The 265,824-nt window shown below is 46.1% G+C and overlaps 5 protein-coding genes, 2 long non-coding RNA genes and 1 pseudogene across 23 annotated transcripts; 6 read left to right on the top strand and 2 right to left on the bottom strand.

Annotated features, from left to right (window-relative positions):
* Positions 1–7,903: 7,903 nt before the first annotated feature.
* HNF4A (hepatocyte nuclear factor 4 alpha) lies at positions 7,904–32,492 on the top strand. Of its 3 annotated transcripts, none has more exons than XM_059037813.1 (10): positions 7,904–8,018; positions 11,892–12,066; positions 13,180–13,274; positions 18,755–18,861; positions 19,552–19,707; positions 23,729–23,816; positions 24,724–24,879; positions 27,752–27,988; positions 31,148–31,270; positions 32,350–32,492. In XM_059037813.1, exons 1-10 carry the CDS (start codon positions 7,904–7,906, stop codon positions 32,490–32,492), a joined length of 1,395 nt encoding a protein of 464 aa, XP_058893796.1. The 3 variants fall into 3 exon arrangements, with proteins under 3 accessions (XP_058893796.1, XP_058893795.1, XP_066870344.1); XM_059037812.2 differs by having other exon boundaries at positions 31,148–31,300; XM_067014243.1 differs by having other exon boundaries at positions 27,752–28,018; positions 31,148–31,300.
* Positions 32,493–63,670: 31,178 nt separating this feature from the next.
* LOC136792478 (uncharacterized) lies at positions 63,671–66,956 on the top strand. Its single transcript, XR_010836309.1, has 3 exons — positions 63,671–63,733; positions 64,955–65,368; positions 66,574–66,956. It is a non-coding gene; the product is annotated as an uncharacterized lncRNA (long non-coding RNA).
* Positions 66,957–67,338: 382 nt separating this feature from the next.
* On the top strand, positions 67,339–69,484 carry LOC131741151 (mitogen-activated protein kinase 6 pseudogene; annotated as a pseudogene).
* An 8,931-nt stretch (positions 69,485–78,415) lies between these two features.
* TTPAL (alpha tocopherol transfer protein like) lies at positions 78,416–93,600 on the top strand. 4 transcript variants are annotated; one of them, XM_059037834.2, is made up of 5 exons: positions 78,416–78,531; positions 84,032–84,491; positions 87,567–87,760; positions 88,906–89,016; positions 91,201–93,600. In XM_059037834.2, the coding sequence occupies exons 2-5, from the start codon at positions 84,047–84,049 to the stop codon at positions 91,477–91,479; spliced, it is 1,029 nt and encodes a 342-aa protein (XP_058893817.1). In that variant the 5' UTR covers positions 78,416–78,531; positions 84,032–84,046; the 3' UTR covers positions 91,480–93,600. The 4 variants fall into 4 exon arrangements, with proteins under 4 accessions (XP_058893817.1, XP_066868447.1, XP_066868448.1 ...); XM_067012346.1 differs by having other exon boundaries at positions 87,567–87,742; positions 91,201–92,749; XM_067012347.1 differs by having other exon boundaries at positions 78,424–78,531; positions 87,567–87,658; positions 91,201–92,778.
* A 1,343-nt stretch (positions 93,601–94,943) lies between these two features.
* LOC136792501 (uncharacterized) lies at positions 94,944–96,091 on the top strand. Its single transcript, XR_010836381.1, has 2 exons — positions 94,944–95,025; positions 95,352–96,091. It is a non-coding gene; the product is annotated as an uncharacterized lncRNA (long non-coding RNA).
* A 2,574-nt stretch (positions 96,092–98,665) lies between these two features.
* On the bottom strand, positions 98,666–116,399 carry SERINC3 (serine incorporator 3). The gene is made up of 10 exons (XM_059037814.2): positions 116,111–116,399; positions 110,698–110,859; positions 109,725–109,918; positions 107,868–107,947; positions 107,070–107,207; positions 106,773–106,942; positions 105,536–105,626; positions 104,040–104,220; positions 102,047–102,274; positions 98,666–101,405 (listed from the first exon to the last, which is right to left on the bottom strand). Exons 1-10 carry the CDS (start codon positions 116,147–116,149, stop codon positions 101,267–101,269), a joined length of 1,422 nt encoding a protein of 473 aa, XP_058893797.1. The 5' UTR covers positions 116,150–116,399; the 3' UTR covers positions 98,666–101,266.
* Positions 115,866–225,758, top strand: PKIG (cAMP-dependent protein kinase inhibitor gamma). 6 transcript variants are annotated; one of them, XM_067012345.1, is made up of 7 exons: positions 116,326–116,504; positions 116,866–116,902; positions 127,119–127,179; positions 184,610–184,699; positions 197,999–198,068; positions 221,882–222,055; positions 225,030–225,758. In XM_067012345.1, the coding sequence occupies exons 6-7, from the start codon at positions 221,905–221,907 to the stop codon at positions 225,107–225,109; spliced, it is 231 nt and encodes a 76-aa protein (XP_066868446.1). In that variant the 5' UTR covers positions 116,326–116,504; positions 116,866–116,902; positions 127,119–127,179; positions 184,610–184,699; positions 197,999–198,068; positions 221,882–221,904; the 3' UTR covers positions 225,110–225,758. The 6 variants fall into 6 exon arrangements, with proteins under 6 accessions (XP_066868443.1, XP_066868446.1, XP_066868441.1 ...); XM_067012341.1 differs by lacking the exons at positions 116,326–116,504; positions 116,866–116,902 and adding exons at positions 123,935–124,049; positions 188,382–188,546; XM_067012342.1 differs by lacking the exon at positions 184,610–184,699 and having other exon boundaries at positions 115,866–116,504.
* Positions 225,337–254,533, bottom strand: ADA (adenosine deaminase). Of its 7 annotated transcripts, XR_010836379.1 has the most exons (13): positions 254,358–254,533; positions 242,455–242,516; positions 235,600–235,722; positions 232,848–232,991; positions 232,079–232,194; positions 230,803–230,930; positions 230,019–230,090; positions 229,836–229,937; positions 229,512–229,576; positions 227,747–227,876; positions 227,493–227,600; positions 227,034–227,319; positions 226,240–226,567 (listed from the first exon to the last, which is right to left on the bottom strand). XR_010836379.1 is itself a non-coding variant. In XM_059037825.2 (12 exons), exons 1-12 carry the CDS (start codon positions 254,388–254,390, stop codon positions 226,554–226,556), a joined length of 1,092 nt encoding a protein of 363 aa, XP_058893808.1. In that variant the 5' UTR covers positions 254,391–254,533; the 3' UTR covers positions 225,337–226,553. The 7 variants fall into 7 exon arrangements, 3 of the variants coding, with proteins under 3 accessions (XP_058893808.1, XP_066868438.1, XP_066868440.1); XR_010836377.1 differs by lacking the exon at positions 227,493–227,600 and having other exon boundaries at positions 225,337–226,567; XM_059037825.2 differs by lacking the exon at positions 227,493–227,600 and having other exon boundaries at positions 225,337–226,567; positions 227,034–227,136.
* Positions 254,534–265,824: the final 11,291 nt, after the last annotated feature.

Here is a 265,824-nt window from a genome sequence, read left to right as displayed (position 1 = left end):
ATAGCCAGCACCCACTCACCCCCACCCCAAAGATTTGATCATTGGACTGTGGTGGGGCCTGGGCATCAGTAGTTTTTAAAGGCCCCAGGTGATTCTAATTCACCATCAGGGTTGAATTTCTGCTTTAAGCTAGACAACTTTTCAAATGGGAAACCAAGGCCCAGGAGGGAAATGACCTTGCCCGAGGTCACACAGTGGCTGGAAGCAGAGCTGGAACAGAGCTCACATGGAACCTTTGTGAAAATAAGTGAATGGTGCCCCCCTCTGAGCAGGCAAATCTCCATGGGCAGTTGGCTTGGTAAGTGGAACAAGGGCTGCATTTCCACCTCCACTTGCCCCCTTAGGCAGAGAACCTTTGTGCAGTGAGTAACCTGTACAACTGTACGAGGTGGCCGTGGCCTGAGTCTCGGGATCCCAAACACTTCATCTCAGTGACCTCCAGGCAGATCCCTAGAACCCTTCAGAACAGGGATGTGGGGAACCCAAGGGTGGTTCCTGGGATGTGGGTTCATCCCTCACCTGAAGACCAGGGCCTGCACCCTTCAGACCCGAGAGGGTCTGGGCAAGGCCCCATCTAACTCCCACAGTCACGTCAGCAGATGAAGTCAGGAACATAATCAGGAGGAAGGAACATACACACAGGAGGACAGCAACAGCCTTAGCCCAGAAGTCACAAGCCACCTGGCAGAAGGCAGCCTATGGGGAGGCCCCGCCCACAGAGACCCAAGTCCTCCTGGCTTTCTCCGTGATCATTCTCTCGACCACACTCTCTACACTACCTATTGAGCCTTGCAGTCAGCATCTCCCATAATACCCTGCTCTCCAGCCAGAGTAGCTTCCAGGCCCTTTCACCCTTACCCACCATGTTCTCCACTTCTGGATGTTCCCTCTGCCCAGGATGCCACCTCCTCCAGGAAACCCTCCCTGGCCACTCCAGCCCAGAGATATATCTTCTTTCTGCCACCTTCCAGCCCTCACCGTCCATACACACAGCCCAATTGTACCTTGGGATGGAGCTTATTTTATCATCATACTGGCCACTTTTCATTGACTACTTACTATGTGCCAGCCCTGGAAGGTCAGGGTGGCCTGGAGGTTAGGAGCACAGACTCTGGAGCACAGATTCTGCTCAGGTTGGAATCCCAGCTTCTTATAAGCTGTGTGAGCTGCGGCATATGATTCAACCTCTCTGTGCTCCAGGTCTATAACATAGTGATAAAAACATTGCCTTACTTCACAGAGTGGTTGTGAGGATTAATGAGTTAATACATGGAAAACCCTCAAAACAGCTTTATAAACATTGGCCATGGTTATCATTGCATATATCCCACTCCATTTCATCCTCACAACAACCCTGTGAGTTAGGTATTCTTATTCCCAATTTACAGGTGAGAAAACTGAGACTCAGAGAGGTCTTGAGAGTCAGGGCAGGGCTCTGCATCCTTTTCTGTGCCCTGATGCCTCCAGAGAGAGGATGTGGCTGAGATGGGTTATAACTTTGAGCCTCTGGTTTGCAGCTCATGGCTGCTTCTCAGAGGGCCCACAGGACACAGGGCCCTGTGAGACCCCCCTGTCTTGGGTCTTCCGGTGGCTCTCAGGCACCGCTCTGCTTCCAGCCAGCCCCAGGAGGGGGGGTAAAAAGCAAAGAAGGGCCTTTCAGTGTCATCTTGTTCACTAACATCCAGAATACATCACTGAGTACCAGTGAGAGCTCCTGTCTGCCCCAGCCTAGCTGGAGACTCAGGACACCCGGGTGAACTTCTGTCCCTGGACGAGTCACTTCCCACCTCTGGCCTCCGTCTCCCCATCTGTACAACGAGTGAGGGGATGAGGCTGGACCAGTAGTTTTCTGATTCTCATTAACAACAGCTGGCTCTACTCTCAAATGAAATATGGAGGGACAGTGTCCCTAAGAGGCAGCAGGCAGAGGCCCCACTTCACCTGGTGAAGTGGGGCCTCTGCCTACACTCCCTTGGCTCCTGGGACCTCAGAACCCAGTTTGAAAGGCCTTAGGCCGCATCCTCCTAAGGGCTCTCTTGGCTCTGACACTGCAGGATTCTAGAATCCCCAGCTCAAAGCAGCCGCTTTGCATCCCTGTTTGGAAAGCTCTCCCCGCCCCCACCCCCACCCCCCAGCTGCTTTTATCTCTCTTTGGTAACACAGCAAATTTGCTCAGGACCCAGAGCAGGGGAAACAAGCAGACTGTTGACTCTTGAGCAAAACCTACCCTTTGGAGAGCAGCAGAGGAGGCGCTGGCTGTGCGTGGGGTGGCCGAAGGCCTCTTGCATAACCTGGCGGCCTCCTGCCCACCCAGGCCTTTGCTTTGCAGGGTTAGGGGTGAGGCAAACCGCAAACTCATGCCCAGTTAATTTTTTAAGGCAAAATCAACAGGCTCAGCAATGATTAGCAGGCAGGTAAGTTCGTCTTAATCATGCTGAGGAGAGGGAGGAAGGAGGCTTCCAGGGGCCCAAGGATGGGGCTTAGTTATCAGTTAACCACATAAATGTTTCCTACCAAACCCACTGGCCTTCAGCCCTGAGCTTCCTCCTCTTCCTCTCGGAAGTACTTCCATGGCATCCCAGCGAATGGCCATCAGTCATTGAGTGAACAGACACTCCACCCTCTGGGGTCTGTAGGAGGCACTGCCAGGGCCCTTGAGGGCTGGGATGAAGCAAAGGGGACCTCACCAAGCTCCTGGTCTGCTTGTTAAGGCCGAGCTCCCCCTGCTGCCTCTGTATGGCCTTGGGCATGTGTCCTCCCTCCTCAGGGCTCAATGAGGGGCCCTGGGTCTATGTCCCAGGTTCAACCTACAGCCGGCTGCCACTCGCCTGGGGGCCTCGGTGTCTCCATCTGCCAAATGGGTGGATTGGCTGAGACGCCCTGTCCAGTCTTGAAGTTCTATGATTGGATTAAGCCAATAAGGCCTGTACCCAGGACGAGGAGGGCAGGATGAGCCGTGTTTTAGGAGTGCCAGGGGGGAGAAAAGATGCCCGGGAGAGGGAGGGGGCCTACCTGGTATGTGCTGTCGGCACCAGCCAGTGTCAGATCCCAGCTCCAGGAAGAGGGCTGTCCTCTCTGGTGGAAGGCAGGGGTCCCTGTGGGGTGGGCTGTGTCTGTAGGGATGACCTGACAGACCCCAGTCGGTCCAGGACCCCTCCCCCTAGACCTCGAGAGCTGCCAAAGGAAGCAGCAAGGCCACACCAGCCCTGGGCCTGCTGGCTGCCTGGACTGGAGTTTGGTCAGTTGTTGGGGACCTATATTGTGAGAAAGTTAGGACTTTGTCCACAAACTGGAATTTGAAATTTCAAAGGGGCGAAACTGAAGGGCCCTACCCAGGAGTGGAGATGGCTCTTGGCTTCTTTCCCCCACGACTTTTGTTCTCTGTCTTGATAAGTCCCGGGTTCCCTGCACCTCTCCCTGGGTTGTGGGCGGGGGAGGGGAGACAGGAGATAGGGGGAACTTGAGCACCCAGGGGACGTGAAGACACCAGGCGGCCCGTGGTGGCTGGTGTCTGGAGGATGCCCCTGCCCTTGCACGTGACCCGGGACAAGCTCCTTCACTTCTCAGACCCCTGAGCTCCCCGGCAGTAACGTGACAATGGAACCACTAGCCACCAGCACTCCAGAATTCCAAGGTTCTTTCCAGGGATCCAGGAGGGAGGCGGTGTGGAGGGGGTAAAGCCCTCAAGCTCTGGAGTCAGACTTGGGTTCCAATTGCAGCCCCTCCTGTTACATCATTATGGCCTTAGGCAAGTGGCTTCCCCTCTTTGAGCCTCAGTTTTGTCACCTACAAAGTGGGACAGATAAACAGAAGAGCGGAAGGTTCTTAGCACTGGGCCTAGCACAGATTCTCTCCAGAAACATTAGCCATTATTGTCATTTAAAAGAAAAATATTGTGGTCCAGAGCGGCGGCTCCCTTAACCACTATCCGCGCCAGAGGCCTCAGCACCCTGCCCACTGCCGCCCCTCCCCGACCCCTGGCTGTCCAGGACAGTGGTCTCAAAACACCCCTCCTTCCCTTGCTGAGGCCCCTATTTCTTCATCTACAACGAAAAGGAGTGGGACCTCCAGCTGAGCTCTGAGATCTCTCTGTTTTCCCCTGGGAACTGGGGCATGTTGAGCTGGGGTCTGACTGCCCCAGGGGCCCGGCCAGAGATAAAGAAGGACTGCCGAGTTGATGGCATAGAGGCCAGGGTTTGTTCAGGGCTGGGCAAGCGGTCCCTGGAGTTCTCCTGTGCAGGGGGTCCCAATTCCAACTGATTATGTGGCCAAGGTCGAGGAGTCAGCCACTGATGTCAGTAATCACTGCTGTTGCACTCTGTGCTTACGCTCGGTCATTTAATGCTCCTACTGTCCCCGCGGAAAAGGTATCAAGCTGTCTGATGCCAAAATGAGGGCTGAGAAAGCTGGAACCTGAGGTCGCAGAGTTTGGGAAGTTGGCAGTGCCTGACTTTTGACCCAGGTCTTTCGGATTTCAAGGGCCATGGTTTATTTTTTAAGGGTGGGGTGTGGGTGAGTGTGGGGGCGGATGTGTGTCATCTTCACAACAAACTTCAAGTTAGGCCCATTTTACAGAAGGGGAAACGGAGGCTTTGAAATAATAACTTGCCCGAGACCACAGAGCCAGTAGATCTTAGAGGTGGCCAGTCATTTATATGAGGGATGTGTATCTGGAAGGTATTGTTTGGGGTCAGCTAATGGTGGGGTGATTTGTGTATGTAATAGATTATGCAAGTTCTAATTCATGGATGGGTAGATTTACTTATAGGGTGGGTTGTGATTGGTGGGACATGGGGTACGAAATAGGTTTCTGGAATGTGCCTCATAGGTAGTGGGTCACCCGTGTTGTGCGTTTGGTAAAGCATGTATGCCACTGTTTGTGTGCAGAGTAGCTTGTCGTGTGCAGGCTGCCCACCTGATAGTTCTTGCATGTAACAGTCATGTGTGTGGCATGGTTGACCTTAGTTGATCATAGATCTTATTTAATTCAATCTAAGATGCCATCTGTAGAGGTTGAAAATTGTTATTTTTGTTACTGTTAAACTTTGACATGCCAGCGATCCCAGCCCACTTTTAGAAATAGGGAACTGCGCCTCTTAGACTCGATGGGATGCCATACGTGTAGGCCTGTGAGAGGACTAGCTGTGTGTGGCCTGTCACAGGTGCCAGACAGGTGGCAGGACCCGGAGTCAGCCCTTGAAGGCCCCTCCCAGGGCTGTCCCTCCTTCTCCTCTGTGTTTATGCCTTAGTTGGGTCTCCTGCCCGGCTCAGCCTTGGCCCCAAGGCTGTTGGAGCCAGGCTCAGATGTTCCTGGCAGAGCACAGGAGGAACCCACCAGGAGTTGAAGTCTTCTCCATCAGCCCTTATGGAATTTCTCTCCCTCCCTTGGGGTCTTGTCCTGATCAATAAACAACTGGGCCAGTATCTTCACCCCATTTTACAGATGGGAAAGTTGAGGTCCTTAGAGAGATGTGATTTAAAGAAAGTTATCCAAATAGTGACAGAGCTAATTCCTAAACCCAGGTCTCCTGACACCAAATCCAGCTTCTCTTCTCCTCCAGAACAATTGCCCCCCACTCCAACTCCTACCCCAGTTATCTCAGCTCCAGGGGGAAGATGGAGGGAGGAGAACACAGCTACACGGGGCAGAGAAAGGGCTTCTAATAGTTGGAAGAATATGAGCAGGATGCCTCCACACACCCCGCAAGCACATGCTGCTTCTCCCACTGATTCACCCACTCATTAATTCACCCATTCACTCACTTATTCATTCACTCTTTCGGTAATTCACCCACTCACATTTTTTTAAACATCTTTATTAGAGTATAACTGTTTTACAATGGTGTGTTAGTTTCTGCTTTACAACAAAGTGAATCAGTTATACATCTGCTTTACAACAAAGTGAATCAGTTATACATATACATATGTTCCCATATCTCTTCCCTCTTGTGTCTCCCTCCCTCCCACCCACCCTCCCTATCCCACCCCTCTAGGTGGTCACAAAGCACAGAGGTGAACTCCCTGTGCTATGCGGCAGCTTCCTACTAGCTATCCACCCACTCACATATTAATTCACCCTGTCTCTAATTCACCCTGTCTCTAATTCACCCACTCTCCTATTCACTCATTCATTAATTCACCCACCCACTCACTCATTCATGCACTCTCACTAGTTCACCCACTCTTTTTTTTTTTTTTTTTTTGCGGTACGCGGGCCTCTCACTGCCGTGGTCTCTCCCATTGCGGAGCACAGAGCATGCGCAGGCTCAGCGGCCCTGGCTCACGGGCCCAGCCGCTCCGCGGCACGTGGGATCCTCCCGGACCGGGGCACGAACCCGTGTCCCCTGCATCGGCAGGCGGACTCCCAACCACTGCGCCACCAGGGAAGCCCAGTTCACCCACTCTTGCTCTTGTTACCAAATCCCTGTGCCCGGCCCTTCCCACCAGCAAAGGAGGACAGGTTCCCAGTCCTCCAGAGTCCCAGATCCTTCTACGTCGGCCTGCACTTCCCAGCTCCACCACCCCAGGTAGTCTGGGAGCTCGTGAAAGTGTCTGCGTGGTGGGCAGTGAGGATTGGAGGGTGTAGAAGAAAAGAGTGAGCCATGAGTTGAAGGCAGGCGGGACTGGCCACGTGATTATCAGGGTCCGGTCCCAAACGAAAATGCGGGGCCCCTTGTCCAGGACAGCCGAGCATTAAACCAAACACGGGAGCCTGAGGGTGGAGCTCTGTGCACTGCTCGGGTGGCTCACCCGTGAAGCCCACTCTAGAGGGAGGAGGTGTGTGGAGAGAAACAGAGGAGATACGAAAGGGAGGCGAAGGGGGCCAGGAGGAGAGGGGATGGACGCTTGCTGGGCACCGCTTGGTGTTTTCCTAATGCCATCTCATTTAATACTCAGACCACCCTTTGAAGTTGATTGCGTATTTTCTAGAAGAGGAAACTGAGGCTCAGAGAGGAGAATCATTTACCCAAAGTCACGATTAGTAGGTGGTAGGCGCCTGAATGTTAATCCAGGTCTGTGGGGCTGTAAGCCTTGTCTCCGCCTGTTCCCCGAGGGGAGGGGGAGGCACGGGGCAGGGCAACAGGAGGAGGTGACGGGGACCTGGGAGATGGAGTCTGTCTGGGCCTGAGCAGCTGTGACAGACTCAGCAGCCCCCTGTGAGGGCTGGCGGTGGCCGGAGCGGGGTCCTGGGGAGAAGGGCGGGGGACCCAGACAGCAGTGTGGGCCTCTCAGTCCTTCCTGCTCCCAGGGGAGGCAGGAAACTGGAAGGGAGCCTCCAGAACGAGGATCCAGAAGATTGGTATCTGGGGCCTGGGATTTACGTTTCTGATTCCTGAGCCATGAGGCAGCTTTATCTCTGCAAGAGCATTGAGGGTCGAAGTCAATGACTGGGGAAGTTACTGAATTAGGGCATCTTGGAGGTGGGCTGTCAGTGTCCCAGGGTATACGTGAGCGTATCAGCCTGACTCGGGGTGACAGTGACTTGGAGGGTGGCTGAGTCAGGGTCAAATGGAGGCTGGTGAATCGGTGTACCCATCTTACAGAATTGATAACCCAATGCAGGGGAGTTGGGGCCCCGTCCGTTGTAATAGCACTCCGGGGGGTTCAGCCAGAAACCAACAAACAGCCAAATCCCTGTGGCCCCGCCCAGCTGGTCCACCAGTGGGGGAGCTGATTAACCATTAACCCCCAACCCTCCCCGGCAGAGCCTCCACCCCTTCGCAGGGGCTAGGCCAAGACTCCCGGCAGATCCTCCCAGAGGACGGTTTGAAACGCAGGAAGGCAGAGAGGGCACCTGGGAAGAGGCGGTGGGAGGGCGGAGGGCGGGGGCTGGGGCTCGGCCCAGAGCCTTCGGGGTGGACATCCTGGGCAGGGCAGGTGGCCGAGGTGTGAAGAGGGGAGGATGCGACTCTCCAAAACCCTTGTCGACATGGACATGGCCGACTACAGTGCTGCGCTGGACCCAGCCTACACCACCCTGGAGTTTGAGAATGTGCAGGTGTTGACAATGGGCAATGGTAGGTGGGGGCAGGTGTGCCCAGGTGTGCCAGGTGGGGGCAGGTGTGCCCAGGTACGGAGCGAGTCTTCAGCACTCAATCTGGGACTGGGAGGAGAATGATAGATTAGCACGTTGGTCCCACAGGTGGGAGCACAGGTGTTGCCAGGTGGAGCAGATGTGCCCAGGTACAGTGACCAGAGAGGTATTCTGGGTTGGGGGGTGCTGCAAGGGCCAATCTTCAGCAAAAGTAGGTCCCAGGTATTCCTGCCAGGCCCCTGTGGTCCCTGTCACCAAAGCTGTCCCCGCTCAGCATGTCACTGGGAGCGGGGACTTGATGGGGAGCTTCCTCTTGGCGTCCAGCCCCAGTAACTGGTCCAACGTGGCCCCTTCTTGAACCCCTTGGGCCTAGGTCCAGAGAGATGGAAAGGTATGTCCTGTCCTTGGGGACGGTGGATGGAGGCACAGCTGCGTTGCAGGGCATCTTTGGGACTTTCCTGGGGTGAACGCCCCACTTAGAGAAAATGGAGTTCTCAGGGAGCTTTTGCTAAATGAGACGCGGATGAGCAGTGCGTTGCCGTGTGCGTGCTCTTGGCGTGCGTGCGTGAGTTTCCGTGTACGCGTGTGGGCAGGTGGCAGTGTGTTGCAAACGTGTGTTTCCGGGAATCCACTCGCATGTTTGTGTCCGCCTGTCTGTGTGCGCGTGTTCTGCGTCTTATTTCTAGTTGCGTTTGTTCACCGAGTGGGTCCGTGTTTGTTGGTGTCTCTAGGGATGCCTGTGTTTGTCTCGCTTATGTCCGTGAGCGGTGATGAGTGTGTGTACGTGTGTCTGTGGATGTTTGCACACGTGGTCTGTGGATGTGGATTGGTTTGTGTGCCCCAAGCTTCCTGGGTGTATATGTCCCGTTTGGGCATCCTGGCTCGGGCCCCTGTTTATACCTGCTTGTGTATGTGTGTGCATCCCTGCCCTTGGGGGTCCAGAGCACATGTGATTGTGTACACGTGATGTTCAGGGTTGCCATTCGACAAGTGCGATTCACACCAGCAACAAGTCCATTGGTCTCAGAGCAGATTGTGTTGCCTGCGTGTCTCTCCCCAGGTTTATACATACGCTCCCATATCACCTAGAGCACATTTGAAGGTGGGGGGGGTGGTCTCCTGCATAAAGAGATGGGGGGAAGGGAGGAGGCCTGGAAGCCAGGATGCCAGGACCTGACTGGTCGTCGAAGGCCAGCCTCAGAGGAGAGGGGGCAGCTGGCCAAGGTTGGCCTTCCACCTGCCTTCCTTCCATGGCTCCGCGACTTCAGCTGAGGTCTGTAGAACTTGGGTCAACTCCGCTCAGCCAGAGAGAGGTGTCTGCCCTGCCCGTGGTCAGTCTTACCAGCTGCTCGCCTGCTCCTACCATTCACTCACTGTGTGACCTTGGGCATGTCACCTCCCCTCTCCTGGCCTCTGTATATTCTACAAAATGGGCTTAGTCACCTGAGGCCTGCTGGCCGGCCGGCTTTTAGGAGTGTCTGGGGATCACGTGAGGGAACTGAGGGGAGAACACACAGAAAATGGTCAACAAGAAGCTGCTGCACTAGGCAGGGTCTGTGTGACCCCAGAGGGATAGTGTGTGCTGCCACACCTGGTCACCACCCAGCCCTGGGCTGCCCCCATCACCCCTTCAAAGCATACATCTCCAGCTCCCGAGAACGGTGTGTTCCTGAGACAGAGGCCAGACTCCTTACCGGCTGTTCTGAAGACAGGACAGCCTCCAGCCCTGGAGCCAGAAAGATCGGGGCTCAAATTCTGGCATAAATCCTTCCTACCTGTGTGAACTTGCCAAGCCATTTTCCTCTCTCTGAGCCTCAGTTTTCTCATCTGTAAAATGGGAGTAAATCATAGCACCTGCCTCCCAGGGCTAACCAGAGGATCCAATAAGATAAGGCACCTGAGTGCTTAGCGCTGGTAACTGGTCCTGGCCCCGCATGAGTCGTCTCAGGAACTCTGAGCATCTCTAAGAAGAGTCTACGTTCTCCCTTGGAGTCTGAAGTGGGCTGAGAGTTGGGGTTACCTTTTGCATACGTCCTGGGCTGGAGGCTTGAAGGCTCCAAAGATAGCTCCCTACCTGCCTCCCACTCTTGATTCAGAAGTGGCAGAAGTCCTTGTTTATCAGAGGCCCCAGCAGACACCCCAATAAGGACAGCACTGGCCAGAGGCCAGCACTGGCCCTCACACCTGGACCATAAATCTGGTTCCTCTACTTAACAGCAATGTGATGATTCTGGGCAAGTCCTGTCCTCTCCGAGCCTTGATGTTCTCACCTGGAGAATGGGAGCCATCAGCTGACCCTGGGAGTGGGGTGATATACTTGGCATCACCCAGCCTATCCTGCCCAGGATATGGGAGCCCCTTCCCCCAGCCTCCGCCTGAGTTGTGGGGTCAGCTCTCCCGGGGGTTGGAGGAGGCAAGGCTGAGGGAGAAAGGGCACCAACGCAGCTTAACAATTATCCCCATCTCCAGGAATAATTCACCAAGTGGAGGGGGCCGCACTCCTGTGCACCCTCGGGAGTCTAGGTGATGTTCAGCTAGGCCACGGCAGCAATGAGATGTCCACTTGTGCTTGGAGGCTGGAAGTCATCTGCTCCCGGAATTTTCTTCTGTAGAAAAGTTTTCATTTCACAGACACTGATATGGTGCTTGTTATGTGCCAAGCACTTCACATATACTGATTCACTGAATCTTCGTAACAGACCTAGGGATTATCGTGTTCCCCGTTTTACACGTGAGGAAATGAAGGCACAGAGAGGTAAATTAATGCAGCCAAGGTCACACGGCTAAGAGGTGGGCAAGCTAGGATTTAAACTTGGCAGAAGGGCTATAGAGGTTGTGCTCTTAACTACAGCACTATATCCCTCTCCAGTTCTCAGCTAGACGTTCCCTAGTAATTCAAGATTGGATTCAGGGTTTCTATGAAAACACGTGTGTGTATGACTTTGTGTGATGTGTGTATGTAGGGCATTTTTCTGGGGAGATGGTCGATAGTGTTTGTCATCTTCTCTAAGAGGTCTATCCTTGGTGGACGATTTGCTTACAAAAAAGAGGGTTCAGCTGCTGAAAGTTAAAAAAAAATTGAAAACAACTGGACCAGTCAAACTGCCCCTCTTTGCAGTTAGGGAAACTGAGGCCCAGGGGAAACTGAAGCAAGGAAAAGGAGCTTGTCCCAAGGCCACAAGCATGTTGGTAGCAGTACTAGTACCCAGGACCCCAGCCACCTGCCTCTTATTCCCCTCTTCACATTTACATAGATGCAGTAGCTTTTGCTATGAGGTGCTCAGATCCTTGCCATGATCCTCCCAGGAGGGCAAACGAGCCACTGTCCTTGATGTATGTCTTCCTGTTCCCTGGGAGAGTTTCAGGGCCCCTGGGTACCAAGCTGAGAGCCACCCAGACCTGTTCACTCAGTGAGGAATGAGGAGCAGGACCTGGTTCTGGGCAGATGCGGGGGGAATATTTGCCCCTCCCACGGTCCCCTCCACCCAGCCAATCAGGGTCTACAAGGGTTGGCTGCATCCTAGAAGACAGCCAGGTTTTCGTTCCTTCCCAGAGAAAAGCTGGGGCTAGCGGTCTCCACGATGGGGAGGAGCAGACCTTTGCAAACAACTCTGTGAAGTCAGTGTCACAACCATCCCTAAGTTATAGATGCAAGATGGGGGTTGCAAAATGGCGAGGAACTTGCTCAAGTTCTTGGAGGGAGTATAACAGCACCTGGGTGTAGCTGAGGCTGAAGCCCTGGGGAGATCCCCACAATGCTCATATCAGTTTCTGAATCTAAACCACCAGGAGAGCAGGGCCTCCGGGAGGTGACTTTCTGCCCCTCCTGTGTCCTCACTTTTCCTTTGTGGTGCAGACACATCCCCATCAGAAGGTGCCAACCTCAACGCACCCAACAGCCTGGGTGTCAGCGCCCTGTGTGCCATCTGTGGGGACCGGGCCACAGGCAAGCACTATGGTGCCTCAAGCTGTGACGGCTGCAAGGGCTTCTTCCGGAGGAGTGTAAGAAAGAACCACATGTACTCCTGCAGGTGAGGAACCTTGATTTCTCCAGCTGGGAAATGGGTGCGCTTGGGCTAATGTCCCCCCAGGTCTGTCCTCTCTCTGAATAGGTCCCAGAGGCATCTGCCCTTCAAGCCCTTCAAGCCTCCTCTGATCTCTTAGTCCTTGCAGATCCAGATGGGAACATCTATTCTAGAAACTTCATTTATTGACCATAAAGCCATCGACTGACATTTATTGAGTACTTACTATGTGCCAGGCACCATACTAAGTCTTTGCCTGTATTAACTGTTCCCAGAAGCTCATTGTTATTTTTCCCGTTTAGCAAATGGGGACCCATGTGGTTTAGGATCAAACCTCTGAAGCCTCAGAGGATGAGGACCATCCCCCACTCTGGTGCTTTTTCTGGGGCAAATAGAGGATTGGCCCCAGCCTTTCCACCTCTCTCAAGGCCTGGGAGATCCCTCCTTCAAAGCTCTCACATTCTGGGGAACAACAATAATAAAATAATGGTAGCTGTCAGTTAGAGCCCTTACTATGAACAGATTGTGTGCTGAGCCTCATTAAGGTAATTATCTCATTTTCACCTGTCAACACCCCTCTGTGGTCGTTACTATTATTATTCTCATTTTATAGATGAGGAAGCTGTGGCTTGGAGAGGACTAGGAATTTGCCCAAGGTCACCCAGCTTGAAGCAATGTCAGAGCCCAGATTGACACTCAGGGTCCCACCCATAACCACTGTGGGTACTGCCTCTATTCCATATCCACCCCCCACCCCCCCCGAGAATGTGGCTTATGTGGACCAAGTACTGACACTGATCCACAATCAGGAGCCCACTCTGGGCTCTGGGATTTTATAGGATATGCTGGAAATAGCAGTGCCTTGTACTTGCAGCTGAGTGATCTGAGGCCATCTGTCACCTCTCTGAGCCTCAGTTTCCCCATGTTTAGCGGGACAGGGTTGGGCTCTCAGAGAGTCCAGAGCGCCTTTCCAGCTGCTGGTTGGTTAGCAGAAGAACTCCTGGGTTGAAAGGTTTGAACAAAGAGGCTGGAGGTCAACCAGATGGCCAGGATCCTGGTTCAGACCTGGGAGGGGGAAGGCTGTCTCTTCTCTACCCAACCATCCAAAGCCCTCCCCAGATTTAGCCGGCAGTGCGTGGTGGACAAAGACAAGAGGAACCAGTGCCGCTACTGCAGGCTCAAGAAGTGCTTCCGGGCTGGCATGAAGAAGGAAGGTGAGCCTCGACCCTCCCCCTGCCACCCCACTGTCCCACCTGCACCCACAAGCTCCCGGCAGCCATTTACAACTGCGGCTACAACTTTATGACTCGGTGACAGGCCCCAGGGTGACTGGCTAATGGCTGAGAGGAGGGAGGGCCTGAAAATCTGACCATAGGGAGGGGCTGGGCTTGGTCTTGAGAAAGATTCCAAGAGATAAGCTCCCACTTTCAGCTACTCAGGTTCCCAGCGCCACCACCCCGGCCTGCCTTTACCAACACAAGGCGGCCGAGTTGGGTGTTTTTTCTTAATATACTATTTCAAACATTAGGAAAAGTGTAGAGAATAGCACTACGAACATCCACGGACCCACCACCCAGACTAAGCAAATGGGAATGGGGGCGGGGGTGGGAGAGTTCTGGACCTGAGCTTCCTCCCCAAGCAGTTTCTTAATCTTCCTTCTCGGGCATCAGGTGAGCCAACGTCCTCCCATTCCAGGAAGAGGGAACAAGACCCCAGACTCATCCTGGGTGGAGGAGGACGGGGACGCTGGGCCACAATGTTTATTCCGGTCTCCCTGGCCTCCTGCCACCAGCAGATACCAATCCCCTGGCTGGGCGTTCCCACGGTTGATAGTTCCTTTCATTCTCGTGACAGCCCCGTGTGGCACTATTATCCTTCCTGCTTTTCATGGCCGAGGGAACTGAGGCCCAGGATGGTTCAGCAGCTTGCCCAAGGCCCCGCAGCTGGTCAGACAAGCTCCGAGGTTTGAACCCAGAGCTTTGGACGCGAGTTCATTGCTGTTTGGACGATACCTCAATGCTGCCTACTGTGCCCTCCGGACCCCAGGAACGTTTAAAAGTTTTTCAGCCTCAGCTCAGGAGGCAAACATCTTTTAACCGCTTCTCTGGGTAACTTGAGCTCATTTTCAAATCTCTTTGTCTCCTTCTCTGCTCAGCTCACTTTTCCCAGCCCTGGGACTGGCTCCCAGACCTTCACTTCCAGCCCGCAGCTATCTGTGGCACAGCAGCCAAAACCCTTGGTCTAGTTCTGTACAAACACACACACCCCACCCCACCCTACCCCGCAGCAGGATCCTGGGACCCAGCCTTCCCCGGGCAGGCTGAGAAGGACGGGAACTTCGCTTTGCTTGTCTCCCCTCCCCGACTCTACCTCTGAGCCCCTGTTTTCTCTTCTCCCTCCCTGGGAAACAGCTTCTGGGTCTCATCCCTACAGAGCCCTTAGAGTTCACTAGCCCTGCTGGGAAACCGGGGCCTGCGATCCTGATGAAGGAGTGCGTGGCCTCCAAGGCCCCTTGCGGCTCGCAGCAACACAGTTCTCATCCAGACCTCAGTTATCCTCAAAGTCCAGGAGGGCCTTTTTCAAAAGGCAGATGCCCCCCTGCTCTCCCCTACCCAGTTATCAATGGGATTGAGCTACTCTCACCTTGAACTTGAGAACGACTTTGTGGAATGAGAAATGTTATGAGTGGGGGACTGCCCTGGTGGTCTAGTGGTTAAGACTCTGTGCTTCCAGTGCAGGGGTGCAGGTTCGATCCCTGGTCGGGGAACTAAGATCCCACTTGCTGCGCAGCGTGGCCAAAAAAAAAAAAAAAAGAAGAAGAAGAAGAAGAAAGAAAGAAATGTTATGAATGGGAATATGAGGCATGTTTGAACAGCTGGAGGCAAGAAAAAGGTTGAGAGCTATAGTCTAAGAGCCAAACAGTCTAGGGCTCTAAGAGCCAGTGATTCTATCACCCCGACAGCCTAAGATTTTAGGTTTGAGAGAATGAATCTCTCATGTTAAAATTCCAGGCCTTGTGACAGGCAGGTGGGAGAAAGGTTGGCACCTGAGCAGATGGCTACCTTCCTAGGCTGCAGGTAGCCTGGTCCTGCATCTGGGTGATCTTTATAGATGTCTCTTGTTAAACATTCAGAGTCATTTTGACGTGTCACTTCGAGGAAGTTTCTGCCCCACCTGGGCTCCAGTGTTCACATCTATAAAGTGACAGGGGTGGGTAATGAACCCTTCCAGCTCTGTGAGTCTAGCTTTACGCCCACGGATCTACCTGTACAAGTACATACTGCCCAGCAGGACATGTGTGTTTGTTCCCTGATCCTCCCAATGAGCTGCCACAGAGGCAGCAGGCCGGGATCCTGGCTCCTGGAAGGGGAGGGAGAGCCCCCGGCCATTCTGCCCAAGCTTAGCCTAGAGAATAGCAAATGGCTTCTTGTCTTGGAGAAAGTGGCGTTACTGCAGGAGGATAGGAGAATCGACCAATGGCAAGTGAGTGTGGGCTAGTAAAGGTTGGTGCTTGTTTACATGCTTGGGTTAACCAGGAGATCATGACACATGCAGTTGCTTGGTTGCTTTGAGAACGGGCCAGGGTAGCAACGTGTTCTATTGCCACTGTGGTCAAGTTCTGGGAAGTCAGGACATTACTAGCTCTACCTAAGTCTTATAGTCCCAACCCCCCTCCTTGGCCTGGTGGGAGGGTCTCAAAGCCAAGAGAGATTCTTGGTGGAAGCCCCGGTGATCAGGAGAGTTGGGACCAATTTTTATTTCCCTTCCTCGATGGCCTTAGGAAGATCCAGGGATTAAAACTCAAAAGTTGTCCCTGAGGACGAGAAGGTATGGGCTGCAAACGTAGCATTTATAGACCAGTCAGGTGTATACGAAGTCATCAGATCTACCCCCTCCCCATTTTACAGATGCGGAAGTTGAGGCCAGAGGGGTGATGTGATTGGGTCGGGGGTGGGGGAAGGCAGGACTAGAGCTCAGGCTCCCCAGAGTTGAGCAGACACCCAGGTCCTTGGATGAAAACTAGTAGTGATGGCCTTGGGAGGCACCTTCTCCGTCTAGATTCTTGAAACTTCCTCTCGACCACAGGGAAGGGCTCTACATCTCAAAGTCTTCTAAGTTTGGCCAGAGGCTATTCCGGGGTGGTCAGAAGTGGGTTCCCTGAAAGAACAAAGACTCTGGCAAGACATCTGGGGAATCAGTGGGGTCAACAGCCAGTCTCAAATTTCTTCCTCTAAACCTACACCTGCCTGGGCCCCTGCTAGCAGACCCAGGACAAATGTCTGACTCCTGGCATCAGAAATCCAGCCCAGGATGCAGAGCCAGGGGTGCAGGAGGTGCAAGCTGGCGGTAGGCCAGGGGCCGTCTGATAGGCCCTTCCTGGGAACCCCGGCCCAGCACCCCCCCTACACCCCGACTCAGGGGTTCTCTCGGAAGACAGGCTGGTCCTCCTCTCCGCCTCTGCCCGGGCCGGTTAATATTCAATAGAAGTTACCTTAGGTCCCCGACCCTGCTAATACTGAGCAAACATTTGGAAAACATCATTCCGTGACTGAGCTCGCGCTGGGCACTGATAACACCGGCCTAACCTTGAGAAGCCCAATCCCCAGCTGCTGACAGCAGCCCTTTTCTTAGGCCGCCACTTGGCGCCCTGGTGGGTGCGGGCCGGTAGCCATGGGAGGGGTGTCACGGGCGGGGCGGGACTCGGGCAGGGCAGCAGTGCTGGGAGCTGACGTCCATCCAGGATGGTGGGTCTGGGGAGAGGAGATTTCTTACCTTGGGACCTCTATCATATCCCACTAAATTCCCGGGCTTCCTGTACACTATCTGACTTTCATTCTCTGATTTCAACAATGTGTGAAATCAGGAGAGAGTTGAATAGCGGGAATGTCAATGTTCCATTGAGAAACGGGGCACAGGATGTGCCCAAGACTCAGAGCTTGTCTCATCCTGCGCCTTCTTTCAGCCGCTCAACAGGTATTTATTGAGCACCTACTGTGCGCCAGGCTCTGTTCTACTTGTTGGGGCTACAGCAGCGGACAATAGGGATGGTGTTCTGGCTTTCTGGAGTTTTTCTTCTCTTAGGGAGACAGAGAGTGAAGAAAGAAACAGAGAGTAAGTACCAAGAAGAAAAATAAGGCTGGAGAAAGGGCAGCGCCTGCGGGAGGGATACCACATCAGACAGGATGGTCAGAGCAGGTGTCTCTGAGACGGTGATATTTGCACAGAGACATGAGTAAATGAAGAAGCAGCAGCTTAGCTGCAGGGGGAAGAGAATTCCAGGCAGGGGGAACAGCAGCGGCGAAGGCTTTGAGGGAGAGTGGCCGAGTGAGTCCCAGAACAGCGGGGAGGCAGGTTTGACAGGCAGAGAGAATAAAAGCGAGATGGGAGAGACGGGACCATCGTGAGCCATTGTCTCTTTACTCCGGGTATGATGGGGAGGTCCCGGTTTTGAGCAGTGGAGGCATATGACCTGAGTTGGGTTTTAGGGGATCCCTTTGTCTTTCGAGAGGTGCACAGACTGCAGGGGCAAGGCCAGAAGCAAAGTGACCAGTGAGGAGGGTCCGAACTACCCCAGGGCCCAGCCCAGAGTGGGAGCCACACATGGATCTTGCAAAGCTTTCTGATGGAATTTGGAGTGTGAGCCGACGGGGTAGTGAGAACAAAGGCGTATAGTGAGACTCCCAGGCTGGGAGGAAGAATGAACCTGCCTGTCCCTGAGATGGGAAAGACTCCGAGGGGCAGGTTTGGAGGGAAAAGCTTATAGATGGGGAAACTGAGGCCCAGAGAGAGGATGTGACCCCCGCCAGCACATGGAGAGTGAGGGATGAGTCCCGACAGGAACCCAGGTCTCCTGCCGCCTCGTCCTCCCTCCTTCCAGCTTCAAAAACATTCCACCGTGAGGCCTCCCGGACTCCAAGGACCAGGCCAGGGAAGCAGAAGGGCCATCTTACATCTTAGGCCAGGATGGGGATGCTCGGGGGTGTGAGGCCCTGGTGGACGGAGGCCCTGGATCTCTGAGTTCCTGGCAGGGAGCCCCACAGTTGGTCAGGAGGGAGCCAGAGCTTTCCCGAGCTGCTCCTGAGAGGTTTATCTAGAGCACATGCACTTCCTGCTGGTGGCTGAGACCACCAGGGCAGGTGGGGCCTCCAGATCCCCTTGTCCAGGCCTTTTGCCTCCACACTCAGGAATCCCTGACCATCTCCGTCAGCCAGAGCCATTCATTTTGCTTGTTTTATACACTCTCATCTGGAAAGAAAGGGACCATTTTCCAAAACAGAGCTTGAAAGTCTGTCGTCTTGAAAGCCTGTCAAAGAATCACTTAGATTCTTTTCCCTCTTCAAAGTTCAAGACCCACCTTCAGCCCTCTGCCAAGTCATCACGACCTTGCATGCCTCCAGTGACGGCTGGATCACTCCTACAGCCACCCAGCTGTGTGCGGGGCAGTTGTGGCGCTTGGCAAGTTCTCCCACAAGCTGGGCCAGGACCCATCTCCCCCCATTCCCACATGCTGATCTGGGCTCTGACCCCTGGACACTCCCCAGCACCTCCGCAACTCCCACCTACAACCCTGTTTCCTTTGTTCCAGGCCAGCCTTGCAGTCCTTCCCTCTGGGTTCAGCCACCTCCCCTTGCTCCTCAGCCAACCCTCATGTCATGGGAGCCCCCCACCCCCACCTCTCTCTGCCTCCTCACAGCCGTCCAGAATGAACGGGACCGGATCAGCACTCGCAGGTCGAGCTACGAGGACAGCAGCCTGCCCTCCATCAACGCGCTCCTGCAGGCCGAGGTCCTGTCCCAGCAGGTACCGGGGGACCCTCCACCCACCTGGGGATCCCTCACCCCAAAGAGGAATCTCAACTCCACCCCTGACCTCCCCAGCCAGGCCCTGGAGCAGCAGATGGGAGGGTCCTCAGCTATCGCAGAAGGGAAACTGAGTCCAGGGTCACTCAGCCGGTTTAGTAGCAAAGACCCACAGCCGGCACTCAGGGGCCCTGTGGGGCCTGCATTCTGCAAGGCAAGCAGTTTTCTCTCTCGCTGAGGGCCTGAGATCAGCTTAGCCCTGAGAGAAAAGAGGAGTGGACAAGTGGACAGAGTAGCACATGGGGCTCAGCCAACCCCTTGCTGTGTGACCTTGGGCAAGTCACAGCACTTCTCTGGGCAGTGGTTTCTCCACTTATCCGATGAGGATGAGGATTTTTGCTCTGCTTCTCTAGGGCTGAGGGACTCCTTGGGGTTCAAAGGAGCTGGTGGAGGAGGGCGCATGGGGCAGGCAGCAGATAAAGGCCCAGAGAGAGCTTCTTCCCCCGTAACTGCCTCCTCAGCATCCTCCCTTTCCGGTTTTCCCTGAGCTTCCTTCAGAGCTGAGAAGGCACCCACAGTCCAGCTCCCCTTTTCCAGACAGGAGAACTCGCCGGGGCAGGGGCTCTGTGCAGGGGACAGAGAATATAAGGAGGGCCCGGCCATCCCCAGCATTTTCCTTCATCTCCCCCAGATCACCTCCCCTGTCTCTGGAATCAATGGTGACATTCGGGCAAAGAAGATCGCCAGCATCGCGGATGTGTGTGAATCCATGAAAGAGCAGCTGCTGGTGCTTGTCGAGTGGGCCAAGTACATCCCAGCTTTCTGCGAGCTCCCCCTGGACGACCAGGTGAGAGTGAACACGGTCTGCAGGCAGTGCGCGCCCTGGGCAGGTGGGTCCTGCTGGCCCACCTGGGTTATAGCCTTGGACTGGTTTGATTTTATTTAACAAACATACATAGTGCTCATGTGTGCCTGGAGCTGTTTAAATCACTTTATAAATATTAGCTCATTTAATCCTTCCAAAAACCCTAGGGGATCAGTGCTATTATAACCATCTTATAGGTGAGGAAACCGGGGCACAGAGAGGTTAAGTAACTTACTCAAGATCACACAGCTAGTATCCAACACAGCTGGTATTAGAACAGGCAGACAAGCTTCAAAGTCCAGGCTACTAGCCGCTGCACCACTGCCCCCAGGCAGCTCTCCTGGGGAGGATGTTGGTAGGGGCTCAGGGGCAGGAATCAGGAGGTTTGGGCTTGAGCCCTTGCTCTAAGATAGGTTCTCTGTGTGATCCTGGACAAATTACTTTCTCTCTCTGAGCCTCCATTTTCTTATCTGTAAAGTGGGAATTGTAATATCCACTTCAGAAAGCTGTTGGGAGGATTGAGGACATGGCCATTTAAAAAAAATTTTTATTGGAGTGTGGTTGATTTACAATGTTGTGTTAGTTCGGTGTACAGCAAAGTGAATCAGTTATACATATACATATATGCACTTTTTTTTTAGATTCTTTTCCCATATAGACCATTACAGAGTATTGAGTAGAGTTCCCTGTACCTTACAGTAGTTCCTTATTAGTTATCTATTTTATGTATAGTAGTGTGTACATGTCTGTCCCAATCTCCCACTTACCATTTGAAAAGCATAAATCATTTAATGGGGCACCTACACAGTCCCAGGCCACAGCGGACCTCCCTAACTGTCAGTTTCTTCCTTGTGTCCCACCAAGATGGTTTAACTCAGCGTTTTATTTCCCAAAGTACCTTCTTTGGAATACCAAGAAATGTCCCCGGGGGAAAGGGGGGCTGAAGGGGCAGGGGCTGAGGACAATTGAGTTTCTGAGATACTGTAAATGGTAGCGCCTGCCCAGGGCATCCCCGAGGCCTCTGCAGACACTTTCCCTGTTTGGGAAAGAGGAGCTGGACTGGGTCACCTTCTCAGCTCCAAGGGAAGTTGAGGGACACCAATGGAGAGTGTTCCTGGTACCGGCTCCTGGTGCATTTGCTTCTCTGTTTTGCACATTTGCACAAGAGATTGGCAGCACATGTCAGTCTATGAAAGTTTCTGAGAAGTCCTCAGGCAAGGCAGCTATGGAACTTTGGGAAGCCTAGGGCTCTCCTGGAGTACGTTCGTATCACCTGGTGGGACACGCTCTGAAAACCCTCGTTTGGCTGGTCCTCACCCTCGTATGGGGGCTGGATCAGACGCCCTCTCACATGGATTCCTCTCTGCTTTGGAAGGGATGACAAGACAGGGATCTTGGCCGAGCTGCCCCTGCCTTTTCCCCTGTTCCTCATGTTCTGGCCCTGGTCCCCTCTGCTGGAGAGTCTGCATTAATGTTTAATCCCTCCTGTTCCTTCCCAGGGGCTCAACAGGGCAACAAGATCCCCCCCAAGCTAAGCAATTGTTAACCTCGATTTCCCACCCAAACCTTCCTGGCTGGGGCTCAGAGCATTCTCAGAGAGCAGTGATGGGTGGCCAGTAACACAGAATAATCATTAACATCACCACCTCCCTGCCTGCCCGCCCCCAGAACAGCCACCATGTTAGGGGGCTAGACCCAGGGCTGGGAGGGTTCCCAGCTCCCCATTCATGGCGTATAAGGAGCTCATCTCGCCCATGATGGGTGAAGCACACCTGGGAGAAATGGGGGCACTGTCTGTCGACACTGCCCCAGGAACCACCTTCCAAGTTCGTTTGCTTCTTGGTTTGTCTTGGAACATCAACCCATTGAAACCTAGAAGGCTGGGTAGCATTGGATGAGGGGACTAAGGCTTGGAGAGAAAGGGCGACGTGCCCAGGGTCACAGAACAAGGCAGCCACAGGGTGTGAATCCAGGTCTTCTGCCTCTTGATTGCAAAGGCACTGGGGTAAGTGACGGAAGTCCCGCGTGGTGCCTGGCATAGAGGAAGTGCTCGATAATCAGCATCCTTTGGCTTCCTTTTGCCCTGGTCGTGGAGAGGGAGCTCTCGCCTCCAAGGCTGTTTGCCATTTCTCCTCTTTTCCTGTCACCCTCACCAGGCTTAACCGTGGGGGGACAGATGAGGTAAGGGCATGGCTGTAGGAGGGGCTCGATCTGGAGAGGATGTTAAGTCGTTGGCTCATCCATTCACCTATTCCTTCCTGCCTCATTCAAACAAATATTTATCAAATGCTTACTATGTGCCAGGTATCCTCCATGCCTTAGAACAACTTCCCCTCCTTAGAGAGGCCTTTTATGATCTCCTCATCCAATGCAGTTCCTCTTGCCCCATTGCTCTCTATCACATGACCCTCACGTTCCTTTCTTCTTCCTTCCCTCCGTCCATCAATCTATTTTTTCTCTCTCTCCCTCCCTCCCTTCCTTCCCTCCCTCCCTCCCTTCCTTCCTTCTTTCTTTCTCCTCCTCCCTCCCTTCTTTCCTTTCCTTTCACCATTGTGTCCCCAAACAAGTGTCTGGTACTTAGTAGACACTCAACATTTGACTACAGGAATGAGCAGTCCAATGAATGAATGAATAAAAGCATTTTTGCTTCCTAGTTTAGCCTGCTAAAAAACCTCCAAACTCCCTAACCCAACCTTGCAGATAAGATCCTTGAGGCTACCAGCCTGCTACTGTTTGACCAGCCCCATCCTTTGGTCCTCATGCAAGCACTGAAGCAGGTGGTTCTGAAAGGGCAAGCAATGTCCTCCTGTGCGCTGGCAGGGCTCCCACCTCAGACTTCAGTCTCCCAAGGCCTCCCTGTCCTCTCTGTAGGGAAGGGGTCGGTCAAGCGGATCCCCTGCCAAGGACCAGTGCTCACACCTTTGCCTCGGGAAGCAACATCCATGTCCAGATTCTTATAACACTGTCTCAGAATCTAGAATCTTCCAGCATCAAGTGGGTGGATGCCCTGGAGATCTTCTGCAGCAATGATTTCCCAAAAACAATGGTGCATCAGAATCAACCAAGGAGCTTGTTAATTTCAGATTCTTGCCCCCCCCCCCCAGACATACAGAATCAACGTCTCTGGCAGAAGGGCCTAAGAATCTGCGTTTTTACAAAACAGTCTTCATAATCTTTCATAGCTGATCCATGGGTAGGAATTCAGGACCCCGGAAAAAGCTCTAAAAGTTATAGAACTTTTTGGGTTTGTAGACCCTCTTGAGAGTCTGATGAAAGCCTTTAAGTCTCTGCTAAAAAAAACCCCACATACCCAGTTGTTATAGTTTTACCAGCCATGCAGATGAGGCCCAGAGGGGAGCAGCTGCTACCCTGGACACAGCAATTCAAGGACAGACTCAGCATTTGGTCTCCTGGCTCTGAGCACATGTTCTTTACCCTTCCAGGCAGTTTTAGCTGTTATGGGAGGAAGGCACCAGTTTTCTTTTCTTTTTTTTTTCTTTTCTTTTTTTTTTTTTTTTTTGCGGTACACGGGCCTCTCACTGTTGTGGCCTCTCCCGTTGCGGAGCACAGGCTCCGGACGCGCAGGCTCAGCGGCCATGGCTCATGGGCCCGGCTGCTCCGCGGCATGTGGGATCTTCCTGGACCGGGGCACGAACCCATGTCCCCTGCATCGGCAGGCGGACTCTCAACCACTGCACCACCAGGGAAGCCCTTTTGGTTTTTTTTGACCGCACTGCACAGCATGTGGGATCTTAGTTCCCTGACCAGGGATTGAACCCATACCCCCTGCAGTGGAAGTGCAGAGTCTTAACCACTGGACTGCCAGGGAAGTCCCAAGGCAGCAGTTTGCTGATACCCATTTTATAATTCAGGCAGGTAAAGGCAAGGAGAGCATTAAGCTGACTCGCCTAGGGTCATTGACTTGGCCGGGAGCAGCCTTCCCAGGGGTGCGGACACCTTCCCAGGGGTGTGGACACCGGACGCCATCCCTTCTCTCTTCTAGGTGGCCCTGCTCAGAGCCCATGCTGGCGAGCACCTGCTGCTCGGAGCCACCAAGCGCTCCATGGTGTTCAAGGACGTTCTGCTTCTAGGTGAGGATACTGCCTGCCCAGCCAGGGCTCTGCAGAGGGTGTGCCCAGCAAGGAGCACACCGGGCGCGGGAGATTTCCATGGTAGTGTGCAGGAGTGAGGGAGAAAGATCAGAAATGGTCCTGTCCTCAGTATTCTCAACTGGATACCCCACTCAGATGCAAAGAAATGTGGACTCGAAGAATTAAATTCCCCAGCATGCACGTTAGAGCACAGTCAGGGTTAGCCCTGGAATAACCTGTGCATTCTGATGTACTTTCTGGAGTAGGAGCGAAAGACATCCAAGAATGCCACAAACCACCAGCCTGTGTCACCTATGCCTTCATAGCATGTTTGTTTATTATTTTAAATGCTTATATAGGGCGCACCATGAGCCCTAGTCTGAGTACTTTACAAATACTTACTCCTTTAATATGACGACCATATGAGGTAAGCTCTGTAATTTATTCCCATTTTATAGATGGAAAAACTGAGGCACAGAAAATGATTTACCCAAATATATCTGGCTAGTCAGTGGTAGAAGCAGGACTCAACCCAGGCAGTCTAGTTCCAGAATCTGAGCCCTTATCCTTGGTGCTTTTATGCCTCCCAAGTGGCCCTTTAATGTCATCATTAAGCATTTAATGTGTTGTGGGTCTGTTGTCATGTTGAAGAATGGAGCTTGGGTGCTGTGAAAGGGGTCCAAGGCAGTCAGGCTCCAGGCCCAGTCCAGTGGCTGCAAGCAACTCATTCCTTTAATCTGGGCCTCAGCTTCCTCATCTGTAAAATGGGCATGACAATCCCCACGGCCCCCTCCTCCCATGGGCACCAGCTGCATTATAACTGCCAATGGCAGGGCTTGTCCAAAGCTAGGGGAGAGGGGTACACCCAGGTGGCTTCCCCATCCCCTCTCCTTCCCAACCCATCCAGGCAATGACTACATCGTCCCTCGGCACTGCCCAGAGCTGGCAGAGATGAGCCGTGTATCCGTGCGCATCCTGGATGAGCTGGTGCTGCCCTTTCAGGAGCTGCAGATCGATGACAACGAGTACGCCTGCCTCAAAGCCATCATCTTCTTTGACCCAGGTACAGCCCACGCCTCCACTCTCCCCTGATGCTCCAGACCCTCTGTCACACTTCTCCTACTGGGTTATGTACCCTGAGTTTACCACCTCGTCTCTTTAGTACATCAACCAGGAGAGGCCATTTCTATTAGCTCCATTTAACAAATGAGGAAAATCAAGGCTCAAAGGGCTGAAATGACTTGATAGGGTGCACTGACTCCAGAGGCTCGGTTTTTTTCTTTCCCACTTTACCCTTCTTTCCTCCCTGCTTTCTGCTCCTTACCTCCTACCATCCTTCTTTTCTTTCCCTCAAAACAATTTTTATCAAAATAATATTTACACACACTTAAAATGGAAGTCATTTTCCCCACCACACTTTTTCTGTCCAAAGCCTACTCCCCACGGGGGAGCCATTTCCAATTTTTTTTTTACTGTTTCTTCTGGCAGTTACCTCTCCAGCTCTAAATAAAATGCTAACCCTTCTATTTCTTGGTTTATCCATTTTAGAACATATTTTTCCTCTTGTGATAGTTGAGGATTGCACTCTTCTCTATCACCACTCCCATCTTTTCTCCCCCAACCTCCTAATCTATTTTTCTTGCCATTTCAGTGTCTCTACTGTTCGCCTTTATAACGTCCTGTGCTTATGCTTTTATTTCTTGTCCCATTACCTGTAGGCAGTATCTCCTAACCCTTCTTTAGCAGGATAAAGATAATGCACCCATGGGGCTTCCCTGGTGGCGCAGTGGTTGAGAGTCCGCCTGCCGATGCGGGGGACGCGGGTTCGTGCCCCGGTCCGGGAAGATCCCACATGCCGCGGAGCGGCTGGGCCCATGAGTCGTGGCTGCTGAGCCTGCGCGTCCGGAGCCTGTGCTCCGCGACGGGAGAGGCCACAACAGTGAGAGGCCCGCGTACCGCAAAAAAAAAGATAATGCACCCCACTCTCCCCATTCCATCTACTGACTTTCCACCTGCACTCTTATACAACGCTGCTGTAGTTGTTGTGTCTTTGTGCAAAGTGTGATTTCATTTCCCAATGTCAAGATGGGTGCCTGCGCTGCAAAAGCCTGCTGGCCTCCTTCCCTCCTTCCATGTTAGAGAGGACCTACTGTGTGCCAAATGCTGTTAGCGCCAGGCCCTCCTTGCATGGAGATCACCTCTAGTAAAAATAGTGATAAAGAGGAAATGAGCACTGTTTATGGGGTGCTCACTAAGGCTCCGTTCTAAGCGCTCCCTGTGGATGATCTCACTTTCTTCCTTGTGAGGTAGGAATTGTTATTATCACTATTTTGCAGATAAGAAAACGGAGGCACAGGGAGATCGATTAACTTGCCGAAGGTCACACAACCAGGAAATGGCAGAGCTTGGATTTAAACTTCAGACTATCCAGCTCTCAAGCCCATGTTCCTACCTACCACACGCTATTCCCCGTTTCTTGAGGGGGTGAGATTTCTAGTTCTAGTTTCTTCGAGAGCCTGGCCCAGGCTGCATCCCCTGTGGTGCTTGGCCCGGAGCCAGATGGATAGTAACTGCTCAGTAAAATGTGCAGGATTACTGAAGCTGAGTCAGGGTCAGCAACCTGGCTTGGACAGGCAGGTGACCTAGGACAGGGCCGGGCACGTGGGTGGTGCTCAATAAGTATTTATTGACTGAATGAAAGAATACCCAAACGTGGCCCAGAAGAGAAAGCCCTGGACTGGAAATGTGGGTGAAGTTCTCTTTCTGCTGCTTACTTTATCCATAAAAGAGGAAATAAATGTATTACCTCCATGACGGTTGAGATTAACTATTGTATGACCACTTGAATCACCTTCTTAATTAAGGATCTAGAATGTATCCATTGATTTTTTTTTTCATTCATTCATTCATCCTTCCGTCCATGTACCCATCGTCTCATCTAATTATCTATTCAACAAATATTGACAACACATGGTGCTAAGTGGTGGGTTTTAAAAGACAAAAGAGGGAGGGCTTCCCTGGTGGCGCAGTGGTTGAGAGTCCGCCTGCCGATGCAGGGGACACGGGTTCATGCCCCGGTTCAGGAAGATCCCACGTGCCGCGGAGCGGCTGGGCCCGTGAGCCATGGCCGCTGAGCCTGCGCGTCCGGAGGCTGTGCTCCGCAGCGGGAGAGGCCACAGCAGTGAGAGGCCCGCGTACCGCAAAAAAAAAAAAAAAAAAGACAAAAGAGACGTATGCCTGCCTGTACAGAGCTCTCAGTCTAGTGGAAGAGACAATTACATTCTGTGTGCTCAGTAGTGATGGAAGAGCCACAGAAATTTGAGGACACCATGGACACTGAGAGTGCAGACTTTGGAGGGCGGAATGGCGACAGCTTCCTGAAGGAAGTGTAAACTAAAATGAGACCCCAAGACGACACAGGCAAGGGAGCAGAGAAGAGGGGAGAACTATTCTAAGGCAGCAGAAGCAGTGTGTGCTGAGGTCTGGATGGTGGGACTTTACCTGGGAGTCAGGAGCCCTAATTCACATCATGGATCTGCCAACAAGCGGCTGTGTGGCTTGGGCCAAGTCCTTTCCTTGTTCCGTGCCTCGGTTTCCCCATCTTTAAGATGAGACGGTTGCAAGGTACCCTCTTGGGTGTGTTCCTGAAGTCCTGCCCCCCATCTTCCACTCCTTTCTCCCAGTTCTGCATCTTAGGAAATGTGACAGAAGCCTTTCTCTGCCTGAGTCCAGGAAGCTACAGCTTGCATTAGTGCACTCTGGTTCTTGAGGACCGTGAATCCTTGCCCCAGCGCTGCTGGGGACTCCCTATGTGCCCTTGGGCCATGCGGCCCCCCATATCAGGGCCCCAGGAGTAAGGGGACATCTGGGTCCCACCTCCCCAGATGCTCCAGGTGGCCCCCACTGCCTCCCTTGCACAAGCTATCCCGTTGCAGATGCCAAGGGGCTGAGCGACCCGGGCAAGATCAAGAGGCTGCGTTCCCAGGTGCAGGTGAGCCTGGAGGACTACATCAACGACCGCCAGTACGACTCACGCGGCCGCTTCGGCGAGCTGCTGCTGCTGCTGCCTACCCTACAGAGCATCACCTGGCAGATGATCGAGCAGATCCAGTTCATCAAGCTCTTTGGCATGGCCAAGATCGACAACCTGCTGCAGGAGATGCTGCTGGGAGGTCGGTGTCCGGCCCAGGAAGGGATGAGAGGTGGGCGGGGCTGGGGTGGGGGGGCCTCTCCAAGAGACAAGCCTCAGGCAGACCTGAGTTCACCCCTCAGCTCCATCACTTCCTCACTCTGTAGCTTTCGGCAAATCCCTTTACCTACCTGAGCCTCAGTTTCCTCATCAGGAAAATGGGGATAATGGTCTGTTAATTCAGGTGCTGGGAAGCTAGCATGTTCCAGTCACTGTTCTAAGTGCTGGAGTTTCAGCAGAGAACAAGACTCTGTCCTCTTGGAGGTTGTGTGTGAGTGTGTGTGTATGAGTGTGCGTGTGCCTGCCATTGTGTATAAAGGCTCATGGAAACATGATTATCAAATATATAATAAAGAGGGCAACTACAGATTTTGAAATAACCAGGTAATATGATCGAGTATAACTGAAAAGGGGCCTCTTTAGATAGGTTGGCCAAGGGAGACTTCGCTGAAGTGGTGACTTTTATGCCACGGACCTGATGGAAGGAAAGAGAACATTTAAAAGCCAAGAGAGAAACATTCCAAGAGATGTAGTGCAAAAGGCCCTGAAGCAGGAGAGGCTTGTGTCTTCAAGAAAGATAAAGGTTGTGAGACGGGAAGAGTTACATGAGATGATGGTGGAGATTGACCCGAAACCAAATCATAAACAATGTCTTCGAGGCTATGGTCAGAAATCTGCATTGTATTCTCATCACTACTCTTACAAGAAGACTGAAAAATCAGACCAATGTTTTAAACAAACTATCCTGATTGTTGGGTAGAAAGTGAATTTCAGGGGAGCAAAGTGGAGACAGGAGACCCCTGAGAAATGTCACTGTCTCCAGTCAGGGGAAGGACAAGGAGGCTAGGACTAAGGCATGGCTGGAAATTGATCAGCATAGGTGAACTTGAACATCTATTTGGGGGAAGAACCCACAGGATTTGCTGATTGATCCGATGGGGGCGGTGAGGGGAAGGCAAAGGGTCAAGGATGAAACCTACATGTTTGCTTGGAGGAACGGGAATGGTGGTGGAGTAATTTACTGAGATGGGGAAGACTGAGAAAAAAGAGCTGGAGGCTGGGGATGGTGGTGGTGGTGAGGGATCCATTTTAGACTTTAGTTAAGCTTGAGACGACTGTTAGATATCCGGGTTGAGTTATCCAGGAGGCAGATGTTTGACTCTGTTGCTGAAACAAGCCCAAAGGTGAGGATGAGAGGCAGCTGCGTGGTGTACCAGAAACTAGGTGCCAAAGACGGAGATAGAGGAAGACTAGCCAGGGGGATAGGAGAAAAGCCAGGGAGAGTCCCAGAATCCAAGAGAAGAGTGTGTTTTAGTGGGGACAGAACATTTCACGTTGTTAGATTCCACAGGAGGGAGAAGGAGGCTCTTGGCGATTGTGTTGAGAGCAGTGTCAGAAGACCGTGGGAAAGGAAACCAGATTTGAGGCAGGGGAGCGGGTATTACAGAGTGAGTGAGTTGGAAAGTGGAGAAGTGGAGATAGCAAGAGTATACTGCCCTTTGAAAATGTTTTGCTAAGAAGGGGACCTGGGAGATAGCTGAGGATGATGGCAAGGGAGTGATCATAATGATGGGCCATGGAATCTTGGCTGAACTAAGAGGAATTATGGATGGGTGACAATAGTGAAAAGTGGGGGTCAGTGAAAGGACAGCCTCAATAGGGCCCAAGAATTTTTGCAGTGATGGTACTAGAGGAAGTGAGCTGGAAAGGTAAGAGGCAGCAGGGTCTAAGTGAAGATGATTGAACTTAAGATTTTGGAGGCGACATAGTTACTGGTGATGGCCAAGGACGAGGTTTCTCAACCTCAGCGGATACTTGGGACTGGACAATTCTTTGCTGAGGGGGCTCTTCTGTACCTTGTTTAACCACATGCTTGGCCTCTACCCAAGATATGCCAGTATCACTCCTTCAGTGGTGACAAATATTCAGATATTTTCAAAGGTCCCCTGCGGGACCAAAATCACCCCCAGCTGAGAACCACTGTCATATGGTGACTCATTTCATTCTCACTTTGACCCTGTGAATATGGGGTCATAATGAATCGGGTGTCACTGAGATCAGGATCAGGAAGGAGCTTATGTTCTGTTGCCAGATAAACATGAGTAAGATAATTAATCTCTTCAGGTCCTATAATCTCATCTGTAGAATGGGTTAATAATGGTACCCACTGTACAGGATTGTTGTGGGGATTAAATTATGTCAAACATGAAAAGTGCTATAAAATAGTACCTGGTACATAATAGGTGCTCAATAATTGATAGCTATCATTGAAACAGGTATACTTTAGAGTCCCCTTGCAAGGCCTAAAATTCCATCATTGTCATATTAGTGAACATAGCCTATTACCAAACCTTATATATATGGTACTGTCATCCTCTGACACAGTTTTTGAAGCAGTTACTGGGTTCCAGACACTCTGCTAGGACCTCAAAGAGAGAAGAAAACTACACCTGTAATTGTAATGCTCACAGACAGAAGTGATTGTTCCCAAAATATGGGTTACAGATAAATGACATGGGAATTCCAAGGAAGGAGAGGTTTACTTACTACTGGATGGGGGAGAATCAGGAGAGGCTTCCCAAAGGAGGAAATATGTGAGCTGGAATTTGGACTTAGGGATATTGGGGGAGCGGGGGAAGGGGAGGTAGAAGGCATCTTTAGTGGAAGTGATGCAGGAGCAAAAGCACAGAGCTAGGACAGTACAGGGGACACATCGATGCTATAAGTAGGTCATCTGGGCTTCAGATGTAGGGGATGAGGCTTCAAGGTGAGTTGGGACCAAATGGTTGAAGGACTTGCACACCAAGGAGCTTTGACAGCCATTGATTGAATCCATTATATTAACATGTAATCAGTACACTGCTTGCTGCAATATTTAAATGATCTCACAGCTTCTTTAGATGCTCCTTGTTTCTTTCAAATCACTCTACTCTCTTGGTTTTTGTGTCCTCTCCATACCTTCATGAAGCCTGTGGATAGGAACGGAAGCCCCAGTTTACTAAGATGGAAATAGGAACCCAACAGGCACCGTCAGTATTGGACGGGCGGGTTGATCGGCTGCACTTGAGGAAGATGGTGCCTCAGGGCCCATGGACTTTGTCCCGGACTCTTCATCCTCACTGAGCACCCCTTCTACCTGCAGGGTCCTCCAGTGATGCACCTCATGCCCATCACCCCCTGCACCCCCACCTGATGCAGGAACACATGGGCACCAACGTCATTGTTGCCAACACGATGCCTGCTCACCTCAGCAACGGACAGATGTGTGAGTGGCCCCGACCCAGGGGGCAGGCAGGTGGGCAATTGGGCTTTACCCAGGAAGGGGTGAGGTTGGGGCCTCAGAGGGAGTCTGGAGAAGGTCGGGTCTAGAAGACGGGAAATAGGATTAAACAGTTCTCTGTGCTCCAGGGTAGGGAATGAGGGGTGAGACCGTCCATTGTGAAGGCTGTTTGTTCAGTGAGGTGATTGACAGTGTCCACCGAATGAAGCGGCCCTTGGGATAAGGCAATCCACTGGGTGAGGATGTCCATTGGGTGAGAATTCCATTGTCCGCTAGGTAAAATCGTTCACTGAAGTAAGACTGCCCGATTGGGTGAGGCTATCCATTAGACAGTTGGGTGGGACTGTTCATTGGATGAGAACCTCCACTGGGCTAGATTGTCCTCTGAGGTGAACTCTTGCAAGAGTGAGTTGGTCGTTGGGCAAAGTTCTTCAAAGAGTAAGATTATCATTGGGATGAGGTGGTCCACTAAAATGAGGTTACATTTCATTGAGATTGTTCTTTGGGAAAGCTGGCCATTGAATAAAGTTAGTCAAGCGGGTCATAGTTAAAATTATTTTCTGAGCTGGTAATGGGGCTGGGGCCATTCGTTCCTATTACGCAGCTGCCTAAAGATCAAAGAAATGGCATTGTTTGAGCCAGTTAGCCAGACCCTTGGGTCTCATCTACCGCTGTTCCTTTTCTCCAAGAAAGGATGTTCCTGTCACACGTCCCATTGTCCATAGGGAGAGCCAACTTGGGCCCTGGTTTGAGCGCAGCAGCCGAAGTCTCCATCTCCAATGGTGGAAGAGATGGAGGCTATGGGGAACTTGGGCAAAAGGTTCTGACCGCAGAACCTGACCCAGCCACAGCCTTCCAGACCTCGTGAAACTTAGACTTGGTGATCTGGGACTCAGAAGGTTTGGGCTGTAGGAGACCTTAGAGAGAATCTAGTCTAATTCTCTCATTTTGTAGTAGAGGAAACTAAGTCTCAGAGAGGGGGACGAACTTTCCCAGGACTCTTCGTTTACTCCCCAAAGGGCTGGCATTCTCAGCAGCCCCTGTCTGTCTCTCTGTCCCTCCAGCCACCCCTGAGACTCCACAGCCCTCGCCGCCAGGTGGCTCGGGGTCTGAGCCCTACAAGCTCCTGCCAGGAGCCATCGCCACGATCGTCAAGCCCCCCTCTGCAATCCCACAGCCAACCATCACCAAGCAGGAAGTCATCTAGCAAGTCACTAGGGGCAGGGGGCTCTGCCGGCCCCCCCCGGCCCCCTCAGAGAGCCCCTGATGGTCACTTGGTCACAGTGAAGAAAGCTGTGACAACAGGGCCAGTCCCAGAGCAGTAATGGAAAGGGCGAGGGCCCTAGAACTTGGGCTACGGGCCACATCGCACTGCCACCCCTTCACTACCCGCTCCGGTGACGGGGCTGTGACTCGGGGAGACCCCAGCTGAAACATCCTCCGCTGTCTTGGACAACTTTTCTCCTGCCGAAGCCACTGCCTTCCCCTTATCCTTCACCCCAACTTCTTCACCCCCGAAGGATTGCTGCCTGGAGACGACACGAGACCTTGCTTAAATGTGGCTCCCTCCGCACTCAGATTGGTACTTCGTCCCTAGTACTGCCACACTGTCAGACACAGAGCCCTTCTAGGCCGGGTCAGATGGTGGCACCTTACCCATCCCTGTTCTGCTGTCCTAACCGCCACTGTCACCTTCCTCAGCCATCCTGACGTCTCCAAAGCCACCTCGCCAGAGGCTGAGGAAGACTTGCAAACAACTCCCCCAGTCATCCCGGGAACATTTTAAAAGCACGGACTGGAGCTAGGCGCAGTGTAGGAGATTGTCGAGAAGGGAGGCGCCATTTCTCCTCTAACCCCCGGCTCTTTCCTTCTTCAGGGGTTTGAGGGGAGCCCTTGAGTCAGAGTGATGATGCCTACAGGTGGCCCGAAATGAGAGAACAGTCCAGGATGGACGCTGCTGGGGGGAGCTGGGGGGAGGGCTGGAGTGGGCAGAGAAGGCGGCAAGGGCTAGACTATGCGCCAGGCCTTTAAGGAAGGGCTGGATTCCAGCTGGTGGAGCAGATGAGACAGGACGTTGCGAAGAAGAGCAAACAGCCTGGGCAAGGCGGGGAGGTAAGAAGGAGGGTGTGGAGGGAGATGATGAAGGACGGGGCTGTCTGGAGCAGAGGGGGCACGCTGGACAGCCCTGGGGACCGTGAACGCCAGACTGAGACTTGACGACTGGGGTCCACGGGCTGTGAGTAGCCGGGGAGTGATGTGCGGTGAGCTGAGCTTTCAGGAGCTGAAGACCGCGGTCCTCCAGAGGTGGGAAGTTTGGGAGGGAGCGGAGACATCACATGGGGCCTGATGATGTCATCCAGGTGAGAGAGATGAAGCTGGGGATGGAGAAGACAGACGGGTGAACCTCAGGTCAGAGTCGCAGCAAAAGGAGGAATTGTTCCGCAGGGTCTGTCTCAAGTGCTTCCTCCCGGCACTGTCTTTTTTTTCTTTTTTTTTTTTTTTTTTTTTTTGCGGTACGCGGGCCTCCCACTGTTGTGGCCTCTCCCGCTGCAGAGCACAGGCTCCGGACACGCAGGCTCAGCGGCCAAGACTCCCTGGCCCAGCCGCTCCGCTGCACGTGGGATCTTCCCGGACCGGGGCACGAACCCGCGTCCCCTGCATGAGCAGGCGGACTCTCAACCACTGCGCCACCAGGGAAGCCCCCGGCACTGTCTTAAGGCACTTGACCGGCACCATCTCCTGTCATTCTCCCTACTCCCCAGAGATCGTTAATGAAGCTGAAATTGAGATCTAAGAGGTTAAGTCATGTTTAAGGAACTCAGACAGCTAGTATGTGACCAAGTCAAGACTTGATCCCAGGTCTGCCCGGATCAGGAGCTTTTAACCTCGGTGGCTGAAAATCTTCTCTGAAAAGGCCCTTCTGTCCACACTGGGATTGAGTGGAGGGGCTTCCTGCCCCCTTCAGCAGCCTCAGAAGCCAAAGCCTCATTCTTCCCAGGATCCCTGCCCACCCCCAGGACTAAGATTGGCCTCAGGCTGCACTAAAGTCCACTTCGGGTCCAGAATCCTGTGTGCTGATAAACAAGGAGAAATCATGGCTCCTGGTGGGGAAGGGGCATTCAGCGGTGCATTGGGAGATAGACCAATGTGACCTGGCATTCTAGAGGTGGGATGGTTTGGGTGGGAACAAGGGAGAGGTAAGAAGGATTGGATTTGAGACCTGCTCTGGGGAGCATCGCTCAGGGTACCTTCTGGAACCATTAAACCCCAGGATGGAACAGCCAGCACCTCATCCATGCAGTATTTTGGAGGCTCTGGGAAAATTCTGGAAAGTGCCGCTGGACAGTAGGAATTAAAGAGACGTGTCCTGGGACTGGAGCTGTGCTTAGGGAGGAGAGTGAACGGTCAGACTGACGACCTACCCTCCACCCAGGGCTGACCCTTCGGAGTGGATGCAGGCAGCACCCCAGTGCCCCCAGATTTCACCATTAGCGATTGTTCCTTTTTGTGAAAGAGGCATGAAGGTTATCGGGGCAGGTGTCCAAGGGCAATTGCTGCATCTCCAGTGCTATCAGGGTTGGCTTTCCCGCTCCACCAAGCCAAGTCCCCAGTCCCAGGAGAGGTTGTCTCCTGCTCCGGGTGAGCCATGCTTCCTCAGCCACCCCTTCTTCCTGGGGTGCTTCCCCAGAAACCCCAGCCAGGGCGGTCAGACTAGTCTGGGGCAAGGTAGGGAAACTGGAATCATTTCTGGTAATTGTCATTCCCCCTCTTTGCCCCTCCACACCCCTCCCCCCGCCCCAATGTTGCCCAGGCCTCTATCTGTCATGGGAGCAAAGCGGAGATAAGAATTTCCCATGGGTGGGGTTGGGTAGCAGTGGCTTTTAACAGTAAAATCTTCTGGGCCAGGGGGCTAGTCCTCGGCCCCAAATCAACCTCCCTGGAGGAGAAATACATTCTACTTTAATGTTATTGCAACGCAGGAAACACAAAAACAAAGAGAATTTAGTTTTCTGACTCTAAACTGAGGACACGACACCACGTTGGAAAATCTTTTTTTTTTTTTTTCTTCACTACCTGAGTCGTGGTCCTAAAACATAAGATCTAATGGACTAAAAGAGGGTTGGGAGGGCAAGCACGGACCCTGTAATTCCTCCACTGAGACAATCCCTTCTCTAGGAAGCTCTCAGCAGCTTCGAGAACCCACATGGCTCTCCTGAGGGTGGACAAGGCGGAGCAGACCGTCGGAAATGGACGCTCCTCGATTTCTTGTGATGACCAAGCCAATTACTTTTGCCAAGTCGCTCTGTGATTTGCCTTGATTGTGATGAATTTTGAAATTTACATCGAGCATTTCTGGAAGTGGGCTGTGTCCCGCCAGACTGATCAGTATCTTCCAGTGGGTGTGGATGCCATTGTGTCCTGTGCTGTCCCCTGAGCCCCTGTCACTGCCACCCAATGGGGCAAAGAAGCAAAAAAGATTTCTTACTCTTGTGTGTTTTAACAAAAGTTTATAAAAAGAAATAAATGGCGCATATGTTTTCTAAGTCCTTGGATGGGTGTCTTTTCTTCCTTTCAGGTGTTAGAAATAAGAATGAGAATAGTCGGGTAGTTCTTTTTTTTTTTTTTGTGGTACACAGGCCTCTCACTGTTGTGGCCTCTCCCGTTGCGGAGCACAGGCTCCGGACGCGCAGGCTCAGCGGCCATGGCTCACGGGCCCAGCCGCTCCGCGGCATGTGGGATCTTCCCGGACCAGGGCACGAGCCCGTGTCCCGTGCATCGGCAGGCGGACTCTCAACCACTGCGCCACCAGGGAAGCCCGGGTAGTTCTTTTTTAAAAAAATTAATTAATTTATTTATTTACTGGCTGCGTTGGGTCTTTGTTGCTGCACGTGGGCTTCCTCTAGCTGCGGCGAGCAGGGGCTACTCTTCGTTGCGGTGCGCGGGCTTCTCATTGTGGTGGCTTCTCTTGTTGCAGAGCACGGGCTCTAGGCGTGCAGGCTTCAGTACTTGTGGCACGCGGGCTCGGTAGTTGTGGCGCACGGACTTAGTTGCTCCGCGGCATGTGGGATCTCCCCGGACCAGGGCTCGAACCCGTGTCCCCTGTGTTGACAGGCGGATTCTTAACCACTGTGCCACCAGGGAAGCCCCCGATCCCTCCCTCCAGGTGTGTTGTCAGGATAGACTTGAATGAGATCATAGCAGCTACGAGAGCTGCCGTGTATATTAGGTGCACAGAGAGTGCCCACACCAGGGGGCTTCGTGAGTGTGGACTCCTCACCACCCCCTGACTAGTGAGAAGCTAACCATTGAGCTTTCAAGCCTCAGAGGCATCCATTCGCTGCCTGCCTGATCCCGGGGGCCACTCCCACCATCCCCTGTGCCTTCCCTCCACTCCGGAGCACCAGGAAATAATCTCTATAATATTGCAACAGAAGCCTCATCCATGCCGCTGCCAGCATGGACATGGGGTGGGGGCCAGAGGAGGCTATTGCAGTCCTAGAGTGTGCTTAATAAATCCATATCAAAACCATAAACCTTGGGCTGCCATAAATTCCTCTGGCCTTGGCTCTCCACCTCATCAGCCCTTTGCCCCAGTTAATCTCAGATCTCCGCGTGGGCGGCCAGAGCTGCAAGTCTGGTTTCCATTTTAGTTGCAGAACAACCTCAGCTCAGATGACACACAGCACATCCCATTATCCCTATTTTAGAGACCATGAAACTGAGGCCCAGAGAGGTGAAGAAACTTGTCCAAGGCACAAAACCAGTGAGCGGTTGAGCTAGGACGCAAATCCCATGCTGCTTCTACCAACCAATGCGGCCCCCCTGAGAATTGGGAATTCGCCTCCCCCCTACAAAGGTTGCTTCCCCAGCCATAACACTAGAGGCTTTTATCCCTTTATCCCAAATGGATCCCCCATTGCTCAATAAACGGGAAGGAGAAGTGGGAGGGACTCTGGGTGACAGGCTGTGTGAGGATCCAAAGGAATTTTCACGCAGAGTGAATGAGCTATCATCACAAATTGGTGGGGTCACCCTACTTCCTCTTTTGTGGAACCCAGATCACTTTTGATCTGCATTTCTCGAATCAGTGTGTCATCTGTAAATTCCAAGGCATGATCTAAGAGACATGAGTCGCAGGATCCCATGCAGCTCTTTGGTGATGGAGGAGCTACAACCACATCCTGTCTCCAAGGCCCACATTTATTGACCTCTTCCTCTCTGCCAGACATTGCTGGACATAATTTAATCCCCACGACAGCACCCTGAGTTGGATATTCTTATTGTATTTTACAAACGAGGAAGGGACTCGTCCAAGGTTCAGAGCTGACCCAAGAGCTGAGGTTCAAACGCCCATTGTTTGACCCCAGGGGCCGCCATAATGGGGCCAGGGAGGATGCTGATGACTCAGTCACTGTGTGGTGAGCACAGAAGTAGTGCGAACAGTGGAAAGTTCCATTTGACAAATATTGATGGGCGGAGCCCTGTGACAGAGCATCCTGGGGGTTATGGAGAAGTGGTACCACAAGGTGCCTCCCTTTTAGAGTTTACAGTTTTCACTTGTAGAGGGGAAAATTACAGGCAGTTGAATATTAAGAGCCAAAGGAGTAAGAGTGACAGCTGGGAGACGGTAGTTTGGGGGGGGAGGACTGCAGTCTGGGAAAGTCTCACTTGCTGGAGGATTCAGAGGCAATGGTGAGACAGAGAAAAGACAGAAGTGTGTTCAAGGTTGAGAGAGAGATGGAACAGCAAGTCAGGGCAGGCAGCAGGAAGCACAGCCCATGGATGGGAGGGAGGATAGAGACCAGCGTTCCCAGCCAGCGGTCACTGTACATGCCACCTGATCCTCTCTACACCCGAGTACCACTGTGCTTTCCCTTACTTACTATTTTTCTTTAAATCAATTCATAAGCTTTCTCCTTACATTGATCACTGACGGAAATGGAAAACCAGTATCGCTTGCCACGTAAATAGAAGGTGATTGCAAAATTAGAGTGAAAAGAAAACAATATTTTTAAAGTGGAGCCAGATAGGATTGCCCAGGGAAAGCTCTACACTTTCTTCTTCAAACGGGAAATTGACAAGTACTTAGATGTGAAAGGCATATGTTTCCAATGGAGACTTTCTCCATACAGTTTTCAGAAGGAAGGAAGACTTGTAAAGAGACAGGCTTTGGCGACAATGTCACTGAATACCATCTCTGTGTATCCCTAAAATCACTCAGCGTGCCACTGAAGTCCTCACCCCACACCTGGGAGCACACCATGGCAGCTGGTCTGGGCCCGGGCGGAGGGCCTCAAACACTGGACAACTGGAATTTCTTTGGGGGGAAATAGGAAATCACTGGAGATTGGAGATCAGGAGAAGACTGTGGCCAGATTTGTGGGTTTTTTTGTTTTGTTTTTGTTTTTTGCGGTACACAGGCCTCTCACTGTTGTGGCCTCTCCCGTTGCGGAGCACAGGCTCCGGACGCGCAGGCTCAGTGGCCATGGCTCACGGGCCCAGCTGCTCCGCAGCATCTGGGATCTTCCCGGACTGGGGCACGAACCCGTGTCCCCTGCATCGGCAGGCGGACTCTCAACCACTGCGCCACCAGGGAAGCCCCAGATTTGTGTTTTTAAAGGCTCATTCTGGCAGCTTTGTGGAGGATGGATTGGACAGGGTGCAACTGTAAACAGGGAGACCAGTGAAGATACTCACGTGCTGGACCAGGTGAGGGACAGTGAGGCCTGTGCCCGATGGAGGCAGTAGAGATGTAGAGGAGGGACCAGTCCAAGAGACATGTTCATTCATTCACTCACTCAATGTCTATTGGGCGCCCGTTATGTGTTGTGCCCTTGTCTAGGCACCAGGGTACACAGGTGAGCAAGGCAGATAGAGTCCCTGACTTCCTGAGGTTTACCTCCTAGAGGGAGCGCTCAGACAATGGTTGAGGGAATAAATTTTAAAAGGTAACGTGAAATAGTCAAGTGCTGTCAGACTGTAAATGGTCAAGTTCTTTGAAAGTAAAAAAGGGGACTTCCCTGGGGGCGCAGTGGTTAAGAATCCACCTGCCGATGCAGGGGACACGGGTTCGAGGCCTGGTCCGGGAAGATCCCACATGCAGAACAACTAAGCCCGTGTGCCACAACTACTGAGCCTGCGCTCTAAAGCCCGCGAGCCACAACTACTGAAGCCCGTGCTCTGCAACAAGAGAAGCCAACACAATGAGAAGCCCGTGCACCACAACGAAGAGTAGCCCCTGCTCGCCACAACTGGAGAAAGCCCACGTGCAGCAAAGACCCAACACAGCCAAAAATAAATAAATAAATTTTTTTTTTAAAGAAAGAAAGCCAGTAAAGCAAGGTATGGTGACTGTGCATATGAAATAAAAACAACAAATAGGTTAATTTGAAAGTGTTGAGGATGGAATAACGTCAGATCGTGGGGTCAGGGAGGGCCTCCCCGAGGATGTGAATCTGGGCTGAGCTCTGGAGGTTGAGAAGGGGCCAGCCCCGCAGAGCTCTGGGGGAAAGGCAGGAACCACAAGTGTAAAAGCCCTGTGGTGGGAGCCAGCTGAGCCTCTTGGAAGCTGAACACAGTGGTTGGTGTGGCTGGAGCAAAGCGAGAGGAGATGGAGTCTGGCAGGTGGGCAGGGCCAGGACCCGGGGGGCGGGCCTTCTAGGCGATGAGAAAGGTCATAGATTTCATTGCTGGTGCAATGGGAAACTCTTGGAGGTTTTTCAACAGGGAACTGATGTGGTCTGATTCATGTTCTAAAAAGGTCACTCTCTGCTGTGTAGAGAAGGGACTCCGTGGAACAGAGTGAAAGCAGAAAAGCCCAGAGGTGGTCTGTGCAGTAGTTCAGGGGAGAGACAATGACAGCTTAGACTAGAGTGGTGTGGTAGGCAGAATTTTAAGGTGACCTCAAGACTCTTGTCCCCTGGTCTAGACACATCTTCTCCACATTATTCAATCAGACACAAATCTAGATGCTGCTGTGAAGGGATTCTGCAGATGTAATGAAGGTCCCAAACCAGTGATTTTGTGATATAGGGATTATAATTCACGGGCCTTCCCTAATCAGTTGAGTCCTTGGGGTGGGGGGCTGGGCTCTTTCTGGCATATAAAATTAGAAGCTGGAGAGGGATTTGACGTGAGGGAGGCTCTCTGTGGCTGGCTTTGAAGATGGAGGTGGCCACATGGCAAGGAATGTGGGTGGTCTCTAGAAGTTGAGAGTGACCCTCCCCAGTGGACAGCCAGCTGGGAAATGGTGACCTCAATCCTGCAACAATAAGGAACTGAATTCAAGCAACAACCTGAATGAGCCTGGAGGTGGCTCTTTCCCCAGAGCCATCTGGTAGGAATACAGCCCTTGACTTCAGCTGTAAGACCCTGGGCAGAGAACCCCATCACGCCATGCCTGGACATCTGACCAGACAGTGTGAGATAATACATGGGCATCTTTTTAAGCCACTGAGTTTGGGGTAATTTGTTACACAGCATTGAAAACTAACACAGGTGGTGGTGGGGAGAGGTGATCAGGTTAGGATGTTTTGGAAGCCACACTGCCAAGACCTTGCTAATGGATTGGATGTGTGAAGGAAAGAGGAGAAGTAACCATGGTGTTGGTGGCGCTGATTATTGAAATGAGGAAGGCTAGAACAGCTCTAGATTTGGGTTAGGAAGCAGAGTTCTGTTGGGGATGCCAATTTGAGATGCCAATTAATCAGCCAAGGGCTTCCCTGGTGGCGCAGTGGTTGAGAATCCGCCTGCCGATGCAGGGGACACGGGTTCGTGCCCCGGTCTGGGAAGATCCCACATGCCGCGGAGCGGCTGGGCCCATGAGTCATGGCCACTGAGCCTGCGCGTCCGGAGCCTGTGCTCCGCAATGGGAGAGGCCCACGTACCACAAAAAAAAAAAAAAAAAAATCAGCCAAGGAATTATTGGATATACAAGCCTAGAGCTCAGGGAAAAGTTAGGCTGCAGAGGAAAAGTCCAAGCCACAAGTACAGATCTGATTTAAAAGCCAAATGAAAATACTGCTCAGCAAGAGAAAGCAGCGGACTATTGATCAAGCAAGCTGGGTCTCAAATGCATCATTCTGAGTGCAAGAAGTCAGACCCCCGGGACATCCCTGGCGGTCCAGTGGCTAAGACTCCGCGCTCACAATGCAGGGGGCCCAGGTTCAATCCCTGGTCAGGGAGCTAGATCCCACGTGCCGCAACTAAGAGTTTGCATGCCGCAACTAAAAGATCCCGCATGTGACAACGAAGATCCCTCGTGCCACAAGTAAGACCTGGCGCAGCCAAATAAATAAATATTTAAAAAAAGAAAAGAAAAGAAGTCAGAGCCCCAAAGCTACATGCGATATGACTTCCTCTATAGGATATTCTGGAAAAGGCAACACTTTAGGGACACATGCTGTGGTTGCCAGGGGCTAAGGATGGGGTAGAGGGTTTGAATACAAAGGGGCATAGAGGGGTCTTGGGGTGATGGCAATATTCTGTATCTTGACTGTGGTAGGGGTTACATCACCATATACGTTTGCCAAAACTTCAGAGCCATAACATTAAAAAGGGTGAGTTTTAGAATATGGAAATTATACCTTAACTTTTTTTTAAGTGAAAGAAAAAAAGCCAAATAGTTGCTTGAGCTCATTTCAAAAAGGGAGTGTAAGCAGCGGAGAGCTGTAGGGGAAGACTTCACTCGGGGTCCCTCCACCATCCTGGTCAGAAAGAGGAAAAGGGACCAAGAACAGGAGAGATGGATGTCAAAGGTGAGGGAAAGGGATTCAGGCAACGTTGGTTGAGGGCCTACTATGTGCTAAGGGCGCTGCCACACTCCTTGTCTCGTGTAGCTGGCTCAGTGAGCCGGGAGGCAGGTTAGATGAACCGTCCTTGTTTCTCAGATGAGAGGAAGTGACTTGCCCTTGGTCCGCACAGAACATCACAGTGGTGTGCCCTGCACTCTGTTTGTTGAATGAATGAGTGAACGAATGAATGAATGTCACTGTGCTCCAGGTGCTGAGGTGTCGCCAGCAGGTTCAAACTGAGGATATGAGAACATGGTCTTCTTTGAGAAGTCGGGGCCATAAAACCTGTTCTGTTTCCTGACTTGTGCAATGCCGGCCCCTCCCCCTGCGGCTCTGAAATTGCTCCCCGGCCTTGAGAAGGGCTCCCCAGGCTTATCTCAGGGGGAGAGTGAAACTGTAAAAACCTTTATGGCTTTGAGATCATGTCTGGCAGTGGCAGCGATTGTCGTCGCCATAAATCTGAGCAGCCCTGCGAGGGAGGGCGATGCCCGGGGCCAGGAGAGTCAGGGGACAGTTGAGCACTGCCCAGGGGCGGCCCCTGCAGAGCGCATCGCACACTTCCCACGCTTCACCCCTGCATAAGCCCTAAGAGGCAGCAGTGGCTGTGATATTTTTAAAAAATTCTTCAACTCACCTTTTTTTCCCATTACATCTCTGACGTTAGGATGTGTCTTTAAATCAGTCGCAGCCGACAATCTCTGTTGGTTAAATCGGGTGGTGGTCAGACCTCGTTGGTTCTGGTCATTTTTTTCTGGGGGCCTAACTGGTCAACTGCACCCCCTGTGTATTTCCTCACAAGTGATTGATTTAAGGACCATCCCGTTGACACCTGATAAGAGCAAGAAAGCACCAGGGTCAAACCTGCAGAATCAGAGTAAGCAGGTTGGAAGAAAGTCCTGGAGACTGTAGTGGAACATTCTTTCAAGAAATTGTGGGTGACCAAATATTTTAACAGTAATGGAGGACAATACTGTGTGAAAAAATACGGACAAGGAAGTTTCTGCGTGGAAAAGTTATCTAGATGATCTGGATGCTGACTGGGAAGAAGTTTTAGGAGTTCCTTAACTAATTTATTTCACTTATATTTTCCTTTATATCTATGTGCAAGGGTATTGTATGATTTTAAAGACAAGGTCTAAATACGTCTCAGAGCTCTTTAATAAAAATGAAATAAAAATTCTAAGTGACAAGAAAGCATTATGTCATAACTTAATTGTCAGTGTGTTTTCTTTCTCGATGGTACACAAAATGTTAGTGCCTCTTATAATTGAAACATCTTAGGTTGGATTCTACCCATTTGATAGATGAGAAAACTAAGGACACAAGAGGGCACGGGGGTAATAAACGGTAGGGCCGGGGTTCTCTCTGATAACAGATCCTGTTGTCTTTCTAATACCCAAAGCTGACTTGTACACAGACACTGATTTCCCATCTCCTTCAAAGATCTTGGCCCCAGGCAAACTCTGCCATCCCAAGGGTCTCTGGGAGGCAGCAAGCTTCCCCGTTGTTCAAAATTTAAGCAGGAGAGGGCTTGCAGGAAGCCTTTTGCCCAATGGAACTACGGCCCCTATTACCCCTCACCAAGTCAGCAACCCCAGCCTGGCCAATCCCACCCCAGTCTGGACCATCACATGTTCTTTGGGCTCTTCCTAAGACTGTGGTGCATGTGTCCAAGACAACCCCACCCTTAATCACCTGTCTTGCCCTGAGCATACCGGACTCTCATCTATTTTACAGATGAGTAAACTGAGGCCCAGAGAGGTTGCCTGGTTCTCTCATGGTCACAGGTGAGTCAGTGTCAGGGAAGAGTCTGGAATCCAGGGCTCAAAATCCAATGACCTTTCCAACTTCACAGATTTCCTAGATCCAGAAGAGACAGGCTGGGATGAGAGTGCAGGGACTCCAAGTGGGTCAAAAGAAAGGACTTTCTGGCCAGAGGGACTGCTGAGTCCTGAACATGTAGTCAGGCAGTAATGCCCAAGTCTTTACCTGGGTCTTCTAAGACCAACAAGTTCTGGGACAGCTGTGCTTACAGGGGCAGCAGAGGCGCTGTCTTATTCAGAGGATGGGGCCAAACTACACTTGTCATCTTTTCCATCCACGTCGGATCCTACCTCTCTCTCTTAAAACCCTGTAATGGCTTCCCATCATTTCTAGAACAAAATTCAATTCCCTCACCAGGGCCCCAAGAGCCTATATAAAGTGACTCCTGACCACTTCTCCGAGGTCCTCTCCTATCACTCTGCCCGTTGTTCACTCCATTCCAGCCCCCTTGGCCTCCCCTCTGTTCCTCAACACACCAAAGCTGTTCTCATTTCACAGCTTCACAGCCTTCACCCTGATGTTCCCTTTTTCTGGAACATTCTTCTCCTGGCTCTTCCCACGGCCACTTCCTTTTAACCATTCAGATCTCTGCTCAAATGTTGCCTCTTAGAGTGGCCTTCCCTGACCAACTTAGCTAAATAGATGAGGCTTTGCAGGCTATATAGTTTCTGTTGCAACTACTTAAATCTGCCATTATAGTGGGAAGGTAGCCACAAACAGTATGTAAGTGAATGGCACGGCTGAGTTCCAATAAAACTTTATTTATAAAAGCAGGCAGGAGGCCAGACTTGGCCAATGACCATAGTTTGCTGGCCCTTGCTCTAAATTATTGTCTTGTTTGATTTTCATCATTGTGCTTACAACTATCTGAAACTATTTTTTTAATATCAACTTATTGTCTTTCCCTACCCTTCCCTGCTAGACTGTCAACTCTAGCCTGCTGTCAGTCTTGCTCCACACTGCTGTAGTAGTCATGCTCCAAGAAGGCCCCCAGTGAGCCCCACTTCCTGGTATTCACACCATGTGTCATCCTCTCCCAAACTGGATAAGACTGTCCTGTGTGATCACTAGGATACTGTGGAAATTTTAAAGTGTGACTTTCAAGGCTAGGTTATAAAAGACTTTGTGGTTTTCATCTTGCCGTGTTGGATCATTTGCTCTGAGGAAGCCAGCAGCCATGTTGTAAGGACACTCAAGGAACCTTGTGGTGGGGTCCACATGGAGAGGAGCTGAGGCCTCCTGTCAACCGCTAGCCATGTGAATGAGCCATCTTGGAAGTGGACCTTCCAGCCACAGTCAAGTCCTGGCTGGCACTTTAACTGCAACCTCATGGGAGACCCTAAGTCAGACCATCCAGCTAAGCCACTCCTGAAGTCCTATCACACAAAAACTGTGACATAAGGGCTTCCCTGGTGGCACAGTGGTTGAGAATCCGCCTGCTGATGCAGGAGACACGGGTTCGTGCCCTGGTCCGGGAAGATCCCACATGCCGCGGAGTAACTAAGCCCGTGAGCCATGGCCGCTAGGCCTGCGCGTCCAGAGCCTGTGCTCCGCAACGGGAGAGGCCACAACAGTGAGAGGCCCGCGTACCACAAAAAAAACACAAAAAACAAAAAAACAAAACTGTGACATAAGAAATGTTTGCTGTTTTAAATTAGCATAATTTGTTATGCAGCCATAGATAAAATACAGTTGCCCAGCACAATGTCTGGCACATAGTACATGCTCAATAAATATTGGTTAATACATATGTTAGGTGCTCAATAAATATTATAGAAGGACACATTATAGAAATAAATATTTGAAAGGTATAAATGTAATACTACATAAATATACGTAAAAATATAAACTGGGGCTTCCCTGGTGGCACAGTGGTTGAGAGTCCGCCTGCCGATGCAGGGGACACAGGTTCGTGCCCCGATCCGGGAAGATCCCACATGCCGCGGAGCGGCTGGGCCCGTGAGCCATGGCCACTGAGCCTGCGCGTCTGGAGCCTGTGCTCCACAACTGGAGAGGCCACAACAGTGAGAGGTCCGCGTACCGCAAAAAAAAAAAAAAAAAAAAAAAAAATATATATATATATATATATATATATATATATATATTTATATACTGAATAATATGGAAGGGCACAGTTGAGACTTTCTTAATCCACTAACAGTCCTTGGACAAGGTACCTATGCAAGAATTCTTCCAATCTTGAGATCCTAAGCTTCCAGAATTCTCAGTTTCTGTGTTTCTAATACTATCTAAGTTGATGTTTATCTGACTCTGATATTTTAGGTTTCTGTTTCACCAAGTCCATGATTCTATGATTTTGTGATTCTGTGATTCTGACATATTGTGATTCATTTATCAATACATATCTTTGTTCAGAAACTCTTCTCTGCCAGGCACAATGTCAGGAGCTAGGGGCTCAGTAGAGAAAAGACGAGCCCTGTTTCTGCCCTCCTGTGGCTCATGAGCTCAGGGGGACACAGGCAAGTACATGGGCATGTATGACCCACAGTGAGTGTCATGCAGGTAGGCACAGGCACTGTGGGTGGGAGGTCAGGGTGGGGAAGGAGTCACCAACCCAGCCTCCTGGGGACGGTGTGAGCAGAAATGGATTCCCAGAGGAGCCAGGAAGAGAGAGAGAGAGAGTATTCCAACCAGAGGAAGGGGGCACTGGTGTACACTGTGTTCCAAGTGAGGGAAACAACAAGTGCAAAGGTCCAGGGGTTAGGGAGAGAGAGACTACGCTGCATATCCAGTAAATTAAACCGAGGTTCGTCTGAGTTGGTGTAGAGTTAGGGGCAGGGGGCGTGCCAGAGAGAGGTAAAGTGGCAATAGACTATGGCCAGATGACAGAGGACCTAGTAAACCATGTGAAGGAGTTTGAATTTTATCCTGAGGGCAAAGGGGAGCCATTGAAGCGTTTTAAGAGGAAGTGACACAGCCTGCTTAGAGAAAAATGCCTCTGGTTGCTGTTGCAGGTTTGGAAAGAGGAGAGACCAAGGAGGAGGCCGGAACAAGACCCCAGGTGAGAAAAGAAGAGGCCTGAATGCATGGGAGATGGGCCCGAGAGAGGCATTTCATCTGCGGTGCTGTGAACAGGTGGGGCGTGTGGATTATACTGGTAACCTGTGAATCCAGGACTCCTGGACTTCATGATTCTGAGATTCTCTGATTCTGTGCTCAAAACTCCATAATTCTTCAACACAAAATGCCTGTTGATATCAGTATATGTTTACAGTTCCCAACCTCACACTGCCCTGTATCTCTCCTTTCTGAGCCTCAGTTTTCCTTGTTTGCAGAGTGGGGATCATCAATACCTTCCTTGCAGAGTAGCCAGGAGGTGAGAGCTGCCGTGTGGTCAGCATCTAAAGCAAGGTGGGTGGTCCATCCATGGTAGGCATCTTTGCCCTAAGTGCTGGACATTCAGACATTGTCAGGAAAGAACCGAGCCTTAAGATGACAAGAGAGAATAGAATGGAAGAGCAGAGGTAAGGAATAGCCCTGTTCTCATCTGCTCCTGGTGACCTGGGTTGCTCTGGTTTCTGGGCTTCTAGCTGGGCATCCGGTGCCAGATTTGCTTGTTTGCTTCCAGGTACCAGCAGGTTTACCAGCTGGCCATCGGGCTCCCTTTATCTGTAGCTTGATGGCCCTCTCAGCTCTTCCTTCCGGTCTTAAGCTCCCCTAAGGGCTACAGACACCAGCTGAGGGGAGCCAGGCAGGGCCTGGTATTTCTTGGGCAGTTCTGAGCCACGCCAAGCATCACCCAGTTGGTTGGAGCCGACCAGCTCCCAAGCCAGTCCACTCTCAAGGGTAGAGTATAGGCGTTCTCTTCTTAGACAATGATTCTGTTGGCTCAGACCAGAGCACGTCTTTGGAGACAGAAACCTCACTCATCTCCCCCAAATGACAATACGTGGGCCCGAGAGGGACCCAAGGCTTATGCGTGCTCCTTTTTTTACAATTTGCTTCTTTCCAGTGGTTCAGCTTTAATTCCATTTAATTCGCAAAACATCAGTTGAACAACACCACTGTGAGCAAACCCCACAGAATGGGCAGGCCACTTAGAGACTCACCCCTTTCTTGGAGGAGGAAATGGGAAGCTGAGAGAGATGTGCCTAAAACTACCCGGTGTTTAGTGAAGGGTTGGGCTTAGAGTTCAAGGCCAGAGCTCTCCATCCCTTTCTCTGCACACAGCAGGGGCTCCACAACTTCAGTGAAATTAAGTCAAATTAGGAGTTTAAGTGACACACATCATATATTTTACCTGCTAGCATTTGCACTGGCTATTTCTAGAAGTGAGAGGAGACTGGAGAGAAAGGTGGCCTCTGGGACGTGAGTTGGACAGCTGGGGTCAGGGGTGGGAGGAAGACCTACTTTTAATTTTATGCCCTTTTGTACCTTTTGAATGTTTTAGAACAGAGTCAATCAATCAAACAAACAATCATGATTAAATAAACAATTAAGTGAGCCAGGCTCTTTTGTAACTCCATTCCTATGTACATGCTGTTCGCTCTGGATGAAATACCCTTTCCCAGTTTGCTCTACCTGGAAAACTCCTACGCAAGTTACAAGACTGAACTCAAATGTCCAGCGTCTGAGGTCTGTTGCTGTCTCCCTGTGATGGTTACTCTCCATTCGTCCACCACCTCCACACACCATCATCCACCCTGCTCTGTGTCCCAGGAGGCACCCAGGCCTCCTGACTTCTCATTGGATTCGGCCAAAGAGAGGCATCAACCGGAGATTCAAAGGAAGGATGAGGGAGAAGTGGAGGTGTTTATGCCATCTGCCTCCTGTCTGTTTTGCTTTATTCTTGGCAGGGGCTGCATTTCTCCATGGCCTCACTTCCACGGTTCCAGCTATTTCCAGGAGCAGTAACACTGTTCCCTCTCTCACCCCTTTAGGTCTGGGGATGATAAGGGCTCCCCACATTTCTAGTCCCTGGGTGCCTCACTATTCCTTGAAGATTCCCTTAGCCTGCCCACAGCTCTGTAAATACTCCATCCATTAAATTTGCTTCAGTTAAGCCGATGGTTCTCAACCTGGAGATCTTGCTTCTCAGGGGACACTTGGCAATGTCTGAAGACATTTTTAGTTGTCATGACTGGTACAGGAGTGCTACTGGCACCTAGTGGGTGGAGGCCAGGGATGCTGCTCAGCATCCTACAATGCACAAGGCACCTCCCCTCTCCAAGAGACAATTATTCAGCCCCAAATGTTAATGGTGCTGAAATGGAGAAACCTTGATTTTTTTTTTTTCTTTTTTAGGCCACGCCGCACAGCTTGCGGGATCTTAGGACCAGGGATGGAACCCGTGCCCCCAGCGGTGGAAGCACGGAGTCCTAACACTGGACAGCCAGGGAAGTCCTAGAGAAACTCTTATTTAAACATTTGAGATGCCAGCTGCTCCCTGCCTGGACACGGGCAGTTCATGGCTGGGGCTTCTGGACACCTGCTGCCTTCTCTGTACCCTTTACATGCCTGTTGTTGGCTTCCTCTTAATGGCAAAATGATGGAAAGACCCAGTCTTTGCACTCACGTCATCCACAGTACAGTAGGGAGAGACCCTGGTGAGCTGGGTGCCCCACCAGACTTGAGTCTTTGAGGGCAGGGTCTCTGTGTCATTCACCACATAGCCACAGGAGGAGGAGGTCAGCAGACATTTGCTGACTGAGCCAAGAAATCCTTCAACAATGTTTTAAAACAGGCTGCAGACAACATGGGACTAGACTCAGTGGCTAAACAGGACCCAGAGAACCTGGGTGATTTTCCCTGTGACATAAATTCCAAGGAAACCACCGTTAGGCAAATATATGCAGAATGAATGAATAATGAATGAGTGATAGTCCTGGGATAGGAGTGGGTGGGCAGGATAGAAGGCAAGAAGGAAAGAAGGCAAGAAGAGGTGTCTCATCTTTCAAATGGGTATCATAGTAGAACCCATTTTTTAAAAGAATTAATTAATTTATTTATTTATTTATTTTTGGCTGTGTTGGGCCTTCGTACGGTGCATGGGCTTCTCATTGCCGTGGCTTCTCTTATTGCAAAGCACGGGCTCTAGGGATGCGGGCTCAGTAGTTGTGGCTTGTGGGCTCTAGAGCGCAGGCTCAGGAGTTGTGGCGCACGGGCTTACTTGCTCTGTGGTATGTGGGATCTTCCCGGACCAGGGCTCGACCTGTGTCCCCTGCACTGGGAGGGGGATTCTTAACCACTATGCCACCAGGGAAGTCCCACCCACCTCCTAAGATTACTGTGAGAATAAAATTAGTGGAAAGCAGTGTGTAACTTAGTACCTGGTTAGCACAAAAGAAACAGTATCCATCTGCTACCTGGAGGAAGTGATGGAGGAGAAGCATAAAAGTGGGGGCTGGGGAACAGCTCTGCCACAAACACGGGCTGCTTTGCACCCCTGGGCCTCAGTTTCCCCATCTACAAAATGGGCAAAATGTAGGCAAGATTAGTGCTTTGCAGAAACTATATCATGAAGGATACTTTTAGGGGTTCCACAACATGTGATTCAAATACTGCTTTCAAAATCAAATCTATAATTTAATAAAAGTAAGAAGCCCAGTGTGTTAAGTTACTGACAGTGAGGGATCACTCTCAGGCAGACCAAGGGTGACCAGCTCATCCCATTTTGCCCAGGACTTTTCCAGTTTTAACAGTGAAAGTCCCATGTCCTAAAAACCCCCTCAGTTTTGGGCAAACTGAGACGATTGGTCACCCTAGCAGGTCAGATAATCAGCCTGCCCACAAAATTTAAAAAACAATAAATAGCTAACATTATGTTGAATATATAGTAATAATGATAATAACTTTTTTTTTGGGGGGGTGGGTAGGCCATGCCGCGTGGCATGCGGGATCTTAGCTCCTAGACCAGGGATCGAACCCACGTCCCCTGCAATGGAAACACAGAGTCTTAACCACTGGACTGCCAGGGAAGTCCCAATAATAAATTTTCTGAGCATTCAAATATGCATTCGAAAATTTAAACCAGTGGAGACAACTTATATTCTAACTTGAGCTGCCAGATCTATCTTGTGGTGTAGACCACAGAATAAAGCATTTTGGGGCCACCTCTGCTGAATTAAAGCTGGAATGGAAGATGCAAATGTTTATAGGGCCAAATAACTAGGTCCTACTGTATAGCACAGGGAACTATATTCAGTATCTTGTGATAAACCATAATGGAAAAGAATATGAAAAAGAATATATATACATATATATGCATATGTATATCTAAATCACTTTGCTGTATAGTAGAAATTAACACAACATTGTAAATCAACTATACTTCAACAAAATAAATTTAAAAAATAAATAAAGGTCATGTGTAACTAGTGAAAAAAAAAATGTTAACAGGGCCAAGTGGGCAATACTGGTGAGTGAGGTGGGCGTGTGCAACAGGGGGTGGTGGCAAAGATGGCAAAGTGGGAATGGAATGCATTGCTGAGAAGGGGCAGCCAGCACTCAGCTCCAGGCACTTGAGACCAGGGGCCCAGCAATGACAGATCTTCCAAGAGAAGCCAGACGTTGCTCTTTAACAGCAACCAATTCAGCGAAAACAAAACAAAACAAAATACTACGTGTGTGAAACAAAACCTATCTGTGAGTCAAACCCAGTCCCTGCCCGCTACCTCCCCAGTAAGCTGCTTTTAAAAAAATCACTATTTAGGGGCTTCCCTGGTGGCGCAGTGGTTGAGAGTCCGCCTGCCGATGCAGGGGACACGGGTTCGTGCCCCGGTCCGGGAGGATCCCACATGTCGCGGAGCGGCTGGGCCCTTGAGCCATGGCCGCTGAGCCTGTGCGTCCGGAGCCTGTGCTCTGCAACGGGAGAGGCCACAACAGTGAGAGGCCTGTGTACGGCAAAAAAAAAAAAAAAAAAAAATCAGTATTTAAAATTGTGATATATTCATACAATGGAATGCTATACAGCAATGAGAATGAATGAACTCTAGCTATAAAAAATATGGATGAATCTCACAAAAGTAAGCCAGACACAAACGAATACAGCCTATATTCCACGTCTATAAAGTTCAACCACAGACCAAAATAATCTACGGTGTTAGGAGGCAAGACCATGGTTACTCTTGAGAGGGGTGTGACTGGAAGAGGCACAAGGAGGGCTTCTGGGCACTGGCCGGGGTCCCTGTCTTCACCTGGGTGCCAGAGACATGGTGGTGTGCTCCTTGTGATGATTACTGAGCTGTCCACTTAGGCTTGGTGCATTTTTTAAAATGTATGTTGTATATTTTTAATTATATAAAAATTTTGAAACATACATACACACAGAGTTTTACTGTTTGGAAATATTTCTCTGGATGAAGCAGGACTGTGTTTGGATACAAACGAAATCAAATGGAATAATTGGCTCCGGAGGCTGGTTTCCCTGCAAGAAGCATTTGATGGCTCTTTGTTGGATAAATGAAAAGAACACATTTGTCGGGAATGCCCTGATTTAAACTTGTGTCATTTAATAAAACAGCCTCATTTTTCTCACTGATCATTTTGTATGCTAATATCTGTGTTGAGAATCCTGTCTGTTTTGTTCATTTCTTTTACCCAAGTTCTTGGGTGCTTGAAATTATAAAATAACTTTTATATCAGGCTTTCATGGGAAAAGGGTTTCACGGCTAAGAAAATACGAGAACCTTAAGGTTGAGGTTCTAAAATTCTGCCTATCAGAAGTCTCCAAAGGGCAGGATGTCTATGGGGGTGATTCACGGGCAGGGATGGTGGGAGGAGAGTGCCCATGCCAGGAGTGAGGGGTGGGGTGGGGAGGGGAGGCTGCAGCCATTTCTCAAAGGGCGTGTTTCCATTTACAAAGGGCCTTTTTATCCGTTAGTCATCTCTTCAGCAAACACGTCCCAAGCGCCCACTCCGTGCCAGGCTACAAGGGTGCAACTTAATCCAATAATCACAAAGACCGGACTACTAACGGTGGCAAAGGATCATCAGAGCCTATGGCTGGGACCCTCGCTGGTCTCCGCCCACCTCCCAAACAACCCAGATCGACGTCCCCCCTCACCGACGCCGCTTCTCCAACCTGGTACTGATCTTTACCATCCCAACTCCATAGTGGCCCGGCCACCTCACTGAACTCCCTGCCCCTCCCAGGCCTCTAAATAAATTCTCCCCAGAGTGTTTTTATAAAATACAAGCCAGAAGATGGCCACTCCTACCCTACCCCAACTCAAAAGTTATACCCGGGCCACAGAGAGTCACATCCGAATTCCACAGTGATTGCCCCTGTTCTCCTCTCTCCCAGGAACGCTGGTCCAGCTCAGGGCCTTTGCTCTTGCCCTTCCCTCTGCCTGGATTCCCCTTCTCTCATCTCTGCAATTGGCTGCTGATTCTTGCATTTCAGATGTCACCACAAACGTCACCCACTCTCAAGAAACTGCCAACACAGGGACCTCTCTGGAGTAGGACTTCAAAACCGGGGATGGGAAGATGGCAGGGAGAAGCACTTTTGGCTGGGTGACGTTGTATACTGCTTGAATTTTGTACCATGTGCATATTCTAATAGATTATTAATTTAAACAGAAGTGTATCCTTAGAGAGGCCTCTCTGGAAAGTGACCTTTCCCTACTTCCTCTTATGGTGCTCTAATCCTCCTTTATGAAGTGTTTAATATAGTTTGTAATTGCCTTGGTTTTTGTTTGGGTTTGGTTTGATTCTCTTTGTAGTTTATTGTCTATCTTCCCTTCATGAAGACAGGGACTTTGCCTGTCTTCTCTACCACTTAGCACAGTCCTGGCACATAGTAGGTGCTCAATAAATATTTATGGAATAAGTAAAGAAAAGAAGGGAGGGAGAGAAGGAAGGATGTCTGGGATGATAATGGAGAGTTACCCAAGCAAAGCTGGGGCTGGGAGGGTTGGGCTCAGTTCCAAGCAGAGGGAACGGTTGGCTGTTTGAGGACCCGAAGAAGGCCAGTCTTATAGGACTGGAGATGCACGAGCCAAGGTGTGAGGCAAGCAAGATAATGTCCATTTTACAGATGAGGAATCTGAGGCTCAGAGAGGACAAGGGACTTGCCCAAGTCAGCCAGGAAGCCAGGGTCTCAATTTAAAATCTAGGTCCCAACTCAAGATCAAATAGAATCTCACAGTGTTTGAGCACTTAAATGTACTAACTTATGAGTTGGGTATTTTTATTATTTCCTCATTTGACTGATGAAGAAACTGAGGCACAGGGAAGTTGAGTGACTTGCCCTGGTCACACAGCCAAGAAGTAGCCGAGCCTGAAGCCTTACCCTGGCTCCCGATGGCTCCCAGTTTCCACCTCCCAATTCTCCCAAACTTCTGGCCTCCCACAAAGCCCCACCTCAGCCCCTGGGTGAGTTCAAACCCTGACCCACTCTAGAGTTTTGGGCAAAGCCAGGAAATTCCCTGACACCCTCCGGTGGCTGTGTTTCCCCCAACTCCAAACCAAAAGAGAGCAAAACTAGCCCTGCTTGCAAGTCTGCTGTGAGAAAAAAGTGATAAAAAATAATTATAGGACTCGTAAGTGATAAAAATAATTGTAGGGCTCCTGGCAAACAGCCTGAGCTGTAGAGATACTGTCTAATGATAGCAGGAATTTATGGCTCTGTGGGCCAAGCCTTTTTGAGGCTGGGGTGATAGGAATTGGGGTCATGAGTGGGGTCACGGGCAGAAAACTCCCAACAACCCCTTCCTGGGGTGAGGCTGGAACCCTTCCCCTACCAGCCTGGACAGTGATTTTCGGGGTTCTTGGACGGCCATGCCCCCCACCCCATGGGCCCCCTTAGTCATCCATCTGGCTGTGCCTTGTATCTCTTGCCACTTGCGTTTTTAAAAACCTATAAACTATTAGCACTTTATAGTGACGTGGTTCGTTCACTAATTCTCGGGGCCCTGGGGGAAGGTAGGGAGCGGATTTTGGAGGTGGAACGAGATCCAGAGGGTACAGTGACCGGCTCCTCCTGTAGCAGGGGACATTTACGGAGGCCTACTCTGTGCTACAAGGCTTGTCGGAGGAACGTGGTGACTAGATATGGTGACTTGCTCAGGGTCACAGAGTGCCCTGGAGTCGGGGGACATCAGGGCTGGGCTGCAGTCTCCCCATCACAAAAAAGACTGGGAGTGGCTTGTGCCTACAAGCATTCACAGCTAATTCTTAAAGCCATCAAAAACCCACTTTAGAACCCTAGTGTATTGTCTTGTTTCATAAAAAACAAAATCTACATAGCATAAAAGCTCAAATAATGCAGAGAAGCACAAAGAAGAAAGTTCAAAACACTGAAGTTTTACTACCCAGAGAAAAAAACCACCAGTAGAGATTTAGCAGAGCTAAGGGTTCAAGAGCACAGCCTCCGAGGCCAAAGTGTCATGGTCTGGGTGGCAGCTCTAAGCTACCCAGGCAGCCTTGAGGGTGTTAGCTCTCCCCTGCCTCAGTTTCTCCACCTACACACCTGTGTAAGGCAGCACCTGCCACACAGGGCTGTTAGGAGCTCTAAAGGAAGAAACTACTCCCAGAGCACCTAGGACAGAAGCCACACAGAATAAGTGCTGCTACCTAAGTGATTGTTGGGTGAATCCTCCGTACATAGGAGTTACACCGGCGTGTGGTTTTCAAACCGGATGTTTAAATATACTCAATAAGATATTCTAGGCATCTTTCCATGTGTTTAAGCTCATTTATGTTTTTTGTTTTTGTTTTTTTACAGTAATCAGAACTTCACTTATTTATTGGCTGCACCACGTGGCATGTGGATCTTAGTTCCTCGACCAAGGGTCAAACCCGTGCCCTCTGCAGTGGAAGCACAGAGTCCTAACCACTGGACTGCCAGGGAATTCCCTGTAAGGAAGGTTTTTGATTTAAGGGTTGAGCAGCTTACACATTCAAAAGCCCCCTCCTGACGCTAGATCTCCACTAGCGTCTGTTTGTTCTCTGCCTGTATCTGCCCCAAGAGCTTTCTGTAGATCCCCAAGGCAATCCTGTGTAGAGGTGTGGAAACTAGGGCTCACAGACAGCAAATAACTTGCCTGGAGTCACAAAGCTGGGACTTGTGCCTCTAACATCTGTGCTCCAGGGCAGAGCTCAAGACAGAAAAACAAGCATTGAGAACCGAGGAGGGTTTCGGAGTCAGGTGGACATGATGTTGAACTCTTGTTCTGCCAGTACTAGCTGTGTCACCTCAAGCCAGTCCCTTAACCTCCGCAAGCATCAGTTTTCTCATCTGTAAAATGGGGCTGCTGAGCCCATTAGACACTGTTGCCATAGAGACTGCTACAATCTGGCTAATAGCTGTTGTTTCTGGAACAGTAATGCCTGTGGGGCTCCATGCTAAGTGCCTTTCAGACATTATTTCAAGTAACTAATGAGAAGCGCAGGTAAAGTGCAGAGCAGGGAAACAGTAACGTGAGCTCCCAGAGAATGTATATTTTCTAATGGCCGGGGCTTTGGCCGTTCTGCTCATTGTGTCACTTCAAGGCCTCAAACAGTGTCCGGTGCGTGGCAGGTGCTCAAAAAAAAGAAAATGTTGAGTGAATGACTTTAATTTAGTCAATATTGATGACAAAAGGACTCCATGACTTACCAGATATGTGACTTTCAGCAAGTATCTTAATGCCTCTGGACTTCAATTTTGTCCTAGGTCTAATGGGTACCATGACACTGGCAACATTCATCAGGTGCTAACTCTGTACCGAGCCCTATTCTAAGAGACATATATGTTATATCTCCTTTAAACCTTACAATAACCTTCAAGGTACTATTATTAGCCCACATTAAAGTCAAACCAGCTGAAGCACAGGGAGATTAAGTCACTTGACTAAGGTCTCACAAGTAGGGAGAGGTAGAGCTAGGATTCAAATCCCTTAGGCACCTGATGCCAGAGTGCACTGCTTAACACTATCTAGGCTGCCTTTCTAAGAGTAACCCTCCCTTCCCCTCAACAGTACAAAGAATAAATGTATTGGGATATAGTCATGGAATGGAATACTACACAGCAATGAAAAAGAGTAAGTTACCAATAACCAAAACAATGTGGGTGAATCTCACAGCTATGTTAAAAGGAACCAGGCACAAAAGACTACTAGAGTAGCCTGATAAAATATAGGATGTTTAGTTAAATTTGAATTTCAGATAAAGAATTTTTTTAGCATAAATATGTCCCACAGGAAATTCAAATTTAACTGATGTCCTGGATTTTTATGCGTTAGACCTGGCAATGCAAAACATTGTATATGTATGATTTGATTTACATGAAGTTCAAAAACAAGCAAAATGAATAAATGGTGATAGAAGTCAGGATAGCGATTGCCTTGGGTGAGAGTGAGGGTGAATGGAAAGAGTGTTAGAAAAGTTTTATATCTTGATGTGTGTGGGGGTTACCTGTGTGTGTACGCTTTCAACAATTTATCAGGCTGTACACTTAGTGTTTGTACAGTTTATTTTTAAAAAGTTGTGAATTGTGACTCCATAAAAATATTTTTTAAATTCTAAAGAGCAATACACCCTATCTTTAAATTCTTTGGTAATAGTATCTAAATGATGGGGTGCTTGGAAGGATAAAATGAGATAAAGTTTGTGAGTCTCTTAGCACATTTTAAGAGCTCGTAGTAACTCAGTAAACAGAAGCTACTGTTAAATGTAACAGCTGCATTGTCACCCCCTTCTGTAATTTTCTCTACTGTAGATTGGTTGGAGCGCCCTCAAGTGTCTATACGTTGTCGTAGCACCTCAGTTCCTGCCAAGAACAACCTTTATCCAAGCTTGGAGTCTCAATTCCAAAGGGCAATGCTTTGCTTTTCTTTTGCTCCAGGACCACATAAGGAAGTACCAGAATCCACAGGAGACCAATGTGTCCCAAGTCCAACTCCATCTCTGCCCACAATAGCCCCCTGAACTGCATAAAAAGGAGGGCAGGAGGGAACGCACAGGCTTGTCTCTCTGACTCATTGTCAAAGTGCGATGACAGGGCTTCCCTGGTGGCGCAGTGGTTGAGAGTCCGCCTGCCGATTCAGGGGACACGGGTTCGTGCCCCGGTCCGGGAGGATCCCACGTGCCGCGGAGCGGCTGGGCCCGTGAGCCATGGCCGCTGAGCCTGTGCGTCCGGAGCCTGTGCTCCGCAACGGGAGAGGCCACGACAGTGAGAGGCCCGCGTAACGCAAAAAAAAAAAAAAAAAAAAAAAAAGTGCGATGACAAACATCATCTTGTTTTACAGGAACTCACGTGATAATATTTGAAAGTAGCATTGGACAAGCTACAGAAAATGCTTTCACATTAATAATCACAGCTAGCTAGGAGCAAGACGGAGGGGATATGGGGATATGTGTATACATGTAGCTGATTCACTTTGTTATACAGCAGAAACTAACACAACTTTTTCTTTTTTTGCTTTGGGTCTTTGTTGCTACGCATGGGCTTTCTCTAGTTACGAGCGGGGGCTACTCTGTTGCGGTGCGCGGGCTTCTCATCACGGTGACTTCTCTTGTTGTGGAGCACGGGCTCTAGGCGCGCGGGGTTCAGTAGTTGTGGCTCGTGGGCTCTAGAGCACAGGCTCAGCAGTTGTGGCACGTGGGCTTAGTCGCTCTGTGGCATGTGGGATCTTCCCAGACCAGGGCTTGAACCCGTGTCCCCTGCACTGGCAGATGGACTCTTAACCACTGTGCCACCAGGAAAGCCCAGAAATTAACACAACATTGTAAAGCAATTATACTCCAATAAAGATGTTAAAAAATAATAAAATAATAATAATAATCAGAGCTAGATTTCAGTGGGCCCTTCATGTGTGCAGGCACTGTGCTAAGACATATATGTCCATTTTTTCCCTTTAATTTTTTTTTTTTTTTTTTTTTTGCGGTACGCGGGCCTCTCACTGCTGTGGCCTCTCCCGTTGCGGAGCACAGGCTCCGGACGCGCAGGCTCAGCGGCCATGGCTCACGGGCCCAGCCGCTCCGCGGCATGTGGGATCTTCCCGGACTGGGGCACGAACCCGTGTCTCCTGCATTGGCAGGCAGACTCCCAACCAGTGTGCCACCAGGGAAGTCCTCCCTTTAATTTTTACAATGATCTGTGAGGCATATATTGTTGTATAGCCTGCTTTTTTCCTCTCAAGAGTATGCTTTGGGCATCTTTCCATGTCAATAAATATAGATGGGGCGGTAAGTACTTGATTCAAAGCCTGAGAAACTTAAACAGTCAGCAGCCACTGCCCAGGTGAAGATCAATAATAGTTAACATTTATTGAGTGCTTTATTACACACCAGGTCCTACGCTAATTGTTTAACATGAACTATCTCTCATTTGATCCTTGAGGCAATCTTGAAGTAGCTCCTATTATTATTCAGATGAGGAAGCCGAAGGTCAAAGAGGTAAGGAACTATCCAAGGTCAGACAGTGGGTGTAAATGGCTGAGCTGGGATTCAAACCCCCGTCCATCTGATTCTGGCACAGGGCTCTCAACCAGGAGGCTAATATGGGGGAGGACACAAAGGAAGGTTCCCACGTGGAGAAAGGAGCCACTGACAAATCCTGAAGGCAGGTAAGAGGGCAGTGTGGGCTGAGGCCACAGGGGATGTGGTTTCCAAAAGGCCACAGTTCTCCTTAGAGGGGACAGGAAGGCTTCCTGGAGGTGGTACCATTTGGACTGGTTCTATGTCTCCAGCCCAGAAAGGAGGCCTTTTACTGGCTTATCAGCTCAAGTGATTTCACATCATACACACATGGGTTCAAATCCTCATTGTGTCACTCTCTAGATTTTTTTTTTAAACAGCATTATTGAAGTATAATTGATATACAATAAATGACACCTATTTAAATTGTATCATTTGATGAATTTTGATATCTGTACATACCCATGAACTCATCCACCACAATCAAGATGATGAACGTTTCCATCACCCCAACATTTTCTCCTAAGGCCCCTTTATAAGCCGTCCCCTCCTCATCACATCCCCATTCACAGGAAACCATGGTCACCATAGATTACTTTCTTTCACTATAGATTACTTTAAATTTTCTGGAATTTTATAGAAATGACATCATACAATTTGTACTTGTTTGTCTGGCTTTTTTCATTCTATTTTGAGATTCATCCATATTGCTCACATAGCAATAGTTTATTCTTTTTTATTGCTCAATTATATATATATACATATATATTCTGTGAGATATGTATATATGTATATATATATAGTAATACATATATCACAGCTTGTTTATCTCACTCCCCTGTGGATGGACATTTTTTCCCCAGTGTTTTGGGCTATTATAAAAGAAGCTGCTAAGAACATTCAGGTACATGTCTCTGAGTACACAAATATTTTCATTTTTCTTGGGTAAATACCTAGGAGTATGATTGCTGGGTCATATAAGTGTATGTGTAACTTTTAAAGAAACTGCTGCAAACTATTTTCCAAAGTAGTGCAAGATAGTACAACGAAGTAGTTGTACTATCTTGCATTTCCACCAGCAGTGTATGAGAGTTCTAGTTGTTACAGTGAGTCTTTTCAATTTTAGCCATTCTAGATGCACTAGTTTTTTAAAAAAACATCTGTGGACCCCATACACAGTTTCTTAGACTTCCTGAGCCTCTGTTTTCTCATGTATAAAATGGAGATCATCATGTCAGCTTTGAAAGGTAGTGAAGATACAGTGAACTAGGACATATGGAGACGAGGACACAGTAAGTGCTTCATTAAAGGTGGTTATTTTATTACAACTGAATCCCAGCCATCCCATGGTCTGGCGACTTATCCCAGGACACAGCATCCTCAACTAGATGGTAGAGGCTGCCTCCTTTGCATGGGGTCAGTGCTGCTAGCCTGGAGGAATAATAATAGCGACATTGATGGTGCCAGGCACTCTGCTTGGTGCTTGTGTATGTTTGATGCTTATAAAGCTGTGTAAGGTGGTGGTTGTTTTTTTCCATTTTACAGATGAGGAAAACTAAGGTGTAGTAACCAGACATTGGCCAAGGTCACATGGCAGTTAAGTGATTGTGCTGGGTTTTGAACCTAGGTCAGTCCAATCTGGGGTCCAGAAATCTTGCTAATGGAGGACCTGGCTCAGAATTAGTAAAATGGCCCTATCCCAAAAGCATGCCCTGGACTTCCCTGGTGGTCCAGGGGTTAAGACTCCATGCTTCCACTTCCACGGGCACGGGTTGATCCCTGGTTGGGGAACTAAGATCCTGCATGCCGCAGGGAGGCAAAAAAAAAACCCATATCCTGAGGCTCCGGCTGTCTTCAGGCAGGTTCCCTGGAAGTGGAGCCTGAGGCAGGGTTGGGTACTTGTGGTTTATTAAAGAAGGAACCTGTAGGGAGGGAGGGAAGCGGATAGGGAGGGAACAGAAGCAAGGATGTGGCCTCAGGTGAAGTCTTGCGAGGGGGCTGGTCTTTTGTTCCTGTCCCTTGGTACCCGCTGGTCATTGGCTGTGGGTTACTCTGCGGGTGAGGTGACCCCTGACACAGTTCTCAGGAGAAGGAGAAACAGTAGGCCATTAGAAGCCAACAACTGAAGCATCTGGCGGGGATGGGCGTGCTGGCCCCATAAAGGACCCAAGAGGTTCCCAGAAGCACTCACACTTCTTGCCTGCTTAATGAACCAAGCTCTAGGGCATTCTGTAACGTTCACTTCTCAGGCTTGTTTTGGATAATTCTCCATCTTACTGCGACCAGTATGTTGAACAAACCTTACCTGTGGCATGATCAAAACACACGTTTATTTTTGCCCTCCGATGGCCCTTTTAAAATGCATTCAGTGGAGAGACTTTTCGCCACCACTAGGTGAAAACCCATCCCCATCACTTTTCTGCCCACTCTCTAGAAACAGACAGTGCTATGGTCACTTTAGGTCACACACACAATATCAATTTAGCAATCAGAATGTCCAGTCAAGCTACTAATCAAAAGTCCCAGCCTGATTTGGGTTTAGACCTTCTCCCCTGGCCACGCCTGGTACTGCTTCAGGCTGGCAGCCCCACTGCTGCCCTGGAGAAGGTAGCGGGGGTAGCGCCTCTCCTTCTCCTCCCCTCTCCCACACATGGGGCCAAGGGGGCTGGGTAGAGACGGGGGAAGGAGAGGAGGGTCTCACTTGACCTGCCGCCGTCCTGGCTGGCTCTGAGCTCTCTGTGCCCAGCAGACATTTAAAGCTGCCCCTTTCTGTCATGGGACGCTGTTGCAGGCTCATGGAAATGGCCATCGTGCTAGCCCTTTTCACCCTTGACCTTGATGGATGCAAGGGGGTCTCTTCCTGGGAGTCCCTAGCAACTCCTTCCTCAGCCCGTAGGCATCTAACATTGAATTCTAGCTTCTTGCTGAAGGTCCTATGGGACAGGGCCCAAGATGGCCCCTTATATGTGCTCTCTGCCTATGCTGGTCCATGGGAAATACTCAAGCGGGCTTTGCCCTGAAGCACCTGGCTGTGTGGCCTGACCTCAGGACACCCACACTCTCTGGCTTCTTCACCAGTGCAGCTGGGCAGCCCATTTCTCCCAGCCTCTAGATGTCGCTGCTCACATCGGACCACAAGGCCCCCACAGGGGTCACACGTTAGCCTCTCCAAATAGTCACGTCCTCCAGAAGAGTACCCATTACCCCATTCTACCCTTCCCCAAAGATGGCCACCAAAGGAGTCTATGCTCCTCTTGCCATCACAGGAAAACGTGGGTGAAAGTGGAAGTAATCATACATATAGGGGTTTTGAGTGACCATGGCCAGATTTTATCAGTTGTGAACTTAGGACTGTGCTCTTGAAAAGTGATCACTAGCTGTCATGGCAGAATCTTCTAGAAACATTGTACAAGTCACATCCACCTCCCTGAGCCTCAGCTTTCTCATATCTTCGTGGACGTGACAATACCTACCTAACTGGCTTGTTGCGAAGGCTGAGTGATGTCGTGAATCTCCAAAGCGCTGCCAGATCTGACTCTGGGTCCACAATCACAGACCAGCAACTCCATCTTCGAGTGACCGTTTCTATGTGATTTTGCCTCCCTGGGTCTCAGTTTTCTCACCTGTCAAGTGTTACTTGTGAGAGCCCCTATCCAATAGAGTCTTTGCGAGGTTAGTTGGGTGAATACTTATGAAGCGCTTAGCACAGTGCCTGGTATGTGGTAAGAACTCAGTCCATCCGGGTGTAAATAATACAGTGAGGCTGAGCCGGGCAGGCTCTTCGGGTGGTACTGGTGGGGCAGGGGGTGTGATGTCTCCACCCCTCCTGGTCCCCTCACCATTCCAGGCCCTGTTTGGGAAGTGCTTCAGCCCGGTTGCCTATGTCTCCAAGCAGTCATGCTGACTCAGGTTAGAAAATCAATGTGTGACCAGAAAAACACAGCTGGGCTCTCACCTCTTCTGGGAAATCCACACAGCCAGCCCACGGCACGTCTTTATTTCAAGTCAGAGAGGTGACCAGCTCTATTCTGGGTCCTGATTCCGAGGCTCTTATGAGCAAGAAGCTTGGCACACAGAAAAACAGAAGTCTCTGGCTCACGGGGCCCACAGATCATGAGGTTCGCATGACTCCCTAATGGGGTCAGGCATATCTGGCACCTGCCAAGCCCTTGACTTCTCCCAGCCCTGGTCTGGATAATTCTCAAGCCACGTCAGGCTCTGGATGGCTGGTTGGGCAACCCATGACCTCAGACTGGGTCAGACCCATCAGGTGAGCATCCGGTTAAGAGTAGGGAACATTTCGTCCTTCAGATTCACAGGGCCAAAGAGTATGAACCCTCCCCATCCACGATTCAAACCCGTGACACGGCCATTTACTTTGGGCAAGTTCCTTCACGCCTCTGAGTTCTCATCTGTCAAATGCGGGCTAACGAGCATCTGCACCTTCTAGGACTGTTGTGAGATTCAGGTAATGAGTGTCAAGGGATGGCACAGACATTGGCAGGCACTCAATAAGGGGGGTGGAGGGTTATTATCACAAACAGGGGCACTGGGCACCAATAAAAAACAGTAAGAGCCACTGGGGAGCCAGACTGCCTGGGTTCAAAACCAGGCTACTCTCACCTTCTGTGTGGCCATGGAAAACCTTTCTGAGTCTCAGTTTTCATCTCTGTAAAATGGGAATAATAATAATAGGGTTATGAGGAGTCAGTTAGATTAGATATACTGGGAACAGTGCCTGGCACATAATAATCACTTAATAAGCATTAACTACTTTTGATTAGTCACACAAGTTAGTCATGGCACTGAAATCACACCAGTAAGGGTGTTTGACAGGATTAACAGGGACCGGAACTCATATTTAGTGAGTACCTACTATGTAGCTGGTACTCCCAGAAGCCATATATTCATAGATGTGTATATGTACACACATCCACAAACACACAGTGAGGTAAGTGCTTATGTTTCCATTTTTTAAAACCTTTATGTTGTAAAACGAACTACAGGTGCAGAAAATCATACAAATTAAAATTGTAGCGTACTGAGTTATCTCAAGGGAAACACCCTTGTACGTACCACCCGGTCACAACATAGAACTTTGCAGCCACCCCAGAGGCGCTTCTGTGTACCCCATCCCAGTCACAGCCCCTCCCCGCAAAAGTAACCACTTACCTGACTTTTAGTAATTTTATCCTTGCATTTTTAAAAATTTTTATTTATTTAATTTATTTAGTTTTGGCTGCGTTGGGTCTTCATCGCTTTCGCTAGTTGCTACGAGCGGGGGCTACTCTTCGTTGTAGTGCGCAGGCTTCTCATTGCGGTGGCTTCTCGTGTTGCGGAGCATGGGCTCTAGGCGCGTGGGCTTCAGTAGTTGTGGCTCCCAGGCTTCAGTAGTTGTGGCTCGCGGGCTGTAGAGCACAGGCTCAGTAGTTGTGGCGCATGGGCCACAACTGGTCCGGGATCTTCCCGGACCAGGGCTCGAATCCGTGTCTCCTGCAGTGGCAGGCAGATTCCTAACCACTGCGCCACCAAGGAAGTCCCTACCCTTGCATTTCTAAATGGTTTAATCATCCAATTGTGCATCCCTAGACATTAAAGTTTAGTTTTGCCCATTTTTAAAAATTTTGATATGTTTTTAGGCCTCTGTTAATCCAAAGTTTCCCTCTATATTTCTTTCTTTCCCTTGCAGTTTATCTGTTGAAGAACTGAGGCTGATTGACCTGGAGAATTTCCCAAAGTCTGGATTTTGTCAATTGCATCCTCATACTACAGCTCAGCATGACCCTTTGACCTCTTCATTTCCTGCAAATTAGCAGCTGGATCAGACCTAGGTTCCATCCCGTTGGCATGATTTTACCGAGTTCTGTGTTCTTTTCTCGAGAAGCACATAGATGGCTGGAGTTTCACTCTTTTCTTGATGTTAGCTGCTATGTGTACAATGGCTAAGATATATTAATACATTGCAGGTTGCAAAATGACAATATTGCATCATTTTTCCCCTGTATTAGTGGTAATAAATTCATAAGAAGATGCTTTTCTTAATCTATGACTTGTTTACCCAGTGGTAGAGTTCGCATAGGAAAAGCAATGCCATCCTCAGAAGGTAAGCAATTAGTGTTTTTGCCAAATATTATTATGAACTCAGGGACTGAAACATACTTGATGAGTTTCAATCGATTGCAGTTGTCTAAGTTGCAGCTGAAATTGTCCCATCTTCAGGTTGGTTTCTGAGTCCTTTGGATGTGACCCTAGGGCCTTTGATAGCTTCCTTGTTGTCTGATATGACAAGATCTTCCAGGCTTATCTTGTATATTTCCTGCTGCTGATCTGGAATCAGCAGTTTCTCTAGGATGTCCTTTTATTCTTTTAAATAGAAAATGGCATTTCAAGACTAGAATCTGAGTGGTAGGTACTACTAGAATAGTCGTTGTTTCTATGCCTTTCTAGTGGATAGAACTAGGTATTTTATATCTATAAATATTTATAGATAATACATATGTATATGTATACAAATATACATATATTATATATGTATACACATATAAAATATGTATATATGTATATATTTATACACACATATGTATATTTTATGTATGTATATATATTTATATGTATGTGTATATACATACATAGTATGCATTTCTTTTTTTTAAAAAAGGCACCTCTTGAACTCATACTGATTTTTTCAATGCAAATACAGCATTACAGGTCTTTTAATTAACCTCTTCTATATTACATCTGTATGTCCTTTCCCTCCACACTTAGAATATTTGATTTTCAGGGACACAGGAGATGATAAAATTGAAAGATTCTATAATTACTGATTTGCTTTAGCCCACTTTACACATACAACAGTCTTAGAATAACTATAGTAAAACTACCACTGTCAATTAGAATATTGAAAATGGATACAAACAATTTTGATACACCATCCCCATTCTCTACCACTCTGAGGGACTGTACTACAGCTACATTGTTAGAGCATATAGGCATTACATGCTTTATTGTCTCTCTTTTTACCATCATTTAGCTTTAGTTCTACCAGTAGATATATATTGAATGCTTAACCATTCCTGAAGCTCACTCCCTAGTAGACTCTTCAGAAAGGGCTCATGGAGAAAGTACTCCCTCAGTGCTTTCAGGTTGATAATAGTTCTTTACAGAAAGTCAGTTTTGCTGGATATAAAATCTTTGACTCATACTTTCTTTCTTTGAGTATTTTAAATATATTACACCATTTGTTTCTGGCAGAAAGCACTGCTGATGAAGAGTCTGATTATAACCTCATAATAAAATCTTTTTGTCTAGATGCCCAAGATGCCTAAAGAATTTTTGTTGGTTACATGGCAGTGACTGCAGCAAGGCGAGAGCCTTGGAGATGCCGCTGCTGCCAGCACAGCCGGAGACCTGAGCCGACGCTGGGGGCTGTCCGTGGGCTCCGCACTCCCTAGATGAGTCGGAGACGTCCCGTTGTATCAGAGTAAGATGGACTGTAGCTCTGATTGTGATTGTGGTGAGCTGGAGCCACCTGATCACTAACAAAAGACATCTGTTAACCAACAGCCACCAGGGCTTCCTGTTGAAATATACAGCAACAAAGGAAGAAAAGAAGCAAAACGGAAACAGTGCCTACCAGCACCTTAGAATTATGCTGCTCAGGACCAGTCCAACACCGAATGTATCTGCACTGTGAGGAGAATGTTCATTGAAGCCTGTTGTGTGCATATTTATTCACATTTTTGTTAAATGTTAAATCCTTCAGCACAGTAAATCTGAGTGCATAGTATGTCATTTCATTCCACTTGAGTTTCTTGAGTGTTTTCTTTAAATGCCTGCAAAGTTGCTGCCCCTTTCTTGAACTATGAGTACTGCAATCTTTTTCATTCTCAATATGAGTAGAGCTCTTTGAGCTTTAAATCTAAGGGGAACTCAACGGGCCTGGTTGGCATATGCAATGAAACCATCTTTCTGTGGAAGCAAAATTAATTTTTTTCTACCTTTTTGAAAGATCTTTCCTTTTGATGCCAGTTTTCTTCCTTATTTACACAAGTTCAACAATTCAGAAGGAAAAGGCAATAGTAAGGCTTTCAAAATGGCAGAGAAATTTGAAAGTTTCATGAACATTCATGGTTTTGATCTGGGCTCTAGGTATATGGACTTAAAACCATTGGGTTGTGGAGGCAATGGCTTGGTTTTTTCTGCTGTAGACAATGACTGTGACAAAAGAGTGGCCATCAAGATAATTGTCCTTACTGATCCCCAGAGTGTCAAACATGCTCTATGTGAAATCAAAATTATTAGAAGACTTGACCATGATGACATTGTGAAGGTGTTTGAAATTCTTGGGCGTAGCGGAAGCCAGTTAACAGATGATGTGGGGTCTTAAAGAACTGAACAGTGTTTACATTGTTCAGGAGTACATGGAGACAGCCTTGGCTAATGTGCTGGAGCAGGGCCCGTTACTGGAAGAGCATGCCAGCCTTTTCATGTATCAGCTGCTACGTGGGCTCAAATATATTCACTCAGCAAACGTACTGCACAGAGATCTCAAACCAGGTAATCTTTTCATTAATACTGAAGACTTGGTGCTGAAGATAGGCGACTTTGGTCTTGCACGGATCATGGATCCCCATTATTTCCATAAGGGTCATCTTTCTGAAGGATTGGTTACTAAATGGTACAGATCTCCACGTCTTTTACTTTCTCCTAATAATTATACTAAAGCCATTGGCATGTGGGCTGCAGGCCGCATCTTTGCTGAAATGCTGACTGGTAAAACTCTCTTTGTAGGTGCCCATGAACTTGAACAGATGCAGCTGACTTTAGAATCTCTTCCGGTCGTACATGAGGAAGATTGTCAGGAGCTGCTCAGTGCAATTCCAGCTTACATTAGAAATGACATGACTGAGCCACACAAACCTTTAACTCAGCTGCTTCCGGGAATTAGTCGAGAAGCACTGCATTTCCTGGGACAAATTTTGACATTTAGCCCCATGGATCAGTTGACAGCAGAAGAAGCGCTTTCCCATCCTTACATGAGCATTTATTCTTTTCCAATGGATGAGCCAATTTCAAGTCATCCTTTATAAACGTAGTCACGTCTATAACTGGGAAAGGTACCATGAGCGTCAACTTTCAGACCATGATTGGCCTATACATAACAACTTTGGTATTGATGAAGTTCAGTTTGACCCAAGAGCTCTGTGCCATGTCACCGATGAAGAAGAAGTACAAGTCGATCCCTGAAAATATTTGGATGGAGATTGTGAAAAGTGTTTGGAGGATCCTGCTTTTGACACCAGTTACTCTGCTGAGCCTTGTTGGCAATACCCAGATCATCATGAAAACAAATATTGTGATCTGGAATGTAGCCATACTTGTAACTACAAAACGAGGTCATCATCATATTTAGATAACTTAGTTTGGAGAGAGAGTGAAGTTAATCATTACTATGAACCCAAGCTTATTATAGATCTTTCCAATTGGAAAGAACAAAGCAAAGAAAAATCTGATAAGAAAGGCAAGTCAAAATGTGAAAGGAAGGGACTGGTTAAAGCCCAGATAGCTCTAGAGGAAGCGTCACAGCAACTGGCTGAAAAAGAAAGGGAAAAGAATCAGGGATTTGACTTTGATTCCTTTATTGCAGGAACTATTCAACTTAGTTCACAACATGAGCCTACTGATGTTGTTGACAAATTAAATGACTTGAATAGCTCAGTGTCCCAACTAGAATTGAATTGATATCAAAGTCAGTAAGCTGAGAAAAGCAGGAGAAAGTAATGGCCAATTTAGCTCAGTTAGAAGGCTTGTACCAGTCTTCTTGGGAGAGCCAGTTTGTGGGAGGTGGGGAGGACTGTTTTCTCATAGATCAGTTTTGTTGTGAGGTAAGGAAGGATGAGCAAATTGAAAAGGAAAACACTTACACCAGTTACCTGGACAAGTTCTTTAGCCGGAAAGGGGATACTGAAATGCTAGAAACTGAGCCGGTAGAGGATGGGAAGCTTGGGGAGAGAGGGGATGAGGAAGGATTTCTGAACAACAGCGGGGAGTTCCTCTTTAACAAGCAGCTTGAATCCATAGGCATCCCACAGTTCACAGTCCAGCTGGGTCACCACTTAAGTCAATACAGGCCACATTAACACCTTCTGCTATGAAATCTTCTCCTCAGATTCCTCATAAAACATACAGCAGCATTCTGAAACATCTGAACTAAAACACTCAGCAGACATTTCTTTTTGTATTCTTCATGAAATGTGTTTTGTCTTCTTTATTACTAGTGTTTAAGTCATTTTTTTACTTGAATCAGATGGTGTCATTTAGAAAGGATTTTTTCTTGGTTTTTAGAATCCAGACTTTTTTCCTACATGTGAGATGGTTTTCATTTCAACTGGCATGTCGTTTGCACACAAAAATAAAGAATAGAGCTAAATAATGCAATGCAGGAGGAGACAAAAGAAATGCACTAAGACAAGTAAAAAACATTCTCTCATAGAACAATGATCTGTTTTACAGGAGACAAAAATCTTGCCTTGAATTTACACAGTGAGACTGTACATAATTGCATGAAAATATCTATTTTTTTCCTAAAACATTTTTCATTCATGAGTATTTTCAAGTTTTTCATACTGTACACATTTCTTAAAAACAAATGATACCAGCAGCAACTGGAAATGAATGCCAAATTTGGTACACATGTGTTATCTACCTCAAGGTAACAAAAGTATGTGGCAAAACATATACCACTCATAGTGCTTCACAATATGCACTTCTATTTAGCCAACATTTATTGTAGTAAACTTTTCTTAATAAAATTCACTCACCATTTATAAATGTTCTGGTATGCATTCTTTATAGTGAAGTGTTACTACATCACATCTTATTTTTTTTAGCAAATCAGTATATTTTCTGTATTTAATTATAAAAAGTAAACTTAGTTTTTGAAATTTATTTGCAAATACACTTTTTCCATTTGGCACTATAGTTTGTTGCCTACTTAGCTGGATATATAATGTCAGCTTATCCTAAGGCTGTCCATGTACTTTATTTAAGTATTCATTTTAACTAAAGCGCTCACCGCATATAGGAATTTGTACTTTGGAGGTGCTTGATCTATCTACAAAGAAAAATTAGGAATTACTTTATTATAAAAGGCTCCTAAAAGTCTTAATTGTGTTTATTTAAAAAAAAAACTGTAATGGTAGTTAGACCTGTGTGCATGGAAGTAATTAAGGTACATCATTATTGTAGTTTAAAAGTTGTACACGAGGGGCTTCCCTGGTGGCGCAGTGGTTAAGAATCCGCCTGCCAATGCAGGGGACGTGGGTTCAAGCCCTGGTCCAGGAAGATCCCACATGCCGCAGAGCAGCTAAGCCCATGTGTTACAACTACTGAGCCTGTGCTCTACAGCCTGCGAGCCACAACTACTGAGCTCATGTGCTGCAACTACTGAAGCCTGCATGCCTAGAGCCCGTGCTCCACAACAAGAGAAGCCACCGCAGTGAGAAGCCCAAGCACCGCAAAGAAGAGTAGCCCCCGCTCGCCGCAACTAGAGAAAGCCCGTGTTCAGCAACAAAGATCCAACGCAGCCAAAAATAAATAAAAATAAACAAATTTATGAAAAAAAGTAGGCATGCATTAAATACTAATATGGAATGATCACTATGATGTATTGAAAAAAAGAAAAGTTGTACATAAGACATTCTGTTTTAATTGTATATTTTTCCTGAATGATCTATTCCCCATCCCAAGGCAAGCATGAATAAAATTAGGTTAAAAGTAAAAAAAAAATTTTTTTTTTTCTTTTCTCTTTAAAAACTAGTCATTTGGGCTTCCCTGGTGGCACAGTGGTTGAGAGTCCTGCCAATGCAGGGGGCACAGGTTCGTGCCCTGGTTGGGGAGGATCCCACGTGCCGCAGAGCGGCTGGGCCCGTGGGCCATGGCCACTGGGCCTGCACGTCCGGGGCCTGTGCTCCGTAGTGGGAGGGGCCGCAGCGGTGAGAGGCCCGCGTGCCGCAAAAAAAAAAAAAAAAAAAGAACTAGTCATTTTTTAAAATTTAATTAATTAATTAATTAATGGCTGCATTGGGTCTTTGTTGCTGTGCGCGGGCTTTCTCTAGTTGCATTGAGCAGGGGCTACTCTTCGTTGCGGTGCACAGGCTTCTCATTGCGGTGGCTTCTCTTGTTGCAGAGCACAGGCTCTAGGCGTGTGGGTTTCAGTAGTTGTGGCGCATGGGCTTAGTTGCTCCGTGGCACGTGGGGTCTTCCTGCACCAGGGCTCGAACCCATGTCCCCTGCACTGGCAGGTGGATTCTTAACCATTGCGCCACCAGGAAAGTCCCTAAACTATATCTTTTTTTTTTTTTTTTTTTTTTTTGCGGTACGCGGGCCTCTCACTGTTGTGGCCTCTCCCGTTGCGGGGCACAGGCTCCGGACGCGCGGGCGCAGCGGCCATGGCTCACGGGCCCAGACGCTCCGCGGCATGTGGGATCCTCCCGGACCGGGGCACGAACCCGTGTCCCCTGCGTCGGCAGGCGGACTCTCAACCACTGCGCCACCAGGGGAGCCCCCTAAACTATATCTTGATATTGGTCATTCTGGGTCGTTGATGTATTCCCTTGCTTTGATTTTTTTTTTTTCCTTCAGTGACTCCTGTTATTCATATGCTGGATTTTCATTGCCCATCTTTAATATATGTCACTTCCTCTCAAATTATTTTGCTTTTAATTTTCATTTTTACAAATTGCCCCCCTTTTCCTATTTATCACAAAACACTATTTGCTGATTTTATTTTTTTCCCTTATATTCCATTTAGTTCAGTTTTCATTTTTTAAAATAGTTTTCCTTTTATCTTTAGTTCTTGCACAAGATATCACCACTTTTCTGAATTTTTATAATTCTGATTTATGTTGTTCTTTTTTGTCAAATCATTTTGTGAATATCTTTTAGCCTGTTTTAATCTTTTTTAAAAAAATGTCTTTTTGGAATGCTTTCACTGTTTGTAGGGATGTTATTTTCCTCTTTATTCTCTCTCCCACTGTCTCTCTCTTTCATAGTAAATTTTGTATTCCCAGGATTTGACTTTGATACTTTTCTATTGCTTGTTTTTTTTTGTGTGTGTGTGTGTTTTGTTTTTTGTGGTACGTGGGCCTCTCGCTGTTGTGGCCTCTCCCGTTGCGGAGCACAGGCTCAGAGGCCATGGCTCACAGGCCTAGCCACTCCGTGGCATGTGGGATCTTCCCGGACTGGGACACGAACCCGTGTCCCCTGCATCGGCAGGCAGATTCTCAACCACTGTGCCACCAGGGAAGCCCCATTGCTTGTTTTAATGTGAGATTGATTTTTCTGAACACTGGGAAGGAGGCTTGGTTAAGATAGATTTTCTATCTTCACAAAGCTCTCCTTTCTGTTGTTTCTTCTGTTTCTGCATGTTGTTTCTGTTCCTTTCTGTTGCTAAAAACAAAAACAAACTATGGCCTGTTCTCTGAGGTTTTTCTGGCTCTGTACCCCATCCCCATCTTCTTTTTAAATTTTATTTTATACTGGGATATAGTTGATTAACAATGTTGTGTTAGTTCCAGGTGTACAGAACAGTGATTCAGTTATATATTCATATACATGTACCTGTTCTTTTAAAAATTCTTTTCCCATTTAGGTTGTTACATAATATTGAGCAGAGTTCCCTGTGTTGTACAGTAGGTCCTTGTTGGTTATCTATTTTAAAGATAGCAGTGTGTACATGTCAATCCCGAACTCCCTAACTATCCCTCCCCTCCACCCTTCCCCCTACCCCCACTTTCATCTAGCCCTTCTCTTTCTTTCATGTCTGCTTTCCTTATTCTGCTAAGGACTTTTTGGTTTGGTTTTTTTTTTTTTTTTTTTTTTTTTTGCAGTACGTGGGCCTCTCACGGCTGTGGCCTCTCCCAGTGCGGAGCACAGGTTCCGGACGCGCAGGCTCAGCGGCCATGGCTCACGGGCCCAGCCGCTCTGCGACATGTGGGATCTTCCCGGACCAGGGCACGAACCCGTGTCCCCTGCATCAGCAGGCGGATTCTCAACCACTGCGCCACCAGGGAAGCCCTCTGCTAAGTTTTGATTCCCTTCCCTATAGTTTTTCCTCAGCACAGGACCTGCCCTGGAAGACTTGGTGGCTATTTCAAGAATTCAAAGGAGTTAAACTCCATTAGCCCTTAGGCCTTATGGCAAGGCCCTTGCCCTCACCCACGACAGGAGCTGTCAATCCTTTCCAGTGTCAGCTGCCGTTCTCAGATTGCCCCGCCATGCTTTCCCATGAATATATGTTGCAATTTGGGGTTTCTCCAGTTCTTAGGTCTGTCAGACACCTTGTTGCTTGCTGTTCATTTCTCCTTCACAGTGGCCCCAGTGGCACATGGGCCGCATAGCTGTTGCTGATTTGTCCTCACTCACTTATGTTTTGGAGCTCATGAAGATACCTGGTCACCTCGTTTTGTTGTAAGTGTGTGTATGGAATTTTCTGTTCTATTGCTAATCTTCTGTTTCTATGTGGGGATTTGGGAGGAATCAAATCTATGCTGTTCATCTTACCAGAATTCCCAACTGCTGTCATTTTTACAGATGAGGAAACTGGGCCCCAGGGTGATTTGCCCAACAGCACACAGCTAGTGGCAGAGGATAAATGTGTGTGGGTCTGCTGTCCTGCACGGTACAGAGAAGATGCTTAACGTACACTACTCTTCCCTGTCTCCCTCCCTTCCTCCCTGTTTCCATCTGTCAGTGTCCCTTCAGAATACCGTTACTGACAATTTAATGAGATTATCCAGGTAAAGAGCTCATCACACTGCCAATGAAAATGTGTTCAACAAATCGTAGCTGTTAGTACAGAATTTATGGTTGAAGGAACCAAGGGTTAGAGAGGTAACTAACCGCTCCAAGGTTACACAGCTGGTGAGTGACACAGAGAGGATTTAGACTCAAGTCTGCCTGACCAAAAGCCAGCTTGCTTCCTCCTATACCAGTGGTTCATAACTGGGGGCCATTTTGTCCCCCAGGGCATATTTTTCAATGTCTAGAGACATTTTTGCTTTTCACCACTGTGAGTGTGGGGTGCTGTCATTTAGTGAGTAGAGGCCAGGGAGGCCATGAAACACCCTACAATGTACAGAATGGCATAATCCACTCCCAACAAGACTTGTCCAGCCCCAAATGTCAATAGTGCCAAGGTTGAGAAACTATGTCCTGTACCATGGTGCTATCCCCAAAAAGCCTCACCTTAGAATCAATACTGAAGCTAGTTCTAGATTGTCTGAGCTCAGAATCGCATGCCTTGAAAACAGACGGCTCAGCCTCCTCCAGCACATAGCCAATGTCCAGCTTTTTCCTTCAGAGACTGGATGAAGCTAGGAGGGCCAGAGCTCTCCAAACCAAGACACAGGGCAAGCTTCCCTCCCTCCAGTGATCTTCCTGCTCTTGAGTGATATGCTCATCACCAATCAACAGATACTTCATGAGTCGATGTGCCAGAATTCTGCAGATGCCATCCCACTGAATTCTCCCAAGGACTCCCTACACAAGGGACACCACCTCTCATTTTACACATGAAGAAATGGACCTTTTCAAGGAGCAGTTCAAAGTCTGTTACTTCTGAATGGCCAAGGCAGAAACTTAGAAGACAGAAGTTCAAATCCCAACTCAACCACAGATTCATCATGTGACCATAGGCAAATTCTTCCCCTTCTCTGAGCCTCTTTCCCAACATGTAAAAATAAAGAGGCAGGTCTACATTTACTCTAAGACAAAGTAAAATTGGGGGCTATCGTTTCATACAGACATGGGCTCAGATCCTGCTCTTTCACTGAATATCTTGAGCCCCCGGGGCACGTGACTTTCCCTTTCCAGGTTTCAGTTTCCTCATCTGTAAATTAGATAATCCTAGCTTGCTGTTCACAGAGTTGTAGTAAGATGTAATTGAAGTCATACAAGCAAACTATTTAGCACAGTACCTGGAGTATATAATTCCTCAAAACAGGAAAATTCTGGGCTTCCCTGGTGGCTCAGTGGTTGAGAATCTGCCTGCCAATGTAGTGGATACAGGTTCGAGCCCTGGTCTGGGAAGATCCCACATGCCGTGGAACAAACTGGGTCCGTGAGCCACAACTACTGAGCCTGCGCGTCTGGAGCCTGTGCTCCGGAACAAGAGAGGCCGTGACAGTGAGAGGCCCGCGCACCGCGATGAAGAGTGGCCCCCACTTGCCACAACTAGAGAAAGCCCTCGCACGGAAACGAAGACCCAAGACAGCCAAAAATAAATAAATTAATTTAATTTTTTATAAAAAAAGAAAATTCTTTTTGTTGCCATTGTTGTTCATCTGAGACTCTTCCAATCCTGAGATAATTGGTTTTATAAGATGTAACACCAGGAGGAACCAAACATAATGACCCTCAAGGATGGCACAGGGACTTCTGGGAAATCTCCAAATCCCTTCTCAGCCCTCAGCTGACATTGACACCAGGACCTGCACTCCTCTCCCCCTGCTGGCAGTACCTGGGATTGCAACCTGGACTCGGGCTACCACCGGGGGGTGAGGGGGCGGTTGAAGGTCTGGCTGAGGAGAGGGGTTTATCCCAAATGCCTAGGATGACATGGTTTGGGCAGCATCATCCCTTGCCTTTTGCCACAAGAGTTGCCATTTGTAAAACCACTCACTGTTTGTCTGGCATGGGGCAAGGTGTCTCCTCTTATAAACTTATTTAATCAGCATTTTGCCCATGAAGAACTAGAATCTTTGGAAGTTTGAATGATTTGGCCAAGGTCACACAGCTGGGAATAGGGATGCCACACTGCGGTAGGCTGAATATTGGCCCCCCAAAGATGTCCTTGTCCTAATCTCTGGAACTTGTGCATATCTTACCTGATATGGTAAAAGGAACTTTGCAGATGTGATTAAGTTAAGGATCTTGAGATGGGAGACATTGTATCTATAGTCAACAATAATGTACTGTACACTTAAAAATTGGTTAAGAGGGTAGATCACATGTTAAATAATTTTACCACAAGAAAAATTTTAAATATTTTTAAAGAGGGAGGCAGGAAGATCAGAGTCAGCAGTAGATATGACACCAGAAGTAAGAAGTTAAAGCAATTCGAGGAAGGGACCATGATTTATGGAATGCAAGTGGCCCCTGGAAGCTAAAAAGGCAAGGAAATGCATTCCCCCCCATTGAAGTCCCCAGAGAGAATGCATCCTTGCCAGCACCTTGACTTTAGACTTCTGACCTGCAGAACTATAAAATAAATGTGTTGTTTCAATGTTAGACCTGAAAGGTCTCCGAGGGATCCCAGCTCGCCCAAGAACTGCCAAGAGTCGAGAGTCGTTGCAACACGCAAGAAGTTTATTAGGAGCCGGTGCACCGGGGTTCCTTGGTCCTCACGCAGGAGGCCGAAGAGGAACCCCTAAAAGCGGAATTACACACATTTTATAGGTTTTATTTTTTTCATTATGCAAAGTGTGGATATATCGAGGGTTTTTTTCTGATTGGTTTGTTTGTTCCGGACGGACCAGAGTGGGAACTTGGCTCTAGTTCCTTGATTGGTTAGCTATCGGATGCCTAATTTACATTTTCGTGTTTTGTGGTTTTTCTCGGAAGGGTGTAACCAGATGTTTCTTGGAATTGTTTTCCCTAGGTGGGGGTTGAGTCACACGGGTTATGATAATCCCTTCAAAGTCCCCAGAGAGAATGCATCCTTGCCAGCACCTTGACTTTAGACTTCTGACCTGCAGAACTATAAAATAAATGTGTTGTTTCAAGCCACTAAATTTGTAATGATTTATTACAGCAGCAATATGAAACTAATACATAGATTTAGGAAAAAATCAAACAAAAACACAGGATGCCCAGGAATTCCTTGGTGGTCAAGTGGTTAGGACTCCGTGCTCTCATTGCCGAGGGTCCAAGTTCAATCCCTGGTTGGGGAACTAAAATCCCACAAGCTGTGTGGTGTGGCCAAAAAAAAGTTTTAAATTAAAAAACCCCCAAAACCGCAGAATGCCCAGTTAAATTTGAATTTCTGATAGACAAAAATTTTTTGGTATAAGTACATCCCCAAAGTTGCATACTTAAAAAGAAATGATTGTTTGTATGAAATTCAAATTTAACTGAGTCTTCTGTACTTTATCCTAGAAGTGATAGAGCCAGAGCAGGAGTGAAACCCAGAATCCTCCACCCCCACCCCCCCAGCCCATCTAACATCTGGAAGAAACTGCCGTGTTCTGGCTCACCTATGTCAGTTCCCATCTCCCTGCAACTCCTCTTGCCCCAAGGGTAGGGAAAGGAACAGATTGTTTAAGGTCATCTCCTGGATACTCCTTTGGGCTGTTGAGTCCTCCTGGACCACACAATTTCTCTCTAGAAATGGTTTAGTGTCTTTACCAAGACATTAGTATTACCCTGCTTGAAAGAGGGGCGTCAAGATTGTCTCAAAGTTGTAGCTGCACAAAATGTATGGGTGGGGCTGGGCGGGGAGGGGGTTGTGCTGGGGATTTTAGTGGACTGGAGGCGGGCGCTAGTAAAGTCTTTTTCAAACTATCACTTTCTGAAAAGGACTTCAGGAACACCAAAGCAGGAAACAATTATTGAATCAATATTCCAGAGCAAGAATCATGTTACAGATGTGGAAACTGAGGCCCAAGGAGGAATGGGGACTTGCTCAAAGTCACTTGGCTAAAGACAGACAGACAGACGTCCCCTGAATTGGAATCTTACCCTTTGGAGCAGCCAGTCCTGGTGGCAGCTCTGGTGGGGAGAATCCTGGAATGCTAATCCCAAGATGTAGGTTTGAAACTCTATACTTCATTGATTGCGTTTCCCTTTCATAAAATAGTAGGATTCCATGTGAGGATTTAATGAGATGATGGATGTAAAACACCAGGTACATGGTTAACATGTTCTCGGAAAACGGCAGTTTCTTCCCTTCCTTCTCTGGGCCTCAGCTTCCTCATCTATACCAGCTCAACCTGGTCGTGCTCCCTGTGCTTCCCAGCCACCCTCTTCCCAGGCTCAGGTCCCACCGCGCCGTCCTGGCCGCCAGGTGGGGACCGAAGGCCAGCACTTCGAGGAGATGTCGCACATGCGCACTCGCGGGCGGTGCCCCGCCTTCCCACGCTCTGCGTGCGTCACTTCCGGCGCGAGCAGCCGGGCCGGCCGGGTAGGGAGTGCGGGTCGGTTCTGTGCGCGCTGCCGGACGAGGCTCCCGCCGCCGATTGACCCGCGCTCCGCCCCGTAGCCGGGCCGGTGAGTGCCCGCGAGCCGGTGTGCCCCGGGGGCCAGGGAGAGGGACCCTTGAGAGGGAGGGACGACCGGAAGTGGGGCGTCCGAGTAGAGAGAGACCCCAGGAAATGGGGACACCTGGGGAAGGGGCGACAGCCGGAAGTGGGGGCCTCGGAAGGCTGTTGACGGGACGTGGGGTCTCTGGGGCTTCAGAAACGGTGATTCCTGACCTCTTCTTGGGGTAGGACGGGAAGGAAGGTGATGCTCGAAAAATGATAGGCTCCAGGTGGGGGAGATTCCCGGCTTGACCCTAACTAATGGTGTTTGCACCCATCTGTATGCCCACCCATCAGTTCACTTACCAGGCTGTGACTGGGTCCTGCTCTGTGCTTGATACTGCCAAGGCCCTGGAGATTAAACAGGAAGCTCTAGGTGCAGCGTAGAGCCCAGTGTGGGGCTAGATGCGTCCTTGCTCTGCCTCACTAGGTGTGTACCCTTGGGCCCTTAACCTCACATCATCCGCTAGTATTTCCAGAGTACCATCATGGGCCAGGCACTGGGGATAGCAGTGAACGTGGCAGGCAAGTTGTCTGCCCCCATGGAATTTACATTCTAGTGGGCAGTTTCCCCCTTTGTAAAATAGAAACAGTATTAGTGCTCTCACCAAATATTGTGAAGATTAAACAAGAGATGGATGTAAAGTGCTTATCACAGTACTTGATACATGGTAAAATGCTCAAATACATATTATCTCTTTTCATCATTCCACTATGAGTTAAATTTCATAAGGCCAAGAATTATATTGTTCGTTGTTGTGTGCCCGGCACCTGTAAGCACAGTGCCCGCCACAGGTGATCAGTAATTCTTTCATAAATGAATGGATGGGTAAAACTGGCTTGGAGGAGTCTCAGGTAAACACATAAGACGCTGGCCTGCATTTTCTGAAAGAGAAGTAGGAACCCAATGCTGTGGAAAACGGGAGAGAGTCCCCTGGGGGAGTCAAGGAAGGCTTCATAGAGGGGGTGACATTGAATCTGGGCCTGGAAGGTGATGAGTTGTCTGGTTGAGAACAAATGAGGCAAGGAAATTCCAGGCAGAGGAATCAGAAATGCATGAGGTGTTCCAAGAATGGTGGGTCATTAGTTTGCTTTGGCTGACATTTAATGTGCATTGAGAGGGGGAAAGGTGGGAGACAGGCTGGAGAGGGACTTTGAAGCTAGGCCTGTAGTCCGTGGATGCTACAGTCTGTCTTCTGGCTAATTAGTCGATTGGGATTACAGGCATCTGTTGTTGACTGCCAGGAAAACAGAGCCCAGGGTGGGTCCTGTGAACCGTGATTGTTGATTTATTCCTCACTCAGCATACCTCCACCAAGTAGATTAAACTCATTCAACAAATATTTATGGAGCACAGACTATGTGTCTGACACCCTGTTAAGTGCTGGGTGGGTTTAAGGTGATGAACAAGACAGATGTGGATGTTGTGCACAAATTGCCTACAGTTGAAACAGTGAGAGAAGCGCTATGCAGAAGAGCTCCTGCAGGGGTGAGGGGAGCTCCTAACCTGGCCCGGAGTCAGAGAAGGCTTCCCCCTTTTAAGCACCATCATCCCTCCCCTGGATTATTGCAGTAGCCTCTGAATGGTCTGTTTGCCTCCGTTCTCATCCTCTTACAGTCCATTCTCAAGATAGCCCAGTGATCTTTTTGAAATCTAAATCCGATCATGTCAGTCCAAAACCCTCCTTGGCTCCCACTGAAGTCAGAGTAACTACACTCTTACTGGCCTACAAAGCCCAGTACCAACCGGGTCCCCAGTTCCTCTCTAAATTCATCTGCCAATATTCTCCACCTTACGCATTTGGCTCTTGCCATACTGGCCTCCTCCCTGTTCCTTGAAAAAGCCAGGCATGGTCCTGCCTCAGGCTTTACACTTTTTCTTCCCCCAGAATGGCTTGCACCCTCATCTTCATCTCGTCACACATGTCACTTGGGTGAGGACTTCCCTGATCACCCTACTTAAAATTGCAAGTCCTATCCCCAGGTACATGCAACCCCCTTGCCTCTTTTATTTCTCTCCATAGCAGTTATTATCTTCTAGTAGTTGCCCCCAGTGCCTGGACGAGGGCCTGGTACCTACCAAGTGCTCAATTTTTGTTGAATAAATGAAGTAGCATCTAATGGGGACCGAAGGGTGAATTGGTATTGGTCAGAAGCACTGGAGGATGAGCATGCTAGTCAGAGGAAACAGGATGTGCGGAGGATAAGAAAACCACCTTTGGGAGGAAGTGAAAGAAGCTGGGTGAGGCTGGAGGTTAGAACACAAGAAACAGAGTGTGCAGACCTAAGATTTAGAGGGGCTGACCTGGTCACTGTGGCTGCCGTGGCCTGGGGGGGCGGGAGACCTGCTATGTGCAGAGACCCCAAGATGGTTTCTGCCCTCCTTGTTGAGTTCTGAGTGGGGGACCAGTGACAGCCCATGGACAAGAGCTTGGGCTTTGGAACTGGGCAGCCCTGCTGCAGCCTTATTCCTGAAATATCTAAGGCAGCTGTGTTATTTTGTTTTGTTTGTTTTGTTTTTTCCTTTAATAGGTGTTTTAGTTCAGATCTTCCAAGAAGCAGACACTAGGATGAGATTAGACATGCAAGAAATTTAATGGCAGCAACACATAAAAGGGAGGGGAACTGGAGAAATCAGGGAGAGCTTCCGGTAGCGATTTGAGGCCTGTCCCTGTGCAGGAGGTTTGGGCAGGAAGTCTTGGACTGCACTGTGGTTCCACAGAAGATTCAGCCAGGCTGATAGGGAGTCCTTGAGATAAAGTTTCCTGTTCAAGGAGTCCTACGTTTCACTCAGTCATTGGCCAGGGACAGTCTGTGGAAAGTGTGCATCCACTGGATGGTGGATCCGGAGGGACAGCAGCTGGGGACACCCATCAGTTATGCTCCATCCCGGCATGGCAAAAAATTTAACAGTACAGTAAAGAGTCTCTCTCTCTCTCTCCTTAAATGTCCAGTGTCCAGTTCTGTTCCCTAGAGGGAACCATGGTTAACAGTTTTCTTGTGCTTCCTTCCAGAAATTTTAGGTGCATTCAGAAGTATATATGCTTATATTTTAAAAATGTAAATGCAAGTCTTTTTTTAAAATTGGGGTATAGTTGCTTTACAATGTTGTGTTAGTTTCTGCTGTACAGTGAAGTGAATCAGCTATATGTATACATATATCCCCTCTTTTTTGGATTTCCTTCCCATTTAGGTCACCACAGAGCATTGAGTAGAGTTCCCTGTGCTATACAGCAGGTTCTCATTAGTTATCTGTTTTATGCGTATTAGTATATATATGTCAATCCCAATATTCCAATTCATCCCATCCCCCCTTTCCCCCTTTGGTGTCCATATGTTTGTTCTCTATGTCTGTGTCTCTATTTCTGCCTTGCAAACAGGTTCATCTGTGCCATTTTTCTAGATTCCACATATATGCATTAATAAACAATATTTGTTTTTCTCTTTCTGACTTGCTTCTCTCTGTACGACAGTCTCTAGGTCCATCCACGTCTCTACAAACGACCCAATTTCGTTCGTTTTTATGGCTGAGTAATATTCCATTGTATATATTTACCACATCTCCTTTATCCATTCATTTGTTGATAGGCATTTAGGTTGCTTCCATGACCTGGCTATTGTAAGTAATGCTGCAATGAACATTGGGGTGCAGGTGTCTTTTTGAATTATGGTTTTCTCAGGGTATGTACCCAACAGTGGGATTGCTGGGTCATATGGTAATTCTATTTTTAGGTTTTTTAAGGAACCTCCACACTGTTCTCCATAGTGGCTGTATCAATTTACATTCCCACCAACAGTGCAAGAGGGTTCCCTTTTCTCCACATCCTCTCCAGCATTTATTGTTTTTTGTAGATTTTTTGATGATAGCCATTCTTACTGGTATGAGGTGATACCTCATTGTAGTTTTGATTTGCATTTCTCTAATAATGAGTGATGTTGAGCAGCTTTTCATGTCCTTCTTGGCCATCTGTGTGTCATCTTTGGAGAAATGTCTATTTAGGTCTTCTGCCCATTTTTTGATTGGGTTGTTTGTTCTTTTGATATTGAGCTGCATGAGCTGTTTGTATATTTTGGAGATTAATCCCTTGTCCATTGCTTCATTTGCAAATACTTTCTCCCATTCTGAGGGTTGTCTTTTCATCTTGTTTATGGTTTCCTTTAAATGCAGGTCTTTTTTTCACACTTTTCTGCAACTGCTTTCTTTTTCCTTAATGTGTCAATTCATAAAGATCTGCCTAATTCCTTTTCACAACTGAATAGTATTCCATGCATATGGTAATATTATCTAACCAGTCTCCAACTGGGTGATGTAGGTAGTGTTTCCAGTCTTTTGCCATTATAATCAATACTTGTAACAATCATCCTGGTGTGCATATTTTGCACACACATACAAGTACGTGTCCTAGAAATGGAATGCTGGGCCAAAAGGTATGTGTTGTTTTTTGTTTTTTTTTTAACTGAAGTATACTTGATTTACAGTGTTTCAGGTTTACAGCAAAGTGATTCAGTTATACATATATATCTATTCTTTTTCAGATTCTTTTCCATTAACAGGGTATTATAAGATACCGAATATAGTTCCCTGTGTAGGTCCTTGTTGTTTATCTATATTATAAACAGTAGTGTGTATCTGTTAATCCCAAATTCCTAATTTATCCCTTTTCCTCTTCCCCCTTTGGTAACCATAAGTTTGTTTTGTGTCTGTGAGTCTATTTCTGTTTTGTAAATAAGTTCATCTGTATCACTTTTTTAGATTCCACATACAAGTGATATATGATATTTGTAAGGGTATGTGGTTTGAAATCTTTATAGATACTGACAAACTATCCTTTTTTTTTTTTTTTTTTTTTTTTTTTTTGCGGTACGCGGGCCTCTCACCGTTGTGGCCTCTCCCGTTGCGGAGCACAGGCTCCGGACGCACAGGCTCAGCGGCCATGGCTCACGGGCCCAGCCGCTCCGCGGCACATGGGATCTTCCCAGACCGGGGCACGAACCCGCGTCCCCTGCAGCGGCAGGTGGACTCTTAACCACTGCGCCACCAGGGAAGCCCTGACAAACTATCCTAAAGAGGCTATGTCAATTTATTCTCCCACCAATAGCAAGCATATCAGCGTACCTGTTTTGCATTTTTGCTAATCTGAATTTCAAAGGTGTTTTAGTTTGCATTTCTTTAATTACAAGTAAGGTTGATCACCTGTTCATACCTCTGTGAGCAAGGCCAGTGGTGTGATGAGGGGTGTGTACATCCTGCTCTAGCTGCCTGGGTGCCTCTGCAGAGATCCTTCCTTCATGCCGTCTGGGGTTGGGCTTGGGCACGTGGTTCAGATACTCCTTCAGTCAAGAACCACTGCTCTGAGGTTCTCGGCTTGACAAAAAACGTCTCTGCCGCCCTCCCTCGTGCTGCTCTCTGATTTGGAATGAGCAGTGCTGGGCTTTCTCCACATCACGCATGGCTTCTGTCTTTGCAGGGATCCTGGGAACTAATGTCAGAAGAAAGTGACTCTCTGAGAACCAGCCCTTCCGCGGCCTCACTTTCAGAAAGTGAGCTGCCGCCGCCCCCCGCGCCCACCGGCTATGTGTGCTCGCTGACTGAGGACCTGGTGGCCAAAGCCAGGGAGGAACTGCAGGAGAAGCCAGAATGGAGGCTCCGCGATGTCCAGGCCCTCCGGGACATGGTGCGCAAGGAATGCCCGAACCTGAGCACCTCCCTCGAGGACGCCTTCCTTCTGCGCTTCCTCCGAGCCCGCAAGTTTGACTACGACCGGGCCCTCCAGCTCCTGATCAACTACCACAGCTGCCGGAGAAGCTGGCCCGAAGTCTTCCACAACCTGCGGCCCTCGGCCTTGAAAGAGGCCCTGGCTTCCGGATTCCTCACTGTGCTGCCCCACACCGACCCCAGGGGCTGCCACATCCTCTGCCTCCGTCCAGGTACCACCTTCACCGTCTCTGGGGGTGGGGCGTGGGTACAGCTTGGGATGCGTCTGCTTAGCACCCTCTCTCTCTTTCTTATTCCCATTTGTCCCCTCCTTGCCTTAGTCAGGGCTCTTATATATATATATATATATATATATAAACACACGTATATATATTTATTTATTTGGTTGCACCAGGTCTTAGTTGCGGTGCGGGCTCCTTAGTTGTGGCATGCAAACTCTTATTTGCGTCATGCATGTGGGATCTAGTTCCCTGACCAGGGATCGAACCCAGGCCCCCTGCATTGGGAGCATGGAGTCTTATCCACTGAGCCACCAGGGAAGTCCCAGTCAAGGCTCTTTTGATCGCAAGAGAACAAAACCCTGCTCTACCGGCTTAAGACAAAAGGGGGATTTAGTCTAAGGAGATGGACGCACAGCACCAGAGATCTGAAGGAACACTGCTCTTGCCGGGCCCAGGAGCCAAGACCCAGAATCCAGTTCATTCCCCCATCAGGAACTAAGCCCCCCATTCTCCCTGTCTCTGCTTCTGACTGTCTGTCAGTCCGTGTGTCTCTCTGGACCACATCTCTGCTGCCCTTTGCACATCTTATTCACACTTCTGTACATGGACGGCTTCCGCTCCCTCGGTACACCCCGCAGCTCCCAGGTTTACCTGTCCACCCAACTAGGTTCTTTCAATGCAAATTCCAGATTTCTAGGGTCGGGAATCTGGTGGGCTGAGAAGGCAACCCTGGTCATCGCGTACAAGCGGGGCTGCCAGGACACCCCCCCTCAGCTTCCACCCTTTCACTCCTTAGTGAGCACGTGAGATACAGATATCAGTGAAAGGGTCTGGGCTGGGCAGATGCCTGGAAAGGTATCTGCCTACCACGTGCCTCCTCTGTCCTCTCCCCCCTCCCTCTGCTTTGTTAAACCCTTGAAAGTATTCACTTTAGATTCACTCTTGGATCTCAGCACTGCATGATGGTAATCGGGACACCTGACATTTCTTTGGCACAGTAGTTTTCAATGGAGGCACCTCTCCCCACCCCAAAGCATTTAGAAATGCGTGGGAACGTTTTTTTTTTGGTTGACACAACGACCGAGGGGTCCTAGAACTCAAGCCTTCTGCTTCTTCATCCTCGTCTCTTCCCTGACACCAAATGCATTATAAACTCAGGAGAGTTCTCCACTGTGCCCCCAACCTCAACATCTTCCATCAGAGCAGAACTGAAAAACAAGATGTGAAAGTAAGATTGCTGTGTTCTTCTTCCCAACCACGCTGGGAAAATGAGAACCTGCTGCCTGCCCTTTCTGCTCATGCGTACAAGCGCCTCTTGAAGCTAATGGGGAGTGGAAGCGGCAGGGCACCTCTCTCTGCCTGCAGGCCCCACGTTACCATTTCCTTTAGCCATTTACCAAACCCTCTTGGTAGACTAAAGCATATTCTCTTGAGCCTTTACTGTGTACCAGGCACAGTGTTAACTGCTTTACCTGCTGTTTTAGGTGCTTTTCCAAAATGAGGGCCATTCATTTTAAAATAAGCAATGCGGTGGAGATGTCAGGGCACCAGGGAACCTAGAAACCAGTCAGCGAGTTCCTGCCCCTCCTCTGTGCTCAGCTCATACGAATATTACAAAACAGTCAGATATTACCACACTGGTTTCACCCTTTCGCTTGTGTGGTTTGAACTCCTTGCTCATGTGATGGATTTTTTTCCCCATATGTCTGCAGCAGATCTGAATCCCTCCCCACTGACTCAACATTTTAGCAGGAGGCAGATACAGATTTTGTTCTTAACTAGGTATTGGCTTTGCCTTTTTATAAGCTCTTTTGAGACATATGTGATTGAAAAGGATGATAGCCAGTTATGTAGAAGCAGGTTCAATTGGCAGCAACATCAAACAACAAGCTGGCATAATTTTTGGACAAGGGTTTTTTTCATAGGAATTTTGCACATATCACAAATCCCACTGGTGGCAATCCTGTGGAGTTTTTTTCTTCTTTTAATATTTATTTATTTATTTATTTGGTTGCATTGGGTCTTAGTTGTGTCATGTGAACTCTTAGTTGTGGCATGCATGTGGGATCTAGTTCCCTGACAAAGGATCGAACCCGGGCCCCCTGCATTGGGAGCGCAGAGTCTTAACCACTGCGCCACCAGAGAAGTCCCCCCGTGGAGTTTCACCTTTGTAAGAAAGAGACACTGAGATGTTAGTGGGATTTTCTTGAGAATAGTGGTTAACACTCAAAAGTTATCATTTTCATCTTTTCCCCAAAGAGAGAAAGACTCCTCGATCATATGGGGAACATTAAAGGAGCATCCAGCCTGGAAAGGGGGATTTGCTCAGACTACAGCATTGGAAGGCCATCTCCACGTCTGCTGTCCTCAGTCTGGGCTTCATTCTCAGACCAGCTCTTGCCTCATGGGGTCCCTGAGTCTCAGGCTCCCAGCCTCACCACTACAAGAAAGACGAGAGATCTTCTCTTTCCAAAGGGCCAGGGTCCCAGAATTGAGTCCCCGTGGTTCTGCTTGACCTGGCTTGGATCACATGCTTGTGGCCAGGAGGTTATGATACCCGTATTGGCCAAGCCCACCTCTGGACCCAGGAGTGAAGTCCGTTTACCCAAACTGTATGGCTAGCATGGGAAGGGGTAGTTCCCCAAGGAAAATCAGGGTGGTCTCATGAAGATAAGGGGACTTGTGTGTGTGATGGCAGAAGGTACAGATGTCCATGAAGCCAGTATTGTTATCCTGTTCTCTGTACAGCATAATATGTAGGCCCATGGTGAGAAGGTAACTTGCCCAAGGTCACACAACTAGTAGGATTCAAACCCCCGCATGTGTCTGACTTCAGAACTCACTGTTTCATCTTCACCACTCAATTGCATTTCCATTTCAGAATGTGCTGCTATGTTTGGAGTTAAGAAACATCAGCTACCACTAGAGATCTAAATAGTCATGCCAGTAGAATTCTGTCTTTTCCATTTTTAAACAATAGTTTTAGGAAGGAGATAAATCATAGCCTGTCTGATTACTTGTTTGTGTTCATTTCTGTAACATACTGTCCATCTCTTATGACCTTAGACAGATGGATCCCGAGCAGCTATCCAATTACCGAAAACATCCGAGCCATATACCTGACATTAGAAAAACTCATTCAGTCTGAAGAAACCCAGGTGAATGGAATTGTAATTCTTGCAGACTACAAAGGAGTGAGCTTATCAAAGGCATCTCATTTTGGCCCTTTTATAGCCAAAAAGGTGATTGGCATCCTTCAGGTATGGCCCCTGTGTGTCGTGTGCCTGTCCTGTGGCTGTTTGGTTTCCCCAGGGCCCCGTCCACTTACCTCTAATTCCACCTGATACACACACCCCACCTCCTCTCCACAGTCAGAACAATAGAAAAGCATTATGGGAAGAAACATAAAAGTCCAATTCACCACTCATTCTCATCAGGGTCTCCAGTAGTTTCTGGGCAAGATCAGCTTTAGGGCAAGAGTCCAAAACACAGAGAAATGCTTTCTGCTTTTTTTTTTTTGGTCCAGAAGACAGAGAAATTCTCAACAAACGAAACTGAGAAGGTTTCTGCCAAAGTGATGGAACCTCTCCTCCTTTCTGTGGGACCTGGGCATTGGGAGCCCTGTTGGGCTGTTTTGGTCAGATGCTTTCACACCCCATGTTCTGTGTTTCAGAACTCAAATCTCTGGGAACCATAAAGTTCCTTACACACCAGTAGTGTGTGAAATGGTTTGCACATGCAAAGCACTTTTTAAAAAATTGAAGTATAGTTGATTTACAATATTATGTTAGTTTAAGGTGTACAGCGTAATGATTCAGTATTTTTGTAGATGATACTCCATTAAAAGTTATTACAAAATAATGGCTGTAATTCCCTGTGCTGTGCAGTATATCCTCGTTGCTGCAAAGCACACTTACAGTCTTTATAACCCATTCAGTCCTTCAAGGAATCCTCTGAGAGAGACAAGGCAAGAATTATCTTTCCCTGTTGAAAGGAAACCGAGACCTTCAGGATGTAGCCTGGCCTGTGCCTCCCAGCTCTGGCAGATTGGAGCTTTGTTCTGACCCAGCCTGTGGGGTGCTGTCTCCCATGAGCTCTGGAGGTTCAGCGACACCACGATTCTCCTCAGTGATGTGTTTGAGCCACTTCTGCATACCAGGCTGATTATTTAAGCATTTAAATGTCACCTCTGGTCATTATCAGAAATGTGAATCCTGGCTTTGAGACAATACTTTTTAGCTTCCACTCTTCTTTGCAGATTCAGGTGTAAGGATAATGCATTTGGATCAGTGGTTTTCTAGTCCTGTATGATGATCTGGGGGACAAGAAAAAGTCCCCAGGCTGTGGTAATGGACAGTATCCAGATGCTTCACAGGTTCTAACACCCCCTTCCCTTTCCCCACAGGATGGTTTCCCCATTCGGATAAAAGCAGTCCATGTAGTGAACGAGCCTCGAATATTTAAAGGCATTTTTGCCATCATAAAACCGTTTCTGAAGGAGAAAATAGCAAACAGAGTAAGTGATGATCCTATCGACTTAAGATACTTCAATTTTTTTTTTAATGCTGCCTTTTTTGTGACATCTGTAAATTTATTGTGATGACAGTAAACTTAGCGTATTATTCTTGCCCTGGGACTACTAATTTGGAAAGTGCAAGGTTACAGATAAAATAAATGAACACTCCTTTCTGTGAGGGGGAGGTGAAATTAATGAGAATATAGTATTTGCCAGTGGCCAGAGCAGAACCAGGATTGTTATCGTAGGAACGTCCCTGCTCTGTGATCATTTAGACTTTTTAATATCCTGGCCTGGGCATTGTGAACCAACATTGTGTTTTATGTGTACGAGGACATGGCAAAGGGTAGTCACTGGGCAGGTAGTTAAAAAGAGTCATGGCAATTTCTTTTTTTTTTTTTTTTTTTTTTAATAAATTCATTTATTTATTTTTGGCTGCGTTGGGTCTTCGTTGCTGTGCGCGGGCTCCTCCTTGTGGTGGCTTCTCTTGTTGCGGAGCACGGGCTTCAGTAGTTGTGGCACGTGGGCTCAGTAGTTGTGGCACGTGGGCTCAGTAGTTGTGGCACACGGGCTCAGTAGTTGTGGCACACGGGCTTAGTTACTCTGCGGCATGTGGGATCTTCCCGGACCAGGGCTCGAACCAACGTCCCCTGCATTGGCAGGCGGATTCTTAACCATTGCACCACCGCCAGGGAAGCCTGGCAATTTCTTACTACAACTCTTTGGGCTTTAAAAATGCTATTTAAGCTTTTCCACTTACCTAGTTTGTGGTCTTGTTTGTAGTTTGTGGAGTAGTTCAAGGTTTGTGAGATCTGTGAGTTTTTAGTTTAATTCTTACTTAAGAAAGGATAGATGTCACTTTCAAAGACAGTCTTCCTCTCTGACCCTGAAGAGCCACTTCTCTTTTAACTTTTCCCAGGACCACAATTGAAATGTGGTGGGTGGTATTTTTCTCCTCCTTTCCTAGGCCTGGGAACATGGTTCTGGTCACTCAAATATTCTTGAATTTTGTTCTCTTTTTCAAAGAGGAAACATCTAGAGAATCTCAAGTGTGTAAGCGTGGAAACTTAAAATCCAGATCCTGATTCCCAGGCCCTTTCCCTGAAGATTTTAACTCATCAGTTCGGGGGTGGAGCCCAGGAATCTATGCTTTTAAAATCTCCTTAGGTGATTCTGATACATGGTTAGATCTGAGAACCTCTAGTGGCCTCCCTACCTGGGTTTGAACCCATGTTGGTTCCTGGAGCTCCCGTTTGGAACCTGCTTTTACCAAAGCAGCCTTTGGAAGAGGTCTTTTACATCTGTGAAATGACCTTACCGGTGGCCCGCGACCTTGTTCACTCGGTCCTTCGTATGTTCATTCATTCACTCAAAAATATTTTTTGATCAACTACTCTGTGCAAGTATGTTCTCGATGAACAAAACAGACCAAAATCTCTGCCCCCAAAATCCCTCTCATTCTAGAAAGAGACACAGACAATGGATTACATATGCTATCTAGGATAAGGATGTGCTAAGTGCTATGGAGAAAAATAAAGCAGAGAACGGGGACAGCGGGTGCTGGAAGCGGGAAAGGGGTTGTAGTATTCAATGGGGTAGTTAGAAGTGGTGTCACTGAGAAGCTGGCGTTTGAGCAAAGACTTGAAAGCAATGAGGGAGTGAACCTTACAGTGATCTGGGGGACCCTGAGATGGGAGTGGCCTGGGGGAGCAGCAGGGCAAGTGGTAGGAGTGGGAGGCAGAGGGGTAACAGGGGCCAGGTCGTGTAGGCCATCGTAGGGAGTCCGGCTTTTAGTCTGCGTGACGTGGGAGCGCGGGAAGCTTGTACATATTAGAGGAGTGACTTGATCCGACACACGTTGAAAAGCGCTTAGATTGTGGTGGTACAAGGGTGTGAACACAGAGACGAGTGAGGAAGTTGTTGTAGGAATCCAGGTAAGAAGGGATGGTACCATTAGGGTGGCAGGGAAGGGCTAGAATTCCGGATGCATTTCCTTATACCCCTTACCAGCCAACAGGATATGGGGTATAAGGAAAAGAGGATTAAGGATCCTCAAGCTTTTCGAGGAACTGGGTAAAGTTGGCATCAGCTGTTCCTTTATTCATTCAACAGATATTTGTTTGAGCACCTTCTGAGTTACCGATTAACCTAAGGACATGCGTGCTTTCCTTTCATCCTCTGTAGTTTTTCCTCCATGGGTCTGACCTGAACTCTCTCCATTCAAACCTTCCAAGAAACATTCTCCCCAAGGAGTACGGGGGCACGGCCGGGGAGCTGGACATCACCGCCTGGAATGCGGTGCTGCTGGCCTCGGAGGAGGACTTTGTGAGGGAGTTCTGCCAACCTGGCCCTCCCTGCGACAGCATCCTGGGCCAGGCCTTGCCGCCCGAGGGGCTGAGCTCAGAGGCGCCGTGTGATGACTCCATGCGGGCTGTGAAATCACAGCTGTACTCCTGCTACTAGCCAGTCCCCTGTGAATGTCACCATCTTTAAAACCTTTTCTTCTTTCTTTGGAGAGGTCCAAGGAGAATTTGAGGTGCCATGGATTGTCTTGCTCCTTGTAACGGAACTGCAGCGTGGAGGAAAAGCCTGTAGGGCTCTGAGGTACACCGCGGGCTGAGGATTTGGTTACTTGAATGACTCCTATGGAAGACATGGAGAAAGCTCCCCCAGCGATTCCAAACGTTTGGAATCCCAGTGTGCAGCCCTTCATCTGAAGCCATATCTGGTTTTGACACAGCTCAAAGCAAGAAAAATTGGGACCAAAGTCACTTCGATTCCACATTCTAAGAGAAAACAACCTGATTGGCCAGTCAGCACACACCTATGAAACGGTTTGACCGAGGCTGCAAAGTGGCCACACGTGAGACAATGGGAGTTTGTGTTCTTCACATGAACCCTAACTGCAGACCTCTGTGCTCATCAAGAAACTTTAAGTGTTAGTCCATCACTGGGTCTGGAAAGCACCTTCACTGAATCATGCAAGCACCCAGGCAGACGCAGCACCTCCTGATCAAATTCGGGAGCCAGGGACCTCACGTACCTCTGGGATTCATGGGTTGAATCTTGCAATAGAAACTTAAAAGTTTTCCCAAACCCATAAAGCCTTAGGCCTGCTTCTCAATGGAATCATACATGATCCTAGATGTACATGATTTTACTCAACCTAAAAGACTGGATGCCAGGCCTGTGTAGCTAAAAGAATTCTGGGGGCTTCCCTGGTGGCACAGTGGTTAAGAATCCACCTGACAATGCAGGGGACACGGGTTTGAGCCCTGGTCTGGGAAGATCCCACATGCCGTGGAGCAACTAAGCCCGTGCGCCACAACTACTGAGCCTGTGCTCAAGAGCCCGTGTGCCACAACTACTGAAGCGCATGCGCCTAGAGCCCGTGCTCTGCAACAAGAGAAGCCACCACGGTGAGAAGCCCGTGCACTGCAATGAAGAGTAGCCCCCCAGGGCTTCCCTGGTGGCGCGGTGGTTGAAAGTCTGCCTGCCAATGCAGGGGACGCAGGTTCGTGCCCTGGTCCGGGAAGATCCCACATGCTGCGGAGCAGCTAGGCCTATGAGCCATGGCTGCTGAGCCTGTGCGTCTGGAACCTGTGCTCCGCAACGGGAGAGGCCACAACAGTGAGAGGCCCGCATACCGAAAAAAAAAAAAAAAAAAAAGAGTAGCCCCTGCTCACCGCAACTAGAGAAAGCCCACGCACAGTAATGAAGGCCCAACTCAGCCAAAAATAAATAAATAAATAAATTTATTTTAAAAAAGAAAAGAATTCTGCCCTAAGAATTAAGAGACCTGGGCCTCGGCTTTCTCATCTGTAAAATGAGGCTGAATGAAGTGATCCTGAGGGCCCTTTTGGCTACTACTGAGGTTCTGGGATTTGGTTTAGTGATTGATTGTTAGATGTCGGTTTTCTGCCTAGAAAGAGGACTCTCTAGATACCAGTGGTTGGATCCTGTTTTTCGTAGTATGCCTGGGCCTTTCCGAGAGGGATGTGTCATTTTTGGGCCCTGCCTTTAAAGAAACAGTGCACTGAGCAATCCCCATTTTCTTTTACATGGTGAGGGTTAAACTTGAAAAGGATGGCCTTGGTGAGGGCAGGTGAGATGCCCAGAATCTTGGATGAATTCCTTCCATTCCTGAGACTTGGGGGTATATTTTAAACCTGGCAGTGGTGAATGGTTAACTTCCTTGGGATTCTTAGATTTTGGCTTCTGGAAATGAACGCAAGGGCAAATTATTCTGGGACCTCCACCCTCACCCCTGCCACCCCAGCCCACTTGAGTTTCTCTCTCTCGAGTTCGGCCAGACCGAATGTTAGTTCTGCATTTCAGCACTTTAGACCCTTTCTGTCAAGAATTTAGCCTTAGCCCACGCATCACAATAAGTGGTTCATCTGACGGCTTTTGACCTATTTCCCTTCATATTCATTCCATGCAAATGGTGGTGTTAAAAAGTGACAAGTGGGACTTCCCCTTCCCCGGCAGTCCAGTGGTTAAGACTCCACGCTTCCAGTGCAGGGGGCACTGGTTTGATCCCTGGTCGGGGACCTAAAATCCCATATGCTGCATGGTGTGACCAAAAAAAAAAAAAAAAAAAGTGACAAGTACCACGCGTTGTGTGTGTACCTTCTCCATGCATTTGTTAGAGCAGCAGGCAAGGTGGATGGCTCAGTTAGGATTAGAACAGTCCTCTGAAATTCAAAGGCCAGTCAGGTGTTAATAAGCTGTTCATCTCTCTAGCACTTTAAAAAATGTCTGGAGAAGTTGTTGGTGGAAATGACTTACCCTCCTTAGTGCCAATGCTAGGGAGAATTCTTTTCACTATAGATGCTAACCCTGGATGTTACAGGGACCTGGCTGAGCGGGAAATCTCAAAATGCATACCCCTGGCTGCCTCTAGTCCCATGTGACAATGACAGTGTGACCAGCATTGCTGGGAAGGTCTAAATAGGACAAGTGGGATGGCTATAGTAGAGGGTTCAGAACTCAACTGCCTGGATGGGAGAGTTGGTTAGAGGCTTTCTTCGGTCCCAAAGAGGACAGAGTGATTAAAAAACAAAACAAAAAGGTTAGACACGAATCGTTCAAGTTTCCAAGGTTTAAACTGTGCATTGCATTGCTGGCCAATTGCCTTTGTCTACACGTCTTAACGTAGGGATGACCAAGCCCACCTAGAGAAATTTCTCAAAGACCAGGAAGGATGTTGCCCTTTTCCCAGGCCTTCCCAGTTGGATCAAGGAGCTGTTTCATTCAGCTTCTGAAAGGAGTCAGACCCAAGGGTTATCTACCTTCTGGAGCTGCTGTGTTTTATGTTGGCTCCAGAGAGATCAAATGGTTTTGGCACCTCAGGGGTCTGAACCAAGCTGTGAAACCAGGACCTCCCTGGGTGGAGCACATGGCGGTCTCTGTGTGGCTTCACCAGGCGTCTGTGTGAAGCTGCCCCAGGCAGGGCAGGGGAGTGACCACAGGAGCACGCTGGGGGCTTCACTCAGCAGTGAGGGTGTAGTGATGGAGCAAGTAGTTGAACACCTGGAGAACTGCGAGTATTTTCCTTCAGAGAAGAGTTCTGATCCATTTCACAAACACCTGAAAATGAACTTTTCCTGCAATTCCAGGTAGCATGGCATAGGTAAGAGAAAGGAATAGTGAAACCAGGAGACCCAAGTTCCGGCTTTATTTTGCCATGTGGCCTCAGATCAGCCACCAAACGTCCCTGAATCGTCATATGATAAAGGGGGTCTACACTCGGAGCTCTGAACCCTCTGTTCCTGGCATAAGAGGCTTTGTTCTTTTTTTCCCTGCATCTGGGTGATTCTTTAGGAAATTTAGGTCTGAATGAACTGACACCTAAAGCTTCCAAAGGAATCTGTAAGCTTGAGAAATTTGGCGGGGGGGGCGTGTTCTTCTTCTTTTCTACACAGAACTCTGGCAAATTGTGCCTCTTCCTGGAATCCTGTTCTACCTTCATGGCCAGAGACTGGGAAGAAATCTACAGAAATAGCCGTAAGTGCCACCCTGGCTTCCCCTCTTGAGTTGCTCTTGGCAAAGGTGGCTTCAGCTCCCTAGTACTTCATCCCGCTTTCACAAGGAGCCACCTGTCCTTAGAGGTCTACAAACACTTCAGTTCGCAAGATACTACATTTTTGCCAGAAATAGAGTCAGGGTAATAAGAGAGATTTTCCCGGAGTTCCTATGAGATATTGAGCCGTTCAGAATTTTTCCTGGGTGGGCGGCTGGTTTAAATGCCATCTGATTATCAGATCAGTCACGGATTGCTTTTTCATTTGGGTATTTTAAGGTGTTCCTTTGAAACCTCTTCTTTCATTTAGGAAGTGAAATGTTCGCTAAGGTAATGATGTGAGTATGGCTGTCCCGTGGCATGAGAGGTGTGGAGATAGCAAACGGAAACATATCGACTGTTCAGGAAAGATGTCAGTTCTGGTCATCCTTTTCAGTATTGGGATCTGTGAATTTTGTTAATCTCAAGTAAATTCCCTGCTGCTCTCCTGACTCAGAAATGGTTTGCTTGAAATACAAGTATTCAACAACATCAGAGTCAAATATTCTTCCTTTATAGAGCTTGCTCCATGGGAAGGCCCAGGGTGATTTGTGGATGGAGATGCTAGTGACCTTTTTCCTCTTTGCCAGTTAGCTGCTTTTCCTTTCATTTCACAGGGCGCCATGTTTAGTTGGGCAGTTAAGTAGCTGCCATTGGGATTCTTGTGGATATGCCTCGGCCTCTTAGTATATCAGGTGGGAACCTGTTACAAGTGAAATACTTGAAAATTCTCTGGGGCCAAGAGCCCCTGACACCACTCTGAAGGGGTGAGAGGTGGACCAATTTTGTGACCAGACTCGGGCACCATTTCGGCCACTGGTCGCATTCCTCGCTTCAAACTGAAATTCAGTTTGGCTTCAAGTATAGGGACACATGGTGGTGGATACATCTACTTCAGTGTTTGTTTTGATCAAAAGTTTATTTTTCTAGTGCATTTTCTAAGTCAAAATGGTGAAAACATGTAATTTTAGTATGCATGACTGGGTCTTAAATAAAAATCTCTGTAAGGTTGAGTGTGTGTGGAGTTCTTTGGTGACAATGGCAGTTTGGGGTAAAGGTTCTGAGGGTTGTTTATTCCACGGTGCACAGTGGCCTGGGCAGAGCCTCTTTCCTGGGGAGGCCGGCAGGGGCGCTGTGGCAGCACGTGCATTCTCTAGACTGTGGGCTGGCTGCCTCGTGTGCAGTGAGAAGACACCAATGTGAAGAAAGGAGGTGGAGCTAGATGCCCACAGTGATGGATACGCAAACTTTTCCTTTCACAAGGCCCAGGTATGCTTCCCAGACTGGCCTTTAACCCTGACAGCTAATGATTCCTGAGTGTGGGCTGGGCATCCATCGTGTTGAGCGCTTCACATACAAAATCTCATTTAATCTTCAAGCACCCTTAATGAAATATAGTAGTATTGCCCCTGTGGGGAAAGAGAGGCACAGAAAAGTTACGCTAGCTTGCCCAGGGACACACAGCTAGTTAAGTAGCGTTGGGATTCAAGGTCAGGCAGTCTGACTGCAGCTCACGATTTCCTCCCGAAGGCTGGAGCCAGGCTGTGCAGTTAGTTAGCCCACAGACAGACCACAGAAAGAAGGGAGGTATTTTATAGTGAGAAAGTGCCAGTGTGAAAACTGGCTTGTTTTCTGGCTTCTTAGAAAATATAAAGCAGAAGTTCTTAACCTCTGAGACCCAGGTTGTAACCGAACATTTTATTCTGGAAGCACCTGTAAGTAAACCCGAATTCCTTGAGGGGTGACTAGGGTGTGGCTTCATCATCTCTGGTCCCATGCTGCTTAGCTGTTTCTCTAAGCTAATGGCTTTTTCTCTGCCCCCTATTCATGTCCCCAGAGGAGAGAGAAGCTGGGTCCCCGTCCTTGCTGGGTCTGGTGTGTTGGTGATGGATCAGCTGAGAAACACTCAGGATATCCATACACTTACTGTTGGCTTTTGAGGATGCCGACAGGAAGTCCTTACACTGCAACATACCAGCTCTTCAGGTCAGCCTTCTCTAAGGAACTTAGTCTGTTTCTCGCATCTGGAAAAATGGGGCTAATGGCTCCAATCCTTTTTACCTCACAACAGTGTTAGGTGCTTTACAAGCCACAGGAGTGATTTTGCATGTTATGAGCCAGCACTCCCGGTTTCTCTTGTAAAATACCTCTTAGTTCCCCAGCACCCACTGCTCACAGTACTGCTTCAGCTCTTCTATATAATCAGTGGCCCCAAATGTTTCATGTTATTGCATTTAAAGCTGGTGGGTGATAAAATTCTTTAGGGCACTACTTTTCTGGAAAAAACAATTTTTTTAACCAAATGTTCACTCTCTTATCTGATAAGGTGCCAGTACCTTGGGATACAGTGACCCAGGAAGATAGCAGTTATTGCCTTCAGGGAGCTACTAACTTTCCTTCATTAGTGATGAGTTTATAGAGAGCCAGCTGGCTCCCCTACATGTCTCTAGGCAGTCTGTAATTTATCTTACATCCTCATAGGCCAAGGGAAATTGGGGTCTAATTGGAAAAAAATCAAGCCCTGGGGTTGTTTCTCTGCTTTGCCTCTTACTAAGTACCTGTGGGCAAGACACTAACTTCTCTACACCTTGGTTTGATCTATAAAAGGGGAAGAACCATCACCACCTTACAGGGCTGTAGATAATGTCTGTTCATTGCTTGGTACATGTTGCTGTTTGGGGGTAGCTCTCATTTTTCTTCACCTGAGGCTATAGGCATCACTGTGGCTTGAGTCATTCAGCAGTAATTAGGAGACCACTGAGTAGGCTGCCTGATTTGGGCTCCTAGGTAACAGGATGGATAGACAAACACACAAGTGTAAAGAGATGAACAGCAGCTCCCATTAATAAGCATAAGCCTGGCATCTGCCATCAATCCACAGAGATCAAATGCATGACTCGTATTACTGAATACTCACTTTAGCTTGACTGTGTAAAAAGAAAAATATAATCAAGCAGGGACTTGGAATGGACGAAAAAGCTCTCCTGGTTTAAATTAGGCCTCAGTCATGGTTTGGTCCAGAACATCAAAAAGCACTGAAAACCAGGTCTATGGCCATTCTTTGGGAGTATCTTTGGTTGTCAAGAGTTTAATTTCCCATCCAACTGAGTACCTAGCAAGAGCAACCTAGACAGGGAAATCCAACAAGGGCCTATAAGCTTTCTCCCAGCTCTAAGCAGGTAATCGGCAGCCCTAGATGTTGCCTTTGATGAATTCCTAGAGCACACTGCTGACCTCAAAGCCAGGGACCCCAATCTGCAATAGTGGGGGACAGAGAGGCCTGTTCATGGTGATAAGACACCAGGTGACTCTTCGGGAAGGGGATAACACCATGAGGTCTGAGGATTCAATACTCCCTTGCTTTATAGTATAATCCTGGGCTTACCGAAAACACTGACATTTTTATGCATGTGTATAATTCAGCACTCAACGTGTGTAATTCACTTGAGTCTTGAGTAAACTACTGGGTGTCCTAGCAACAGGCCAACTTTAACTTATTCTTAGGGTATAACCAAGCAAAGCAGGGACACCACCCTCTCATTTTTAAAGAGAATTTGTTATTTCAAATTAATATCAAAGTTATCATCATGAGAAAAAAATAAAACCTTTATTGGACTTTGTTACATTTACTTTACAGTTTAGTATTGCTTTTACCTTAAAGGACATAAGGTGGGGGATGGTACACGGTAATGTTCCGGAAGTTCAGGACCTTTAAAAGTCTTAATCTGGCTGGCCCTGCTTTAAGGAAAATGAAGTGGTTGCTTTTCACTGGCAAAGTAAGGGGCTACACCTTCCCGAACTGCCCCCCAAATCCCTGGCAACTTTATCTCTGAACCACGGCATAAGGTACTGGTTTAAATGGTGGCGGTTCCAACACTTCATATCAAGCCCTGTTTCCTGACCCCTCACCTATACCTCAACTGAGACTGTCCCCTCTATGTCCCATCTGTTTAATTTTGTAAAAACACCTCACATCTAACCTCTGCCGGATTATGGCTGAATATCTCTCACCTTTGACTACTGTCCAGTCTCGTATTAGCCCACACGGAGATTAGCAGCTACCACCAGATGGTGCTTAAGATGCGTTAAGCCCTTTGCAAAGTAGTTTTACCCCCTAAACAATCTTCTGTACTAAGATAAACTTTCAAACAAAGGAAACACTGAGGCTCAGACAGCTTGTCATTTGCCCAAGGTCATAAAGCATAGTATATATTCAGTAAGTATTAACTGACCAGTCTGACCAATAGAAAATGACAAAGCTAGTTTGCAAACCTAAACAGTGTGACTCTTAGCCATCTTGAGGGACCACCTCCCATCTTTCTTCTAGTGCAAATTGTTCCTCCCCTTCCAGCTTTTCTCACCATATAAACTGAACCACCCATACACTCAGGTGATTAAACCAGCATCACTCAGGAATCGACCTCTCCCCCATAGCTAATCAATTGCCGAGTGAAAATTTTTAATTACTCGGTAGCTCTCAGCTGTCAGTTTCTCTCCTTCCTCATTTTGACTTCTTTGTTTCAAATCTTATTATATGGACTGCCCCTGGTCTCACGTCCCTAAATCCATTCTCCATATATCAGCCACAGTGACTGAAGACATCATTTGTCCACGTCACTCTGAATATGTGAATATGTTCCCTGCTGCCCTCACATAAGGTCCAAACTCTTCAGTGTGGTTTACAAAGCCCTTCGTGACCTAGTCCCTGCCCACTTCTCCCCTTTACAGCTTCACTGAACATGTTTTTTTTTTTTTTTAAATCTCCCTACCCTTAACATACCGTTTAGTCTACCCTTCAGCAATGCCATTCCACTTCCCCATTTCTCTTTTATTAGCTAACTCCTAACATTTCTTGGCTTAGACAACACTTTTTCCAAGAAGCCTACCATGACACCCCAACCTAGCACCTCTACTTTGAGTTCTCTGCAATTCATAAATCACAGCACTAATCACAACACGTTGTACCACCTGTCAGCTCATTATACCCTCCTCAAAACTCTTAAGTCCAAGATGGCACAGCCGCTGTCTATCATGTTTAAAGGTGCATCCCAGAACCTCACGGGGCCTGGTACAGAACACTCAGTAAACCTTCCCTGAGTGAACGGTTCTATTCTGCCGCCCTGTGTGCTACCTCTCCCGAAGAAGTTTCCCGACAGTGCTGACCTTCTTTCTCATCTACCCAAGTGTCTTGCCCCAGTAAAGATATTTAGTACCATTTCCAAATGAGTTCAAGACTTTACTCACCAGCCAGACCTTAAGTTTTAGAAGGATCAGGAGCATTCTGCAAGATGATTTATAAACCTGACTGTCCATATGTCCAAAAAAAAAGAAAAACATAGAATGGCTGCTAACTGATAAAAGCTGTTAAAGAAAGGGCCTTAAAAGCTTGTCTTTCTATTTTAATCAAATACCTTTATAGTGCAAATATAATAAATTCACATGCATTATACTTTTACATACTCATAACAAGATAATTACATAGACTAAAGTTGCACGGTTTTCCCAAGTGAATCTTCAGTTTAACCAAACCTACAAAGCATTTAACTGAAATTAACTTTTCTGGCAAAGCCACAGGCTTAAATCAAGCAGCATCAAGCCTGTAGTATTAAAAAAAAAGTAAATGAAAAAAACTCAAGATGCAGAAACAGTAGCCATACCAGCAACCCCTCTTCTGGGGCAAGACTCACACATGTAATCCTCTCCCCAGGCACTATGAGTTTAAGGACTGAACAGAGAGCTTGTTTCACACAAGACTTTCACAGAAGAAAACTGTCATAGAAATGTATTATTATAATTACTATGCTTTTTAAAGATTTTGCAATAGAAATATATTAACGATGGCCTCAAATATCCAACATTTTTCTGTCTTACATGTTAAATCAAAGTTGTAGGAACCTACAAGTCTTAATAAAGAACTCTCTTCACAGCACAGCTGTAGTTCACTTTAAAAGGCAAAACGTTCCTTTTACTCTATATCCTTACAAATAAACATAATATAGATATAAACGAAAAGTTCTGATCCTGCATCAAGCATCATTCACTCTTGCCCTCTGATATAAACCTGGATATAGTCTTATTTGCAGAGAGTTTGCTTAATATATTAGTTGAAGCAAAAGTAAAAGGGATGTGAGCTTTCAGCAAAGGAGACCTTTATGAATTTCAGCGGTGTCCTTGGCACTCAGAGCTTCAGCTAAAGTCTCGACTGGTGAGGACGAGAGGAGCCACAAGGGTCCAGACGTAGAGGAGGAGGCAGACCCAGCTGGAAGTGATCTTGACCCACACAGCTGGCCACTTGCTGGTCATGGTCTGGAAGTTTGCATCAGGGCTAAGAAAACAGCAGAGAGTTAGGTAAAGGAGCGTAATTTCAGCATTCAGCAGCCCCGCAGCAAGAGCTAAGAAATGCTCCAGTGAAATTCGACTGACATGACCCCCTAGTAAGTTTCTAGAAGAGACTTGAGAAAGCTGCGATTTTTAGTTTTTATGAACAGGGGACTCTGCCTCTCAAACAGCTTTTACCTTCTTGCTTGCATGAAGAACCGTGACTATTCCTTGCAAACAGTTGTTCAGGAACATCTGGCTCTTCTACATATTGGGTCAAAGTCTAGATTGAAATGACCTCCCTGAAACTTTCCTTCCTTACCACATGATTACTTTGATCAGAGTACTCTATACGGACATCTCTAGACAGAGAAAAATCAGGGAACAAAGACAAGTCAGCTCACTTAGTGTCATGATTTTCTCTCTCAAGTAACTCAAGTTTGGAAGGGCTTCCCATGATTTTCACTGTAAGAATTCCCACTGGATTTCAAATGCAAGAGGAGAAAAAGTCAAAACTATTTCAGAAAAGAGCACCGAACACAACTTCATTATAAGGGGATTCTGAAGTCAGGACAATGGAGGGAGACTTTATAGGCAACCCTGAGGGGCTACGTGGTTTTCCCTCACTTCTCTCTCTCTGCCTCCTACCTGTACCAGTTGGTCAGGGTCATCATGATGTACAAGGAAGCCGAGCAGAGCATGAGGTGGAATATGGAGTAGCTGTACTGCACGCCCTCTCGCTCGCTGTCCACAGCCCGCCGAGGCCGCCCATCTTCCTCATCGCTGGCGCCGTTGGCAGGCGTATCACGGAGGATCACGCTGTCACTTCCGGACAGGGTCAGCTTACTTACTTGGCTATTGCTGGCATTGCGGATGCTGGAGAGTGACCCCAAGAAGGTAAGTCAGAAAGGGACCACGAAGACGAACTGCTGTCACTGGCCTATATACATGAAGGTTATTTCTGAACTGCTCCTGCTCTGGGGACCGAAGGGCTTCTGAAGGGTTTGCTTAAAGTTCTGAACTGCTGCCAGTCATTACAAGACAGAGACAGCACTCTCATCAGTCACAATCTGAGGGTTCAACTGCCTAGGAGTTTCCCAAACATACTATGCTCTCAATGTCCGCTTCCAGGACTTCACAAGTACCTCTCCTTTGCTTGGAATGCACTGCCCACCTTCTCCCAGCTAACTTAATCACCCTTTAAATTCTCTGATCATGCTGTGCCCTCTAGGAGGTCTTCCCTGACATCCCCCTCTCACTAGGCTGGATTGAATTCCCACAGCTCCTTACTCTTCCTTCTGCTATATCACTTACTGTTCCTGTCTTCCTTGCTATTCATAGAACTTTTTGACAACAACGACCTTAGTCATCTATGCATTTCTAGTACACAGCAGATACTCACTAAAAGTTTGTTAAATGACTGAATAAAAAAGTACATACAAATACAGGACAAAACCCACATGAACATCTCAACAGACATAGAAAAAGCATTTGACAAAAATCTGATATTTTTTTCATGATAAAAACTCAAAATAGAAACAGAGAAGAACTTCCTCAAACTGATAAAGGGCATCTATCAAAAAGTCAGGGCTAACATCATACTTAATAGTGAAAGACTAAAAGCTTTGCCCCCAAGATCAAGAATCAAAGGAAAACAAACAAAAACAGTCACAGACAGCATGAAAACAAATGAGCATAGCTGTATGCCAATAAAACTTTACTTACAAGAAAAGGAAGCCAGCCCAAAGGGCTGTTATTTGCCAACCCATATTTTAAGCAATCATTAAAAAAAGAAAAAAGGATAAATCTACACTTTATGTGCAAAGCTGTCCAAATTATGACAAATTCATAGGTATTTCAGAACAGTATATATACTGTTATATAGAATGCTCCCAATTTATTTTTTTAATTAGATATCAAGTGATATAAATAAAATTATGTATGTAACTATTTATAAAAATATGCATAATTATATAGATACAGATAGGTCAATAGACAGTAAGTATAAGCAAAGGAAAAAAGCCTGAAATAATATGTACCAAAATGTTAATCATAGAAGAGGTAAATTTAGAGGGAGGACCATTTCATTTCTACTGTTCTCACTTAAGCTATTAATTTATATAAATATATCCCTGCCCATTTTTATTATTTCATATTTTTAAATTATTAAAGTAACATACACTTATACAGACAATATCAATAAACATGGGTGGGAGACTGAGTGAACACTGCTAACATAGGTTATATCTGGTATCCTGGATTAACTACAGACTAACATTTCATGTATAAAATTCTGTAGTTGTTTAAATATTATTTACAGTGATCAGAAAATAAAGATTGTTTTTAAAAAAGATAAGCCAACCAATTTTTCAGAGCCACTATTCTAGCTGATCTAGGGTCAGGTTAGGGCTTCATCCTCCTATACAAAGTAGAACGTATCTCTTAGTAAGCCTGGGAGGAATTATTTGATGAGAGGATTTACTGAACTTAAAGAAATGTACACAGCACGGTAACTGAATGACTTTAATAAACAAGAGTTAAATTTTTGTAATTCTTCTCACTGTTTTTTGAAAGCAAAATAGCTTCTTCACTCTATTACTAACCTTCATAAGAATCTTGTCCTAAGCACTTTTTAACTTACCTAGAATACAAAAGGGAGAGAACAAAGACTACCAGCCCAATAAAATTCTCTTTATTCAGAGAAGGCCCACTCTGTGATGGTGGAGCAGGAGTAGGGACAAGAGCAGTCGCATTTGCAGGAGCCAAGGTTGGGGAGGTCATGTGCATAATGATGCTCAACAGGCCAGGGTTGCAGGAATGATCTGCAGATGAGAAATGGTTTCCATCTTTAGGTATAACTCATCTTGGTCCAAAAGGATTTGAGGGGTGTGCTACACATCACTCATTCAGGATTTAAAACACGGGAATGCTACACTTCAAAGAACCTGCAACTGGGCAGTCAGTAACGCATCTGTGTTGCAACTAGAGACTTCGTTTTAGAAAAAAAGCAATGAAACTACAACAACAAAGTATTTGTCAAATATCATAAATGTCAATCTTGATTTCACTGGTTTTGAAATTTAACTGGCAAGTCTTTTTGGCTCTATAGTTGTGCTTAAAGCACAAGGGGTTTACACAGACTTAGAGAACAAACTTATGGTTACCAGGGGGGAAGGGTGGAGGGAAGGGATAGTTAGGGAGGTTTGGATTGACATGTACACACTGCTATATTTAAAATGGATAACCAACAATGACCTATTGTATAGCACAGGACACTCTGCTCAATATTATGTAACAACCTAAATGGGAAAATGTATAACTGAATCACTTTGCTGTACACCTGAAACTATCACAACATTGTTAATCAACTATACTCCAATATAAAATAAAAAGTTAAAAAAAAAGACTAATTTGTTTGCAAAATAAGGTTAGATTCAATAAACTTGGCCTGGTTATCAAAAAAAAAAAAAAAAAAGCACAAGGAGTTTAACCCTAGTTTTGTTTCTACATAGTTACACAGGAATACAATAAAAATAAGTTGAGTCATCACTGAATGGTCTGAAATAATGGTTTTCCTTGAAAAGGAGTCCATAAAATACCCCCACTGAGAAACAATCCCATAAGATCTACAAAAGGTTTCCTGCAGCTGTTTTTTCTGGAGCCTGTACCACCAAAGTAACATTCAATTAAAGTAACTCTACAAAGGGCCAAAGCAATGTTGCCTTGTTCAGCTCTTAACTAGTTTGACTTAGTCCAGGGAAAAGCCTGGACTATATAAAGGACTGTGGTCCTTTAGGCTGTCAGCTCTGAACAGCTATGAACAGACAGGAGAATAAAACCTAAAACATTTTATTTAAGTGAAGTTTTAAGTGAAGTTTTTTGTCTGTTCATTTTTTTGTCTGACATTTGCTCCAGCTCTAGTTTCTGCACCCACCAACGGAGTAATTTCTTACTTTTTTTTTTTCTTTTTTTTTTCGGTCTGCATGGCATGGCTTGTGGGATCTTAGTTTGCCGACCAGGGATCAAACCCAGACCCACAGAAGTGAAAGCATGGAGTCCTAACCACTGGGCTTCCAGGGAAATTCTCATTTCTTACTTTCTTTTCACCAAATGAATGTGTTATTAAAACTCCCTTACCAGGTTCATTGGACATGGCTGACCATGTGAGGTACATGGTGTAGAGGGTGATGATAGAGGACTGCAGGAGGCCAGAACGAGGCTGGTGTTCCTACAGAATCAAAAAGAAAGCAATGCCATAGGAATTGCAAGGGCTGAATTTTTAAAACCCAGCATACTTCCTGGGACCCACTGAATTGTTATTAACTGAGAACCTTCTGATTCTGCTTGACAGTTGAAAGATGACAAGTAACCTTTCAGTTTGAGTTAGCTTGAAAAAGAACCAAGAAAGAGGAGGCATGTACTAATGGTTCTCAGGCATTTCATAATTCTAGAAATTCCTATATATCATATAAAGGCTTAGATTTACTACTAGCTCCTTGGTATAGTGAAATCTAAGCCAAGCCTTGCCACTGGCTAGCTTGGTGACCCATCACCTCTCTGGAACTTCAGTTTTCTCACTTTTAAAAGGAGAGGTGGGCTTCCCTGGTGGTGCAGTGGTTAAGAATCTGCCTGCCAATGCAGGGGACACGAGTTCGAGCCCTGGTCCGGGAAGATCCCACAGGCCGCGGAGCAACTAAGCCCCTGCGCCACAACTACTGAGCCTGCGCTCTGGAGCCCGCGAGCCACAACGACTGAAGCCCGCATGCCTAGAGCCGGTGCTCCGCAACAAGAGAAGCCACTGCAATGAGAAGCCCACGCACCGCAACGAAGAGTAGCCCCCGCTCGCCACAACTAGAGAAAGCCTGCACCCAGAAACAAAGACCCAACTCAGCCAAAAATAAATAAATATTTTTTTTTTAAAAAAAAGGAGACATGATGTCTAGATGTTCTTTTCATACCTAAATTCATATCTGAATTTTAAAAATATTGTATTTAAATGAGGAAACTCAGGAGCATGAGTTGTGTTTTAAATATTAAAATCAATTATTTTTTCTAGTTGAATTCCCCTAAAATATCTTTACTAAAGATTCCTAAGAATCATTCTCATGATATAAACAATTTTATAAGAACGATAAATTCTCAAGTTACATAGTTTTTTTTCTTAAATAATAGGGAAATTATTCATTTACTGGCCCTCAATGGTACATTTTAGAGTGATTAAGTTATAATTAAGAAGACTTTATCATGTTGAAGTAGATAAATGTTTAAGTAGATAAACTTAGACATACATTCATACAACAGGTTATCTAGGTTTCAAGTTTAGCACTAATTAAAAATCCTTCGCAGGAGGAAGAAGCAGAAATCACAACCATACCTGAATTTTTGGATGGATTGACATAATAGAAACCACAATGCAAAGGATCAGATTAAAACTGATGAAGAACTTGTTTTCTGTGCAGCCATCTGGTTTGGTGTAGTATGTGTAGAGCAATACGACAGAGATGATTGACAGGATGTAAAACACGCTTGTGACAGACAGTAAAGCTAGAAAAAAGAAAACGAACATGAATGCCCACAATCATAACAAACTCTTATACTAACGAGGACCAATTTTCACCCTATTTAACGTAGCATAATGCAGTATGGCTCTCATAGGGGTTTAGATACCTACCTGCATACCAGCACCTTGGGTTCCCTTCTTCCATTCGATTTACCCATGATTCATTCCAAGAGTGAGCAAAGTCCACCAATAGCACCAGCTGGATGAGGATGAAGAAGGCCGCCCCCACCATGCCAATAAAAAACCAGGCTACAAACCAAAAGCACAGTTACTCTTCACCATAGGAGCAACATTTCAGAATGTTACTGTCCAACATTCTAAAAAGATTTCAATTCAAGTAATAGAGAGGTAATAAAGACATTGTCTCCAGCAGTACAGCAAGATTATTGCAATTCCAAACTCAAAGGCATTCTCTGAGAAGTGTTCTGTTGGGTTTCAGACCTTTTAAAACTTGTTCTAGCTTGTGCCAAGGGGAGCCTAGGGTCTGACATTCCAAATGGAAAAGATATAAGAAGACTTTTCCTTTACTTACAGGGATAAAAATCACAGTGGAAATCCACAGATGTCACGATAAGGAAGCAGGTTAAGACAGGGATAGTGGAACACATGGTTACAAGTACTTACGTTGACAAGCTCTCCGATTAACTTGGTATTGCCAAGTGAGAAGGGAAACTATTAAAATATTGGCAAACGAACATATGGTTCCACAACAGCTGAGAAGTGGGCTGAATGCCTCCCGGCTTTAATCAATCAATTAATATCTTAACATTAGTACCAAGTCATGGTAATTGGACACCATCTCATTTAATTACCAGTTGTGCAAAAATCAGTGATGAAAATGTAGCTTTAACACAATCATTTGTGGAGTTTGTATATATTATAATTGACTCCCCTAATAGTGAACCATACCTGTGGTGAAGTGGCCCCCAGGGATATAGAAAGATCCAACCATGATACCAACAATGGCAGCAATTTTGAAGAACCAAAACCTATTAAAATATAAAAGTGCGTTTATGAAATGCTAATTTTTGCCCTTACACTGAGAAAAATGAACTTCTAAAATGCAAAAATAAAGCCTTACTAGCCACTTCTAACATGATTAGGCTTATTTCTTCATTTGACATGAAACTACTTCACTCAATACTTCGCACAATTTAAGGACAAACATTAGCACAGAGACCAAATCATGCACATTCACAAGAAAGAAACATGTTATTTAGTATTTCCCTACTTTTAGCACTTAAAGATAGGAATTTTTCTAGAATTCTGGAGCATTCTAAACTAATGATGTCAGCTAAATATACAGCAATCAACTAAGATCTGGGGGAAAGTGAATCACGGAATCCTTCTTTTACAACATGGTAAAACCATGCTCCATAGTGTTAAAAAACCCATCCTGAAACCGTGTCCCATAGTTAACAGACACTGGTGCCTAACAGAAATTCTTGAGCTTGCCTTACAGAACAGTGCTAAGGGAACAGCTGGTTAAAGAACCACCCCCGCTTTCAGCCTTGCCTTCACAAGGCTCATCGTAATTTTTTTTTTTTTCAAATTTCATACCCTCCAACCTTCATATAGCCTAGATAATATACCACAAGACTCTTTCTTTTTTAACTACCCCTATAGATAACGTGCCTCTGACTTATGGGTCACTATAGTAACGGGGGCTTAAGCTGTTTTTCAGAAACTGGGAGTTAGTTTTTGTCCAGTTCAAGCTGCCTAAGACTGGTTGGGACCACTGACCCTAAAACAGGGCCTGAACAGATGTGCAATGAATAGCACTTTTGATGTCAGTGCCAGAAATGAATGATCCTTTTGATGTCAGAGTGCCAAAAACTCTACCTCAGATTATGTTAAGCATCTCCATTTTTGAACACGCATCCTATTAAGAAGCACGTAATTCAGATACACCTGTGCAGAACACTGATTACCTCACTTTTCCTTACCTCCAATTCCCTTTCCCCAAACCTAAGGCTACTCTGCTTCTCTATCCCATAAATATCTAAAGCCTCTCGCCTTTGGGGAGGCGGATCTGAGGTCTGTCTTCCCGGCTCTGCTGCAAACCTCAGCATCTCAGGTTGGCTTGCTGCACATCAGGTGATTGGACCTAAATGCCTTGCCCACAATCACACAGTTCGTCACTGGCAAAGCCAGGACCAAACCTGGCTTTCAGTCAATCTTTAAAGACTGCCTTGTATGGCAGAGTGTAAAGAAAGCAGCTTTGGAGCTGGACAAACTTGAGTTTCAATCCTAGCTCCAACCCTCGCTAGTTGAGAGATCTCAGGCAATTTATTTAACCTCTCTGTAAAGGGGAACTGGGGATCAGGAATGGGAAGCAACAGAATATATGAATCAGTGGCCCAAATATATTCACTATTTATCTTTCTGTATACTGTTTAAATATATCAGGTAAATGTTTCTCGTTTAACAATAGAAAGAAAAAGTGTGTGTGTGTGTGTAGTTCTTAGTACAATGCTTGAACTGTTTCATAGGTGTTCCATAAAAATCTAGGCACTTTAAGCAAAGGTATTTTTTAAAAATACAGGAAAAAGACAAGATTCTCCTGGTCCACTCTACCTCTTCCATGCTGCAGGGCTCCAACTGAAAATGACGTTGAAACAACTTCCCATGTATAGTAGGTCAGAAATACATCTGGGCCACTGATTTACATAGTCTACTGCTTTCATCAAAATGGTAACATTAACTGCTGAAGGGGAGGATGCACATCATAACGTAACAAGTTAATAATAAAGAATTCCTACAAACCCATTGTGTATCGCTGCTCTGGGATCTTTACTTGTTTTCACTTTTAACATGAGCAGAAAGAAGGCAAAGAAAAAGACGGCCAAGGCAAAGTTGATTCGATATACGGCTTTATAACGAACCAGCACATCACAATCTTTATCCATGATTGTATCAGCCACCTTGGTTTTAAGTCCTTCATCACAGAATCCAGGAATCTGGAAAATTAATTTTAATGTTATGGGAATATCCACATTTAAAGAGAGATTATATTCCACAATAGGAAAGCCTGGATTTTTAAAGCTGACCACTTCAACAACTGCAAGACTCTCCTGTGGGACTTTTCTCTTTGCCTTCCAATTCACTTACAATCTTGTCACCAAATAGTATAAACAAGTTGCATTTTGAAAATAAAAGGCAAGGGCTCTCTCTCTCTTTTCTTCTTAATATTTTATTTATTTAGTTTTTGGCTGCGTTGGCTCTTAGTTGCAGCACACGGGATCTTTCGTTGCAGCGTGCGGGCTCTTTGTTGCAGCCCGCGGGCTTAGTTGCTCCGCGGCATGTGGGGTCTTACTTCCCAGACCAGGGATCAAACCCACGTCCCCTGCACTGGAAGGCGGATTCTTAACCACTGGACCACCAGGGAAGTCCTGAGTGCTCTCTTTTTGGCCCTTATCTGGATGAGGTTATCTGCCATTTTCCCATGAGTTTTCATGCTACAACCCACTCCTTCTGAAGGTGAAGGGCTAGTCTAGTTTAAATGTTTAAAACTAACCATACAAGAAAAGATAAAGTTTTAGGGCCACTCTTTTAATATCTTTTCCAAAGCTGTTAGACTAAAGATGTTCATTCTGACTACCTTTACTTTGGGAAAAGACTGATGAACTTGACTTTCACAACAGTGAAGAAATAAATACTAATTACAACTAAAACTCTGCAAAATATAAAAATAACAAAACCCACTACATTAAATAAGGTTACAGTTACTTCTACTTACCTTCTTCAGCTGAGTTTCCATCCCTTCATGAAACATGATACAACATACAACAGTGCCCAGGAAGAGGATGGAAGCATAGACGAGGCGAGTCACAGTGGAACTCTTACAGTTGGGACAGCAACTACACAGCAAACATGATGCCCCACCGCAGAGGCATGGAACCTGTAATAAGCACATCATCACCATTTGAGATGTCCTTCAGTGGACTCTTTGGTGACATCCAGAACAGAAGATGAGGCAAACCAGGCTTTGAGAGTTTTAACTGAGAACTATAGCTGGCAGGAAGTGGTTAAAAGCATGGGCTCTGGAGTTGATATTATTTCTGCCACTTTACCTCAACAAGTTACATAATGTAAGCTTATTTCTCCATCTGTAAATTAAACTCAATAACAGAATCTTCTTCCCTCAGACATTGCTATATTAAATGAGCACTCAACACAGTGCCTAAAACATAGTAAAAGCCCAATAAATGTTGGTTATGTTCTCACAGACAGCATATTTTATTTAAAAACAATATATCTTAATACTGAGAAAAATAGAAACTAACTCCACTTGCTGTTTTCTGGGAATCCTAGCTACCAAATCTGATATTACAGCATAAGGCAACATTACGTGGAAACCCTTATAAATAATGAAAGCAAGAGACATTCAGCTCCATTCAAGAGTAACCTGGAGTTCGAGCCTTAGTCTGACAAGATCCCACATGCTGCGGAGCAACTAAGCCCATGCACCACAACTGCTGAGCCTGTGCTCTAGAGCCCGTGAGCCACAACTACTGAGCCCACATGCCACAACTACTGAAGCCCATGTGCCTAGAGCCTGTGCTCTACACCAAGAGAAGCACTGCAATGAGAAGCCTGCTCACCACAACGAAGAGTAGCCCTGCTCACTGCAACCAGAGAGAGCCCGCGTGCAGCAATGAAGACCCAATGCAGCCCCCCCCAAAAAAAAAAAAAAAAAGAGTAACCTGGAGATTCCTCAAAGTCAAACATAGAATTATATATGGCCCAGTAACTCCACTCTTACATACACACCCAAAAGAACTGAAACAGGTATTCAAACAAAAACTTGTATATGAATGTTCAAAGCAGCACCATCTACAATTGTCAAAAGGCAGAAACAACCCAAATGTCCATCAACTGATGAATGGATAAGTAAAATGTGGTATACTCACAAAATGGAATGTTATTTGGCCATAAAAATGAAGTACCGATAGCTGGTACAACATAGGTGAACCTAGAAAACATCATGCTAAGTGAAAGAAGCCAGACACAAAAGGTCACATATTGTATGATTTCATTCATATGAAATATCCAGAATAGGTAAATCCAGAGATAGAAAGCAGATTAGCGGTTTCCAGAGGCTGGAGGGAGTGGGGAGAAGAGAGTAGACTGCTAAACAGAAATCGAGTTTGTCTTTGGGGTGATGAAAATGTTCTGGAATCAGACAGGTGTGATGATAGCCCAACACTGTGAATATACTAAATGTCACTGAATGTCACTTTAAAATAGTTAATTTTATGTAATATGAATTTTACCTCAATTTTTAAAAAAAAGTAACCTGGATCTTTGGTCAGCTAAATTCTCCTAATGAGCATTCCAGATGAGAGGACATACTTTGAGTCATTCTTCTATATGCTTGATTAGGAAACCACCTGAACTGCTTTGACAGGCGATGTTATGAAGTCACATTACAAGGCTAGTCTAGTTCAGAATCATCAGCAAAAGCAGCAAATGCAACGCTGGTTGCATTCTGGTTTTACGGTATGGTCCCAGTAATAATCTTTTATGAGATAATGTCAGGAATACATAGCACCTAGCACAATGCCTTTCATAGCAGGGGCTCCGTATATCAAGGTAACCGTTAATATCCATAATCAAAACAGCCATGGAGAATTGACCACCCAGCCTCATCTCCAATTCTTAACTACAATCTGGGTCAAAAGACTGTAAAAGAAGTCTGTATCTGGTCGCAGACAGAAATACAGACATTTTACAGCTGAAAACAATGACACTAATTGCTTCGGGTTTATTTTGTCTGCACTCTCACACTCCTGACTCCCTTTAGCTATTTTTTCCCCCCAGCCAATTAAATAAACTAATGATAGTTGCCTACTGTTTGCTATAGGTTGAATTGTGTCCTCCAAAATTCGTATGTTTAAGTCCTAATCCACAGTACCTCAGCATGTGACCTTATTTGGAAACAGGGTTGCTGCAGATGTAATTAGGTAAAATGATGTTATTCTGGAGAAGAGTGGGCCCCTAATCAAACATGGCTGATGTCATAAAAAGGAGAAATCTGGACACAAACATGCATCCCAGAGAGAACATCATGTGAAGATGAAGGAAGAGATTGATAAAGCAAGGAACACCAAAGATTGCTACCAAACCCCCAGGAACTAGGGAAGAGGCCTGGAACAGAGTCTACCTCACCAGCCCTACTGACACCTTAATCTCACACTTCTAGCCTCTAAAACCATGAGACAATAAATTTCTGTAATTTAAGTCAACCACTCTGTGGTACTTTGTTATGAGGCCCTAGCAAACCAATACACCTACTTACTTGTTTACGTCTTGTACCTTGAGGGGGGCCCACCTAGTGTTATGTCTCTTGCACCTTTACACAGTAGGTACTCAATCTGTGGAACAAACTTGTCCTACTATATGTTATGTCACTTCCCCATCTCAGTAAACAACTCTATTTGAGATAGGCTGGAACCTGGGACCGTTTACCTGAGTGCTTGCACCTGGACTAACCCTTGAGCAACAGAATACAAAGAAACTATAAGGGACTCGAAATAACTGCACACATGAACAGTAAGATACAAAAAAGCCACAAACCAACTGCCACTTCTGAGGTGCACAGAGCAATAGCAGGGTCCTGTGCCTAATCCCTGCACAGAGCCGCACCAAGGCGGAGAGCAGATTACCTAAGCCATACCTCTTGCTCAACCCACTGATTCGCCCCTACCCATATCCCATTTAAGGAACCAGTTCCCCCATCTGTTACTTGTTTTATCTCTCTCTTGATTGGCTGAAATTCTCATCTGGCCTCTTATCAATTTCTATTGATTAAAGAGTCCAAGGACCCAGGTGAGTCACATACTCTTCCTGTTGCCCAGGCCCAAAACCTTGGAGTTATCCTCCATGCTTTCTCTTTTTCCAAAACTCTCATTCCATTTGTCAGCACATCAGCTCTATCCTCAAAATGTATCCAGAATCTGGCCACTTTCATAGCATCCTCAGCTATGACGTTGGTCCAAGCCACTACTATCATCCCTCACCTGGATTAAATGCAACAGCTCCTGTCTCGCTGCTATAGCAACCCATTCAGAACCCTGAGTTAGTATAAAAATTATTTTCAGATGAAGACATGTGAGATTCAAAAGAAGCAGAAAAAAATGCCTTCTCAGAGCTTTTCTCATCTGACTGAAAGCAGCAACTGCCATAAATTCTCTCTCCAAGGACGTTTTATGGCCATGAAGAAGATAAAAAGACCACTGCACTCACAGAAACAAGTACTATTACAAACTTTCTTATCTCCTGTTTGTTCTCCTAAAAACCGTTTTGTCTTTCCTAAAGAAACCTACTTGTTCTTCCCATGGAAGCCCTTTACTGCCCCGCCCAATCCTAACCCTAACCCCAATTAAGTTAGGCATATAATAAACCCTATGTTCTAAGCACCCCTTTGAGTCACTAAGAACACCTGTGTGTATGTGGGTTGCACAAGTACATGAACTCTTTTTTTCTCTTGCTAATTTGTCTTTTCTCAGTTTAATTCGCAGGCCCCAACCACTAACCCATTGAGAATGGAAGTTTTTCCTCCCCTACACTGCTTTACCCTTTCTTTTCTAACATCTGTTCTCCACAGAGCAACCTTGTTAAAACACTGGTCAGATCACATCATTCCTCTTTTCTGTAATGGATCCCCATAATCACAAGTGTAAAAGCCAAGGTCCTTAAATTGGCCAATGGGTATCTACGTGATTTGGCTCCCTTTACCTTTCTGACTTCATTTTCTATTATTCTTGCCCTCACTCATTCCATTCTCTGGTACACTGAATTCCTTGCTGTTCCTCTTGAACAAAAGGAATTAATAAAATATAAAAGTGATTTATAGGTAGAAATGCTTTGATGGCATCAATTCAAATCTCAGCTTTACATCAAAGCCAAAATGTGTTTCCAGTTTCAAATCACCAATTCATGCCCTAATTAATTTCCTTCTTAACTATTTTTTCTAAATCTATTTTGTAAACAGTGAGTTTGACCCACTAGTAAACTGTAAAAAACAACAACAAAAAAAAAAAAAACGAAAGAAAATGAACTGACCAGGATTTTTTTTTTAATGGGATAGAAAAGAAAAATTGTACAGCAGAGGGCAAAGGTAAGAATTATTTCACGAAACGTGTGTCTAAATGGGTGTATTAAATCAAGCACGTAAAATTTATTTCTTACTTTGGGTCAAGGTTGAAAAACTGGAAAGCCACTACAATCTAGGCCCTAAAAAGACCAGCTGCTCTTTTCATTTAAGATCAACAAACTTAAAGGATGGAAAATACATTCTTGTCCCTAAGAAAAAGTAGTGGCATTAGCTGAGATAGAGCCCTTGGTCATTTAAGTCAGCTGGGGAATTAGGAAACAAGGAAATGTTAAGGAATCACGCTCCTCGGAAGCGAGTGTATGAGTGAACTCATCATATTCTCTTCCATAGATCCCCAAATTCCTTTTTTAAAATACGGCGTTTACAATCTTATTTATTCACTTCATCCTCACAACAGCTCTTGAGGCGAGGCATGCTGGGGTGATTGTCCTCATCTTAAGGGAAGCCAGAAAGAAATGACTTGTACAAGGTCCCAAAATGTTCAGGCCATGACTTCCAATTCTGAATAATAATCCATAAGGCCGTCTTTCCATTGCGCCAGAACCGCAGACAGGCCTCTGTTAAAATCTCACCTCTGCCACAGACTCTGTAGCTCTGGCAAATCCTGTGCTAGGGGATAAAAATATTATTCAAGCCCCACCCCCCCGCTCAAATAAATGACGCCACCTTAAGAAGGTGCTTGGAAACGAACCAGAGAGCCCGGGTCCTGGGAGCCGAGCTCAGTCCCCGGTCCCATTCCAGCTCCGGAGGAACCCAGAGGCCGACGGCTCGCGGGGGCGGGGCAATCGAAATTGTAAACAATGGAGGGCTGGCCTCTTACGTTCCTCCACAACAGCAGAAGGCGAACCGCCTGATCCTGATCGCAGGGCATCGCGGATTTTATCCTGGACCCCCGGATACCCTCTGCAGCCCAGGGCCGGACCCCCAAACCCCGGGCCCCGGGCGCCAAGCCCGTCGGGGTCTGCGCTTGGTGAGCCCTTATCGCCCTCCCCCAAACCACAGGACCGAAGGAGACACCAGACCCCGAACTCACCCAGCTGGCGAGGGAGAAGACGCCCAGCACAGCTCCCATGGTGATGCGGGTGATGGAGGTGGCCGATGCGGAAGCTCCTAGCGCGGTAGTAACTGCGGGTTGAGGCGTCTCCTCAGAAACGCGACGGTTGCTCAGGCCAGAAACGTGCGGGCTGCGTCATGCGTGGCCCCGCCCACCGCCCTCGGCAGGGCTGGGGAGAGGAGGCGGGGCTAAAACGGCAGGAGGCTGCAGGAACAGAGCAGCGTTTATTACTTCATCTCGTTTGCATTCCCTGGGAGTCCACTATGTCAAGATCTGGCGTACAGAAGTGCACAAGAATTTATGGCCAAGTTAAGAAGAGATTGACGATGGACAGAAACGCACCATGGCATATTGTGATGATCACTATGAAAAAGTATTACGAGGAAATATTCTTTCAGTAAAAGTGTATTTAATGCCTACTATGTAAGGAGAAGGTAGTCAGTTAGGGAGTAGTCCTGGAAGGACTTTATATTTAATCTGAGGTATTTATATTAAGTCTAAGAACTGAAGGATGAGCCCAAGTTAAGCAGGAAAGATGGGCACTGTTTCTTAAACTGTGGGATATAGAAACCATTTGGGGTGACTGAAAGGATCTAAGAATGCACGTATATATAGGACATTTAGTAACACTGAAAGGCAGAGTGAGAAAGTCTTGTATCAAACTAAAGAGAAAGTGTGTTTGCGACTCGTATGTATTTAACATTTTTCTAACATTTGCTTATCTCCCTTTTTAGCAGAGCAAAGGCTTCATTTTCCAAATCTCATCAAAAGGTAACAAATCTACAGTTAAATAACATTGTTTTAGGGTTTGTGTATATGTGTGTTTGTAGAAATTCTTCCACTTCTACCAAGCAATACTTGATTTCCCTTTAAGTAGTGGTGTAAATTTTCCTTTGTAAATTTAAGTAAACACTGAGTCCATTTAAAGAAAAAATTTTGAAAAATTATTTACTTACGTAACAGAACAGGTGGTATGTAGATATGGCAACAATGATGACAATGTTCTACAAATAACTGGTGTAGGGGAACATTTACCTGGGAGTATGAGAACCTGTAGAGTTTGGATCCTAGAATATTTAGGTTGGAAGACGCCTTAGAAATAGATTCAAATCTTTTCTTGTACAGAAATGGAAAAAGACCCAAAGTGAGATGGTTTGCCTAAAGCCACAGAAAGGGTTGATGGCTGAGGAAGAATTATTCAATCTTTGCTAATTCCCTTCTCTCTTTCTGCCCCCCCCCCCCCCGCCACTACTTGCCTAAGTCAGGTTGTTTCAGGACCACTGAACCTTCCAGGTAGCCCTTAAAATCCTTGCTTCTCCCTGTCTGGGTATTGTTGGACTGGGCAGAATAAAGCTAAGACTGTGATAAAGCCCGTGATCAAATTCTACCAGGAACATGCCCACGGTCAAAATGAATTCGAGTTATTTAGCTTGTTTGTTAAGGGAGAACGCATTAAGAGAAACCATGAGGTATCTTGGTAAGGAGTTGGGAAGAGCTTAGTGTAGGATTTGGGTCTGTGCTGGGTACCTCTAAGAGGGGTTTACGAAAGTGGGGAACAGTTTTGAATTGGACACAGTCAAGAAGCAGGGACAATTCAATAGCAGGTATCTTAATTTTTATCCAGAAGGTAGGAGAATTAAAGCAGGGCCAGAGTTGTCACTGAACAAGAACCAGGAGCCACTCATGTTAGTCAGAAGAGGAGGATGTTGAGTCATATTTTGGTTCCTGAGTGGCCTTGTCTATGCCTTGTTCCAAATACAGAGTGGCCTTGTTTGATATTTGTTTATATTCTGTGAGCACTTGTTTATGTTCAGTGAGGAACAATGGGTCTAGCCGGCAGCTGAAGGGTTTTTCACTTTCTGACCTGCAAACATTAGTCCTCCCAAATGTGGGACCCTGCCCTTCTCTCAGCGTTTCTGACCCTAGGTTAAGTGTGCCTTGTCTAGGTGGCAGAGGTGGGGGAGAGCGGATCTTTGAGATCCTCTGCTCCAATTTCCCACCTCCTCCTGTAAGAATCCTGGCAGCAACATGTGTTCTGGGAGCAAGGTGTGGGGGCGCGGCGGCGGAGCTCACTGTCACACAGAGCAGCCCCACCCATATTCATACCGTCAAAACTAGGTTGTTTTCCCCCCTGGAGGGAAGGAAAAATTTCCCCCGCACCTCTTAGGCTTAGTGATTGGGCAAGCTAAGCATGGAGGCTTCTATACCATTCTGACAAAGAGCGATACAATTTAAATTTGTGGAGAAGTGATAAGTCAAAGGAAAGGGGTTTATGGCTTTTAGGGGGCAGCCTGTAGGAAGGTAAATATATAGAAACTAATGGAAGATAAGAGTTGTTTTAGGAAAGTTTGTTTTGTAGATTCCTCTCACGGATAAGAGTCTATCTAGTGTTGTCTCCTGTGATTAACTTTTGCCCCTCCTGGTAGAGAGGAGATGGGGGACACCGTCACAAAGGGAAATTTATAGGGGGAGGGCAGAGACCTTTTCTGTGTCTACTTCTCAGATGTCTTCAGCTGGAGGTGATCCTTATGCCAAAGTGGCATATTTGGGGGTGGAATGATCTGATCACTTACACTCCTATATATTGTTTCAAAAGGTAACCCATGTACTTGATGTTTTTTAAGTTAATGTGTTAATTTTTATTTCAGTTTTATTGAGGTATAATTGACATATAAAATTTTAAGATATTTAAAGTATACATCGTGATGATTTGATGTCTGTGTATATTGCGAAAGGATTCCTCCGATCTGGTTAATTAACAGATACTTCAACTCACACATTTATCTTTTGTTGTTGTTGTTCAGAACATTTAAGCTCTGTTCTCGTAGCAACTTTCAATGACACAATACAGTGTGATAAACTATAGTCACCATGTTTTCAGGAGATACTCAGACTTTTTCTTCTTATAGCTGAAAGTGTGTATCCATTAACCAACCACTCCCTAATTCCTTCATCCTCCAGCCCACATCTGACTCTGTTTCTATGAGTTTGACCTTTTTTTTTTTTTAGATGCCACATATAAATGATACCATTCATTATTTGTCTTTCTTTGTCTGGCTTATTTCACTTAGCATAGTATCCTCCAGGTCCATCCAAGTTGTTGAAAGTGGCAAGATTTCCTTCTTTCCTATAGCTGAACAGTATTTCATCATATGTATATATGCCACATCTTCTTTATCCATTCATCCCTTCAGAGAAACTTAGGTTGTTTTCATAATTTGTTTATTGTGAATAATGCTGCAATGAACTTGGGAATGAAGATATATCTTCAATACCCTATTTTTATTTCCTTAGGGTATGTATCCATAGTGGGGTTGCTGGAACATATGATAGCTTTATTTCCTTTTCTCCGCATCCTTGCCAGCAGTTTTTTTATCACTTGTCTGCATGATAGCCACTCTGAAAGGTGAGGTGATAACTCATTTTGGTTTTGATTTGTCTTCTCCTGATGATTAGTGATGCTGAGCACTTTTTAATGTAACTGTTGATTATTTTTTTGTCTACTTTGGAAAACTGTTCAGTTTCTCTGCCCATTTTAAACTGGATTCTCTATTTCTTTTTCAACATCTTTATTGGAGTATAATTGCTTTATAATGTTATGTTAGTTTCTGCTGTATAACAAAGTGAATCAGCTGTATGCATACGTATATCCACATATCCCCTCCCTCTTGCGTCTCCCTCCCACCCTCTCTATCCCACCTCTCTAGGTGGTCGCAGAGCACTGAGCTGATCTCCCTGTGCTATGCGGCTGCTTCCCACTAGCTATCTATTTTACATTTGGTAGTGTGTATATATCCATGCCACTCTCTCACTTCGTCCCAGCTTACCCTTCCCCCTCCCTGTGTCCTCAAGTCCATTTAGAGGTTATCTTTTAAAATTTAATTTTCTATTTGTAGCTGGTATATAGAAATATAATTGATTTTGTATATTGACTTAGTATTCAGCAAACTTGCAAAACTTTTATTAACTTTAATAATATGTACATAGAATTTTTTGTAATTTCTATATAAACAATCATGTCATCGATAAACAATAAGTTATTAATTTTTTTTCTAATACTAAACATTTCATTTTTCTTGTCTCATTGCAATTACTAGAACTTGATTTTTTTTTAATACTGCATAAAAGAATGTCGACTGAAAAAAAAATACACAACCTAAAGTTGAGTTATGTTTTGTTTGGCAGACATTCTTAGGACTTCAAGCCCAGGAGACAGCATCTCAGATAAAGGCTGAGAAGACTGTTCCAAAGAGGAAAAGGGGAAGCCAGGACAGATAGGAGTTTTTGCAACACCACCAAGGTAGTTGGAACAAAAGGCTACTCTTAGTAAAAGAAAACTAGATATCTCAAGTTAAGGAATTTAGCACTTTCTCTGTATGGGAAGATGCCAGAGTCAGGGCTCACTGAAATCATTCCTTTGATATGCACCTCAGCTATCTGGGTGCATATCCTGTGTTTTTTCAAACTGAGATTCCTCAAGCTGCACCTCTAGGAGTGGCTGCAGTCTCAAGACTACTAGATGGCAGGCATTCTTTGTTTCCTTCCTGAGTTCCCTCAGGGTTCAGTATTTTATGGGAGGCTGTAATGTAGTAGCTAGATCCTTTGTTTACTGATATGGCAGGCAGTATTTTATTTCTCAAGTACATACGGTGAAAATGTGTTAGCTTACTCCCCCCGCCCCCCGCCGTCTCCCAGATCCCTTTCCAGAGTTCTTGTATGCATATGCCAGCTGTGTATGTATTACCTACCACTCCCCTTTTACCTGTTGTAGTGTTCCAACCACGTGGTGTTGTACATTGCTTATATCACATAACTTATTCATTCATTCAAGAAATATTTACCAAGCTCTTACTATGTGCCAGGCACTGTTGCCAGTGATGAGAGAAAGCAGGGAGCAGCGAAATGCTTGCCCTTAAAAGAGTTTATGCTGTAGTGAAAATGTTAGAGCGGGCAGGTAGCTAGATATGAGCAGAGAAATAGGGGCAGGGGCCAGGTGGGAGGAAGTCACGTATCTTGTAAACATCAGGAGTCCATGGTCAGACAGAGAAAAGCAGGAACCTCCAGACTAACAGGAAACCACACCTTTCGGGTGATAAGTGTCCTGGAAGCAGACGAAGAAAGGTGAGGAAAGGCAGGAATCTCCTGTGTCTGAATGTAACCTGTTGCTCATTATGCTCTCATTACAATAAAATTAGCCTTATTAAATTAGCAGATTAGAAGTACCCATCATGTACCAACGCCATGACACTTCTGATCTAAACTAAATAAGGACAAAAATCCCTCCTTCCCTTGGGAAGATGGAGTTGGGATGAGATCAGGGAATACGACCCCCAAACTCCTCTTTCCCCAGTGACTATTTCGCCCCTTCATTTGTATGCCCTTCATAACCGGCTTGCCAAAGAAGCCCAGGGCAGCAGCTCCTCACCTGTCTGCCCTCTCCCTCTGAGAGTGGCTTCTTGCTTAAATAAACCCTCACTTTACTTTCTTAACCTCCCTGCTCCGTCTCCAAATTCTTTCACGAGGAGGCAAGAACCTTAAACTCACTGGGAACAAAAAGAAACAGGCAACAAATAAATGTATAAAATTACATCAGATACTGACAAGAGCTGCGAAGAAAAATAAACCAGGAGAAGAGAAGACAGAGTTGGTGGGGTCTGCTATTTTAAATAGTCAGGGCAGGTCTTTTTGAAGACCTGACATTTGAGCAGAGATTTGAAGGAAGTGAGGAAGTCATGGGGATATTTGGAGGAAGAGTGGTCCCAATGTGGAACAGCAAGAGGAAAGGCCCTGAGATAGAAGTATGCTCAACTTAAAAACCACAAAGCCAGGGTGGCTGGAGCATGGACAAGAGGGAAAATGGTGAGAGATGGCTATCCAGGGAGGTAGTTCACTTGGGGGCAGGTGGGGTCTGTGGATCATGGTAACTCTAGATTTTGTTCAGCGCACTTAAAAGTTTTGAGCAGGGGAAGGATGTGATCATGTTCACATTTTAAAAGGATCGTTTTGGTTGCTGGGTGGAGAAGAGACTGGGGCAGGGTTGGAAGTTAGAGTAGAAGCAAAGACAGGGCTAGTTAGGAGACTATCGCTGTGTGAAGTGGAAAATGTTGCCTGCCATATGTCAACTTAAAAAAATGCACAACTTGAGAGTTGTGAGTTAAGTTTTACTGGGAACAAAATGAGGACTATACCCCGGGAGACAGCATTTCAGATAGCTCTGAGAAACGGCTCCAAAGAGGTAGGGGTGAAGGTCACTGTATATGTGATTTTGGTGAAGGGGGTGTACATGCAATCAAGCACACATTTTTGCAGAAGGTTGCTGCTAGTCACGAGAAGCAGACATCACCATGAAAGATTTTACTGCTTTTCTAGATAAGAGGAAATGTACGAATTGGGCTCATAAAATCTTCTTAGAAATATCTAACCATCTGAAGACCTGTTCTGCCAATTTTTCCTAGAGCACAGAGTGCCTCCTTCCTGATCTCCACCCTGAACTCCTTTCACTGGGTGTTGAAGGTCAGCAGCTGCATCAACTCATAATTTAATCCTTGTAGAGGCAGGTGGCAAGTGCCAATTTGTAGGTGACACATAACAGTAAACAAAGGATGCTGCAGCCATCAAACCACTACAGACACCCCAGATAGCGAGGCCTGAAGGAACTCAGGATGGAGACCAACGGGCTGCCAAACCTCAGCCACTGCAGTTACCCCCAGCTGTGCACCCTGGGGGATTCAGGATGGAGAAAAGCAGGATACTGGCCCTAGATAGTTAAGGTGCATATCAAAGGAATGATTTCAGTGAGCCCAGACTCTTGCATCTTCCCATACACAGAAAAGCGCTAAATTCCTCAACTTGAGATATGTTTTTCTTTAATTAACAGTAATCTTTGTTGCAAAAACTCAGATATATTCTGACTCCTCCCTCGTTTCTTTGGAGCAGTCTCTCAGAGCTGTCTGAGAGGCTGTGTCCAGCCAAATAAAACATAATTCTCAACTTTTAGGTTGTGCTTTTTTTTTTTGTTTTTTTTCAGTCAATAGCTATATGCATAGCTTGAAGCTAGGTCTATATGGAAACTGTATCTACCTCAGTCCCTCTTAATTCTTTCTCTGGTAATCCATTTTACGGATGTACCATAATTAATCTGTTACTGATGGACGTTTAGACTGGTCTCAGCCCTTTTGCTGTTACAAACAATGGAGCAATGAATATTCTTTATGCTCATGTTCCAAGATTATCTGCAGGATTATTCCAGGAAGTATAACTGCTAGTCACAAGTTAAAGTACATTTCTCATATTGAAATTAAATCTGGTGATCGCATTCTCACCATGAGCCCAAAAAATCAAGTTTTTTTGTTTCTTGTTCTGTTTTTAAAAAAATTCTTTGTCCCACCACAGTTTTGGAAATTAAAAAGGGAGAGGCATGTGCCACCCTTCCCACATCAATTTTCACGTCTTTAAATATTCCCAGTCTAGCAAGCTTCCGCCTGCGGTTCCGTCATCTCCCAGAATAGTCTCCATCTCAGGTGACCGAGAGAGAAACTGAGGCACAGGCAGGATATGAAGCCCAAGTCCTCCCCCGGCCTGGCTGTCCCCCTTTTCCCCAAAGTTTCCTTCCTTCTCCCGTTCCTCCGGGCCAAGTTTGAAGCTGCCAACCCCTACCCGGGTCCCCCTCCTCTCCGGACCCGGACTTCCGCCCGCTTTCCCCTCCTCCGCCCGCTTTTCCCTCCTCCGCCCGCTAGGGGGCTGCGGAAGGGGCCGCGAGGCCTCCTGGTCCCCTCCGAGACGCCGTAGCGCGAGCCGCGGGAGTTCGGCAGCTCCGGTCGCCACGGCAACGGGCTCAGCTGCGCTCGGCGGGCGCCAGGCAGCCCGGAGGAGGCGCTGCGGGCCAGCGGCCCGGGCTCGGCTGGCGGCGGGACGGCAGGTGAGCAGGGGCCGGGTGGGCAGTCGCGGTCTTAACGCGCGGTTCCCGGCGTCGACTCGTCTCAACGGGCGAGGGGCTGGGCCACTGGGGACTCCCGGGAAGGAGACGGGGCCTGACCTTTATCCGCTCCCCCACCCTTGGCGCCGGGGCTGCGCCCCCTCTTGCCCTTTAACCCTGTCCTGCGTTTTGGTCTGTTTATTATATTTGGGGGCCATTGGCCTGATTCGAAAGTTTTTTTTTTAAAGCTTTTCTTATTTGGGGTCGAGGAATAACTCAGAATTGCAGAAAATGTGCGTCTGTGCGACTCTTCTGGGGCCAGAGAGGATTAACTTCTTTGTCCATCAGTTTTCCCTTCTGCAGAATGGGGATAATGATAGCACCTATTTTAGAAGCTTATTACAAAGCAAATAATATATTTCAAATCCTTTCAGGTAAGCCTTGGGAGCTTTCGTTGTTACTACTACTACTCCAGGGAGGTCCGTCATTGAGCATGTGTTGTGTATCAGGGCCTGGGCTAATTGCCAGTGGTAAAAAAGTGAATGAGACATCTTGTCTTCAGGGAACTCCACAGATTTAAGGTATAAATAGGAACTCACTGTGGTTCCAGCTATGATTTTGGACATACAGGGGACTGTGAATGCATAGAGAAGGCAGTTAACCCAGATTTCCGGAGATGAGGTTGGGGAGGATGGTCAACGAGAGTTTCCAAAAGAAGATGACTTCCAAAATGAGACATGAAGGCTGCCTCTGTATTGGCCGGAAGATGAAGCTGGTGGAGTGCATAGTGTTCTAGGCAGAGAGAACGGCCAGTGCAAGGTCCTGGGGAGAGAGTGCAGGCTTCTTGGGCATCTGCAGGGATTTCATAGCCTGTTTAGAGACAGATTCTGGGAAGTGGAAGTGATCTGGCTCGGTGTGTTTGAGAGATAAGCAGGTGCTCTTCCTATAGAAGAAAGACCTTACTTGTATCTCCTCCTGAGTTTGGACTTTGTCATGGGGGTTAGTGGGGAGCACCAAAGGATTTAAATCAGGCAGTGAGTGTGTGTTGCATGATCAGAGGTGTGGTTTTCAAAGGATCAGGGTTTTTTTTGTTCTCTCTTGGTCTCATCACTTCTCCAGTCTGTTTTTCACATTGCAGCTATTCATTTATGGAGATTCAAAAAAATATTAACTGAGCACCTGTTGTGTGTGAGGCACTGTGTAAGTAGTAAGGAATCAGGTTCCTACCCTCGTGGCATGTATTCCAGACATTAAAGGTGCATTCATGGAGACAAAAGCAGTCCAGTACAACTGGAACTGAATCAGTATTGGAAGAGACCCATTCAGAGAGTTTTTTCTTTTTTCTTTTGAAGGCCCAGGTCATTCAGGGTCACTATCTTGTACACTCTAGGCAGAACCATTCACTTAGAACTACACCAAGAAGAAATGGCCAGAGAAGTGGGAGGAAAACTAGGAGAGCGTAGTAACGAAAGCCCAAGGAAGAGGTCCACTTGGCTGGATGCTGCTAAGATTTCAAGTAGAAGAAGTTAAACGTTAAAATGTGCCTTTTGCATAAGTAAATATAGAGGTCACTGAAGACCCAGTTGAGCAGATTTGGTGAAATGATGGGGGTGGAATCTATAATATCGGCAGGTTCCAAAGGTTCAATGTAATATGTCAGTGGGATGAGGAGAGAGTGGGATGTGAGAAAGTAAAGGCAAAGTGTAGGCAGCTCCAAGAAGTTTGGCTGTGAAGAGAAGCGAGAAAGCTGGAGAGCAATTGGGGAATCAGGTGAAGTCTTTTTAAGCAGGAGAGAGACACAAGCAGATTTAAATGCTGATGGCAAACAGCTAGTAGTGAGGGAGAGACTGAGAAAATACAGGAGATGAAGGGGAAAATCAATGGCACAACTTTCCAGCAATGTGAGAGTGGATGCGATCCACAGCACAGATTCTTTGCAGAGTCTGATGACTGCTTTTTTGTTTCGTTTTGTTTTGTTTTGGAGACGTGGGAAGCAAGGTAATTGCCGAAAAGGAGCACACCTGTGTAATGCAACCAGAAGAAATAAATAAAAGATGTAAGCATGGAGAGAAAGTTCTATTTTCTTTCTCAACAGATAGGAGACATTTATTGAGCTAACATTGTGTTAAGCACTCTCCATGCAGTCTCAGTTGAAAATGTGATCTTTATGTAACCCTGGAAGATAGCCTCTAGTGTAATTCCCAGCTGATGGATGAGGAAATGGAGGTAAAAAATGCTTAGCAAAGGTTACACAGGATTTGAATCCAGGCCTGCCTGAGCCAGAACTTTTGCTCTTAATCGCTACCTAAATGATACGATTGTCTGCCTATGATATGATTATCTGCTGAGAAAATTCAAGAGAATTGAGTTAAAAATAAGCAAGCTACAAGAGAGACAAAAAGCAATAGTAAGAAAATGGAATTGTAGGTAAAATGACAATAGCAACATGAAAAATAAATACCTAGGAGTAAACTTTAAAATAAATGTGCCTAGCTAGTCAGATAGAGTAAGAGTTGGCTGGAGGTTTGGAGATACAGGTCAGGATGGGTGCTTGTGTGAAGAGGACGTATTTTTGCCTTGGGAAAACCAGGGTATGGATACTAGAAAAAAAGGCATGTAAAAAACCCAGATGTCTGTTATGGACATGATGAGAAAATATGCAAAGATGTTGACTGTGATGTTTTTATAATATTGAAAAATTGAAAACTGACTGGTTAAATCATGATGCAGTTATATCATGGGTACTATCAGCTGTTAAAAAGAGGTGGGAGCCATATATATGAGAAAGATGTTTACATCATATGGTTAGGTGTGAAAAACAGATTACAGTATGTTTCTAGTTTTGATTTTTTAAGTGTATACATATTTATAGGAAAAATGTCTAGAAAGATGAGTTGTTTAAAACAAGTTTTTATTTTTAATTGTGGTCAAATACCCATAAATTTATCATAACCGTTTTTAAGCGTTAAGGATATTCACAATGTTGTGCAGTCAATCTCCAGAACTTTTTCATCTTGCGGAACTGAAACTTTATACCCATTAAAACAACTCCATGTTTTCCCCTCTCCCTAGCTCCTGGCAACCGCCATTCTACTTTCTGTTTCTATGGATTTGGCTACTCTGGATACTTCGTGTAAGTGGAATCATACAATATTTGTCTTTTTGTGATTGTCTTTTTTCACTTAACATCATGTCTTCAAGGTTTGTGTATGTTGTAGCATGTGTCGGAATTTCCTTCCTTTTTAAGGCTAAATAATATTCCATGTGTGGATATACACATTTTGTACCTACATTGTATTTATGAACACATTTTGTTTATCCATTCCATAGATGGACATTTGGGTTACTTCCCCCTTTTGGCTATTTTGAATAATGCTGCTACAAACATGAGCGTGCCAGAAAGATAAGTTCTTTATGTCTGTGTCGTGAGATCATGGGGAGACTTTTATTCTTTTCCTTATTGCCTTATTTTTCTTTTTTATGAGCATGAATGGCTTTCATAATTGGAAAAAGCAATAAGGACATATCCTATTTGGGGAGATGGGGAAGTAAAGGTTATTAAAAAAAAAAAAAGGGCCTGGTCTAGGGCAGTGGCAGCAGGAATGGAATGGAGTGGGCAGATTTGAGAGACGTTTCAGGAGAATCAACAGGACTTGACAACTAAGAGGTAAGGGAGAAAGGAGTGGAGGATGAAGCCTTGGGTGCCTGTGGGCAGAAGGGGCTTAGACTAGGGGAGGAGGGAGGAAGTAAGGCTGGAGAGCCACCTGAGACTTTTTGTTCAGGAGTTTGGACTCTCCTGAAAGCAGAGGGAAACCATTGAAAGGAAGGGAAATGATTTAATCAGATTCGCATTATAGAAAGATCACCCTGGCTCCCGCCAACCCATTCTGCAAACTGAAGCCAGATAGTGACAGATTTCCCTTTGTGTTACTTAGACTTGAACCTTTGTTAGTTTCCTTTTATTTAAGATGAAGCATTAATGCTGGGTGATGCAAATCTGTTCTTCTCAAAGCACCTGGAATGTTTTAAACAAAGTCCTATTTAGATTACCTTGATTCCTAATTGCATTCAGTTTTATCTTAACACAGTCTCCTGAAAATTACTTTCTACCTTTAGCAGGGGAAATATAATTGGGAAAGTAAAGAAGAAATATAAACAACTCAAGTTAGAGACTTTCAATTTTTTAAAAATAGATTTTATTTATTTATTTAATTTTGGCTGTGTTGGGTCTTCGGTGCTGCGTGCAGCCTTTCTCTGGTTGCGGCGAGCGGGGGCTAGTCTTCATTGCAATACGAGGGCTTCTCATTGCAATGGCTTCTCTTGTTGCGGAGCACAGGCTCTAGGCGCACAAGCTACAGTAGTTGTGGCACACGGGCTTCGGTAATTGTGGCTCGCTGGCTCTAGAGCGCAGGCTCAGTAGTTGTGGCGCCCAGGCTTGGTTGCTCCGCGGCATGTGGGATCTTCCTGGACCAGGGCTTGAACCTGTGTCTCCTGCATTAGCAGGTGGATTCTTAACCAGTGTGCCACCAGGGAAGCGGCAAGACATGCAATTGATTGCAATATCTTTGACACTGTCCTTTGGGGAGAAAGGGGCCACTGAAGTAAACAGTGTCTTATTAAAGGGTTACTACAAAACAAAAGAAAGTTCAAATGGATTCAGCTTATTACCTATCTCTATTCCCACAAACCTGTAATGTGTGTCTGCTTGCAGAGCATCGCAGAGAGGGAATTAACTATTGTGCTGATGTTCTTAAGCATTTTGCAGTTTATGAGAGCTGCATGTCCAAAAGATGTGAACCCATGATCTCATTTCATTCCTCCCAGTAACTCTTAAATAGGGATTGTCATTTCCATTTTCAGATGAGGAAATTGAAGATCAAAGGATTTAAGAAACCTCCCAGCTCCTACAGCTAATGAATTCTGGAGTTTGAATCCAGGTTTTCTTACTTTCTTTTTATATTATAGCTTCTTATTATGGAAAGTTTTAAACATATACAAAAGTACAAAAGATGGTATAATACCTTATACTCATACCCCAGCTTCAACAGATACCAACATATGGTCAGTTTTATTTGATCTATACCCCCCACTCTCTCCCCACCTTAGATTATATTCAAGCAAATCCTAGACATCATATCATTTCATCTATAAATACTTTAATACACATCTAAGAGGTAAGGATCTTCTTCAACCCCTTTTCCCCCTATAATCACACCTAAGAAAATGAACATAGTAATTCCTGAATATTACCTAGTATCCGTTTGGTATTCAGTTTCCTCAGTTATCTCATAAATGTCTTTTTACAGTTGGTTTGTTTGAATTGGGATCCAAACAAGGACCACCTATTACATCTGGGTGATAGTCTCGTAAATCTCTGAATCTATAGCAATTTTGTCTCTTCTCTTCCCACCCCCCGCCCTTGCCTTTTATTTGTTAAAAAATCAGGTCATTTGTCCTGTACAGCTACTCTGGATTTGGCTGGTTATATCCCTTTAATGTGTTCCTCCATTCCATTTATTTTTTTGTCCGTTGTACTTTATGGGTGGTGCTGTGTATCATATGAGCAGGCAGTAAAGGCTGGCTCTCACCTGTGTAATATTAAGGTTCATCATTGGGTTCAGGTGTTTGTTGGCACGATCCCTTCATTGTAAGTTTCTCATTAGCCTTTCACAGAATGGTTTTAGCAGCTGTTAATTATCATTGCCAAGATCTGCTATTTCATTAGGGGTTGCAAAATGAATACAGGTTTTCTGATGCCTGGTCATGTGCTCTGTTAAATCCCACTGTCTCCTGATAAAAGGAAACCTTTGTACAACTGTCATGTATTTTCCCCTCTGGTAGGTGGAGAAAATTCCCTCAATTAATAATTCAGCTTAATATATATTTTTAAAGAAAACAGAGCCTGTATGTTCTGTCCAATACTGGTTACTTACAACATTGCTTTCCTGGATTGGTTTTATGTGCTGCCAAAACCACACTGTGAAGGGCTGCTTGTACCAGTGCTTTTCAAACCGTAGGTTGTTAACCTACAGTAGGTTGGGAATTAGTAGGTAGAGGAATTATTTAGGAGAGGAGTTCCAGCATATTTTTTTTTTAGTGGTAAAAAAAACCTCAATAGAATAGAAAAAAGATTATATCTCATATATTAAGAATAAGCTTTCTTTTGTAAAACTTTTTTTCAGCCCTTTTTATGTATGTGGAAGCCAGTGGTATAAAATGTATTCCATATTGCGGTCATGTTCAAAACCATATTATTCCAGTGTTCAGATGACCACCCTGAGATGTATAGCAAATTTCTCAGCCAAGGATTCAATTATGTTCAAATCTACTACTTATAAAATAGTGCAGTACATTGATCCATTTTAGAATGTCATTTAAAGATTTTTTGGGTGACCGCCAGTTAACCAAAATTACATTACCCCCAATAACCTAATCCTCTACTGTTCCAGTTGGATTGAATACATGGAGAAATGTGAACTCCCCAGAGATTTTCATATAGAGATGCTTTCGATTCTCTGTTACCCTTGAGGTGGGGTAGATGATTTCAGCCAGTGCTGACATCATTGAAAGCATGCTGGAGTCTGATCAGTATGAGTTGGTTGGGAAGAGGATCGAAGTCAGGCCTGGGGTGGTGGAGAAACTGACTCAGCCTCGTGGCTGGCTTCTGGGGCATGGGAGTGGGGTGAGGGCAGCCATTCCTCCCAGGCTCACAGTGGTAACAAAAGTAGTCCTAATATTGTTCCTGCCCTGATTAAGATTGGCTAGGACATGAGTGGGTGGGGTATTTGGTGACACCAGCCACGGAGGCTTAGGAAATGCAGATGTTGCACTATGGCCTGCAGTTAACATTTTAAAGCCATGGAGACTGGAATCAGAGAGTGTCTTGCTCAGAATCAACCAGTAAATGCGGGAGCAAAGTTTCAAGGCTTTACCAAATTCTGCATATTGTAATATTCTGAATAAATGTATGGCGTTGAGTAAGTTCTTTAATAATAGTACCTACTGCATACAGTTGTTCTAAGGATTGACTATGTAGTTAAAGCACTTAACATAGTGCCTGTTCGTGGGAACCCTTCAGTAAATATTAGCTGCTATTATTATTTTTCTTCTTTCTTTTTTGATCATGAACTTAATTTATGTATATTTTTAACCTCTCATTAAGTGATTAAAACAGTATTAGAAGGTTTTTTAAATATGAGATATAATTGACATGTAACGTATCAATTTTAGGTGTGCAACATAATGATTTGATATATGTATGTATTATGAAACGATTAACCACAAGTTTAGTTAACAAACATCACCGCCCATAGTTACAATTTTTTTTTGTTTTTCTTGTAATGAAAACTTTTAAGATTTACTCTCTTAGCAAATTTCAAATATACAAATACGTTATTTTTACTAGTCACCATGCTATACATTATATCCCCAGGACTTAACTAGTCTTATAACTGGAAGTTTGTACCTTTTGATTACCTTCACCCTATCTACCCCTGCCCTGACCCCTGCCACCTGTCTCTGGCAACTGGCAACCACCAGTCTGTTCTCTGTATCTATGAGTTTGGTTTTCTTTTTGGATTCCACATACAAGTGAGATCATACAGTATTTGTCTTCTGTCTGACTTATTTCACTTAGCATAATGCCCTCAAGATTCATCCATGTTTTTTGTTTTGTTTTTGTTTTTAGTTTTTGCTTTATAACAAAGTGAATCGGCTATACATATACATATATCCCCATATCTCCTCCCTCTTGCATCTCCCTCCCACCCTCCCTATCCCACCCCTCTAGGTGGTCACAAAGCACTGAGCTGATGAGCTGATCTCCCTGTGCTATGCAGCTGCTTCCCACTAGCTATTTTACATTTGGTAGTGTATTTATGTCCATGCCACTCTCTCACTTCTTCCCATCTTACCCTTCCCCCTCCCTGTGTCCTCAAGTCCATTCGCTACATCTGCATCTTTATTCCTGTCCTGCCCCTAGGTTTTTCAGAACCATTTTTTTTTTTTTAGATTCCATATATATGTGTTAGCATACGGTATTTGTTTTTCTCTTTCTGACTTACTTCACTCTGTAATCCATGTTGTTTTAAATGACAGTATTTCCTTTTTATGGCTGATTGATATTTCACTGTGTGTGTGTGTGTATATATATATATATATATATACACACACACCATATTTTCTTTATCCGTTCATCTGTCGATGGACACTTAGGTTGTTTCCGTGTCTTGGCTGTTGTAAACAATACTGCCGTGAACATGGGGATGCAGATCATTTTCCAAAATAGAGATTTCATTTCCTTCGGGCAAATACCCAGAAGTGGAATTGCTGGGTCATATGGTAGTTTTGTTTTTAATTTTTTGAGAAACTTCCGTGCTGCTTTCCATAGTGGCTACACCAATTTACATTCCCACCAACAGTGCCCAAGGGTTCCCATTTTTCCATGTCCTTGTCAGCAGTTGTAATCTGTTGTCTTTTTGAGAAAAGCCGTCTTAACAAGTGTGAGGTGACATCATTGTGGTTTTGATTTGCATTTCCCTGCTGATTAGTGATGTTGAGCAGCTTTTCAGGTACCTATTGGCCATTTGTATGCCTTCTTTGGAAAAATGTCTGTTCAAGTCCTCTGACGTTTCTAGTCAGATTGTTTGTTTTTCTTTGCATTGCATGAGTTCTTTATATATCTTGGAAATTAACCCCTTATCAGGTATGTGATTTGCAAATATTTTCTCCCATTCTGTAGGTTGTCTTTTCATTTTTTTGATGGTTTCCGTTGCTGTATAGAAGCTTTTCCGTTTGATGTAGTCCCACATGTTTATTTTTGCTTTTGTTGCCTTTGCGTTTGGTGTCAGATCCAGTCTTTGCCAAGACTGATGTCAAGGAGGTTACCCCCCCTTGTTTTCTTCTAGGAGTTTTATGCTTTCAGGTCTTATGTTCAAGTCTTTAATCCATTTTGAGTTGATTTTTGTATATGGTGTAAGAAGTGGTCAAGGTTTATTCTTCTGCATGTGGCTGCCCAGTTTTTCCAACACTATTGAAGTCACGATCTTTTTTCTATTGTATATTCTTGACTCCTTTAAATAAAATTAATTGATCATATATGTGTGGGTTTATTTCTGGGCAGTTCAACTCAATTCTCTTCTGTTGATCTATGTGTCTAATATTTCTGAAATATGTTTCACAGTGTTGATTGGTTAAGCTTCCTGCTACCCCCTGCTCAGTTTCATTTTTCAGTGGCTGCCTTTGCTTCCATATGGACTGGTGGCACATGCCTCTTACTGAAAAAATGATTCCTTTGGTTTGAGACAGCTAATAGCTGCCAATATTAGAGAGATTAGCACCTAGTTGAGTGGCTCTGAAAATGGTAGGATTTGGGGGAGATATATAGGCAGATGATACCTTGTAAACAGAGACAGAGCAAAATTTCTTTTTTGTTTTTAATTTAATTTTTACTTGTATCAGAGTAATTCTATGCTGTAACATTCTCTATTTGGGCATCTCAACTGCCTGGAGAATGACGGTTTCATATACAAATGTCATTTAAAAATATAACTTCTAAGTTTTCATCAATAATTTATTATGAGACTACTTAGTCGCATATGAGGCAGATTGGGGTGATTTTTTTAAAAAGTGATTCTCTGTAGCCAGTGTACTTCTAGGACTAGACTGTGTTTCTGTTTGAACACTTGTACCAAAGCCTAGCATTCTACTGCTTACTAATTGTATTTTGCTTCCTAAGAAAATAAATACTATATATATTATAAGTTAGTTTATCTGAAACATAATACCTGTTTCCTTGTGGTTTTTAAGTTAAAATCTGAGGCATTAGATCTTTTCAGTTTAGGTTCTTTTCTTACGGATAATCTGTTCAAGCTGAAGGCACTATGATTGAAAGTAACTGAAACTTAATTAAAATGATATTTCCAGAGAGGCTCCTAAAAATGGTGTAGCTTTCCTGTGGCTTCAGAGCCATTGGTCTCTTTCAGCCAATATTTCGAAAATGCTAGAACTTGTAGGAATGCAGAGTTTTATAGCGGGAAGAACAAGACCTTGGATTTCAGGCAGATCAGGGTGACCTCGGGCAAGGTCTTGTAGTCTTGGTTTCCTTATCTGTGAAACATCTCATGAGGTCCTTTGAGAGTTAACCATTATAAAATGAGACCACTACAAGGGGCTTATTAAATGTGAGTTATCTTCTTTTCTCCCATTCCCAATTCCACAAGCCTACCTGCTGTGTGCTTCTACTTACCACCAAAAGGAAACTTGAAAAAGAAGAGTTGGTTATCTAATCTGACTTTGCAACATAAATTAAACATATGTAATTATATTGCTTTCTTGTGTGCATAGGGTTTAACATTCAATGGTTCTTGATGATCTCTGCTTGTTGTATGTGGTATGTATGGCCATCTTTTCCAAACCAAAAAGTTGGGACTTGTGTTCTGATGAGTATCGTATACTTAGAGGGTCAAGAGAACAGAATATTTTAAAAATAGTGCAGTCTCACGGAAATCATAGATGTGTTCTTATGTGTCCAAAGGAAGCAGTACAAAGGCGTGGTTGGGAGGCATTGGAGTCCTTTGGACATGAGTTCAAATCTTGGCCCTGTCTACTTTCTTCTACAAGTTACTTAGCCTTTCTTTCTTTTTTTTTTAATGTTTGAAAAATGTTTTATTTTGCTTGATAACTGTAGAAAAACCCTTATTGTGATTAGCATGTGAATAGGAGGATCATCTTTTTTTTAATTTTAACTTTTAATTTTTTTATTGAATGAGTTTCTAAAAATTCTATAGTGCTTTATAATTTTCAAAAGTTTCACAAACATTATTTTATATAATTTCATAATAACCCTTTTCCCCCTACCCCTGTATTGCCTCTCCCCCTTCCCTCTCCCTGCTAGTAACCACTAGTTTGTTCTCTGTATCTGTGAGTCTGCTTCTTTTTTTACTTAACCTTTCTTTCTAAGCCTCAGCATTTCCTCACTTGTAAAATGGATGTAATGAGAGTTCCTCATCTTTTGTGAGGATTGCATGAGATAAAGGGCTCAGCACAAGGTCTGGCAGGTAGTAAGTACTTGACATTATCTGCCAACTGGTAGGATTATTATAAGACCTTTGAAACATGCACACTTATTCAGTAACCTTTTTTGGAAAAGCCTGCAGAAGAACAAAAAGTTCTCATAAATAACTCAGTATTTGGTAACTTACTGTATACTAACTTCTTTATCAGGCCTGTATGGAAAAGGCACAGAAATATTAAAGACCCAGTGCCCTACTTTGCATGCCCCTTGGGAAGACCTCACTTATTTGCCTTTCTCACAATATTTGAATAACACTTAACACCTAGTCGATTGCCTCTAAGATGATCTCTCTAGAGTGTGGCTATTTTTTGGCTCATGTAACTTGTACTTGCCCCAGAAGTAGGACAGAATTCAGCATTAACATAATCCACTGTCTCAGGCTGCTTGCCCTGTGAATCTCTTGGTTGTGTCCTCCCTGGGGTGTTGGCTTCATCCTCAGGCCAGCAGCAAAATATGGGCAGCAGTTCTGGGCCCCAGATCCATGTACGGCACCTACCAAAGCAGTAGAAAGATTCTTACTTCCTCTGTTCTCCTAAGAATGAGAATTTTCTCAGAACCTCCCACCCCCATACTAATCCTACAATGTCATTGGCCTGAATTGGGTCATGTGCCTATTCCTGAACCACTGCCTGTCACCAGGGCAATGCCATGCCTTACTAGCTTCGGCCTGGTTCTTAAACAAGTTATTTACGAGGGGGATGAAATTATCTTTAGGCCGATCAGGAACAGAATTGCGTGTCTGTTAGGAAGGAAGTTCTTCTGTGACTACGAGGAATGGACCCTGTAGATTGGTCAGCTAGGATTTTCGTTGGCTGCTGATAACAAGGCTTTAAATAAGACGAGTTATTTATTTTTCTTTCAAAAAACATTAAGTCCGAAATAGGCAATCTGTTGCTGGCATGGCAGTGCCACAGTGCCACAGTCTAGCCTTTTCTCTCTTTCTGCTTCACCATCCTGATCACACGGCTTGCACTGTCATGGTCACCTTGTGGTCACAAGTGGGCTTCTGGCTCTCTAACCAAACAGCCCTTCCTCGAAGCAGGAAGAAGTAGGAAGGGAGGGCAAAGGACACCCTTTCAAGTACCAGAAGTCCCAGCCAGCACATACAGTTTACATCTCATTATCCATTTATATCTGTGAAGGAGGCTGGTGAATGTAGTTTCTTAGCTGGACACGTTGCTGTTCCCAGCAGCAGAGGAATGCTTTTGCTGTGGGAGAGAGAGAAAATGGCTATAGGTCTTGCAACGTGCAGTGCCCACCACGCAGCCAACTGTGAACTGTGTCCTCCATACCCTCCATTTGGAGGAAACCACAGTTTTGTTTGTGTTTACTGTCTCTCTGTTCATGGTTTTTTAATCCAATAATGAGACATACTTGATATAATGTTTTATAATTCATATTTTCCATTTAACCACATCGTGATATATATATATATATATATATATATATATATATATATATATATAAATCACAGTGTGGCCAATATAATTGATTGCAACTAGCCACATGTTACTGTTTAAATTTTAGTTAATTAAAGTTAAATTAAAAATCCAGTTTCTCAATCCCAGTAGCCACATGTGACTGGTGATGACTGAATTCAGCAGCCCAGGTATAAAACATTTCCATCATGGCAGGAAGTTCTGTTGGATGGCACTGCTCTAGAGCACAAGCGCACTGCAGCTCTCTTCCATTTGGTTTTAGGGAGTTTTAGTGGTCCGAGTCACTAACTTAGAACCAGGCTGCCTGGGTTTGAATTCTCAGTCTGCCATTTACTAGTTGTAAGATCTCGAGCAAGTTACTTAACTTCCCTGTGCCTCAGTTTCCTTATTTGGAAAGTGATGGTCACAGTAGTACTTAGACTGTTATTGCATAGTGAAGGACTTAATGTACGTAGAGTACTTAGAACATACTTTAGTATGTGGCTGGCACATACTAAACACATTATAAGTTATTTGCCATGATGATGATGATGATGAGAATCAACAAGAGTCAGTTGGCTTTGCCCCCAAGCCTGTTTATCCCAGTTTTACTTGTTATTGTAATTACAAAATAATTGTGAGGTAAACTAATGGGAAAAAAAATGAGGACATAAAAGAAAAAAAAAAGACATTGCTTCTGTGAAAAATAAGTTGAATGTTTAAAAGACCTGGTAAAAGTCAATGAATATTTAAAAAGTTCTTATCAATTTAGAGATGGAAGAGACCTCTGAAAAGACTGAGAGAGCGGCTCCCCTGGTGGCGCAGAGGTTGAGAGTCCGCCTGCCGATGCAGGGGACGCGGGTTCGTGCCCCGGTCCGGGAAGATCCCACGTGCCGCGGAGCGGCTGGGCCCGTGAGCCGTGGCCGCTGAGCCTGCGCGTCCGGAGCCTGTGCTCCGCAACGGGAGAGGCCACAACAAGTGAGAGGCCCGCGTACCGGGAAAAAAAAAAAAAAAGACTGAGAGAAAAAATTCATCAAAATGTAGGATTTTTGCCTTTGGACTACTTCACAAGTGGCTTTCCAGTAAAAACTGGAAATCATTTCCTGGGGGTGGTAATGCAGGAACTTTAATTGCTAGAACTTATTCTCAAAGAAAAAGCCTTGATCCCTTATCAAGTATCTGGCAAATGAACGTACAGTTTCAGTGATTCCTCTGTTCGGCTGTTTTTGTTTTTAATGGATTCTACCATTATTAATCCTGATCCCATCAGGGAGAGGGCTTCTGTTTTATTTCTTTATAAATTGTTATGTAGGGATTACTGTGCATCAGTTGAAATGAATGATATCACCAAACCCTGTTGGTGGACATTTATATTATTTCTCAGTTCTTTGTGTTAGAGATGGTGCGCCGTTGAGCTTCTTTACAGCAAAACCTTCTCCAATCAGTATGTTTTAATCTACGGACTTGAGAGCAATGCTAGCCCCTTTTTACTGAGAGGCCTGGATTTTGGTCTAGGAATCATTATAATCCCATAAAAGAGGGCATGTGGACATTCCAGTCCTAATTTTGCTTTTGGATTTAGCTCCATTTCTTTTTGTGGGCCACTCGCAGATTTTAGATAATGTTTAGTGTTTAATACACCAAAAAGTTTGGAGTGTCCTAGAAAAATCAGCGTAATGCAGTTTGTCCTGATGAGATTTCTTTTTCCAATTCACATAGCACTTTCTTTGAACTTTCTTTTTATAACATTTATCACAAATAGTCCGCCTTTGTAATTACTTTTGCATTCATTTTGTATCTGCTACTAAACCCTTAGTTTGTTGAGGACAGCAGTCCTTCATTGGACCTTTACATGTCCTAACATACGGGCGCTCAATTTATGTTCATGGAATGAGTGAATGAGTCTGTCACTTTCTATTATTACCTAGCCGTCTTTCATAATATTTCCTTTGAATTCATTGTTAGTAGATAGTGTTCTATCCTCTTCGATAGCTTAGATTCCATGTGAGAGCAAAAAAATGGTAAATGTTTATAAGGTGACTTCCAAACATAAAGCTAGAGAGAATCGTGTAAAGAAACACCCATCACATGTCATCTAGCTTCAACAATTAACATTTTAGAGCTAATTTTTGATTTGGGTAGAGAGAACATGAAGACTTTGTGGTGCCCATTTTGATTTTGTGGGGAAGGAAGCAGGGCATGTATGACGGGCAGCGTGGAGAAGGAGAAGGCTGGTGACCCAGAGACAAACCTGCCTGCCTCCCTCACAGGGTTGTGAGGGTTTCATGAGCGGACACATGAACAGTGTCGAGAACAATGCCCAGCACATGGTGAGTGCAGCTCACGTGCTGCCCCTGCCACCGCTGTTACTGCCCTTGCCATTACCGTCACTGCTGCATAGCTTGAGGGGGCTGAGTTTGGTGGCTGTGGCACTTAGTAACCTTGGACGTCAGACTTTCTGAACTGCATTTTCTTCATCTGAAAAATAGGAACACTGATAGCATCCTATCTACCACACAAGGCAGTGGAGTCATGCATGTAAATGTGTTCTGGATTAATGAACATTAATCACAATTTTCTGGAGTGGTGTTCCGATCTGGAGGAACTGTGCTCTTTGGAGCTTTTTGGGAGTCAAGCCTGTCCCTTGTATGGACACTTGTTTGGAGACTTCCTGATATTAGTGGGCCCCAGAGTCATTTTGTCAGCCTAGCAAATAAACATTATAGCACAAGCTTCATTTCCATTTGCAAAATGTTTGTTTCTAAAGGATGAAAACAATTTCGGTTTATATAGCTTGTCCATATTTGCACTGGAAATGAAATACTTATCAACCAAGTTGATAAAGGGATAAAAATAGTTTTTCTAAGGAACGGTTTGCTGGGGATTAATGTTGGAAAAATTTTGTAGCAGAATCTGTTTCACCATCTTTGAAATATAAACAGTATCTTCATTTGTCTATATTTTTGTTATAAAACTTTGCTCAACTCTTAATTAAAAATAGCTTTCCCAAAGCCAGAATTCCTCTAAAAAAATCTGTTTTCTCTTCTTTTAAATGAAGACTACGTTTTAAATACTCTGCTCTCTCCTCAGTACTGCAAAGAATTCTAATTATGCAGAACATTCATCCAAACCACAAACACACACACACACACACACACACACACACACATATCTGTCTGAGATAAGAATTAGTAGATGCTGTGGGAAGAGAAATGGAATATCCCTGATGGTTATAATTTCTGCAGTGTTTGGACAGGACAATTAACTGTCATGTCTCCTGGGTATGAGAGTTACATAAGTCCAGGTCAGAAAGTCAGTGCCCTAAACTTAAATTCTCAGGAAGACATTCCCTTTTCAAACTACCACTTGCCATTAGGTTTAACTTTTTAAAAGTTTGATTTTTGTTCTTTCAGTAAGTAAAAATTTGGCCTTCTTACCATTTGTAGTTTATAGTGTCTTGAACTTTTATAAACATCTTCATTCAAAGAAAGTAACCCCCCATTCTGTATCTCCAAATAACAGAAACAAATAAATATAAAATGCAGGGGCTTCCCTGGTGGCACAGTGGTTGAGAGTCCGCCTGCCAGTGCAGGGGACACCGGTTTGTGCCCTGGTCTGGGAGGATGCCACATGCCATGGAGCAGCTGGGCCTGTGAGCCATGGCCGCTGGGCCTGCGTGTCCGGAGCCTGTGCTCCACGACGGGAGAGGCCACAGCAGTGAGAGGCCCGCGTACCGCAAAAAAAAAAAAAAAAGAAAGAAACAAAATGCAGTTTTAGCTCAAAAAGAGCAAGATTTTTTTTTTTTTTTTTTTAAGAGCAAGATCTTAATTCCACTATTTGGCCCCAATGACATATGATCTCTTCGCTTTATTTCCCGTAGACTGTTCTATTTAAATGTTTTATTACACAGGCTCTTTACTCGATTCTTTTTTCCTGGAATTCCAGTATATTTTGGTGATACTTCTTTTCAAAAGATCCTGCACAAATCACTTCTAGCAGTCATCTAGCCAGTGTTGTATTAGAAGATATGTCACTTCTAATTTAAATTTTAATTTAAATCTAATTGAAACTTCTAGATTGAGAGGGTTGACAGTAAAAACTTAGGATTTTTATAATTGTGGGAATCCTGTACTTCACTGTGATACATGTTTATGTTTCTTTGATTGAAAAGGATGTTAGAAAGGGGTCTAAATGTACTGCTTGGTCCTCCTTGTTAATCATTGAAAAATGAAGTCGGGAACTAGTTTTAACTTCTGAAGGAACTGGGAGATTTTATCCAGTATCTGAAATGTACCTTAGTTCTTTATGTACTGAAACTTTAGGATTGAATTTTTTTCTTTCATTTTTGACATATATTGAGCACCTACTGTGTGCTTAGCATTGTGTTGGGTGTCTTACACATATTAGCTCTTTTAATCTTACAGCAGCACTGGTAGGTAGATAGAACTCAAATACCCAGTTGCTTAGGCTACAAACCTTCTTCCTCGATCTCTTCCACTGTCCTGGCCACACCAGGTCCATTTGGTTACACTGCCGTAACAGCAAATCGCACACTGCTCTGGCTGCCAACTGTCAACTGTGACAGCAGCGGCGGCCTGCTTGCTGGTGTCTCTGATTCCCTTCTTGTCCCCCTACAAGAGTTGTGGTTGGACACCTAAAACTAATACAGTGTTATATGTCAGTTACATCTCAATAAAACTGGAGGGTGAGGAGCAAGTACAGAGAGAAAGGAGGGTGGAAGTTCAATGCTCGTAATCAAAGACCTTCCGTAGAACTCTGTAGTTGTGATGTCTGATATGGTAGCTATTAGCCATACGTGGCTATTCATCTGAAATGTGGCTGGTCCGACCTGAGATGTATTGTACGTAATGGACTTCAAAGACTTAGTACAAAGATCAAGAATATGTCATTAATGCTTTTTATGTTGATTACATGTTGAAATGATGATACTTTAAGAAATGCTGGGTTAAATAAAACAGATTATTAAAGTTATTGAAAAAGTTTCATGTATGTATACATATTATGTAGGTATGTGCACAGTAACTACATAGTAGCCAGGGTGATTTTTTTTTCAGCTTTTTGTGATAATTGTATATTCGTACGCTGTTGTAAGAAATAATACAGAGAGATCCCATGTTCCCTTTACCCAGTTTCCCTTATAATAGATCTCAGCTCAAATGTCACCTCCTCAAGGCAGTCTTCCCTGATCCCTCAAATCTAGCCTGCTGTATCCACTTTCATTCACCTGTTCTATTACTCTGTTTAATTTTTTTCATAGAATTTGCTTCTGTTTGAAATTTTTTTTTAAATTTAATTGCCTTTGGTCCAGTAGAAGGTGAGCTAAAGAGAGTGGGAACCTTGTCTGTTCTATTCATTGCTTTATCTCCTGTGCCTAGAATAGGACACAAACGTAGTAGGCACTTGATAAATGCTTCCTGGATGAGGAAGCAGAGTTTCAAAGTAATTGAAAGTAGGTTGTCTGTCACACAGTAGTAAGTAGTAGAACTGTGACTTGAAGCCACGGGAACAAAGGATCTAAAATAGAGTTGAGTTTGTCCTGTTCAGAGAACAGATAGGACCATGATGCTGGAGGATAGGCAATGAGAGGGAGAGTGGTACGGCTTCAGTAGTCAGGGCTCGGGTCACCTCAGGCTTTGCAGACCAAGATGAGTGTGGATCTCATTCTAAATACAGTGGGAGGTACTGGAAGGTTCTAAGCAAGGGATCCATATGAACAACATGGTCCAGCTTAGCTCACTGGAATTCTGCTCTGGTGCTGGGACCAAAGTCCCGGTCTGCAGTGATGCTTTTTTTCTCCCTTGCTTTGCCACCATGTGTGTGGTCTCTTGGAGACAACAGCAGGAAGAGGACTCTGGTCCTCTCACCTTCAGAGCATCACCCATTAATCACATTGGTCCTCCCAATAGAGAATTCAGGCAGAATGATGGGTTTGCTGGGAGGAAAAAGAAGACACAGCTCATGCTAGGCTTTGGATACGTTCTGGGGGGGTACCAAGCGACACCCAATCAGTACTTCCGTGTGCCCTGGCCTCCGAATGCGCAGACATGCAGCTTGGAAGTTTGGGGACCACCCTCTGCTTTATGTGAGCATGAAAGATACTGTCAAGTGAAGTGTTCTGTATGGGGCAAAGCCTTTGGATCATGTTTATATCTGAGGCTGCATTAAAAACAAGGGCAGGTTCTTCAGAGAGCAGATGCAGCAGCCTGGGTGGAAGAAAGATTTCGTTGTGCATCCACTGCAAGGGGCTGTGAGAAGCCTAAGAAAATATGTAGCAGAGAAAGGTGTAGCCCTTGTTCTCAAGGAGTTTAAAGTCAGTTTAGATTTACAAATTGAAAGGTAGTTGACACTTCAAGGCAGTCTTATGCTAAGTCTCTGGGAGAAGGACCCCAGAGGAGGACAGCCAAGTGATGGCTGAGCCTGGCAAAGCTCACAAAGGAGCTGGTGCCTGGCCTTAAATGTACACTATTTACTGTATGTTTGCAGATATTTACCTTTCAAGTTTTATTCTCCATGTCTATTCATAGCTGTTCAGAGCTAACTGCATAAAGGACCAGAGTCCTGAAGGATGAGTAAGAACTAGGAGAGAGGAAGAAGAAAAGGCATTCAGGTGGGATGGGGAGAGAATAAGGTCAAGAGATGTCAGAAGAAAATGCACTGAGTGTCAGAGGCTAAGTAGTACCTATCTGGCTGGAGCCGATACAGGAATGGGGAGAGAGAGAAAGGATCTGATTGGAAGGAAATAGTGTGCAAATCACTCCTGGTCAAGAATTCACAACCTTTCTGCTTGTACAGATAACCAGGATGGAGCAATCAGCAGGTGTGTGGGTGGGTGACTGTTCACTGTAGTAATAGCTGTAACTTCAGTAGTGCCTGCTCTGTTCCAGACTCTGGTCTAAGCAGCTTCCATTTAACTTATTTAATCCTTTTTAACACCTCTGTGGGTAGGTACTATTATTATCGTCATGTTACAGATGGGGAAACTGAGGCACGATAGGGAAAGCTCTAGAATCTGTGCTCCTTGCCTCTATTATGACCTCTCACTTAAAGGGGGCTAGACGGATTTTCCCCCAGCTTTTATTGTGAAAAATTTCAAACATACAGAAAATAATTTGAGTACAATGAACATCTCTATCAAATAACTAGATCAAGCAGCGTTAACATTTTGCTGCATATGCTTTATCTGCACATGTGTGTGTTTTTCAGTTTTTGCTGAACTATTTGAAAATGTGGTACAGACGTGATAATTCACCCCTGAATACAAAGCAGAGCATCATCTTCCTTCCACGTGGTATTTACATCCTTCCTTCCTTGTGCATTCTTGGAAAATACATTGCCTCCATGTAAAATTACTTTGTTCCATGTGAAATGCAGTTGAGTTCTAGGCTCATATAACTATGAACAGTTTTTCCACTTAACATGAATATCTTGGTATTTGAAAGGTAGGCAGGGTTGTGGCAATTTGTGTTCCTGTAAGACTGCCTGCCAATTTGCTGGACTTTTAACATCCTGGTCCTCACCTATTAAAATACCCATTTGAGTGAGGAAGCAATCAATTTTTGTGACAACCAAACATGCCCTCCCCTCCTCCCTCATTTCCAGAAGGCCCTGCAGTGATTGTGCCTGTTGAGAGTCATTGACCTAACTAATCCCCTCAGGAAAGAGCTGTAGGTCAAATGAAAAGAAAATGTGCACTTGCAGAGCCCGTACTGTAATAATTCAGTGTGGACGGGATGGAGGTGGTAGAACGTATCTGTAGTGCTCTTTTTGTTATACAAGCACGTGTGTTCTAGATTTGTGTACATATATTCATTTATTCAGTTCTACCCCCACTGCCCCACCACCACTTTCTTCCAGAAAGGCTGTATGATAATTCGTGATTTATTTAACTGTTAGGTATGTCTTCTCATGTATTGATCTGAATCAGCTAGGAAGTATTTGTAAGTCTTGTGCTTTTCCATAGAAAGGGACTTGAAGCAGACCCAGGGCCCTCTCAGTTTGCCTTATTTCTCCCTGTTTTGCTGGTGCTGGAGGATATATCCCAACACTGCTGCTCCCTGTACTCCATTGATCTCTTTTCACTGTTGCCTGTCAAACTCCATTTGTGAAACTTGTCTCAAATGCCATGTTGTTTGTGGATCTTCCTTGGAGCCCTGCATTAAGATATAGCCTAAACCCCCATAACACATTCTTTCTCATGACACTAGCCACAGACTGCCTCGAGTTATGTTTGGTTTTGTGTTTCCCTTATCTCCCACATATATTTCAGTCATAATTACCTGGGCAACCCCTATGTGATAGGCCTTGTTCAAGATTCTGGAAATAGAGATGAATCTTTCCTAGGCCGTCCCATTTTCTTCTTATTTTGCTTTCCTGATAATTGGAGTGACCTCTTGTTTCTTTGTATCCCCTGTGGTACCTGGTACAGTGCCTTGCATACGGTGCTTCGTATATATTTCTGAGTTGGGTCTGGGATCCAGGGAAGCAAGCACTTCCAAATGAGATCTGAGCACTGCCACCATGCAACCCTGGGTAAATCACTTAACTTCTGTAACCTCCAGCTTCCTTATCTAGAAAACATTGATAATAATACCCGTCTTACAGGACTGTTGTAAGTTTAAAGATGAATTTTATGAAGTGCCAGGCACCCTTTTCAGCACAGAGAAAGTGCTCATTCAGTGGTAGTTACTATAAGGGAAGCTCAGTCCTTCCTTTAGGTCATTTGAGTGAGTGGTAGGAGTACTTAGGATCTTGGTTGTCTGAAGGAAAACACTTACTTTGTCTTGGGGCCTCTCCAAGAAGAAGCAGGGCCTGGGGAAGGTCTGGCCCATCACTGATGAACTGTTCCTTTTTCAGAGTCAATGATCTGAGTCTCTGTTTTCGAACTGCTTATATAATATATACCACCTGTTATTTGTGTATTTTTAGCAGTGGGAGCCGGGTAATCCTAATCCTGTCTGTAAAAGAGCAAACTGTTTAACAGAAGCAGAGTTTTTTTCTTAACACTGACTCACACTGACTCATTCTTCTCGTTCTCCTTCCCACCTCTCATAACAGCCTTGCAAGGGAGAGAATTTTTAGGGGATTTAGTCGGCTTACTTTTTTTTTTTCTTTACTTCCCAAAGTGGAAAGCTTAAAGCTGTTCCATCCTTAATACCATCTCAGGAAAGGCTAAAGTCACTGCTGCCCTGGAGTGGCCAGAATGACCAGTGCCGTGTAGCCAAACATCTCGGGTAAAACCTTGTCTAGACAAACCAGTTCTGTTGGCTGAGAGGTTGGAGAAGTGCCTGAAATGTACACATTAATCTACTAAACACATGTTGTCAACTTAACTGCAATTCTGTTGAACGTGGAAAATGTCTTCTTCTGAGGTAGGAAACCTGAGCAGAATTAGAGCCGGAGCTATGATGCCTTAGCAGTCCGATTTGAGATGACGGACACAGAATTCAGGCAGCATGTTAGAGTCAGTAAAATGGGGAAGGAAGTTTCTACATCAGAATGACTAATACCTTATCCCTTCATTTGACATTTATTACATGAATATTAACTGATCATTTGTGAGTGCCAGGTGCTAGGGCTACAACAGTGAATAATAAAAACACAGTGCCTGCTGTCATGGATCTTTCTTTCTTTTTTTTAATAATATGTATTTAATTAATTAATTTATTTATTTATTTATTTATTTGGTTGTGCTGGGTCTTAATTTTGGCAGGCGGGCTCCTCAGTTGCAGCTCGCTGGCTCCTTAGTTGCGGCACGTGTGGGGGATCTAGTTCCCTGACCAGGGATCGCGCCCGGGCCCCCTGCCTTGGGAGTGCAGAGTCCCAACCACTGCGCCACCAAGGAAATCCCCATGGACCTTTCTTTCTGATGTGTGTTTGTAATAAATGCTGTGGTGGTGGAGGTAGAGGATGCTAAGGGAGCAGAGAAGTACCTTGGCCTGCACATGTGAGCACGTAATAGTACCTGAAGATGAAAGGAGCAGGGAAGACTTCTTGGAGGAAAAGGCACCCAAGCTGAGACTGGCTGGATGAGGAGGACTTAACTGGAAGAAAGGCGACAGGACGGGCAGGATGCTGCAGAGATTCCAGACAGACAGAGCCACGACTGTGAAGCCCTTGAGGTGGGAAAGAGTTTGCTCATGGAGGAACTAAAGTAAGTTCCAGTGTGACCAAAGGACAGTTGAGCGAGGGGGAGGTTTGGCACGAGCTAAATTTGGATAAACCGGCAGAGCCAGATCATGCAGAGCATTGTGGATCAATTTATTAATTAAAAACAATTTTTATTAACTGGGACAAAATTTACATACAGTGAAATGTACATGACAGGTACATACACCGTTGTAGCCAACACCCCATTCTGAGTAAGGACTTTTGATACTAAGAGCAATGGGAGGGATGGGTGTTGGGCAGGGCCCAGACTTGATGCTAGCTGCTTGCTAGCTTAGAACACCCTGAGGGTGGGGAGGGGCACCAGCAGGACAGGACTGGAATAGGTGGTGGTTTGCAGGTGGGCAGGGAGCCCAGCTTGGGAATGGTCCAGGATCTCCGTTTTCCTAACATGATTTTAGCAGAGGACAAACCCCTACATGCTTTGTAGGATCTGAAGTGTCTACACAGAGTGCAGAAGACTGGTGTTTCAAGGTCTTCCTGGAAAGACTCTCAGGCCACCTACATTTTGAAGAAAGCCTCCTGAAAGCATGTCTGGCTACGGAGGCATTGTTTCTCCCAACCTCACTGACGAAACACAGGAAAATATTCACCTTATTGATTTTTGTTGTTGTTGTTGTTACCTATAGTACACGTGACATTTTCCTTTTCCTTTCCTAAGAGTAGGGTATTAAAAATATTGTTACGGTTTTAGGGATTTACTGAAGCTTATATCATTTAAGTGTTCTATTTCAATATCTGGGTTTTTGACATGGTGCCAGAAACCATTGAATGTGTTACTATCCTCTGGCTGGGATTTCCAGTACTATGTGAAATAGACATGGCAAGAGTGGGGCACCCTCGTTTTGTTCCTGATCTTAGAGGAAAAGCTTTCAAGTTTTCACTGTTGAGTATGATGTTAGCTGTGGGCTTGTCATATACAGCTTTATTATGTTGAGGTACATTTCTTCTGTATCTAATTTGTTGAGAGTTTTTATCAAGAAAGGATGTTGATTTTTGTCAAATGCTTTTTCTGCATCTATTAAGATGATCATGTGATTTTTATCCTTCATTTCTGTTAATGTGTATTGCATTTATTGATTTGCATATTGTGAACCATTCTTGCATCCCAGGGATAAATTCAACTTGATCACAGTATATGCTCTTTTAATGTGCTTTTGAATTCAGTTTGCTAGTGTTTTGTTGAAGATTTTTGCATCTGTATACAGCAGGAATATTGGCATGTAATTTTTCTTTTCTTGTAGTGTTCTTGTCTGGCTTTGGTATGACAGTAATGCTGGCCTGGTAAATGATTTGGAAATTTTCCTTTCTCTTTAGTTTGTTTTTTTTTTAAAAAAACAGTTTGAGAAAGACGGGTGTTAATTCTTCTTTAAATGTTTGTGGTGGAGTTCACCAGTAAAGCCATTAAGTCCTGGGCTTTTCTTTGTTGGGAGGTTTTTGATTACTGATTTAATGTCCTTACTCAGTATTGGTCTCTTCAGATTTTCTATTTTTTCATGATTCAGTTGTGGTAAATTGGATGTTTCTAGGAATCTATCCATTTCTTCTAGGTTATCCAGATTGTTGGCGTACTGTTCAGAGTAGTCTTTTGTATTTCTATGATATCAGTCGTAATGACTCCTCTTTCATTTCTGATTTTATTTATTTGAATCTTTTCCCTTTTTTCTTGATTAGTCTAGCTAAAGGTTTGTTAATTTTGTTTTTCTGGTCTCTATTTCATTTATTTATGCTCTGATCTTTGTTATTTCCCTCCTTCTGCTAACTTTGGGTTTAGTTGTTTGTTTGTTTTCTGGTTCCTTGAGGTGTAAAAATAGGTTATTTGAGATTTTTCCTTTTTAAATTTTTATTTATTTATTTATTTGCGGTACGCAGACCTCTCACTGTTGTGGCCTCTCCCGTTGCGGAGCACAGGCTCCGGACGCGCAGGCTCAGCGGCCACGACTCACGGGCCCAGCCGCTCCGCGGCATGTGGGATCCTCCCGGACCGGGGCACGAACCCGCGTCCCCTGCATCTGCAGGCGGACTCTCAACCACTGCGCCACCAGGGAAGCCCTCTTTTTTCTTAATGTAGGCATTTATCACTTTGACTACATCATCCTACTCTTTCCTGACCTGTAAGGTTTCTTCTGAGAAATCCACTGGTAGCCTTATGGGGATTCCCTTGTATGTGAAGAATTTTTTTTCTCTTGCTGCTTTTAAAGTTCTTTGTCTCTGATTTTACAGTTTTATTATAATGTAGCTTCAAGAAGATCTTTTTGTGTTAAATCTTTTGGGGTGCCTATGAGCTTCATAAACTTGGATGTCCAAAATCTCTCCCCAGATTTGAGAAGTTCTCAGCCATTATTTCTTCAACTAAGCTTTCTGCTACTTTCTCCTTCTCATCTCCTTCTGGGACTTCAGTAGTATGTAGATTTTTTTCTTGATGGTATCCCATAATTCACATAGGTTTTCTTCACTCTTTCTCATTCTTTTTATCTTTCGTTTTCCTCTGAATGGATAGTTGCAAGTGATCTGTCTTTTAATAGATTGTTCTTTTGCTGTATCAAGTCTGCTGTAGATGCTTTCTGTATAACTGCATTTTGCATTTCACTCATTGTATTCTTCAGCTCCAGAATTTTTGTTGGGTTCTTTTCATGATTTCTCTCTCTTTATTGAACTTCTCATTTTGTTCATGTATTGTTTTCCTAATTTCATTGAATTGTCTTCCTGTGTTTTATTTTCCTTTTTCCCCCTCTTTTATTAAATTGTGGTAAAATACACATAACATGAAATGTACCATTTTAACCATTTTCAGGTGTACAGTTCAATGATATTAAGTACATCCATATTGTTGTGCAGCCATCACCACCCTGCATCTCCAGAACTCTTTTCTCATCTGGCGAACTGAAACTCTATACCTATTAAACGGTAACTCCTCATTTCTCACTTCCTCTAACCTGTGGCAACCACCTTTCTACTTTCTGTCTCTATGAGTTTGACTAAGAACCACATATTAGCAGAATCAAACAATATTTGTCTTTTTTGACTGGCTTTTTTTACCCACCATAATGTTCTCAAGGTACATCTGTATTGTAGGACATGTCAGAATTTCCTCCCTTTTTAAGGCTGAGTAGTATTTCTTTTTTTTTTTTCCTCTCTCTTTTTTTAAAAAAAAACTAATTAATTTATTTTTGGCTGCATTGGGTCTTCATTGCTGTGCATGGGCTTTCTCTAGTTGTGGCGAGCGGGGGCTACTCTTCGTTGCGGTTCCGGCATGCGGGCTTCTCATTGTGGTGGCTTCTCTTGTTTCTGAGCATGGTCTCTAGGCATGCGGGCTTCAGTAGTTGTGGAGTGAGGGCTCAGTAGCTGTGGCTCACGGGCTCTAGAGCACAGGCTGAGTAGTTGTGGTGCACGGGCTTAGTTGCTCCCCGGCATGTGGGATCTTCCCAGACCAGGGCTCAAACCTGTGTCCCCTGCATTGGCAGGTGGATTCTTAACCACTGTGCCACCAGGGAAGTCCAGTAGTGTTTCTTTGTATTTATCCACCACACTTTGTTTATCTGTTTTTTTGTTGTTGGATGTATGGGCTGCTTCTGTCTCATGGCTTTGTGAATACTGCTGCTATGAACATGGATATCTAAGTATCTCTTTAAGATGTTGTTTTAATTCTTTTGTACATATACCCAGAAGTGAAATTGCTGGATCATAAAGTAACTCTTTAATTTTTTGAGGAAGCTCCATACTGTTTTCCATAGCAGTTACAGCATTTACAATTTCACTAACAGTGTACAAGTGTTCCAATTTCTCTGCATCCTCACCAACGCTTTTTATTTTCTTTCTTTTTTTTTTTGATATTAGCCATCCTGATTGATATGAGGTAGTATCTCACTGTAGTTTTGCTTTGCATTTCTCTGATGATTAATGATTTTGAGCATTTTTTCATATGCTTATTGGCCGTTTGTATGTCATATTTAAAGAAGTGTCTATTGAAGTCCCTTGCCCATTTTTCAGTTAACTTACTTGATTTTCTGTTGTTGTTGAGTTGTAAAAGTTATTTATATATTCTGGATATTAACTGCTTATTAGATACATTATTTGTAAATATATTCTCCCATTCTGTAGGTTGCCTTTATACTCTGTTAATTGTATCCTTTGATGCACAGTTTTTAAGTTCGATGTAGTCACATTCGTCTATTTTTGCTTTTTATTTTTCCTGTTCTTTTAATGCCAGAAATTATTGCCTAGTTCAGTGTCATGAAGATTTCTCCATGTTTTTTTCTAAGAGTTTTATAGTTTTAAGTCTTATGTTTAGAGCTTTAATCCATTTTGAGTTAATTTTTTGTGTATGATGTGAGATAAGGGTCCAACTTCATTGTTTTGGACCTGGATATCCATTTTTCCCAGCATCATTCGCTGAAGAAAATGTCCTTCTCCATTGAGTGGTCCTGGCACCATTGTCTAAGATCATTTGATTATGTATTCAAGGGTTTATTTCTAGGCTGTCTATATTTTTCCATTGGTTTATATGTCTAATTATGCCAGCACCATACCATTTTGATTACTGTACCTTTGTAATGTTTTGAAATCAAGAAGTGTGAGTCCTCCAATTTTGTTCTTCTCTTTCAAAAGTATTTTGGTTATTTGTGGTTCCTTGAGATTCCATGTGAATTTTTGGATGAATTTTTCTACTTCTGCAAAAACTGCCATTGGGATTTTGATAGGAATTGGGTTAAATGATCTTCGAGGTTCCTTGAGATATTAAAATAATTGAAATATAGTAATATGTGTATCACTGAAGTAGAAGTTTAGCTTTGGGACTATTATTTGATGTTTTACCTCCAGAAGAGGAAAATACACAATTATCCTGCACCTACCACATGCCAGACGTTACTGCAGCAATCCTGGGAGAGACACCTTAGTGTTCTTGTTAGGTTGACTTCTCCTGTTCTGCATGGAAAAGTCAGGATTCCAGCAGGGATGTGAGCCCACGTCTGTGTCCTTACAAAGCCTGTGCTTTCCTCACACTATCCAGCTTCCTCTTCCTCCATCTCCCGGCAGCTTCCTAAGAGTAGACAGAGTTTGTACCCATAACTGATGGATGTTTATCTTTTCATTGGCACCACAACATTTGTGGGGGTACCACCTCCTATTGTGTTTAGGGGGTTGTCACAGAATTTTTTAAAAATTAATTAATTCATTTATTTGGCTGTGTTGGGTCTTTGTTGCTGTGTGCGGGCTTTCTCTAGTTGCAGCGAGCAGGGGCTACTCTTTGTTGTGGTGCATGGGCTCTAGGCACATGGGGGTCAGTAGTTGTGTCATGCGGGCTTCAGTAGTTGTGGCTCGCGGGCTCTAGAGTGTAAGCTCAGTAGTTGCGGCGCACAGGCTTAATTGCTCCACGGCATGTGGGATCTTCCCGGACCAGGGCTCGAACCTGTGTCCCCTGCATTGGCAGGCGGATTCTTAACCATTATGCCACCAGGGAAGCCCTGTCACAGAATTTTAAATGAACTGCTGTATAGTTTAATATTTACAGTGTTGAATGGATGAACATACCTAAGGGAATCATGATGTTTGAGTTTAATTTTATTTTTTAATTGACTAAAGTCCCACCTGGTACTTCTTTCTTATTCCTTTGCACGTGATCAGCTTTTTTCTTCCAGTTTTATTGAGGTATAATTGACATATAGCACTGTGTAAGTTTAAGGTGTACAGCATAATCTGACTTACATACATCATAAAATGGTGACCACAGTAAGTTTAGTGAACATTCATCATCTCATGTAGATAGTACATTAACGAAATAGAAAACAATATTTTTTCACTGTCGTGAGAACTCTTAGGATTTACTCTCAACAATTTTCATATATAACATACAGCAGTGTTGATTATAGTTATACATAGTTGTACATTACACCCCTACTACTAATTTATCTAATTTTTTATTGAGGTATAGTTGATTTATGATATTATATTAATTTCAGATGTACAACATAGTGATTCAAAATTTTTATAGATTATACTCCGTTTATAGTTATTATCAAATCTTGACTATATTCCCTGTGCTGTACAACATATCTTTGCAGCTTATTTATTTTATACATAATAGTTTGTACCTCTCAAATCCCTACCCCTATCTTGCCCCTCCCCTCTTCTTTCTCCCCCTGGTAAGCACTAGTTCTCTATGAATCTGTTTCTTTTTTGTTATATTCACTCATTTGTTTTACTTTTTAGATTCCACATATAATTGATAATATATAGTATTTGTCTCTCTCTATCTGACTTATTTCACTAAGCATAATACCCTCCAGGTCTATCTATGCTGTTGCCAATGGCAAAATTTTATTCCTTTTTATGGCTGAGTCGTAGTCCTGTGTGTGTGTGTATCTCACATCTTCTTTATCCGTTCATCTGTTTATGGGCACTTAGGTTGCTTCCATATCTTAGCTATTTTAAATAAAGCTGCTACGAACATTGAGTGCATGTATCTTTTCATTGGTGTTTTCATTTTCTTTGGATATATACCCAGGAGTGGAATTGTTGGATCATACATATGATAGTTCTGTTTTTAGTTGAGGAACCTCCATACTGTTTCCCACAGTGGCTGGACCAATTTACATTCCCACCAACAGTGTACAAGAGTTTCCTTTTCTCCACATCCTTGCCAACATTTGTTATTTGTGGTCTTATGGGTGATAACCATACTGATAGTTGTGAGGTGATATTTCATTGTAGTTTTGATTTGCATTTCTCTAGTGATTAGCCATGTTGAGCATCTATTCATGTGCCTGATGGCCATCTGTGTGTCTTCTTTGGAAAAATGTCTATTCAGGCCTTCTGCCCATTTTTAAATTAGGTTGTTTGGTTTTTTGATATTGAGTTGCATGAGCTGTTTTATATGTCTTGGCTATTAACCCCTTATTGGTCATATCATTTGCAGATATTTTCTCCAGTAGAAAATTCAGTAGGTTGTCTTTTTATTTTGTCAATGGTTTCCTTTGTTGTGCAAGAGCTTTTAAGTTTAATTAGGTCCCATTTGTTTATTTTTGCTTTTGTCTCTTTTGCCTTAGGAGATAGATCTTAAAAACTACTGCTATGACTTAGGTCACAAAAAGTGTTCTGCCTATGTTTTCTTCTAGGAGTTTTTTGGTTTCCGGTCTTACATTTAGGTCTGTAATCCATTTTGTGTTTATTTTTGTATATATATGGTGGGAGAAAATGTTCTTATTTCATTCTTTGGTATGTAGCTGTCCAGTTTTCCCAGCACAACTTATTGAAGAGACTGTCTTTTCTTGATCATATATTCTTGTCTCCTTTGTCAGAGGTTAATTGACCATTAGTGTGTGGGTTTATTTCTGGGCTCTGTATTCTGTTCCATTGATCTATGTATTTATTTTTGTGGAAGTATCATACTGTTTTGTTTTGTTGTTAAATTTAATTAATTTATTTATTTTTGGCTGCATTGTGTCTTTGTTGCTGCGCACAGCCTTTCTCTAGTTGCAGCAAATGGGGGGCTACTCTTTGTTGCAGTGTGCAGGCTTCTCATTGCAGTGGCTTCTCTTGTTGTGGAGCACGGGCTGTAGGCACATGGGCTCAGTAGTTGTGGCTCACAGGCTCTAGAGCACACAGGCTCAGTAGTTGTGGTGCACGGGCTTAGTTGCTCCACGGCATGTGAGATCTTCCCGGACCAGGGCTTGAACCCGTGTCCCCTGCATTGGCAGGCATATTCTTAACCGCTGCACCACCAGGGAAGGCCTATCATACTGTTTTGATTACTAAAGCTTTTAGTATAGCCTGAAGTCAGGGAGCATGATGCCTCCACCTCTGTTCTTCTTTCTCAACATTGTTTTGGCTATTCGGAGTCTTCCATGTTTCCATACAAATTTAAAAAAATTTTTGTTCTAGTTATGTGAAAAATGCCTGTGGTATTTTGCTAGGGATTGCATTGAATCTGTAGATTGCCTTGGGTAGTACAGTTATTTTAACAATATTCTTCCACTCCATGAACATGGTATATATTGGGTTGGCCAAAACATTCCTTCTGTTTTTAGGTAAAAATAAAAGGCACATTTTTCATTTTCACCAAGAACTTTATTGAACAATGTATTCATCGTTTTGTTCCACTACCTTCTGCCATTTTTCAGGCAACTTCCTAATTCCATCTTCCCAAAACTTTTTATCTTTTTGAGCAAAGAACTGTTCCAGGTGCCTTTTACAGTCTTCCAGGACATTGAAATTGTTTGCATTAAGATAGTTTTGTAAAGACCAAAATAAATTCTGAAGGTGTAATGTCTGGTGAATACGATGGATGAATCAGAACTTCCCAGCCAAGCTGTAACAGTTTTTGCCTGGTCATCAAAGAAACAGACAAGTCTTACATTATCCTGATGGAAGATTATGCTTTTTTTGTTGATAATCCCTGATGCTTTTCTTTGAATACTGCTTTCAGTTGGTCTAATTGGGAGCAGTATTTGTTGGAATTAATTTTTGGTTTTCTGAAAAGAGCTCATAATAGAGGATTCCCTTCCAGTCCCACCATATACTTACCACCTTCTTTGGATGAAGACTGGCCTTTGGTGTGATTGGTGGTGGTTAATTTCGCTTGCCCCATGATCTCTTCCATTCCACATTATTGTACAGTATCCACTTTTCATCACCTGTCACAATTTGTTTTAAAAACGGAACATTTTCATTACTTTTCAGTAGAGAATCACATGTGTAAATATGATCAAGAAGGTTTTTTTGCTCAACTTATGTGGAACCCAAACATCAAAGCAATGAACTTAACCAACCTGGTGCAAATGATTTTCAGTTTTTGGATATTGGATATTTTGAGTATGTTGGCCATCTCCTGCATGGTGTAACGTTGATTGTTTTCAATTAATGTCTCAATTTGATTGCTGTCAACTTCAACTGGTCTACCTGACCATGGAGCATCATCCAGCAAGAAATCTCCAGCATGAAACTTAGCAAACCACTTTTGACACATTCTATCAGTCACTGCACCTTCTCCATACACTGCACAAATCTTTTTTTTCTCCGTTTCAGTTGCGTTTTTACCTTTCTTGAAATAACAAAGCATAATATGCTGAAAATGTTGCTTTTTTTCTTCCATCTTCAATATTAAAATGGCTACACAAAAATTCACCAGTTTTGATGTTTTTTTTTAAATGCTCGCTGATATGACACAATACAATCTAACAAAATTGTTTCATATGAAGTTAAAGACAACTAAGCACTACTAGAGCCATCTTATGGAAAAAAACAAACAAATGTTTTGGCCAACCCAGTATATCCATCTGTTTGTGTCATCTTCAGTTTCTTTCTTCAGTGTCATGTAGTTTTCCGAGTACAGCTCTTTTACCTCTTTAGGTTGGTTTATTTCTAGGTATTTTATTGGTTTTGATATGATTGTAAATGGGGTTGTTTCCTTAATATCTCTTTGTGATGGTTTGTTGTTAGTGTATAAAAATGCAACACACTTCTCTATATTAATTTTATATCATGCAACTTTACTGAACTTATTGATGATCTCTAGTAGTTTTTTGGTGGCATCTTTCAGATTCTATGTATAATATTATGTCATCTGCAACAGTGACAGTTTTACTTCTTCCCTTCCAGTTTGGATTCTTTTCATTTCTTTCTTGTCTAATTCCTGTGGTTAGAACTTCCAATACTATGTTGAATAAAAGTGGCGAGAGTGGGCACCCATGTCTTGTTCCTGATCTTAGAGGAAATGCTTTTAGCTTTTCACCATTGAGTATGATGCTTATCATATATGGTTCTCATTATGTTGAGGTATGTTCAATCTATATCCACTTTCTTAGAGTTTTTTTCTTCTTATCATAAATGGGTGTTGAATTTTATCAGAAGCTTTCTCTGCATCTATTGAAATGATCACATGGTTTTTATTTTTCAGTTTGTTAATGTGGCATATCATATTGAGTGATTTGTGGATATTGAACCATCATTGCATCCATAGGATAAATTCCACTTGGTCATGGTGTGTGATCCTTCTGAAGTATTGTTGGATTTGGTTTGGTAATATTTTGTTGAGGATTTTTCCGTCTATGTTCATCAGTGATATTGGCTCTAATTTTCTTTTTTTGTGAAAGCTTTGTCTGGTTTTGGTATCAGGGTAATGCTGGCCTCACAGAGTGAGTTTGGTAACCTTCCCCCCTCAGCAATTTTTGGAATAGTTTGAGAAGGACGGGTGTTAACTCTCCTCTAAATGTTTGGTAGAATTCATCTGTGAAGTCATCTGGTCCTGGACTTGTTGGGAATTTTTTTTTATTACTGATTTCAATTTCATTATTGGTAATTGGTCTGTTCATATTTTCTGTTTCTTCCTGGTTCGTTTGGGAGAGTGTACATTTCTAGAATTTGTCCATTTCTTCTAGATTGTCAGTTTTATTGGCATATAGTTGTTCATAGTAATCTCTTATGAGTTTGTAATTTTGAGGTGTCAGTTGTAACTTCTCCTTTTCATTTCTGATTTTATTGATTTGGTCTTCTCTTTTTCTTGTTGAGTCTGACTAAAGTTTTGTCAATTTTGTTTATCTTCAAAGAATCAGCTCTTCATTTCATTGATCTTTTAAATTTTTTTGTCTCTATTTAATTTATTTTTGCTCTGATCTTTATGATTTCTTTCCTTCTACTAACTTTGGGCTTTATTTGTTCTTATTTTTCTAGTTCTTTTACGTATAATGTTAGGTTGTTTATTTGAGACTTTTCTTTTTTCCTGAGGTAAACTTTTATCACTATAAATTTCCCTCTTAGAACTGCTTTTGCTGTGTCCCATAGATTTTGGAGAGTCATTGTGTTTTTATTTTCATTTGTTTGTTATCCATTGGTTGTTTAGTAGCATATTTTGTAGCCTCCATGTGTTTCTGTTTTTTGCAGGTTTTTTTCTTGTGGTTGATTTCTAGTCTCATAGCGTTGTGGTCAGAAAAGATGCTTGATATAATTTCAATTTTCTTAAATTTACTGAAGTTTATTTTGTGTTCTAGCATGTGATCTGTCTTGGAAAATGTTCCATGTACACTTGAAAAGGATGTGTCTTGTGCTCCTCTTGGATGGTATGTTCTATATGTAACTTTTAAGTTCATCTGGTATGATGTGTCACTTAAGGCCAGTGTTTCCTTATTGATTTTCTGTCTGGATGATCTATTGATATAAGCTAGGTGTTATTGTGTTCATGTCAATTTCTCCTTTTCTGTGTTTCCTTGTAGTTCACTGAGATTCCTTAAAACGGCTATTTTGAATTCTTCATTGGGTAAATTGCAGATCTCCATTTTTGGGGGGTCACTTACCAGAAAGTTACTTTTTTTAAGTGATGTTATGTTTCTTTGATTTTCCATGTTCCTTGAAGTATCTTCACATTTCAAGAGGACATCTTTACTGACTGGCTTTGGGAGAGAAATACCTTCTCCTCACCCTTCTGGGGATTCTGAGGCTTTCTCAGATCTTTTCTATGAATACACATACTCCACACTTTTTGTTCCCCTTGAGAAGGAATTCTTAAGATTGTATGCCTTTTCTTGATCCTGCAAAGCCAGGCTGGGTGCTGACAGCCTCCCATTTGCTCTACCTTGGGTGGTCTGAATGCTAAAGTTTGTGTGCTTTCTTCCAGTCCTGCAAAGTTGAGCCAACCTTTTCCATGTGCTCCCTAGCTTTCTGCAAAGGCTTGCACTCACTGGCTTCAGGGCGCACACATGGAGTCAGCTCTGGAATGGGGTTTGTGTGGGTGAGGCACATGGGTCCTTGTGGGTGCCCCTGGGCCATTTGGGGGGGTGATCTTCAGGCAAGGTGTCCCCAGTGGCTTGTGTGTGGCTTCTTGATGGAGTCTACAAAGGGCTTATAGCAGAATCTGTTTCCCTTTGATGCCTTTCAAGAGCCCTGACTGCTGTTCTCCTTGCCTTCTCCCCAACTTCACTAGTCAGTACTTCAGTATTGGATAGGGTGAGAAAGAAGTGGGCCTCTTTGGCGGCATCTTGCATGGCTAGGGCAGCCAGGCTCTCACTTATATGTTCTCACTTTTCCCTGTGGGAGAAATCACGGGCTAAGAAGGTCTCTCTTGGCTGTGAGCTGTGCTACCTTGGGGGAGGGATGATTTGGATAAAGTGAAACTGTTCTTCTTACTCTCTTTGAATCCAGTCTCAGATTTCTTTTTCTTTTTTCTTTTTTTGCTCCAACCATGTGCTGAAAATTCTTTGCTGGATTCCTGGCTTTCCACAGAGGTACTCTTGCCCATGAGTGATTGTCAAAATTGGTGTTTTGTGGCGAGGAGTCAGTAGAACACTCTTTTTCTGTCATTTTGCTTATGTTACTCATATATACATATTTTTTTCAGACAAGAAAATACTTTTTGCATGATGAAACCCAACTCATAGAATGCAAGAGTTGGAAAGAATTTTAGAGACCTCCTCCAATTATAAAATTTATCGCTGATTGATTACTGTTAACAGCTAAATCATTTATTGCCTAAAATAATCTTTTTATTCTTTTATCCTCATTTAGTTGAATTTCCAAGTTTTAAAAATATATGTTTGGCACATATATTTCAATTGATAGGTACCTTACTTCCCATATATGACAACCAAAAGTTAATGCTAGCAATAATTATACCTTTTGGCTAATAATAGTAGTAAGTTTATGAAGATCTGTACTAGGTTTGGATTCTGAGTATAACATTTTCTTTTTCATTTATGGTAGAGTATTTCATTTATGGTAGAGATTTGAGAGATACTTAGTTATTTTTTACTAATTTTCTGTAAGTTGGTATGTGAAATCAAACTAGAAGTGTAGGGTTAAGTCTCTCCTACACATGGTTTCCTTTCTGCCAAGTCTTTTGAATATGTCACATTTTTCAAAAGCCCTCACTCATTATTTTTATGATAGTGGAAAGAAGTCTAGTTTGGCCAAACTCATTTTTCTTCAAGCCTTCCAGGATTGTTGCAATTTCATAATAAGCTGCTGGTGTTGCATATATCTTGCAATGTGAGTGCGTCATTAAAATTAAGAGAGGAGGGCTTCCCTGGTGGCGCAGTGGTTGAGGGTCCGCCTGCCGATGCAGGAGACACGGGTTCGTGCCCTGGTCCGGGAGGATCCCACATGCCGCGGAGCGGCTGGGCCCGTGAGCCGTGGCCGCTGAGCCTGTGCGTCCGGAGTCTGTGCTCCGCAACGGGAGAGGCCACAGCAGTGAGAGGCCCGCATACCGCAAAAAAAAAAAAAAAAAAAAAAAAAAAAAAAAAAAATTAAGAGAGGAGCCATGAATCTTACCTATCCTGTTATGGTCAGATATAAATAAATAGTTTTTTGGGGATTTTCAGTATGTTTATAGTAATCTATACTTACTGACTTGACCTTTTCATTTCTTTATACTATTTTACCAGTCAATTCTCCAATATTTCCTGAACAGTAAATGTTTAAAAGAAGCTATACCTTTATACCTTGGTCTTAAAGAACTGCGGTGGGGTGTATAGTGCAAACGTGATATTTGGTGCTGCTTTGGATTCCCAAGACTTTTCCGTGTCTGAGACTGAGAGGGAACTTGGGAGCGAGACTTTGTGTAGCAGAGGGGCTAGGAACTTCTCTATTTTTTCAAAGTTGATCAGCTATCTGCAAGGGACCCCTATAAAGCCACAAGTCATTAGGAATAAAACTTTCAGTCTTTAAATGACCACAGTATTTTAATACAGCAGAATGAATATATGACACCCCATTCCATAATGTGGGTATGTTTCTGAAAGATAGGCTACTTGGGTATTATTTTTGCTATTTAAATTGTCATTCTCATCATTGAAGTACCAGTAATTATAGTAGTACTAGTAATAGTTAACATTTATGGAAGATTTAGTATGTCTTATATCTTTCCTTTAATCCTTATAGTAGTCCTATGAATTGGGTATTTTGTTCTTTCCATTTTACAAGGAAGAAAACTGGAACTTAAGTAGACCATGTGATTTGTTTATATGGTTGGTTGATTTTGGTAAAGTTCATAAACCTTTTGCCCTGTGGCAGTCCATAGTAGACATTCAGTAAGTATTTGAGCAGTAAACAATTGTATGAGGTATGATAATCTTGTCTTTTGCAATATTCCCTTCTATTCCTTTTCTACTGCCAACTCTCCAGTCCAAGCTCATATTTCTTCAAGTCTAATCAGTGTGTCTTTTTCTGCCATGTATTTACTTAGTCCATCCTCCTGGTAGGGCTCCTTCTGCCGCAGTTATATCTAACTCCTACTTTGCACATGTCACCTGCCACTTAAAATATTTCAATGATTTCTTATCACCTGTCACCTAAAGGATGATAATAATGGGCTATGGCTTTGAATGGCCCTCAGTAAGAATAAGCACCTATAGATGTTCATGTATATCAGCTTCAGAACAGTCCATCTCATGTGGCTTTTGTTTCCCTTTTTAAAAGTAAAAATAATTTTTTTAAAGTACAGAATGTTATAAGTAAAATGTCTTCTCTCTCTTCCCCCAACTCCCCATTCTCATTTCATAGAAGTAACCATTATAAAAAAACATGCCTGGATAATTTTTTCAGAAACTGTGCATATCTAAGCAGAAATATTAGATCTGTTGGTTGCTTTAAAATTATATGAATGAGATCATATTGTACATATTGTTCTGCCACTAGTTTTCACATAGATCCATTATATTCTTTTAAATAACTTCATAGTTGCATCAGTTACAAACCTTTTTGCTTTGAGTAATAGAAGCAGAGAATGCACTGGAGGGATATAGGACAAAAGTTTGAAAACGGTCAGGACAAAAGCAGGCCTAGAGGACCATGAAGTAGTAGGCTTAGTGAGCCTCTCTTAGCTAAAGTAGCCAGGCCAGTATGTTGCCATCACTGACTTAGGACACTGTCAGGAAAAAATTCCAGCTGTCCCTTTATCTTTGAGTCACTTGCTTAAGATTCAAGTGAGGGAGTACCTCCAAATAGGAGGAGGCAGTTGGATGAGGGACAGCTTTTAAAAAATGATGGATTTCCATCACAGTGGTACTCTGCTATATAAATATGTCATAATTTATTTAACTTACCTCCTCTTGGTGAGTATTCAAGTTGTCATATTCAGTTTTACATTGGTAAAAACTGTTGCAAAGAAACTTTTATGTGTATCTTTGTGAATTTTTGTAAGTAGATCTGCGGAATCAATTACTAGTAGAAGACTGTGCTGTAACAAGGGTTCAAATTTTGTTGAATATTTCCAGTTTCATCCTTAGAAGTTTGCACTAGTTTATACTCTAATCTACAGAGTGAGCTGGCTTTCTTTTAACTTACAAGATACAGAATTACTTATAAGCAGATATTCCATGAAAGCCACAAAATGTCAAACCAGGTGGAAAAGCAAGTTCAAATGGCTGGAGTATAGAATTTCAACATTTACCAAGGAATAAGTGTATTAAGACATTTTGATTAGCTAATTCCATTTATCCATTAAAACGCTAACATGTTCATCAACACCCATGATATTCCTGTAGATATTCTATGAAATTCTGAAAGGTAAATCATAAAGATGTTAAAAAAAATAAAGATGTTAAAAAAAGAAAAAGAAAAGGTAAATCAACTTCCTTTTTCTTTTCTCCTTTCCATGTATACGTTTTCCTCAATATTGGATCCTCTCATCACTCCTTATCTTTTCAAAAACTCATTGTATCTAGTTACCATTTTATGGTGCAAAATTCAAAAGTTACTCAAAGATATATGGTTGGAATTCTGCTTCCAGTCGTGGCGGTCTGGGTCATTTGGATCAGCCCTGCTGATGAGTTTAGAAAGCTGAACAAAATATAAAGACATTTTCTTGAAAGCTTCACAAAGTTTACATATTGAAGGATTACCATACCAACATCTGGATGAATGCAGAAGTTAAGACAGGCAAGCCTAGCTGCCAAAATCATTTTTGCCCTGAAGGCATTTGCTTATCCCGAGAAAGCATCTGTGAGGTTAAGCTGTGCTTTTGGTAGCCTCATCCATGAGGGCAGAATTCATAGCTTATTGACTGTCAGAGACACAAATAAACTACCCCTCTAGTTTGAATGGAACCCCTAAGGACATAAGGGGGATCTTGAACTAAATCAGCCCTCACATAGTCTTGCAACCAAGCTTTCAGGTCCAGGGAAGCTTTATCCTGATTGTCCTCAGCTAATAGCATCATTGGGCAGCTGACAGAAGCAAGTGAAAATCCTCACTAGAGGAAGATGTTATCATCCTGAGCATCAGAATCATCCTCTCAATAATTTTTAAATATAATGAGCAGCACATAAGAAGAAAACAGATTCATAAGGAAACAGGACAGCCATGAAAAGAACTAGAACATGAAAACCACAAAAATATCCTCAGGAATTTCCTGGTGGAGCAGTGGTTAAGAATTTGCCTTCCAATTCAGAGAGCATGAGTTTGATCCCTGGTCCGGGAAGATCCTACATGCTGCAGAGCAACTAAGCCCATGTGCCACAACTGCTGAGCCCGCGTGCTGAAACTGCTGAAGCCCGTGCACCAAGAGCCCATGCTCCACAACAAGAGAAGCCCGTGCACTGCAGTGAATAGGAGCCCCCACTTGTCGCAACTAGAGAAGGCCCATGCGCAGCAACGACGACCCAACACAGCCAAAAATAAATAAATTTTTTTTTAAAGTATATAGCCTTAAATGCATAATTAGGAAAGAAGAAAGACTCATAACTGAGCAAACATTTATATAAAGAAGTCAGAAAAAGCCCGGCAAAACAAAATAAAGGGAAAGAAAGAATGAGAAGAAGAGAAATGAATGAAGTATAAAGCACATGTATAATACAGAATACCAACGAAGGCAAGGCTTGGTTCTTGGAAAAGATTAATGAAAATGACATACTGTAGTGAGGTTGATCAAGAAAAGGAAGGAGGTACTTCCCCGGTGGTCCACGGGGTAAGACTCCGTGCTCCCAATGCAGGGTGCCTGGGTTCGATCCCTGGTCAGGGAACTAGATCCCACATGCATGCCACAACTAAGAGTTAGCATGCCTCAACTAAGAGCCTGCATGCTGCAACCAAGAAGTCCATGTGTTGCAACTTAAGAAGCCTGCATGCTGCGACTAAAGAGCCCACACGCCATAACAAAGATCCCGTATGCTGCAACTAAGACCCAGTGCAGGCTAATGAATGAATGAACGAATGAATGAAAAATAAAATATAAAAATAAAAAAGAAAAGGAAGGAAAGGTACAGATAACCACTGTCAGGAGTGAAAAGGGGATCTTATAGTTATTAACAAGATAATAAGATATAATGAACAACTTTATGCCCAAAATTTTAGAAATTTAGGTGAATGGATACATTTATTAATAATATAACTACTATTAAGTCAGCAATTAAAAACCTTCCCACAAGGAGAACTCCAGCCCTATATGCCTTCACTAGGAAGTTATACCAAACATTTAAGGGAAAAAGAATTAATATTATACAAACTTGTCCTGAGAATAGAAAAAAAGGTTAGCAAAACAAAGAAACCTGACAATAACATTATAAGAAAAGAAAATTCACAGCCCCTTTTACTTATGGATATGAAAAATCCTAAACTAAATATTAGCAAAGCAAGTCCAATATTTCACTTACTATAGTGGTGTAAGAAACTAACCAAAATGCTGTGGCTTAAAACAGCCATTTTATTATTATAGGGATTCTGTGAGTCAGGAATTTGGACAGGGCAAAATGGTGACAGCTTGTCTCTGCTCCACGTTTTCTGGGCTCCGTGATTGGAAGACTCAAAGAAAATCTTGGAATCATCTGGAGGCATTTTCATTTGCATGTCCTACAGTTGATGCTTGCTATTGTAAAGACTCTCAGCTGGCTTTTGTGTAGAACCTCAGCTCATCTCAACTGGAACGCCTGCATATGATCTCTCCTTGTGATCTGTCTGAATGGACTAGTTCAAGCTTCCTCACAGCATGGCAGCTGGGTTTCAAGTGCAGAGTCCTAAGAGAGCAAATTGGAAGTGCTCAGCATTTTTATAATCTAATCTTGAAATTCACGTACCACCATATCCATAGTACTCTCTTGGTTGAGACAAAGGTCCATCCAGATTCCAGGGAAAGGATCATAGACCCCACCACTCAATGTGGGGAGCGTCAAGATCACATTGTAAGGAAGTCATGTGGTGCCGCGGAGCAACTAAGCCCATGTGCCACAACTACTGAACCTGTGCTGTAGAGCCCTCAAGCCACAACTGCTGAAGCCCGCACTTTCTATGGGCCCGCGTGCTGCAACTACTGAAGTCCACATGCCCAGAGGCCGTGCTCTGCAACAAGAGAAGCCACTGCAATGAGAAGCCCGTGCACCACAAAGAAGAGTAGCCCCCGCTCGCCACAACTCGAGAAAGCCCGTGCTCAACAGCAAAGATGCAACGCAGCCCCCCCCCAAAAAAAAATGAAAAACGAAAAGCATGTGGGATGGAGTAATATTGTTGAGGCTATCTTCGGAAAATACAATTTTCTCTAACAGTATATGAAAAGGATAATACATCATGACCAAATTGGGTTTATACCAGAAATGCGAGATTGGTTTAATACCAAAGACTCAATTAAGATACTTTGCTAACAGATTAAAAGGGAAGAATCATGATTGTATGATAAAATTCAAAATCCATTCCTGATTAAAACAACAACAACTTTTATCCACCTAGGAATAGAAGGGAGCTTTCTTAATCTGGTAAAGAAGTAACTATAAAACATGTACAGCAAACATAATACTTAATGGTAAATTTTCACTTTGAGGAAATTTCCACTTTGAGGTCAGGAACCAGAGTTGCCCATTTTCATCTTGTCTATTCAACATTTGTTGGAAGTTCTAGTAATTGCAATGAGAGAAGAAAAATGAAATGTTTAAATATTAGAAAGAAAGAATTAATAACTTATTGTTGATAGATGACATTGTTTATATAGAAATTACAAAAATTCTATATATACATTATTAAAGTTAATAAAAGTTTGCAAGTTTGCTGAATACTAAATCAATATACAAAATCAATTATTTCTATATACCAGCTACAAATAGAATATTAAATTTTAAAAGATAATCTCTAAATGGACTTGCGGACACAGGGAAGGGGAAGGGTAAGCTGAGAGGAAGTGAGAGAGTAACACTGACATATATACACTACCAAATGTAAAATAGATAGCTAGTGGGAAGCAGCTGCATAGTACAGGGAGATCAGCTCAGTGCTTTGCGACCACCTAGAGGGGTGGGATAAGGAGGGTGGGAGGGAGAAGCAAGAGGGAATGGATATGGGGATATACATATGCATATAGCTGATTCACTTTGTTATACAGCAGAAACTGACACAACATTGTAAAGCAATTATACTCCAATAAAGAGGTTAAAAATAAAAAAGATAATCTCTATCACAACATCAAAAATAGCAGGTCCCTATGGAGAAAATCATAAAACTTTGAGGAATATTAAAAAACCCAAATAAAAGTTGTGATAGATCATGTTGCAAATATTAGAATACTCACTACTGTAAAGATATCAGTTCTTTACAAGACATGGGGGCGCTATTCTAGAACAGAAGAGATTCAAGAAATAATCAATTTCAAAGTGTGGTTCTTGATTGGATCATGTATCTCTAAGAGAAAAAAGAAAAATCTTCGTTTCGTTCTTACTCTTTAGCTAGCCTGGGGAGACCTACTACTGTTTCCAGTTTCTCATGTATTTTTCTAGAGATATTTGATGCATATAAAAGTAAATATATTATTTTCTTCCCTTAACTACAACTTTAGTAGTATACTGTTAATATTGTTCCACATCAGGCTTTTAAAAACATACATATTTTGGAAATATTTTTGTACCACTGAATAACTATCATTGTCTTTCTAAATTATTATGGTTGCATAGGCTTCTTTTGCTTGAAAGTACCTTACTTTATTTAACCTATCCCTTATTGATGGGTATTTAGATTATTTCTAATCTTTTGCTGCAGTGAATACATATTTCACACTTGTGAAAGTATGCTTTTGTGATAAGTCCCCAAAAGTGATTTGCCAAGGCAGATGTGTGAATTTTTTATATTGATTTCCTAAGTGATGCTACACCAATGTATGACTGCATCAGCAATGGATGAGAATTCCTGTTTTCTAACACCAAACCTGTTTTAAACACCAAGTCTGTGTTGTCAGACTTTCTGATGTTCTCCAATGGTAAGTGAAAAATAGAATAAGGTTGAGTTCTTTTCATATATTCAGAGCCATATGTATTTCCTTTACTGTAAATTCCCTGTTCATATTCTGAGCATATTTTCCCCTTGGCTTGTTGGTCTTTGTCTTATCAATTCCCAGAAACTCTTTACAGGGTAAAGAGGCTATTCATGATATGAAATACAGTTTTTCCTGGTTTGACATTTGATTTTTACTTTGCTGATCATGATTTTTGCCACGCAGAATATTTTTATTTTTATTCGTAGTCACATTTATCAGTATTTTCTTTAATGACTTCTGGGTTTTATATCATACTTAGAAAAACCTCCCCCATTGTGAGGTTATAAAATGCTGTGCTGTGTATTTTTCTAGTACTTATATGGTTTGATATTTTTGCATTTAAATCTGTAGATCCACCAGGAGCTATTTTTGGTGTGAGGTATAAGACTCTACTTACAAACCTCACCTTTCTCAGACAGATGGAGATATTAATTTTGACTGTGGGGTAGACTTGTAAAAAGAATCGTGATTATATTTTAGGGGATGGAATTCCTTTCACTCAAAGGAATTAGAATGAGCTGAGCATTTGAAGTCAAATCTTCCTCTTCTCCATAGCAGGTAGGAAAAAAAGTCAGTTTTAAAATGAGTCCTTTTTCAATATTTCTGTTCATTTCCTGAAACTTCCTATTATTGCAGTACTATTCGGTCTCATGACGTGTTATGATTTTGATCTCATTTTTGTTCCGTTTTGAAATAACTGTTTTCTGATGTTATGAAGGGACGCAGCTTCATTTCATTTATAGGCAGTCTCTAAATTGTGATGTAGCATGAGTTACAGTAAATTCTAGCCATTATTTTTATGATATCAATTTCAGAGTGCTCCCTTTTCTGATTTTGTTTGCCTGATCCCAAGTCCATCTCATCCAGTGATCTTTCCTTAACTTTCTGTTTCCATTTATTACAAGACACGTTGTGAGCACAGGAGGGAACATGACTTCCTGATCATAATTTCACATTTCTGTCATTGTTCTGGATACAAATGTCCAAACCTTTCAACTGTATAGCATGGGGAACTATATTCAATATCCTGGGATAAACCATAATGTAAAAGAATATAAAAAAGAATTTATATATGTATATAACTGAGAAAAACGTTCAAACCTTTGAAATTCAGTTCAAACTTACCAATGGAAATAAAGAGAATTAGCAAAGGAAACTTCATTAGGATTTGTGGTCTCTAATATGAATACTACTGTGCTACTTGGTCTTGAGTGAATGACCTAGGCACTAAAGAAAATATATTAAAACATCATTTTAAAATTGCTTATCTCACCACTCTAACTAAAGCAGTAGTTTTCATGTGTTTGTGTTTTTTCTAATCTGTCCGTTCATCTATACTAATTTATTAGGTGTCTTCTGTTTGCCAGGCATCGAGCTGGGTGCTGGGGCTACAGTGTTGAGTAAAACACATTCTCCATCTACTAAGGGAGACAGAAATATAACAAATAATCATAATGTACTATGCCGGGAACTCCAGTAGAGGTGCTTATTGGGGGCATGTATTGGTCAGGATTCTTAGTGGCAAACCACAAAATCTACTGAAGCTGGTTTAAGCAGAAGTAGTTTACTGTCTCCATCCAGGAAGTTGATAGATCTGGGCTTGAATGTTACACAGATGGAATTAAAGCAGTCAGGAACAGTGTTTCCATAGAAATGCCCAGCCACACTAAGGAGGACTGTTTTAGAGAAAACACCACTGCTGCCTTGACTCACTTCTTCAGCAGAAATGGCATTAGATGCTGGACATCAGAATCTCTGCCCCAGAACAGCCCTATAACCTGAGTTCACAATTTTCTTTAAGGTCTTCAGTGCAGTTAGTTAGATGCACTTAGCCCAGTTCATGACCTTTATATTCCTCATGCCTTTCATTGGTGTACAGCAGCGACGACTGACTTTGAAATAGCTCTGCTTTCCGTATGGACTTCACTTGAGATGACCGTAGGTGACGGATGACTTTTAAAACTCTTGCAACATTGCATGCCATTGACTACCAGTATCCCGTCCTCTAATGAAGAATCGGCAAATTCTGGCCTGCAGGTCAAATCTGGCCTGCCATTTGTTTTGGTAAATAAAGTCTTATCGTAATACAGCCACGCTCATTTGTTTACACATTCTCAGTGGCTGCTTTTGCACTACAGAGATTTGAGTAGTTGCAAAAGGAGTTACTTGCTGAGCAAGTTCTTTAAGATGATCGGTTACTTATTCAGGGAGATACTGTCTGTGCAAGGGGGTCCTAAGGGACTGAGACAGGCAGTCAGTGCTGCAACATTCATTCTGGGCCTCTTGGAGCTCTATAAGTAGTATTATGTACTCAACACGGTTCCCTTGGGACATCAGCCCCTTCGGCCAAAAACCTCACCTGGAGTGCCAGCATTGCTTAGTACATTCAGTGTTGTGAGCCTGTCTTGATTGCTAGATTGCTTGATTGCTAGATCTAGTTCCTTGATTACAAAGGAACTTTTGGCTCTATTTCTGTAATTAAAATGTGTTTTATTTTATTTTTGCCTTTTGCTCTGTTAAGTGTCCCTTTTAGCTCTCAGCTTCAGATAAAACAGTGTCTTCAGTTCATAGAGAATTCTATTGTCAGAAGTCCAAGAAACATATGGATAATCTTGGGATATGGCCAGAAACTAATGGATGCTGAAGAGTCCTTAGAAGATCTGTCTTTCCTATCACTTAAGTCAATTAAATCAGAATCATTCTTGCTGATATTTGTAAACATGGAGTTAGTAGTTGGTGCATAAGAATTGTAGGGGCCGTGAACTTTGTTCTTCTCTTCTTTGACCACATGTAACATATTCAGTCCACACTGAAGTCTTCTGGTTTTATTCCCCATCTTACAAGGCAGTAGCCTGCTTCTCCTATCATGGGGGTCCATGGGATGGAGAAGTCTCAGTGTTATTGTCGCATCTAATTTTCTCAGATTCAAACTGACTGTTAATGGGCTTTTTGGTCAGCTTCCTGTAGTTTCTCTCACAGAAGCAGCCTGTCTGCTTTTGTTCCCTTTCTCATTTGTTGCCTTTAAATTTATCTTCAAGTGTATCATCTTTCTTTTTGTTTTCCTTATCGGGACTTTAAAAAACTTTAACCTAAGTATCTACAGAGTCTTCTTATCTCTCAGCCAACAGCCTTTGTCCTCCGCAAGAAGGAGAGGGGGATCCCTTTGATCTTTTGCAGGTCTGCTCTCTTTTAAAGACCATACAGCTTCAGGCCTGGAATTCTTTCCTGGCTAAGAATTTTCATCTGTGGACACAGTAGCCTCTTTGCAGCTCTTAAATAAACAGGCTCTGTTTGTTATAAATCATGGCAGTGGTGCACGTTAGTTTGAAGTTACCTTTAGTTCTAAGGACTGATAGCCTTGTCCTTGATCTAATCTTTCATTGTACTAAAATCCACTGGATGTCTGAGTATCATCGAGCTGCCAGGAGCAATACGATCAGTCATGGGAAATGGGAAGAAAGCTCCCGGGTCCCTTCTCTGTGGTTGTCTCATCAAAGCTTTCGAATCAGGGCTCTGCCTAAGGATCTCAGAGGCCACTCAGGGTACTTCCGTCTTACAGGTCCTGCCTCATTACTCTGCCATCTGTCTCACTTTTCTAAAAATCCCTTTTCTTCACCTATTTTATTTTCCTTTCCCAGGGCCCGCTTCCCTCCAGTCTTTCTCCTTTTCCTTTCTCTATCCTTTTGCTCGTCGTGATCATTCCTGTCATGAGGTGACCTGGGTCGTGGCTGAGGAACCTGGAAGGAGCTTGGAGACTTCCCCCCCCTACACCTTCTGGTACAGCTTCAGTGCTCCTCTCCCTACTCCTTCTACAGGTCTTGGTCTGGCTTGTGTTTCTTGTGCATCTTCCACATGTGGGAGTGACCCCAGTGCCCGCCCCCTGTGCCAGGCCCAGGCTGGCAACTCACCTTCTGGTCCAGGCCAGGCGGGTAGAGGGCAGGGGAAGGGCCCTGACAGAGCATGCCTCATGTCTCTCTCCATTATTTTTAGTGGCCAGTGTGTTTGATATTTTGACTATTTCCATTTTTTCACTGTTATAAATAACTGTAAATATCTCTTTCATTCACAGTCACAGTGTATGCATATTTGTAGCAGTTGGAATGTATTGTCTAAGGAACTTAAAAATAACTTTTTACATTTTTTCTTTTTATAGAAATAATACTATATTTTTATTACAAAAATAATGGATGGCAGAAAAAATTTTAAATGCCAATAAACTGAAAGAAGAAAATTAAAATTACCTGCAGTGTTACTAATAGTTTCATCCATTTTTTATGCAGAATACTGTTTTCCCTTTTACAAACATGAGGCCCTACTATATATACACCTTAACATTAAAATGAGACTTTTTTCATGTTTTATTAGATATGCTTCTGTAGCATCACTTATCACTGCATAATATTCCATTCTGTAGAATATTCTATACAACATTCTATAGATGTACCAAAATTTATTTAGCTACTCCCTAATTGTGGACTTTTAGGGTTGTTTTCAGTTCTTCACTGTACTGAGCAGTGCTGAAGTAAACAACCTTGAGTCAAGTCTTTGCACCCATCCATAATGCCTTCTCAAAGATAAATTCTCTTTTTTAAAAATTTATTTATTTTTAAATTATTTTTGGCTGCGTTGGGTCTTTGGTGCTGCACGTGGGCTTTCTTTAGTTGCAGCCAACGGGGGCTACTCTTCATTGCGGTGCACGGGGTTCTCATTGCAGCGGCTTCTCTTGTTGCAGAGCAGGGGCTCTAGGCGTGCAGGCTTCAGTAGTCGCAGCATACAGGCTCAGTAGTTGTGGCTCGCAGGCTCTAGAGCTCAGGCTCAGTAGCTGTGATGCAAGGGCTTAGTTGCTCCACGGCATGTGGGATCTTCCCGGACCAGGGCTTGAACCCGTGTCCCCTGCATTGGCAGGCGAATTCTTAATCACTGTGCCACCAGGGAGGTCCTCAAAGATAAATTCTTAGAAACGAAACGACCACCAGGTCAAAGGGCATGTACATTTTTTTAAATTAGTAAACTTTAATTTTTAGACCAGGTTTAGGTTCAAGCAAAATTGAGCAGAAAGTACAGTTTCCATGTCCACCCCCCCACCCCACCCTGAGCATGTACAGTTTTAAGGATTTCAGTATGTGCTGTCAAATGGCCTTTTAGGAAAGTTTCCATCCTTACCTATTGATACATGTTCCCATAGCTCCACAACGCTGGGTATTATCATTAAAAAGAAATCTTTGATAAGACACATTTATTTTATTTTTATTTTTAAAATTTTTTTGCGGTACGTGGGCATCTCACTGTCGTGGCCTCTCCTGTTGTGGAGCACAGGCTCAGCGGCCATGGCTCACGGGCCCAGCCGCTCCGCGGCATGTGGGATCTTCCCAGACCGGGGTATGAACCCGTGTCCCCTGCATCGGCAGGTGGACTCTCAACCACTGCGCCACCAGGGAAGCCCTGATAAGGCACATTTAAAGCAGAATACCTACTCCTGTCATCATAAGATTCATTTTTTTTCTTCTGAAATTTATGTTTATGTTATTTATAACATTATTTATTACGGTTGGTAATGGCAGAATTCCACCAACCTTCCTTCCTTTGCCAGTTTAACAAAAATATAAAAGTAATACATGTACACAAAAATAAATACCCAGAAAGGGCAGAAAGATACAAAGAAAACAGTTTAAAAACCTCCCTCCCCACTTACTTACCCAGGCTTTCTCATGAAAGCCACTTGCTTTTTACTCTAATGGTTTTTAGTAATTGCGGGGTTACCTCTAAAATTCTCAATAAGATATATACACATACATCTGTATTTTTCTTCATTTGTCTTTTTAGACAGCTAACTTTGATAGGTAGCACTGTATTGTTAGAATTGCAGATGTCTTTAAGGCTCTGGTGCTTGCTTGTCTCACTGGACTTATGCTTATTTGGCCTCAGAAAACTTCCCATGCTCACTTTTAAGCTCAGCCATGCATTTGACATATGTGCTAGGGTGATGGCATCCATCATTTGAGGTGTTTGGGAGGAAGGTTTCAGGATATTTGGTCCATCTTATTGGCTGAAATGGCCAGTGTCCTAATCCACTCATTCTGTATCCTTTAATTTCCTTCTGTGAAAGATGAAGAAATGATCACGCCTCCACATCACTCTACCTCCTGTTCTTCCTTTCACCTCCCTTTATTTAGATAAGATAGACACTATTATTTTCTTCGTTTTACAAATGAGATACCAGAATTCAGAGAGGTTAAGTGATTTGCCTGAGGTCACACAGCTAGTAAGTAGGTAAGGGAGCCAGGATTTTCCCTCAAGTCCATCTGATTTCAGCACCCATACTTAAAAGGTGCCACAGTAAAATATTCTCTCTACTCTATCCCTCAAGGCTGCTGCCTTTCCTGACCTTCCTGTTTCTGTCATTGCTGTCATTTTCCCTGAGTTTAGGAAAAGGTAGGTAGGTCTGTATTCTCATTTTGGCTGCAGAACTTAAAAACTGTAAATGACCGTAGGCAAGTCACTCTGCCCTTCTTTGCCTCCATTTCTTCTTCTATTAAGTGGGAATAACCTGTGACAAGATGTTTTGTAGAAAAAATGAGACAGTCTGTGTGAAAGTATCCATGTAGTGCAAATATCAGGAATTATTATAATTATTTCCGAGCCCAAGGAATATTTGCTGATCTAACAAAGCAAACCAGCAGCGTGGACCTAGGCTTCTCTTAGCATAGATGACTTTTTCGGAAGAATCTTTGAATTTGTTCATTCCTTTTTCTTAAAGTAACATTGAAAAAAAAAAATCCATGGTTACTGTTTATTAAGGGAAAGAGCTCTGATTTTGGGGGGCGGGTATTTTTATACAGACACAGAGGGAAATCCCAAGTCCACAGAGGAGCCAGCTGGCCATTTAAATGGCCCCAGTGTCCCGGCCCTGTGCTGCTCTCCTCTGCTTGTCCTCAGTATTCATGTCAGTCATTCTCACCTGTTGTTTCATTTGTAATTAGTAAACCCTGGAGCCAAAAAGGAAGTTGAGGGGCGAGGTTAGTCTGAAAGGTACCTACTGTGTGCCTCACCCCGCCCTATTGTAGTGGTCTGTGTTCTTGTTTCCTCCCCTCAGTTGATGATAGTTCCCTGAGTACAGGGATCACATTGCATTTTATCTGTATACCGTCAGGACCTAGGGTATTAGGTCTCCAACAAATGTTTATAAATGAATGAACGTTGGCAGTGTTCTTATGCCTCCTGCAAACTGCAAGGTGGCTTGTGAATCCCCATTGGCAACAACAAGCAATGTCCATCAACATCGTTGTGGTTTCCCTAAAGCAAGAATTCTTGAACTTGGTCTGTGGACCTGTTGTGGATCCAGAGAGGGCTTTCAGGGGTTCCCACAAACCCCTTGAAATCAGATTCATTGGAAGACAGGCATTTTCTTTTTTTTTTTCATTTATTTTATTTTTGGCTCTGTTGGGTCTTTGTTGCTGCGCGTGGGCTTTTCTCTAGTTGAGGCAAGCGGGGGGCTGCTCTTTGTTGTGGTACGTGGGCTTCTCATTGCGGTAGCTTCTCTTGTTGCAGACCACAGGCTCTAGGCGTGCGGGCTTCAGTAGTTGTGGCATGTGGGCTTCGGTAGTTGTGGCTCGTGGGCTCTAGAGCACAGTCTCAGTAGTTGTGGCACACGGGCTTAGCTGCTCTGTGGCAAGTGGGATCTTCCTAGACCAGGGCTCAAACCCGTGTCCCCTGCATTGGCAGGCGGATTCTTAACCACTGTGCCACCAGGGAAGTCCTGACAGGCATTTTCTGAAGAGCAGAATCTTAGCTTTCATCGCATTCTCAAAGGAGTATGTGACCAAAAATAAGTAGGAAACTGTGGAAAGCTTTTCAACTGTGTGGCATACTCTACCCTACATATTTTCCTGCATACACAACACGTATCAATTTGTACATTGATCTCACTTGATAAATAAACCCTGTATAACCTGGGTGTGTTAGCACTTTAAGATCTAGATCAGATTAGCGTGACCCCTTGTTTCATGCCCTGTAGAGGTCCAAAGTTACACCAAAATTGTGTAGATGCCTTAGGCGTGAAGGTGTCGCTCATGTTCTCCTGGTTATCTCTGCCTCCTCTTTCTGTTTCTGAACCTGTCAGCTCATAACTGAAACGCAGTCCCTTCCTGGATGCCATCAAGAGCAAAGAATACACCCACAAAGAGCATTTTTAAGTGTTACCATCTTTGCTCATGATTTGAGAGTCCCGGAAGGGGGTCTCATGGCAGAAAATCCAGACCTCCGCCATCTTGCTGGCTTCTTCTCCTTCTTCTGTTCCTTGCAGACTTCCCTTAGAATTCCTGTTCACCTTCATTGCTGTGCAGAGCTACTTGGCAGCCTTCAGCTTTTATTTCTGTTGTTTTTTTTGCATGGCTGAACCCAAAAAGATGATCAGCAGCCAAAGGGCCTTCCATTTGAAAGGAGTCTTTCTCTTTAGAAGGCAGGTATGGTTATAAAGACTTTTTTTCTTTATATATATATATATATATATATATATATATATATATATATATATATATATATATATATATATATATATATATATATATATATATATATATATATTTCAACATCTTCTCAAATTTCCTGAGGCCATTTTAATCAATTCTGTAGGTCTGTACTCTTATTAAGGATTTCTTTCACATCACTGTGAATGTAGGTCCTTGCAATGAGACAAGATCTATAAGCACATTGAAGATCTTGTTCTTACATAGAACAAAAGAGCAGGAACATTCTTATTTTCAAATCTACTAAATTAGTTTCCCTTTCTGTCCCATAAACTGAGTTTCTTCCTCTGTTTAAGTTCCTCCAACTTTATTTTCTCCATCTTCTTTTTTTTTTTTTTTTTTAAATTTATTTTTTGGCTGCGTTGGGTCTTCATTGCTGCGCACGGGCTTTCTCTAATTGTGGTGAGTGGGGGCTTCTCATTGCGGTGGCTCCTCTTGTTGCAGAGCACGGGCTGTAGGTGCTCCGTCTTCAGTACTTGTAGCTCACAGGCTCTAGAGTGCAGGCTCAGTAGTTGTGGCACACAGGCTTAGTTGCTCCGTGGCATGTGGGATCTTCCCGGACCAGAGCTCGAACCCATGTCTCCTGCATTGGCAGGCAGATTCCTAACCACTGTGCCTCCAGGGAAGTCCCATCTCCATCTTCTTTTAAGAAGATAGTAATATATTTATTTTTGAAGAGTATAACACTAATTGCATTTTATAAAAATTAGAACAATGTGGAATTATACCATTTAGTTAATGAAATCTGTAATCCTGCTGTCCAGAGACAGCCTCTATTATAATATACACTTTGGTATATTGTATATCCTTTTGGAGGTTTAAATGCATGTAATAATAACAACAAAACAGTGATTAGGAGCCAGGTACTGTGCATTGTCTCGTTAAATCCTCACAGTGTCTCTGAGATGGGGCCCTTTGACCAAAAAGCAGACTTGAGGCTTACAGCTAACTGGTGACTTGCCTAAACTTATTTCCAATTTTTGCTACCATAAGCAATCTGTAATAAATAAAGATACATCTAACTATGTGTTCTTGTATGTTTATCTCCACATGATAAATTTCCAAAACTGGAATCTCTTGGTCAAAAATTAAGCACATTGAATCTTTGGTTCATTTGGAGAAAGATAGTTTAGAGCTTTGCAGTCAGGCACACCAGTGTTCACATCCCCGCTCTGGCTTGCTGGCCACTCACTAGACTCAACCTGTGCCCTGTGCCTCAGTTCTTTTTTTTTTTTTTACATCTGGCTGCATCAGGCCTTAGTTGTGGCACACGGGATCTTTTGTTGTGGCACGCTGGCTCTTCATTGTGGCTCACGGGCTTCTCTCTAGTTGTGGTGCGTGGGCTCCAGGGTGCACGGGCTCAGTAGTTGCGTCGTGCTGGCTTAGTTAGTCTTAACCACTGGACCACCAAGAAAGTCCCTCAGTTTGTTCTTAGGTTAAGTGAGGCTGATAACAGAAACCTCTGGCTGTGAGGATTGAATGAGATGACGCATGGAATGTCCCTGGCTAGTATCCAACACATAGGAAGAGCAGTATATTAGACGGACTGGTCCCTGCTCTTACAAAGCTGGCAGTTTAATGTGGGAGTAGGGGAGGGAACAGTGAAAGGCTGGTAGTAAACAAATTAATGAACAGGAAAAAGGACAGTGCTGTGCAGACAGTTAAAAGAAAGTGATATGATAGGTAGGTGGGCGTTTCCTTAGGTGGTTGGGTTGTGGAAGTCCTCAGGAAGTGACATTTTAGATAAGGTCTGAATGAGGAAGATAGTCTTTAAATTCCTAGGAGTAGAATCTTGGGATCAAAATTACATGCATTAAAATTTGGGGTCATACAAATGAACCTATCTATGAAACAGAAACAGAGTCACAGACATAGAGAACAGACTGCTGGTTTGCCGGGGAGGGGGTTAGGGGAGGAGGGATGGAGTGGGAGGTTGGGGTGAGCAGATCTAAGCTTTTATATATAGGCTGGATAAACAACAAGGTCCTGCTAAATGGCACAGAGAACTACATTCACTATCCTGTGATAAACCATAATGGAAAAGAATATTTTTTAAAAAAGAATGTATTAATATATACATATGTGTGTATGTAACTGAATCACTTTGCTGTACAGCAGTAATTAACACAACATTGTAAATCAACTATACTTCAATTTAAAACAAAATTTTTAAATTGTGGGTCATATATGGACCAAATACTGACAAATTGGCCTGCAAAAAAATTCTGAAATAATTTACATTCCCTCTGTGTATAGACATGTTTCATTCTTCCACCCTCACCAGTACTTTTCTCCTGATCTTAAAAAGCGGAGTTAATCAAAAGATTATCCTAGAGACCTTTCTGTCTGTCTTCTAAAGAGCTTCGTAGGCAGGGGGAAAAGATAAGAAAACAAGTTAGTCCCTTTGAGGAATCCCTTCTGTTCCCTCTCCCTAAATTAATTGTCCAGCATCACCCCTTATCCTGTGAAGCTCTCTTCTCACTTCCTGCCCGTTTTCTCTGTGCTACTTCCTGCCTGCATTGTGTGATAGGACTGGAAGCCACCAGTGTTTTAGCCAATATATTTACATGTTGATTAACCGCCACTTTTCCCCTTTGGAATTAGGCAGTGCCTGGCTCGGAGGAGATGGCTGATGAAGCATTGCTTTTGCTATAAAAACAGGCAGCGTTTAGAGATAAGCTGGTTTTTCCAGATGAATTTGTTGGCAAGGGTATAATACCTTCTGTGAGTTAAAACTATGCAGAGGGCTCTGCACATCTTTCTGTTATAGTCAAACCCTCTCCTCTATGGCATGTGGTCAGGGGAGGGGGCCTTGAGCTCTGGACCCTACAACTGCTTCCAGAAACGGTGGGTAATAAGACCTCATTTGTTTGTTTGGAATGCCTATATGATTACATATTGTTTGTGGATCTGTTCTGTGAAGCCTTTTATCATGCTACGTAACCTGTGTTATTACAGACCTCATTCAGGTACTGTTTTCATTTCAGTTGTATTTGTTTATAGCATACACATGTATTAGAATTTAATGCCTGATTCAAGCCTTAAAGAAAATAATATTGTGTAGCTTAAACTCATAGACAAATGGATTAAAAGTCACTAGCTCTTAAAATGTAATTTCTTTTTATAATCTTTTTAAACTCAGCAACTTAAATAAAACATCCTGAGGGCAACATGTGTTAGCGAGGGGGGTCTGGGGGTGGCGTGGGGAGGGAATGTGTTTGGTGAAATTGTCCAGGAGCAAAGCACCGCTCACTTGAAGCCCAGAAATTTGTCATCCAAATATGTGCAGATTGCTGGTGCTATAAATAGTTTGAACTCAAGTAAACAGCTTCTTCCCCCTTGGAAGCTTGGCCATTGTTCAGATGCCAGAGCAGCCCGGGGAGCAGCATCTCACACCACATGCTTGCGCCCTACTCTTAGGCTGCTGTCAGCAACCCCGGTCCCCAGGGCTTGAGATGACTGTGGGCCACATCCTCAGGCCCTTCAGTTCCCCACCTTTGGCTCCCACCCTGACCCAGCCCATCCAGCAGCTTTACAGACCTGCCTCTGCTCTAGAGGAGCCCAGACCTAAGATCCCTGGCAGCTCTAAAAAGCCAGGGGGCCACCTGGCCACTGACTGAAGTCGATTTAGGAGACACAGACATTCTCTTTTCAGGGCAGAAGCACACACGACTCATTCCTTTCTTTTGGAGCCAAGAAGAGCAGCACGCTAATCAGAACAGCCAAGCCAGCAGCTGCCCTGTCGTATGCCAGGCAAGCAGGCCACTAACATTTCAAAAGCCCCGTTGAGGACTTGAGCAAAATGCTGACATTACAGCAACTGAGGACATTCCACAGTTTATTACTATATGTCCCTTGGAAAAAGTAAGTCTCTTTCTCTGAAAATTCCTGCTTCAGCTACATTCATCATGTCAAATGCCCTTGGAGGCTATGAAGATCTTGACATTTAGCTGTTGAGAGGATAGAGGACAGGGATGGTAGCAAGTAAAGGATTAGGATCAGGAAACCTGGATTCTTGGGCAAGTTACCCAACTTTTCTTACCTTTAGTTTCTTCATCTGTCAAGTGAGGATAATCCTGTTTCGTAGAGTTGAAGAGAAAATGGATGTAACAGTACTTTCTGGATTGTACCGAACAGTAGACTGTAAAGGGGAGGTGGGAAAGTGGAAAGGGTCTCCCAAGCCTGGCCTTCTGTACTCTGTGGCCTCAAGCTGATGAGCCAGTGCCTCTCAGCCTTACTCTTTTTTTTTTTTGTGTGTGTGTGTGTGTGTGTGTGTGTGCGCGCGCGGTACGCGGGCCTCTCACTGTTGTGGCCTCTCCCGTTGCGGAGCACAGGCTCCGGACGCGCAGGCTCAGCGGCCATGGCTCACGGGCCCAGCCGCTCCGCGGCACGTGGGATCTTCCCGGACCGGGGTATGAACCTGTGTCCCCTGCATCGGCAGGCGGACTCTCAACCACTGCGCCACCAGGGAAGCCCAGCCTTAGTCTTTTTATCTGTAAAACGGAAATGTCAATACCTGCCTTGCAGGAGTGTTGTGAAGATTAGAAATAACATATGTAAAGCTCTGGCAGATGGTAGATAATAGATAAATGGCAATAATAAGTTACTGTTACATTTCATGTGGAGATATTCACTCTGGGTGGTTTAAGATTCTTCACCTGGAGAAACAGCTTCATTTTGTAGATGTCAGGATGACCAAAAGGCCCTGCTAAACACTCATGGCAATAACTGATAAAAACAGATAACATTTTTAAAAATCAAAGTAATCATGAAATCATTAAAAAAAAAAAAAAAAAAAACTACGAGTCCAGAAAGGCATCAGTCTGCTGCTTACCCCCTTACCTGAGGCAACCATTTAATTTTTCTGCTTTTAGCTTTTCTGGTGGTTATCTCCATTTCTCTAAGTAATATTACCTCTATTACTTTTTTAAAATTAAACTTGTTTTTTTCATAATGGCACATGCACATAGGTTTGCTTTGTTCTTTTAAGGTCAAATGTCATTATAAACTGACGCTAGAAAACAGCTGTCCCCTGCCTCCACCCCTTTTTTCCCTTCCCTCCTGTCCTGCTCCCAAGAGCATACACTTTTGATCCTGTTAGTTTTTTGTTCTAGTGTTTCTCTCTCCATATATCTAAGTAATATGCTTATGCAGCTATTTCTGTCTTTAAAAAATTTTTATTATGGAAATTTTCAAACATACAGTACTAGAGAGAATAGTATAACAGATCGTCATGTACCACCCATTACCCAGCTTCAAGAATCGTGACCAAACTTGTTTCATCTGTGCTGTGGCCATTTCCCCCCTGCTCATAGATAATGTGGGGATAAATTCTAGACAACATGTCATCAATAATTACTTCAGCATGTATCTCTAAGAGAATAACTCCTTTTTTAAAAAAACATAACTACACTCCCATTATTACACAATAAAATAATAATCCCTATTACTAGCAGAGGTCTCCAATTAACTCAAAAAATTTATTTTTCAAATGAGATCCAAACAAGGACCTCACAGAACCGTACCGCTCTTTCTTTATTCATCAGTTTTAGACACTGCCTCTTGACCTCCTAGGATGGCACATGAGGCCTTAGCCTTGTTATAAACACCACAGCCCTGCTCACTCTTTTCTCCTTTACCCTTTTCTCCCAGCACCACAGTTTTTGGTTAAATTCGTATTCACTGTTTTTCAGTGTTACGGCACTGTAAATATTATTTACCACTGAGCCAGTAAGGTTCTAATTATTTTTCCTTTCTGACGGTTTTCCTGGACTTAACAATAGCTTCTGCTTTAACATGTTTAGTTTTCCTTGTTCCGTCGTGCTGAATCTTTCCCGTAGACTTTCAGTACAGTTTTTGGCAGGCTTGTCAGAGTCCCATCCTACTTTCCTGGAGCTTCCACCCTCCTGCTTGAATCAGACTGACGCTTCCTAGGCTCTTGAGTCAGCCAGGTCCCAAAGCTACCTTCTTCTCCCCCTCCTCCCCCCTCCCCTCCCCCTCCTCCCCCTCCCCTCCCCCTCCTCCCCCTCCCCTCCCCCTCCTCCCCCTCCCCTCCCCCTCCTCCCCCTCCCCTCCCCCTCCTCCCCCTCCTCCCCCTCCCCTCCCCCTCCCCTCCCCTCCCCTCCCCTTCCCTCCCTCCCCTCACCCTCCTCCCCTCACCCTCCTCCCCTCCCCTCACCCTCCTCCCCTCCCCTCACCCTCCTCCCCTTCCCTCACCCTCCCTCCCTCCCCTCACCCTCTTCCCCTCACCCTCCTCCCCTCACCCTCCCCTCACCCTCCTCCCCTCCCCCCCTCCCCTCACCCTCCTCCCCTCCCCTCACCCTCCTCCCCTCCCCTTCCCTCCCCCTCCTCCTCTCCCCTTCTCCTTCCCCTCCCCCTCCTCCCCCTGTGCCTTTCACTTCTGTTATTAGATCCTTGCTTTTCAAAATCTTACTTTTGGGGACTTCCCTGGTGGCCCAGTGGTTAAGAAGCCCTGGTCCAGGAGGATCCCACATGCCACGGAGCAACTAAGCCTGTGTGCCACAACTACTGAGCCTGCGCTCTAGAGCCCACAGTCCACAACTACTGAAGCCCATGTGCCACAACGACTGAAGCCCGCACACCTAGAGCCAGTGCTCCGCAACAAGAGAAGCCACTGCAATGAGAAGCCCATGCACCGCAATGAAGAGTAGCCCTGCTGGCCGCAACTAGAGAAAACCCACAGGCAGCACTGAAGATCCAACACAGCCAAAAATAAATAAATTAATAATAAAAGTAAGTTAATTACAAAAATAAATTTTTTAAAAAATCTTACTTTTTAGTTTAAACCCTTGTTTAGGTAAACTTCTCCTCCAGAAGTTTACTGAGAAAACAGTACCTGAGTGATAAATTGTTCTAAGTCCTTGCAGTTCTGAAAATGTCTTTATATTGCCTTTCTGAGTATAAATTCTAGGTCCCAAATCATTTTCTTTTAGAACTTTTCCCTTGGAAAGCATTGCTCCTTTTCTTCAGGCACCCAGCATTGCTGGCAAGAGGTCTGATACCAGTCTGATTCTCTTCTCTTGAAATAATCTGTCTCTCTAGAAACTTGTAGTATTTTTTCCTTATGAATTCTGAAAGGTCAGGACACTATGTCTGGGTGTGGTCTTTTCTCATACTCTGTGCATTTTAAGCTTTGCAGTTGGAAGATGCAGTCTTCCTTCGGCTCTGGGAAATTTTCCTCTTGATTTCTTAGATGACTTCCTGTTGTACTTTCCTTTCCTTTCCTTTCTATTCTGTTCTTTTTATGGAATTTCTGTTTAGTCTGACATTGAACTTCCTGGATTGTTGTTCTAGATCAAGATCCTTTTGTATCCTGTGAATATTTTTTCCCTATATTTTGAAAGATTTCCTTTTCATATTTTCCAGCCCTTCTCCTGAATTGTTCATTTCAGTATTCATATTGTTAATTTATAAGAGCCCAGTTTTGTCAGCTTATTTTATGCTTTATGGACACAGTATCTTCAGAATCTCTCTGAAGATGTAAGAATTTTTCTGTAAAGCTTTTCATTTGCCTGACTCTTTTTTCCCACGATGGAGTCTATTTTCTCTTTATTTCAGTCTCTGTCATGCTATTGGTTTTCCTCAGATGCCCTATGATAGTTTTTTCTTTTTGCCATTTGTAATCAGTAATAAAAGCTTCCTTTTAAGAGCAAGGCCTGGGGTTTGCCTGGGGTTCTGCAGAGCTTCCTGACCCTCTGTGTGCTGCGAGTGTGTTGTGGGCAGCTGACTGGCACAGGACCTTCAGTGGGTCCCCTAATTTTGAGCCGTCTTCCAAATCCTCTTGATGCTTGCCGTCCCCAGGCCCAGAGCCTCCCTGGGCTTCCACATTTCCAGTGGTGCTTTCCTGCCCCTATGCTCTAGACTTCATCTTCTATCTGTCATCATACTTCTATGAACTGTTTGTCTTTTAGAAATTATTTGGAATGAAATCTTTTGTTCTCTAATGATCCTACCCAACAAGAGGGAAATCCCAACTTGAAGTTTAGAAGACACGATACTTTTTTTTAAAGCATAAAACAGTTGCTTTAACCCAAGCTTGGACTATCCGGGGTATGTGTGTGTGTTTAGAAAATATTTGTTGAATTTCCTATTCTGTATCAGTGAACGAGGGAGACATGTTGTCGATCTTGTGGAGCCTGCAGCACCTATAACGTACTTACAATAATGTATGTTAAGGGTTATGAGAGGAGAGATGGAGGGTGCCGTGGGACCCATACACCTGGGGGAGCTCCCTTGGCTCAGAGGGAAGGCCTCCAGAAGGAAGTGACGTTTCATCTGGGATCTGATGGCCGAGGAGGAGTTAACCAAAACAAGAGGGTGGGGCCAGTCAGATGTGCGTTTCAAGTGTAGGGTCAGAGAGAGCCTCAAACCAATAGAAGGGCTTCCTACTGTTGGAGCACCAGGCTGTGCAGCCGCAGGAAATCCCCTGCATTCTGGGGCCTGGCATTCCCCATCTCAAAAATGCGGAGACTGCATGCTCTTTTCAGCTGTAAAAATCAACAAGTTTAAGATTGTTTAAAATTAACTCAAGCGTGGAGATCCATCTCTCCCATAACTGCCCCAATCTGAAACCTACCTCTTGCTGGTGGGAAGCAGGTACTAAGGCGGCTAAGAAAGGCAGGGGAGGGGCAGTGGGGTACCCTGCAAACCTCCCCATTTTCAAGGTACATTCTCACAGGGACCAGGCTTCCCTTCCCCTGCCAGCTCTGCAGCCGGCACACAGCATCAGCAGCAGCCCGGGGTGGGGGGGCGGGGAACGGGGGGACCAGGAGGTGGAGCCTCAGAACATCAAACCCTGTAGAGAAGGCAGCCAGATGTACTCCAAAACCAAAAAAATGTATCAAACATTTGTCGTCTTTTGTGGGGTTGACTCCTCCCTCACCCCCAAATGACTTAAGTTTCTGAATTCAAACGTTGTTTTGAGTGTAGGTGCCGTTCTTTCTGGGTCCATACCCCAGGAGGTTAACAGGCTGTTTCTGATGGTAGAATGATGGATGACCTTCCTCCCTTTTTTTCTGCTCTTTTCTATCTTCCTATTTTTTTTACAATAAGCAAGTATGATTCTAATTGGAAAGAAAACAAAATCTACTTTGATTTATTAAGTCTCAGTCCATATGTTTCTCAATTAGTTTCGTCTGGAAAAAAATGGAGACCTTCCAGCTGTGTGGCATAAGGAATAAGTGCATTTGAAATGGCATGACAGCTGAAACTCAACTTTGGTAGGGTGAAAAGTTAATTGTATTTTACAGCAGGTGTGTGGACTAGAGGGTGGGTAGTGGTGGCCAGAATTTATTCATTCACATACTCCTTTCAACAGATAGCCATCAGTTACCAGCTGAACAAGTTACTCAGGTGATCTGTGTCTGGAATTTCCTCTTGTGTCAAGTGGAAATAATAAATATACCTATGTCATAGGATCCTTGTCGAGATTAAATGAGGTAATTTATATAGAGCAGTTAGAACATTATCTGGCATGTGATAAACATTCAGTACAAGTTTTTGTTACTTTGGGATTTCCTTATTTTAATGTCACATAATATGTACAGAATGCTCATAAATTAGACACAGAGCTTTTGCTTAAGAAGCTCAAGTTCTAGCAGCAGAATAAGATCCGTCCAGAAATAAATATGCCTCAAAGGAGAAAAGGTAAGTTTCTTCAGAGAAACAGATAAAGTACTAAGGAAATTCAGAGGGAGAGACCCTCTCCGGACTGGGAATGAGGGGCTGGGAATTAAAGGCAGCTTTGGGGCAAAGGGGCTGGCTGAGCCCTTCAGACCAGCCCCGCACGCTGAAGCTGCCAGAGTTTCCTTTATCCTCAAATGGAGCCAATCTTGCTGGCTGTGTAGATCTGCCAAGTTTCCTGCAGGGAAACATTTAAAAGGCAGTAGTACAGTAAGGGACTTAAGGGGACAGGCCTGGCCCCAGGCAGCCTGGCTTGGAGCACAGACTCCGTCACTTACTCCAGGGACCCTCTGAGAAGGCCAGTCACCCTCTGCACGCATCGTTTTTCACAACTGTAGGATGAGACCGTGAATAACACTTCCTGTAGCTGCTTCGGGTAAGGATGCCATCCAGTGGGGCTTACAGCACAGAGCGTGGCCCCAGTCCATAGGGTGTATCATCTGCCGTGGTCAGTAGTGGAGAAAGTGAGTGTGCTGGTATTGTCACAGTTCTCTCTTCATGGCTTCTGTCACAGACGGACAGTTATTCAGTCTGCAGGGTGAGTGTTACAAAATACACGTTGTCGAGGAAAACGCTATCTTTGTTTTTATGAATGGGCTCCTTACTAGTATTTTTGTTCAAGTAACAAAACGTGCTTCACTGCACTGAGGGTGATGTCAGTAGGCTGACCTGTCGGGAAACGGGCTTCATTTCCTCACGCCCACTCAGACTTCTGGAATAAAGGCCCAGCCAAGCAATGCCCCACCTCCAGGCCCTCCACGCTGAGTGTCACTGTGAGCACACAAGGACACGCCTGACAGCACTCCGAGGCTTTGTTCCCTACTCATCCTGACGTTCTAGAGAAACACGGGGCCCTTCTCTGGCTTCCCGACATTCTTGACCTTATTCGTTGTCACGTCATCCTCCAGGCAGAGGGTGGTGACAATGAGTCAGAATTAGAAAATAATGTCTTTTCTCTAGGATGTGCCAGCTGATTTTTACAAGTATTTTTGAACTTGTAGTCTGTGCCAGGCACTTAAGCCACACAAGAACCTTGAAGAGTGAATGCAGTTGTTATTCTCATTTTACATTGGGAAACCAAGGCACAAAGAAGTTAACTTGTCCAAGGTCCTACACAGGTAGAAGGTCCAGGGACAGGTCTCTTCAGGCTGTTGACTGCTGCTCTCCGCGGGTGACCAGATTGGTGTTCTTTTTATTCCACTACAGTCTCAGACCAACTTGTGGGAAAGCCTTCAGAATGGCACACTCCCTCCTAATATATAGCCTATTTGCTTGGACCTTTTCTGATTTAACATCGGAGTTTTCTGAGAACTGATTAAAATTCTTGTTAAGTTACAAACTACCACAGCCTTCCTCCCACATATAAATAGCTTCTTTCCCGGTAGAGCTCTAGTCCCAAGTAGCTTTAAAGCAAATCAGATCTGCACCATTGTGGGGGAGGGGTGACTGAAACCCAGACTTGTTTCAGGCCATACCTGAAAAGCAGGTAGCACCCTTCTTACCTAGTAGCCAGAAGTGTTTCCTATTAGCTAACAGATTGACTACCTTTCCCCATCTCAGGCCTGGTTGAACCCAGGAAAACTCTCCTTCCCACTCCTTCCCCACTGGTTTTAAGAAGCTTAGCCTGTTTTTCGAAGTGGAGATGATCCCGTTTAGAACTAAGGGCCAGGCTCGGTGAAGTAACCATTTTGGGAAGTAGCACTGGCAGTTGTGGGCACGTGTGCTGGCCTCAGTAGGAGTTAAAAGACTCAGTTTCCAAGTCTGGCCTTTTTGTCTTGAGCTGTGTGACCTTGGGCATGTCACTTCACTTCTCTGTGTTCTATTCAGGAAAAGGAGATTAAATAATGCAGTTCCCTGGGGACCTGATTCTTCTCAAATGAGAATCAGAGGAGATTAGGTACAACAGTAAGAGCCACCATCTATCATCACTCATGTGCCAAATACTTTCAGTTCCCTTACACGTGTTATTTCATTCTCACTGTCCTAAAATGGAGGCCCTAGTATACCATTTTGTAATTAAAAAAGAAAGAAAAAGTTCAGAGGAGTTAAGTCACATAGGATTCAGATCTACATCCCTGGCTCCCAAATTGATGCTCATAATCACTATACATGTCACATTGCTTCCCACTATACACCAAAGCAGAGAGGCTTTGTCTTTCCTATCAAGTACTCTACAAATGCAAGAGATTAATTATTATCTCTAGTAACCACTGCTGTTCCATGTTAGTCCCTTAGGACAGTTAAATTCTCTTGCTGCTTTATCTTACCTAGTAGTTTACGCTGCCTCTTTCCATGTCCCCAGGACTTGTTCAGTGAATTCTTGGGGGTTTTCTCCCAGAGAAACAGTTCAGCTCTACCAGAAAGGGGGTTGAAGGAGGCTGAGCGGAGCCAGGCATCTTGAGCCAGAAGCCTTGGACCCCTCCAGGGTTCCTCCCTCCCTCAGGCGTGTGGTCAGCCACCTTGTAGTAAACTTCCTTATGTTGCATTTGTTGATAGGCTCGTCCGTCACTGAATTTTAGAAGTGGAAGACACCAAAGCCCTCATTTCATTGATGGGGAAGCGGAGGTCCAGAGAGAGAGATGACTTGCTTGAGGTCATTCATTCAGGAGTGTGACCAGGACCAGAACCCCGTTCCCCAGGCAACAGACTAGGGCTCTTTCTGAGCCTTTGGCGTGGGCACGTGGCATCTCCCCCGGTGAAGGACAGACTCATGCACTCTGTCCAGCATGCACCGAGGAAACTTTAGGGAGAAATCTGACAACTTGGAAAATTGAGAAGGAAGAAGGAGATGGGGGGAGGGACGGAGTTGGGGTGCAGCTCCCCACCCTAACTAGTGGCTTATACACCAAAGAAGTGAATTAGACCACAGCACGGCAAACTAGGTAAGCCAACGGTCAGCAGTGACTAAGAGGCAAAGGGATTTACACCGGGAGCCCTGGCCCAGGGAGTGGATAGGAAGCCTTTTGTCACTAAGGCTGCAGTGTTGAAAATGGAAGGAAGGATGTTAGGCAAATGTGCCGGCCCGGGATGCAGTTACAGCCCCCACAGCTCATTGTCCAAAGGAAATGGATCTCTGCTGTGGACGGAGAGGTGGAAACTGAGCAAGGGAGCTGAGTGGTTGACATCATCAGGCTGAGCATTGGGTTACAACAAATGGGGACTTACTTGGCCCGAGACGTGGGAAACACCCACTAAAACCTTGAAGTGCATTTCATTTAGGAGACGCGGAGAGAGGGAGGGCACGAGAGATCCTGCCTGCACCCCTGGCCCGCTCTGCTAATCTTGCTTATCCTCGGAAGGGAGGCGTTCTGAATGCTGGCTTCTTAAATTTGACCTTCCCTTCTGACTGAGGACCACTGGACTTTGAAGGAACTCTCTGCTCTTGTAAGTAGAACTTTCTTCTCTGTTGCCACCCCCAGGGAGAAGCAGGCTTGGAGGTAGGGCTCTCTGGAGAGCTTGCTTTCCAGCCTGTTGGTCACAAAGTGTCTATTTCTTATATTATGATATATTATTGCTCTGAAAATTATGGCTTTGTCTGAAACTGCCTAGGGCTAGAGTCTGAGCCTCAAGGCTCACAGATGGGCTCCAGTCAAATGCTGTTTTACTTTGTAACCCAAAGAACTTTGACAGAGTACGTAGAACTTCGAAAGCAGCTCCTTGCCCCAAATATAGGTGAGGAAATAAATCCTCCCTTAGAAATTGGTGTTTGGAAAATCTTTATTAATTTGTTTTTCTGATTACCAAGGTGGTGCAAAAAAATCTTAAACATTGTAGAGAGAAATATCTCTGCAAATGAAAATTCCCAATAATCTTCCCCTCTTAAATGTAACATTGGTATTTTAAATTTAAGATACAGATTCAATTAGATTTCATGAAGTTACCTCAGCACTTGTGCCCTGATGCCTCAGTGGCTGCATAGGAAACTCCAAGATCGAAATCGTTAACTTTGGCTTTGTGATCTTTTTATTGCTTCCTTTAAAAAATGTGCTGTTTATTCCTAGAAAATAAACAGAACATGAAAGTCTTTGGGCGTTTTATTTGTTGGGTTCTGTCTTCAGGATTTTAAACCAAGGGAGCCACTCTGTGCAGAGAGGAAGGGAGGGGGTGGTACCAGTGGGTGCCAGGCTGAGGGTTCTCAGGTGGCTTGAGATACAAGGCTTGCAGGTGCTGTGTGTGCTCCACCTAGCCTCCTAGCAGGTAAAAATAGTTGAAAAAAAATCACAGTTAAAGAAGAAAGCCGTCAGCTTTAAAAAAACAAGAGCCACCACATAACAGAAGGGCCACCCGAGGAAACTGTGGAAGCCTGGGCAAGTGTTTCACTCTCCGGGCCTCAGTTTCCTCATTTGTACCTAAGTGAGGGGTGAAACTAGATGATCGCTTTACAGTTGACCCTTGAACAACATGGCTTTAACCTGCGAGGGTCTACTGTTCTGCGGATGTTTTCCAATAAATACGTGCTACGGAACTACATGATCTGCGGTTGGTTAAATCCATGGATAAATCCATGGATGCAGACCCATGATCCAGGTGGCCGACCGTAAAGGTTATACTTGGATTTTCGACTGCACGGAGGGTTGGTGCCCCTCACCCCTGTGTTGCTCAAGGGTCAGCTCTGTTCCCAAGTTCCGTTTGAAGTGAACCACTGAAATCCTCCCCTTTGAGGAGACCCCTTAGGGCCTGAGGAGCAAAATGCCCTTAGTTTTCAGGATCCTGGAGTGGGTGAATACTGGTGCCTCTGGGAGAATTAAAAGAGGTCATAAAACAGGCAATGTTAAGTTACTTCTGATGAAAGTGTTGTCAGGCTTTGTGTTTCTGAAGGAGAAAATCTCAGGGTGGTGTGCACGCACCCTGGGGAGGGAGGAGAACAAAGAATTAACGGTGCTGAGCACCTGCTAAGGGCCAGGCCCCGCGTTGCGCTCATCCTTTCACATAACACCAGGTGGTCAGTATCATCATTCCCTAACTCCGTCAACAGGGTAAATCGCCACTATACGTTCCCGTATTATTGCGAACTCCTTCCTAGTGTTCACCTGAGCTGTGAGAGCACCGAATCCTAACCACTAGACCACCAGGGAGTGTCATACCTGAGCTGTGCTTGCATGGTTTTTGGCGTGACATCAGTTCACTGCTTCCACTAGACCACATGCACCGTCTCCTCTGTCACTATACCTCCTTGCCTGGTAGAGAACTTGGCACACAGGTACACAGAAGACACATCATAGTCAATTTTAACTTAAAGCCCACTGTCCTTCTCCCTAGCTTGGCAAAAGAGAGGCAGAAGAGGAGGGGAAATCTCCTTTCCTGCCCCCCTCCCTCCTCCATCTCACCGAGACACAGCCTGCGCTGCTGCAGGGAAAGGGTGCCAGAGCCAAAGTACAAAGAAAAGCAAAATTAGTTGTCAAATGTTGGACTCCCGAGTTTCCGAGTTTCCAGCTCTTGGCAATCTAAGGGATTTTTTTTTTTCTCTTCAAGGCCATCAGAGACCCTAACCCTCAGGAAGATGCAGTATTTAAAACTGTTTGGATTAAGATCATGGTTAACTGGAGGGTTCGTGAAGCCCCTTAGCATATCTGAGAGCTGAAGCATAACTCCCCCAGCAGCTAAGCCCTTTGAAAGTGGACCGTTGCTGCCAGGGTGGCACCCCTGGGCGTGGGCAGTAGGAGGGCCCGGGCCTCCATCCCGGCCTCACCCAGGATGTCAAGACTTTGGCTGATTAAAAAAGTCGTCCCTCTTCCTAAGGTGGTCGTGAGGAGGTGATACTCCGGAAGGAAGGTACCTGGTTTGGGTTTTTATTTTTGTTTAAATTCGAATGCTTATCCAGTCTGTTGCGCTCTCTAGTTCCCTGCCTGGCCTTTGGCCCCTGTGGGCACTTGCATTTGTGGTCCCCGGGCTGGTTGGTGTCCCCAGTCCCTGTCACTCTAGACACTCTAGGGTTCGAGGAGGAGTTGAGCCATCTCAAACAGATTACCCCCCTCACAGAGTGTGCTTCTCTTCTGAAAAGTGGGAGGTCACAATGATACCTACCTCGGACAGGTGCCATGAGGACAAAGCAGGATAAAGCTTGTAATGCACTTGGTTGGTCCAAAAATACATGCTCAGGATTAGCTGCGTTATGGTTTCCAGAAAGAGAAAGTTAGCTGACGTCACAGGCACCTGCCCCCTCAGTCACAGGATAGCATTTGCATGAGGAGCCTGAAGTTATCTCTGAACTCCTCAGTTTCGACCCCCCATCCCCTACTGGGCCCTGGATCTGCCATGCTGGCTTTTTAATCCAAGCCTCAGCAGTGTTTCCTGTCACCCACTTAACTGATGAGGCCAAAAGCTGAAGTGGGTGGCACTGTTGTCTTGGGACCCAGGGTCCCTGGCCCGGCCACTGAAGGAGAAAGCTGGTGGCAGGTGTTACTCTCTGAGTGTGGCGAGCCGCTGAGCTCACCCAGTTCACTCTGCTGAGTGCTTTCACGAGGGGCCGGAAGTGATTCCTAAGTGGAGACAGACGTGGAAAATCTAAGGTTCTTGGAAACAAGTCATTAATCATGACCCAAGGCTGAGCTCACTACCTCCTGGAAATCTTTCAGAAATGCCTCATGAAAACTTTGAAAACTGCCCCTTCAAAGAGTGGTTTTTTCGGAAGTTGCAGTCAGCTGCCATGCTGAGCCATTCCGAATCACAGATGAAAACACATCCGCTCTGACCGGAGGAGGCCAACATTTCCTAACTTTAAGAGAAGTCTCTGATCTTCCAAGAAATTGCTGGTCTTCAACTTGGCTTTTCCAAACCGAATAATGGACCTTCAAGGCACTAAAGAAATGAAGTATTTGGTTGCTAATGCGTTCTTATTATGTCCCAGGGAGCTAGGTCAGTAATTATGTTTAGTACTTTATGGCTGTGGTCTCTGACGTTCAGTAAACCTGCTGAGGGCTGATGGGTACTGAGCACGAGGCTAGAGGAACAGGCTGATTGTGAGACAGCCTCTGGTCTGGTGCAGTTCTCAGGGCATTGCGAGGACAGGTTGGGTGAGTGAATAATTACAGTGGATCAGCAGGTGGACGGAGGGCGTGATCTTGAGCTGGGTTGATTACCCCCACGCTGCCCTCCATTTCCTGACGTGCAGAGCTTTGCCAGCACTCGCATTAGGGGAAAGTGGGAGCCGCTCCTGCCGAAGCGTTCACCCCCAGCACCTTCCTATCCCCCTCGGCTTCAGAGGAAAGAAAGGAACTCATCACAAAATGCAGCAGCCCCACCTTAGAGGACCCTGAATCTGCTGTCCCACGTTCAGTAAGGAATTCGAGGGATGGGTGATTCTGTCGTCTGAAATCACCACTCAGTTTTCTGTTGGTTTGTTTTTATAACATGTATATTGTGGCTTTTTTTTTTTTCAGTTTACAAAATTGGAACATGTTCATGGAAGGAAAAGCGAGACAGTACAGAAAAACATACTTAAATCATCACCCAGTGATTTCACTTCTCTGATTTTCAAATTAAGGCATGGCGAGGTCAAAGGGCATGACCATTTTTAGATCTCTGACACACGTTCCCGGTTTGCCACTGGAAAGCGTCAGCCTGTATAAGCTCCCATCAGCAGTCCATGCTTATGCCCGCATCCCCTCACCTGCACACTGGCTGCATCTGGAGTTTAGCTCGTTTTAATTTCTCCCTAGGCAGAGTCCCTGTTTGCGTACCTCAGAGGTGCTTGTGTTCTGTGTTGCGGTCTCCGCGGGGGAAGAAACCACTATCTGCGCTTGCTTAGGGGCCCTGGCTTTCCTTTGTATTTTCCTGTACATATGTGTGAATTCACCCATTGTAAAGAGCCCTTTGTGTTTTCGGTATTATGCGAGGTGCTATGGGCAATACCAAGGTAAGTAAGACTTATAAGTAGCTCACAGCCTGATAGGAAAAAAGACTCGGTGACTCTTAACACGTGTGATTATGTGCCCCAAGAGAGGGACAGTGCTGTGGAAGGCCTGAGAGAGTAGCGATTAAGCCGAGACTTTGGTTCGCTTCAGTAAATCTTTCATGTATTCAGCCAATGTTTATTGAGCACCTCCTATCTGCTAGACACTGGGCAAGGTGGTAGGTGGACAGTGCTACATAGAACAGGCATGGTCCTTCCTCCCATGAAGCTTACATGGAATGTAAGCTAATGGTGGTGTTATGAAATAAACAGGATGAGTGATGGACGTGGAGGAGAGTGTCGTTGGGGCAGGTTTGCCTGAAGATGTGGTGTTTAAACCAAGATAAGGAGTCAGTGATGCCTAGGGTTGGGGGAGAGGGTGCTGGGGGTGGAAAAGAATACTCCAGGTAGGGAGAGGTACACAGGTGAAAGGCCCAAGCCGGGAAAGCCTGTGAAATGTTGGGGAAAGTGAAAGGAGGCAGTGTGGCTAAAGCCTAGAGGGGAAAGGAAGAGAGAAGAGGGTGAAGGTTAGGATCCGGGGAAGGTTAGGAAAATGATGGAGGGGCCTGGTGATGCAGGGGATTTTCCTTCCCTTATTCAGCAGCTGTATACCAGTATATGAGCAAAATTTCTCTCTGAGTTGGCATAGAATAGTCCTCCTAGTCTGTAATTTTTTCATAAGGGGTTGGAAAAATCTGTTACTCCCAAGGGCCAGTGTTTTTATTCATTGGCTTGCCTCTAGCTCCCCTTTCTGATTTCAAATGTGAGCTCCCTACTGGACTTGGGTTTGGAGACCTGAGTTTGTACTGCTGCTCTGTTACCAACTTGCTGTGTGACCTTAAAAGATCCTTAGCTTCTCTGGGCCTCATTTTCATCTGTCAATGGGAATGATGCTGATCGGATCCCAGGGTCATTGTGAAGATCAAATAAGTATCTTAAACTGCTTTGTAAAATATGATGTGCTGTAGACATATGAGCTATCATTATTATTTCAATGAAAGATTTCTTATCAGTGAAATAAAATGAGAGTTGAAAGTGAAGCATGCCACCAGGAAAGGGCAGAGTGTACCTTCCAGGTAACCCCGAAATGGCAGATTCATCATAGGTGGCTCTCCTCAAGAGCTTGTTGTGAATGCTGTTCCTCTTTTCTCTTTCATTTCATCCACTGGGATAAACCATTTCCTTCCTTTCTCCTTCCAGCAGAATGGGTTACAAAACAATCCATTTCACTTCTCTGGATTCTAGGACCCATTTGATATAGAAGCCAGAGCATCTGCTTGGAGGCCAAGAGAGCCTTGTGAGCAGAGCTGCTGCGGTTTACTGGGCTTTGGTTCCCGGCAAACATAGATGCCCGGGTGTATATTTAATTGGGTTTGGGGAGAAAGGCAACTACGGGCACAGAGCCACGAAAAACAGTCAACAGCGCAGAAGCAGCCCACACACCACCTAAGCAGGGCAGTTTCAAGCCAAAGCTTTAGGCTTGCTTTTGGATTTTTAAAGGGGAGCTTTTTTTTTTTTTTTTTTTTTTTTTTGTGCTAGGCGGGCCTCTCACTGTTGCGGCCTCTCCCGTTGCGGAGCACAGGCTCCGGACGCGCAGGCTCAGCGGCCATGGCTCACGGGCCCAGCCGCTCCGCGGCACGTGGGATCTTCCCGGACCGGGGCACGAACCCGCGTCCCCTGCATCGGCAGGCGGATTCTCAACCACTGCACCACCAGAGAAGCCCAGGGGAGCATTTTTATTTAAGTAAAAAAAAATTTTTTTTCCCTTAAAAAGTGACATATATGCTTAGGAAATAAAGTGCACTTTTTTTTCCCTTTCATGAAGCTTTTTAAAAAAAATTTGTCTTCCAGCTATTAAAGTGGTAGGTTGGAAGACCTGTTCTATTTGGGCCAAAAGAGAAAGTGACAGTAAGTGCAGTTAACTCTCCCATGTAAAGATAACTGGGCAGTGTGTGACACAGTTCACCAGCATTCTTTCTCTGCTCTCATTAGTTTGTTGTTGTTTTCTTCATTAGTTTTCCCTAAAGTGATGCATATGCTTGTTGTAGCTAGACAATTTGAAGATGTACAAAGAAAAAGTTTGTAATCTCTCCCCCTCTCCCTGCTCCCCATTTCCATCCTTCTGAGATAACCACTGTAATCAATTAGGCGTATATCTTTCCATACCTTTCTCCAGGTTCCTACGTGAATGGATACTTTGTGTATGTATGTGGTTATTTTGTCTTGTCACAAGTGGGATTGTACTTTATTATTTTGCAGTTTATTTTTCCCGCTAAACAATACATCATGGGTAGGTACAAATTTGATTCACTCTTAAATAACTTCAGGGCTGTAGATCTAGAGGTACCACAGTATGTTCAACCATTTCTCCTTTGGCAGATACTCGAGTTATTATCATTTTTTTAATGAAAACTATTGTTGCATTAAGTATCTATATGTACATATCTTTCTTCACTGGTCCTTTTGTTTTTATAGATTATATTTTCAAAAATAGTATTGCTGTGTTAAAGGGTATACATACTTGACATTTTAATAAATAAAACTATCCTACTTTACAAAGAGTTCTGATCATTTACATTCTCCCCAGCAATATGTGAGTACTTCCATTTCCCTAAGTCTACCAGTATTAGATATTCTCTCCTTTCCTCCATCTCTCCCTCCTTCCATCTCTATTGTTTTATTTCTGACCAAGCTGATGGGAAAATGGTGTTTTATTTTTGTATATTCTTTACTACTAGTGAAAACTGAACATTGTTTCATGTTAATTGACCATTTCATTTTCCTCTTCTGTGAATTTCCTTTGCGTATTTTTCTTATGAATTATTTGCCTTTTTCTCAACAAGCTGGAGTTCTTTATGTGTTTATGTATTAAGGATTCCATACATGTTACAAATATTTTTCCTAATCTATTATATGTTTATTAATTTGTTTCTATATTTTTCTTCATAGTGTCTGGATTTCTTGCCTTGTTTAGGAATAACTTCCCCACCTCAAAGTTACATAAATATTTTCCTGAATGTTTTTCTAATACTTTTATGATTTTAATTAATTTAATCCTGAATGTTTAATCCCTTTGGAATTTATGTTTATACATAGCAAGAGGTAGTGATCAAGCTTTTTTCTAGATGGCCAGCACCATTTATTAAATTAGCCATCCTTTCTATTTTGTGTTGAAACCCATCTTTGTCATAAATAATTTCCTTTATTGTATCTGTTTCTGAACTTGCTATTCTAATCCACAGCTCATTTGTCTATTCTTATGTTAATACTGTATCTTTTTATTATAATGTCTTTATAGTAAGTTTTTCTTGTAAGACAGATACCCTATTTATTTTTTAAAATTATATTTACTATTTCTTGGCTAATTTTCTTGAATACTTATTATTCCATATGAACTCTAAAGTAATTTTTTTTATTCACCCATCCAAAAATACCTATTGGTATTCTTATTGGAATTTAATTAAAATTATGTAATCACTTGAGACGGATGGCATTTTTGGATAATTAGGCCTTTCTACCCAGGAGCATGCTAACTGGTTTGCAACTTACGCATTCTATTCCTATATTTTGTTGCTTTTACCTTTAGAATTTCTATATGCATCATGGGTGTGTTATCTAAAATTAAACCGTATTTCTGTGTTTGCCCTGAATAATCAAAACCTTACAACATTTAACTCTGATTTCTCTTCCATCTTTAATGTTATTATTGTCAAACATGTAATGCTGTCAATATTATCAAATACATTTTTACCTCCTCATTTAGCTTTATTTCACTCAATCAGTACTTCTTTAAATTTACCAATATACTTGCTAATTTTGCTCACTGTTGATTCTAAAATCTCACTTATATTCTGTGTTCATTTTCTCTTCTGTTGGAGAATGTTTTTGGAGTTTGTCAATGGTAAACTTGCTCAGTCAGTCTTTGTCTGAAAATGTCTTTTGCCCCCACTCTTTTTTTTTTTTTAATTTATTTTATTTATTTTTGGCTGCGTTGGGTCTTCCTTGCTGCGCATGGGCTTTCTCTAGTTGCAGTGAGCAGGGGCTACTCTTCGTTGCGGTGCGCGGGCTTCTCATTCCAGTGGCTTCTCTTGTGTGGAGCACAGGCTCTAGGTGCGAGGGCTTCGGTAGTTGTGGCTCGCGGGCTCTAGAGTGCAGGCTCAGTAGTTGTGGCGCATGGGCTTAGTTGCTCCGTGGCATGTGGGATCTTCCCGGACCAGGGCTCGAACCCGTGTCCCCTGCACTGGCAGGAGGATTCTTAACCACTGTGCCACCAGGAAAGCCCTGCCTCCACTCTTGATATTTTAGAATTTTAGATAGCATGTATAAAGATTATATGGAAGTTATGTATGCCTCTGTAAAAGTTTTCAACTAAAACAGAAATAGTTAATGTAAAAAGTGAAAGTCTTTCATTCCTTTTTCTGAGTCCCAAAGAGAGCTGCTGTTCATAGTTTGCTGTTTGCCTTTTTCTATGTAGATACAAAAATTTTGTATATACACAAATGGTGTACATTTTTGTGAGCATAAACAATCATGGTCTTTTTTTCTGTAAAAAACACAATAATATATACAATTTTATACTACTTTTCAACAACAGAGCATGTACATTTTCCCATGTCAGTACGACAAAATCTCCCTCATTCTTTGTAACGGCTGTGTAGTTTCTCATCATATTGATACACCATAATTTAACTCTTTTCCTATTAACAGACATTTAAGTTGTTTCCTCTCATTTTTTTTTTACTTTTACACAATATGTTTTACTGAACATTCTTTTACTTATGTGAGCATATTTATAGTATAAATTCCTAGATATCTGACTGATCCAAAGGATGTGTGCAGTTAATATGTTAATGATGTTGTTAACTTGTATTCCTAAAAGATGGTTTCAGTTTACAACCCCAGAGTATGTCTGGCTCTAATTTTTGTTTTTCTTCTGGTTCCTTAGCATTTCCATATTGATTAGTCAACAGTGGAAAATCTGAAGAGATGCGAGCTGGAAAAAGAAACTAAACCAGGTGGGTAGTCACATTGTTCATACCACTACTGCAGCATCGTGAATGTTTACCTAAATACCTTTATTTCCATTTGAAGAGGGAAAAGAAATAGATTCCAGATGAAATTAGAGAGGAATGTGGGCCCCATGAAGAAGAGGCAGGATGGCCCTTTTCAGAAGTTGTGTAATATCACTCTGCAATTTCAATCATGAGTCCATTTACATAGTTTCTCTATAGCAAAAGAAAGACAATTTACTTCTGGTGACTTAAAAGAGAATGGGTTTCTTCAGCCATCTACTTAAGCAGATGGAATCATTCACAGGAGTTTTTAGCAAACCTGGGCGTGATACCAACTTGCCTGTCCACCAATTGTTTGTTGTAAAGGTATTTTCATAAAGACCAGGGCACATTTTGGGAATTTTGATATTGTGATACAGGAGCAGAAGCAGGCAAAACCCAGCCCAAAGAAACAAGTACAGCCCAGTGATCTGATGAGGAGAGATGGTGCAGGTCCGTTCCAGTTGTAAGAAATATGCAGTTCATACAACATAGAATGGCCTGCCTGGAAGTATGGCCACCTTGGGTTAGTGTTCATATTTTTATGGTATCCAAACATTTTCTAACAGCTTCGGACCCATGGTCCACCCACCTCCCTTGCCCACGACTCGCCTACCCCTTTCCAGCTCCATCCTCTTGCATTAGGGCAGAATCTTCAGCCTTTAATACTCTGTCCAAGTCCTACTAGTTCTGGGAATTTGGGGGGTTTCCAGCTCTTTGGAATTCCCTCTCATGGCCTGGCCTGGCCTGCCTCTAGCACCTCTCCTAAGATTCCTCTCCTCTGTTGGCAGAGCAAGAATCTTATCTGGCAGGCAAGGCAGCTGCCCTGGGTCTGGAACTCCCCAGCTGCTTACCAGCAAGGCTTTTGGGCCTTGCCCTACAGTAGCTGCCTGAGCCACCAGGTTTGTGTCCTGTTCTGACTCCGTGCCTCTGGGAATCCCCTGGGTGCATATATTTGCAGTGACTAGGATGCAGCAGTCAGCTCCCAGGACTGTTTATCTGGCCAAGATCAGAGGACCTTCTATTCCAATTGCTGTGGGAGCACTGGGTCCCAGCCGCTGAACCTTGAGGGTGCTGGGGTTATATGAAGTTTAGAGCCTGGGTTTTTAAACAGGCTTCTCGGGTTCAAGATTCCCCTGTAAACATGGGTACAGTTTTGTATGCATACACACACACATACTTTTCTAGGCAAAACGTCTGTAGCTTTCCTCAGATTCTCAAGTGTGTCTGTGACCTCTGAATTGGAAGAATCATTGGGCTCGAGAGAGCCTCAAGGGGTGTAGGGCACTGCATTCCCTTGGGCAGCAGCCTCCCACGTGCCAGGATATCTTGGGCGACCTCACCAAGCCTCTAGGTTTTTCTGTTTAGGGGTGAATGGGACACATTTAGCCAATATCACTGAAGCTCAGAGCCATCTGATGGGATGTCCCTAAGTCCAGTCATGGGATTGTACCCCCAGCTCCTGTTTCACCTCACTGAGCACACTGTGCGGGTTTTCTGGTTTCTGAGTCTGCAGCTCGAAAGGGCTGCTCCGGCAGCTATGCTGACGGTAGTGGGAACAGTGTTGATAGGTAAATTTCTGTCTGGCTTACCACTGCCAAGAACAGCGTCACATACTTTGTACACCTAATCTTATTTGATCCTCACAACTTGCCACGGTGGTTGGAACTGTTATTTTACATATGGAGAAACTGAGGCACAGAGAGACCTTGTACAGCTCACCAGAGACCACACAGCCAATAAGTCAGTAAGTAATACATGCCCCAAGCACATGAGCTTAACCACCAAGCTTTATGGTGAAAGTAAAGGGCATTTTTAGAAAAATAAAGCAGAAAAAATATGGGGCTGTGTAGTGTAGGGCAAACTGCCCTGTATCTTATAATAATACTAAGAACATTGCCATGTTATACCAGATATGAAAAACTATGCACACAGCACTGATCTTAAATCATTAAGAAAAGGCTAGTGGGTAATACACTAATGCATTAGTGCAATACCTGAGAAGAATTTCTCTCCATTGTAATTCAGATAAGCGTTTTTTTTTACAGCTTTATTGAGATATAATTCACATACCACACAATTCACCCATTTAAAGTCTGCAATTCATCGGCCTTCAGTATATTCACAGAGTTTTGAATCTATCACCATAATCAGTTTTCGAACGTTTTCATTCCCCCCCGAAGAAACCCTACACCCTTAACTCATCACCCTCCCAAGCCCCCAACCCTCCCCAGTCCTAGGCAACCACTAATCTTCTTTCTGTCTCCACATAAGGTTTTGATACTTAAAAGAGTAACAGTGTGGGAATCTTGGTGATCTGGAGTGAGTCACTCCCTGAGGAATAATTAGACAAATGAAATTTGACTCTAATGTATTTTATAAATGGCTTTATTAACTAAGAAGCTACAAGCATGTCTTTGATATGCCCACATTTAGGGTTGACATAGGCAAGAGACAAGTTTGTTTCCAAGTAATTTCCACTTGTCAACGTCACCTGTCAAACGGGCTCTTCTCAGCGAGTGGCTGTAAAACAGTGATGGTTTCGTGGGGCCGCGTTTCTCCCTTGCTGGCAGAGCCAGTGGTGGTTTAGCATGGGATCTTTTTTCTGTCATTGGAATCCCTGGCTGGCTTCTCTGTCTGCCTGGCTCTAGTTGTCAAAGTGAAGGGCGCTCATGTAGTTGCCCGTCACTCTGAAATTCAGGACAGGACCCCGTCAGGCACTCAGAGGACGCACAGCCACATGCTCTCGTGAACTCTTGTCACTTTAGCAGATCCACCGTGTATCTCTCCTGACTCATTCATTCATTCTTTCTTTTTGAGAACGTTTATTAGGCGCTCTGCACCTGGCGCTGTGGTGGATGCTCAGTCACTCGGAAAGCTCCTCCTCCCCGTTAGTACGGTGCGTGGCCTTATTTGGCCCAGGTGGGCAGAGCCATTTGCACTGAGACAAGCCAGGTGGGCCGGGAGTTTGGTAACAGAACAGTCCTCTGATGGGGATGAGACAGATGCAGTATCATCCACATCAGGACAGAGCCGTCCCCAGAATGCACCCACCCTGAAGAATGTGCGAGGAGTCGGGGACGAGGAAACCCAGGTTCAAGGCCTGATTCGGTCACTAACTGCTTAGAGGACCTTGGGTGATCCACGCAACTTCTCTGAGCCACGGGCTGTCCATTTATGAGGGTTAAATAATGCAGTGCCTCCCAAAGTACCTTCAGTACCAGTGCTGGGAAGAGTCTGCACTTAGTAAGTGTTGAATGAATGACTGAAGGAGTGACGGAACGTTCTGTGATTCTCAGAGCTGGAGCAGGTCGGGCGAGCAGCTGGAGACAGGTATAAATGAAGACCAAGGAGAACCTCCCTTTCTTCTCCCAGTCAGCCCCTCCTGCCACGTTCGCCCCTTTAAGCTCGCCTTGTCCTCGGCTCCCACATCCTCTGCTTTCCTGAGCCAAAGAGAGGCTCCGCCTTTGAGGCCTTGGGCCTAGGAGCCAGCCAGGCCTGGGTGTGACGCAGGGACTCCAGTACACCTTCGCTGTATGTAAAAGGGATCTAATTGCGCAGGGCTGCAGGGAAGTGAAAACAGGATGATTTGGAAAGCATTTCTCAGCATATCTGATGCATAGCATATACACCCATAGTTGGTAGCCATTTTTATTTTATTATTATCATTGTTATTTGTTTGGTCAGGAGCCAGCGCTCGTATGGTGGTTTTCAGCCCTGGCTTGAGAGTGCAAATGTTCTTCAGTTCTTATTTTGTTTGTTCATTAACGCATTCATATGGATATATTTATTGTGCATCTTCCACGTGTCATGAACTGTGCTGTTTGCGGGGGATACAGTGACAAGAGAGTGAGGGTGCCTATCCTTCTAAAACCAGTTGAGAAGGCATATATGGGACAAGTGTATCAGCACCTGTATGGTGGCAAAACAGGGAGCCCTCATCTTTCTGCTGGGTCAGGGAAGAGGACACTGGGCCTGGGGGCTGGCCGTGCCCTGAAGACCCGGTGCCTGGAGGTAGGGGGCGGAGGGCTGGAATACTAAACCGAGGGGCTGGAATCGTGTGCAGACTGTGGTTACATGGGCCGAAGGCACAGGGGAATCTGTACTCTCTGTTCCAGTCGGATGGTTCCTGGCTTGCAGACATGTTGTTCTTCCTGGTTCCAAAGGAGACTCTTACTTCATTAGTAATCTTCTGTGTTGTGTTGTGTGGATTGTGAGCTCTGCTTCTGTCCGGCGGCAGGAGGAATGGAAGGCGAACTTTGCTTCTCCTTTGGTTTAAGACGGGAGGGCCCCAACTAGAGATGCCCTTACTGCCCCCAGGCCTAACTCCCCCTGCACTAGAGGGAGGCTCTGAGAACTGGCGTGGAAGGAAACCATTACAGCATTCATTTGGAAATGCCACAGAAAGGGTAAAGTCAAATCAGAGCAAAACTCCGAGTCAACTCTTGTCCTCCAGGGCCCTGGAAGGTCCGGCCACCGTCAGCCTTATCTCTCCCCACTTGCTGCACCCCAGCCCTATGGCCTCCTTGTCCTCTTTCTGGACACCAGGCAGGCCCCACCTCTTGCATGCTGTCCCCTCTGCCTGGCCCACTTTCCCCGGTATCTGCCTGCTCTCCTCCCTTCAGGTCCCTGCACCCGTGTCCCTCTTGTTCGTTAGTATGGGTCGCTCCAATAGCATTCGAGCTTCATGAGGGCAGAGAGTCTGTTTTATTCGTTGCTGAATCCCCGGTGCCCAGTGAGCAATAAATATGGAGGGGAGGGAGTCAGTTCCTTAAAGTTAGTGACTGGACTCCTGAGCCCCGCTCTGCCTTGTACGTCTTATTGTTACAGCCCTTAATGACCAAGCTTTTTAAAGATCCTTGAAGTTTTAAAAGATTAATGTACAGAAGTGGTTCCTAAACTCTTTTCGCTCTCGTCACATGTGTGGGCCATGACAATCTTCCATCAGTTACAGAGGCCGACAAGGGCAGTGATATTGGCTAGTAAGCACACACCGCATTCCCCACCTGGCTTTATTAGGATCCCTGAGGGAGGCAAGGGGTATAGTTTGAAGCTGTTCCCCAGTGATTCCAGAATTCTGATATGTGTTGCCCCTGCCCCCAATGCCTGGTTAAGAATTATGCGTGTTTGGATCGACCTCCCTAACTAGACCTTGAATGTCCCTCAAGGGCCCCTGCTGTCTCCCTGCTTTTGTATCTGTAGCATCTAGTCCCAAGCCTGGTACACACTGAGCGATCAGTAAAAGTTCATTGCATGAATGGATGAATGAATTGATATTATAGAGATAATATCTTGCTGCTTTTCATTCTCCCCAGCGGCTTTGGGGCACGCTTTCTATAGACTTCTAGAGGAACTGTAGAGGGACCCCAAGCTGCAAGTAACATTAGAGATCACTCTGTTTACCCACTGCCACATAACACATCACCCCCAATACTTAGTGGTTTAAAACGACAGCAGTAATGTATTATCTTTCGTGCTTTTTCCTATGGGTCAGGAATTTGGGGACAGCCCAGTTGGACAATTCTGGCTTGGATCTCCCATGCAATTGCAGACAGTGGCATGTGCTGGAACAGCTAGGGACCGGCGCAGCTAGGGGCTGCCTGCCACATCTCCCTCCATGCCGTCTCAGGACCTTTCCAGGTGGTCACTTCACCGGGCTGGTTTGGGCTTTCGCAAAGAATGGCAGCCTGGGCTTCCCTGGTGGCGCAGTGGTTGAGAATCTGCCTGCTGATGCAGGGGACACGGGTTCATGACCCGGTCTGGGAGGATCCCACGTGCCGCGGAGCGGCTGGGCCCGTGAGCCATGGCCGCTGAGCCTGCGCGTCCGGAGCCTGTGCTCCGCGACGGGAGAGGCCGCAACAGTGAGAGGCCCGCGTACCACAAAAAAAAAAAAAAAAAAAAAAAAAAAAAGTAATGGCAGCCTCAGGTATCCTACATGCAGCTCACAGCTCCAAAGACAAGTGTCCCGAGGGAGAGCCAGGTAGAAGCTGTGACACCTTTTCTAACTCCATCTTGGAAGTCATGTCTGTTGCAGTCTGTTAGTTAGAAGCAAGTCGCTATGGCCAGCTCATTCAAGAGGATACAAATTACACTTCACCTCTTGATAGGAGGAATGTCAGACTTTGCAGATGCATTTCAAAAATACCACAGAGATGCCCAGCTTACCTCTTCATTCTACACTTGAGACCCCTGAGGTCTGAGGGGGAAGGACCTTGCCCAGAGCCACCTGGCCTGGCATCGGCAGGGCTGGAGCTCAGTCCAGACCCTGGACCTTTGGCCAGCCTGCTTGGAAGTGATCTCACTTTCCCTTCCAGCCCTCCCTCCACATTATGACAAGGACTGCCATTCTCTGGGAACCTTGCATTTTAGCTGAGCCCTCACCAAGTTTAGATAATATGTAAACAACAGAAGACCTGGGGAGACTCAGTAAGCCTGGTCCTCAAGGAGTAATTCTGTTGGAGTATTCTGCCTCTTTCCAGAGACCTCCATAGAAGCACAGACTTTCACGGATTGAAGAGTTTGTATCACTGTCCCAAATGCCCAGCCCCCAGCCCTACGTGAAGTGCTAATACTGCCCAGCCACAGGGGGAGATACAGCGGCTTGAGTGGGTGAGGGTTTTAAAATGCGTACCCCCAAATACTTGTTTTTTTCAAAGTTAAATAAGAAAAATTAGAATTTGGTGGCAGAGTTCAGAGAATCAACCCAACATCACTGAAGAGATTCTTAAGACTTGAAAATAATAGCTGGAAATTCTAAACAGGATTTTGCTTAAGCTTGGGTAAAATGCACATGGGTATATGCTTTAGCCAGCATTGTAGAATATTTTCTTAGGCTTTATTACTTTTTTGTCCTTCCTTCAGAAATGCCTTATTAGGAGGTTGGGGATAGAGGAGAAAAAAGGGGAGAAAAGGGAGTAGACAGTTTTTTTAAAAAATAAATTTATTTATTTTTGGCTACGTTGGGTCTTCGTTGCTGTGCGCCAGCTTTCTCTAGTTGCTGCGAGCGGGGGCTACTCTTCGTTGCGGTGCGCGGGCTTCTCATTGCGGTGGCTTCTCTTGTTGCGGAGCACGGGCTCTAGGCACACGGGCTTCAGTGGTTGTGGCTTGCAGGCTCTAGAGTGCAGGCTCAGTAGTTGTGGCGCACAGGCTTAGTTGCTCCACGGCATGTGGGATTTTCCTGGACCAGGTCTCGAACCCGTGTCCCCTGCATTGGCAGGCGGATTCTTAACGCCTGTGCCACCAGGGAAGCCTGAGTGGACAGTTTTTAAGAAACCCTTTCTGCTTGCTAGGCATGATGGTAATTCATTTCTACACTTCCTGGCCTAATAGTTCAGGCTCACTCCTGCCCCATACTCAGTGGATAATATGACCTTGGGCAAGTACTTAGCACCTCTATACCTCAGCTTCCTCCTCTGTAGGACAGAAATGATTAATGCTTTCTGCCTCAGGGAATTGCTATAAAATTAAATGAGAGATGCTTTCAGATGCCTGAAAGATGCTTAGCAGTGGGACTTCCCTGGTGACACAGTGCTTAAGAATCCGCCTACCGATGCAGGGGACATGGGTTCGATCCCTGGTCTGGGAAGATCCCACATGCTGCGGAGCAGTTAAACCCATGAGCCACAACTACTGACCCCACATGCTGCAACTACTGAAGCCCGCGCAGCCTAGAGCCTATGCTCTGCAACAAGAGAAGCCACCGCAATGAGAAGCCCGAACACCGCAACAAAGAGTAGACCCCGCTCTCCGCAACTAGACAAAGCCCTCGCACAGCAATGAAGACCCAACGCAGCCAAAAAATTATTTTAAAAAAGAGATGCTTAGTGTGGCATGCAGTCAGGACTCTGTAAATGCTGGCTCTGATTATTCCCCCAAACCACCTTTCCAGGCAGGTGTCACACCCCATTTTATAGATGAGGACTCTGTGCCTCGTGGGGTGCCCAGCTCTAGGGACAGAAGCTGAGCGACCCCAAGCCCTTGCTGTGTCACCGCACCATGCAAGACTCCAGTTGCTCAGTCAACATGCAGTAGCGGTGGGCACAGGGACTCTGGAGGCCTCGCGACCTGTAGGGCCCCCGTGTCAATGTCCCAGAGCAGGGCCATTTGAAAAGGCAGGGCCAGGAATCCACTTAAGAGGCTCTATAAAGAGCAGAGTGACAGAGAATGTTCCAGGCAGAATAAGCAGTCTCATGAAGGCCCTGAGGTCAGCAAGAGCTGGTTTGAGGAACTGAAGACCAAAATGGGCCAAGAAGAAAGTAGAAATGAGACAAAAGGTCGCAGAAGAGGGCAGGGCCAGATCAGTGCAGGATGTCAGGGGCTGGTGTAGAGTTGTGATTTTGCCAGATGTGGAATGGAAAAGCATCAAAGGTTGAATGAAGCAGGGGAACCACATGACCCAGTGTCTGATGTGCAAACATCACCCTGGCCCTGTGGAGAACACAGACTTGGGTGGAGGGCAAGAAGGGGGCAGGGAGGTGGTGAGGAGACCCCACCAGGGGTGCAGCTGCGAATTGACGGCAACCAGGTGGTGCACGTGGAGGGGGGAGGGGGCAGTTGAGGCTCTCTTCTGCAAGTAGAAGTGACAGGACCCAGTGATGGATTGGACAGGAGTGATGGCCCCAGGTTTCCAGCTTGAGCAGCCTGTACAGCGGGTGCCGGCCCTGAGCTCAGGGAGGCTGGGGGGAGCGGGCTTGTGCCTGGACGCGTGAAGTTGGAAACGCTGGGGAGCTGTCCAAGGGAAAGGCGAAGGAGGCAGTTAGGCTGCACATCTAGAGCTCTTAAGAGAGGCTTGGGGCTCTGTGGGAATCATGAACACAGGCTATTAAGGCAAAGGGGGAGGACCCCCCAGGGGGCAGATAGAGAAGAGGACGCAGGCCTGGTCCCGGTAGGGGGGTGAGGGAGGGGTCACCAGGACCCCTGACAGAGGAGGGGCCCGCATGCAGGAGGTTAGGAAGTGGCCCGACGGGCTGGAGGAGGCGCAGCGGGGCTGGGGCTCTAAGAAGATCTGAGAAGAAGGGCGTCCATGGGGACCCTGCCCTTTCCTCCCACCTGGCGGTGGCCTCCCAAAGCAGGACTCCCCACTGCCTGCCCCCGGGGCTGCGTGTCTCTGGCCCCGTGGGTGCAGAGGCCAAGGCCCTGCCCAACTGCCTCCAAAGGAAGCCTCACTGGGGGGCCCCTCTCTCGGGCATCAGGTCCTGCCCTGGCAGGAGACAGGTTCCTCTCTGGCGACTTTGCTCTGGGGGTGTCCCTAAGGCACTAGATAGAGCTTGGGCCGGTCCCCAGCAGGCCGCACGTAGCCGGGACCAGCTGTCCTGCCCTTTCCCAGCTTCTGGGAATGTGCTCAGTCTGGGGCCCTGACTTCTTTACCCGCCTCAGTGCTTCTGTGGGTCTGGCTGCCCATCACAGAGAAAAGCCGCTTCCCTCTGAGTTTGAGGAATGCCAGCTGGTACCAGGCCCTGGTATTTCCATCAGGTTTCCACGGCCCTTTCTTCCCTCGGAGAAGCCTTAGAAAGCGTATTCCCCACCCCTCAGGAGGCCTGTCCCAGGGCACCAAGTCCCACTCTGTGCTCTGTGTCCATTGCAAAATGGTCTGCTTTCTTATTTGTATGGTCTCTGCAAATATTTAATTTTTTAAAAAGAAAAAAAAAAACCAAACAGGAAATGACCTTTCTGGTATATTTGGAAAACAGTTTGGTGCTGTCATGGAATCTGCCTGAGCAATGAGGACTAATAGCTGCAGACTTGGAACAGACCATGTAGCTCTTGGCAGAGGTTGGGGCCTCTTCAGTTTACAGAGCTGGGGGGAGAATAAAAACAGAAGGGAGAAGACCGAGCCCCGTGGGGAAACCCGACGGCGCCCAGGGCAAGCACCTGCGAGAGCGCAGCCTCTGATCCTGGGCCACTGAGGGTCTGGGAAGCTGAACATAAGGGCTCTTCTTTTTCCTGCCAGGCATTCAGGGTCAAATACCTCACCCTGGGAAGGCCCCCAAACCTCCCGAAGATGAGGAAGAGCAAAAGAACATCACTCTTGAGCATCGCATAGGGCTCAAACTGAGATAGGAGGAGTTAGATCACTTAGACCCAGGTTGGCTGTTGACTCTGCCTGGATCACCCTCTATCCAGCTTTTCTGTAGATCTCAGCCCTAGGTCACATCCTTAAGGAGGCCTTCCCTGACCATACAGCCTTAACTGAACCGTCCACACACAGAGAAACCTGTTTTCTTCTTCCACAGCACTCACCACAATCCACGATGATAGATTTACCTGTTCAATGCCTCTCTCTCTCTCTCTCTTTTTTTTTTTTTTTTTTTTTTTGTGGTACACGGGCCTCTCACCATTGTGGCCTCTCCCGTTGCAGAGCACAGGCTCCGGACGCGCAGGCTCAGTGGCCAGGGTTCACGGGCCCAGCCGCTCCACGGCATGTGGGATCTTCCCGGACCGGGGCACGAACCCGTGTCCCCTGCATCGGCAGGCGGACTCTCAACCACTGCGCCACCAGGGAAGCCCTCTCTCTCTTTTTTAATTGAAGTATAGTTGAATTACAGTATTGCAGGTGTACAGCAAAGAGATTCAGTCATATATATATATATGTTCTTTTTCAGATTCTTTTCCATTATAGTATATTATAGGATACTGAATATAGTTCCCTATGCTATACAGTAGGACCTAGTTGGTTATCTATTTTATGTATAGTAGTGTGTACCTATTAATCCCAAATTCCAAATTTATTCCTCCCCCCTTTTTCCCTTTGGAAGCCATAAATTTGTTTTCTGTCTGTGCATCTATTTCTGTTTCATAAGTAAGTTCATTTGTATCATTATTTTAGATTCCACATATAAGTGATATCATATGGTATTTTTCTCTGTCTGACTTACTTCTCTTAGTATGATAATCTCTGGCTTCATCCATGTTGCTGCCAATGGCATTATTTCATTCTTTTTTATGGATGAGTAGTATTCCATTGTATATATGTACCACATCTTCTTTTTCCATTCATCTGTCAGTGGACATTTGGGTTGTTTCCATGTCTTGGCTATTGTGAATAGTGCTGTTATGAACATAAGGGTGCATATATCTTTTTGAATTATAGTTTTATCTGGATATATGCCCAGGAGTGAGATTGCTGGATCATATGGTAGTTCTGTTTTTAGTTTTCTGAGGAACCTCCATACTGTTTTCCACAGTGGCTGCACCAAACTTACTTTCCTAGCAACAGTGTAGGAGGGTTCCCTTTTCTCCACACCCGCTCCAGCATTTATTATTTGTGGGCTTTTTGGTGATGGCCATGCTGACTGGTGTGAGGTGAGACCCCATTGCAGTTTTGATTTCCAGTGCCTTTTTCTGTTACCACATTGTAAATGTCTTTTTAGTCTCCGATGTATACCCCATACCTGGCATAGTGCCTGGCATATAAAAAGTGCTCAGTAAACAGTGACCGAATGAATGAATGAATGAATGAAATGTCTGGACTGGAAGAGATTTAGAGATCATATTTCAACCTTATTATTCAGACAGGGAAAAGGAAGCTGTGGGCTCACCCTGCTGCATGGAGATTGAGGCACTGTTTTAAGGCCTCTTGGCCACTGTTACAATGCAGAGCTGCACATCCTTTGCTCTCCCCTGGAATCTAGACCATCTTCTATTATTTAGTCATTCATTAAATATTCATTGGGCTTCAATTCTGTGCTAGGCCTTTCGGATATAGCAGTACACGTGTCAGCCAGGGCGCCACTTTTGTGGAACTTATATTCACTCAGCACCATAAAGCACAAAAGAAAGAAGTGTAAGTTTTGGCCTTCTACGCACCGCTACACAGAGCAAAAACAAAGAAGTTGAAGGAAAGTGTCGGTAGGACAGTGTTACTGATAAGTCACCCAGTGAGAATGGACCCTAGTAATGACTTATTAATCGCACGCCTCTTCCCTTCCACACATCTTGTCAGACTCTTTCCGAGCACATTGTCCCATTGCCTTCACAAGAGCCCCCTGAGCAGGAGGTGTTATTGTGACCCCCACGTTGCTGAGGAGGAAGCTGGGATCCAGAAAAATGAAGGCGGTTGTCCAAGGTCTCCAAGCCAGTAAACAGGGACGCCGGGCTGCACGCCGGTACTAGATAGATGCCTCCTTCCAACCGCACACCCCCTGAGAGAATTGTCCTGTTGCTGGGGACTCCCGGGGGTGCAATAAGGTGTGGGAGGAAGAGCTCTGGACCAGGAGGTCGGACTCCTGAATCAAGAACTTTGGGCAAGTCCCTCTCCCTTTCTGAACCTCACTTACCCGAGCTATTAATGAGAGGCTTGTCTCCGTGAGCTCGGGGAGCCCTTTCAGGTTGATGATTCCACAAATGGTTTTGAGATAAGTGGAAAAAATTAATTAAGGCCGATCTCTAACTTATGCCTCATAGCAAATAAATTTCAGATCAATCAGAGTTTTACATATGAAAAATAAAGCCATGAAACTACAAGAAATAAGCAAGGGAGGATTCTTTACTAATCTCAGAACGGGGAAGGCATTTCCAAGTATGATCCAGAACCAGGATCAGTTTGACTACATGAACAGAAAAAATGTGCATGTGGAGAAATGTCAGAAATAAAGTCAGAGAATAAATAACAAGTAAAAAATACTTGTAATGCCTCTTAAGGCAAAAGACTAATTGTCTTAATATTGATATATAAATAACTCCTACAAATCAATAAGAAAAAGGGTTACAATCTAACAGAAAAATGGGCAAAAGGGTTTGAATAAACAATGCACAGAAAAGGAAATACACATGGAAAGATGCTCAGTTGTGCACCCAGGAGCAGTACAAGCTGGAACAGCGGGGGACTGTTCTCGCCTTTCAGATGGGGGGAAAAGACTGTTGATGAGAATGTGGCACCACAAAGTGCTCTTCTCTACATACGTCCGATGGGAATTAACTGCTGTGGAGGAAAATTTGGCTCTGTTCAATTTTTTAAATTTACATATCCTTTAATGTGGCAATTCTGCTTTTATGGAAACAACCCCAAAGTTTATCACTCAAGAAATCATTAAATTGGTCTACAGCAGTGAGACAGCAGACACCATGCAACCGATTAAAAAAAATAAGTTATCTTGTAGTATAAGGACTTTGGGTTTGTTTCTAGAGTTTTTATATAATCAGTGCTGCAGTGGCTTCAGGATGATCTGGAATTGTTTCCAGGAAGTATTTTTGAATGAAAAAAGCGAGATGGGAAACAACTTTTTGTTTTAAATAAAAGAAGAAGAAAGGAAGGGAGGGCAGGAGGGAATATGTTTGTTGCCTGGATTATCTTGGGAGGTCACAAGAAACTGCTTGCCTGGTGGGGGGAAGGTATCTGAGTCCAAGGAGGCCATTGTGGCGAGCGGGGGCTACTCTTCGTTGCGATACACGGGCTTCTCATTGCGGTGGCTTCTCTTGTTGCGGAGCACAGGCTCTAGGCACGCAGGCTACAGTAGTTGTGACACGCGGGCTCAGTCATTGTGGCTCGCGGGCTCTAGAGTGCAGGCTCAGTAGTTGTGGCTCACGGGCTTAGTTGCTCCGTGGCATGTGGGATCTTCCTGGACCAGGGCTCGGACCCATGTCGCCTGCATTGGCAGGCATCAGATTCTTAACCACTGCGCCACCAGGGAAGTCCCTCCTTTCGTACTTTTTGAGTTTCATACCATACACACACATACTCAGAAATGAAAGAATTTAAAAATAAAGTGAATGCTTTCACTGAAAAACAAAATACAGAAAATTTAAAAATCATTCATAATTTAATTAAATAATATTGATATGTGATCATATCATTGAGATTCTTCATTTAACAATCTATGTGAACAATCTGTGTGAACAATCTATTTCCCCCTGTCTCTTAAAAACTTCACAAACATTTTAATACCCGAATGGTATTTCATTTGGATACAGATTAGTTAAATATGTATATATTTCTCTAGTGTCCATTTAGGACATGTGACATGCCCACTTAGGAGCTCATTTTGGTGTCTGTAGTTTTCGACTGTTACAAGTAATACTGTGATGAACATCTTTGAACATTTATCCTCATGCACAACATGGATTACGTTCTTAGAAAAAAGTATTACAAGCTGACTCAGTGGCTCAAGGATATGAAAAAAGCTGAGGTTTCTTGATGTATCATGTTAAGTCACTCCTCAGAGAGGTCCTGGCATTTATACTCTCCTTAACAGAGTCTGAGAATTACCGTTTTTCTGATGCAGTTTCCAGCTCTGAGGATTCTTTCTTATGTTTCCCCATTTGCTGTTGACTTTTAAGAGCAGAGAGTGAGGGAAGAATACAAATGTTGAAGAAAAAGGAAATCCTGTGCTTGTGCCGTGTGTCAGAGAGCTCCCCAGGGAATTGGCCTTCCCTGGGGGAATGGCGGTGGCAGCCAGAGCACACTGGCCACGGTTGGTGTTTTGCAGCATTGGCCTTTGAGCTCGGTACGCTTCCCTCCTCGAGCCAGGGAAGTCGGCTTCCTACCCTGGGCAGCCTGTAAGGTCAGCCGGGCAAGGGCCGGAGCCAAAGCCCCAGGGTGTCAGTTCCAGCAGGAAGCTGGCCTTTTAGGTGGAGCTTGTAACTCCATCCATCCCCAGTGTCAGATGCTAGAGATCCTGGACCAGAACATCATCACAGCCATCTGTGGTGGACAGAGGCCTTTCCCACTGGCCAAAGGAGTGAGTCACTTTATGGTTTCCACAGATAGGGAAAGAGGGATGGAGGGAAGATAGACAGATAGGTAGACAGAGGGATTCAGATTTAATTTGGCAAGTAATTATTTAGTACCTGCTCTTTGCCAGGCCCTGGTTGAGAATCTGAGCAGCCAGATTGGAGCAGCCAGAAGCATATGGTTAGCTGCCAGGATTAGGCCTTTCAGTCTGGCCTGGTGAAAATCCAGACAGGAATACCAGTTCGCGTGGAGCCAACGGTCTAGTTGGAGGAAAAGGACTGAGGAGAAGGGGCCCGGGAGCTGGCGTGGCCTGCCCAGTGTCTCCTTCCCACCGGCAGGTGTGGGTCCGCCTGAGACCTTCCCAAGTCGTGGTTATAAACTCACCTCGCAGACCTCAGAGGCTGTTGTGGCAATTTAGTAAGCGAGGTATGGAAAACATGATGACTTGATGAGTGTTACCTTTATGATTATTGTTAGAACTGTCATCATAATTTTTATTCTGTGTTACTACTGTTATTGCAACAGGCCACTGCCCTGTTCTCAAGCTCTGAGCAGTTTCCCCAGAGGGAGAGTGTAGAAGTGAAACTTCTGTGACCTACAGAAGAACCAGCTCTGGGACTTCAGAGAGTTCAGAGTTTTTTTTGCTGAGAAAGAGCCGGAAACACAACTGGGGCTACTTCTTTCTCTCAAGGCAGTTTAGAAAAATAGGCTGGGTGCGCCCCCTGCTGGAGCTGTGGGGCTGCCTTAAACAGAATTCGGGCCCCGCCTTTATTCTCTTTTACACATCTGGTAACGAAGGCCCAGAGAGGGGCAGTCTTGCTCAGGGTCAGGTGGCAGAGCCAGGTTCATAGCACAAGGTCACATCCCTTGTTCTTTTCTCTGTCTACTGCAGGATGCCTCCCTGTCTCCCCTGTCTGATCTTCGACTGCCCCTAGTTTATTCTTTAGGTGTCTCTTCTGAGCTAGGTGCTGTGGGGAGATGTGGTCCAGCCCTCCATAGTGGCCAGCCCCTCTTTTCACACAGTGCATGCGCGGGCGCGCACAGACGCGCGCGCGCGCACACACACACGTTACTGAGCCCCACCCTGGCTGCTTTCCAGCTGCTTCCTGCCAATGTCAGTTACTTTCTGAAAGCGTTGCACAATAACTTGGGCTTATAAAAACTCCTACCATTATAAAAATTTAGTCTTAGAAGTGAAAGTTCCCCTTAGACACAAAGTACCACACTTGGCAAGGTTTTTTTTCTTGTATCTGCTGTCTTTCCCCATAGAAACTGGGTTCTCTTTCTTTCTTTCTTTTTAATTGAAGTATAGACTTACAATGTTAAATTAATTTCTGCTGTACAGCAAAGTGATTCAGTTATACATATATACATTCTTTTTTCATATTCTTTTCCATTATGGTTTATCATAGGATAATGAATATAGTTCCCTGTGCTATACAGTAGGACCTTGTTGTTTATCCATTCTGTACATAATAGCTTACATGTGCTAACCCCAGCCTCCCACTCCATTCCTCCCCCAGTCCCCTCCCCTTTGGCAACCACCAGTCTGTTCTCTATGCGTCTGTTTCATAGATAGGTTCATTTGTGTCATATTTTAGATTCTGCGTATGAGTGATATCATATAGTATTTGTCCTTCTGACTTATTTCACTTAGTATGATAATCTCTAGTCACATCCATGTTGCTGCAAATGGCATTATTTCATTCTTTTTTATGGATGAGGAGTATTCCATTGTACAAATGTATCCATCTTCTTTATCCATTCATCTGTCAGTGGACATTTAGGTGGTTTCCATGTCTTGGCTATTGTGAATAATGTTGCTATGAACATAAGGGTGCATGCATCCTTTTGAATTATAGTTTTGTCTGGATATATGCACAGGAGAGGGATTGCTGTATCATATGGATCATATTAGTTTTCTGAGGAACCTCCATATTGTTTTACATAGTGGCTGCACCAACTTACATTCCCACCAGCAGCGTAAGAGGGTTCCCTTTTATCCACCCCTCTCCAGCATTTGTTATTTGTTGACTTTTTAATGATGGCCATTCTGACCGGTGTGAGGTGGTACCTCATTTTAGTTTTGATTTCCATTTCTCTAATAATTAGCAACGTTGAGCATCTTTTCACGTGCCTATTGGCCATCTGTATGTCTTCTTTGTAGAAATGTCTATTTAGGTCTTCTGCCTGTTTTTTGATTGGGTTGTTTGTTTTTTTGTTGTTGAGTTGTATGAGTTGAAACTGGGTTTTCTTTAAGGTGTTGTTTTGCAACCTGCATTTTGCAGTTAACAGTTTATCTCAGACACTTTGCCATCAGCACAGGTCCATCTGGTGCAGGGTATTTTTTTTTTAAATACTTTATAATTCGTTTACTGCCGAGCCTTTTGAGGGACCTTTGGGAGCTTCCCTGTCACTGAGCTAGGATGTGCAGTAAACATCCTCATACTATAAAGAGCATTGGCATTTGCCTACATGTGTCTAAAACTGGAATTGGCTGGGCCCATCTCACCTAGAGGACTGTGAGCTCCTGGTCAAGCCAGTGGCTTAGACCCCACCCCCCATCCCCTTGCTAACTCAGGGTGTGCCAAGTGGCCAGAGCCCACGGCCTGACTTGTGTGACTTGATTGCCTTCAGGAAATCATAGGTGCTCGAAGAGAGATACTCGTATTCCCCTAGCCGATTAGTCTTTTAAAAATATATATGTAATAGCAATACCCATTGTTGACAAGGGTGCAGATAAACGGGCAGTCTTACAGGCTGCTGGTGGGAATATAAATAGGAACAGAACTGAATTTATGTTTTATTTCCTCATCTTTTTCTGTTATTATAAATACCATTATGTCATTCAGGAAAGCAACTTGGAAATGTATCAAAATAATGTGTCTTAAATATTATTAAACCCTTCCCTTTAGCTTAGCAATTCTACTTCTAGGAATATACTCTAAGGAATTAATTAGACATAGGCACAAATATTTACGTAAAGACCTAGTGCTGTCCATAGTGATGGAAAATGGGAAAGTGCCTCCATGTTCATTTCTAGGGGACTCATCAAAATATATCATGGTACATATACAAAAATCATCTAGAGGGAACCTTCATGACATGTTTTAGGGAGTTTCAAACAGTAAGCTATAAAATACAGTGTACTGTAGTATGATCTAACAAATCCTTTTTTACATGTATATGGCTCTTCTTTATATATGTGGTTCTCTTGTTTTCTTTCTCGGCTGTAAAATCAACCAGCAGGGCTATTAACCACCATCTCTGTAGCAGTAACTCCTAATTTCCTGTCTTTCCTCCCAACCCATCCCCCATCTCACGAACCATCCTCCATCCACCTACTTATTCATGTCAGAAAGCTCACTTCCCCGTCAGCCAAACACCAAGTCTTGGTGATTCATCCTCCAGATTATTACATCTAGAATGTGTCTGTCCATCACCACCTCCTTCCTGCACCCACCATCTTTGGTTTTTTTTAAACTTTTTATTTTATATTGGAGTATAGTTGATTAACAAAGTTGTGTTAGTTTTAGGTGTACAACAAAGTGATTCAGTTATACATACACATGTATCTGGTTTTTTTTCAGATTCTTTTCCCAGTTAGGTTGTTAGAGAATATTGAGCAGAGTTCCCTGTGCTGTACAGTAGGTCCTTGTTGGTTATCCATTTTCAGCACAATACTTTTTTTTTTTTAAGTAAGGTTTTATTTATTTATTTATTATTTATTTTGGGGGCTGCATTGGGTCTTCGTCGCTGCCTGCAGGCTTTCTCTAGTTGCAGCAAGCCAGGGCTACTCTTCATTGCGGTGTGCGGCCTTATTGTGGTGGCTTCTCTTGTTGTGGAACATGGGCTCTAGGCACGCGGGCTTCAGTAGTTGTGGCACGTGGGCTCAGTAGTTGTGGCTTGCGGGCTCTAGAACACAGGCTCAGTAGTTGTGGCTCACGGGCTTAGGTGCTCCGCGGCATGTGGGATCTTCCCGGACCAGGGCTCAAACCCGTGTCCCCTGCATTGGCAGACGTACTCTTAACCACTGCGCCACCAGGGAAGTTCTGTCTGTTTAAAATATAGCAGTGTGTACACGTCAATCTCAAACACCCTAACTATCCCTCTTCCTCACCCTTCCCCCCTGGTAACCATAAGCTCATTCTCTAAATCTGTGAGTCTGTTTCTGTTTTGTAAATAAGTTCATTTGTATCTTCTTTTATTCGCATATAAGTGATATATGATATTTCTCTTTCTCTGACTTACTTCACTCAGTATGACAATCTCTAGGTCCATCCATGTTGCTGCAAATGGCATTATTTCATTCTTTTTTAAAGGCGGAGTAATATTCCATTGTATATATGTACCATATCTTCTTTATCCATTCTTCTGTTGATGGGCATTTAGGTTGCTTCCATGTCTTGGCTGTTGTCAACAGTGCTGCAGTGAATATTGGGGTGCATGTATCCTTTCAGACCATGTCTTTCTCCAGGTATATGCCCAGGAGTGGGATTGCAGGATCATATGGTAGATCAATTTTTAGTTTCTTAAGGAACCTCCATACTGTTTTCCGTAGTGGCTGCACTAATTTACATTCCCACCAACAGTGTAGGAGGGTTCCCTTATCTCCACACTCTCGCCAACATTTGTTGTTTGTGGATTTTTTTGATGATAGCCATTCTGACTGGTGTGAGGTGATCTCATTATAGTTTTGATTTGCATTTCTCTAATAATTAGCGGTGTTGAACATCTTTTCATGTGCCTCTTCATCTGTATGTCTTCTTTGGAGGAATGTCTACTTAGGTCTTCTGCCCATTTTTTGATGGGGTTGTTTGTTTTGATGATATTAAGCTGCATGAGCTGTTTGTAAATTTTGGAAACTAATCCCTTGTCGGTGACATCATTTGCAAATATTTTCTCCCATTCTGTGGGTTGTCTTTTCATTTTGTTTATGGTTTCCTTTGCTGTGCAAAAGCTTTTGAGTTTAATTAGGTCCCATTTATTTTTGTTTTTATTTCCATTACTCTGGGAGATGGATCAAAAAGGATATTGCTGTGATTTATGCCAGAGAGTGTTCTGCCTATGTTTTCCTCTAAGAGTTTTACAGCATCTGGTCTCAAATTTAGGTCTTTAATCCATTTTGAGTTTATTTTTTTGTATGGTGTTATATAGAATGTTCTAATTTCATGTGTTTACATGTAGCTGTCAAGTTTTCCCAGCACCATTTATTGAAGAGATTGTCTTTCCTCCATTGTATAGTCTTGCATCCTTTGTCATAGATTAATTGACCACAGGTGTGTGGGTTTATTTCTGGGCTTTCTATCCTGTTCCATTGATCTGTATTTCTATTTCTGTGCCAGTACCATACTGTTTTGATGCCAATAGCTTTGTAGTATAGTCTGAAGTCAGGGAGCCTGATTTTTCTTTCTCACGATTGCCTTGGCTATTCGGGGTCTTTTGTGTCTCTGTACAAATTTTAAGATTTTTTGTTCTAGTTCTGTGAAAAATGCCATTGGTAATTTGATAGGGGTTTCATTGAATCTGTAGATTGCCTTGGGTAGTATAGTCATTTTGATAGTATTGATTCTTCCAATCCAAGAACACGGTATATCTTTCCATCTGTTTGTATTGTCTTTGATTTCTTTCATCAGCATCTTATAGTTTTCGGAGTACAGGTCTTTTGTCTCCGTAGGTAGGTTTATTCCTAAGTATTTTGTTCTTTTTGATGCAGTGGTAAATGGGATTACTTCTTGAATTTCTCTTCCTGATCTTTCATTGTTACTGTATAGAAATGCAACAGATTTCTGTGTATTCATTTTGTAACCTGCAACTTTACCAAATTCATTGATGAGCTCTAGTAGTTTTCTGGTAGTGTCTTTAGGATTTTCTATGTATAGTATCATGTCATCTGCAAACAGTGACAGTTTTACCTCCTTTCCAATTTGGATTTCTTTTTCTTCTCTGATTGCTGTAGCTTGGACTTCCAAAACTATGTTGAATAAAAGTGGCAAGAGTGGACATCCTTGTCTTGTTCCTGGTCTTAGAGGAAATGCTTTTAGCTTTTCACTGTTGAGTATGATGTTAGCTGTAGGTTTGTCGTATATGGCTTTATTATGTTGAGGTATGTTCCCTCTAAGCCCACTTTCTGGGGAGTTTTTATCATAAATGGGTGTCGAATTTTGTTAAAAGCTTTTTCTGCATCTATTGAGATGATCATATGGTTTTTATTCTTCAGTTTGTTGATGTGGTGTATCACATTGATTGGTTTGCTGATATTGAAAAATCCTTGCATCCCTACGATAAATCCCACTTGATCATGGTGTATGATCCTTTTAATGTATTGTTGGATTCAGATTGCTAGTATTTTGTTGAGGTGGTTTTTTTTTTCTTCTGTATTGGGTCTTTGTTGCTGCATGTGAGCTTTCTCTAGTTGTGGCAAGCAGTGGCTTCTCTTTGTTGCAGAGCACGGGCTGTAGGCTCGTGGGCTTCAGTATTTGTGGCTCGTGGGCTCCAGAGTGCAGGCTCAGTAGTTGTGGCACATGGGCTTAGTTGCTCCACAGCATGTGGGATCTCCCCGGACCAGGGCTCGAACCCATGTCCCCTGCGTTGGCAGGCGGATTCTTAACCACTGCGCCACCAGGGAAGTCCCTGCTGAGGATTTTTATGTCTGTGTTCATCAGTGATATTGGCCTGTAATTTTCTTTTTTTGTGTGGGATCTTTGTCTGCTTTTGGTATCAGGGTGATAGTGGCCTCACAGAATGAGTTTGGGAGTTTTCCTTCCTCTGCAGTTTTGTGGAACAGTTTCAGAAGGACAGGTGTTAGCTCTTCTCTAAATGTTTGATAGAATTCATCTGTGAAGCCATTGGGTCCTGGACTTCTGTTTATCGGGAGTTCTTTAATCACAGTTTCAATTTCAGTACTTGTGATAGGTCTGTTCATATTTTCTATTTCTTTCTGGTTCAGTCTTGGGAGATTGTATCTTTCTAAGAATTTGTCCATTTCTTCCAGGTTGTCTGTTTTATTGGCATACAGTTGCTTGTAGTAGTCCTTTTCTTTCTTTTTTAGGCTGCACTGGGTCTTAGTTGCAGCATGCAGGATCTTCGTTGTGGCATATTTAGTTGCGGCATGTGGGCTTCTCTGTTGCGACATGCATGTGGGATCTAGTTCCCTCACCAGGGATCGAACCCGGGCCCCCTGCATTGGGAACACGGAGTCTTACTCACTGGACCACCAGGGAAGTCCCTGTTAGTAGTCTCTTAAGATCCTTTGTATTTCTGTGGTGTTGGTTGTAACTTCTCCTTTTTCATTTCTAATTTTATTGGTTTGAGTCCTCTCCCTTTTCTTCTTGATGAGTCTGGCTAAAGGTTTATCAGTTTTGTTTATCTTTTCAAAGGACCAGCTTTTAGTTTCATATTGTTTTCTTCATCTCATTTTCATTTATTTCTGCTCTGATCTTTATGATTTCTTTCCTTCTACTAACTTTAGGTTTTATTTGTTCTTCTTTTTCTAGTTACTTTAGGTGTAAGGTTAGGTTGTTTATTTGAGATTTTTCTTGTTTCTTGAGGTAGGATTGTATTGCTATAAACTTCCCTCTTAGAACTGCTTTTGCTGCATCCCATAGGTTTTGGATCATTGTGCTTTCGTTTTCATTTTTCTCTAGGTATTTTTTGACTTCCTGTTTGATTTCTTCAGTGATTCATTGGTTGTTTAGTAGCATATTGTGTAGCCTCCATGTGTTTGTGTCTTTTACGGTTTTCTTCTTGTAGTTTATTTCTAATCTCATAGCATTGTGGTCAGAAAAGATGCTTGATATGATTTCGCTTTTCTTAAATTTACGAAGGCTCACTTTGTGGCCCAGCATGTGGTCAGTCGTGGAGAATGTTCCATGTGCACTTGACAATAATGTATATTCTGCTGCTTTTGGATGGAATTCTCTATAAATATCAAGTCCACCTGGTCTAATGTGTCATTTAAGGCCTGTATTTCTTTATTGATTTTCTGTCTGGATGATCTGTCCGTTGATGAAAGTGGGGTGTGTTAAAGTCCCCCACTATCGTGTTACTGTCGATTTCTCCCTTTATGATGGTTAGTATTTACCTTATATATTGAGGTGCTCCTATGTTGGGTGCATATATATTTACAATTGTTATGTCTTCTTCTTGGACTGATCCCTTGATCATTATGTAGTGTCCTTCCTTCTTTGTCTCTTACAACAGCCTTTATTTTAAAGTCTATTTTGTCTCATATAGGTACTGCTACCTCCCGCTTTCTTTTGACTTCTATTTGCATGCAATACCTTCCCATCCCTGCTTCACCCAGCATCTTCTCATACCTAAATTTTTGCAGGAGCCCCCTAGCTGGCCTCCATCCAGGTCTGCTCACCTTAGGTGCCAGAGTCATCTTTGAAAATGCTAACCTGAACATTCATGAGCCTCAACCCCTCAGGGACCAAATTGAAGATGTGATCGGGCCCCTGCCCAGCTCAGCAGCATCCTCGCTGTCTTGGCCCCTCTCCCACAGTTCCCCAGCCCACGGCTCTTACGTTTCTTCCATCCCACTGTGCCTTTGCTCCACAGAGCCTTCATACATGCTCTTCCCCTCACTCCTTGTCTGTCTATTCCTCCTAGGATCTCGGCTAAAATGTCACTCCCTGACCCCCAAGCCTTGGTCAGGCCCTGGTAGTCACTCTGGTACCCTGCCTTCTCCCTGGAAGTCCGGAGCACTGTGGTAATTACTTAGGTATTAGGTAATTACGCTAAATGACCCAGTAGACTGTAAGCTCCCTGAGGGCAAGGACCATGGCTGACTTGTTCGTTGCTACATCTGTGGCCCCTAGCCAGTGCCTGGTACATGGTGTTGATAAATGTGTAGATAGTTATCATGAACTTTACTGAAAGAAAGCACAAGAGATGTTCTTTAAAACGTTGATTGTGGCTTTGGGGGTATAAAATTATGCATGACTTATTTTGTTCTTTCTACTTTTCTGTGCTTTCTGTTTTGTTGTTAGCGAGCAAGGCAATAATTGTCAGTTTGTCAAAAGACGTCAGTGCCGGGCCCCAAGCTGAGTCTTCTGTGCAGGATGCACCAGGGTTCACCTCTGCCCTCCTGCCCTTGTCCCCACAGGCCTGAAGAGCGATGCGACAGGCATGATGGAGGTCGAGTCCTCCTACTCAGACTTCATCTCCTGTGACCGGACGGGCCGCCGGAACGCAGTCCCTGACATCCAGGGAGACTCCGAGGCCGTAAGCGTACGGAAGCTGGCTGGCGACATGGGCGAGCTGGCCCTCGAGGGCGCAGGTCAGAACCCGCGGGTACTCTCGGGTTCAAGCACTCGTGGTGGGAGACCCTCTTCTGGGCTCTGGGACTGGCCTCTAAGTCCTAGCCTGCCCCCTCTTTCTCAGAGAAGAAACTGCGTTTAAATGAGGCCCCAGGCCCACAGTCGGTGGCAGAGGGCAGCCACTCCCTAGGCTAGAGCGTGCCAGCGTCTCAGGCCACGAGGACCCTCTGGCCAGGCGTCCCGGTGCTTCCCTTACCCCTCAGCCTCGCCGTCCACCCACAGGCCCTGTCAGTTCTCCTCCAAGGTCCCTCCCCAGTCCCTCCGCTTCTCTCTGTCCCCACAGCCACCACCTGGCTCAGGCCACTCCCAGCACCGCAGTGGCCTCTGCCCGGGCCCTCCTGATCCACCCCCGCCCCAGCCCTCCTGCCGGACAGCTGCCAGCAGGGTTCATTTAAATCCCCTGTCCCATCGTGCTGCTGCCCCTGCGTCCACCCCCCTTCATCTCACGGTTTCCTCTGCTAGAACATCCCTCACCAGTCCTGGCTCCCCGAGGAACCCCGCCCTCCCTCCGCGTGCGGTCCCGTCAGCGGTCCGTCAGCCCTCCCTCGTCCTGCGGCCCGAGCTCCTCACCCGGCATGGGAGCCACCCCGGGTCTGACCCTGCTCCCCTCCAGTCTCTGCTCCCATCTTTCTCCCCTGCGCCTCTGGTCCAGCCCGAGCAAGGGACTTCTGTTTCCTGGAAGCCCCTGATGGGCCTTGCCGCATTCTCCCTCTGTCTGGTCCTGCCTGCCCTCCCCTTGCCGGGCTGGCTTTTCCTTTTTCTTAGAGGCCCGGACCGCTCTGCTGAGAAGCCGTCTCTGACCGCGTTCCCCTCTCTGGCTGGGGAGGCGCCTCTTCTCTTGGCCGCCTCCACAGACCCCTGAGCACAGGGCCTCTCCTCTGGGATCCGCATGCCGGGCCCTCGGTGCCTGGTGGCGTTTGGCACCCGGCAGAGGTGCCTAGTCAGTGGCTGTTCACTGACCAGCACGCCCAGCTGCCTGCTGCCAGGACGCCTGCGTCTGCTCTGGTGAACGGTTTTCTGTCTCCTTCAACTCAGTGTAGCCACTCATCCACCCACCCAGGCCCTCTAATGCCTGCTCCCACCCCCGTCCGATTCGAGATCCCCGAGGTGCCTGGCGTCCTGGCGGCTGTCTGCCAGGGTGACGGACAGTTAAAAGGGGGACCTGAGGAAGGAGTAGTGCGCACCGCAAGGCAGTGAAGTGCTCCTGGTGCAGTGCAGGCCAGAGTGACTGGCCGAGGAGCCTTCCAGTAGGCCTTGCAATAAGCAGCTTTCACTGGCACGTCTGCGAGCCGTGCTCAGTCCAGTGGACTCACCAAGGGAGTGGGAGTACAGAGAATATAGGTTCTGATCCTGCCGGCCCTGGAACATCTATATGCCTAAAGCTCCCGGGAAACTGACGCGGAGCCCGGGCCGGGGAGGAGGAGCCACAGCCTTTGCCTGTCCTGAGGCCTGGCCGCCAGGCCTCCCCAAGTCATGTGTGTTAACGCTCCCCAAGCCCTTTGTGTGCGAACCTTTGTCTTCTCTGATGTTTCCTTACGTGGGGAGCACAAACATTTCCTTACTTGGCCGAATAATGAAACATAAACAACCAGCAGGGCATGAAGGAACGTGAACGCACTGCTTGGCAGCACGTGGCCGGGAAGGTTTCTGAATCATGCTCTGAAACTGCCCTCAGGGAGTCCCAGGGGTGCTGGTTGGAGAGGAGAATGCTTGGGGACCTCTCTGTGGGTCAGAAGAGAGCTGGGACCTGCGCACAGGAAGCCTTGCCCCTGGCTGAGCTGTCCCATGTGCCAGGTGACCACAGAGGGGCAGGGATGTCATCATCCTCACTTCATAGATCAGGAAGCAGAGGCTTGGAGAGATTAAATAAGTTGCCTGAGGTCCCACAGCAAGGAAATGGCAGAGCGGCAGTTACTGCGGAATTTAACGAAAATATTCTTGCTCGCCAGGGCGGGAGGCTTCGGACCAAATTAGGGCATCACAGACTGGGAAATCTGCCCGAAGTGCGGTCTAATTGGTCAGGCTTCCAGTGAGCCAGAAGGACGCTCTGGGACCCGGCCTTTGCTACAGGCCCTGCCCCATGATAGGAGGTGACCTGAGGCACAGGTGTCCAAGTTCTCCCTGCACCCCTCACTACCACTAACCCCACCTCTGAAGCCAGTTGCCAGGGCAGAATGAGGCGGCGTCAGTGATGGGTCTTTACAAACCCTAGAGGGCGCTCCTTTAGGCGGCAGCCTTCTAGTTAGTGGAAGGGACACTGCTCCCTCCACTGGTGGGCTCTCAGGCAGCTCGGTTCACCTCTCTGAGCCTTGTTTATCTCATCCGAGGCGTCTCGTGACCCTCATCACACCTCCAGGCTGCTGTATGACTGCATGGAAACTACTTGCCAGTCTGCAGCCTCGGGATCTGGGTGCAGGGTAGTTTCTCCCTAGTCACGTGAAGGGCTTAGCCTAAGGATGCAAAGACAGAGGCCAGAGAGGGAGATGGGGGTGGTCTGGTGGGGACACAGCACAGTGAAACAGCGACAGGCTTCGCCCCAGCCCCTGCTGCAGGCCACCCCTGGTGCTCCTGGGCTGGCACCTTCTGATGCCCTTCTCTGTCTTACAGGAACTACCGTTTGCTGAGCACATGCTGGGATTCTAGACACCCCACACAAATATCCTGACCCTCACCAGCTACAAGCATCCATCCATGATCCTGGCCTTTTCTTCACTTTAATTATACTAGTAACAGCAGGTGCACATTTTCTTTGTAGAAATTAAAATGTTACAGACTAGGCTAAAGTTCCCTTTAGCTACCACCACCCCCCCCCCACAATCCAGCTCCCGTCCTGCTCCCCAGGGCTTATCCACTGTTACTGCTGTGGCTGGGCCCCTCTGGACCTCCTTCTACGCATGATGTTTGTTTATATGCTCCTTTCTCTCTCCTCTGCAGAAGGACAGGCGGAGGTGGGCACCCCAGACAAGGAAGGTAGCAACCAGCCCAAGAGCAGCGATGGGACCACCTCATCTTGAACATGACCTTGCCCGAGGAGGCTGGAAGAGAGACGCGCCGTGGACGGAAAGCCCTGGCACTGGCCCAGCAACCTTTCCTCTGAGCAGTGTGTTCCAGGCAAAGCAGGCCAGACTGAAAGGCAGCCCCAGAGGCTCCTGTGGCCCCTACCCTGGGAAGGCCCTCTGCCCCCACCCCCCGGCTCCGCGCTCCACCTCCTCACTTGCCCGGGTACACTTTCAAGACGCTGTAGCCACAGGATGTTATTTATTCAGCAGGTGCTGGGACTCGGGGGCTGGGTCCTGCCACCTGGGTGGACAGCCTGGGCAGGGACCGCATTCTAGCTGTGCCCCCTCTTCTCCAGCCCAGCCAGCCTTCTGTGTCAGGACCTTCTTACCCCTTTTTTAAGAAGCACTTTTAAACTTTTTAGAAACTTTAAACCTTTTCTCAGCAGAGAGGGAGGGAGCTGACAATTCACCTTTTATTTTGGAAGCCACTGTAAGTTAAACTCTTTGACCATCTATGCAGCTCTGAGGTTCCCTCATGGAGCTTCACAGATCCATTTTTAGGGAAGGGATCTTGTGCTCAAAACTCTCTGATTAACTCTTTGCCCTTTCTACCAACATAAGTGACACCTAGGACCCAGGAAATAAATGCTGATGATTTGTGTGATAGGTTTAAGATGATTATTTCTCCTTTAAACAGCAAAAGCAGGGGCTGGGCCTTGTTTCCCCAAAGGACAGGATTGGCTGGGACCCATCGCTGCCCCAGGCTTCCACAGAATGAAGCACCTGAGAAGACGCCGGCACCACTTCTCAGGCCAGTATCTGAAGAATCATCTTCCCTCTCTCACCCCAATTCACAGCTTTGGGAACCCAAAAGGAAGGTTTCCCCGCTTAGGACCTAGAGTAGGAAGGGGTTAAGAGTTTAGGGAGCATTTAAGCACATAAGCCTTCAAGAGAAGCCTGGTTCTTCTGGATGGAGAGCAGGCTTTGGGCCCTGCTTTGCCCCCTCTTCCCATTCACAGACCCCACCGGGCTCTCGGGACCCTGCTGCTGGGCAGGCTGCCTGCGTCTGGGGGCCCCGGGGGCTCCTTCCGTTCTCCACAAACCGAGGTTGGCCCGCTCCGACCGCAGCGCCATACACCACATGCTGCACGACCCCAGCCGTTGGTTTCTTTATTAAGCACCAGATATTCAGCGCGGGTCACCCTAGGAGGGAGGGATTCAGATTCAGCCAGCCACAGGCCCTGATCCTGGCCCGGGCACACAATCAGAGGAGAGACACAGCCAGGCGGAGGTATGTGTGTGTACAGAAATAGGCACGTGGGCTTCTTCACGAGCATCAGCAGCTGACTCTGGAAATCACAGTCTCCCTGGAAGGAGTAAAGGGAAGCCTGTCGATTAAGCCAGAGTTGTGAAGACTCCATCCACAGGGTGAGGACTCTCGGAGGCGGCCACGATGTCTTCAGGGACACTGCCCTGCTCGCCAAGTAAGAGAAGCAGAAAGATTAGGCAACTTGTAGTAGCCAGGACATTAAAAATCACAGAGCCTCAGAGCCGGAGAGGAACCGCTTTCTGCAGATGGGGAGACCGAGGCTTGGAGCAAGGAAAGGCTCTGTCAAGGCCACACAGGAAGGAAGGAAGCAGAACCTAGCGGCACCATGGACTCAACTCCCTGCCCTTGGCTTTGGGCAGCCCTGGAGATGCCTCAAGTTGCCAAGACCTTGGGAGTGGGCTTGAGAAAGTCTCCTCCTTAGACCAGCCTCGAGACAGCATTATGCAGAAAGTGAGCCTGTCCAGTGAGGGAGGACCACCAGCCAGGGAGTCATCACGCATCCCTGGTGCTGCCCAGGAGAGGAAGGGAGGGCATCTTGCTAGAAGTCCCCGGAAAGCCAGGTGGGAGCCAGGGCAGGGCACCAGCCCAGCAGCTCAGTCAGAAACATACCTGCAGAGGCCAAAGGTGGCATCCCATAGGCTTTATAGAGCAGGTCAAGAAGCTCCGTCTTCTCACCTTCTGGGAGGAAACTGGACTTTGCCGCATTGATGTTCTGGAAGGGCCAGCACGGCGGACAGTGTGAAACCAGAGAGCACAGAAGGGAGTCCTTAGCAATCTAGTGACAGTCCATCTTCTTCATTAAACATGGGCAAGTCATTAAGCTCAGAGTGGGGAGGCCTTGTCCAAGGTCACGCGGCAGCAACTGCCAGAGCAGAGACTGTGAGGTTCTGTGTTCCTAAAGTGGCAGGACGTGATACACAGATGTGGGAAGGAGGTTGGAGAAACCTTTGAGAGACAGGGTGGGATGTGTGGCGCCAGAGAGACAGTCCTTCAGGGACAGACTTGGGATATCAGAACCACTGAAATCAAGGCCTGAAAAGTGTGTACAGAATGTATAGCTGAGCACACCTTTCTGGGGAGATGGTTGACAGCTTTCAGAGTCTTTCAAGGCACTTGACCGAAGCAGAGGATAAAAAACCCAGTCCTAGGTCGGGATCTCAGCCGAAGATGTCTTCTCTGGAAGGCATCGAACTCCAGGTCCGCCTTGGCCTGGCCTCTTGCAGCAGACTCACCCCTCATTCTCCAGGGCTTCCGGGCCCTGGCCAGGACCTGCGGGCCTCACACACTCCCAGGGCCCAGAGTCAAGGCACACACCCACTCACCAGTCTCTTAAACTCCTCTTCAGTGAAGCCCATGTCCTGTTTGGTCATCTGGTAATCAGTGTTCAGGGTGGACTTGAAGATGAGTGGGTCATCCGTGTTGAGGGAGTAATTAGCCTGGTCGTTTTTGAACCTGGACAAATGCAGGGGGGTGGGAGGGGGGAGGGGGAGGGGGAGAAGCACCTCCCGTTACTGCTGCGTAAACAGTCTCTGCACGTGGACATCCACCCTCCTTTGAACCGCGCGGCACCCTTGGACAGGCCTGGAAGTTCTCCTCATTGTACAGAGGAAGACACAAATTCAGGGAACTCGGGTGACTTGTCCAAGGCCACATTACTAGCAACTCAAGACTTAAAGCCAGCCAGCCACGCCAGAGCCAGGCAAAGGCAGGAGAGGGGCCGGCTTGGCGAGGCCAGAAAAGCAACAGCCCGCTCTAGCTACCCACCTCTCTGGCCCTCTCCTTCACGGCCGCACTCTGCGGGAGTTGTCTGCCCCCCTTCACCAACCGTCCTCAGCGCCCCCTGGGCTCTGACTCTTCAGATACGCCATGGGGACTGTTCTTAGCATAATCCCTGACCACCATCTTATTAAATCCAATGGACTTTTCCTAGCTCTAACCTCACCTGACTTGTGGAGCAGAATTTTATACTGTTGACCTTTTCCCTAGATTTCTTGGACACCGCACTTTTGGCTTTCCTTCTGCCTGTGCCTTCAATGTCACTGTCCTTCTGGATTCTCTCCTAGGCCCCTTTTTTTTTTTTTTTTTTTAATTCAAACAAAATCACAAAAATTATAATCATCCTTATCAGTTCACTCAGTCCCATGTAATTAATTTTTTGTACCTTGATCTTTTGATAGCACTTTTATGACTTCATCAGTTTTCCGTTAGAGTTCTGAAAATGCTTATTCAGTTCAGCAGTTCAGTCAGTTACCAGAATCCTAGGCCCTCTTGCTCCCCTGTCTGCTGAGGCCAACACTTCTCCTTCAACCACCGTCTCTCTTTAGGTGACCCTGAGTCTTTCTCCAGCCCACAGGCTGTATGCCCACATGCCTCCAAGAGCCTCCACTTGGGTGTCCTGTAGGTACTGCACACTCCACATTCCTAAAGCAGCTCAGGCCCACCTTGCAATCAGAGTGTGAGCGAGCCCAAGCTCCTCTCCTTCTCGTAAGCTTGGCGGACAGACCATCAGTGCTGGCCTGAATATGGTCACCCTGAGTTCTTAGTGAACTTCTGGGTCAGCTTTTCCCTCCTGGGGCCTCTCCCAGGGCTCAGTCCCAGGGCAACCTGAAGAAGGGCCAAAGCTTCTTAGTTAAGCCTATGGGGCAGGAGTGGGGTGGGGTGGGGTGGGGTGGGACGGGACAGGCTCTCCTGGGGAAAGCTTCAGGATGTGCTGGGGGAATGCCCAGAGGGGCCAGGAGCAGAGACCACATGAGCAAGAGAGACTCATCTTCCTAATTCCTAGGAGGTAGAATCTGGAGTGTGGAAGTTTCCCTTGGGGTAGCAGGGCATTCTGCTACAGCTGGATGAGCTACAGGGCCCCCAGCTGTGCTATCCAATAGCTGGTGACCTCATAAGCAAGTTACACCACATCCAGGCTTTGGATTCCTCACTTGTAAGATGAGGACAATAGCACCTGCTTCCCAAGCACTTGAAGAGCTTTCACACCCAGGAGACCCCGCAGGGACCAGTGCCCAGTCCCTGCATCCCCTTCCCACCCTTGGCTTTCCTAGTACAAAACCGAACGGAGCCCAGGGGACCCAGCCTCACCGAACGACTGCATGCTCCGTGCCTGGCTTCCAGGCGCCGGTGAGGTAGCTGGACCAGGGGCAGACCTGGAAGAGCAGGCGGGTGGCTGGCACGAACCCCCCAGGGCCACGCTGACCCCCGTCCCCAGACCAGCTGGCACCACCTCCTCCGGCGCCATCCTCCCCGGTCACAGCGGCCCCCTCGCAACCGAGTCCAAGGAGCCGTCAGTCCTGCCTTTCTCCCCCGACCCAGCAGCTCCAAGGCCCGCGGCCCACGCTCCCCGCGGCTGCTGGACCCTCCGCGCTCTCCACCGCCCCCCTGACCTCCCCCTCCCCGGCCCCTCACCTCGAAGTGCATGTTTTCCTGCCGCAGCCTGTTGTAGAGGGCCGGGTCCTCCAGGGTGTGGTAGCCGTGCCCCAGCCTCTCGGTCTTGAGCACGTCCACGGCCTGTTGACAAGTAGTGTGGATCCCAGCGCGGGCCGCGGGGCAAGCGGAGAGAAGGGCCCCGCCACCTGCCTGACCACTCACCTCTCTCACCACCTCGGCCGAGCCCACCTCCCCGGCGTGGACCGTGCGGTGGACGCCGCTCTTCACGGCCTCCTGTAAGGGCGAGGGCTTGGTCAGGGGCGGCCTGGGGCTCGGCCCGCAGGCCCTGCCTTCGCTACACCCTGGGGCTGAGTCAACCTGGCTGGCTCCCAGACAGGGAGGTCGGGTGGGTTTCGTTTTTGTAATATCATTTAAGTGGTAGCCCTCCTTTATTAGACAGTCGTTACGAGTCAGACACTGTAGGAGATGGTTTGGATGCCTTACGTCATATTCACAACTGCTCTAATACCTATCTTACAGGGAGCGGGGAGGGACTGAAACTCAGGAGAATTAGGTATCACGACCAAGGTCAGACCGCTAAGAAGAGATTCCAGAGCCCCTACTCTCGACCCATGCTTCACCCCTTCCGTGGGAAACACAGCATGAGGCTTTGAGACGTCTGCTCCAACCCAGTCATCCCAGCAGATGAAACAGGCCCAGAGAAGAGACAGTCTCGCCCAATCCACTGGAATCATTAGGATCTGAATCATTAGGCCGAAAGGCTCCAACACAGGAGCCTCCAGCACCAAGTGGGGTTTTTTTCCTTGCATGCCAGATTCCCAATTTCTTGAGCCCCTAGACCCAGGTCACATGTGTACACTTGGGAGCCCAGGAGGCCTCGTGATCTCCCGTCGGTGTGCCGTCCCGCTACTGGTATAAGAGACCAGCTCCGTACGCGGCTCCCCGAGAGCCAGCCTCTCCTCTGCCTCCGTCCCCCGGGACCCACCGCGTAGGCCTCCACGTGTTCAGGGAAGAGGCTGCTGCCCTGGATGCCCTCATCTCCGGCCAGGTCGATGGCCACCACAGTCCGCTGCCAGTACTTCTTACACAGCTCCACCACCTCGGGGGACCAGCCTGTGGGCGAGATGCCCACCGGGCCTCCAGCAGCAGCACGGAGGAGAAAGACCCTCCCAGCCCTCCCACCCAAGGCCAGCACAAGGCAGAGGGCCCAGTGTCCCATCTCCAAGGTCTGATGCCGCGGCCTTCGGGGCCTCAGCATCCTCTCCTCTCAGAGGGGGGGCCGTGTGCCGTGGCCCTCGGTCACGGCGAGGCTTTGCCGAGGCCCCGTGTGTGAGACACTGAGGTCAGGGCCTGGGCTCAGTAAACGACAGATGGCAATTCTCTCTCTGGATCCCCACACCCACCCTCAACTTAGCAGATGAGATGGAGGGCCGCACAGTTTAACATTTAAACCTAAAACAACTCCCACTAGCGTTAGTAAACACATTGCTAACGTTGGTCATCGTAAAGTGTTTTAAAAAGAATGACCGACCACGGGCTCTGGAACCAGATGGCCCTGGGTTCTGCTCCGGGCTTTGTGCCTTCCTGATTGAGCCTCTCTACCTCAGTTTCCTCATCTGTCAAACGGGGATAAACGATGGTGGTCCTGTCTCCTAGACCCCTGTGAGGATTAGAGAAAATACCCCAAGCCACTCTGCACAGGGAGGCCCTGCAGGTTGACACCAGCCCCTCGCTGTGGGCTCACTACTCCTTAGAGCAGAGAACGGGGCAACTACGATCACCTCCTGTGACAAAGCACGTCTGAGATCCAGAGAGGTGATGTGACCTGGAGAGAGTCACACAGCGGGGCTCTGCCTTGGAAGCACAAGCCCTGGAGATGTGACCAGCGTCAGTCACAGGGAGACCCCCTCAGGCCCTGGCGCTCAGACCTAGTCCCAGGTTCTGCAGCCCTGACAGGAGGGGGCCTGGCCCACAGGGTCTCGAGGGAGGACGCGGCCTGCCAGGAACCAGGCTGAGGCTTTTCTCTGTCGTTCAGCCTCCCTTGATTTTAAGCCTCCTGCAGGTCACATAGCTCCCAGGCTCAGCCTCCCAGGGGAGAAAATTCTGTTGCAGGAAGTTCTGAGCTTGCCCAGGAGGAAGCCCCGAGGTCCAACTGATGGGCTCAAGAGAGACCATGGGGACCAGTATGGCCCCTGTGCCCGGCCAGGATGTTGTGGTGGCATCAGACGGGCAGCCAGGGACGGGGCCAAGGTCACACTCACTGGGCTGGTGGCGCATGCAGCACAGGATGGACCGCACCTTCACCCTGAAGTCTCGCTCTCCCTCTTGCAGGCCCTGGTTCACTAGGTACACCACCTCGTCCGGGGTGAGGTCCCCTCTGTGTGCAGAGAAGAGCAGGGTTGGGCCTGAGGCAAAGGCAGACCTAAAGGACAGCCCTGGGACTGGGACAGAGGAGGGAGGGGAGGTGGGGAGGAGGGGGAGTAAAGAGGGGAAGGAAAGGAGGAGAGAAAGAGGAGGAAGAGGGATCTTCCGGGAGAAGCCCTCACCCACACTAACCCACTGCCTCTGAGGAAAGGATGAGGGAGAGAGCCCCAAGCCCTAGCGCACCCGCTTCCAGCTTCCTTGGAACTGCCTGGATGCTTCCAGACCTGCGAAGACTGTCCCAATTCGGGGGGTTGTCAGGCGCAGCCCTCCTCCCACCCAGGATGGAGAGTACTGCTAAGCTAAGCTCGCCTGTTGAGATTCCCACTTGTCCACAAGTATCAGAGTCATGGCTAGAAGGGAGCAAGGTGGTTGCGTGGTACCGCTTAGACATCCCTGGGGTCCAGGCAGAGCGGCAGGAGTGGGCCAAACTCTCTCTGGTTACAGGGTTAGGATAGGACCCCTAGAAGTCACTGGATAAGCTGTGGGCCAGTTCAGGGAGCAAGGTCAAAGTCTTGCTTGGGCCAGGGCCTCCCCGTCCGCCCCTCACGGTCTTGGGTCAGGCCACCCTGCCATAGCACCAGCACAGCCCTCCAGACGGTCACTCACTCAGCCTGGTTCCAAGGGATCGGCTCCACCTTGGAGTTGGCCAGCAGGTGCGGGCTGTAGCGCACCTCCACGTACACCACGCCCTCCTTGGCCTTCATCTCCACAAACTCGTAGGCAGTCCTTTTGATGGCCTCCCGGCAGCCCCTGGGAAGGGAAGGGAGGGTCTGGGGACAAACTGCCCCAAGTCCCTTGGGAGCTCCAGGAATAAACAAAGCTGTCCCCTGCACATAGCAGATCAAACCCACGTGTGGCCCCCCCAGTCTCTCATCACCCAGCCCAAAGCTCTGGGCATCTGCTGGAGAAAATCCTAGAAGCACAGCACGTCCTGTCAGCTCTGCTTCCAAACTCGATGCCAGTTCTCGCCCCCTCCGCCCTGGTTCTAACCACCTCACCTCTCTAACTGGCCTCCTGGGCTCCACACTTGCCCCTGTATCGCAGCTAGCTCAGTCTTTAAAAAATGGAAATCAAAGTGGGAATTCCCTGGCTATCCAGTGGTTAGGACTTCACGCTCTCACTGCTCAGGGCCCGGGTTCAATCCCTGGTCGGGGCACTAAAATCCCACAAGCTGTGCAGCATGGGCAAAAAAAAATAGAAAAAAAAAAGGAAATCAACATCACTCCTCCACTCTGAACCCTAATGGCCTCCCACGTCGTAGAGTGAGTCTCAACCCCACCTCCCAACCCCCAGCAAGGCCTGCGTAATCCGGGCCCCTGCCAGCCTCCCGCTCCTTCCATGACTCCTCCAGGGTCTCTTCTTTCTGTCCAGCGAACGGCCAAGCTTGTTCCCAGGTCAGGGCCTTCGTGTTTGCAGTGCCCCAGCCTGCAGGCTCTTCACCCAGATCACCCTATGCTCCGTCCTCCCTCCATTCAGAGCCCAGCTCCAGCCTCACCTCCTGGGAGAAGCCTTCCCTGACCACCTTATTTTAAAACACCTCGTCACCCTTTTTCACCTCTTCCCCTGGGCTTCAGTTTTCTCCATGGCCCTTATCACCACGCGACATCACAGATCACATGGTTTATTAGCTGGTTTCACCTCCCCGACTAGAAATGTAGTCTCCATGAGACAAGGACCCCTCCATTTGTCTCATCGCGGCTACGATCCCTCAGCCGAGGACAGAGACTAGGACATTGCAACCACTGAAATATTTGTTGAGTGATAGATGTAGGCCAGCAGGGAGGAGAAATAGGAGAAAAGGACACACACAGGCAACAAAAGGCAAAAATAGACAAGGGGGACTGCACCAAACTAAAGAGCTTCTACACAGCAAAGGAAACCATCAACAGAGTGACAGGCGACCTGCCGAATGGGAGAAAATATTTGCAAACCACACATCTGATAAGGGGCTAACAACCAAAATGTGCAAGGAACTCCTACGGTTCAGTAGCAAAACAAACAACAACAAAAACTGATAAAAAATAGGCAAAGGACCTGAATAGACACTTCTCAAAAGACATACAAATGGCCAACAGGCCCATGAAATGGTGCCTGACATCACTAATCACCAAGGAAATGCAAATCAAAAGCAGCTTAAGCCTTCAGGAAGCTGGTCCTCTTCTGTCTTGTGGCCGAGAGACAGGAGGAGCCGCCTGGGCAGTGGCGTGGGAGACGCTCCTCATCCGGGGGAGAGGCAGCATGTATGCCAGAGCATCTGCTGACCCAGGCCAAGGATGGGGGCAATCGATGCCTTCCAGGCAGAGCCCAAAAGCTTCCAGAAAGCAGCCAGCAGCCTTGGCATACATCTTCCTTCCCCAGGACTCCTCATACCTGTCCTGCCACTTACCCAGCCAAAGGCCTCCACAGGCCTCACACACCTTTCTCACTGGTCCTCCAACAGCCCATCCCCCAGACCGTTCCTCAGGTCCAGCCCTCTGGACAATATCACAGCCTTTCTCTCCCAAGGCCCTGTCCACACTTCCTCCTCCAGGCAGCCTTCCCTGACTCCCCCAGCCCCCTCTACGTCTTCCCCCGCCTGAGCTCTGGCAGCACTGACTGCCAAGGCCCCATTCTCGCCTGCCTTGGGAAACTCTGCCTCGTGCCAGGAAGCTCAAGGCGACATCAGGACAAGAATCTGGGCTCCACCCCTTGCCAACTGTGTGGTCCTGGGCAAGTTCCTTCACTTTCCTGAGCATCTCCTCCTCTGCAAATGAGGAGTGTGTCTAGCTCACAGGACTGTGGACAACTACAAAGAGAATAGTTCTTTGAACTGCACACACATTATATTCTTCTGTATCGAAGATATTCTGCTATCAAAAACTGGAAGGAATGAAAAGTAACATAAAAACAGCAGTGCCTGGCTATCGATAAAGGTAGCAATTGTCCTCCTAGTAAGAGGGGGCTTGCTGAGGACAGTGCTGTGTCCATTCCAAACCCCAGCCCTAGGAGGTAGAGAGGGTCATAAGCCCCATTGTCTAGATAAGGGAACTGAGGCCCAGAGAGGGCAAATTTCCCTAGTGTCAAAGTTATTTCTTGAAAGAATCTGATACTAGGATCTATGTTCTGAACCCCCAAATTCTGTCACTTTTCTATAGAAGTTGAAGGCGTTTCAGCCCATCATACCCATTTTCCAGAAGGGAAAACGGGAAAACCGAGGCCCAAAAGCACGGAGAGATTCGCAGGAGTGCACACAATGGTGAGAGGCAGAGCGGGGTCGTACAGCACCTTCTCCCGCCCCACAGGCTGAGGTGTGCAGGCGGCCCGATGGGGGCACAGGGACCGACGCTGCCCAGGGTTCGGGGCGGGTGGGAAGACTTACGCGATGACGGGCATGTAGTACTCGAACTTGGCCAGGAAGTCTGGGAGGCTGAGCGGCTTGTCCATGCCGATGATGTCCTGCAGCTCCTCTGGTGTGTTGGCAGGGAGGGCGATGCCGCGCTTCCTGGGGACAAAACGATGATGGACACCTTGGGCAGGACCTTACCAACTCCCTGCGGGCGGTGGGGGGGGCCCATTGGACAGATGGGAAAACTGAGGCTCAGGGCATATAGAACCAGGGCCTGAATCCTTCTAGGATCTTCTGTCCCCAAGGCCACGACCAGCCAGCAAATCTCCAGGGGGACAACTGGGGTTAAAGTCCATTTAAAGTGCACATGAACACACACACACACACACACACACACACACACACACACACACACACACACACACACAAACTGGTATCTGGGGACAGGGAAGTTGCCAGGGCAAGCCCTTGGTAGAGCCGGCTGGTCGTGTGCCAGCCAGGTCAGGGGTTATCAGAGGCAAGAACTGCAGCACACAGTGCCCGGGACAGGAGCAGGCGCCGGACTTCCCTCCGCCACCCTTCCTCTGGCCAGCACACCAGGGAGGCTGGCCTGGCCCGCTGTGCTGGGAGAGGGAAGCCAGCCCAGCCATCCACCCTGCCGGCGCTCTCCCCTCCCTGACCACAGCCTCCCACACTGGGCCACGGCGACCGCTCGGTAAGGGCTGGCAGAGAACAGCCCTTCTGGTCTGGGGTCTCCTCCTCTCCACTGGCACCTCCGCCTCCCCCCAGCCAGGACCAGCAGGGTGCAAGGCTGGGCTGCCTTCCCCGCCTCTCATGCCCAGCCTCTCTGCTCCTTCTGGCTCTGCCCCAACTCATGGGTCCCCCGTGGCCTCAGTTTTCCCACTTTTAAGATAAAAGGGACAGGCCAAGGACACCAGACAGTCAAGAAATGCTTCTACCAGGAGGGACAAAAGACCAAAGGCACTCTTCAGAAACAGAGAAACGCAGAGAACAGAAAACTTAAAAACCCAAAGTGAATAGCCTCAAAGAGAGGATACGATGTTACATCCTCGAAACAAGAACATCCCCTTTTAAAAAGAGGACATTCAGAAAGTAAGAAAGAGCTCTTGGAGATTTGGAAGAATATGGCAGCGCCCACCAGGCTGTAATAAAAGGAATGGAAAATAAAGGTGAGAAAATCCTCCAGCAGGTAGAACAAAAGACAAGATAAACAATAGGAGCAAATGGTTAAGAAAATTAGGTGATTAAACCAGGAGGCTCGGCCTCCAGTTATCCACAAAGCAAGAACAGAAGATAGAAGGGAGGACATTGCCAAAGAAAGGGAAATTCGACCCACGTGTTGAAGTCCTTCAACAGCTTCTGTTATTAAAATATTAAACTGTTTCCCTACATAAATACCTGTTCCCTAAACCTCCTAAATATGCCCTCTTCCCCTTCTGCATGACCCCAGGACCTATGAATGACCAGTGGGTATCACCAGGAGGTCATCCTGTTGCCCAGTTTGCCAATCAGACTCCCATCCCTGCGAGAATTCCCCGGAGAAGATGAAGCCCCGGGTGCAGTCCTAGCACCGAGGTCAGGGGCTCAGCGCCCTTGGGCCTTCCCCTGCTGGTCAGTCTGCCCCAAGGTCACCCTCATGAGGCCACCCCCCAGTCACTGTAGCCTCTGCAGAGCCCGTACCGGTTGTTAGATGCTATATTTTGGATATCCTTCTGGGAGCTGGTGGGTAGAAGGCAGAGGAGGTGAGGCTAAGGCTCCGACCCCCATATTCCCAAACACAATGGCCACGTTTGCCCCAGGCCCCCTGGACCGATCCAGAGATCCAGAGCTTTCAGTCCTATCCCTCTGCACATCAGCATCTGAGAGCCCAAGATGTGCTGGACACTGGATGGATAGCCGTGAGCAAGGCCGACCTGTGTGTCTGATCGCCCCCTTTCCCCTCCCAGGCTCCACATTTCCTAATACGGCTCCTCCATCCATCCAGCTGCCTGAACCAGAGACAGGGGGCTCCCCCGGACTCCATCTCCCTTACCCATCAATAGCCGGTCCCCAAGTCCTAATGATTTCTTCTTAAATATTTCTCCAACTAGTCTCTTCTCTAGCCTCTCTCCTCAACAGCCACCCAAGAGAGATCTTTTTACCCCACGGATAGAGTGGCCTGGGAAGGCCTTTCGGAGGAGGTGACATTTAAGCAGAAGAGGGAGACTGTCCTTTTCCCCCCGAGGGAGCAGGAAGAGAGATCCAGGCAGGCAGGGTCAGAGTCCTGCTGAGAGCCCCAGGCAGAAGCACCGAGGGAATTCCAGGGCGGGGAGGCTACAGTTCAGAGCAGGGTCAGTGGTAGATGAGCCAACTGACAAATGCGGGGCTTCGTAGGAGCTGGGACCTTATCCTGAAAAGCACCGGGAAGCCACTGAAGGATTCTAAGCAGGGGAGTGACATGAAAAGATGTACTTTTTAAAGCGCTCCTCCTGGGCTTCCCTGGTGGCGCAGTGGTTGAGAATCCGCCTGCCGATGCAGGAAACACGGGTTCGTGCCCTGGTCCGGGAAGATCCCACGTGCCGCGGAGCAACTAGGCCCGTGAGCCATGGCCGCTGAGCCTGCGCGTCCGGAGCCTGTGCTCCGCAACGGGAGAGGCCACAACAGTGAGAGGCCCGCATACCGCAAAAAAAAAAAAAAAGAGCTCCTCCTGACTGTGGTGTGGGGAACAGACAGAGGGAAACCAGGGCAGAAAGCCAGAGCTGCCACAGCGGTCCCCTAGGAGACGATCCAGCACCTCACATGCGACTGGGCCTCCGGAAGCTACTCAGACAGAGCTGTAAAGATCCTGTCTGGGACCCAAGGCTGAGGCAGGAAGGAGTTGTTCCCAGGTCCCCTGCTACCCACAGCCAGTAACCGCAGCCAAGGCTCCCTCCACCCAGGGCCAAGCTCAGTTCTTAGATGGCCCTGCTTCCCCAGTCAGCCATGGCCGTGCGCCAGGTGCTGCTCAGTCCTCTGCCCTCCGTGGTGGGTGATACACTGAGAGCCCAGTAAGAAGGATGAACATAGACTTGGGAGTTCAAAGTCCATCCTCCTCCTGCAGGTACCAGATCACCCCGGGCAGGAGCCGTCCCCTTGAGGACCCCCACATCCTTGCCAGTAAAACGCAGATGGTACTTTGTTTTCAAGGTACAGGGAGGAACAAATGAGACTATTTGTGTGTCCAGGGAAAGATGGCAGACTCTGAAGCCCAGTGGCCTGGGTTTAAATCCCAGCTCTTATTTAAAGGCTGTGTGGGACTTCCCTAATGGCGCAATGGTTGAGAATCCGCCTGCCGATGCAGGGGACACGGGTTCGTGCCCCGGTCCGGGAAGATCCCACATGCCGCGGAGCAACTAAGCCCATGCGCCACAACTACTGAGCCTGTGCTCTAGAGTCCATGACCCACAACTACTGAGCCCACGTGCCTAGAGCCCATGCTCCACAACAAGAGAAGCCACTGAAATGAGAAGCCCACGCACCACAACAAAGAGTTGCCCCCGCTCGACGCAACTAGAGAAAGCCAGCGTGCAGCAACGAAGACCCAAGGCAGCCAAAAATAAATAAATAAAATTTAAATTTTTTTAAAAAAATAAAGGCTGTGTGACCTTGAGCAAATTACCCAAACTCTGTTTAGGAGACCTGGCGCGTTTGAGAAGCATCTGGCATGCACTAAGCAAGGAGTAGAAGAGGTCAGAGAGGTTAACACAGGCTTTGTAGGACTTCAAGGAACGTGTGTAGGCTTCGGCTTTGACCCTGAGCAAGGCAGGAGGGTTTGAGCAAGGAAGTGATCTGATCACTCTATGTTTTAAGATGATTGTTCTGACTACAGTACTGTGGGGACAGTAGATGGGGGAGGCCAGGGTGGACACCTGGAGACTGGTCAGGAGTCCACTGCAACAGTCCAATGGCTTAGCCCAGGACGGTGACAGGGAGGAGACAGTGGCCAGACTCAGAATGTGCTTTGGAGAAGAGCTGGCAGGGTCAGGAAGGAGATTGAGAAAGAAGTTAAAGCCCCCGGAGAGAAGATGGAATAAGAAGAAACAGGTGAGGGAATTCCCTGGTGGTCCAGTGGTTAAGAATCTGCCTGCCGATGCAGGGGACACGGGTTCGAGCCCTGGTCCGGGAAGATCCCGCATGCCGCGGAGCGGCTAAGCCCATGCGCCACAACTACTGAGCCTGTGCTCTAGAGCCCATGAGCCACAACTGCTGAGCCCACGTGCCACTACCGAAGCCCGCACACCTAGAGCCCGTGCTCCACAATAAGAGAAGCCACCGCAATGAGAAGCCCGCGCACCGCAACGAAGAGTAGCCCCCACTCGCTGCAACTAGAGAAAGCCCGCATGCAGCAACGAAGACCCAACGCAGCCAAAAATAAATGAATAGTTAAATAAATTTTAAAAAGGAAACAGGTGAGAACACAGTCAACTGAAGCCCAAGTCACAGAGGCAGAAAAGAGGCTACTGGATTTGGCCAGGGTGAGGGAGGGGTCACAGGCCAGATGCTCCCCTCCTTCCCCCTCTCAGCCCCAGCTCACTCCCAGCTGGGAGTCCTCCAGCGTGTTCTGTCCATATCCCAGTCTGACCAACTCCCCAGTCCCCCTGCCTTCCGACCTCAAGATCAAACTCCAGCTGGATCAAACCGCACCCACCTCTCTAGGGCCCATGGAGGTGCCTAGGCAGCTCCCGAGATGCCAAGTGGATGTGGAAAACAGAAAGTCTGACCAGTTGCCCCACGAGGGCTGCTCCTTTTCCTCCTCCCTCTACCCGGCCCTGGACACTCTCACCTTCTTGCTCCGCTACTGAGCGCTATGTGACCCTTTAATGAGCGCCCGCGATTAGATCCCATCTTGGTGCCCGGTTAACCCACCCTAATGGCCTCATTAAGGTCCCTGCATCAATAACTGGCACTTGACATGGGCAAAGGACAGGCAGAGATAATCCAAGGGGCTTAACCCCAGTTAGTCAGAGCCATAGGTTCCAATTAATAGTATTATCGTTAAGTGACATTTATGGAGCATTTAGCGTGCTTGCCCTCAGCTAAGTGTTTTTTGTGCAATACTTTACCTAAACCTCCAGCTGGCAGGGGCAATGGTCAGGGGTATGGACCCGGGGTCACACCTGTGTTTATGAGACAACTTACTTCCCCTATCCTGGCTCAGTTCCCTCGTCGGTAAGACAGGGTCAATAATATACCTACCTCACAAGTTGTCATCAGATCTGGTAAGTCAATCCAGGTGCAACATTTAAAGCAGTGCTTGCCATGCACTAAAGGCTAATATACTTACATGATAAGTTAAATAAAAATTAAATCAACAACAGCTTCCTAGGGCAGAAAAAAGTGCAACAAGATGGAGAAGCGTGTTCTTGCCAGAACCCTCTCAGGGAATTGGAAGAGACGCTTTTTTTTTTTTTTTTTTTTTTTTTTTTTGGTGGTACGCGGGCCTCTCACTGTTGTGGCCTCTCCCGTTGCGGAGCACAGGCTCCGGACGCGCAGGCTCAGCGGCCATGGCTCACGGGCCCAGCCGCTCCGGGGCGTGTGGGATCTTCCCAAACCGGGGCACGAACCCGTGTCCCCTGCATCGGCAGGCGGATTCTCAACCACTGCGCCACCAGTGAAGCCCGGAAGAGACACTTCTAAGTGTTGGGGCAAACGCCCAAGGATCATCAGTTCTCTCCTAAGGAGTGGGTGTCTGGATAAGTGAGGGGGTTCTGGCTTATGAAACAGAGGGTTCAAATTTGGATCCAGAGCTGAACTGCTCAAAGCAGTGAAGAGAGGCAGAGTCCTCCCAGTTCCAAACAAAATGAGCATAGAACAAACCCATGAGGAACAGGGAGAGGTAGGTGGCGGGAGGGACCCAACTCCCAGGTCAGCTCTGGAGGAAGGTCCTGTTCTTACTTTCAACCTACAGAGACTGAGGCCACAGCAAGGAAACAGTATGTTCAGATTTGAATCCAGACCCACTGGCCCTTGAAGTCCTTGCTTTTAAGTGCTAGACCCCAGAGAGGGGATATCATGAGCCCCTGAAATGTGGGGAGGGAGGGCGGACCTCCCTCACTGGAGGTGCTGGGTACCCTTCGGCCCACCAGCATCCACGAGAGCAGAGGCAAGAAGTACATTCTCCTTTGGAAGATGCAGAGATTTGGGCCCAGAGAGGGGGCACCACTTCTCCACAGTTTCCAGCAGGTTACCATCGTGAAGAGGAAAATCTTGGAGGGTCAGATGGCCTAGGGTCAACTCTTGACTCTACTTGTTCTGTGGCCTTGGGCAACTGCCTTCACTTCTCTGAGGCTGCTCTCTTTTCAGTGACATGGGGATGGCAATGCTCTCCTCCTCCAAGTGTAGAGGGAGTAAATTTGCTGACTCAGGAGAGGGCTCAGCCCAGCCGAGCACTGGGAGATGCTCAGCAAATGGTAGCAGCATCCTATGCGGGTGCATCACCTGCCACAGGCTCTCGGCTGAGTCAAAACACAGTGATTGGTTCAGCCCTGGGAATTGCCTCCACGTGTGTGTGTGTGTGTGTGTGTGTGTGTGTGTGTGTGTGTGTGTGTCTCTCTCTCTCTCTCTCTCTCTCTCTCTCTCTCTCTTTGTCTTTTGGTGTCTCTCTGTGTCCGTGTCTATAAAGTGGGATAAGCTTACCCTGGCTCACCTGGCAGCAGGAAGATAAAAGTCAGAGGCACAGAAGGCAGAAGACTTGGGCTGTGGGTCTCTGTGCCCCACAGACCACCTTTTTCTAGGCTGGGGGTTGGCTTGATTCCACAGGGATATAGGAAGAAGCAGCAACCCTGGAATTCTCCAGAGGCGTCTGGGTCAAATTTCCTAGGGAAGAAGGCCTCTTATCTGTGGACTTACCTGCCATAATATAAGATGGTTTCAGGCTTGATGGCTCCATCCAGATGGACGTGCAGTTCTACCTGCAAGGGCGCAGAGGAAAAGGAGAGAAAAACACCCATGAATGCCTGAAGGACCTTACAGAGGGCCACTGTTAACATTATCTGTGATAACCATTAGTCACCACATACTGGACACTTACCACATACACTTCACTAAACTGTTTATACGCATTATCCTGTTTAATCCTTGTCTGTGGGGTGGGTTTAATTATCATCTCTGCCTCTTTCACAGTGGAGAACACTGAGGTTCAGAGAGGTTAAGTAACTTGTCCAAGACCACACAGCTCTAAGTGATGGAAACAGGAACCCAAACCAGTGCCTTTGTTCTTAACCACAGCTGCTAAGTGGCAGAACCGGAATTCTAACCCAAGCCCAATTCTGAATCTGGTGCTCTTTAACACGAGGCCAGCCATGGGCCCGGAGGAGTGATGGAGCCTCAGCCACCATGCAGGCAGATCCCACTCTCAGCCAACTCACCAAACAAGATCCAACTCTAACAAAAAGGATTGGCCACAGACCTTCTGGACTAGTGAATACCTACAACATATTTCAAAAATCAGTCTCCATTTTCAAAAGCATGTGTTACTGAAAATGAAACATAGCTTATCAGGAATCAATATTTGATAATAAGATCCTTCCAGGACTCTAGAAAGGGCACCAGATAATTGGCCATCTTGGTGATCCTCTCCTACATGTTCAGCCCCATGGACAATACTCCATACACAAGGCCAAGAGTTTAAGGACAAAGACTTTGGGGAGAGCTCATCAGGCTGGACTCCCAGCTCTGCCTCTTCTCTGGCTGTGTGATCTTAGACAAGACACTTGATCTCTCTGAGCCTCAGTTTCCTCAACTGAAAACAGCTGCAAAGATTGCCTCCCTGTCCAAGAAGAGTTTAAGGACTTAAAAAGACAGTGTATAATGATGAAAAATCTGAAAGAGAAATTAAGGAAACACTCCTATTTACCACTACAACAAAAAGAATAAAATACCTAGGAATATCTAAGGAGGCAAAAGACCTGGATGCAGAAAACTATAAGACACTAATGAAGGAAATTAAAGATGATACAAACAGATGGAGAGATATACCATGTTCTTGGGTTGGAAGAATCAACATTGTGAAAATGACTATACTACCCAAAGCAATCTACAGATTCAGCGCAATCCCTATCAAATTACCAATGGCATTTTTCACAGAACTAGAACAAAAAATTTCACAATTTGTATGGAAACACAAAAGACCCTGAATAGCCAAAACAATCTTGAGACAGAAAAATGGAGCTGGAGGAATCAGGCTCCCTGACTTCAGACTATACTACAATGCTACAGTAATCAAGACAGTATGGTACTGGCACAAAAACAGAAATATAGATCAATGGAACAGGATAGAAAGCCCAGAGATAAATCCATGCTCATATGGTCACCTTATCTTTGATAAAGGAGGCAAGAATATATAATGGAGAAAAGACAGCCTCTTCAATAAGTGGTGCTGGGAAAACCAGACAGCTACATGTAAAAGGATGAAATTAGAACACTCCCTAACACCATTCACAAAAATAAACTCAAAATGGATTAAAGACCTAAATGTAAGGCCAGACACTATCAAACTCTTAGAGGAAAACATAGGCAGAACACTCTATGACATAAATCACAGCAAGATCCTTTTTGACCCACCTCCTAGAGAAATGGAAATAAAAACAAAAATAAACAAATGGGGCCTAATGAATCTTAAAATCTTTTGCACAGCAAAGGAAACCATAAACAAGATGAAAAGACAACCCTCAGAATGGGAGAAAATATTTGCAAATGAAGCAACTGACAAAGGATTAATCTCCAAAATATACAAACAGTTCATGCAGCTCAATATCAAAAAAACAAACAATGCAATCCAAAAATGGGCAGAAGACCTAAACAGACATTTCTCCAAAGAAGATATACAGATTGCCAACAAACACATGAAAGGATGCTCAACATCACTAATCATTAGAGAAATGCAAATCAAAACTACAATGGAGTATCACCTCACACTGGTCAGAATGGCCATCATCAAAAAATCTACAAACAATAAATGCTGGAGAGGGTGTGGAGAAAATGGAACCCTCTTGCACTGTTGGTAGGAATGTAAATTGATACAGCCACTATGGAGAACAGTATGGAGGTTCCTTAAAAAACTAAAAATAGAACTATCATATGACCCAGCAATCCCACTACTGGGCATATATCCTGAGGAAAGCATAATTCAAAAAGAGTCATGTACCACAATGTTCACTGCAGCACTATTTACGATAGCCAGGGCATGGAAGCAACCTAAATGTCCATCGACAGATGAATGAATAAAGAAGATGTGGCAAATATACAATGGAATATTACTCAGCTATAAAAAGAAACGAAACTGAGTTATTTGTAGTGAGGTGGATGGATCTAGAGTCTGTCGTACAGACTGAAATAAGTCAGAAAGAGAAAAACAAATACCATATGCTAACATATATATATGGAATATATATACAGAATATATATACACTACCAAATAGATAGCTAGTGGGAAGCAGCCGCATAGCATAGGGAGGTCAGCTCGGTGCTTTGCAATCACCTAGAGGGGTGGGATAAGGAGGGTGGGAGGGAGGGAGACGCAAGAGGGAGGGGATATGGGGATATACATATGCATATAGCTGATTCACTTTGTTATACAGCAGAAACTAACACAGCATTGTAAAGCAATTATACTCCAACAAAGATGTTAAAAAAGAAAAAGAAAAAGACAGTGTAGGTGGGCGAGTTCGGCCCACAGGAAGACAGCCCCTGCCTCTCAGCCAGGGCCCTTTCCACAGGCTGTTAAGAGAAGCACAGCAGGTGCTGGGAAACAGTGGGAAAGCAACTGCTATCTCCCTGTTCCAGGTCACGGAAGAAACTTTTCCCCAGCCAGGGAGAGAGCCAGAAAAATTTTAATAAACATCTCTACCAGGGTGGGGCCTTCTCTGGAACTTGGGAGCCTGGACAAGAAAGTGGCTGCCCTGGCTGGAGAGGGAGTAGCCAGGGAGCCACTGGCCCAAGGGCATCCTGGAAGCACCCACGTGAGCTGCCTCCTGTGGGGGAAATCTGGCCTGGGGCCCATGGGAGGCCAGCAGAGACAGGGCCGCCAAGCCCCCCTATCAGCAGGCCATGCAAGTAATCACATCTCTCTGGAAGTCACTCAGCAGCAAAGGACCGACTCTGTCACAGACCCTGCATCCAGGGAGTTGCTGGATTCCCTGATGAAATGAATTCAATGCCCACTCAGCCAAAAGTTTATTGGGTTCTCAGAAAGTGCTCTGCATTGGAAACACGGAAGCTTCCAGTGCAGGAAACTGCCAACCAGCTGTTTGATCTTGGACAGGTGACCTCACCTTTCTGAGCCTTGTTTTCTTATCTTTAACCTTCACAGGGCTGTGGCCACGATCCAGCCAGAGAGATGGGGTAGTGCTGTGGTTAGAGCTGCAATCCCAGCTCCCCCACTCACTTCCTGGGTGACCTGGAGAAAGTTACTTCGCTTTCAGTGTCTCGGTGCTCTCATCTGTCCAGTGGGGAGGATGACACACCTTCCTCCCAGGGCTTCGTGAGACTTAACCATGTGAATGCACATAGCATGCTTAGGCCAGGACTCAGCACATAGCAACAGCTTTTAGCATAATAAGCATAACTAAGAATCCCTCAGTCACCAAATAGTTGAGGCCCTGCTGGGTGCACTAGGGATGGAGAGATAAACTAAAGTGACAGAGTCCTGCTCCCGTGAGGCTTACAGTGCAGCAAGGGAGAGAGACATTAAGTAAATGTCACCTTGGTAAATGTACAATCACAAGCCAAGACAACTCCTGGGAGGCACAAACATAGACCTACCAAAGAGGTAACAAACAAAAGAACTCGCCCAGCTAGAGGGCCAACGATGGCTTCCCAGAGAAAGCAGCACTTAAGCTAATAGCTGAAGGATGAAGAGGAACCAAGGAGGCAAAGGCAGGGGTGAGCAGGAAGGCTGGAAGAGCATCTAGGCAGAGGGAACAGCATGTGCGAAGGCCATGCAGCGAGAGAGGACGTGGTGTACGAGAGGAACTGAAATGGGTTCAGAGAGGGGAGCAGTTGTGGAGCTGGAGAGGCTGCAGGGGCACAAGGAGGACTGGGTTCCAACCTGAGAGCAACAGAGAAGCCATGACAGGGTTTGAAGCTGAAAAGGACAAAGCATAGCAAGACCATCTGGAAGTGGTCTTGTGAAGTTTATGAGCGATGATGGTGCCTTGGACCAGGGTGGCAAGGCAGATATGGCAAAGCAGGTGGACAGGAAGCCGTGATGAGGATGATGCTTCAGGTTGGGCCTGGGTGGGTAGCGATTCCCACGCTCTGAGACAGAGAGCCCAGGAAGAGGACCAAGTGCTGAGGGGGAGAGGAGCGGTAGGGCACAGGGAGAGAAGTACGGTTAGTGTGATCTTACTCATGTGAAGTCGGGACACCTCTGAGACCTCCAAACGCACATGGACGGACCCAGTGGCTGTGCAGATCTGGAGCTCTCAGAGAGAGAGTAGGAATATAGATGACTGAGGCTGTGATTTTGAATGGGCTCTCCCATGAAGGGAACGTCGAAGAAAGAGCATGGGACAAAGCCTGGGCAAGCGCCAGCACCCAGTGGCTTATAGAAGAGGGTGAGCCTGGAGAAGAGCTGCCAGGGCGATGGAAGGGAAACCAGGAGTGTGTGGTGTGCAGAAGGCAAAAGGCGATCAGACTCCAAGAGGGAGGAGTCATCCCCTCACCAGGGTCAGTGCAGAGGGCTGAACGGTAGTCCCCCAAAAGATGTCCACATCCTAATCCCCAGAACATATACTTCCACAGAGGGCAAAAGATGGGATTACAAATCTTGAGAGGAGGAGTTTTTCCTGGGTTTATCTGGCTGGGCCCTACACCCAGTCCTCTTTCTCCTTATAAGGGAGGCAGAGAGTTTTGAGAGACACACACAAGAGGAAGCAGCCCTGGGACCACAGCAGCAGATAAGAGTGACGCGGCCACAAGCCAACGGACACCTGCAGCCACCAGAAGCTGGAAGAGGCAACAAATGGTTAGTGAGGAGGTAGGAGGAGTTGGGGGGGGGTCCCTCTGAGAAGAAAAGAGAGGAGGAATCAGCCAGGGGGAAGGAACAGGAAAGAGAGCGAACAGGCAGAGGGACATGCAGGCACTAAGTGTCAGAATCAGGTGGTGAGAGATGAGGCCAGAGAGAAAGTTAGGGGGGTGGAGGGCAGGGAGATCTCACAGGTCACAGTGAAGGGCGATCCCCTGAAGCGTTTTGCATGGGGGAGTCACCTTTTAAAAGCTTTCTCTGGCTGCTGTGTGGAAAGCAGGCTGAGGAGAAGTCAGAACAGAGGACAGAGAGCTGACACAGTGGTCCAGGTGGGAGATGAGGCACCACTGGGAAGACTTGCTGCAGCACCAGACGCAGCACGTGCTCAGGGAGCCTGAGCTGAGCAGCGTGAGGGAAGGAGGCCTCGGAGAGCCCACGGGCTGCGGGAGACTAGAGTGCCCCGGTGGGGAGGGAAAGCAGAGCCTGCCACTTGCCCACCGTGCCCTACAGGTCCCAGCCCTCCTCAGGGCCTCCTGGGAAGCTGCCCAGACACGTTTCAGGGCAGGAACAGAGGCCAGGAGCTGCCTCCACAGGCGGTCCAAGCTCAGGCTGGCCTCCCACTGAACTTTCTGGAAAACTGAGACTACCCGTGGAGAAATCTGCCAGCTCAGAGACGGCTGGGGACCCTGCTCTGTTGGACCCATTCAGAGAAAAGAAATAGCAGCAGCGGCCTCCGACTTACTGAATATCTCCTATGTTCCGGACCATCTACATGCATCATCTTATTTCATTCTTACAACCAGTGAGGTGGGGACTTCACTCCCATTTTACACATGAGGGAACCGAGGCTCAGAAAAGTATCCAAGGACACAGAGGCAGTGATGGAGTTAGGATTTGTACCCAGGTTTGAATCTTGAGCTCCTGCTCTACTTTCTCGGCAGGCCTAGCCTCGGATGTAAATAATCCAGCAATAATCATAGCCGTGTACTCTTATCAGACCCTTGATTTCATTTGGTCTCCACCCCTAGGCAAGGGACGCGCTAGCTCCATGTTGCAGATGGGGAAATTGGACTTGCCGAGCTGAGCTCAGAGGAATTCCGTGACCTGCCCGGGATACCCTGACCGACAGTGGCGGAGCTGGGTTAGAAGGCAAGTCCTTCCACCTCTAACCCAAGTCCTGCGCGCTGCCACACAACCTCCCTGGCGCTTGCACCAGACCTACACCCGGCCTCCTGACCACTCAGGAGGAGAATCTCGGCACCCCCCTCCCCTGCATTCGCTCTCCGTGGGCCTGACTCACAGCGAACGTCTGACAGAACTGCAGGAAATCCTCCAGGTCTAAACAGGAAGCATCCCCAGTCACCAAAAAATATTTACTAAGCCTCCTTCAGGTGCCAGGCTCTGTGGGGACGTGGGGAAACATGCCGAGTCCTTGCTCTCAGGAGATGCCAGGCAGGCAGGTAAGGCCCAGGGAGGTATATGCACTCGCCAAGGTCACCCAAGGTGTCAGTGGCAGAGCCAGGACGTGGACCCAGGGTCTTGGACTCCAGGACCAGACACTCCCACATCTGACTCCCGCTCACAACTGGAGGGGCTGTCTACCTTCAAGGCACACCTGAATCACACTACTTCTCCCCAGACCCCCTGCAAACACACCCATTGTTTTTCATCCCACTGACTCTTTCAGTTTACTTACTTACCATGCTCGTGTCCCCAACTCTTAGTTTCTTTAAAGCGGGGACTTTGTGCTATCTTGCTGTGCCCTCAGGGTCCAGGACAGTGCCCCGTCTAGCAAGAAGTGCTCAGTAGGTGTTGAATGACTAAGTGATTGTTTTCTCCTCTCCCTGTCCCAGGTCAGCGGTGCTGTGTCCTCTCCCTGCAGCAAGGAAGGGCTGACCTACCCCCTTGGGCCTGGCAGAGAACCCAGGTGGGGCAGAGTAGCCAGGGTTGCCTGACCAGCCCCCAGAACCCGGGCAGTGCAGTCAGGACCTGGATGAGCCACAGGTGCCCACTTCCCTTCTGAGCCCTGCTCTTGGCATGGAGCTGGGCAGAGCCAGAGGTCAGTGTAAATAAAATTTAATACGAGCTTTAACTTCTCGTGTGGAAAATAATTGAATGCACTATTATACATAGCATGTATATACATACATCTACGAGGAGAACGCTATTTTATTAGATGGGGCATATGTTTGTATGAGAGGCCACCACAGCCTCTCAGCTGACTTTTGGGGTGAAGCCAGGAGACAGAGCAGCTCCGGGTCTGACACCGCTTCAGTCACACGTCCTCCAGGCAAGTCCTCTGGGCTCAGCGCATCTGGGCTCCTATAGCTCCGAGGTACAGAGCAGAAGAGGCCTAGCAGTCCCTCAGTGCCTCCTGCTGACTCAGGGCCCAACCAAGCTCTCTGCTGCCTCTGTGAGCTTCCCCAGGGGCTTCACAGAAGGCAAGGTGTGGCCTCAGCCAGGGGGACATCTTGTTGAGCAGCAGCCTAGGGACTTAGCACAGTTACCCCCATTTCATAAGTGAGAAGTCCGAGGCTCAGAGAGATTAAGGAACTTGCCCTGGGGCGCAGTCTAATGAGCGCCACACCAGGAAACTGTTTGACTCTAAAGCGGGAGGTCATAACCACCCCAGCACACTCTGTTCATCCTGCATATCGGTGCTGAGTCAGCACTGGTAAAATCGAAACCTGATTAATAACCATGACGAGGCTGGTCAATAGCAGCTGGCATTGGCCTGCCCCCTGCCCCAGGCATTTCATGTAGGGTGGATACAAATATGATTCCCGTTTTACAGATGGGGAAACTGAGGCACAGAGAAGCAACTCACTCAAGACCCCCAGAGACCGTCTCTTCCCCCACCTTGCTGCTCTGGAGCCTCTGGAGTGTGGGTGAGTCTGGTCCCAACACTCTGGGTAAATGTAGGCTTGAACCTCACCTTGGCCGCCCTGGCTTACTCTTCTCCCCTGTCCAAAACAAGGCCACAGTCCTACCCCTCCCTGGCCCAGGGGGCACCCCCTAGGACAACAGGGCAGACGGACAAGCTTCTTCCAGCTCACAGGACCCCTTCCCACCCAGGCCAAGCCCACCCTGAGGTCAGATGTGGAATCAGGAGGCTGGCTGGCCTGTCCTGCCTCAGTGTGTGACCACAGACACTGCACTTCCCTTCTCTGGTCCTTGCTTCTTCCTCTGTCAAAGAAAAGGCTTCAATGAAACCCAACCTCACTCTTCCCCTCCCTCCCAACTGCCGCAGGCGGGCGTTGTAACAGGTAAGGCTGGCAGACTCTTCCCAGCCAGGGGCATTTTTCTTTTAACAGGTGGCTCTGGTTACAGAAAAGCAGCAAAAGCCCAAAGCAGTGCTAACACAGTGGGCTTTGTGGCTGGGAAACAAGAGGGGAGGGAGGGAGGGAGAGAGAGAGAGAGACAGAGAGAGAGACAGAGAGACAGAGAGACAGAGAGAGATATGCAGGTGGAGAGAGGCCACCGCAGGCCCCCCAGGGAGGAAATGCACACCCGAGGGCCTGCTGTGCCAGCCAGGTGCTTCACAAGCCCTAACCAGCATCCATTTCCCCCAAGAACACTGTGACCTTGGCTTTGTCAGCCCATTTTATAGAGAAGGAAGCTGGGGCTCAGGGAATTGTCCACCTGAGCCCTTGTAGCTGCTGAGTGGTGAGGCAAGGATCCAAGCTCAGTCTATCCGAATCCCACAACCACCCCGATTTACAAAGTGGGGTGTAAATCAGCAAAGCAGTTAACAGCATCTGCTTCAGTCTTAGGTAGGTCTGGGTTCAAGTCTAACTCTGCTGCTTTCTGGCTGTGTGACTTTTGACAAGTTCCTTCCCCTCTCTGAGCCTCAGTTTCCTTATATGTATATGAAGATAATAGTAGGACTTTAAAGGGCTGTTGTGAGCATTAAATGAGTTACTATATGCAAAGCAGTTAGAACAGTGCCTGAAACGGAGTAAACATTCAAATATGAGAAAGAAAAGTATGTTGGACATTGAGCCTCAATTCTCTGCATTAGGAAGGGGCTGGGCTGTATCAACCTGGACTGGCTCACTCTCCGGCCTACAGCTTCAAGGCTGTCAGATTTTGTGTAGCCTTGGACAAGCCACTTCACCTTTCAGGCCTTAATTTCATCATTTGTAAATGGGGATGAAAACATCCGCCTTGTTGAGTTGTCCAGAGGATTCTGTGAGATAAATCACTGAAGGTGCCTGGTACCCACGAGCACTCAAATGGCAGCATTGTTACTGTTATTACAATGACAGGCATGTGATCAGCGTTGCTCTCCGCGACACTGAACTCCTAAGGGCCATGGGATTTTCCAGCCTTGCCTCTGTGGAAACAGGCTGATAAGGGCCACCCCTCCACCCCTCTTTGTACCTCCTCCAGTGCCCAGCAGGTGTTCACGAAGCTACTTGTTGAAATAACATAATCAGAGCAGGTAGGCAGCCGCCAAGGATTTTGCTACTCAAAGTGTGGTCCACGGCCCAGCAGTATTAGCATCACCTGGGAGCTTGTTAGGAGCACAGCATCTCAGGCCCCATCCCAGATCTCCTGATTCTGAGTCTGAACGTTGACAAACGTCAGGTGATGTGACTATACATCAAAGTTTGGAAAACACTGCCTTGCTCTGCCTTCTCAAAGTTGGCCAGTCCTGAGCCTCACCTGGTGGTAGGTATGAGAAGCCAAAGAGCCCAGCAGAGGCTCCTGTCCCAGATAGGCCCACACCTGGGGCACTGGAACCGCCACCCCCAAAGGCTTCTGCAGAGGCAGTTCAGGAAAGCTGGCTAGGGCATGGGATTTTTGAAGCCAGCCCACCCTGGGCTCAAACCCCAGCTTGGCCACATCCTAGCTGTGTGATCGTAGGCCTAGTTAACCTGTGCCTCTCTGATCATCTATAAAATGCAATGACACCAGCTACCTCCCAGAGTCATTGCTAGGATCAAATGAATTAATGAAGGTTAATGTATTCAGAACGGTGCCTGGCACAGAGCAATAATTCAACTCAATAAGCTCTAGCTGTTAATACTACTGGTTCTCATTACTAGCTACTCCACCCATGGGAAGGCAGGGAACTGGCTCTGGTCACAGGGACTCTGAGATTCACACTCCTGGCTTCGCTGGCCAGCTCAGGCACGTTCCCTCCTCACAATAATATAAAATGTATGACATCTCACGTACATAGTGGGTGACGCTCTGCCTTCCCTCCCAAGCATTGCCTTTTAACCTTTGGACGCCCCCATGGCAGGTGGAGCCCATTTCCCAGGTGTAGAAACTGAGGCCCAGAGAGGGGAAATGACCTGCCAGCTTGAAGCAGAGAGGACTGGGAGAGGCCAAAAAAATGGGCGTGATAATAGTCCCTCCCTCATAGGCCTGCTGTAAAAGTGTTGCAAAGATTGAGTTGGTGCATATAGCAAGTTCTACAGAAAGGTTGCCTATTATTTCTCTCCATAACCCCTATTTCACTCCCAGTCAAGGAGGGTCTACTGCCTTGGGATTCACATCAGGGTAAGGTGATCTCCCAGCCCAAGGGCAGAGAGAGAATCCCAAAGCATTAAAAAAAAAAAAAAAAAAGGAAAAAAGGGGATTCCCTGGCCATCCAGTCGTTTGGTCGCTGTGCTTTCACTAAGATCCCGCAAGCCGCGTGGTGTGGCCAGGGGAAAAAAAAAAAAAGCCTTCAAAGGAAAGAAGAACTAATGATGGGGCATGGGGCATCCAGATGAGGTATGAAGGAGGCATGGCGGGTGCAGGAGCTCAGCCCCAGTGCCTGCGACGTCTGGCAGGGAGTAGCAAGCACTTGCCCTCTGGGAGGGTCATCAGAAGTGGGGGCCAGGCCTCACCTCCTCAGAGAACCCCCCTCACCTTCCTCACCTTCCCCACCTTCCCAAGGATTCTCACCAACGCTTTTCCGATGGTATCTGCCGTCATCACTCACACCTATTTCTCAGACAGGTAAATTGAAGCTGACTGCAGCTCACTCCTTCCCCTAACCCACCTGCAGCAGTCTCGACCCTAATAGCTTATTCACCCTGCTGAACAGACTCCCAGGCCCCTGCCTTCCTTGGACTGAATCTCAGAGCTCCAAAGCCCACCAAGTGGGCCCAGACCCTCCCTGAACCCACCATTCCCTCCCACCCAAGCTGGTGGGAGAAGGAACAAGGGGTTTATTGGGGCTAATGGCCGTGGCTTGGCCCCAAGTGAACCCTACCGGGGCCCAAGGCCTAAGGCCCACCCAGCCCCTCTAGTGTGTAGACAGGGGTGCCCTGCTCCCCTCCCTCCTGTCTCTGGCATGTCCCACTGCTCTCACAGGCACATCCACAAACCTAGGCTCCCTGGCACTCAAAACCCGTCATAGTGTTGGAGTATAAAGCTGTTTCCATTCACCCAGCACTCGGTATGTGTTGTCCACAACGCTAGGTGCCTGTGGGTGCAGAAACCGGGCCCCATTTTACAGCTGAGGTTCAGAGAGTTTAAGCCACCTGTCTAGGCTGCTCAGCGCCGGCGGTGCTAGGACGCCCATCTGACAGATAGTGAAACTGAGACACAGATGGGCCAAATCAGAGGCAAAAGCAGAACTTAGAAGCCAGCAAGGGGCGCCTCCCGATTCAGGACTCTTCCTGTCTCTTTGCCTCTCATTAAACGGCCTGGAGGCGGGCGAGGGCCTGAGCTGAGGGAAGAAAGCGCCTGCAGGGGTCCCGTTTGCTCCCCGCCCGTGGATGCCCCTTAAGCCCTCCAGCCAGACGCGGACGCGGACGCCGAACCCCGGACCCCCGCCCGCGCTCACTTTGGGCTTGTCGAAAGCTGGCGTCTGGGCCATGGTGCCAAGCGCGCACCGCGGCGCTGCTCCCTCCGCCGAAGATCGGTGGTCCCGCTGGGTCGATGGCCGGTCCGCTTTCCCGGGGCCCTGCAGTGACCGCGGCCCGCCACGCTCTTCTTAATGGGGCCCGGCTCCACCCCCGCGCCTGCCCTGGGCCCCGCCCCCTTGCCGGAGCCCCCGCCCCGCCCATCAGACCCGCGCAGCGCATTTCCTGGAACTCCTGCAGGGCGCTGGGGACGTACCCGAGCCACTTCGGGGCCGCGGCCCGCCCCCAATCGCTAGCCCGGGACGCCGGGTTGGAGTAACCTGTGGGCTCAGGTTGCAGCCGCCTGGCCGGGCTCTGCCTCCTGCCCGGTCCCTCCGGCACGGTCACGCTACTGCCTGGGCGCCTGCAGTGTGCCAGGCCCGAGCTGGGAGCTGGAAACAGGTGCGCTTCACAAACCTTGTGGCGCTCGCACTCTACCGGGCGAGACACACGCTCATCGCAGAATCACACAACGTAAATGTATAATCAGGAAGGTTTAATGGGGGCCAGCCGTGGCCTGCAGGTGGGGGAAGGCTTCTCTGAGGACACGGAGTTTACCAGGTGAAGGACGTAGGGGTGGGTGCAGGTAGAGTGGAAGAGGGCATTCTGTGTGAGAGACCCCAGGGAGCTGGGGAATGACAAGAGAGGAGGGGGCACACAGCGAATCCCCTCCTAGTCATTTACCCCTGAAAAACCGGCCCACGGTGCAGCCAGAGAAAGCCTACAAGAATGTTCCCACCAGCGCTGTTCCTAATAGCAAAAACATTGGAAACACCCAGATGCCCATCCACAAGCGGGTGGGCAAATAAACTGGAATATTCACACCATACTGCAGTAAAACTGAATGAACTTCAGCAGACAACAACACAGATCTATCTCACAAACAATGTTGAATAAAAAAATAAGTTGCAGAAAACTACATACTCTGGTGCAACTTTTAGAAAGTATAATAAAAGCAAAACCAAAAATATGCGTGTTTAGACACACATGCATCAGTAGAAAAAAAATTTAAAGCAAAGGAAAGATAAACACAAATTTGAGAAGAATGGTTATCTCAGGGGAATGGGGGAGTGAAAGGGGCAGGGAGGAGCGTACAGGTACATTCAGGTTATTGATGGTGTTCCCGTACTTGGGTGGGATGGTGCTGCTATTTCATTTCATTATAGAATAAATACATTGACAATAAATAAGAGGGAAAGAGGGAGTGGGAGAGTGGAGGGCAAGGGGCCAGAGAGTCAGGCAAGAACCAGGTCACATGGGGCCTGTGGGATGCAGTGAGGATTTGGTCTTGCCCCTGAGAGCACTGGAAAATCAATGGAGTGTTTTAAGTGGAGGCAAGATGAGGTTAAACTTTTATGTGGGAAAAACATTCTCCAGCAGCTACTCCAAGTGTGGTCCTGAAATCATCAGCATCGTTATCACCTAGGAGCAGATTAGAACCACAGACTTGCAGACCCCGTCCCAGCCCTTTTGATCTGGAGTCTGTACTTGAACACCATCCCCCATATGGTTTGTGTGCAGCTGGAGATGAAGCCTGGGCTCGCTGCTCTGAGGGGAAGGCATTGCGGAGGGGCCAGAGGATGCATGGGAGAGCAGGAAGGAGGCGACTGCAGGGTCTGGGTGGAGATGCCCATGACAGTGGTGGAGACGGGGAAAATCAGATTCAAGCTACATTTAGGGTGTAAAATCAGCTGGGCTTGTGTTGGGTCGTGTGAGAGTAAGGGCGAGAGCGGGTCACAAATGATCCTTCGGATGCATTGTTGAAGCCAGAGGGGTTTTCTGTAAGATCCTTTCCTGGCTCCCCGTGTCACTGAGGGTACATGATAATGGCTCCTGTTTACTGAGACGTACTCGGAGCCAGGTTCTCAGGCAAGCACTTCACAAGCACCATTCCCATTTAATCTCTGCAGCATCCTGTGAAGTAGGAATGGGTCCCACTTGACAGATGAGAACTCTGAGGCTCAGAGAAAGGACAGCCTGCTTGGCACATTTGTTATACATGGCAGAGCTGGGGGTTGAATTAGAATCTGACTCCAGAACCTTCACTCTCCACCTTATTACTGTCTCCCCAGCCCCTGTCATGACTTTCCAGTCCCTCTCCAACATCAGTCCCATCACTGCCCAGCACATTCCCCAAACACTAGTCAACCTGGATGACTTGCTGGTTGGTGACAAGTGACACGTTCTTTGCTAGTCCTCCTATTGGCCGATGGAGTCTAATTCTCCTCCTTTTGTACCTGGGCTGGACTGAGTGACTTGTTTGATAGAATGTGGTGGAGGTGACATTCCTGCACTTTGAGCCTAGGTCATAAGAAGTCTTGCAGCTGCCACTGGGGCCTCTTGAACATTCTTTCTGGGAACCCTGAGTCACTGTGTAGGAAATCCAAGCACCTTGAGATCATCACACGAAGAGAACCCATGTACAGTCATTTCAGTCCACCAGCCTTTGCAGCATCTCCACCAACAAACCAAGCACACTAGTGGAGCCACGTTGGACCCTCCAGACCAGAACAGCTGCCAGCTGAATATGTGACTACAGTTGTGCCAATGTGGAACAGAAGAATTACCCAGCTGACCCCAGCCCAAAGTCCTGACCTACACAATTGCATATATAATAATCGGCTGTTATTTGGAGCCACTGAGTCTTGGGGTGGATTGTTAGGCAGCCGTAGATAACAAATGCTGGCTCCAACACTCCCCAGCCCCCTCAAGTCTCTGCCCCTTGGTTTAATCCATCCCAACACGTGGAAAAGCCTTCTCCCAGACCCTGGACTATCGAGATTATGCTTTCCAAGCAAGTCAAATGCAAAGGAAAAAAATCAGGCTGTGTGCTGCACATCTTCTGTTTGACCCTCCAGATGTACTTTCTGTCCTTCTTGCTACTGCTGTGCCAGGCAGCCTGACCACTATGGAAACACCAATAGGCTCGCTTGCTCTCTGACTTCTGGTTGGGTTTGGTTGATAGGGGGCACCAGCAGGAGATCAGAAGGTGGGAGAGGGAGAAGTCAGGATGTTTATTCCCTCTCTCCCCCTGGCACAGTCACTGGGTCAACTGTGTCTCTCTACCAAGGTCAAGGCTCCCAGCAGGTGGCCCTCTCCACACCATTCCCTCTCCAGGTTCCCTCCTGCCCCTCGGGCTACTGCACTAGCCTTTATTGCTTTCCCTAAACTCTGCTCTCTGGGTTAGGGTCCCCTGAAAAGCAGAGCTTGAGATAAAGATTTGAGCACAAGTAGTTTATTTGGGAAGAGATCCCAGGAAATATAGGGAGGGGAGGGCAGAAGTGAGACAGGACGTGAGAGAAGCTAATACATCCAGACAGCTTACCAGACAGGACAGCTGGAGCTCAGTCCCTCAGGGGAACTCGGAGATGACGAAGAATGTGTCCCAGAGCTAACCCAGCTGAGGAGCGAGGAGGCTGCCAGGTTTATCCACCCACTTCCCACTGTCATTGTTAGAGGGCTACTGCAGGATGTTACGTTCCCGGAGTTTTTACGTTGCTCAACACAGTGGCTAAGCTTACTTGCACAGTTAGAAAACACCGGCAGGAGAGAGAGAGACAGAGATGGGGACTCAGGTATTAGTAGGAAGCAGCTGTTGCCACGTAGAGGTCATGCTGAGGACATATGGGCAGTGCACTGACAGCTACACCTACCTACTTCTTTGTAAATAAATAATTTGTAAATTATACAAATTTAGCATTTTTTCAGCTTTACCAAGGTATAATTGACAAATAAAATAGTAAGATTAAAGTGTGTGATGGGATGATTTGATATACATATCCATTTTGAAAGGATTTTTCCCCATTAAGTTAATGAATGCATTCATCACCTCACATATTTACCTCTTTTTGCATGCGAGAACACTTAAGTTCTATTCTCTTAGCAAGCGTCAATTATACAATAATGTTATCAACTATAGCCACCATATTATACATTAGATCCTCAGACTTTATTCACTTTATAACTGAATGTAAACAATCCCTTTATTAAACTCTCCTCAATTACTCAGTTTGACTGTGTCGCCTGGTTCCTGCTGGGACCCTCAGTGATACAGGCTGGCCTTGAACTTCTCCACATCAGTACACAGTGGGCCAATGTCCACAGAGTTGGAGGAGGGATGGAGAGAGATACCCTCCCCCAGATTCATTATCCACAAAGTACATCATTCCTGAGTGAAGAGAAGTGAGATCTGTTTTCAAACACGCAGAAATTGTCACTCTCGCATACCCTCCCTGAAAAATCTAGTTTAAGATCTAATTCCAGTCAACAACAACAACCAACAAAAAACAAAAAGAACCCCACAGAACTAATGAGTAAGAATATCCCAACCTGAAACAATCCTGGTCAGGAGTATTATCTCCAGCTAAAGAATTAAGTTGTGACAATAACATTGGTAACTTAGTACTACAGCACGAAATGTAATTGTTAAAGTTGTGAAAGGGAAAAGTTACATAATGAAAAAAAATCTGACTTTCAAGGCAGATGTATTAGGGTAACAGTAGTTACTGTAACACACAGACTGTTACAAATACCTGGCAAATATGCTAGAAGTAGAGTTCTTGCTCATGTAACAATTCTGGGTGGGCAGAAACTCTCCACTCAGTCCTTCTGAATCTACAACACGTGGGTCTCAAGGTTACCCTGGGGGTCATCTTTATTCCAGCCATTCAGAGGGGGAAGAGAGTATTAAGGAGTGTTGGGGCTTTTGAGGGGCCAGGCTCAGAAGAAGCACACAACTCTTCAGTCCACATTCAGTCACCACAACTGGGTCATGCGGCCACACGACTTGCAGGGGAGGCTGGGAAATGTAGTAGTCCAGGCTAGGAAGGAGCGGAGAGCCCGGATGTGGATGAGCATCCGGCAGTCTCTGCTGGAGTGGGAATGCATCTTCCTGAAGGTAGCCCTTTTGCTCCCCTTCCCACAAGACTTATCATCTTCCAGGTATCAGGGTCATGGAACCTTGTCGAACCTCACCAGCCAGGTGGAGAGGCTTCAAAGGCAGGACACGTTCAACTTCTCCTACATCTCCAGCCCTGACCCAGGGACTGCTGGAGAGTAGGAGCTCGTTATATGTTGGTGGAATGATGGAAGGTGAGTAGACAATTCAGATCATTGTTCACAAGCTCCTGAGATATATGGGAAGCCCTCGCCTGAGCGTGACCTTGTGTCCAGTCCTATGAAGGGCTCAGGCTGCCTTGGGTTAAGGGAGGGCAAGTCAAAACATAAGGAAAAGGATTTCAAGACATAGGCAAATTAATCCCTCTTAACCCCACACACTCATACAAAATATGTATCACAATAATAGCTCCTATTTATTGAGTATCTATTAGGCGCTGGTTATCGCAAGAAGGTATGTGCGTGATCTCATCAAATTCTCGCAGCGGCCCTGTGAGGTAAGTGATTAGCTCCGTTCACTGGTGCAGAAACCGAGGCTCAAGGTGGTGAGAGGGGAAGCTGGAGTTTGAGTATAAATATGCTAGACCTCAACTTGTGCTCTTGACCTCTGTCAGCATCCCGAAGAAAGCAGGATAGGTTGGGTGGCAACCAGGTCTGGAAGAGCCCTGGGCGGGCAGGCAGGAGCCCCGGGTTTGCAACCCAGCTCCGCATCTGGCTCTGTGTGACTGAGAGTGTATTACCTCATTTGTTCACCACATAGTTCCCTAGCTGGCTCTGTACCAGTCACAGGATATGGAGAGAAAAGTCCCATTCCCAATTTGGTTTGCTCACAGTGAAGCAGGGGAGCCAGTGCCACTGGTTTGATATACTATGACAAGGGTCATTAAGCATTTCTTCCTCTTTGGCTCTGTTGATTTCCTCTGAGAAACTCTGAGCAAGGGATTGGGACGTCAAGGGTTGCGAACTCAAAGGCTGACAGAGCCAGCATGGAATGCAGACTGGAGTCTCGGCTCCACTGCTTCCAGCTTTGTGACCTGTGACCTAGGCAAGTCTTCTCTGAGCCTCAAATTCCTCATCTGTTGGGTGGGGACACACATTTACATACCGAGCTCATAGGGTAGTGCATATATATATATAACATACCTAGCTCATAGGGTAACCCATATACATATCTAGCATATAGGATAATGTGTGTGTTCATGTGTGTGTGTATATATATATATATATATATATATATAAAACTAGCTCATAGGATTATATATATATGAATATATATGATTTATATATAATATAGGATTATGTGTATCTATAAAATATTATATATGTAATATATATACCTTACATATAATATATATAATATATGCCTTATAGAAATTTTATATTATATATATACCTTACAGATATTATAGAAATTTTATATATATATATATATATAAGCAATAGAAGTGGGGATTGCTCAATGAGGGAGCAGGTGCTCCAACTAAATCCTGCCATGCTGAATGAATTCAGTGTTGCTAGATCCTCCCATTATTCAAGAAAAGCCAAATATTGCCATTTTAATGTTCAAAATGTGTTCAAATAGCTCCTGATTTTAAAAACTTTGTATGAGCTAAAGAAAACATCTGTGGGCCAGATTTTGCCCCTGGCCCTGTGGACTCCATAACAGCTAAGGTCTCTGCTGATTCTCATCTTCTAGGATCTCTGAATAGGAAAGAGGACAAGAAGGGAGGGGTTGCCCCCAACTTAAGTTTACAGGATTAGAGTCAGATGCACACAACAGAAAGTCCTAAAATAATAGTAGCCAAAACAAGAAAGAAGCCTATTTCTCTGTCATGTGAAAGAAGTCCAAAGGTGGGCAACGCAGGCTGGTATGGCAACTCCATGAAGATGGTTCCTTCCATCTCTCTTTCTGCCATCCCTAGCAAGTGGCCCCTTTCCTCATTGTCCACTATGGCTGCTGGAGCACTGGCCATCACATCTGCAGCCCAGAGAGCAGAGTGGAGGACGACCATTTCTCTTATAAAGATTCTTCCTGACTTGTTCACAACACTACTATTTATATAGTCACATGGCCACACCTAATTGCAAAAGAGACTGGAAAATGCCTTGGAGCTAGGGGGCAAGGTAGCTATCTAAAAAGGGAGATTCTGTTACTAAAGAAAAAGAAGGTGGTAGATATTAGAAGGCAAATAGCCTAGTGTGTGAGGAGGGCATGTGGCTAGCTGGAGGGGGTGTTACCAGGCATCTAGCCTCTGCCGCCCACTTCACCTCTTCTGCCTCATGTCTTTGAGTCTCTTTCTGACCAAAAGAAAATTAGAGAACAAGGTAAAAAGAGCCCAGCTGAACAGAATAACAACAGCAGCAACTTACCAAGGACCTGCTAGATTCCCGGCCCTGTACTGAGCCTTGCACAAACATTCTCTCAGATCATCACCGTCCAGCCTCTCCAGAGAGGGAGCCTCCTGCTCCGGTGGGGAGGGGTCATGCCCTGCCTGTGCCAGCTGGGGTCGAAGAAATCCAGTTGTCCCACAGATGGTTACCCACCAGCCTTTCTGGTTTTACTTCTGCTCTGCACCTCGGCCTTTGGAGATTCCTGGTCGCTCCAACCCCTGAGACTTTCTGAAGATCTTAAATTGTCTTGTGTCCTGATAGCTTCCCCTAAATTGTCAGGTTTCAATCTCTCGGGTTTCTTAAGTCAGTCCCCACTCACCATCTGCTTTCCAGCTTCCAGAAGGTGGTTGACTCCTCTTATCTGCTGTCATCTTCTCACACGGTCTCTTTGTCCCAGCAGACAGGTGTGCATTTTTTTTTTAATGCCTTTATGTCCTCATACTGGAACTCCAGAGAACAGTGAAGGTAAATCTATCTGTTCCGCCTGCCATGTTTAACCGGCAGCCTCCAGCCTGCATCCTTCACTCGGGCAGCCCTCAGCAGTAGAAGGATTGTACAGCATTCCCATCCCACGCCCCTTCTTCCTCACCAGCTCCAGGAGCCCGCAGGACCCTCAGCGCATGGGGCTCTCTTTCTCCCCCTCTGAGCCGGGGTATGCTTATCTCCTGCCTCTACAGCCCCAGACCTGCTTCTCAAGGGCAGGGGTCTTGCCTCTTTCTTCTTTGCACTTAGACAGGACTGGGCAAGCCTGTGGCAGGTGGCTATGAGTCTCTGGTGTGGCTCATTCCTGAGAAGTCAGGGGCGGTCTTTAATGAGTTAAAATTCAAAGCTGGGGATGTGAGCCAGTCATTTCTAAATCGGAACATCAGAGTAAATCTCCTCCCAAGGGTATATCCCCACAACAATCTCCATTGTTTACAATGGAGTCCAAAGTCAGCACTCAAGGGGAAAACCTGATAGAGCGCCCTCGTTCCTGAGGTGGAGACAGACACACTGCCGCTGGGTGAGTCTGACACAGCCGGCACCTCTTCCAGGGTTTCCTCCCCATGGCTTGCTTAAGTGCCCACAGGAGATCCTCGTTTGCGTCCAGAAGCCATGTTGTATGAACAATACGCATCCCCAGACCCCAGAATCCCCCTCAGTGGGTCCTGATGCTCACAATACTCATAAGAGAAGAGGCACATCGTCCCCAAGAACTAGGGTGAGCATCCCTCCCAGCTGGATGGGCCTGATGAGTTTTCGAGGATGCAGGAGTTCCAGTGCTGAATCCAGGATGGTACCAGGGCAACCTGGATGGCCGGTTACCAACGAGAACACCTGTGGCAGCAGGTTTGCTCCTTGTATGCCCCCCTGGGTGTGTACTTGTTGCACATGAGGCTTAAAATGGTTATTTTCTGTTTCCCACCCACCCCCACCCCCACCTTGCCTAGCAAGGCAGATGGTGGAGTGGTTCAGAGAGTGGACTCTAGAACCGGGATGCCTGGGTCCAAACGCCAGCTCCAACACCAGCTGTGAAGCAAGTCACTTCACCTCTCTCTGCCTCGGTTTCCTCATCTATAAAATGGGAAGAAGAATCTTAAGTTCTACCCCATAGGGTCATTGCAAGGAGTAAGTGGGTTAATGGATGGAAAGCACTTAGAATGTGTAAGTGCCCCTATTCCTTATCTAAAACACGGATGTCTCGGGGCCCTCATGCATTTTGGGATTTGGGGAGTTTGGGGGTTTTAGAAAGCACATGCCATATGTTATAGTAAGATGCTAGTGGCGAGGGGGATTAAATTAGGAGTTTGGGATTAATATATACACACTACTATATATAAAATAGATAACCAACAAGGACCTACTGTATAGCACAGGGATCTCTACTCAGTATTCTGTAATAACCTATATGGGAAAAGAATCTGAAAAAGAATGGACGTATGTATAACTGAACAATTTTGCTGTATACCTGAAACTAACACAACATTGTAAATCAACTATACCCCAATATAAAATTTAAAACTTTTAAAAAAGATATTAGTGGAGGGTCTGGGTTAGCATGCCATAATTAAACACATTAATATTTCTACAGAGAATAATGTATGCATATTCATACAACTGATCAGGTTGGGGTTTTGCCACCAAATGAGTTTGGGTGCTAAACTTAAATTACTTTGCTCAGACTTTCTGGCTCCCACCAGAAAGTTGAGTAAGGGATTGTAGGCCTCTGTAAGGGTTTGTGTTATTAGTGTTTAATGCACATCCGGTGTAACTGCTGTGTAATCACTTCTTCAGGGCAACTCAGAGCTTTTGTGCCCAAGGCTCTTTTGGGTTCATGGAGTTTTCAAGCAAAGCCTTTCTGCATCAACAGCTCTGAACAAACTTCAAAGACAGAGGGGACTCTCTTTTCTTCTTGCTCTACCCAGGCCCTCAACTTAGTGATTTCTCTCTGTTCCTTTCAATATGGCGGCGGTTGGAGCCGGGGCGGGGTGGGAGGGGGAGGGGGGTGTTGGATGCAAATTCAAGTCTCCAAGAGCCTTTCCCAGTCTGAGCCGGGGAAGACAGTGGAGGAGAGGAGGATAAGCCTTGGAGAAGGTATGAGCAAACGATGCTTCTGGAAAAGCTGCCGTGGGATCCAGGCAGGAGTCTGGTCTGGGTAGGTAGGCAAAATCATGGAGCCCATGGAGGATCTGTGGCTTCTCAGCTGCCCCTGGGCATCCACAATCATCTCCATGGCAGATGCTGCCTCCCTTGCAGGAAAGCGTGGGAAGGGATGCCGGGAAGTTTCCACAGGTGAGGTGCGTTTTCTCCCAGCCCTCCAGAAAACGTATGTTTGACAGGTGCTCAAGGTATTAGGGAATTAGAGTGACTGAGGGGGAGGCGAAGCCCCAGCCCAGCCCAGCCACTAAGAGGGGCTCACCTGGATGGCTCTGTCCACACCTCACAGGGTCCCCTCCCAGCCCTCACCACTCGGACATTCCTGGCACAGCTACCTCAACATGGGATGTGAATTTGCAGATTCATTTCTTTCGGGATTTGACTGTCTGGGAGGGAGAATTCTTTCCTGCTTCTTGCTTAGGCAATCAAGGACATGGGCCCTTTCCCTAGAGGGAGCGAGACGAGGACGATTAGAGTCAGGCTTCTGAACCAGACCTGCAGGCCCAACTCCTCACTCTGCTTGTCGGGCATTTCTAACCCTTAGGCCAACTGGAGTCACAGAGGAGTCAGGGTTTCCCTTCCTCTTTTCACCCCCTCCACCATCTGGGGTGCCCCCTCTCCCTCTTGGCCACCTTACTCCCCCTCCACCCCGAAAGGGCCCTAGACGTGGAACAGCTCCCTCTTTTGTCACTTCCTAAGAAAGATCCCAAGGAAGAAGACTAGAGTAGGAATGAGGAGACTTCAGTCCAAGTTTCAGCTCTATCCCCAACACACTGTGACTGAAGCTGGCCCCTTGTCCCCTGTGTGCCTCAATTTCCCCATATGTTGGAGGGAGAGATTGAATTTGAGCAGGAGCTGCAAAATCAAATAGCTCTAGAAGCCAGGCAGACTGAGAGCAGGGATCAGGTGAGCTGGAATATGCCAGCTAGGCTGAAGGGGACAACAGCTACAAAAGTCCAGCTCATCATTGTCACATACAAAAGTAAGCCCTGTATTGCCAGATTTCTGGTTTTTCAAGAGAAGATGTATTAGTCAGAATTGGCTGCTGTAACAAAAAATCCCCAAGCGCATAGCCTTAATACTGTAAAGATGTGTTTCCTGTTCCCACCATAGTCCAATGTGGAGGCTCCACACAGCCATGGATGAGCTACGTTCCTTTCATCTTTGGCTCTGCCATCTCCTAAGGCCTAGGAGTCCCCCCTGGTTCTTCTGCACCTGCCCCACAGACCCAGAAAAGAGTATGGAGGATTGGGAGGGAGGTTTGAGGAACTGGGCAGGAAGTGCTACATATTACTTCTGCCCACATTCCACTGGCTAGAATGTAATCACATGATCATCGTAACCGCAAGGGAGGCTGGGAAACAGAGTCTTGCTCTGTGCAGGGAAGAACAGGGTATGGGTTTGAAGAAAGGTAAACTTTTGGTGAAAATCTCTGCCACAAGGTGAAAATCTAGATTTTATGTGAAACCTAATTTTTAAATATTG

Source organism: Kogia breviceps, chromosome 14, assembly GCF_026419965.1.
Source record: "Kogia breviceps isolate mKogBre1 chromosome 14, mKogBre1 haplotype 1, whole genome shotgun sequence".
Classification (NCBI taxonomy): domain Eukaryota; kingdom Metazoa; phylum Chordata; class Mammalia; order Artiodactyla; family Physeteridae; genus Kogia; species Kogia breviceps.
The sequence above is the reverse complement of the archived record's forward strand: the minus strand, read 5'-3'. Positions and strand labels throughout refer to the sequence as shown.

Coding starts and splice junctions, on each gene's coding strand:
- HNF4A (XM_067014243.1), top strand. CDS start 7,904: ATGCGACTCTCCAAAACCCTTGTCGACATGGACATGGCCGACTACAGT. Junction 24,880..27,751: donor CATCATCTTCTTTGACCCAG/GTACAGCCCACG, acceptor ATCCCGTTGCAG/ATGCCAAGGGGCTGAGCGAC. Junction 31,301..32,349: donor CCGACCCAGGGGGCAGGCAG/GTGGGCAATTGG, acceptor CTGTCCCTCCAG/CCACCCCTGAGACTCCACAG.
- TTPAL (XM_059037834.2), top strand. CDS start 84,047: ATGTCAGAAGAAAGTGACTCTCTGAGAACCAGCCCTTCCGCGGCCTCA. Junction 84,492..87,566: donor CATCCTCTGCCTCCGTCCAG/GTACCACCTTCA, acceptor TTATGACCTTAG/ACAGATGGATCCCGAGCAGC. Junction 89,017..91,200: donor AGGAGAAAATAGCAAACAGA/GTAAGTGATGAT, acceptor CATCCTCTGTAG/TTTTTCCTCCATGGGTCTGA.
- SERINC3 (XM_059037814.2), bottom strand. CDS start 116,149: ATGGGAGCTGTGCTGGGCGTCTTCTCCCTCGCCAGCTGG. Junction 102,275..104,039: donor CTCTCCCTTTTGTATTCTAG/GTAAGTTAAAAA, acceptor GTCACTCTCCAG/CATCCGCAATGCCAGCAATA. Junction 101,406..102,046: donor ACCCTGACCAACTGGTACAG/GTAGGAGGCAGA, acceptor CTGTTTTCTTAG/CCCTGATGCAAACTTCCAGA.
- PKIG (XM_067012342.1), top strand. CDS start 221,905: ATGATGGAGGTCGAGTCCTCCTACTCAGACTTCATCTCCTGTGACCGG. Junction 222,056..225,029: donor GCTGGCCCTCGAGGGCGCAG/GTCAGAACCCGC, acceptor TCTCCTCTGCAG/AAGGACAGGCGGAGGTGGGC.
- ADA (XM_067012337.1), bottom strand. CDS start 254,390: ATGGCCCAGACGCCAGCTTTCGACAAGCCCAAA. Junction 242,517..254,357: donor CAGCTTTCGACAAGCCCAAA/GTGAGCGCGGGC, acceptor GCGCCCTTGCAG/GTAGAACTGCACGTCCATCT. Junction 227,137..227,746: donor AAGAGGAGTTTAAGAGACTG/GTGAGTGGGTGT, acceptor TGGCCCTTCCAG/AACATCAATGCGGCAAAGTC.